This window comes from Prionailurus viverrinus, chromosome E3 (assembly GCF_022837055.1).
Source record: "Prionailurus viverrinus isolate Anna chromosome E3, UM_Priviv_1.0, whole genome shotgun sequence".
Lineage (NCBI taxonomy): Eukaryota > Metazoa > Chordata > Mammalia > Carnivora > Felidae > Prionailurus > Prionailurus viverrinus.
The window spans coordinates 9,571,480-9,855,004 of record NC_062576.1 but is presented as its reverse complement, the minus strand read 5'-3'; the positions used below and the strand labels follow the sequence as shown (position 1 = coordinate 9,855,004).

General features: G+C 49.6%; 6 protein-coding genes across 16 annotated transcripts; 3 read left to right on the top strand and 3 right to left on the bottom strand.

The window, feature by feature from the left end:
- Nucleotides 1–2,322: 2,322 nt before the first annotated feature.
- On the bottom strand, nt 2,323–5,439 carry CCL24 (C-C motif chemokine ligand 24). Its single transcript, XM_047838992.1, has 4 exons — nt 5,366–5,439; nt 4,589–4,690; nt 4,271–4,388; nt 2,323–3,277 (listed from the first exon to the last, which is right to left on the bottom strand). Exons 2-4 carry the CDS (start codon nt 4,659–4,661, stop codon nt 3,109–3,111), a joined length of 360 nt encoding a protein of 119 aa, XP_047694948.1. The 5' UTR covers nt 4,662–4,690; nt 5,366–5,439; the 3' UTR covers nt 2,323–3,108.
- Nucleotides 5,440–59,013: 53,574 nt separating this feature from the next.
- RHBDD2 (rhomboid domain containing 2) lies at nt 59,014–73,112 on the top strand. Of its 4 annotated transcripts, none has more exons than XM_047839258.1 (6): nt 59,130–59,264; nt 60,834–60,959; nt 61,075–61,227; nt 61,304–61,711; nt 69,235–69,385; nt 72,131–73,112. In XM_047839258.1, the coding sequence occupies exons 4-6, from the start codon at nt 61,549–61,551 to the stop codon at nt 72,486–72,488; spliced, it is 672 nt and encodes a 223-aa protein (XP_047695214.1). In that variant the 5' UTR covers nt 59,130–59,264; nt 60,834–60,959; nt 61,075–61,227; nt 61,304–61,548; the 3' UTR covers nt 72,489–73,112. The 4 variants fall into 4 exon arrangements, with proteins under 4 accessions (XP_047695211.1, XP_047695214.1, XP_047695215.1 ...); XM_047839259.1 differs by having other exon boundaries at nt 61,071–61,227; XM_047839257.1 differs by lacking the exon at nt 61,075–61,227.
- Nucleotides 73,113–98,378: 25,266 nt separating this feature from the next.
- On the top strand, nt 98,379–161,891 carry LOC125154020 (NADPH--cytochrome P450 reductase). Of its 6 annotated transcripts, XM_047837653.1 has the most exons (19): nt 109,142–109,152; nt 119,922–119,924; nt 127,479–127,487; nt 128,201–128,204; nt 131,996–132,186; nt 150,731–150,779; nt 155,352–155,480; nt 156,839–156,988; nt 157,514–157,638; nt 157,962–158,051; nt 158,321–158,419; nt 159,355–159,471; nt 159,575–159,693; nt 159,913–160,094; nt 160,207–160,356; nt 160,635–160,905; nt 160,985–161,130; nt 161,230–161,315; nt 161,407–161,891. In XM_047837653.1, the coding sequence occupies exons 5-19, from the start codon at nt 132,008–132,010 to the stop codon at nt 161,549–161,551; spliced, it is 2,037 nt and encodes a 678-aa protein (XP_047693609.1). In that variant the 5' UTR covers nt 109,142–109,152; nt 119,922–119,924; nt 127,479–127,487; nt 128,201–128,204; nt 131,996–132,007; the 3' UTR covers nt 161,552–161,891. The 6 variants fall into 6 exon arrangements, with proteins under 6 accessions (XP_047693607.1, XP_047693612.1, XP_047693609.1 ...); XM_047837654.1 differs by lacking the exons at nt 109,142–109,152; nt 119,922–119,924; nt 127,479–127,487; nt 128,201–128,204 and adding exons at nt 123,720–123,723; nt 129,829–129,830; XM_047837651.1 differs by lacking the exons at nt 109,142–109,152; nt 119,922–119,924; nt 127,479–127,487; nt 128,201–128,204 and adding an exon at nt 98,379–98,490.
- A 148-nt stretch (nt 161,892–162,039) lies between these two features.
- On the bottom strand, nt 162,040–167,973 carry TMEM120A (transmembrane protein 120A). The gene is made up of 12 exons (XM_047837658.1): nt 167,767–167,973; nt 165,988–166,106; nt 165,618–165,734; nt 163,953–164,012; nt 163,617–163,712; nt 163,454–163,543; nt 163,203–163,268; nt 163,031–163,092; nt 162,837–162,929; nt 162,651–162,715; nt 162,476–162,544; nt 162,040–162,396 (listed from the first exon to the last, which is right to left on the bottom strand). Exons 1-12 carry the CDS (start codon nt 167,845–167,847, stop codon nt 162,283–162,285), a joined length of 1,032 nt encoding a protein of 343 aa, XP_047693614.1. The 5' UTR covers nt 167,848–167,973; the 3' UTR covers nt 162,040–162,282.
- A 1,388-nt stretch (nt 167,974–169,361) lies between these two features.
- Nucleotides 169,362–241,872, bottom strand: STYXL1 (serine/threonine/tyrosine interacting like 1). 3 transcript variants are annotated; one of them, XM_047837662.1, is made up of 9 exons: nt 241,746–241,872; nt 229,292–229,395; nt 213,438–213,499; nt 209,812–209,947; nt 204,542–204,687; nt 196,014–196,159; nt 186,947–187,044; nt 185,156–185,268; nt 169,362–169,614 (listed from the first exon to the last, which is right to left on the bottom strand). In XM_047837662.1, the coding sequence occupies exons 2-9, from the start codon at nt 229,392–229,394 to the stop codon at nt 169,483–169,485; spliced, it is 936 nt and encodes a 311-aa protein (XP_047693618.1). In that variant the 5' UTR covers nt 229,395; nt 241,746–241,872; the 3' UTR covers nt 169,362–169,482. The 3 variants fall into 3 exon arrangements, with proteins under 3 accessions (XP_047693618.1, XP_047693617.1, XP_047693616.1); XM_047837661.1 differs by lacking the exon at nt 241,746–241,872 and adding an exon at nt 240,979–241,179 and having other exon boundaries at nt 229,292–229,398; XM_047837660.1 differs by lacking the exon at nt 241,746–241,872 and adding an exon at nt 240,979–241,179.
- Nucleotides 241,233–257,046, top strand: MDH2 (malate dehydrogenase 2). The gene is made up of 9 exons (XM_047837659.1): nt 241,233–241,415; nt 246,297–246,465; nt 248,272–248,355; nt 248,862–248,971; nt 250,481–250,606; nt 253,251–253,328; nt 254,444–254,543; nt 254,901–255,052; nt 256,731–257,046. Exons 1-9 carry the CDS (start codon nt 241,350–241,352, stop codon nt 256,860–256,862), a joined length of 1,017 nt encoding a protein of 338 aa, XP_047693615.1. The 5' UTR covers nt 241,233–241,349; the 3' UTR covers nt 256,863–257,046.
- Nucleotides 257,047–283,525: the final 26,479 nt, after the last annotated feature.

The following is a 283,525-nucleotide window of genomic DNA, read 5'->3' as shown; positions in this document are numbered from 1 at the left end:
AGAGCAGGGCATCTGGTGGACAGTTCCCATGCTCCCCACCGGTGCCTTCTTTCTCCAGACACATTTAAAGGCCACCAGAGAAATGAGACAGGAGGGAGCAGGGGCACAGAACCTGCCGGAATGGACACAGAAGTGTCAGCCGGGGGTGAAGAGGGTTAAGAGGTACAAACTTGCGGTTACAAAGTAAATAAGTCCTGAGGATGTAACACACAGCCCAGGGAATATAATCAATAATACATTTTTTGAATGTTTATTTATTTTGAGGGGGGGAGGGGCAGAGACAGAGGGGAACAGAGAATCTGAAGCAGGCTCCTCACTGTCAGTGCAGAGCCCTACGCAGAGTTCAAACCTGTGAAGTACGAGATCGTGACGGGAGTCAAAGTCGGGTGCTTAAACGCTGAGCCACCTGGGCACCCCTACAGTCAGTAATACTGTCATACCTTGTATGGTGACAGATAGTAACTCCACTTACTGTGGGGACCATATCGAAGTGTAGAAACATATCATATCACTCTGATGTACACCTGAAACTAACAGTATATTATTGAATGTCATTTACGTTTCAATTAAAGAAAAGAAACTGTCAGCCAGATGCCCTGGCCCCTGCAAGACCAGCTTCAGCTTCTCCGCCTCCCAGCTGGGCTGGGTCATGCCCTCAGCTAACATTTATTGAGCCTCTACTATGTGCCAGGCACTGAGCTAAGTGCTTCCCGTGCATTAATGCCTTATTTAGTCCTCACGGTCAACTCATCAAATAGATAGTTCTGTTATGCCCATTTTATAGATGTGGGAAGTGAGGCCAGACTACATGCCTACCTTGTGGAAATTAACAAAGACCACCCAGATGAAGACAAACACGTTATTCATTCAGAGCTTGCTACAGCGAGAGAGTCAGCTGCTCTCACTGGTGTCTGCAGAGACTGAAAGGCAGGCCAGGGAACGGGGGTGGGGGGTGGGGTGGGGGGCTCAGAGTGGACAAACGGGGAGGCACAGGGGTGCTTCGGTGGGAGGTGGTTGGCCTGGAGAAGCAAACAGCTTCTGTGATTGACTTGGGAATATATAGCTGGCTCCTTCTGGCTGGTCCTGAGTTGGAAAAGGGCTGGGGGGTGGGGTGGGACTAGGAAGCTGGCAGTCTCTGACCGAGTTGTGATGGTTCCGGGCCAGTTGCTGCAGAGCCCGTGGGTCAGACTTCTGTTGTCATCTATGGTCTGGCCCCTGTCCCTCGCCTTCCTGTCTCCCTTCCCTGAATGCTCCAGCTTTCATCCATCCCCAGAAATAACACTCTTCTTGCCGAGGGAAACCTCAGTCACATTCAGATGCCAACCTCATGCTGAGGATGTCTGCAGGATCCCCTCAACGCACACCCATAACGTCCCTCATTTGTACTGTTAGCGTTACTCTTTATTCTGCTTTGTGGTCGAGTTGCAAGAACGTCAACAGCAGCTGCACCCAGAATGCCTCCCGCCTTCTCACACCTTCTGTGACTCTCCACGCCCGAAGGCTTGTTTGCAACCAAGGGAGGTTGCTCTGCTCCCACCTGCAGAAAGAGCACCCCTGCGCACAGCTGGCAATGACTGACGCAGCAGGGCTGTGATGACGGGTGGGTCTCACCCACTTCCCAGCTCTGACTGAGCTCTGCCTGGTGACCCTCCGTTCCTGGCCACCTTCCTTGCCTTGTGTTGTCTTGTGTTGCCTCCCCATTCTCTCGAGGTTACTCCCTGTACCTCCCATACATAATCATTGCACTTGGACCTTTGTTTCAGGGTCTGATTCTGGGGAAAACCCAAGGTTTAAAAGGGCTCATTATTCCCATTTTACAGCTGAGGAAAACTGAGGCACAGAGACCATGACATGTTTCAAGGTCATGCAGCTTACAAAGTAGGATTGGTACTAAACCCACACTGCTCTTGATTTGTGAGTGTGTGTGAGTGTGAGTGTGTGTGTGTGTGAGTGTGTGTTATTTTTCTCCCTAATTCTCTGAAGCCAGAGCCCCTCTTTGTCATTTTGCAGCCTTGTCGTGCCTGCAACAGTTCCTTGTGCAATGATGTGTTCTGTTGAAATTTTTAAAAAAATCTAATAGAATCCTGCTGTGCGTGAATGTTTTTACAAAGTTCATGACAGGACTCCCAGGAACAGGCTAAGACCACTCCTGGGATGCCCGGGGCTCAGGCTGCCTTTATCCCCTCCGATGGGCAACTCCGGATCATCTCTGGGGCACACACTCCCATTGTTCAGACCCCAACCCTGTCCCCACAGGAAGAGAGCAGGCAAGACACAATTACCTGAGAAGGGGAAATCACATTTTATTTGAATTGTTATTTGAGAAGAGCAATTGTGTCTACACTTTTGACATACAAATCACACAATATCTCATACATGGGTGGGGGGGAGACCCTGGAATCCTTCTCCTACCAGAGCCCCGACTCCATCCTCACATTCCAAACATGTAGGGAAAGAACCGGCCTTAAAGGCAGAGCAGGTCTTTGTCCCCAGAGAAGCACAGGGCAAGCCATTCCATAAAGCGGAACGCCTCCCCCAAACCCTTTCTTCCCAAAGGAATTTAACAACTCAGGCTGGCCCGTCATCCTCACCCTCCAGGTCCATTTCATCACAAAAACCAAAGAGTCCCTGAAAACGTCATTAATTACATCCCATGAGCTGTGTGCGAGGAAGGCCGGGGATCTGGCAACGCGCGCAGCAAAGGAGCCCTAGATTTTCTTGGGTTTTTATTCACCCGGGATTCTGGAAGTGGGGCAGGCTCAGGGCTTCTGTAGAGTGATGAAGAGCCACAGCTGTTGACAGGTCACCCGTACCCAGACAGACAGACAGATCCCACTGCAAGACCCAAGGACCCAAGAAGCCAGCTCTAGGCTAAGCTTTGAGACACAAGCAGTGCCTGTCTGTAGGTGGGGCCCGATGCACCTGGGCTCTGGGTACCTGGAAGGCAGAGAAGGGCCAGCATAAGCTCCAGAGGAGGGCGGACGGCTGCCACCATCTTCCTTCCAGAACCTTCTCCACCAGCTCAGGGAAGGCAAGGGGCCCAGGGTGCATGAGCTCTCCCCCTCTCATCACTGGCGCACAGGCCCCAAGCTGAGGGCCGGGCGGTGGTTAGATGGCAGTGCTACTGGCAGGGGACCTCTGCGGGAGGGCCTTGACACCCGTCACCCTGAGCCCCGGGGCTGCCTTCTTCCGCTTGGCGTCCAGGTTCTTCATGTACGTCTGGACCCAGTGCTGCTCAGGGTCGCCACAGAACTTCTGGCCCTTCCGGGTGGTGAAGCTGCAGGAAGGGTGACAGGGCACACTTGAGACCTGGCCATGACCTTGGACCTCTTGACTTGATGAGGACGTGGGTGTGGAGGCCCACAGAGGGCAAGCTGCTGCCCGGGGCCGCCCTAGCAGTTCCTGACACGGCGTCTTCTCTCTGGGTGTCAGCATCTCTTTGCATCACCTGTTCTCAAGCTCCCTGTCAGATGGGGGGAGGCCCAGCCCTGCCTTTAGTTAATGTTGGATCTGAAGAGAGAGACACAATGTCTACCCACAGGGAGGAGAGGAAAGGAGAAAATGCACTGAAAACCTCCAGGGAGTGGCGCCTGGGTGGCTCAGTCGGTTGAGCATCCGACTTTGGCTCAGGTCATGATCTCTCGGTTCGTGAGTTTGAGCCCCACAGAGGGATGATCCTCTGTCCCCGTCTCTCTGCTCCTCCCCCACTTGTACTCTCTCTTTGTCTCTCTCAAAGTAAATAAATAAACTTAGAAAGAAAGAAAGAAAGAAAGAAAGAAAGAAAGAAAGAAAGACAAGAAAGGAAGAAAGAAAGACAAGAAAGGAAGAAAACCTCCAGGGGAAAAAGGCAGATGCCTCCAGTAAGTTCACACTCGCTACCTTGGGTGGGGGGTAGCTAGGAAGTGATTTGGAGTCCTAGTGACCTTGGGCAGGTCACCTTCCTGGGCCTCAGCTGTTCTCTGTAAAACGGAAATAATTATATCTGCTTCACAGAGTGGTCGAGAGGGTTAGTTAAGGTAATGGGATATGCCCCCAAATAGTGCCTAGTATATGTATATATTTATATATATCTGGTACTCAAGAAATGACTGTTGTCTCAGAGTCCTCTTCCTAATCTCTTGGGGGAGAAGGCTGAGGCTCAGGGAGGTGAGGTGGCTTCCCCAGGATCAGAGAGCCAGGCCCTCCCAACTTTACTCCCCAGTGACCCTGAATGGACGGTCATCTCCCCTGCCCCTCTCACGCTGGGGGTCCGGGAGAGGAGGTTACTTACATCACTCCTGCCTTGGGGCAGAGGCTCCCACTGGACAGCTGGTAACTAACCACTCGGCTCTCTGGAACTTTCTTGGAAATGAAGGACATACAGCAGGAAGAGGGGATGGTCACAGAGCCTAGAGGACGGGAGAGAGAAGAGCCCGGGCTGCCTGAAACTCTGGGCTGCCGAGCCCGAGCCCAACACCTCCCAGCTCTGGGGCCACCGCTCCTCAACATTCCACTCCAGACCCAGCCCAGTCAGTCCTCCACCCTCCACTGTGCTGTCCCAGCCACACTGTCCTGCCTGACAGCCCCAGGCTGAGGCTGGAGCTCTTACCTGCAGGGGCAATGCGGTGGGCACACAGGGCCAGCAGCAGGAGGCTGGCCACCATGGTTGCAAGGCCTGCCATGTGTGGGAGAGGGAGTTCAGGACCTAAAGCTGGGGTGCAGGAGGAGAGGGCCACGTTCCTTTCAGATCACCTTGACCTCCCTCTGCCTTTTATAAGGGCAGCTGGGAGGAAACACCCACTGATAGAGCCTCCCCTCACCCCTTCCAGGCTTCCCTGAAAGTCCTCAAGGCCCACGAATCCTGCCAAGGGGAAGTTCTTGTGTAGCTGAGTCAGGCGTTATTTGGTGTATTCTAAGAAAAGGCTAGGGGAGGAGAGGATCATCCAATCTAAGTGGAGTGCAGAAGTTTTGGGGGCATAGTTAGAAGGCTGATGAGGATCCTTGGGGTGCTAGCTGTTCATTCCTGTGGGATCCTGGAGAAGTCCTTCACCTTTCTGAGCCTAGTTTCTTCCGTGGAAAATGGGTAAAGCCATCCTATTTCCTCCCACTCATTCACTCATTTGTTCGTTTGCCAACTTGTATTCGGCATGTGCTATGAGCCAGGCGTCCGGTGGGGAGACATTTGCAAGCATGTGCAATACGCAGTTACAGGTGCTGACCAAGTAGGCCTGGGCAGAGCAGATACTCTCATTGTCCACGTGCCCTTGGAGTCCTTTACCTCGTTCACACACACTGGCTTTGGGTGGCCTTGCATTTCCAGTGCCCAAGCTGCCAAAGCCACCTCACTGGCAGGCTCTAAGAAGGGGGGAAGGACCCAGAAACTTACATCCTCTGGGAAGACCTTGACCAACATCTGTTGGAGGGTTACACACTCCAGATGCGGCATGACCTGTCCCACTTCCTGAGGTCCTGGCGGAGTCAGGCCAGCTTCCCTCTGTGTTGTAGGGCTCTGCTGACCCCCTTCCCTTCCGGATCTGCTTCCCCCTGCATTCCAGAAGTGGGATGTGGTCAGAGTTGGTTTCCCCTGGAGGCCTTGCCTAATGAATTACTTGCCCATGAATCCTCCTTTTAGGGTCTGTTATGAGGACCCCAATCTGAGACAAGGGGTAGGGAACATAGAAGGAACTGGCCATGGCCAGTTCTGCTGGAAGGAAAGTGGGGGATGCACTTGGAATTGACAGCTGGGCTGAGGTATGAAGAATGGAAGAAAATGGTAACCATGGGTGGGGGGCTTTGTAGATCATGATGAACAGTTCTGTTCTTAGAGATGGAAGTGACCTTGTCAGACAGAGGGAAGTGTGGCACTCGCTTCAGTCTGCCCCCCATTCCAGGACCCCAGGGTGGGATCCCATATTTAGACTCTTGTCACTGCTGTTTCCATGGCCAACCCCCTTCCCCAATTCTTTCCTTTCCACTTCTCACAGAAACATTCGGCTTTCTCTGGCCATCCAGGGCACCCAGCCACACACTGGTCACTCAGATGATGGCCAGTTGTGAGTCTGTGTCTCCCATGTGCCCATGAACACCAAGATCAATGTCCAATTTCCACACCCACCAATTCCCAAGCAGATCACCTATCCCATGGCCAGTGTTTGCAGAATGAATATACAATGGACCAATTCTGAGTCGCTCTCCACTGGACCAGGGACTCCCACGTGGTCTCTGCCCCGCATGACCGGGGGTCACCATGCACGTGGACAAGTCAGTAGGCAAGTCCTCTGACGGGACCAAGACCAGCAGCACCTGATCTCGCCACTGCCCTTCTTTTCTTTTTTTTTTAATTTTTTAACATTTATTTATTTTTGAGACAGAGAGAGACAGAGCATGAACGGGGGAGGGGCAGAGAGAGAGGGAGACACAGAATCGGAAGCAGGCTCCAGGCTCTGAGCCATCAGCCCAGAGCCCGACGCGGGGCTCGAACTCACAGACCATGAGATCGTGACCTCAGCTGAAGTCGGACGCTTAACCGACTGAGCCACCCAGGCACCCCGCACTGCCCTTCTTTACGGAGTGAAAAATGCTGAGTGCCCCACTCAGCTCCTCACTAGCCTCACACTTCCCATCACCAGCCAGCAGTGACAATCCTCACCTGACAGAGTATGGGGAGCATTAAATGAGATGCCTTTTACACATGCAGGGGCTTTTGATTCCATCTTATGACATGCATTATAATATTTGCTTCTCCACAGTGTAGGGGGGACTTTATGACCAAGGGGGAGAGGGCTGGAGAAGGAAGAGACCAGGCAGAAACAGCAAGCAGAAGAATGAGGACAGGGCTGAACAGGGCAGGAAGCCCTTGCTGTCTGTGTGTTGCAACCCAAGTGAGTCCGTATGGCAGGGTCATTGGGTGGGAGGGTTTGGGGTAGGGTGCTTCGCCCTGATTGGGAACATCCTTCAGAGGCTTTTCCAAGGCCCTCAAAAAAAAAAAATGCCAAATCTGGATGCTCTGACTGGGGAAGTAGGCAAGGCAGGGATCACCAACCCCATTTTACAAGGGCAAAATGGAAATCTACAAAGGGTAACTAACTAGACAACATCACAGAGCCACCTATCCCGGCTCCCAAAATGGTAACGCACACCCTTCCAGCTTGAAGGGGTGGAGTCCAACAGACAGAGTGATCGTTAAATTTAAAGTTAGAGCAAAAGAAGGAGCTTCTATTCTGCAATAGAAAGGGAGGACACAAATAGAAAGGGGGAGGAAGGGGGATAAGAGGAAGGAAGGAGGGAAGAGGGAAAGGGGGAGGGGAGGGAAAGAGGAGGGCAAGACAGCATATACAGACCCAGTAGACTTGAGGAAAGGAGGTGGACAGGAAAGGGAAGGAAGAGGGGCCCTGTGAAATGTCCTGACCCCAGCTGAGCTCCAGCTCAGACCCTGCCCCTCCCTCACCTCCTGTGGCTTCTCCATCTGAGAGGTGGCATGTGGTCAGAGCTGTGTTTCCCCAAGTGTGGCAGCCACATTACCACGTGATACAAAGCAAAAGATATATATATATATATATATATATATATATATATATATATATATATATGAGAAATAAATAAATAAATAAACAATGTAGGTAACAGGACAAATAGTGTGCACATATGACAAAAAATTGTGACAATGACCCAGGAATAGCCGAAGCCGAGAGATGGGGCCAAGATGCCCCCTGAGGGCCTCTCCCATCCCATGTGCACCTAGGCAACAGGTGCCGGAGAGGAGGGAGGAAGAGGTTGGAGGCCGGGTGGGCACCTGGGAGGGGAGGAGCAGGTGAGGAAAATGGAGTCGTGCCTGGCAGGGAGCAGGGAGTAGTGGTCCCACCTTTGCAGAATGGCAGTGAGGGTGGCTGTCCTGGTTGCCTCTCCTGTGTGAGCCACCCCAAGGGGAATGATGTCGCACCAAACCCAAAGCTGCGTGATGGGGGCCAATGGACATGAGCCAAGGGGGTGAGGGGACACTCTAAGACACATCCCAGTGAGAAAGAACTGGAAGAAGTGGGCTGCTAGCTTGGACAAGAAATGACTTCCAGGAGCCGTGAGATCATGACTTGAGCAGAAGTTGGTCACTTAACCCACTGAGTCACTCAGGTGCCTCCAGTCAATTGATTTTTGACAGGGGTACCAAGGCCATTCAATGGGAAAGGATAGTCTTTTCAACAAATGGTGCTGGGACAACTGGATATCCACATGCAAAAGAATGAAGTTGGACCCCCTACCTCACACCATATATGAAAATTAACTCAACATAAATGTAAGAGTTAAAACTATTGAATTCTTAGAAGGAAACATAGGTGTAAATCTTCAGTGATTTGAATTAAGTAATAGTTTCTTTGATGCAACACCAAGGGCACAAGCAAGCACAGAAAAAAAAATCATTGGACTTCACTAAAATTAAAAACTGCAAATCAACCAGCATTCTTCTCGAAACTAGAACAAGCAATCCTAAAATTCATATGGAACCACAAAAGGCCCTGAATAGCCAAAGGAATTTTGAAGAAGAAGACCAAAGCAGGAGGCATCACAATCCCAGACTTTAGCCTCTACTACAAAGCTGTCATCATCAAGACAGCATGGTATTGGCACAAAAACAGACACATAGACCAATGGAATAGAATAGAAACCCCAGAACTAGACCCACAAACGTATGGCCAACTCATCTTTGACAAAGCAGGAAAGAACATCCAATGGAAAAAAGACAGCCTCTTTAACAAATGGTGCTGGGAGAACTGGACAGCAACATGCAGAAGGTTGAAACTAGACCACTTTCTCACACCATCCACAAAAATAAACTCAAAATGGATAAAGGACCTAAATGTGAGACAGGAAACCATCAAAACCTTAGAGGAGAAAGCAGGAAAAGACCTCTCTGACCTCAGCCGTAGCAATCTCTTACTCGACACATCCCCAAAGGCAAGGGAATTAAAAGCAAAAGTGAATTACTGGGACCTTATGAAGATAAAAAGCTTCTGCACAGCAAAGGAAACAACCAACAAAACTAAAAGGCAACCAACGGAATGGGAAAAGATATTCGTAAATGACATATCAGACAAAGGGCTAGTATCCAAAATCTATAAAGAGCTCACCAAACTCCACACCTGAAAAACAAATAACCCAGTGAAGAAATGGGCAGAAAACATGAATAGACACTTCTCTAAAGAAGACATCCGGATGGCCAACAGGCACATGAAAAGATGTTCAGCGTCGCTCCTTATCAGGGAAATACAAATCAAAACCACACTCAGATATCACCTCACGCCAGTCAGAGTGGCCAAGATGAACAAATCAGGAGACTATAGATGCTGGAGAGGATGTGGAGAAACGGGAACCCTCTTGCACTGTTGGTGGGAATGCAAATTGGTGCAGCCGCTCTGGAAAGCAGTGTGGAGGTTCCTCAGAAAATTAAAAATAGACCTACCCTATGACCCAGCAATAGCACTGCTAGGAATTTATCCAAGGGATACAGGAGTACTGATGCATAGGGCCACTTGTACCCCAATGTTCATAGCAGCACTCTCAACAATAGCCAAATTATGGAAAGAGCCTAAATGTCCATCAACTGATGAATGGATAAAGAAATTGTGGTTTATATACACAATGGAATATTACGTGGCAATGAGAAAAAATGAAATCTGGCCTTTTGTAGCAACGTGGATGGAACTGGAGAGTGTGATGCTAAGTGAAATAAGCCATACAGAGAAAGACAGATACCATATGGTTTCACTCTTATGTGGATCCTGAGAAACTTAACAGGAACCCATGGGGGAGGGGAAGGAAAAAAAAAAAAAAGAGGTTAGAATGGGAGAGAGCCAAAGCATAAGAGACTGTTAAAAACTGAGAACAAACTGAGAGTTGATGGGGGGTGGGAGGGAGGAGAGGGTGGGTGATGGGTATTGAGGAGGGCACCTTTTGGGATGAGCACTGGGTGTTGTATGGAAACCAATTTGTCAATAAATTTCATAAAAAAAAAAACTGCAAATCAGGGGTGCTTGGATGGCTCAGTCAGTTGAGTGTCCGACTTCAGCTCAGGTCATGATCTTGCGATTTGTGAGTTCGAGCCCCATGTCGGGCTCTGCGCTGACAGTTCAGGGCCTAGAGCCTGTTTCAGATTCTGTGTCTCCCTCTCTCTCTGCCCCTCTCCTACTCGCACTCTGTCTCTCTCTCAAAAATAAAGAAAAATTTTTTTAAAATTAAAAAAAACTTTGCAAATCAAAGGATACCATCTAAAAGATGAAAAGTCAACTCACATAATGGGGCAAATATTTGGAAATCATTGGGTAATTCCAGTATCGAGACAGATTCTTCAGAAAGCTCTTACAGCTCCATAATAAAGACAAAAAATTTTTTTTTAATAAATGAAGAATCTGACAAGACATTTTTCCAAAGAAGACATACGCATGGGCAATAAACACACAAAGAGATACTCAAATCATTAGTCATTGGGGACATACAAATCAAAACCACAATGAGATACCACTTTGCATCGATGGCTATGGGGAAAAAAAAAGAAAATAAGCATTGGCAGGGGAAGAAATGGAAACTCTCGTACCTTGTTCCTGGGAATGTAAGATTGTGTAACCACTATGAAAAAGTTTGGCAGTTCCTCAAAAAGTCAAACATGGGGTTACAGCATGGTGCAATAGTTCAACTCCAAGGTACATACTCTAGACTCTAGAGAAAAGAAAACATGTTCATGTTCTGCCAGTGAATGTCCACAGCAATATTATTCACAGTAGTCAAAAAATGGAAACCAGCTAATGCTCATCAGATGATGAATTTATAAACAATGATGATATATCTATATGGTGGAATTTTATTTAGCTGTAAAAAGGAAGCACCGATACATTTATTGTGACAGAAGTCAGACCCCAAACGTCATATAATGTATGATCCCATTTAGAAGAAGATCCCATTTGTTTAGAATAGACAAATCCACAGAGACTTAAAGTAGATTAGTGAGTGTCAGGGGCTGGGAGAAAGAGGGAGTCGAGAGGGATGGGATTTCTTCTTTTGGGTGACAGAAATGTTCTGGAATTGGGGCACCTAGGAGGCTCAGTCGGTTAAGCAACTGACTCTTGATTTCGGCTCAGGTCATGATCTCACAGGTTTGTGAGTTTGGGCTCTGCTCTTGGTAGGGCAGACCCTGCTTGGGATTCACTCTCTCCTCTCTCTACCTCTCCCCTGCCTGTTCTCTCTCTCTTTCTCTCTCTCTCTCTCTCTCAAAAATAAATAAACATTAAAAAAAAAGTTCTAGAATTAAATAGTGGTGAAGGTTGTACCAACTGTGGATATGCTACTCAACTGCACACTTTAAAGGCATTAACATGATGAATTTTGTGTTATGTGGATTTTATCTCAATGAAAAGCTAAAGAAAAAAAAAAGAGCAGAAAAAAAAAAAGTTTCAAAATATTTGCCCAAATGGTGTGGCCTGCATGAGTTTATTGAGGACGCACCCATTCTCAAAGCCTCTCTCCCGTGGCTGAATTTGATCCAAAAGTCTGACTTATCAAACTGAACATAGGAGGGTAGGGGTGGGTGGGAGCAGTGGGTTTTTCCCTGGTCCTTCCTCGACCCTGCACACACTTCCTGGCAAGAAGGCAGAAAAGGAGTCTTCTTTTGATGGGTTTCATGGCCATCTTCATAGAGTGGAGGCTTCAGATCCCCGTGACTCTCTTCTTTTCTTCCCTGATAACCCTCCTCAGGGCCCAGCACCTCCTTACTGCCTTTTTCCCTTGTTATAGAAACCTACTATTTTATAGAAAGGCAATAAAAAGGTATTTGCTCCAGGGGTGCCTGGGTGGCTCCGTTGGTTAAGCATCCAACTTCAGCTGAGGTCATGATCCTGCAGTTAGTGAGTTCGAGCCCCGCATCGGGCTCTGTGCTGACAGCGCAGAGCCTGGAGCCTGCTTCGGATTCTGTGTCTCCCTCTCTCTCTCTGCCCCTCCCCCACACACACTCAGTCTCTGTCTCTGTCTTTCTCAAAAATAAATAAATATTTAAAAATTTTAAAAAAAGCATTCACTCCACAGATAAGTGACTGACAACAGTTTAACAATAAAAGGCTTCTTGGATTCGAGGCCTCTGCAAATGAAGACAATGGGAGCCAGGCTTCCCCCTACTGGAGAAGCCCATTGAACATGGAGCGGGGGAAGGAAGGCTGTTGGAATGAAAACAGAGGGATCAGTGAGTATACGTAAGTAAACATTTAGAAACGATGACATACCAGTGGTGACGAACATACCTAATAAAAACATTACTTCTTGGAAAAACAGCTGAATCTAGTCCTGGAGCAGAGAAGGTAGGGCCTGGAACATCTTTTTGGGCCAGAAAGTAGTAAAGTGCTCAAAGAACCATGGGAATACGTCAAAAGGACACGGAAGGCAGATTGTAGGAGCTCACACAGGCCAAATCTGGGACAATTTGACCAGTAATAGTGATAATGATGGACTGAGAAACATGAAAAAGAATCCATAAATATATTTTGGGTTGAATTGAGTCCCCATCCCCACCAAAAAGCATGTATATTGGAGTCATAACCACATTCCAGAATGTGATCTTATTTGTTTGTTTTATGTTTTATTTTTGAGAGAGACAGAGACAAAGCATGAGCAGGGGAGGGGCAGAGAAAGAGGGAGACACAGAATCCGAAGCAGGCTCCAGGCTCTGAGCTGTCAGCACAGCGCCCCATGCAGGGCATGAACCCACAAAACGTGAGATCATGACCTGAGCTGAAGTCAGATGCTTAACTAACTGAGCCACCCAGGCACCCCAAATGTGATCTTATTTGGAGACAGGGTCTTTGTAGAGATAACTAAGTTAAAATGGGGTCATCAGGATGGGCCCTAACCCACGATGATGGGTATCTTACTAAAAAAGGGAAATTTGGACCCAGTTATAGACATGCATAGAGGGAAGACCTTATGAAGACACACGGGGAGAAGGTGACCATTCACAAACCAAGGAGAGAGGCCTGGAGCAGAGCCTTCCCTTACAGCCCTGAATGGGAACCATCCCTATGGACACCTTGACCTTGGACTTCCAGGCTCCAGACTTTGAGACCATGCATTCCTGTTGTTTAAGGTCCCTGCCCTGCCCCAAGTTGGTGGTACTTCATCACAGCAGCCCTCGAAGGTTAACACAGGGGGAGGAGACGAAGCTCTACCTTGCAGTGGGATGCCAACTAATAAGCAGAGAAAATGCTAGAACTAGAAAATCACTCATGGACACTAAAGCTCTAAGGTGACAGTGTGATGGGAAATGGGGTATTTCCATTGTCTCACTGTGTCTCCCCACACATTCTAGCTAATTACGAACAGAAAATCAGTAACTCGCCGGGAGGACATTAAAACAAGCAAATAAAAAACAAATTCGAGTCTTCCTAATAAGGTTTGAAACTGGACTGAGGGTCAAGGAGAGGAACAGCCATGGTATGTTGGAACATTCTAGTCCCGGACCTGCTAAAAAACAGCAACATGAACTTGGGCAAATCACTCACTTCTCCCAAGCTTGGATTTCCTCACCTCTGAAATGGGGTGGGGTGGGGTGTAGACTCATGTGGTCCTGAAAATCCAAAGAAATTATGGATGTGAGAGCTTTGGGTAAACTTCGAAGCACGGCACACCTACAAATCTTCACCATCCCGTGGGAAATAGATAAGCTGACAAATTGAGCCCCTTCATTGGACAGCACAGGAGCGAATAAATATTTGGGGTCAGCGGGCCTTTCTGGGCCCCTAAAATTGGATTTCAAGGCATTCTGGCTCTGCTGTCTCTTGAATGGACTTTAATGATGAAGAAAAATGACTAGGAATGTATGTCCCACACTATTGGGGTTGTCTTTTTCTTAAGACCTGGGCCTGGGTGACAGCTATTTCAGGATGTGCTTTGAGGGGTGGAGAAAATTTCTCCCTCTTCATGATATGGACCATGGAGTTACCCTCTGAATAACGTCTCCTTTGTTAAAATGCAAATATGTCTCTTGGCAGGGATAACAAATCCCTCACACACATCCACTAATAAAACTGAAACCAGTCATCCAACCATCCATCCACTCATTGAACACTGATGTGTGCCAGCTTCTTGTTCACCAGAGGCACCTGAGGGTGAATTGCCCTCGGGGTCCTCACCTGGGGCTGTGAGAGACAAAAGCAATCACAATTAGAGGGGGAGGAAGTACACCTGGCCACACTGAAGAGCGGATGAGGACAGAGAACACGTTCTGGAAGACGTACCTCCTGCGTTGAGTAAGGCTGATTGAGGTGGGAAGGCCTGGGAGGGCAGCTGTGGAGACCTGAGAGGTGTGTTCCAGACCCGGGAGGCCACAGGTACAAGGTCAAAGAAGAGAGGTGACTTGGTCAAGTCTGTAGAGTTTTACAGAGACCACTCTGGCTGCAGGTAGGCTATGGGAGGGATGCAGGGGGCGGGGACAGTAGGAGGCAGTGAGGGGTGGAAAGAAGGGGATGTTTTTGAGAACTACTCAGAAAGCGGATTTGACAAGATTTGGTGCTTTGGTGGTTGAGGAAGGAGCAGGAGCGGCCAGGATACCATTCAGGCTTCAAACTCGGGTGCATGGTGGGGATGGGGCCATTCAAGGAAGAGTAGAATCCATCAGGGAAAGCAGGTCTGGGTGGAAGCTATTTGGGGCTGTGGGGTTCAGAGTTGTGGGGGTCCTAGTAGAGCCTTTGAGGATGTAGCAGGCCCAGAGAGATTGCATGGTCAGATGCCCCCACCCGGCCCAATCCCCAGGCATGGACAGTAGAGTGCCATGAAAATGGTGCACCCCCTACAAGCAGACTTTCCTGGGTTTGTTCCCTGCTCCTACTTACTCTCTTGGTGGCCCCAGGCAAGGCGTTGAACTTCTTGGAAGCCTGGCCCATTTGCAGTAAAATGGGAATATGAGGGCGCACCTGCCAGGATGGTGAGGGGTCCTGAGCCTCAGGGAGAGACTCTATCCCAGGCCTGTGTTCTAGGACTTGGCAAGTCGCCGCCAGACTAGACCCTCATCCCTTAGGCTATTTCCTTAAAGACCCACTTGGCTCCTTCAAACTCTCACCTGACTCTATTATGGTCTTCATTCTGCAGAGAAGAAGCGGAGCCTCAGAGAGGCTGCGTGACTTTGCTCAAGAGCCCGAAGCCATAATGCAGCCCAGCTGGTCCTACGCCTTCCTAATAAAGAATCTGTACCCTTGCCACGGCGCCAGGCGGACCCAGGCTGCTGCACAATGCCAATTCCAACAGGCAGAGTCCTCTTCTTCAGGTGACCCTCACTGCCACCCCGTTTCCTCAGGCTCCGTCAGCTCCCTCCTGAATTTCTGTCCCAACCTCCTAACTGAAGGTGGCTGAAGATGGACAGAGTGTTGGGGGTTTGAAGCAGTGGGAAGTGACAGGAGGGTGCCAGGTGGTCAGATGGGCACAGGGGTGGGGAGCACAGGGGATTCAGGAAAGCAGGCTGGGGTGTCGTTGCTACCTGTGTTCCCCTCCCCCCTCCCCACCAAACGCACACACACACACACACACACACACACACACACACACACACAAACAGTCCCACTGGAAACAGTGTGTTCCTGGGAACCACTTACCTGGAGATAACAAAGCGACAGCCTCAGCACCAAGTGCAGAAGCATTTCCCCTCGTTTAGTAGATCTGGGGTGGCAGGGAGAGTGGGTGGGAGAAGGGGAGAGTGCCCCCCCGATCCCCGGGCAAGGAGAGGAGCCGCCTGCACATCTTACCTTTTTTTTTTTAATTTGAAAGAGAGGGAGAGTGTGTGAGAGGGGGAGGGAGGTAGAGGAAGAGAGGGGAGAGAATCTTGAGCAGGCTCCGTGCCTAGCTCAGATCCTGACACGCGGCTCGATCTCATGAACCTTGAGATCATGGCCTGAGCTGAAATCAAGAGTCGAACGCTTAACAAACTAAGCCATGCAGGTGCCTTTACCATGTTACCTTCAATTGTCTTGGAAATTCAGGAGCCCAAGTTTCCACAAGGACTTTTGAGAAGTTGGCTTCGTGGCAATACACAGACATCGACAGGTGCAGATGCAGGGGTGGGGGGGATGTCCCCACCAGGAGAGCAAGCAGTGAGTCCACTGTCAAAACCGACTTCTCCCCCACCCTGAGCCTGGTCCTGGAAGGAGTGTGTCCCCGAGGGGAGATGCGTGGCAGCTATGGAGCAACTTGCCCTTTCGTCTCCTCATGGTAAGGCTTGAAAGAGCTCAACTTAATAGGAACCAGAGGGGACAGATAGCAGCTAAACCCGAGAGCACTGCTAACCAGCTGGCCCAGTCTGCATAGTGCACTGGAACAGCAAGGGGCCTCAGGGATCCCCTTGTATGTCTCAGTGTCATTGCTGCCTCCTATACTTTGGAGATTAAGGGGAACAGGAGCAGAGTTAAGCGGTAAAGCTCAAAGGAGGAAGACATCTTGTGGTGGGCAAAGCCATCCAGAAACAGATCTGACTGCCTTGGATGATAGTGAGGTTCCCACCAAGGGGGAGGGCGGGGGGCGTGCAAGCATCTTTTGGCAGAGCTCCGAGTAGGAAATTCAGGCTTCAGATAAAGAAGCTCCATCCAGCTCTGGGGTTCTGGGATGGAGGGAAAGACTCATTTTAGACTCAATGCCATTAGAACTCAGAGTCCACTGAAAGAGAAATACATAAACACATAATCACAGTATAGTGTGAGAAGGCATAGGGAGCAGAGAGGTTAAGAGTGTGGGCTGTAGAGGCAATTAGGCCTGGGCTCAGATCCTGGCTTTTCTAGTCTCTGTTTTGTCATCTGTGAAGTGGAGATAAAACCTTCTGCTTCCCAGGGTACTGTGGGGAGACAGAGTGAACCACTGCACATGATGTTCCTGGCATGGTACCTCACCTGCAATAAATGTTAACAAGGGGAAGTCATTGCCAGTGAGAGGCACCTGACTGCAAAGGGCTCTGGGAAGATGCAGCTCTGTGCTGGGGATCAGGGAAGCTTCGGAGGAGGACAAACAGGAGCTCCAGAGGGACAAGGGGTCAAGGGCATTCCAGGCTTAAGGGGAAGAGCATGGGCAGAGAGAAACCGGATGAGCAGTGGAATATGCTGAGTTCTGGAAGATGCTAGGAAGACGTGAGATTGGGAGGTAGGGGGCAGGGGCTGGGGTAGCACATGGCATCTCATCTGTCCTGCCCCAGATGCAACTGGTGTATCATTCCTCACCGTCCAAAGAAGGCACTGGTGTCCTCCCTCCCTATATCTGATAATGTCTCTGCTGTTCTTGATTCTACCCATTTAACAACTCCTGGACTTCTCCATTCCTCCTCAGACCCATTCTGCTACCTACCAGCTTGCCTTCCTCCAAGCTATTCTGTGCATGGATGCAAGAAAGCCCCACCCTAAGATGCAAACCAACCCTGGTCACTCCCCTGCCTAAGACGCTTCGCTAGGTTCTCATCACCAACAACCAACTTCATCCATTCTCTCATCTCCATAATTTTTACCATCTCTGTCCACCACTTAATCTGTCATATACTTAATGGCTTTAAAAAATTGACTTCATTCAAAAATATCCATGAAATTATAGGTTTAGTATACTGGCTCTATTTCCCCCAATACACATTAAATAAACCCACAAGTATTAAAGTAAACCAGGTGTGGGTATGTGGGTGGCTCAGTCGGTTAAGTGTTGAACTCTTGATTTCGGCTCAGGTCATGACCTCAAGGTTTGTAGGATCAAGCACCACATTGGGCTCTGTGCTGGCAGCATGGAGCATGCTTAAGGATGCCATGCCTGTCCCCCGGACTCTCTCTCTCTCAAATGTGTGTGTGTGTGTGTGTGTGTGTGTGTGTGTGTGTGTGTGTGACTCTGTAGCAGAAACTTATCTATGCTCTGCCCATATTCCCTTGTTCTTGCTAATTCAGGGAATGCTGGCTTGATTTCCACCTGCCACCACCTGGCTGGCCTGCCCCCTGGGCCCAGGCTGACCTATTGGAGAGGAAGGCTCAAGAACTCCACAGGGAAGTGGCTGACACCAACACCAGTGATTCTCAGCAAACACCGTGGCAGATCTTGGTTGACGGACAGGTAAGATGGGGCCAGTGATGTGCTGGTAAATGTTTAACAACTGACCCTGTGGGGGGGAACTCTGATTTGTAGCATTTGCTGATTCCTATGGTGCAAACACCCCTAACACGGCTGATTTCAAGCTTTCAACCTGACGTCACTGAAACCAGAGTTGGGAAGAGATGCTCTCCCAAGTAGACATGAGCCTGCTTTGTGTACCAGTGGATGGGGCCCAGGAGAAGCCCTCTAAGAGGGTTCTTAAGTTCTGGGATATGCAAGGAGGGAGAAAGTGGTGTGGAAAGGGAGGTTGGAAGATATTTACTAACCTGAAGCTCACTGAAATCCAAGTGGGTGCAGGAGGAGGAAAGTCCTCTGAGTATGTGCCCAAGGATATTTCGGGTGGGCCACAGCTGAGGCCAAGAAGGCAACGAGTCCCAGAGCAGAAGGAGACAGAAAGCCCTAACCACCCAGTTTTCCTGTCTTGCCTGAGGTTAGGCCCCATCCTTCTCCTTATAGAAATAGCTCTTATACAGAAGCCAGGGAAGGATCAGATTCTGCTGATCCACAGTATCTGGTAGATGAAAAGCTCACTAAATGAAGAACTGAAAGACCATTCTTCCTGAGGACTGACCCAGCTGGATTTCTTCCCTAAGACAGAAAAACCTGAGGCTAAAGTCACAGAACCCTAGGTCCTTCTCTGGGCTGCCCAAGGCTATTGAAGTTCTGGGTCTGGAGTCAGACATATGCTTCTCATGTACTTGACTCCCAAGACTCATGGGGTCCGTTGGAATAGTTGGGAATCTTGCTCTCTGGGTTCCAAGAGACAGTGTGGCAGGGAAGCTCTGTACCCTGGAGAGCTGGAGCCAGCGCCCTGATTCTGCCCCGTAGGGGGGATGTGGAATTGGACTACAGGCTCGTCCTCCATGCACTCATGAGAGAGTCACAAAAGCACTTTGCAAACTGCAAAGCCTTGAGCAGAAGTGAGCAATGGGATGAGAGTGATGCCCCGTCCACCCAAGATCCCTGGGGAAAGGCTCCTGCACATTAGCTCAACACCAACCCTCACGCTGTGTCTGTGAACCATCTCTGTCCTCAGGTGCCTTGCAGGGAGACAAGGCACATGAGAAAGCCAATTTTGCTCATCCTCTCCCTGGTGTCTGCCACTATGGACAATACTCCTAAAGAATGTCTCCTTACAAGGAATGATCTCTTTATGTACACAGTCTGCCAGAATATAATGACTCCAAGAGGAGTAGCCACCGATACGATGGTAGTTCGGATGACTTCGCAATCTTTGAGAAACAAGGGAAGACACTGGATCGAGGGCTGATAGACCTAGATTTGAATTCCAGCTCTAACTTACTAGCTCAGTGGGCAAGGTACAGACTCTCTAAGCCTCAGTTTTCCTACCTGTAAGATGGGTAGAGTGATCCCCACCCTGTGTGCCAACCTGAAAGCGATGTCAAGAACTTAGCTGAGTTAGTGGGTGTGAGTTGGGAGCTCCCCATTCAGGTATGAAGACTGGTAAGTGCTAATTTGGCTGGACCATAGACCTGGATCCTTAGAAAGGAATGAAGAATACCAGAAATGATAAATATGTGGGCAAAACCAAAAAGCAATCTTTTTTCTTTTAATTCATATAAAATACATAGACTGTTTATAGCAAAAGTAAAAACATTTTATTGTGGGGTTTATTACATACGTGGGTGTAAGACATATGATAACTCCATGAAGGATGAGAAGAAATGGAAATACGTGGTTGCAAAGTTCTTAGAATTTCTGTCAAATGGTACAATATTAGCTCCAGACTGTGAAAAGTAGACTGTGAAAAGTTAATGATGCATATTGTATTCTTTAACCATCAAGGTCATGCAAAGAGATATCGCAAAAAAAGCCAACAGATAAATGAAAAAGAAATTCTAAAATAAATATGCAACGAACCCCAAAGAAGATAGGAAAGTAGGAATAGAGGAACATAAAACAAAAACAAAAACAAAGGGTAGAATGAGCACGAGCCAAATAAAATGGTAGACTTCAACCCTAAATCATTACATTAAATGTAAATGGACCTGTGTTGGGCCTCCAACACCAGCTTTACATTCCAAGATTTACTAGAAGAACTCAAGACTCAGCGTGCAGTTGTATGGTTGCACTGATGTATTAAGGATGCACAGCTGGGATTATAAGGAAAAAAGACTCAGGTGGAGTCTGGAGGAATCCGTATGCAGGCATCCTTCTTCTGGCTCCCTCCCATGAGAGATCACATAGAGCACACTTTTCCATAAGCCACGAAAATGCAGCAACACATGTGTGTTCCTGCACACAGAAACCCATTAGAGACTCAGTACTCAAGATTTTTATTAGGGGCTGGCCAGGCTGGCCTCTGTCTGACCTCTGTCAAAATTTCAGACTCCCTAGGGGCGCCTGGATGGCTCGGTCGGTTGAGCTTCCGACTTCGCCTCCGGTCATGATCTCACGGTCTGTGAGTTAGAGGCTCTGTGCTGCGTCAGGCTCTGTGCTGACAGCCTGGAGCCTGCTTCGGATTCTGTGTCTCCCTCTCTCTCTGCCCCTCCCCCTGCTCATGTTCTGTCTCTCTCTCTCTGTCAAAAATAAATAAACATTAAAAAAATTTTTTTTTTAAATTTCAGACTCCCTAAAGGAAAACAGATGCTGAGGGTACAGTGAATCATTTTTATTAGTTAACTATTGACTAGGAATATCCCAAGAGCCAAATTCCCAGAAGCCAACCAAAAGCCAAATTTGCAGGATGCCTCGGTGGCTCAGTCGACTAAACGTCTGACTCTTGGTTTTGGTGCAGGTCATGATCCCACAATTCATGGGTTTGAGCCCTGCGTCAGACTGTGTTGACAACATGGGGACTGCTTGTGATTCTCTCTCTCTCTCTCTCGCTCTCTCGCTCTCTGTCCCTCCCCTGCTCATTCTCTCTCTCTCTCTCTCTCTCTCTCTCAAAATAAATAAATAAATACACTTAAAAAAAAAAAAAAGGCCAAACTTGCAAGCAAGACTTTCTAAGGCTAAGTTTCAGCTATGCTACGTTAACTCTTTTCTGCACAGGACTAAACACTCCAGTTAAAAGAGATTGTCCAGGGGCGCCTGGGTGGCGCAGTCGGTTAAGCGTCCGACTTCAGCCAGGTCACGATCTCGTGGTCCGCGGGTTCGAGCCCCGTGTCGGGCTCTGGGCTGATGGCTCAGAGCCTGGAGCCTGTTTCCGATTCTGTGTCTCCCTCTCTCTCTGCCCCTCCCTCGTTCATGCTCTGTCTCTCTCTGTCCCAAAAATAAATAAACGTTGAAAAAAAAAATTAAAAAAAAAAAAGAGATTGTCCAACTGGATAAGAGAGCAAGATCCACTACCTGCTGTCTACAAAAATTGCATTTTATTATTATTTTTAAAATTTTTTTTTAATTTTTTTTTCAACGTTTATTTATTTTTGGGACAGAGAGAGGCAGAGCATGAACGGGGGAGGGGCAGAGAGAGAGGGAGACACAGAATCAGAAACAGGCTCCAGGCTCCGAGCCATGAGCCCAGAGCCTGACGCGGGGCTCGAACCCACGGACCGCGAGATCGTGACCTGGCTGAAGTCGGACGCTTAACCGACTGCGCCACCCAGGCGCCCCTAAATTTTTAATGTTTTTTAAATTTATTTTTGAAGGAGAGAGAGAGACAGAGCATGAGTGGAGGAGGAGCAGAGAGAGAGGGAGACACAGAATCTGAAGCAGGTTCCAGGCTCCGAGCTGGCAGCACAAAGCCAGACGCAGAGCTCGAACTCACAAACTGTTGAGATCATGACCTGAGCCGAAGTCGGACGCTCAACCGACTGAGCCACCCAGGCGCCCCCAAAAATTGCATTTTAAATATAAAGACACAGATAGGATGAAAATAAATTGATGGGAAAAGATGTACTATGTAAATAGAAGGATAGACATTTCACAGTAACTCACCAGGAAGACAGTACAACTGTGTGTGTATACATAATTATGAGTTAAAAATACATAAAGATAATTTTGCCATAATTAAAGAGAGAAATGGGTCCACAATCATAGTTTGAGATTCTAACACAGCCTTCTCAGGAATTGATAGGGCAAGTAGATCAAAATCAGCATGTACATAGAAGACCTGAAGCACCATGACTTAACTGACACAGAACACTACATCCAATAAATGCAGAATACACATTTTCCCCCCAAACACACATAATATGGCCACTGAGATACACTATATGCTTGGCCAGTGGTTCAATACATTGTAAGAATCGAAATGTTAAAGAATGTGTTTTCTAACTACAATGGAATTAAGTTAAAACTCATAACAATAATGTACCTAGGAAAACATATTTAAAAATTAAACCAGGGGCGCCTGAGTGGCTCAGTCGGTTGAGCGTCCGACTTCGGCTCAGGTCATGATCTCGCGGTCTGTGAGTTCGAGCCCCGCATCAGGCTCTGTGCTGACAGCTCAGAGCCTGGAGCCTGCTTCAGATTCTGTGTCTCCCTCTCTCTCTGCCCCTCCCCCACTCATGCTCTGTCTCCCTCTCTCTGTCAAAAATAAATAAACATTTAAAAAAAATTAAACCAAACATTCCTAAATAATCCATGGATCAAAGGAAATTATAAAAGCTTTTTAATTAAATAATAATGAAAACGCAACATATGAAAAATGGGATGCAGTTAAAGCAGTACTAGTTGGAGACTTACAGTGCTTAATGCTTATATTATTAAGAAAGAGAATGAAAAGAGAAAGCTCTAAATCAGTGACCCAAGTCTTCATCTTTATTTATTTCTATTTATTTTTATTTATTTTTTAAGTCTTCATCTTTAGAAACTAGATAAAGGGGGGCGCCTGGGTGGCTCAGTCGTTTGAGCGTCCGACTTCGGCTCAGGTCACAATCTCGCGGTCCGCGAGTTCGAGCCCCGCGTCCGGCTCTGGGCTGATGGCTCAGAGCCTGGAGCCTGCTTCTGATTCTGTGTTTCCCTCTCTCTCTGCCCCTCCCCCGTTCATGCTGTGTCTCTCTCCGTCTCAAAAATAAATAAACGTTAAAAAAAATTAAAAAAAAAAAAGAAAAGAAACTAGATAAAGAACACCAAGATCAGGGGCGCCTGGCTGGCTCACTTGGTAGAACATGTGACTCTTGATCTCAGGGTTGTGAGTTCAACTGGGTGTGGAGCCTACTTAAAATGAAACAAAATAAATTTAAAAAAACCCACCAAGGTCAACCCAAAGTAAGCAAAAAGAGGGAAAGAATAAAAATAAGAGCAAAAAATCAATCAAATAGGTAACAACACAGAGCAAATTAACAAAGCCAAAAGTTGATTGCTTGAAAGATTAACAAAATTGATAAGATCCTAGCTAGATGGATAAAGAAAAAAAAGAGGATTGTCACTACAGATTCTATAGACATTAACAAGATAAGAGAAACAACCAGTAGATCAGAGAAGAAATCACAAGGAACATTAGAAAACATTCTGAGATTAATGAAAATGAAGACCCAATATACGATGGGATGCAGCAGTACTTCCAGGAGCATGTATATCTGTACATGCCTATACGTAACAAAAAAGAGAATAGAAAAAAAATTGATGAAACCCAAAGTTGGTTCTTTGAAAAGATCAACAAAACTAACCAACTTTTAGCAAGACTGGCCCGGAAAAAAAGGATCAGTAAAATTGGGAATGAAAGAGGAGACACTACTACCATCCTTATAGAAATACAAAGGATCATGAGGGAATACTATAAATAACTGTATATACCAACAAAACAGATAACTAGGATGGAATAGATTCCTAGTAGGGCACAAACTATCAAAATTGACTCAAGAGTAACTCAAAACTCTTAACAGACATATAATAAGTAAAGAGATTGAATTCATAATAATAATTTTTAAAAACCCACACCCAAAGACAAGTCCAGGCTCAGATGGCTTCTCTGGTGAATTCTGCCAAACATTCAAAGAAAACTAACATCTAACTCTTCACAGACAAACTCTTCCAAAAAATAGAAGAGGAGGGAATGTTTTCTAAGTCATTCTATGAGATCAGCATTCCTCTGATGCCAAAGCCAGATAAAAACATCACATGAAAACTACATACCAATATCTCTTATAAATATAGCCACAAAAATTCTCAGCCAAATACTAGCAAACTGAATCTAGCAGCATATAACAGTTATTACACACCATGACCAAGTGGGATTTATCCCAAGAATCCAAGGTTGGTTTAATGTACAAAAGCCAATCAATATCAATAGAATAGAAGAGAAGAGAATAAAGGGGAAAAAAACATATAATCACCTCAGTAGGTGCATAAAAAGCATTTGACAAAATTCAACACTAGGCATATAGTCCTCACCCCAATAAAGGGCATCTACAAATAACCCACAAATAACTCGTGGTTGGTGGGTTCCAGCCCCTCATTGGTCTCTGTGCTGACAGAGCAGAGCCTGGAGCCTGCTTTGGATTCTGTGTCTCCCTCTTTCTCTACCCCTCCCCTGCTCACACTCTGTGTCTCCCTCTCTCTCAAAAATAAATGAATGTTAAAAAATTTTTTTTCACTTAATAGTGAAAGACTGAACGCTTTCTCCCTAAGATCAGGAACAAGACAATGATGTCAATTCACATTACTTTTACTCAACATTTTACTGGAGGTTCTAGCCAGGATAGTTAGGCAAGAAAAAGAAATAAAAGGCATCCAGATTGGAAAGGAAGAAATAAAACTATCTCTATTTGCTGAATACATGATATTATTTATAGAAAATCCTAAATAACACACACACACACACACACACACGCACACACACGCACACACACATACACTAGGGCTAATAAATGAGTTCACCAAGGTTGTAGGATAGAGAACAACATAAAAAAACGGTTGTAGGGGGGTGGCTGGTGGCTCAGTAGGTTAAGCGTCTGACTTTCAGTTCAGGTCATGATCTCATAGTTTGTGGGTTTGGCTTCTGCATCAGTCTCCACTCTGATAGTGCAGAGCCTGCTTAGGGTTCTCTCTCTGCCTCTCTCTCTCTCTCTCTCTCTCTGAAAATAAAATAAATAGACTTAAAAAAACACAACAGTTGCAGGGGCACCTGGGTAGCTCAGTCAGTTAAGTGTCCAACTCTGATCTCAGCTCATGTCTTTTTTTTTAATGTTTTTATTATTTTTGAGAGAGGGAGAGAGTGCATGAGCAGGGGAGGGACAGAGAGAGGGACAGAGAACCTGAAGTGGGGTTCCCCCCGATGTGGGGCTCAAATTCATGAACCATGAGATCATGATCTGAGCCACCCACGCACCCCTCAGCTCAGGTCTTGAGGTCTTGATCTCAGTGTTGTGCGTTCAAGCTCCATGTTGGGTTTCATGCTGGGTGTGGAGCCTACTTTAAAAATAAAATAAAAAACAGGAAACAGTTGTAGGGGCGCCTGGGTGGCTCAGTTGGTTAAGCATCTGACTTCAGCTCAGGTCATGATCTCATGGTTTGTGAATTCGAGCCCCCAGTCGGGATCTGCGCTGTCAGTTCAGAGCCTGGAACCTGCTTCAGATTCTGTGTCTCCATCTCTGCTCCTCTCCCACTCACACTCTGTCTCTCAAAACGTGAATAAACGTTAAAAAAAATTAAAAACAAACAGTTGTATTTCTACATACTAGGAATATACAATCAGAAAATAAATTAAGAAAACAATTCCATTTACAGTAGCACCAAAAAAGAATAAAATAGAGAATAAAATAATAATAAATAAAATAGCCAAGAATAAATTTAATCAAGTAGGTGAAAGCATTATATACTGAAAACTATAAAACATTTTTGGAAGAAAGAAGACCTAAAAAAATGGAAAAACTCAATATTGTTGAGTTAAAAAACTCAATACTGTTCGGGTTAAAAAACTCAATATTGTTAAGACAGCAATCTTCCCCAACTTGATCAACAGATTCAATGCAATCCCTAGCAGAATACCAGCTGGCTTTTTTGCAGAAATTGACGAGCTGACTCTAAAATTTATATGGACATTCAAAGGACGCAGAAGAGCCAAAATAATCTTGAAAAAGAAGAACAAAGTTGAAGGACAAACACTTCCCAATTTCACAACTTACTACAAACTAATCAAGGAAGTGTGGTCCTGGCATAGGAGAGACATACGGATCAACAGAATAGAACTGAGAGTCCAGAAGTAAACCCTCACATTTATAGTCAATTGATTTTGACAAGGGTGCCAAGGCCATTCAACAGGAAAGAATAGTCTTTTCAACAGATACTTACATGCAAAAGAAAGAAATCAAACCCCTACCTCGCACCATATGCAAAAATTAACTCAAAATGGATCTGAGACCTAAATGTAAAAGCTAAAACCATAAAATTGGAGAAGGAAACCTAGGAGTAAATCTTCCTAACCTTGGATTTAGCAATGGATTTTTAGATGTGGCACCAAAAGCAAAAACGACCAAAGAGAAAACAGGTAGACTGAACTCATTAACATTTAACATTAACATTTAACAAAGAATGTCATCAAGAAAGGGAAAAGACACAGAAAAGGATAAAATAGTTGCAATTTATATATTTGATAAGGGACTTGTATCTCAAATATGTAAAGAACTTTTACAACTCAATAATAAAAGGACAACCTAATTCTAATAGGCAAAGAATCTGAATTTCTCCAAATCTCCAAAGAAGATGCTCAAATGACCATTAGGCATGTGAAAAGATGCTCAATATCAATGGGAAATGCATTCAAAAATCACAGCGATATTACTTCATACCCACTATAAAGGCTACAATTAAAAGGACACTAAAAAGACTCGTTATAATACGTATTGTGAGGATGTGGAAAAATTGGAACTCCCATGCAGTGCTGGTAAAACGTAAAATGATGTGGCTGTTTTGGAAGACAGTCTGGTAGGTCCTCAAAAGGTTAATCATACGGCCTTACAATTCTGCTCTAGGACATAGAACCAGGAGAAATTAAGACACATGTCCACGCAAAAGTTTGTTATGTAAATGTTCATAGAAACATCGTTCATAATGGCCAAAAGGTAGAAACAACCCAAATATCCATCAACTGATGAATGGATAAATAAAAGGAAATATATCCATACAATGGACTGTTACTGAGCAATAAAAAGAAAGGAAATACTGACATATGCTACGTGATGAATCTTTAGCAAATATGCTAAATAAGCCACAAAAGATCACATATTGTGTGATTTTATTTAAATGAAATGTCATAAATGAACAAATCTATAGAGACAGAGAGTGTATCGGTGGTTACATAGGTTTGGGGGCAGGTGAAGGGGAAGAGAGGGGGAAAAGAGGAGTGACAGCTAATGAATACAGGATTTTTGGAGGAGCGGGAAATGAGAGTGTTCTAAAGTTGTTCATAGTGGGGGCGCCTGGGTGGCTCAGTTGGTTAAGCGTCTGACTTCAGCTCAGGTCATGACTTCATGGTTGGTGGGTTCCAGCCCCTCATTGGTCTCTGTGCTGACAGCGCAGAGCCTGGAGCCTGCTTCGGATTCTGTGTCTCCCTCTTTCTCTACCCCTCCCCCGCTCACACTCTGTGTCTCCCTCTCTCTCAAAAATAAGTGAACGTTAAAAAAATTTTTTTAAATAATAAAATAAAATTGTTCATAGTGTTGGTTACATAACTTTGTGAATATGCTAAAAACCAATGAATCAGGCCTTTCAAGTGGATGAATTCTATGCTATGGAAATAAATCTCAATAAAGCTGCTATAAAAAATAAGGGAATATTATAAGCAATTTTGATGAGAAAATTCAGCAAGTTAGATGAAATGAACAAATTTCTTGAAATATAAAACTTGCCAAAGATGTGTCAGAAAATCTGATTCTCTTTATAACTCTTAAGTAGATTGATTTCATTGTCAAAATCCTTTCCATGTCTCTTCAATAAATGATGTTGGGGGGAACTGGACAGTTACATGCAAAAGAATTAAACCTGACCGCGTAATCACCCCATAGAGACAGAGCGTGTGCGAGCAAGCAGGGGAGGGGCAGAGAGAGAATGGGACAGAGGATCCGAAGCAGGCTCCGTGCTAACAGCAGAGAGCCTGATGTGGAGCTCAAACTCACAAACCATGAGGTTGTGACCTGAGCCAAAGAGGGACACTTAACCGACTGAGCCACCAAGGCACCCCCAAATAACCCAATTTAAAAAATGAGCAGAGGACTAAAAGAATAGACATTTTTCCCAAAGAAGTCATGCAGATGGCCAACAAACACTTGAGAAGATGTTCAACTTCACTACCAGAAAAATGCAAATCCAAACCACGATGAGATATCACCTCACACCAGTCGGAATGGCTAGAATAAAAAATATAAGAAATAACAAATGTTGGAGAGGATGTGGAGAAGGGGAACCCTTGTGCACTGTTGGTGGGAATGTAAATTGATGCAGCCACTAGGAAAAATAGTATGAAGTTTCCCCCCAAAATTAAAAATAGAAATACTTTATGACTCAACAATTCCACTTCTGGGTATTTGCCCAAAGAAAATAAAAACACTAATTCAACAAGATATATGCCCTCTGATGTTCATTTCAGCATTACAATAGCCAAGATATGGAAGCAATCTAAGTGTCTACCAATAGATAAACAGATAAAGAAGATGTGATATATATACAATGGAATATTACCCAGCTATTTAAAAAAAAAAAAAAGAAAGAAATTTTGCCATTTGCAACATGGACAGACCTGGAGGGTATTATGTTAAGTGAAATAAGTCAGACAGAAAAAGACAAATACTGTATGATTTCACTTATATTAGAGTCTGAAAAACAAAATGAAACAAATGAACAAACAAAAAAATAGACTCATAAATACAGAGAATAAACAGGTGTTTGCCAGAGGGGAGGGTGGATGGGGGATGGGTGAAATAGGTGAAGGAGATTAAGAAATACAACCTTCAAGGGGTGCCTGGGTTGTGCAGTCGGTTAAGCGTCCGACTTCAGCCAGGTCACGATCTCGCGGTCCGTGAGTTTGAGCCCCGAGTCAGGTTCTGGGCTGATGGCTCAGAGCCTGGAGCCTGTTTCCGATTCTGTGTCTCCCTCTCTCTCTGCCCCTCCCCCGTTCATGCTCTCTCTCTGTCCCAATAAAAATAAAAAAAAAAAAAAAACGTTGAAAAGAAAAAAAAAAAGAAATACAACCTTCCAGTTATAAAATAAGTCACAGGGATTTAAAGTATGGGGGAGGGGGTGGCGGCTGGGTGCCAGACAAGCCTCTGACTTCGGCTCAGGTCATGATCTCACAGTTGGTGAGTTCAAGCCCTGCATCGGGCTCTGCACTGGTGGTTCAGAGCCTGCTGAGGATTCTCTTTCTCTGTCTCCCCTCCTCTCTTTCTCTCTCTCTCTCAAAATAAATAAATAAACTTTTTAAAAAATTTAATAAGAAAAAATTCAATTCCTTGGGGCACCTGGGTGGCTCAGTTGTTTAAGTGTCCAACTTTTGATTTCAGCTCAGGTCATAATCTCACTGTTCTTGAGACTGAGCCCTGCGTTGGGCTCTCCACTGAGCGTGGAGCCTGCTTGGGTTTCTTGTTCTCCCACTCTCTCTGTCCCTCCGCCCTCTCAAAATAAATTTTTAAAAATAAATAAAACATTAAAAAAATAAAATAAAATAAAAATTCAATTCCTCAAATAGTGTCAAAATAAAATCGTTAGGAATAAATTTGGTCACAGATACATAAGAGCTGAATGTGAAAACTATAAAACGTTGCTAAATGAAATCATAGAAAACTTAAATCAGTGAAAGACTCAATATTTCTAAATAGTTAAATCTTCCCAAATTGATCTAAGGATTCAGTGCAATCCCAGCAATAAATCCAGAAGAATTTTGGAGAAACTAACAAGTTGATTCTAAAATTGATACGGAAATGCAAGAGACTTAGAAGAGCAAAACAATCTTGAAAAAGAACAAAATTAAAAGGATTTATATGGGCCGCCTGGGTGGCTCAGTCAGTTACGTGCCCGAATTCAACTCAGGTCATGATCTCACAGTTCGTGGGTTCGAGGCCCATGTCAGTCTCTGTGCTGACAGCTCAGAACCTGGAGCCTGCTTCAGATTCTGCGTCTCCCTCTCTCTCTGTCCCTCCCCCACTTGCTCTCTGTCCCTTTCTCTCTCAAAAACAAAATAAACATTAAAAATTAAAAAAAAAACATTTATACTCCTTGACTTCAAAGTTTACTACAAAATTACTGTAAACAAGGCAGAGTGATATAAGGATAATCATACTGGGGCACCCGGGTGCTTCAGTTGGTTAAGTGTCTGATTCAATTTTGGCTCAGGTCATGATCTCACAGTTCATGAGATTGAGCCCCGTGTGGGCTGTCAGCACAGAGCCTGCTTAGGATTCTTTCTCACCCTCTCTCTTTGCCCCTCCCCTGCTCATGCTCTGTCTCTCAAAATAAATAAGTAAACATTAAAAAAATAAGGATAATCATATCTATCAAAGGAACAGAATAGAGTCCCCAGAAATGTATATGCGTGTCCGTGGGTTGTGGTTTTGGTTAGCAACCGATATATAACAAGATAACCCAAACCCCAGTGACTTAAAAACGACAAAAATTATTTATTTGCTCACAGTGCTGCAATTTGGGCAGGGCTTAGTGGGAAAGCTCATCTCTGTGCCTCATGGCATCAGCTGGGCTTTTAAATCAGTGATCCCGTTTAACTAGGACCAGGGGGATCTACTTCTAAGATGGCCTCTCTCAGAGCTGTTGGCTGGGAGCTCACTCAGCCGGAGTCCTCTGTTCTCCTCCATGAGGTTCCATGGCACCTGTTACTGCGTTGTGGTCTCAACATAATTCAGTTTTATAGGCTTTGCCCAGCATGAGCATTACAAGAGGACAAAGCCCGATGTGCATGTACTTATCAAGCATCTGCGTGCATCACACCTGCTCATGTCCCATTGGCCAAAGACAGCCACGTGGCCAAAGCCAGCATCAACGTGGAAGTGTAAATGCAAGGGTGTGAATACCAAAAGTCATGGTTTATTCCCAAAGTAGCACTCCACCCTGGTCCACTCACTGGCTGCTTCTCGTCTCTCCCACATGCAAAACACAATTAACGTCAGACTTTATAACCTATGAGAACGTGGTAAAGGTCAAACCATCCCAGCAAAAAGTCTGAATTCTGGACCAATCGACTTTTGTTTTTAAGTAGGCTTTCTCTTTTAGAGCAGTTTTAGGTTCACAGCAAAATTGAGAAGAGACAGAGATTTCCCATGTACCCTCTGTCCTCACACATGCATAACATCCCCTGTTATCAACACCCCCCAACAGAGGGGTACGTTTGTTACAATCGATGAGTATACATGGACACGTCATTGTCACCCCGAGTCCTCAGTTTACATTAGGGTTCCCTTTTTTTTTCTTTTTTTCACATTTCTTTATTTTTGAGAGAGGGAGACACAGAGTATGAGCAGGAGAGGGGCAGAGAGAGAGGGAGACACAGAATCTGCAGCAGGCTCCAGGCTCTGAGCTGTCAGCACAGAGGCCGACATGGGACTTGAACGCACGAATGGTGAGATCATGACCTGAGCCAAAGTCAGACACTTAACTGACTGAGCCACCCAGGCGCCCCTCTTTTCTTTGTTAAATAAGCTCTAGGCCCAACATGATGCTTGAACCTACACCCTGAGATCAAGAGTCACATGCTCTACCAATTAAGCCAGCCAGGCACCCCACCATTTGAGTTCACTTTTGGTGGATCAACCAATTTTAAGAAATAGTGCTGCTTTCAATGCGTATGTCACATTGATGACAGGGATAAAGGGTGTGTGTGTGTGTGTGTGTGTGTGTGTGTGTGTGTGACTACCTGTGCCAGCCAGTTTACCCATTCTCCACTCTTTCAAAGACTCACAAATTTGTAATTGTGGGGTGTTAAGATTCTCCATATTCCCCCTTGCACCAAAATTTAAATAAGAAAAATAACTGTACAATACTTTAAAAATCATTTTAGCCTTAAAAAATCTTTCATGTAGGGGGCGCCTGGGTGGCTCAGTCAGTTGAGTGTCTGACTTTGGCTCAGATCATGATCTCACAGTTCATGGGTTCAAGCCCACATTGGGCTCTGTGCCAAGAGCTCCAGATTCTCTGTCCACCTCTCTCTGCCCCTTCCCTGCTCTCTTTCTCTCTCTCTCTCTCAAAACAAAAAAAGTCTTTCACATTTAAAAATAAAATCTAAAGGGGTGCCTGGGTGGCCCAGTCAATTGAACATCCGACTCTTGATTTCAGCTCAAGTCATGATCTCAGGATTCATGAGATCAGGCCCCACATTCGGCTCTGCACTGAAGCATGGAGCCTGCTTGGGATTCCCAATCTCTCTCTCTCTCTCTCTCTCTCTCTCTGCCCTCCCTCCCTCTCTCTCTCTCTCAAAATAAATAAATAACATTAAAAAAATAAAATCTAGGCAGTTTTGATTAGAGCCAATGGAAGAGTGTCACAGCATTTACTGAGAAGGAGAAGGGAAAAATAAAAAAAACACTTGATACATTGAAAAGAAAATAGGTAACATGTACTTTACAACAATCACAGTGGTTTGTATATATTTTTTGAAGTAAGTATTAGGCCCAAGCAATACCACCGGCCCAAGAAATACCATAATGCTCGTAAATATTTTATTCTTTAATAAAGAAAAAAGAAAAAGAAATACGTATTTTCTAGCCCCATCCACTGAAAAGGCCTGAAAACAATGACATTATGCAAAGTGCTCTATTTAAAACCTGAGACAACTTACGGACACCATGCTCAGGACACTTTCCTGAGTGATCCAAATGTTTCTCTGGGTGTACATGCGTTGGAATAAAGTAGTTTCATGAAATGTGAGAACAGGAATCAGGCTATTATTCCCTATAATACGTGCAACTATGTGAAAATTGGATATTGTAAGGAAGAAAGAGACTTCAACATTAGAGCTGAATGCAGTGTGGCTTAAACCAACCGCAAAAAGACATTTAAAAAAATTTTTTTTAACATTTATTTATTTTTGAGAGAGACAGAGCATGAGCAGGGGAGGAGCAGAGAGAGAGGGAGACACAGAATCAGAAGCAGGTTCAGGCTCCGGACTGTCAGCACAGAGCCCGATGCGGGGCTTGAACCACCAACCTCGAGATCATGACCTGAACCGAAGTCAGATGGTCAACCAACTGAACCACCCAGGCGCCCCCTAAAAAAGACATTTTTGGCACACCTGGGGAAACTAAATACAGACTGGGTATCACGTGATTCCAAGAAATTACTGCCCATTTTGAAGGATGTCATAATGGCATTATGAACATATTACCCCCTCCCAAAAAATCTTTATTTATTTAGAGACAAACTAAACTGGATAAAATGATATGTGGCCTGGGATTTACTTTAAAATAATACCAAAGAGGCACCCTTTCGGTGGCTCAGTCCGTTAAGCATCAGACTCGATCTCAGTGTAAGATCGAGCCTCGAACGGGCCTCTGTGCTGACAGTGCAGAGCCTGCTTGGGATTCTCTCTCTCTCCCTCTCTCTCTGCCCCTCCCCATCTTGGGCGCATGTGTGCGCATGCACTCTCTCTCTCAAAATAAATAAAGTTAAAAAATAAATAAGATAAGGGGCACCTGGGTGGCTCAGTAGGTTGAGTGTCTGACTCTTGATTTCCACTCAGGTCATGATCTCACAGTTTGTGGGTTCGAGCCCCACGTCAGACTCCCCACTAACAGTGTGGAACCTTCTTGGGATTCTCCTCCCTCTCTCTGCCTCTCCCCTGCTTGTTGTCTGTCTCCAAATAAATAAAGGCCAAACCTGAATCTGGCCCACTACCCCTCCACACGTGGAGCAAAAGCATCTTTGCCATGATGTCTAGGGTGCAGCTGGCCTCAGACGTCCTCCTCAGTCTTCCTGGGCCTGGATGCCACAGGGGAGGCAGAGAGTGAAAATGTGATGTTCTGGAAAGTGATGAGCTGATTGAACGGGGGATTCTGGAACATGTTTACATATGTAATTATCTGATGCCTGAAATGTGCTTCAACATATTATGAGAGTCTATTTTTTAAAAAAAGTTGGGGGGGGTATAACAAGTATTGGTGATGATGTGGGGAAATGGGAATCCTGATGGTGGGTTCTTTTTTTTTTGTTTTTTTTTTTTTTTGAGCAAGAGGAGGGGAGCAGTGGGGAGGGGCAGAGAGAGAGAGGGAGACACAGAATCTGAAGCAGGCTCCAGGTTCTGAGCTGTCAGCACTGAGCCCGACGCGGGGCTCGAACTCACGGACCATGAGATCATGACCTGAGCCAAAGTCGGATGCTTAAACAACTGAGCCACCCAGGCGCCCCTGATCACTGGTGCCAAGACGTCGCTGGTGGGAGTGTTAGAACAGTGCAGCCGCTATGAAAATTAGTACAGTGTTTCCTCCAAGTGTTGAAAACAGAATTACCCCTATGAGTCAGTAGGTTAAGCTTATCTTTTTATTTTCTGTATTTGGATGCTTTGACATCCGGGCATTGTTGAGACCACCCCTCCCTCGGTTAGCTAATTCCTAGAGATAAAAAAGTGGCCTGTGAGTGGACCTTTTGCATGCAAACCACCCCTTCCAGGGCCCACACCCTTAACCACCTCATCTATGGGGCTCTCACACTCGGGGCCACTATCCCCCTGCCCTAGTCATCCCACGGCCGGGTACCCCATGACCTAGAGCCTGCAGAAATTGTTCAAACGAATCAATCCTAACCCTGTTTTATGCAGCCTGGCCTGTTCCTTCTCACAGAAACCGCAGTAAAGGCTCTTGGCCACATCTCGCCCCTTCCGTCTGCCTCCCGCATGACTTTGGTGCTTCTTCCAGTGGCCCTGTGTGGTGTGGGGTGCCTCCTGTTCCTAGGGGTCTGTTCCTATAAACTTCCTCCTTCACCACAGTGATCTCCATGCACGCATGTCTTACCATACTGGATGGCTCCGTTGGTTAAGCGCCCGGCTCTTGATTTCAGCTCCGTTCAGGTCATGATCTCACGGTCTTGAGATCGAGCCCCGCATCAGGCTCCGCACTGGGCATGGAACCTGCTTATAATGCTCTCTCTCCCTCCCTCTCCTCCTCCCCTGCTTGAGCACATGCGTGCTCTCTCTCTAAAATAATTAAATAAATAAATAAATAAATAAATAAATAAATAAATAATAAAACAAATTCCAGAGACCCTTAAAATACCCGGAAATTCCACTTCTAGGTATGTACCCCAAAGAATGGAAAGCAGACACTCAAACTAATACTTGTACATCAACGTTCCCGGCAGCATTGTTTACAACAGCCAAAAGGTGGAAACAATCCCAAATGTCCATCAAGGGAGGAATAAAAAAATTGTGGTATGTATATGAAATGGAATATCCTTTAGCCATAAAAAGGGATAAAATACTGATCCATGCTACAACGCAGATGAAGTTTGAAAACATTATGCTAAGCAAAAGAAGCCAGATACAAAACGTCATGTGTCCTACTCATCCAATTGTATGAAGTGACTTAAACAGGTAAATCTGTAGGGACAGAAAGCAGATTAGTGGCTGCAGAGGCTCAAGGGAGGGAGTCTTGAGCCCTAGGGAGCTTAATGGATTTATGGTTTCTTTGGGAGGTGGTGAAATATTTTAGAATGACATAGGGCTGGTAGGTGTGCATCACTGTGAATGTACTAAATGCCAATGAGTGGTACATTTCAAAGTGGTGAATTTTACATTATGTGACTTTTAGCTCAATTTTAAAAGAAGAAAAGAAAAAAGAATATGGGATAGACTAAATGAGTGGGCATAAAGGAAACAAGATTGGCCAGGCATTGGTAATTATTATTATTTTTTTAACATTTATTAGACACAGAGAGACAGGGTGTGAACGGAGGAGGAGCAGAGAGAGAGGGAGGCACAGAATCCGAAGAAGCAGGCTCCAGGGCTCTGAGCTGTCAGCATGGAGCTTGACACAGGGTTCGGGCTCACGGACTGCGAGATCATGACCTGAGTGGAAGTTGGTTGCTTAACCAACTGAGCCACCCAGGCGCCCCATTGATAATTATTGAAGCTGGTGATGGGTACTTGGGTTTCACTATACTATTCTCTTGACTTGTATATATATTTAAAATATGCCATAAGAGGGGCACCTGGGTAGCTCAGTCAGTTGAGCGTCTGGCTCTTGGTTTCAGCTCCGGTCACTGTCTCATGGGTTTGTGAGTTCAAGGCCCTTGTCCGGCTCTGTGTTGTCAGCGGGGGAGCCTGCTTGGGATTTCTCTCTCCCTGCCTCTCCCCCACTCATATTTTTCACAGCAGCTGCACCACTCTAACATTTGTGTGTGTGTGTGTGTGTGTGTGTGTGTGTGTGTGTGTGTGTGTTTAAGAGGAGGGTTCCAGTGATAATAAAGACACTAGTGTCAAAGATTCAGGGGAAGATTTAAATAAAACAATAATAGGGGCACCTGGGTGGCTCAGTCAGTTAAGCATCCGACTTTGGCTCAGGTCATGATGTCACAGCTTGTGAGTTCGAGCCCCGCCTCGGGTTCTGTGCTAATAGCTCAGAGCCTGGAGCCTGCTTCGGATTCTGTGTCTCCCTCTCTCTCTGCCCCTCCCCTGCTCATGCTCTGTCTCTCTCTCTTAAAAATAAATAAACATTAAAAAAAATTTTTTAAGCCATCTTCATTCATGGAGCAGGGCCACGTCCCCACCCCTCAGCAGAGCCCAGCGACTCTCAGCACCTCAAGAGACTAATCACTTTCTGATCCGAGTCCTTGCCCACCCACCACCCCACTTCACCAACTCGGTTTCCATGTTGAATAATTCTCATCTTCTGTCCACAAAAACGGAGAGTCGAGACCTTTCTACATACGGTCACATTATTTTCACTAAACCCTCAAATGAGATTGACTTAGAGCCTGCTTTGCCTATACTGAGACCCAGGTCCCCTCACATTATCCACCTCTGATTTCCGCACATCCCTCAAAGTGCTGCTTCTCATGGACACAAAGAGAATCTCCAGTAGGGTTTTTTCCCCTCTGACCTCTGACCACACCTACCTTTTATGATATGACCATGTCCTCATGCCCAGGGCACACACCTTCTCTCACGGTGGTCTCCACTGCCCCCACCTCTCCGACTCTTGGAGAAGCCATCGACCTTCCTTTGACATCCTACATCCCTTAATTTCCCACAGAGCAGCTGAGACCAGGATTTAACATCTGGTAAGAGTAGACCGAATATTAAGGGATACTGGTCTATTGCCAGGTTGGCGCACTTGTTTCTGTGAAGGGCCAAATCATAAATATTTTAGGTGTTGTGGGCCACACACAGTTTCTGTCGCATAGTCTTATTTGTTTGTTTGTTTGACAACCTTTTAGACATACAAGAACCACTCTCTTTTTTTTTTAAGTTCATTTATTTATTTTTGAAAGAGAAAGATGGAGAGAATGTGGGGGGGGGGGGCGGGCAGAGAGAGAGGGAGAGAGAGAGAATCGCAAGCAGGCTCCGCACCGTCAGCGTGGAGACCGAGGCGGGGCTGGATCCCTCGAACTGCCGGATCACGACCTGAGCCAAAGTCTGACTCTTAACCGACTGAACCACCCAGGCGCCCCCCAAACCACTCTTAACTGTGTGAACTAGACGCAACAGGCTGGGGGCGGCTTTGGCTCGCAGGCCAGACCCTCCTCTGATGGTTCCAGCTGAGTCTTAGAAGGGGCTGCAGAGTCCACGGGTGTTAGCTCATCTCACTTGCAACACTGTTCTTGCCCAATTTCCAGGCTCGGCCCTTGCAGTGGAGGGCAGTTTCTAGAGAAACTGCTGGTGTTTAGTCAGGGTTTTCAGAGAAATACACCCAAGAAAGTATAAAGATACAGCAATACAAATAGAGATAGAGATTTCCTTTAAGGAATTGGCTCACGTGACTGTGGTGGCCAGCAGGCCACTAGGCCAGGGGAGCAGAAATTCAGGCTGATGTCACAGTGTTGAGTCCAAATTCCACAGGGCAGCAGACTAGAAACTCAGGGAGGAGAGCTCCAGTTCCAGAAACCCTCAGGCGCCTGGGTGGCTCAGTCGGTTAAGTGTCATGATCTCACAGCTCATGAGTTCAAGCCTCGCATCGGGCTCTGTGCTGACAGCATGGAGCCTGCTTGGGACTCTCTCTCTCTCTCTCTCTCTCTCTCTCTCTCTCGATCTCTGTCCCTCCCACTTGCTCTTTCTCTCCCTCTAGCAAAATAAATAAACGAACATTAAAAAAAAAAAAGAAGGAAACTCTCCATCTTTGCTCATATGGCCTTCGACCAATGGAATGGAGCTTATCCACATTATAAAGAGTAATCTGCTTTACTTTAACAACACTTACTTTTAAATGTTCACAGCAACATCTACCCTGGTGTTCAGCAAACAACAGGCGCCCGAGCCTGGCCAAGTTGCCACAGAATCAACCATCCCATGGCCTGTGTCTCGGAATTCGGGTTCAGTAGGCCTCGGGCCAGGAAAGAGAGGAAGCACTCTCTCTCTCTCCAGCCGGAGGCCCACCTCCCTACGCTTGATTTATGTCCAAGGACTAGCCTTGTTTCTGGACACAATGAAATGTCAACTCTTTTCTGGGGAAATCACATGCCCACCCCCCAGTGATAAAGGACACCTCCCTAGTACTGATAGGAATTGAATTCTGGGACATCTGGGTGACTCAGTGGGTAAGCGTCCAACTTCAGTTCAGGTCATGATTTCATGGCTCATGAGTTCAAGCCCCATGTCCACTCTGTGCTGACAGCTCAGAGCCTGGAACCTGCTTCGAATTCTGTGTCTCCCTCTCTCTCTGACCCTCCCCCACTCAAGCTCTGTCTCTCTCAAAAATGAACATTAAAAAAAAATTTTTTTTAGAACTAGTCTTTGCATCTTCTCCAGGACTTCAGCCATGCCTCATGTCACCTCTCCCCAAGCCCCTTTCCCACCCACCTTGTCAGCTCCCCCACAAACCCACACAATTCAGTGATTCTCAGTGGTGGCCACTCCCCGGAATCATGCAGGGAGCTTCAATAAATATTGCCACCTGAGAAAGTTATCCTGAGGAGAAACAGGATATTTGCATAGTCCCAAAGTATATCCTTCAAGATTTTGTTAAGAATAAAGGAAGGGGTGCCTGGGTGGCTTGGTGAGTTGAGCGACCGACTCTCGATTTCAGCTCAGGTCGTGATCTCACGAGATGTGAGATCGAGCCCCAAATGGGGCTCTGCACTGACAGTGCAATTCTCTCTCTCCCTCTCTCTCTGCCCTTCCTCCCACTTATTCTGCCTCCCTCTCTCAAAACAAATAAACATTAAGAGAAAGAATAGAGGGAAAAATAGTAACTCTGCAGTGCAGAATCCCAGAAGACACCTTTGTAACCAAAAGATCAAGGTGAATATCGCCAGAAATAAGATTTCACCAGGGAGAAAAAAAAAAAAAAGTAGCTTTTCCTCCTGTGAGTCTCCTCTACTTTCACACAGAACACCACTTTTTTTCTTAAGTAAGTTCTACGCCCAATGGGGAGCTTCAACTCATGACCCCAAGTTCAAGAGTCACCTGCTTTACGGACTGACCCAGCCAGGTGCCCCAGAACGCTCCACTTTTGACCCTTCTGGTCATCAAATGTGTGAGGTTTACCCCCACCAAGAAATTCTGTGTGACACCAGCTGGGTGTCCTACAATTTAACTCAATTCTATCTGGAATTAGCGTTGGGTCCCACGAGACTTGTCCTCACTTCAGACGCCAGTCACCAAGTAGTAGGTCCCCAGGTTACCCACAACTTCTGTCCAACTTGGCTCCAAATTGGAGGTTCCCATGACCGACTCCGGCTCTGGATTCAATTAATTGGCCGGAGCTGCTCACATAACTCAGGGAGACACCTGCTTACATTTACCAGTTTATTAAAGGCCATCACGTAGTCACAATTGTTAACTCCATTTTCAGTCCCTCTTCTTATTCTGGAGAATGAATGGAAGGTGGGGCTGAAAATTCCAAGCTTCTAATCATGGCTTGGTCTCTTTCTGGTAACCAGCCCCCATCCAGGAGCCCATCTACAGTCACCTCATCAGAACAAAAGCCATTCCTTGGGCACCTGGGTGGCTCAGTCAGTTAAGCGTCTGGCCCTTGATTTCGGCTCAGGTCATGATCTCACAGTTCATGGGTTCAAGCCCCAAGTCGGGCTCTGCGCTGACAGCAGGGAGCCTGCTGGGGATTCTCTCTCTCTCCCTCTCTGCCCCTTCCCCGCTCACATTCTCTCCCTCTCTCTAAATAAATAAATCTTTAAAAGAAAAGAAAAGAAAAGGCAAAAGTAGAGGAACAGATTAAATTTAAATAAGGTCTGTCACCCAGTTAATAGTATTATACCTGTGTTAACTTCTTTTTAAAATTTTTAATGTTTATTTTATTTTTGACACAGAGAGAGACAGAGCAGAGTGTGAGCAGGGGAGGGGCAGAGAGCAGGGGAGACACAGAATCCGAAGCAGGCTCCAGGCTCTGAGCTGTCTGCACAGAGCCCAATGCGGGGCTCGAACCTACAAACTATGAGCTCATGACCTGAGCCAAAGTCGGATGCTTAACCAAGGAACCACCTAGGTGCCCCATGTACCAGTGTTAATTTCTTAGTTTTGCTCTTTGGGATGTGATTATGTCAGATGTTACCATAAGGGGAAGCTGGGGGAAGGGTATATGGGAATTTTCTGTATTTTTTTTTTGCAACCCTTCTGTAAGCCAATATCTATCTATCTATCTATCTATCTACCTACCTATAGATATCTATATAGATCTATATATAGATCTATCTATATATCTATAGATCTATAGATAAATATATATAGATCTATAGATCTATAGATCTAGATCTAGATCTATAGATCTATAGATCTAGATCTAGATCTATATATAGATCTATATAGATATCTATAGGTAGATAGATAGATAGATAATGTGTGGGTGTGTGGGAGTGTGTGTGTGTATTTTAAGCTTAAAAATTACCCAAGCCTAAGTCCCTCTCACAAAGATTCTGATCGGTCTAGAGTATGGTCTGGGTCTCCAGAGTCTTGAAACTTCCCAGGTGATTATAACGTACAGCCAGGTTTAAGAACCATTGTTCTAGTTTGTCTCTGTCTCCCACAGTGTAACTTCCAGAACCAAACACTGCAGTCTATGTGTGGTCTGACAGGAACACAACAGGACTCTCACCTCCTTTTGTCTAGACATCAGATCTTTATTAATGCAGCCTGGAGTCCATGAGCTTCCTCCAGAAACACAGATTATTAACCCAACCAGAGCCTTTTCTTTTCTGAAACCCCAAAGTGTTCCTCATATGATGTTCTGCTGTTCCATGCCTCTCTTTCCCTGGGATTGGGCGTGGTTTTTTACCCTGAGGTCCAGATATTTCATCTCCTTAGATTTGGTCCTTTGTTCCAGCCTATCAGGATGCTGAATGCCTCCTGCCACATTGTCTCTACCCTTACTCCCAGATTTGGGCACACGCACTTGAAAATCAGGGCTTCTCCATCTTTTTTTTTCTTAATGTTTATTCATTAAAAAAAATTTTTTTTACATTTATTTATTTTTGAGAAACAGAGTAAGACAAAGCGTGAGCGAGGGAGGGGCAGAGAGAGAAGGAGACACAGAATTTGAAGCAGGCTCCAAGCAAGCGGTCAGCACAGAGCTTGATGCGGGGCTCGAACCCACAAACTGTGAGATCATGACCTGAGCCAAAGTCGGACGCTCAACCGACCGAGCCACCCAGGTGCCCCTTAATGTTTATTCATTTAAAAAAATTTTTTTTAAGTTTATTTATTTTAGAGACAGAGCACGAGTGGGGGCGGGGCAGAGAGAGCCAGAGACAGAATCTGAAGCAGGCTCCAGTCTCTGAGCTGTCAGCACAGAGCCCGACGCGGGGCTTGAACCCACAAACCGTGAGATCATGACCTGAAGCGAAGTCGGACATTCAACCTACTGAGCCACCCAGGCGCCCCAAGGGCCTCTCCATCTTTATTTAAGACACCAGCGACAGCCTTGGACAGGAGAACAGAACTCTACAGCCCATCCCTAGATGTCCCAGTTACCATCCATCTGGTTGTCTCTGTTAGGGGACTGGGCTTGTGGTCCCAAGGGGCAAAGATGGTTTGTCAGGGAGGTTATCCAAAGCGTCCAGGATGAGGATGAGCCACAGAGAAAGTAGGAGCCAGGTCCTTACAGGACACCAAAGGTCAAGCCAGGGAAGCTGCAGTTGGTTACCAAGTTCACGGGGCAGGGCTGGCAAAGAATGGAGAAGACAAGAGGTTGGGAGACATGCAGACCCCGAAATAAAGAGGAGAGCAAGAGTAATGATGGGAATACCGTGAGGGCCACCCTGAACGGCTTCCAGTTCCCCAAATGTGCCAGCTGCCATGACTTTGGCCAAGCATTCCCTCTGCCTGGGTTGCCTTTTCTCCTGAGGCGACCTTGTGAATTCCTTTCCTTCCTTGGAGACGCTGTTTACAGGCCATCTCTTCTGGGAAGCGTTTGCCATCTTCCCCAGGTAGAACTGCAGAGAATGGGAAGGAAGGGGAAAACGTTTCCTGTCTCTCAGGGCAGAGAGCCAGTCCAAATACGGAGAAGCCAGGAATGGTTCGGGAGGTGGAGGGATACACCAGCCCTGGCCTGGAAGAGGCAGACAGACATGAGGCAGGTTGTGGCCCAAGAAGACCACACATTGTCAGAATGCACCACACGGGCTGCTGACTGTGAGCTCCTTGGAGGGGCAGAACCTTGCTCTAGTCACCTTCACAGCCAGGGCCAAGGCCAGCACCAAGGCCAGTGCTGACAGCTGGCCATTTTGGAGTGGACTTTTGAGTGATCCACCGACCAGCCTGAAAAGAACAGTACCCTGCACTCGGTCTCTGTCTCTCTGTCAATAATAAACATTAAAAGGGGCGGGGCGCCTGGGTGGCTCAGTCGGTTAAGCGTCTGCCTTCAGCTCAGGTCATGATCTCGCGGTTCATGAGTTTGAGCCGCGCGTAGGGCTCTGTGCTGACAGCTCAGAGCCTGGAGCCTGCTTTAGATTCTGTGTCTCCCTCTCTCTCTGCCCCTCCTCTGCTCATGCTGTCTCTCTCTCTCTCTCTCTCTCTCAAAAATAAATACATATTAAAAAAAAGAGAGAGAGGACAGCACTCTGCCAGGTGAGCAGCTGTGCGGAACAGTGGAATCTGGATCCACACGGTATCTCAGCAGTTAAAACAGTGGAACAGAAGAGCTAAGGTAACTTTTAACAAGGAGGCTTGCAAACACCCAAACCTAAGCCCATCAACCCAATAGACTATTCAGAAATCATAGCTAAATGGCAGCCCTTGTGAGACAACTCAGGACTCCAGCTGATGCTAGACAAGGGGATGCGATGATACAACGAGGCACCTCCCATAGCTGTGATGGCCGAAGCTTCAAGGCTGGTTGGACTTTAGCCACGGTCCACTCTGGCCACCCCTGCAGTAATGTCTAGCTTAGAGGCCTCCCGATTGAAAGGATGTGTTTCCGAAGTTTAAACCACAAGTAAAAACCGTTTGCAACTTCACTGCTTCTTTTAGACGTGTGTATGTACGTGTGTGTGTTTGTATGTGAACTAATGCTCTATATAAAGTTTCACATCTTGCTAATTTCATCTATCATTGTGACACGAACACTTTCTCACACTGAAAATTATTCAGTGAACATAGTTAACGGCATGAATGAGTTCTTTTAAATTTTTTTTTTCAACGTTTATTTATTTTTGGGACAGAGAGAGAGAGAGCATGAACGGGGGAGGGGCAGAGAGAGAGGGAGACACAGAATCAGAAACAGGCTCCAGGCTCTGAGCCATCAGCCCAGAGCCCGACGCGGGGCTCGAACTCACGGACCGCGAGATCGTGACCTGGCTGAAGTCGGACGCTTAACCGACTGCGCCACCCAGGCGCCCCAGGCATGAATGAGTTCTAACTCAAAGAGAGAGAGAGAGAGATAGCACAAGGCAGAAGCAGAGAAAGGAAGAGAATCCCAAGCAGCCTCCACACTCAGTACAGAGCCCAACACGGGGCTCGATCCTCCGACCACGAGATCACGACCTGAGCCAAAATCAAGAGTCAGATGCCCAACCGACTGAGCCACCCAGGTGCCCCAAACACAAATTTAAACTGCAGCATAATATTGTGTGCAGTTATATCATCCTGGGCTGTAAACACACACCCATTTTACCAACACTGGAGACAATTTTGTGATTCTTTCTGCCATTACAAACAACGCTGTGATGAGTAATTCAGTGTGTGAAGCCTTGCCTATATTTGGGGTTGTCTTCTGTGGGGTTGTCTTAAAATGGATGTGGATGTGTTCAGATCACAGTGTCCAGGATGGAGATTGAATGTGGAATCCACGCAATGCAATAACTTGCGTGTGTGTGTGTGTGTGTGTGTGTGTATGTGCGCGTGTGGCACTTTCCATCTGATGAAACACTTACCTCTTTCTCTCTTTTAAAAAAAAATTTTTTAACGCTTATTTATTTTTGAGACAGAGAGAGGCAGAGCATGAACGGGGGAGGGTCAGAGAGAGAGGGAGACACAGAATCGGAAGCAGGCTCCAGGCTCTGGGCCATCATCAGCCCAGAGCCCGACGCGGGGCTCGAACTTACAGACCGTGAGATCGTGACCTGAGCTGAAGTCGGACGCTTAACCGACTGAGCCACCCAGGCGCCCCTCTTTCTCTCTTTTAAAGATACATCAGGGGCGCCTGGGTGGCTCAGTCAGTTAAGCGTCTGACCCTTCACTTCAGCTCATGTCATGATCTCACGATTTGTGAGATCGAGCCCCACGTTGTCTGTCAGCGCCCAGCCTGCTTGGGATTCTCTCTCTCTCTCCCTCCCTCTCTCAAAATAAATAAATAAACTTAAAAAAAAAAGATACATGAAAACCATGGGGATATTTAACCTGAAGAAGAGGAGACTTAGGGGAGTCGTCATTGTCGTCCGTAAATACCTGGGTGGCCATCCTTTGAAAGGGAAGAGACCAACTTGATAGGGTTCCAAAGAACATTTTGCCCTCTGTTGGCCAAGCTCTGCCCTCTGTCGGGGTTGCGCATTTTCTCCCGGCCCTTCTGTATAGAGAGGACAGCCTTTTCTTATTTTTGAACGTCTACTTGTGAGTCAGAGTGAGACTCCATACTTCCTGTGAAATAAAGACGGGTTCTAGCCAGGAAAAATAATTGTCAAATCTTTAGCAAGAAAGAGATTGATCTAAGCTTATGCTGTCAGCGGAGTTGAGGTTTACCACTGAGCTGACCTCCCGCAAGAAGAGAACATTTTGGTCTGGGGTGCTGTGAAGGGATTGAGGTGAGGGCGTCTGTGTTTATACGGGTGTGTTGAGAAATTTGGCTGCAGCTGGGAAGGGGGCAGAGGAAGTTGGGTCCAAATGTGCAGAAGAAGTTGCGGTTGGGGGCCAGTCAGTACTGAAGGATTTTTGTTTCTCTGGAAGTCATGAAACACATTGACCCAGAGAGCAATTGGCAACATCTCAGAAAGTGACCGTGGAGGTAGATATGTGTTGCTTGAAGACCTGTCAATCACTGAGAAACACGGAACTCTTGCCAGCACTGGGCCATAAGAATGGAAGGATAGTTGCCCTCCAGTTGCTAACGTTGCTGATGTAATGCTAAAGAAGGTGACGTTTAATTTAATGATCACGTATTTTAGTAAGTACTTCTAAACCCCGCCCTCCCCCGGGGATACCTTGCAAAAGGTCTCTACCAGGGAGTAGGGGAAATGCTTCGACTTCCAGACACCCGCCCCCTCCCCGATATTTACCCACACACAATAGGAGAACCGGAAAAGGTTAACCACATCCAACAGTCTCAGGTAAGGGAAAGATGAAAGGCTGCCTACCCGGGATTGGGGGAAATTACTTAGCTCGCCCCAGCGATTCCCGGTGGCGTGTGGGTCCACTCTACAGCATTACACCCAATGGCCATGTGTTGGCCATTGGACTATGTGTTCATGTCCAGACAATGTCAGTCCGTGTCCAGACAATGGACTATGTGTTCCCCATGAAGGCTGAGCTGCTTTCTCATCTAGCTCCCTGCCTGTAAAACGTTGGGAGACCCAAAAGTTACTTCAAGTGTTGAAACAGTCGCTGTTTCTTTTAGTTCAGATTAATGGCTCTTTTGGCGCTATGGCTTGCAAAAATATTTAGTTGGCTTCATGATTTATTTTTCAAGGGCAACCAACCGCCAGCATCCCATGCGACCAAAACTCTGTTTTCCCATTTCTGTATCGAAAGCCCAAACCTTACTAGCCGGATTATCTCCCTACCAAGTTGTCTCAGATGAGAATTTTAACAAAGGTTTTGCCATTGCACAACAGGACTGCCACTTTCCCAATCGTGAATGACAGCGCCCTCACGGTCCTCCATCCGGACCATGCCAATGCCTCTTATGTACTTCAGGCACTGATTTTTGTGTAGGTCAGTATTCACTATTATGTTACCATGGCCGCCCCTCAATCTCAGTAGCCTACAGAAGAAGGTAAAGGTTGATTTCTTGCTCACTTTACATGTATTCTAGCATCAGTCCCAGCTGTGCTCACATGTCCCAGGCTGGCAGAGCAGCTCGTATCTGGGACAACAAGCAAGGCTCAAGACAGAGAAGGAGGACAGAGAACAATGGTGCAAGAACACCGGCTCTTAGGACTTCTTCTGGGAAGTGGCCCATGTGACTCCTACTCACGTGGTTTGTTAGCCATATTAAATAAATGACGAAGGGGCGCCTGGGTGACTCAGTCCTTTAAGCCTCTGACTTCAGCTCAGGTCATGATCTCACGGTTCATGAGTTCCGGCCCTACCTCGGGCTCTGTGCTGACAGCTCGGATTCTGTGTCTCCCTCTCTCTGCCTCTCCTCTGCTTGTGTTCTCTCTCTCTCTCTCTCTCTCTCTCAAAAAATAAACATTAAAAAAAATTAGATAAATAAATAAATAATCAAGGCGGGCTTTGTTGGCAGTGGAGGGAATCATCTTCTCACAGGGAAGAACTGAATATTTGGAACAATAACACCATCTACCACAAGGCCAATAAACAGAACCCTCTTTCTCCCCTGAGTTCTGAACTAGGGCACGGGACAGCTGAGCCAACACATAGACAATCAAAATGATTCCTTTGTTACCAACATGGGCTAGATTGAGGACCGCAGCTTGGCATGAGAGCCGACAAGGGACTGTGGATAGAAAAGGCCACACTTGGAAACCTTACTGCCCAGCCGTTGCTTTGCTGGAAGGGGCAGGCCTGTAGGGGCGACCCTGCTCATGGGGGAGCGGAGAACACGCTCCAAGGGAAGAAACAGGTTCTCAAGCAAAGGCAAAGGGGGCGGGGGAGAAACCTCACAAACCTTCCAGACAAATAAGTTATTCCAACTTCCCTGAACCAGAATTAAGTGAACAGACAGAGGAAAGTCAGGAGGGCCATGCTAAAAAGCTCCCGCCACTTGGAAAGAAACAAGAGCAGTGGGGGGAAAAAACCCTTGGGGAGTAGGTATCTTTCAGATGAGGAAACTGAGCCCAGGGAAGACCAGTCACTCGTCCAAGTCCCAAGTGGGCAGCCGAATGCTCCCCAAGTCCAGGGAAGGGGGGATAGATTTCACTTAAGAAACATTACGGGGTGCTTCGGGAAGAGGAATTTGTGATTTGGGCGAAAAGCTGAAGACCAGAGGAGTATTTTCTATGTGCCTCTATGTACTCACATTTGTAGCTGCTGACTTCATAGAAGTCTTCTCTTTGTTACTGCCATGGACCCTTGCCCCTATTCCCACTCCCCAGGGAGGCCATTTTCAGGAAACCACAGAATCTGTAAAAATGGGTTGACGGGCTTATTGGGCCCATTTTACAGGCGAGGAAGGAGATGGCAGCCCAGGCCCATGAGATTGCAGGATCCCGGGCCAGTGCCAGGGGGTCCACTCAGCCCCTTCCCCGCCCCTCCCCGCTCCCCCCTTCCCCCCTTTGCCTTTCACAGGAATGTGATTCCTTCCTGGTAGCAAAGCCAAAGCCGAAAGACAGAAGAGGCCGGCGTCACCGACGTGCAATTCCAGGATTTTCGGCCAGCTGCGTAGCCTGGAGGCGGGTCTGCAGCACAAACCCTTCCCCCAGTTCTCCCCCCGCACCCCCTCCCCCGCAAATCCGTAGGGAAGCGGGAGAAAAGGGGAAGGCGCCCCAGTGTTGATCCCCTAGGACTCTGGTGGGGCGCGGTGGGGGCGGAGTCTGTTGCCAGGGCAACCCAGGGTGGCGGGCCCTGGGTCCATCTTTTCTTTCTTCCCACCCCACCCCCCCCCCCCCCCCCTTCGCTCTGTGTGCCTGGCTTTCCTCACTCCAGTTGCCAGAAGAATGCACACACCACGTCATCGTTCTGCTTCCTCTTCTCCCCTTAGTTTGCTTGTTTCTCCAAGGTCTGAATCCTGAATCTCTCCCTACGCGATCAGGTTGACCTCTGTCATTTCCTCCGGCTTACTCACATCCCGGGTGCCTCCAGCCAGTCTTGATGCCTTGGCCTGTGTGATAGGCAGTCTCTCGGATTTCTCCTTTAGGTCCACACTCCCCAAACGAGGAGTTTGTACTTCCCTTTCCTGCCCATGAGCGGCCACAGCTGGATTCTGAGCCCAACCTGGTTTTTGGAGAGATTGATCTGGCACCAGTGGGGTGCGTGGGGTGGGGTCAGTAATAATGGCTCTAATTCATTGCTCGCTTGTCTTGCCAGGTGTCTTACATACATTGCTTGTAATGTTTTGAGGGGAGCCTTACTGTGCACATTCTACAGCTGAGAACATTAGAGCTAAAAGGATTAAGCCAAATCCCCAGCTGTGGATTCAAGCCATCACAGACTTGGCTCCAATGTCTGCGTCCTTCCTGTTCCCTTCCAGGAAACAGCCAAAGGCAGGGAGGCCACTTGGGAAGCCCCTAGAGATAACGGTGGCCCAAATGAAGACAACACAGTGGGAATTGCTGGGGCGGGGATGCCAGGAAGAGGCAGAGAGAAGCCTAGGGAATGCAGAGTCTGGGATGGCTCGTGGTCCTGAGGAGGGACACACAGAGGTAGGAAGGAATTATAGTCAATTATTTTTGTATACTACTTTATACAACTTCCACAAATATTAACTTGTTTGTCCCTCTTCACAGATTTGGGAGGGAAATCTCACTATCCCCTTGAATTCAGGTGTTCTGATTCAAAAGCTGATGCACTCCACCCCCCCTCCCCCACTGCTCCATCACAAACTCTAGGAATAAACTCCTATGAAGGACGTCTGACTTAGCCGTGGTGTAATTTAGGGTAAAAACAGTGGTGGCTATAACAGAGTAGGTGGGATCTTTTCCATCCTCCAGACACACCCTCCACCCTTCTCCATCATTCTCTGTGGAGTAGGCTGAGCTTTATGCACTGAATCAGGAGTCTCTCTGGTCAGGGCGCCTGGGTGGCTGAGTAGGTTAGGTGTCCGACTTGGGCTCAGGTCATGATCTCACCCTTCATGGGTTTGACCCCACACTGGGCTCCGTGCTGACAGCTCGGAGCCTGGAGCCTGCTTCGGATTCTGTGTCTCCCTCTTTCTGCCCCTTCCCTGCTCACGCTCTGTCTCTCGCCCTCAAAAAATAAATGAACATTAAGAAAAAAATGAAAAAAAGAAAGGAGTCTGCCTGGTCCTTTCTACCCGGGACTCCTCTACCAGACAGCTGCTGTCATCTGGCCTTTCTTTCTTTCTTTTTTTTTTTTTTTTAATATTTATTCATTTTTTTGAGAGACAGAGCGCGAGTGTGGGAGGGCCAGAGAGAGAGAGGGAGACACAGAATCTGAAGCAGGCTCTAGGTTTTGAGCTGTCAGCAAAGAGCCCGATGTGGGGCTCGAATTCATGAACCATGAGATCATAACCTGAGCCAAAGTCGGACCTGAGGCAACAGAGCCATGCAGGCGCCCCTAGAACATTTTTACCACCCCCCAAAAAGACACCATACCCATCAGCACTCCTTCCCCGTTCCCCTTTCCCCCCACAACTTGGTGGCCACTAATGTATTTTCTATCTCTATGGATTTGCTTACACTGGGCGTTTCATACAAATAGAACCATGTGATCTGTGCTCCTGTTGGACTGGTTTCTTTCAGTGCACATGTTTTCGAGGTTCGTCTGTGTTGTAGCATGTGTCAGTACATCATTCTTTTTTTTTTTTTTTTCTTAATGTCTACCTGTTTTCGAGAGAGAGAGAGACAGAGCGCGAGCAGGGGAGGGGCAGAGAGAGAGGGAGACATAGAATCTGAAGCAGGCTCTGAGCTGTCAGCACAGAGCCCGATGCCGGAAGTCGGTCACTTAACCAACTGAGTCACCCAAGTGGCCCAGCACATCATTCTTTTTTACAGCCAAATATTTCTCTATATGTACATGCCACATTTTATCTGTCCATTCATCAGTTGATGGATATTTGGGTTGCTTCCCCTTGGGGGCTAATTATGAACAATATTGCTATGCACATTCCTGCGTACATTTTTGTCTAAACAGCTGCCTTCTCTTCCCTTGGATATATTCATAGGATTCGAATTGCTGAACCATCTGATAACTCTATGAATAACTTTTTGAAAAACTGCCATTGTTTTATAGTAATGTCACCATTTTACATTCTCCACAGCAGTGTATGAGGGTTCTAGCTTCTTCACACCCTCACTAACTCTGTCATTTTTTCCTTCCTTCCTTCCTCCCTTCTTCCCTTCCTCTCCCCCTCCCTGCCTCCTTTCAATTTAGAAATCCTACTGAGTATGAAGAGGTATCTCAATACAGTTTTGATTTGCATTTCCTAAATGATTAATAATGTTGAGCCTGCGTTTATTCTGGAGAAATGTTCCGTCAAATCCCTTGCCCAGTTTTTCAGTTGGGTTGCCCTTTTGTTGTTGAATGATGACAGTTCTTTATATATTCTGGATCCTAGACCCTTACCAGATTTGTGATTTATAAACATTTCTACCATTGTATCATTTCACTTTCTGGATGATGTCCTCTGACACACAAATGTTCTTAATTTCAGTGATGTTCGCCTTGTCTATATTTTTCTTTGGTTGTTTGTACTTTTGGTGTCAAAACTAAGAAACCCATATCTAATCAAAAGTCACAAAGATTTACACGTGTATTTTCATCAGAGAGTTTTCTCTCGTTCCATCCTCTTCGTAGGGTCCTTTGATGCACAAGTTTTTCATTTTGATGAAGTTCAGTGTATCTCTTTTTTATTTTATTGCCTGTGCTTTTGGTGTCACATCCAAGAAATCATTGCCAAATTCAAAGTCATAAAGATTCCCCCCCCCTGCCATGTTTTCTTCTAAGAGTTTTATAGTTTTAGGGTTTTGATCCATTTTGAGTTCATTTTTGTATATCTTTTTTTTTTTTTTTTTTTTTTTGTACAAGATGAGGATCTGACGTCACTCTTCTGCGTGTGGATATCCAGTTTTCCCAGCACCGTTTGTCAAAAAGATTATCCTTCCATCATGGAAAGTTGCCCATGGGTCTTGGCACCCTTGTTGAAAATCCACTGGCCACGTATGTGAGGGTTTATTTCTGGGCTCTCTGTTCTATTCCATTGTCCACATGCCTGTCCTTAGGCCAGTACCACACCGTTTCGATTACTATAACTTTGTCCAGACTCGTTCTTCATCCATCCTGCCCCCTTGCCCCCAACGCCTTCCCTGCCCTTTCAGGGTCTCCTGATCCTTCCTCTCCTCCAGAATGATTTCTACCACTCCCCTAATGTTGCTCTCCCCTTCCTTGTCCCCAGATCTTCAAGGGGCTCCTTGAAGGATTCTCCCCCTTGATCTCTCCCTTTCTCTCACTCTGCAAACCCACTCTGTCAATCATCTCATGGGCTCTGCCTCCACACTATACTCCAAACCCATCCTCCTCTCTCCGTCTCCACTGTTACCACGTGTGTCTGACCATTGTCATCTTTCTCTAGAACACTGTGCTACCTACTGATGGAACCCCCTATTTTTACTCTTGTCCCTGCCACACAGTAACCAAAGTCATCTCCTTTTTTCCCATTTTTATTGTTTTAAGTTTCTTTACTTTGGGGGAGAGAGAGAATTCCAAGCAGGCTCCACACTGTCAGCGCAGAGACTGATGTGGGGCTCAAACTCACTAACCATGAGATCATGACCTGAGTCAAGATGACAAGTCGGACACTCAACCCACTGAGTCACCCAGGAGTCCCTCCCCCCTCCCCTTTTAAATATTTTATGTGTATTCAAGCATTCCACAGAATGGCCAACAAGCTCTTGAGAAGATGCTCACTGCCCCTAGTCATCGTGGAGAGATAAATTAACACTAAAATGAATGCACACCGACGTTGACAAAGATGGGAAGCAGTTGGAACTCTTAGTTACTGCTGGCAGGAGTATCAAATAAGAGAGCCACGTTGGAAAACTGGTGACCTCCAGTAAAATTCAATTGGTGCTGTTACAGGTTTGGGCTCTCCAGGAAGCACATTCTGAGCTAAAGATTAATATTTATCAGCGGAGTGCTCTTGGGATCAGCACTTAGGGAAAGGAAGGAAGCACGATTGTGGAGGAAAACTAGGGTGTCATTCTGTCTCAGTGGGGGCCTCAGCCAACCCTGGGGGGTTTGAAACCGCCGTGATGATTTAGCATTGAAAAAAATGAATTTTTATCCCCCAGCATCTTTATGATAGCACACTATCTCCAATCATTAACCTTGCTCCTCCCACACTGCAAAATATTTTAGATATCATTCCATATTGATATATAGCTTCCTCGGTTTTTTGTTACATTTTGTTTTTAGGACTGTATGGAGTATTCCTTTGAAGGGCCAGACCGTAATTTATTTATTTTTTTAATGTTTATTTATTTTTGAGACAGAGAGAGACAGAGCATGAACAGGGGAGAGGCAGAGAGAGAGGGAGACACAGAATCCAAAGCGGGCTCCAGGCTCTGAGCTATCAGCACAGGGCTCGACGCAGGGCTCGAACCCACAGAGTGTGAGATCATGACCTGAGCTGAAGTCCGACACTCAACCGACTGAGCCACCCAGGCGCCCCCCACCCCCCAAAATTTTTTTTAATTAAAAAAAAATCACTGATAACTTAAAATTTAAAAAAAATTAAATGTTTTTGTTTTCATTTATTTTTGAGAGAGAGAAACAGAACGCAAGTGGGGGAGGGGCAGAGAGAGAGAGGGAGACACAGAATCTGACATCTAGTCTCCAGGCTCCCAGCTGTCAGCACAGAGCCTGATGCGGGGCTCCAACTCACAGACCATGAGATCATGACCTGAGCCAAAGTCGTTGGAAGCTCAACCGACTGAGCCACCCAGGAGCCCCCAGACCGTAACTTATTAATAATTCCTATGGCAATGTACATCAGGATGTCTCCATTTTGTCATTGCAGCCAACACCACAACGCATAAGACATTTTCCACTTTCCATCTGTCGCTCAAAATACTAGAGGTGGAATTGCTGCTTCAAAGATGTGCCCGTTCGTCATTTTGCAAAATATTGTGAAATTTCCTTCCCCAGAAATTGTACCAATTTTCAATCCTCTCAGCAATGTGAACAGTGCTCATTTCCCCAACCTTTCTAAAGCATGAATGGGTCATGACTGCCCCAGTTTAACCCCGGTAAACTGCAGCGGTCACAAGATAACATCTCACCACCACCCCCACCCCACCCCCGCAGCCTGGGAGGGCTTCCACAATTTGGCTCCTGCCCACCTCACATTCCATGACGCACTGAAGCCCAGTGCTGGGGGAGATCCTGAAGATCACTGTAGAAATCGGGATGCCATCCAGAAGGGGGTGGGAGGGAACTGGGTTTCCGTCCTCAGTGGGGGGGGGGGGGGGGGGGGCGGAGGGGAGATGCGTGTTCAGGCACCAGGCTTGCTGCTGGGCGCCCCCAACCTGTGAATGTGGAACAAGAGAACTGGGGAGAGATGGTGTGGCAAATGAGTGCCACGGAAGGCTGCAGTTACCTTACCTTGGGGTGTTGCCATCCAGGATTTGGGACCTAAACAGGACTACTCAACCGTTACGGGATTAAACTGTCTGGATGAGGGCCGCTTCCCGGGACAGCCAGCAGGTGGCAGCATTCTGCTTTGGGACGGGGCCTTTTCTCCATCATAGAGGAGCCCTGCACGGAGCTGTCCACCAGAGGGCAGTAAGGACGTGGCTAGGAGGCCCCAGGGCGGCGAAACGAAGCTCAAGTCGGGAACTGGCCGCCCATGTCGTTCTGCCCTTCGGCCATCCTCCAGCAACTGACGAGGCAAGAGAGGCAAGTGCGGGGCAACAAGGAGCTGCACTACTCAGTGCGCTCGGGCTGAGAGGCTGGGACCCCTTGGGAGGTCCCCCCAGGGACCTGATGTCCCGCACCCCTGGTGCAGCTCCCCAGCCTCCCGCCCCGCCCCCAGCCCTAGGGAGCTCTGCAAATCATTCTGTGCCTTTTGCAGAGGTGCCCAGAGCTGTCTCAGCTGTGCAAAGTGAGGCATCTGGTCCTTGTTTCTCAGCTCCTCAAACGACCTTTTCTTCCCCACCCAAGGACACCAGCTGTGCAGAGGAGGGACTAACAAATGTGTATGAGCACCCACTATGTCCCAGGATCTACTCTCCAGGTACCAGGCCATAGAGCAGGTCTCTGCCTTCAGGGACCTCACAGTCTAGTGACAGTGCCAGTCAGAGGAGGAAAGATGAGAATAGGCAAGATAGTTTGGGACAGCAGCAAGCACACCAAACAAAGAAGTAACCGGGAGAATCTGGGACCTGGGGAAGGCCCTCCCGAAGGAGCATCCGAGCTGGAGACTTGACGGCTAGCAAGGAAACCACCATACTAGGAGCCAGGAGAAGAACGTTTCAGCAGTGGAAGAGCAGGTGCAAAGGCCCTGAGGTGAGAAAGGCCTTGGCCTCTTTGAAAAACAGAAGGAAAACCAGTGTAGTGAGTGAGGGAATGCATTCATTTCCTGTTGCCGCTATAAGAGGAAATTGCTACATTACTGAATTACTACAAACTCAGGGTCTTAAAAGCAACACAAATGACCACATCACACCCCTTAGGATGGCTACTATCAAAACAAAACAAAACAGACAAAGCAAAACAAAACAAAACACCAAAAAAAAAACACCAAAAACAAAAAACCCAGAAAATAGCAAGCATTGACGAGGATGCAGAGAAAGTAGAACCAGCTCGTTAGTCCTTAGCTGCATTACTCACGATAGCCACAAGGTGGAAGCAAACCCAAGTGTCCGTCCTCTTGGACGCGAGAAAATGTAGTATATACAGAGAATGGAATATCATGTACCCTTTAAAAAGGAAGGACATTCTAACACCTGCTACAACATGGATGGGCCTCGAGGACATGAGGCTCAGTGAAATAAGCAAATCACAAAACACACACACACACTGTATGATTCCACTTCTATGAGGTCCCTAGAGTAGTCAAAATCCTGGAGACAGAAGGTAGAGGGTGGTTATCAGGGGCTGCATGGAGCCGGGGAACGGGGGCTTAGTGCTCCATTGAATACAGACTTTCAGGTCTGGAGATGGAGGGTGGTGAGGGCTGCACAACAGTATGAATGTTTTTAACACCCTCCAAACTATGCACTTAAAAATGGCCGAGATGGTAAGGGTTAAGTGTATTTTACCACAATTTTAAGACTGGAGTGAAACCCCACAGATTTATAGTCTTGACAGTTCTGGGGTTCAGAGTTCGAAATGGACTTTACAGGACTAAAAGCAGGGTGTGGGCGGACCTGTGTTCCTTCTGGAGACTCTTGGGGAGAATCAGTTTCCTTGCTTTTTCCAGCTTCTAGAGATTGACCCATTCCTTGGCCGGCAGCCCCTGCCTCAACCTTCAAAGCCCATAGCTTTGACCCCTGCTTCTGTCTCCTTACCCTCTCTTCCTCTTGCCCTCCTGCCTCCTGAAAAGGACCCTCCCAATTCCATGGGCTCAGGATAACCTCGACTCCTAACTTCATCACATCTGCAAACTAGCTTTTGCTGCATGAGATAGCGTATCGATAGGATATGGATATCCGGAGGTTAGGACACAGACACCCTTGGGAGCCATTATTCTGGCTCCCCCAGGGTATATAAACTGGCAGAAAGATAAGCTGAGAAAGATTCGCAGGGAACAGGACACACACAGATGCACCTAGGCTCTTATGAGTTGTAGCATAGCAGCAACACCTTCTTTTTTTTCTTTTTTTTCAACGCTTATTTATTTTTGGGACAGAGAGAGACAGAGCATGAACGGGGGAGGGGCAGAGAGAGAGGGAGACACAGAATCGGAAACAGGCTCCAGGCTCTGAGCCATCAGCCCAGAGCCCGACGCGGGGCTCGAACTCCCGGACCGCGAGATCGTGACCTGGCTGAAGTCGGACGCTTAACCGACTGCGCCACCCAGGCGCCCCAGCAGCAACACCTTCTGATTTACTTTTGTAAAAAACCACCCAATCGCACTTGCTCATGGATTTGATCTAGAAACTCCGTGTGTGTGTGTGTGTGTGTGTGTGTGTGTGTGTGTGTGTGTGTGTTTTCTGTCTCTCAGCCTCAAAGTCTGGCACCTGGAGAACCAGACACTCTCCAAGCAGGAAGAGAATGCCTGGTAGGACCGCAAACAGAGGCGTCCCTGGGGAGCACGCTTGAGGCCCAGAAGTCTCTCTGTAGACCAAGGGCAAAGGGGGTAGAACAAAAATGACTCATAGTCCCTCGGGGCCCCATCCTCAAGGCTGACGAAAGCCCTTCTTGGCTCATGCCAGTTCTCTACCCCCTGAGCTTAAGAGAAGGTCTTGGGGTCTTCTGGAGGCATAATTGGGAGAAAATGAGGAGGAGGCAGAGTCAGAGAGACAGGAGACTGTTGGAGGCTCCCTTGACCGTAAGATATGTGACATCACTACAGCTCTCGTTCTGCCAGGAGACCAAATGCACTTATCGTGGACCCGCCGCTAAGTGGTAAATGCATCAACCCTCCATATGTGTTTGTGGTTGTGGAGACTCAGAACCGGAGTATCCAAAGGGATTTTAAAAGCCATCGACTTCTACTTCCAAGTGGATGCTTGAATATCTTCAATATTCTCATCAAGTCACCACATGGCCTCTGCTTGCACACTACCAGCGACGGGGAGCTCACTACTGATCAAGGCAGTTCATTTCATGGGTGGACAACCCAAACCGTCAGAAAGGGCTTCCTTGTGTCCCGTGGGCTCGCTGCCATTTCCACCTTTCTCTCTCAATCCTTCCCTCTGGAGTGACACAGGATAAACCTACTCCCTCACCTTCAGGAAAAGCCTCCAGATAGTTAAGCCAGTGGTCAGGACCCCTGACGCTTTTCCAGAGAAAGCTCTCTGGTTCCTTTCATTGTTCCTTGTCAGATATGATTCCGCCCGCCCCTCCTGCTTCCTTCCTAATCCTGGTCCCTTTGGTTAGACAAGCTCTCATTTCCTACATTCTCTTTCAGGGTGGGCGTCTAGAAGTAAACTCAGAACTCCTAGGGCTGCCTGACTGGCACAGAGGAGCTGGGACCACCACCCCCTTCCTCTTCTCAGGGCCTGGACCTGGTTCTAGCAGCCCAAGTTCCCACACTCCTGATTCATATTTCGCTTCCTGTTGAGTAAACCTTAATTAATTTTTATGCCCACTGCTGCACCATGAGAAGCATGAGTTAAATATACCCACTGTTCACTTAAATGTGTCCCATTGATGGGGTGCCTGGGTGAGTCGGTCAGTTAAGCGTCTGACTTCGGCTCAGGTCATGATCTCATGGCTTGTGAGTTCGAGCCCCGCGTCGGGCTCTGTACGAACAGCTCAGAGTCTGGAGCCTGCTTCGGATTCTGTGTCTCCCTCTCTCTCTCCGCCTCTCCCCCGCTCATGTTTTATCTCACTCTCTCTCTCAAAAATAAACATTTAAAAAAATTTAAATGTGTCCCATTGCTATATGTGTGTATGTGTATATATATATATATATATATATATATACACACACACACACACACACAAACGCACGTATATACATATATATGTATATATAGAAAATCTCTGGAAAATTATACGGTTATATTTTAGTACTGAACACAAAGGACAAAAACAATCTCAGGTTCTCTTCCTGAGGCCCATGGGAACACAGACAGGGCCAGAACTACAGAGCGGGCAGAGTAGGGCCAGAGAATGGACACGAATGTTCAGCACAAAGAGCGAAGCATTGTTTCTTTTTCAGTAGCCCAGGTGGCTTAGAGTCAATTTTACATACAGGTAGCAGTAGGCGGGATAGGAGGGGGTAATAATGAAAAGGGCAGAAGATTGGAGCTTGGTAAACCAGAGTCAAATCCTAATCCTACCACTTCCTGCTTGTGACCTCGGGCAGGTTGCCTCACCTTCTTGGGCATCTGGAATCAGGGAAACACATTCTAGTTGTCTACCTAAAATAGCTGTACTCTGGAGAAGCCACTTGTCAGATTTGAAGAGTTGAAATAGACCTGAAGGTTAAGGTGTTTACATTACATTCTAACGCTTCCAACGTCATCTCCTGCCCCTTCCTCTCCAATCCAGCCACTGAAAGCCGCCCCGGCTGTACTCCCAGCCAATTATGGGCCTAGTAGTGGGAGGATCTGAGTTCGAATTCTGTCGGCTACTCAACTGAATTGCTCAGGGCCCTCCTTAGACCTCAGTTTCCTCATCGGTATAATGAGGATAAGCACAGATAAGGCAGGTGCATGTGTGTGCGTGTGTGCGTGTGAGCGAAAGAGCTCTGTAAACCGCAAGACACTGTAATCATTAAGTCTCTGGAGACGAGGCGATGGAATTCAAACCCGCGTCCCCCAATTGGTCCCGGCAGTGCACCTGCGCGGGGCCCCAGGGTTGCACGCCAGAGGGCGCTGCTCCGACTCTCGGCGGCCAGCGCGCGCCGGAGGCTGGCGGCGCGAGCGGATTGGACAGCTCGACGCGGGGCGGGGCCGTGAGGAGGCGGGGCTTCCGGCCACCGCCGCCGCTGTTGCCAGGGGAGACAGCCGCAGGGTGGCGGAAGGAGCCCAGGACCAGCCGGCGCCGAGGCGTGGCGCAGGCACGATGGCGGCCATGGTGGTCTCGGAGCCCGGGTCTCGGAGCTGGTCCTTGTGTCCCGAGGTGCCATCCGCCACCTTCTTCACCGCGCTGCTCTCGCTGCTGGTGTCCGGGCCCCGCCTGTTCCTGCTGCAGCCGCCCCTGGCGCCCTCGGGCCTCTCGCTGCGGTCCGAGGCCCTGCGCAACTGGCAAGGTGAGCAAGCGGGGGCGGGGCCGGGCCGCGGGGCCAGCCCTCTTCCTCCCACCGCTCCCGGCGCTCCCAGTGCCCGAGCCGCGGGCTACACCTCCGGCCACTCCATCCGCAGCGTCATTCTCCCCATCCTGAGAACCAGTCCCGTATCCCGCGTCGTTGTCCCTCCAGAGTCCCATCTTCCCATTAGTCCATCTGTAGTCCTAACCGACCCGAATTTGTTCCCTACCCTGGCGCCACCGGCCTGGTTAAGGCCCCACACCCATTCGCTAGCAAACCGACTTCGTTCACCCATTGCTCGCTCTCCGAGGAGAAGGATTGTTTCCTCTCCCTGTCCCGTCGCATACACACCCCCTAACCTCCCCACTGGCAAAAAATGTCTCTCTCGCCTTCATCAGGACACTTAAGCATCCTCTGTGGCCACCCTCTATAAGCGTCCTGGCCTCTTTGGGGTTTAGAATGTCTTCTACGTACTTGCGTGTATCTTAATCCTGACTCCCTACTCCCAGCTCATGGGAGGGGGGAGGCATCTTGTGCCTTGGGAAAGGTGTTTGTTTTCTCTAGGTGGTTGAATATAAACATCCGCTCATGAGAGACATTCGTAGTCTTTGTCTCTTCCCCGTTCTTTTCTGGGGAGGAAAATGGGAAATTTGTATAGCTTTTGTTGTTTTGCAAAGCACACACTCATGAGCTTTAATCTCCATCCTGTGACGTAGGCTTTATTATTCCCCATTATTTAGGTGAAACAGGCGTCAGTAGGGAACCGCAGAGCTATTAAGTCTTGCAATGGAGACAGGAACACGGGTTTTTTATTGTATGATGTTTGGGAACTGGAGCCTTGGGGGTGTATTATGATACCCAAATCATATAGAGTAACTTCTAGAATCTTCACATTTATACTTGGAATTTCAGTTCATACTTGGAATGGTTTCAACAAATCATAAAGTACTCATCAGATCATGAAATTTTACAGAGATGGCCTGAGGTATATGGTTGCCTCCCTGTCCAAATCAAAAACTGTCCCCCACCACCACCCTGGATACACAGAGCGCATCCTCAGAGATATTTAAGATGTCAGTGTAAACCGAGCTCCCCCTTTTTCCCTTTAGCTCACAGCTTCTCTGAGTGTGGGGCTCATGGGCATGTGAGTATCTGACAGATAAGAGACCTTGGAAGTCCTCAGAGGTAATGCTATCATTTTAAATGAAGAAACCGAAGCTCGCAGGGCCCATGACTTGACTGAGCTTCCGCCAGCCTGGACATGACCGAGCCAAGATTCCACTTCAAGCCTTTAGGCCTCCAAGGCTCAGTATTACTACTACCTCACCAGTCCCCTCCTTCACTTTAGTGTGGGGGGACTGGGGGGACATAAAAGTACATAAGAAGTGACTGCTTTTAGAAAAATAGGAGTAGTATTTTCTGCTGTCTTACTGCCATAAAGCATTGCTCTACCTGTAAGGTTGGGTACGCACTTTGAAGAAAGATGTCTGAGTTCTATATTTTATTAGTGATAGTTTTATAATCGTTGCAGGTGCAAAATAATTCATGGTCCCTTTTTTCTTCTCTGAACAGCCACTATGGAAGGAGAGGTCAGGATTACAGCCGAGGAGACTGGCACACAGAGTGTTAAGTGATACCCACTCAATCCACCCTGAAGCTGTTACAATTAATTAACCCTCAAACTGCCCGGTGAGATAGGTCAGTATTAAAACCTAAAATAAAAAATTAAAAAGGATTATGAAGCACGTTAACAAATTCCAAGACCATCCCATGCTAAAAAGTGTCATTTTTTTTCCCCCCACGTGGAAGCCAGTCACAGACTTGCTCCAGGTCTGGGGAAGAGCAAGGGCTGGATGTCACACTTCTGCTTTGAGCCTTGGGTCCTCCAGTGCTGTCTCCCACTGCCTTTCATGGCTCCTGGCTGATTTGCTCTGGTGCTGACAGCCTGCCACTCCCCCTTCCCGAGGTGGGTTGTAGCCTGGCTTTCCCTCCGGTAGAGCCCCTCTCGGTCAAGCCTCTAACCCTGCCTGTCCCCTCTGCAGTTTACAGGCTGGTGACGTACATCTTTGTCTACGAGAATCCAATCTCCCTGCTCTGCGGTGCCATCATCATCTGGCGCTTTGCTGGCAATTTCGAGAGAACCGTGGGCACCGTCCGCCATTGCTTCTTCACCGTGATCTTCGCCATCTTCTCTGCTATCATCTTCCTGTCGTTTGAAGCCGTGTCATCGCTTTCGAAGCTGGGGGAGGTGGAGGATGCCAGAGGCTTCACCCCCGTGGCTTTTGCCATGCTGGGCGTCAACTCTGTCCGCTCTCGGATGAGGAGGGCCCTGGTCTTTGGCATGGTTGTGCCCTCGATGCTGGTGCCGTGGCTCCTGCTCTGTGCCTCCTGGCTCATTCCCCAGACCTCCTTCCTCAGTAATGTCTGCGGACTTGGGATTGGGCTGACATGTATCCTTCGTGGAAGGGAACTGTAGGGTGGTGACATGGCAAGCGGTGAACCACGGTGGAGGGTCTGGGCGGAGGGCGGAGGTAGAGCCATGGGCTCAGGTGTAGGTGATCCAGGTTTGAACTTCAGCTTTGAAACCCATGTGGTCTTGGGCCGGTCACTTCCCTTCTCTGGGCCAGAATTTTGCCGCCTGGAAAGTGTCAACATAGCTAGCTTTCTTTTCATGCCAGCGTAGCATTGCCAGTTAGTGAAATATTCTGACTTGAGGTTTTTTTCTTCCTTGTAAATGGAGGCATAAACCCTACGTTTGGCTAGTTATGACGTGAGTTTTCATGGGAAGAATCTGAGATACCCATGAGCTGGAGATGTTCCATGAAAGGAATAGGAAATAGGTTTGTTTGGGTTGGGTTGGGTTGGGTTTAGTCTTTTTGTCAGAAGAAACAATGTTTAAAATTTATTTTTAATGTTCATTTTTGAGAGGGAGAGAGCTCTTTCTCTCTGCATGCATGTCAGGGAGGGGCAGAGAGAAAGACACACACACACACACACACACACACACACACACACACACACAGAATCCAAAGCAGGCTCCAGGCTCCAAGCTGTCAGCGCAGAGTTTGACACGGGGCTCGAACTCGTGAATCATGAGATCATGACCTGAGCCGAAGTCGGACGCTTAACTGACTGAGCCATCCAGGCACCCCCAGTAGAAAATTTTTTAAAGACAGGCAGGGTCCTATGGGTGGTTAAAAACTTAGGATAAGCCTTACAACCCTTGTATAAATATTCTGGCCGTTGGGGGGGGGGGGTGGGGGGAGGGGCATTCTAAAATACAATGTGGGTTACCTTTCTTTATTGCTTAAAAAAACATTTTTTGGGGTGCCTGGGTGGCTCAGTCGGTTAAGCGGCCGACTTCGGCTCAGGTCATGATCTCACGGTCTATGAGTTCGAGCCTCGCGTCGGGCTCTGGGCTGACAGCTCAGAGCCTGGAGCCTGTATCAGATTCTGTGTCTCCCTCTCTCTGACCCTCCCCTGTTCATGCTCTGTCTCTCTCTGTCTCAAAAATAAACGTTAAAAAAAAAAAAATTAAAAAAAAAAAATGAAACTTTTTTTTTTTTTTTTTTTCAACGTTTATTTATTTTTGGGACAGAGAGAGACAGAGCATGAACGGGGGAGGGGCAGAGAGAGAGGGAGACACAGAATCGGAAACAGGCTCCAGGCTCTGAGCCATCAGCCCAGAGCCTGACGCGGGGCTCGAACTCACGGACCGTGAGATCGTGACCTGGCTGAAGTCGGACGCTTAACCGACTGCGCCACCCAGGCGCCCCAAAACGAAACATTTTTTTAAGTGATCTCTATGCCCAACCTGAGGCTTGAACTCACAGTCCCAAGATCAAGAGTCTCATGCTCTACCAGCTGAGGCGCCAGGTGCCTCCAGGGGGTTACTTTCTTCAACATTAGAAATGGTTAGTGTTGGAGGTTGAATAAGGTACATTCTTAAAATATTTTTCTTTTCTTTCAGTTTATTTTAAGAGCAAGAGAGTGCTTGAGCAGGGGAGGGACAGAGAGAGAGGGAGAGAGAATCCCAAGCAGCACAGAGCCTGACACGGGGCTCGAACTCATGAACCGTGAGATCATGACCTGAGCCAAAATCAAGGGTGGTTTGCTTAACCCCCTAAGCTACCCAGGCACCCTCTAAAATCTCTTTCTTTTTTTTTTTTTTTTTTTTTTTAATTTTTTTTTTTTTAACGTTTATTTATTTTTGAGACAGAGAGAGACAGAGCATGAACGGGGGAGGGTCAGAGAGAGGGAGACACAGAATCGGAAACAGGCTCCAGGCTCTGAGCCATCAGCCCAGAGCCCGACGCGGGGCTCGAACTCATGGACCGCGAGATCGTGACCTGGCTGAAGTCGGACGCTCAACCGACTGCGCCACCCAGGCGCCCCTAAAATCTCTTTCAATGCGTGATTCTATAAGCTATTAGGGTAGGTAAATATACATTGATCACATAGTTCTTATTTATCTTATTTTAAAAATTTAATTCATTTATTTTGAACCTTTTTTAAATTAAAAAAATGTTTTTAATGTTTATTTATTTTTGAGAGAGAGAGAGAGAACGCAAGCGGGGGGGGGGGGGGGGGCAGAGAGAGAGGGAGACACAGGATCCAAAGCAGGCTCCAGGCTCTAAGCTGTCAGCACAGAGCCTGACATAGGGCTCGAACCCATGAACCATGAGATATGACCCGAGCTGAAGACAGAGGTTTAACCAACTGAGCTACCAGGCGCCCCAAACCTTTTTTTCTAATATGAAAATTTAAAGCTATAAACTCTTCTGTAAGCACTACTTTAGCTGCATCCCACAAATTTTGATGTTGTCTTTTCATTTTTAATGGGTTAAAAGTATTTTCTAATTTTCCTTGGGATTTTTTCGTAGACCCAAGGGTTATTTACAAGTGAGTTGCTTAATTTCTACATTTTTGGTGCTTTTTCACATTTCTTTTTGTTGATGATTTCTAATTTCCTTTCAAAAGGTCAGAGCGCATTCTTTTGCAGATTGTAGTCCTTTTAAATTATTTTCTGGCTCAGCATTTGATATATCTTGGTGAACGTTCTGTGTGTAAGAAGAATGTGCATTCTGCGGTTGGTGTAGTGTTCCATTTATGTCCATTAGGTCAAGGTTTTGATCTTATTCTAGCCTTCTATACACTTGCACTTGTTCTGTCAGTTACTGAAAGGGGACTGTTGAAATCTCCAACTAAAGTTGTGGATTTATCTATGTTTTCCTTGCAGTTCTTGTCAGTTTTTGCTTCAAGTGTATCGAAGGTCTTATTGGATGCATACATATCTAGGATTGTTATGTCATCTTGATGAATTCACCCTTTATCATTGTGAAATGGACGATTTTAGTCTCTGGTAATATTCTTTGTTCCAGAGTCTTTGTTAGCTGATATTACTATGTAATTCTACCTTTCTTTCTTAAAATTAGGATTTATAGGGTATATATATTTCCATCTTTACAGATCTTTTTTAATGTTTATGTATTTTCAAGAAAGAGTGAGAGCACGAGTGGGGGAGGGGCAAAGAGCGAGGGAGACAGGATCTGAAGTGAGCTCCACACTCTCAGTGCAGAGCCAATGTGGGACTCGAACTCACGACCTGAACCAAAACCAAAAGTTGGACATTTCACTGACTGAGCCACCCAGGCACCCCTCCATCTTTATAGTTTTAATATGTTTGTGTCTTTAATTTTTTTTTAATGTTTATCTACCTATTTTAGGAAATAGAGATAATGAGCGGGAGGGGGGAGTAGAGAGGGAGGGAGGAGAGAGAGGGAGACAGAGAATCTCAAGCAGGCTCCACGCTGTCAGCACAGAGCCCAATGCGGGGCTCAAACCCACACACCGTGAGATCATGACCTGAGCCAAAACCAAGAGTTGGGCGCTTAACCAACTGAGCCATCCAGGTGCCCCTGTGTCTTTAAATTTAACACATATTTCTTGGGGTGCCTGGGTGGCTCAGTTGGTTAAGCACCCAACTGTTTAAAACAAACTCTTTTTTTTAAGTTTATTTATTTTGAGAGAGACCGTGCAAGCAGGAGAGGAGCAAAGAAAGAGGAAGACAGAATCCCAAGCAGGCTCTGTATTGTCAGCACAGAGCCCATGCAGTGCTCAAACTCAGCCAACTGTGAGATCATGACCTGAGCTGAAATCAAGAGTTGGACGCTTGACTGACTGAGCCATCCAGGTGCCCCATATACCCAACTCTTTGATTTTGATTCAGGTTATAATCTCATGTTGCTCATGGTTCATGGGATCCAGCCCCATGTTGGGCTCTGTGCTGATAGCACAGAGACTGCTTGGGATTCTCTCTCTCTCTCTCTCTCTCTCTCTCTCTCTCTCTCTCCCTCTCCCTCTCCCTCCCCCCCCGCATGCTCTCTTTCAAAATAAATAAACATTAAAAAAAATAAAAATAAAACATGTTTCTTGTAGATAGCATATAGTTGGTTCTCCAGTCTATCTCTGCCTTTTAAATGGTACATTTAGCTCATGTGCATTTAGTATAATTATTGATATGTTGGGGTTAAGTCTGCCTGCTTGCTTTTTGTTTTTTCTTTGTCCCAAATGTTCTTCGTGCCTTTTTTTCCCTCTTTTCCTAACTTCAACAGAATATTTTTTTTGGTATCTCATATTTAAAGATTGACTCTCATGGGTTTGCTGTGTTTGCTCTTTGTCTTATTTTTTAGTGGTTGCTGTAGAGTTTACAATATACATTTTTAATTTATCACAGACTACTTACAGATTATATACCACGTTGTAACTGAAGAATCTCACGGAATTGTGTTTCTGTTTTCCTTCTTTTCATTCTTTGTGTTGTTATTGTCCTACATTTTATTTCTACTGTTGTCTTATGTGTTATAAACTTCACAATACATTGCTATTACTTTAAAAAAATTTTTTTAAGATGTGCATTTTTTAATGTTTGTTTATTTTTGAGAGAGATAGAGTGCAAACGGGAGGGGCAGAGAGAGAGGGAGACACAAAATCTGAAGCAGCCTCCAGCTCTGAGCTGTCAACACAGAGCCCAACGCAGGTCTTGAACTCATGAACCATGAGATCATGACCTGAGCTAAAGTTGGACGCTTAACCAACTGAGCCACCCAGATACCCCTACATTGCTATTACTTTTGTTTCCAACAGTCAGTTATATATTTTTTAATTTAAAAAAGCAGCGTTTACCCACATACTTGCCATTTCTAATTCTCTTCATTCTTTTGTGTGGATCCAAGTTTCCATCTGGTATCATTTTTCTTTTGCCTGAAGAACCTCCCTTCATACCCGTACCCCCCAGTAGGTACACTGGTGACAAATTCTCTCCGCTTTCAGTGCTCTGAAAATGCCTTTATTTCACCACATACAGAATTCTGGCCTTCTCTGATCTTCTTTCACTTTTAAAGATGTCATTGCATTACTCCTGGCTTATATTCTTTTATCATGAGGAGGCAGTAATCATTTGTATTGTTTTCCCTATATAATTCGTTGTTTTCCTCGGGCTTCTTTCACAATTTTTTATCATTGGTTTTCAGCTGTTTAATTGTCATGTACCTTTGGAGTGATTTTCTTTGTTTTCCTCGCTTGTAGTTGGCCATTGGATCTTGGATCTGTGAGTTTACAGTTTTCATACAAGCCTAAAAAAATTATCCTCATTATGTCTCCAAGTATTTTTTTCTCTTCTACTTTCCCCACTTCTTCCAGGGTGCCAATTAAACATATGTTAGACTACTTAGTATTGTTCAGTGGGTCCCTGAGGCTCTGTTTATTTTGTATTTTTTTTTAGCTTTCTTCCCCCTCTCCCTTTCAGTTTGGATAATTTCTATTCCATTGCCTTCCAGCTGGGTGATCTCTTTTTCTTCAGTGTGTGCCCAGCTGTTAAACCCATCTGCTTGGGTTTTTTTCCCCCTCATGTTGTATATTTCAGCTCAGGAGGTTCTTTTTTTTATATATATATAGTTTTCATTTCCATATTGGGATTCTTCATCTGTTCCTTCATTGTGTTTTCCTTTAAACCCTTCATATACTTCCATATAGTAGCTGTTTGTAAAATAGCTATTTATAGTAGCTATTTTAAAACATTTTGTCTGTTAACACCATCATGTCTGTCATTTCTGGATCTGTTTTTGACAGATTTTCCTGCTGTTAATGGACCCACTTTCTTGCTTCTTCACGCGTCTCGTAATCTTTTAGTTTACACTAGACACTGCGAATGCTGTGGTATCCGGGGCTGAGTTGTGGTTTTTTTTCTTTTTTTTAACAAGTGTTGATTTTTTTCCTGATAGGCAGTTCATTTATTTGGCAAGGCATTACCTTTTTGGAAGTCTCGTCTGAATGCCCTGGTGTCAGCGAGGTCTCTTTCCCCTGTGTGGTTAGAACTCGAGCATGTCCCTGCCCCCTGTGAGCTCCCCGTTGTTAAGCGAACAGCTCCCGGGTAGTTGTTCCCTCAGTAGCTCAGTAGCTGTTCTTTGCCTGGCTTGAGGCGTCTTGGCCTGTGGGTGTGCACATGGGCATTCAGCTAAAGACTCGGGGAACCCCATGCATGTTTCTGGAGCTCCTTCCCAGAGCACCTCCCTTCTCTCCATTACTCTGATCTGGAAATCCCAGGCCCTTTTTCCTCTCTGAATTCTTTATCTATCTCTTCAATGCAGGAGAAAAAAAAAAGCTCTTCTCTGCTTGGATTCCCCTTCGGATGCTGTAGTTTGGAAAGTGCCTCCAGGCTGAAAGCCAGTTCCATCTTGAGGCTCACTTAATTGTTTCCCTTTTCGTAGGTATCACAGTCTGGCAGTGTTTGCCGCTCAAAGTCTGAAGGCAAGTGTGTAAAATGTTGTATCCTGGCTCACAGTTATCTATGGTGGGAGGACCAGTCTGGCATTGGGACTTCAGCAGAGTCAGAGGCAGAACAGACCTTTGAGGTCATTCTGAAGTCATCAGCCGCGACAACTTTGAACTCCTTCACAGCATCGGTTAATGCTGGAACTCAGCATTTGGAGATGTACTCCTCCCTGAAAGAATTTAGTAACACGCAGGGGGCATTTTCGGTTGTCACAAAGACTAAGTGCTACTGCCCCTTAGTCGCCGGTGGCCGGAGCTGCCGAGGGAAACAGTCGAGCCCCACAAAGAACTGTCTTGCTCACATTCCAGCGAGGAGCGCTGGCTTGAGGAACATTCTCGGTGCTTCCTTACAGCCTTCCCTCCATCCCCACCCTCTCCCAGCTACTGCTGCTCCCCACTTAGGGTTCAGCGTGCATGTCCCTTCCTAGAGAAAGTCGTCTTGATCTCCCTAGACTAGCTTAGGGTCCCCGGCCTGGTCTTCCAGATAATCCCTTTCTTATCCCTACTGACCCTACCCTAGTGACTTACCCCTTGCCTGGCCCTCCTCATTTCTTAGTTCCTGGAAGTAACAGATGTTCAGTAAACATTTGCCAAAAAGATGGATGGGTGGACAGACGGACAAAAGCTGAATCTTTATGACTGCCTAGGCAGTGGTGGGTTGACACGGGCCAGACGGCCAGAGTGCCGTCACACCACTTGTTTGAGGCGGTGACAGTGTGGGGGAAATTGCTGCCGAAGAGGCCCACGTGAAGCTCACTTGGTCACGTTGAGGCAAGGTGCCTTCTGTTTGGGGACAAAGTACAAGATGTCAGTCCTCCCAGAGGGTGCTGGGACAGCCTCCTGCCTCATCCCACTGCAGGCACAGAGGCGTGTGCCAGCTTGACGGGTTGCAGGAATGACAGGGCTCAAGGGATGGGCTGGGTGAGGTGTCGGCACCGATCGGCCCCCCCACCCCCACCCCCTGCCTCCCCCGACGGTTGGTTCATGTTCCCTCTGAGGTGCAGGGAATAGAAACTCAACTCTTGGTTTCCCTGGAGCTCAGGCTGGTGGCAGAATAAACGTGGGAACCTGTACTCTGTGAGGAGTGTCCGGCCCGCCTCCCTCGAGCTGCCTCCAATTTCACTTAATATGTCGACCTCAGATGGCCTCACCTACTGCTACTCCATCGACCTCTCAGAGCGAGTAGCCCTGAAGCTCGACCAGAAGTTCCCCTTCAGCCTGATGAGGAGGATTTCGGTGTTCAAGTACATCTCGGGCTCTTCAGCCGAAAGAAGGGCAGCCCACAGCCGGAAGTAAGTTACAGAATTCTTGGAGCTTATTCTTGAAGCAATTCCAGGGCTTGTAGAGAGAGTGTGGCTGGCTGAGTATCATGGGAGAAAGGACCAGGGTGTGGGCAGGTCCGGGCCCAGAATGCGCATGCACAAATGTCGTCCGAGCACTCGGGACTCTGGCCAGCCGGAATGGGAAAAGCCTTCATACGTCATTCTGACTGACTTGTGACAGACTGTGGGAGGGAGTGGCCCCATCTAGCGTTGTCACCAGCCCTCTGCGCCGACGAGCACCCTGCACAGGTCCAGCCGGGCCCTGGCAGGGAGCCCTGGTAAGAAGCAGACAGTCCACACACAGCTGATGCGGTGGCTTAGACGTGAAACAGCACAGGGCCTGAGAGGCAGAGTTTTCTTGGCCACCCGGCAGGAGGTGAGGTTTCCAGTCTTCTGGTCCAGGCTCACTCCACGGAAGGTGTCAGGCAAGCCGCCCAGGCCCATGTAGTCTCACTCCTTCCTACCAGAGAAGAGGACCAAGGAGTTCGAGAGTCTTTCTCTAGGTGTCAGGGGGATAGGAGAGCCCAGTCTCGAACTAAGGTCTCTTCTTCCAGGCCCAGCTCACCCCCTTTCCACTGTTCCCCACTTCTGGTCTGTGGCTGCCTCCATGCTTAGACTTTACCACGTAGGAAGTTTTCTTTCCTTCAGTGGTCTCCCCAAAGGAAACGACTCACTGTGAAGTTCAGATGCTTTGCCAACGGCCCTTTTCTACCTTCAACCAGCTGTGGAATAGATTCTGCGCTCTGGGCCGACCTAGATGCAGGGTTTCGGTTGACTTGGAAGCTGCTCTTTGTAGCTGATTTCAGGAGGTGGATGCCCCTGGCCTTCACCAGCTCAGGGCCCTTTGACCATTTCCTAAAAAGGGGGACATTGGCAGGGGAGGGCACTGCTGGGGAGTACTGGGAAAACTAGAAATGCGCATGCACCCAGTTTGCTTCAGGCAGGTGATCCCTGGGGTCTAAATGTGGGAGAGTTGAAAGTTAGGTGTATTGTGGCTTGTAGGCTTTTCATTGTTCTCATAAACTTGAGAGGGGACTTAAGGGGCGTTTGGGTGCAGACTTGCACCCTGTGAAGGAACCCTCCTTTCAGACAGCTGAGGGCGGTCACCTGGCATGAACTTACACCCCTCTCCCGGCTGGGAGCTCATCATGAATGAGAAAGTTCTCCCATGCTGAAGCGCAGCTGCCTCTCTGTAACTGGGACACTTGGGTGGTACATCTGATTCTGTTTCATCATGGCAGACAGATCCGGGTCAGGGAGGTGATGATCCCCCAGTTCTTTCCGCATTCCTCACATGGCATGGCATACGGTTTCTCGTTATCCTGGCCTGGTACAGGCACCCGGGACAGAAAGTGATGTTTCAGATGGCCTGACGGGGACACTGGCATGACAACATGTGTGTTTGTCTGGCAGTTACGCGGTCTGAACAACTTTGCGTCCTTGGAGGCTCTTGCAGAACTTCTGGTGGCCCAAATCCTCTGTTCTTTTTTTTTTTTTTTAATGTTTTATTTATTTTTGAGACAGTGAGAGACAGAGCATGAACAGGGGAGGGTCAGAGAGAGGGAGACACAGAATCTGAAACAGGCTCCAGGCTCTGAGCTGTCAGCGCAGGGCCCGACGCGCGGCTCAAACTCACGGACCGAGAGATCATGACCTGAGCTGAAGTCGGCCGCTTAACCGACTGAGCCACCCAGGCGCCCCCCAAATCCTCTGTATTCTTAAGAATCCCAGAAGTGCCATTAAGTGCTTTGTTCCTGTACTTAAACAGCTGATTTGTAAAATCAGGTTCTTTTTTAAAAATTTTTTTGATGTTTATTTTTGAGAGAGAGAGAGTGTGTGCAAGCAGTGTAGGAGCAGAGAGGGAGACAGACAGAATCGGAAGCAGGCTCTAGGCCCCGAGCCGTCAGCACAGAGTCTGATGCAGGGCTCGAACTTACAAACCATGAGATCATGACCTGAGCCAAAGTCACATACTTAACTGACTGAGCCATCCAGGCACCCCATAAAATCTAGTTCTAACTGAAATATCTACAGATTCAGTGCAATCATCCACCACAAACATCAGTGGTATTGGCAATCATTGTCCATATTTGGAACTGCGCCGAAGTTCAGGCTGTGTCTCCATTCGTGGTCCCAGCCACATGGTCTGTGGTGGGGTCTTTAATCTCTGCATGGGCAGCTCCAGACATCTGGCTCGATGGTTCCTGCCGGCCGGGACTTTGAGCTCTGAGTCTTCATTCCTGAAGCCACAGGTAGAAAACCTCACAGCAGACAGGGCCTGGGCCCAAGCCCCGTGTTACCCATTAGAGCCCTCCTGCCCTTCCTCCCTTAGAGGTTGGTCTATTCTCTTTGGGTGCAATTGCTGAGCCGGCCACAGGCACACTGACGGCCGTGATCCGGTCCCACCTTCGTCTCATCTGGGTGGCAAAGTCTGTGAGCGGTTCCACCTCAGGTGGCCTTAGGAGCTCAGCGTCCCTTCATCCTACAGGCTCACTGCAGGCCTGTGAATGGGCGCTTCCCTCTCAGGGCATTTCCTGACCGGCTGAGATTAACCTTCCTCCCCACTTGGTGCTCAGAGCTAGTTATAGAAAATGGCCAAAGCATGTTGTCCTATAAAGCGGTACGGTGATCCCAAGCTTTTCTCATGTACGATGACAGCTGGGGGGCCTTGGCATCACCATGGGAATGACCGTTTTCTCTCTTGTTCCTTTCCAGGCTGAACCCTGTGCCCGGCTCCTACCCCACGCAGAGTGGCCACCCTCACCTGTCCCCGAGCCACCCTGTCGCCCAGATGCAGCATGCCAGTGGCCAGAAACTAGCCCCCTGGCCAGCCTGCGCTCCCGGGCACATGCCCAGCCTGCCTCCATACCAGCCGGCCTCCGGCCTGTGTTACGTACAGAACCATTTTGGCACAACCCCTAACTCCTCCGGTGTCTACCCGGCTACCGCGGGTGCCTCCCTGGGGGTCCAGCCTCCCACCCCTCTCAACTGCCCTGGCACTGTGTATTCTGGGGCCCTGGCCGCTCCAGCGGCTGCGGGCTCCAAGGAGTGCTCAAGGGTCCTGATCCCCTGATAGGGAATCTCTAGGGAAGTTCTCTCCCATCTTGGCTTTCTGAAGAAGGTCCTCTCCGAGCTGAGCTAAGATTTTCTTGACAAAAAATTATTTATCAAACACCTCTATGTGCCAGGCTCTGTGTCGAGTATTTTGATATATATCCTATTTCAACCCTGTTCATCCTCACCACAACTTTGTGAAGTGCGATTTAGCGTCACCAGTTTACAGACCTGGAGGGCGAGACGCTCTGCAGTCACATGAAGTCACGTAGTTTTCGTAGTGGCACATCCGGGCTTCTGGGCTCCGGGGCCCCTCCCACCTGCCGCCCTGCCTCCCAGAGAAGGCCTGGAAGGTGAGGGTCAGCAGCGACTGCCAGCAGCCAATCCTAACTCTGCGTTTCCTCCCCGTGTGTGTGGTGCTCTTGGTTCCAGTGCCCGCTTGTCTGTGTCTACTCTTCGGGAGCTCCCAGCTGCCCTGCCGGGCAGTCCCCGGGCCCGTGTAGTATTTCTCCCCTACAGTGGCCCAGCCCCCGCCCCGGCCTTGTGCCCCAGGGGCGGTGAGGTGGGCCGCGTGAGCCACAGCAGCATGCTGATGGATCCATAGTGTTGATTACCTTTGTATAAAGAAACAGCCTCCAACCTGCCCGTGGTGTGTGGTCTCTTCGTGGTCTGGCCGGGGCCGGAGAGAGCAGAGCTGGGCAGTGGAGGAGGGGGGTGTGACGGCGAAGAGGAGAGATGGATCTGGGTTGAGCGGGGCAGACGACCTACATGCGGTGGGGACCCGACGTGGCCGGGGTGTGGGGAGCGGCGGAGGGGCAGCAAAGGTGGTGGGGTAGCCGGAGGCGGAATCGGGCAGCTCGGACAACCCCGAGCTTGGCAATGGCAGGAAGCCACCGTGCCCCTAGGGAGCAGCTGCAGGCTGGGACCAACAAGGAGGGCTGCCTGGCAGGACCTCCTCCGAGGGGTGAGGCGGGCACTGGCTGCACTGGCATCCGAAGCCAGAGGCCTGAGAAGAGGCCAGCTCCCCTGCCCATTGTCTCATGTACCGTCAGGGCTTCCCACGGGCTAGATTAGCCAGAACCCACCGGCGAGCAAGCCCAGGAAATGGAGTTTGCAGGGGTCAGTCCCTCTCATGGAAGGCAGGACAAGGACAGGGCTGTGCCTGAGCCCGGAGGCGCCTGCCCAACCTGAGGGCCGTGGCTTCTGATCCATCGGCTGGAGCTCCTCCCGGTGGTCAAGAAAGCACGCCAACTGGCAGGTGTGTTCATAGATTTTACAACGCGTGACCTTCATTTATTCCAGGAGCTGAGTGCCCTGCTCTGTGCTGGCTTTTTAAAAAGTCCTGGGTATGAGAAGTGGATAAGGCACACCCACAAGTCCACCCAGCCCTGGGGGCCGGGCAGTGACAGGCACACGCTGGGTGGCCTGCCCTGGGTGAGGGGGTGGGGGACAGACTGTGAAGTAGGCTTCACTGGCTGAGCAGTTGGGTGTCTAGACCACAGCTGAGAGTTGTCTGCAAGCATAGAGCGAGTCTGGCAGGGCCCGGCCTGGGGCCTCTGTTCAAGCACCCAGGGCACCGGTCCCACGGTGTCACTCGGTGAGTGCAGTCTTCTTTGTGTCTCTGCAAACGTTTCCCCGACACTCCAGTTCCAGGCCTGTGTCCAGAAGCAGGTACGAGGACCACGTGTTCCCGGTGTGACAGGGCCACATCCCTTGTGTCTGGCTTACTACGTGGACTGGCTGGTCGTCGCTGTGGGGGCTGTGGGGATGATCAGGCTGATGGGCCCTGTCACAGGTCCCTGAGTAGCACGGCCGGAGGGGACTCAGAGGTCGTTCAGTCCCATCACCTCTTCCACTGCTACTTTTGCCAGGAGGCAGCGTGGGTCCAGCAGAACAGCCAGCAGCAGCCCCCAACCCGGCCCCTGTAACAACCACTGCTCTGGGACGGATTCTGCCAAGTCTGTGTGATCCCTGGGCTTCAGTTGGTCTGGCTGCAGCTCATTTTCTAGGGCCTGGCGGGGATCCCAAGCCCCTCCCCATTTACCCGTTGAATCTGCCACTAGTGTGTCTCCTGTCCATGAACACTGAGTGTGTGCTAAGTCTCTGGCTGGGACGAGAGACTGAGATAAAGGCGAGTCCACAGGACGCATGGGGCTGGCGCTCAATAAATATTTGCTGAATATCTGGATAGATGAGCAGGTGATCCCTGCCCTTTGGAAGCTCAGGGGTGGGAGGGATGGCCAAATACGGAATTGAAATTCAGCAATGCTTTTCACGCACTCGTTGGGAGGCCCCCTGACCAGCCTGGAGAGCTGGAAACCGGTTGGATGCCAGGCACACACCCTTCCGTAGAGAGAGAGAGGGAAGGAGAGAGGCGTTAACCACGGCTGTCGCGTTCAGCTTCAGAGAAAGCCATTATTCCGTGCTCGATAGAGACTGCTCTTGTCTCCCTAGGCAAGGCAGGACTCACTGCTGCCAGAGAAGCTTCTAGATGTTGTCTAGTTGCCCTGCTTTGTCAGCAGGGGGAGGAGGCCTCTACAAACATCCCCTGGGCTGGGCTCCCCAGGCTGGGGGTCCAGGAGGGAAAGACTGGCTCCTATCCTCTGAGGGACTCAGATTCACAGATACGCCCCACCTTGCGAGGCTTCCTTCTGTCACACACCTGTTCTTTCCTTAGTTCTTCCATGTAGTGAACGCTGAGAGCAACCGCTGAGTTCCAGGCCTGTGCTAGGCTGGCTCTGGGGACACGAAGATGGAAGAGGACCAGTCCTGCCTTCGATGCACTCACAGTTGGTTAAAGGAGACCTGCCCAAGGGTAGGGGCCAGGTGGATAGAGGGCGGACAGCTGAACAAAGACCGGAAGGGGAGAGTCCAGGAGCCAGGAGAGAGGAGGCATGTGAGTATGGGGGCCGGGAGGGTGCATGGGAAAGAAGATGGTTGCAGCAGCCCAAGCTGGAAGTGGTGAGAGCGGCCCGAGGGAGAAACACAGCCTAGCACACACAGCGTCTTTCTGGGGTTACACAGCTTTCCCACTTGAAGCCTGGGGCTCCTGCCCTGCCCGAAGGTACCTGTTCACTCCCAGTGAGCAGGGTGGGGAGCAGCCCATAGTGGGGTTGGAAGCAGGACAATCCTAGAGGATGAGGTTCCCCCAAGCATGGAATGTGGGGGGAGAGCGGGGGAGGGAGAGCTGGCCTCAGAGTTGGGTGCTGGACTTCGGACTCTTGAGACCCACAGGGGCACCACCCCAGAAGTCCATCCCAGGATGCTTCCCGAGTCTGACCTGCTGGTCCACGCCTGGACAACTGCCAGCTCTGAGAGCGATACCCCAGCCCCGACCTGAAGCCTAGAACCTCAGGGATGTCCGTGCCATCTCCAGAGCTTGGGCCACCTGAGACCTTGCTCCAGGGTCCTGTTTTGAGCCTAGAGCCCCTCCTCCAAGAAATATCTCCAAAGGCTTGCCTGTGCAACCCTGCCCTTGAACCACGGTCAGGTCACATCCTGAGGCTGCCTCCTTAATGGAACCACTTCTCCTGGGGGCCTAGCTACAGCCCCGCCGGGAGCCAATGGCCAGGCGGGCTGCCCACAGAGGTGGCACTGGGACAGTTCAGGCCTCCGTGGTGCACAGGGCAGTTGGCCCATGTGCGTGCGCACACACACGGCTCCTACACAGGAACACATAAACACAAATGTGACATTTTGAACTCACATATCTGGGCTCTCACCACACATCAAGTTCAAACCGGTAGGTACCCACCTGCAAAAACCCGTATGTGGTTAAGGCACACACGACATGTATTCATACATGCACAGATTCATGTACAAGCTGACCTGTGCACGGGTACGTGCCGTATATACACGCACACATACGTGTTCCTTCGCAGGTGGGGGCTGCCTAATCCTCTCCCCCTCTCCCCTGCACCTTGCCCAATCTGACCCCAGCCTACCACTCCAGTCTTCTCTCCCACCACCTCCCTGCCTTTCCCCCACACACCGTGCTGCTGGCACTGTGTGAACTGATCAGACAGCTGACAGGAAGCATCTTAAAATTGAGCAAAATCTTCAGAAACAGGCATGGCCATTTGTGGCTTGTGATGAGCAGGGTAACAGGAAAGCCCTCTGGGCCCAAACCTCCCCTGCCATGTGCCTGTCACACACTGCCTACAATTCTACCATCAGAGGCCCATTCCTGTGAATTAGGGTCATCAAGGTTCGTCACTGAGGGAACACTGGAGAAGACCGTGAGTCTAGCCCTCACGCTGCACGCAGGAATGTGAGGCCCAGAGAGGGGAATTTATCTGGCTAAGGACACACAGGGACTCCGGTGATGGGGCCAGCACAGAACCCGGGGCTTCTGACTCTTGTCTTTGCTCCACTGTTCTGGTCGCTGGGTAGAGTGGGCTAGGGGACAGCCGGGAGAACAGGTGAGGACTCTCATGTGGCCCAGCTGAGCCCCCACGAATGCGCCGACTCCAGGAGCCCAGGCACAGAGTCTGGGGCACTGGTGCTCACAGGGCGCCCCGAGATTCTCTTCCATCAGACTCTCCTGTGGAGGGTGGTGGCATTGGTGTGTGGGAGCACTCCACACCCTTCCAGGATGGCTGGGGGCTCTGGGGAGAGACCCCTTCTTTCATCAGGCAGAGCCAGGCCCTGGAGCCAGGACATGCCTAGATGTACCCATTCCAAAGTGCAGTCGGGGATCTCCCTGGGGAGCAGCGAGCAGTGAAGGGCCCCTCCTGAGACTGGATGGGACTGACCTCCGCCCCACCCGTAATCCCATCGCCCTCCCCTTGCGGGGACCAACCCCACCCCCACTCCTGGAGAGAGATTTCAGCAGAGGCTATAAGGGCACAAGAGAAGTGTTCTCTCCCCCAAACCCTGGCCTTGCCCCTTGCCCCGTGCAAGGCCACACCCCCTGTACCCTTGGCAGAGTCCAGGCGTCACCCAGCAAGAAGCAGACCAGGGTGATGAGAGACACCAGTGGCAGCCACAGGGTGGCCTCACGCAGCACCTGCACAAGGGCCCTCAGCAGCCCACCCACTGCCAGGGCAACTGTCCCCCTCTCCCCAGGGACCCAAGTTTCAGCCCCCACCCGTCAGTGCAACAGCCTCCGGGCCCAGCTTCAATCATGCCCAATACCCGGCACCCTTTGGTCAGTGCTGTGGGTTGTTGAACTGTGTTCCCCAAAAAGATATGTCAAAATCCTAACCCCAGTCCCTGTGAACGTGACCTTATTTGGAAATAATGTCCTTGCAGATGTCATCCAGTTAAGATGAGGTCCTACTGGAATAAGGTGGGTCCTAAATCCAACACCTGGTGTCCTTTTAAGAGAAGCCCCGTGAATGGGAATGCAAGCTGGTGTAGCCACTCTGGAAAACAGTAGGGAGCTTCCTCAGAAAACTAAAAATAGAACTACCCTACGACCCAGCAATTGCACTACTGGGCATTTATCCACGGGATTCAGGTGTGCTGTTTCGAAGAGACACAGGCACCCCCATGTTTATAGCAGCACTATCAACAATAGCCAAAGTATGGAAAGAGCCCAAATGCCCATCGATGGATGAATGGTTAAAGAAGATGTGGTCTATATATACAATGGAGTATTACTCGGGGATCAAAAAGAATGAAATCTTGCCATTTGCAACTACGTGGATGAAACTGGAGGGTATTATGCTAAGTGAAATTAGTCAGAAAGACAAAAATCATATGACTTCACTCATATGAGGACTTTAAGAGGCAAAACAGATGAACATAAGGGAAGGGAAACAAAAATAATATAAAAACAGGGAGGGGGACAAAACAGAAGAGACTCATAAATATGGAGAACAAACTGAGGGTTACTGGAGGGGTTGTGGGAGGGGGGATGGGCTAAATGGGTAAGGAGCACTAAGGAATCTACTCCTGAAATTATTGTTGCACTATATGCTAACTAATTTGGATGTAAACTAAAAAAAAAAAAAAATAAATAAAACAAGTTAAAAAAATTTAAAAAAAGAGAAGCCCCGTGAAAACACAGGGCCAGGGAGAGGGCAGCCGTATGAAGACAAGGCAGACACTGGAGGATGAGTCTATAAGCCAAGGAACACCAACAATCTCTAGAATCTACCAGAAGCTAGGAAGAAGCAAGGGAAAGATTCCTTCGTAGAGCTTTCTGAGGAAGCACAGCCCTGTCGATGCCTCGATTTTGGACTTCTGGACTTCAGGACTGAGAAAAAATGTGTTGTCTGAAGCCACCCAGTTGTGGTGATTTGTTCCACCAGCTCCAGGAGGCAGATACAGGCAGGTTCCTCTCCCCAAAAGCCTCCATTTGGCACATCACCGTCCTGCTCGGAGCCCGCAGGGCCCCCCCACCAGCTGCAGGTAGAGCAGGGCACGCGTCTGCCCAAGGCCTCCCCCCCCCCCCGCCCCTCGCCAGCTCCCCATTTGCAACCTGTTGACTCCAGAGCATTCTGCTCTCATGCGATGGGAGGGAGAGGAGGGTGGGAAGGGAAAAGGAGTGAAATTTTGAACATGGGTGACTGGTGTCCTGCTGCAAATAGGAGGGCCAGAAGAGGAAAGTGGTCTGCAGGCAGGGGCATGGGGCGGGGCGGGGGGGGGGGTTGCTATTTGGGGCAGTTTGACTATGAGGTCACCAGGGTGTGCAGGCAGAGATGGCCAGAGGCACTGGGAAGGAACTGGAGCTAGGACCCAGCCCCAGGTGAATATAAACAAGGACCTTCAGCTCCCTACCCTGCCCCCAGGTCTCTGCGCAGGACTAAGGTTGGGGCGGTGCAGGGGGGGTGTTGCGCAGCACAGAATTGGTTGAGGGCCCAAGAAGGCTCTCTGGTCAGAAGGCAGAGGGGAGCTTCTGAGTCTCCAGCTCCTCTCCCTGGCCATGAGGGCAAGTCACCTGGCTTCCCGGAGCCTCAGGTCCTGGTCTGGGAAGAGAGACAATTGCACCTGCCCCATAGAGGGAGATTATAGACACAACAGAGAGGGAGAGGGTAAAAAATGCTTCTTTCTAGAGTTTGACTTGTGTGCAAGGTGCCGCTCCTTGCAGACCTTCCACCCCTCCCTTGCAGAATACGAAGAGGAACCCTGGCCTTTAGGGAGGCTGCCAGCAAGAGGTGCCTGCACAGAGGGGCCTGAGTGCTGTGCATCCAACAAGTGTGCCTCCCTCGGGGGCTGGAAAGGCTCTATTAGCTTATCAGTGACAAACTGTGCAAGGTGGCCTTCTTCGTCAGGTGTCTGTCCACTGGAGGACAGGAACCACCTGGCAAAGCTTGTGTTCATTCACTGTACATCTATGAAGTACCTACTGTGTGCCAGGCACTTATTCTAGGTTCAGGGGGCACAGCTGTGAGCAAGGTGGCCAATGCCTGCCTTCCAAGAGCTTAGTGATCTGTGCGTGCATGTGTGTGTGTGTGTGTGTGTGTGTCTGGGGGGGGGGGGAGGAGGGAGGGAAAGACAATTAGCCAACAGACAAAGCCATGAATTAACGAGAGCACAACGCAGGGCAGGAAAGCCGCTTGATGAGACACAGAGAGCGGCAACTTTAGATCAGGGAAGGCCACCTGGAGGAGGCAACATTGCCACTGAGACCTGAAGGAATCCAAGGAGCAGCCATGAGAGGATCAGGGTGAAGACCTTTCCAGGTAGACAGAGGAACAAGAGCAGAGGGCCAGGCATGTTCTCAGAACAGAACAGAGTGGTTGGGGGGTGACTCACACAGTAAGTGCTTAATAAGCCCTGGGAATCTGCACATGGCTTGGGAGGCCACACTTGTGCTCTGAGCCCACCTGGTCCAGGATGATGGATCCTGGGAGCCTGAGCCCTGGCAACGGCCGCCCTCACCCTTTTGCTCATTCACTCATTCACTCTTCACTCATTCATTCTCTCATCAAATAGTTACTGAGTACCTGCTACCTCCTGGGCCTCATCATGGGCTGGGCACGCAAAGGCTGCAAGGCTTGGTCCCCAGTGTGTTCTAGTGAGGGAGACAGAACCCACACTAGCCCTGGGAGGCTCCAGGAGAGGCATCTGCTCACTTCCTGCAGAGCACAGAGAAGCGATCAGCCAGCACTTCGGGACCCAGGGGAGGCGTCCCAGAGGAGGTGATCCCCGAACCCGGCCCGGAGGGCCGAGCAGGCCTCTCCAGGATGGAATGAGAAGGGTGCTCTGGGGGGAGAGTATGTGCCAAGATGGATGTGTTTAGCCTGCTAGACCAGAAAGTGGGGTGAGGAAGCATCGACGGGGAAACATGGATGTGGAGAGGCCATAGGGGCCAGGTGGGAGGGGCTCTGAGGCTCAGCCTAAGGGGTTTGGACTTAATCCTGCCCGTAGTGGAGACCACTGGGAGCCTTCTCTGCTTGTTTGTGCCCAAGTCTGAGGGGAGCCGCACAAATCACCCAACGATGAAGCAGGCTGAAACAGGCCTGCTTCTGGGGCCACTGTGCGCCCAGGGCTCAGGAGGCTTGAGGAGGGAGGGCGTTTAGGGACCGGCAGACCAGATCCTTCTACAGGCCTGATATCTCTGCCAAAGGGCGAGCCAGCTCTCTCTGGATCTCCCGTATGTTGGGCCGCCCAGGGGCGTTCCTGTGGTTGGCAGAGAAGTAATCTAAAACCCTTGAGCCTCATGTTTGTTCTTTGTTGGTCTCCACTCCCAGGTGTGGTCCCTCTTTGACTCTCGGGGCTCCAGGTGCGCAGAAAGATCACCTGGCCTTAGAGGTGAGGTTGGGCATACCCAGATGCCCCGGATGGAAAGGTGGCATGCTAGTGTCCCACTCCCCAGCTCCCACCTGCCCTGAACTCTTCCCCTCCCTGCCATCCCAGAGAGATCCCCAGGGCCCTGCCATCTGGAGGAAAGCTGTCGCCTTGGCCGTGAATGCTGGAGAGCAGGGAGCCCGAATCCCTCCCTGTCCTGTAAAGGAAGACAGCTGGCCTGAACCACAGGTGTCAAATTCCACTAATCTGGTTTCTCTTCTTCTTACCTGGGATGCAAGGAGGGAGCCTCTCCTGGGGTCTGGGGTGGGTGGTGGCTCCCAATACCAGCATCCCATCAGTCTTTCTTCCCTCGGGGAACCCCATAATGGACTGGGGAGGAGTGAGCATGTGAGTGAGGCACCAGGGTGGTTGCATCTGTGTGTGTGTGTGTGTGTGTGCGTTCAACATGGGAGCTAGTGGAAACGTTTGAAGGTGGAGGGGACACGGTGTAGTGATTCACCCATTCTCCAGTAGGAAATGTCCTTGTGCCGGCTGGTTCGTCTCAGGGACAGTGCTGACTGTGTGGGAAAGGCCCTTTGATTGCCTCTGGCCCTGAGAGGAAAGAATCCTGTCCTGAAGCTGCATGGAGTGTGGAGGCCAATCCCACACACCAGCCTCCCATCGCTTCTAGAGACTGCCTTCTCTGGATGAGGACAGCCCCGTCCCATGCTGGCCCTGTGTCAGCTTCTGCCCAGGCCTCTTGAGCCAGTGTGGCTCAGTACCCCTTAGTGTTAGCAAGCTCTCTGGAGTGTTTGGGGTGGACGTGTCAGCCCCAACCCCTCACGCTGCAATCCCAGTCCTAATGCAAGAAGCCTGGGCCTCCTTGCAGGCCCTGGGCCCCTCCCGCCCCCGAGCTTCTGGTGGTTTCTGCACCTGGGAGAGGTTAAGCTTTCCTGAGAACCAGCTCCGGCTGGGAGTCCTGTTACATTGGGCCACAGGGAGAAGGGAGCTGGAGCTTAGGTTGCTGCTGGCCCTGGGAGGCTCTGGGTGGTGTTAGGTAACAGTTCCAGCCCTCTCCAGCTTTAGGGAGCCTGGCCCCAACCCCCATCACCGGTCCTGAAAGGCAAAATCCTGAGCTAAGTCCTGAGATCTGGCTTCATTCTCTCCAGTGGGCTTTCGGGGGTCCTGAGCCTGTCACCCAACCCTGGGAGGCACGACTCTTACTACCATTTTATGGATGAGCATATTGAGGCTCAGGCAAGGAAGTGACGTGTTCGGTAAAGGCAGAGTCTTGATGGACACTTAGGTCTTCAGCTCGCTGGTCCTGCCCTGCTCTTCCTACTGTTCAGGCTGCCCCGCAACCAGGGAGGGGGGCTTGCTGGGCCGAGAGCCAAAACGTCTCTGCTGAACGTGGCTTAATCAACACGGGTCTTCTCCGAGCTCTGTGCATGTGTGTGTGAATATGTGTGCATGCACGTTTCCTGTGTGCACGCATGTGCGCCTATGTGGATACGTGCAATGTGTGTGCACGCACGTGTTTCTATGTGTATGTACGTGCATACCTGTTCACATATCTATGTGCCTGTGTGTGCATGTGTGGGGGCGGGGGGACTGAGTGCCTTCGTCTTTGTCACTCCTTGCCCCCATGGCACCCTGTCTCCCCTCCCTTCAAAGGGAGCTCCCCTTCCTTCTGACCCCTCAGGACCCCCTCCTCTCACCCAGCCCCCTCCCCACCATAAGCAAAGCTGCCATTTAACTTTTTTTTTTTTACATTTATTTATTTTTGAGAGACAGAGCACAAGTGGGGTGGGGGGTGCAGAGAGAGAGAGACACAAAGACTTGGAAGCAGGCTCCAGGCTCCAAGCTGTCAGCACAGAGCCCTATGTGGGGCTCAAACTCACAAACCATGAGATCAGGACCTGAGCCGAAGTTGGACGCCCAATCAACTGAGCCACCCAGGCACCCCTCTGTCATTTAACTCTTGAGGGTTACTTGGAAATCCCTGCCCTTGGCCTTCACTTCTCACTCCTACCCTGGTGGTCCAGGAGGCTGGGAGCAGGATAGGGGGACTAGTGGTTCTGTCTCTAGAGAACAGCTCTTCAGTGCTCTTGGCCTCTGGCCTGGGAGAAAGACACCACGTAGCTGCCCTGATGGGGTTTGGGGGGCACCCAAATCTTGTAGCTGCTAATGGGACCTAGTCCCTCCCCAGCACCCCTCCGGTTTCTTTGTTTTCCAGCTCGGTCTTCCGAGAAAACTCGGTACTGACTGTCTACTGAGTGCCAGAAGCCAGACATCTGGGGACATCTGGCCAATCTCTACAGTCACTGGGCCCCTGCACCTGACCTAGGGGCGCAGATGGAAGAAGAGCCCTGTCCAAGGTCGTACAGCTGGGACACACGGCCAGGTGAAGTCTGGGTCTTTCCTCTGTGCTTCAGCTGACGCTCCCTCCAGCCCAGGCTCATTGGTTAGGGGAGACAGTGGGCCCCTGGCTTTCAAAGCAGCCCGTTTTGTGCTGAGCACTTGAGTCCAGGGCTGAGTGTGGAGCATGCTCTCCCCGCCTCCCGGGGCCTTTGCACCTGCTGCTCTGGTTGCCTGGAGGCTTCTCCCCCAGATGTATGCATGGCTCACTCCCTGACTTCTTTTAGGTCTCACCCTACTTGTGCACTCATCAGAGATGCCCCATGTCTAAAACAGTACTCCGAGCTTTCTCACCCCCCGTCCCTGCTTTATTCCTTATAGCACCTGCCTACCCTCAGCTGACTTCTTACATAGGAAGCCTTCCCACAGAGCCAGCCCCAGCACCCCCTGTCCTGCTCAGCAGGCTGCCGTCTGCTGGTATCCAGTTAGCATAGGTTCCTGCCTGTGGCTGTGCTCGCCAGCCTTCGCAACGAGCCCGTCAGGCCCCAGGCTGTGCCAAGGGCCCACCGTGTGCTCATCCTGGTTTTGGACCAGGCCCTGCCACTGACAAGTATGATCTTGAGCAAGTCAAGCCCAGCTCTCTGAGCCTCAGTTTCCCCCTCAGAGACAGGGATTATAATCACCTCCTGCAGCTCGTTGCAACAATGAAAAGTTGGCTTATGTGAAAATGCTCTGCAAGCTGTAAAGGGAGGTGGGTAAAGCCATGGGCCACGTGGCTGGGGGACACCCAGCCCCAACCCCACACAATGGTAATAATAATCTTCCCTTCCTCTAGGAAGGACGGCAGGAGAGTAAGATCATGGTGCTCTAGGTCCCTGTATTAGTTGGCTATTGCTGCATAACAAATGATTCCCAGATCCAGCAGCTTGGAATAGCAAACATTTATTATCTCACAGTTGTTGTGGGTCAGAAAATTCGGAGCAGCTTAGCTGGATGGTTTGGCTCAAGGCCTGCCTTGAGGTTACAGGTGGGGCTGCCAGCATCTGAAGCCGACTGGGGCCAGAGGGTCTGTTTCCCGCTCACTCGCACAGCCATTGGTGGGAGAGCCCAGCATCTTGCTGGGTTTTGGCAGAAGGCCCCAGTCCTATGCCGTGAGGGCCTCTTCTTGAGGCTATGTATTCCCACAGTGTAGCAGCTGGCTTTACCCCAGAGCTGATCAGAGAAAAGGAAGTAAGGCAGAAAAGTTGCAATGTCTTTGATGGCCTAGCTTTGGGTCATATATCATCCTCCTTCCTGTGTGGCTCATGGTCACATAGGCCAGTCCTGATATAGTGTGGGATATCAGGAGGTGAGATCACTGAGGGCCACTCTGGAGAATGGTGGCCAATGTCCCCTGCTCCAGGACTTACACAGTCACTTCATATGCCAGAACCTTCCCTTCCTCCTTCACCCTCACTCTCTCTTCTGTCACTAAAGGCCCATCGTAGGGCCTCTACAATGCCTCTTTGGCCAGGTCCTCAGTTCCTCCCTACTGGCCCTGCCCAGTGAAGATCCTCGTGGCTTCTCTCTTGAGCACCCAGGCTCTTCTGATCCAAAGTGCACATGCCACATGCAACCTTTGTTGGTTCCCCAGCATATACAGACTCCCAGGTGAGCCCCTCAGCCCCTGTGACTGGCCTCCTCCTCCTCTCCAGCCTGAGCTGGTAGGTAATGGGAGAGGCCTTAGGCATCTGTCCCAGGCAGGGTGACCTATTGAGAAAATAGGGTTGTTAAGATATATTTGGACTTGTTTCCAGATCCCTCACTGTCCTAATCATCTTTCTGGTCATTCATTCATTCATTCATTCAAATAGTGACTGAGTGCCTACCTGCTAGGTCCTGTGTCAATCCTATGAAGTGAGTGTTACAATTATTTCCATCTTAGAGATGAAGAAACTGAGGCTTGGAGGTCGCATAACCTGTTCAAGTTCCCAGAGTAGGTGGGAATAGTCATATCTGGCTCCTGATGCCAGGGTCTGAAGCTTCCAAGCATGGACTATGGGGTGCTGAGGATGTCATATGTCCCAAAAAGGCCTCCCTCCTCTGGGCCCTACTCATAAACGCACAAGAAGCCTGGGCTTGGCTGAATGGGGCATCTTGGCTGTTTTGTGAGGGGTGAAGGCCTTGGCCAGGGCAGAGGCTGTTCTGGAACCAGCTCCAGCCTCACCTCACTGTTTTCGGTGCCTGGCAGGGCCACTCAGGGTGGAGGCGTTTCTCAGATACAGATACCCTAAACTAAGCCATCACACCATGCCCCTCTGCCCCATAAAAGGCCACTATGGGGCTCGAGTCCTGGGAAGGCAGGACGGTGCCCAGCACAGGAACTGCCCCTGCTGATTGGCCCTGCCTAGGTGGGTGCTGCCCCGGCTGCCCAGGTGGGTGCATCCTCAACATGGGGACAGGGCAGGTGCAGGGGTTAGGAGGCTGGAGACTGAGCACTAGGAGGTGGCAGGACTGCCCCCACCTTGTCCCTCTGAGGGAAGCCTGGTCCAAGGCAAGGAGGGCAGAGAGCAGGCTGTCCGTACCTGGCAGGATGGTGGGATTGAGACCTGAGAGGAGCTGGGGATGGGCAGAACGGCTTGGAGAAGCCTCGGTGAGGAGGCAGGTAGCTGGTGGGGCTCTGGCATGCCCTCTGTCCACCCCAGCCTGCGGGGGGTTGAGGGGAGGAAGGAGCTGGTGTGGTCCTGTCCTGCACCAGGCCTGGTGGTGTCATGGGACAAGTCCTGGATAGGGATGCTGAACCGAGGGCTCTAGTCCCAGTCCTGCCAACCCATTTACTGTGTGACCTTGGGCAGGAGCTTCAGCCTCTCTGGGCTGAGTTTTCACATCTCTAGATGAGGAGGTTGCATGTGATGATCTGGAAGTTTTGTCTGTGCTGACTATTTTTAAGTTTGGAAGGACCAAGTGACATGCTACTCTCTTCCATTCTCTTCCACCTCACCGGCTCCCACCCTGTCCCAATCCTTTGGCCATTTCCAATTTCCGGCCCTGAGCCCCCAAGCCGAAGACCAGTGACTTCGGGGGAATTTTCCAGAGCCTTGCAGTGCACAGATCTTCACGGTCAACGTCTCTCTTTCCTGGAGGCTGGCTGGGCAGGCATTTTTGGCTTAGAGAAGCAGAGCGGAGTGCCCAAGGCCACACGGCCTGGGAGGCCCAGGGCTGGCCTGTCAAGGGCAGTGCTTACTACACGCGTCTAGTGGGCCTGGGTGGGCAGTGGGGGACGCAGGGGAGTGCTGGCCCAGCTGCGGGGTGTCAGGCTGAGTCCCTAGAGAAAGACCCCTTATTTCTCTAGCTCTGCGCTTTCTGGACCATCCACGGGATGAAAATGTATACAGATTCCTGGCCCCTGGCCTCCTGAATGGGGTCCCTGGAATGGTGCATGGGGATTCTTCCGCCTCCTGAGGTTTGCAGCCGCTGGTCTGGATGACCTGGGAAGGGTGGGATGGGGTGAGGCCTCTCTGCAAGCAGGCCTCAGCCCTGCATGGGGGTGCCGCCTGCAGCCTGCCTGGGAGGCTGGACCCGTAGTGGCTGCTGTCTCGAATTGGACACCCGAAGACACCTGGCTTGGGCCAGGAGCTAGGAGGGAGTTTATAAGGCATTCTTGCAAAACACATTCAGGGCAACAAGGCCATAGCTGTTTTCTCTTTCCTGAACAACAGCGTCATCTTTTCTTCTTGGCCAGCTTCGCAGAGCCAATGTTGCCAAAAGGATTAAACTAATCCTGTTATCGTCCCTGCGGATCTCCGTGAGGGGCCTGATCGGGTTTCCTTCCTTGGGGGGCATGACCCACCCGCCCTCCGCCCCAAAGCCAAAGGGTTTCTCCAAGGCCCTGGGAAGCTGCCTCTGGGGTGAACAGGGTCTCTGAGACCACATGCGTGCAAAGCCGTTCCTCAGAAATGCACTGAGGGCCGCTTGGGAAAGAATTTTGTGAAAAGTAATCCTGAAAACCAAAAGTGATTGGTAATGAGGGGTTGATCAGTGTCTTTTACTAGAGGGCTAGTCCTCTGAGGTCACTGGTTTTCCCAGGGAGATTTCGCCTGGGTTTCCCGCATGCGAAGCACTGAACCCAGGCGCCCTTCTGTCCCTCTCCTTGCCTTAGGAGCCATTTACTGGTTTCCCCAGCCATGCGGGCTCCCAGCAGTCATCTTTAGAAATCGGAGAACATCCCAGCAGATATTTTCCCCTTCATTCAGCTTGTTACTCAAACCAGCTTTGGAAAGTGGGTAGGCTAGGGGTGCCTGGGTGGCTCAGTCGGTTGGGCATCTGACTTCGGCTCAGGTCATGATCTCACAGTTGTGAGTTTGAGCCCCGTGTCAGGCTCTGTGCTGACAGCTCAGAACCTGGAGCCTACTTCGGATTCTGTGTCTCCCTCTCTCTCTGCCCCTCCCCTGCTCATACTCTCTCTCTCAAAAATAAATAAACATTCGAAAAATTTTTAAAAATTTAAAAAAAGGAAAGTGGGTAGGATCTCCCCTGTTTCGCAGACAAGAAACTGAGGCCGGGAAATGGGGACAACACACCCAGGGTCAGAGGCACATTTCCCTGAAGCTGCAAGACCGCCGTTTGCTGTAAAAAAAAAAAAAAAAAAAAAAAGAAAGAAACCTGAAAATTATGGCTAAAAACACCGTGAGTGAGCTTTAACTTCTCTGTCATTATAAAACATCCATCTGTGACTTTATTTCTCAAAATGGAACAAAATCTGGGTCATGGTATTTGTAATATTCTACCCTTTTTTCTTATTTAAAAAAATTTTTTTTAATGTTTATTTATTTTTGAGAGAGAGGGAAAGAGCATGAGCAAAGGAGGCGCAGAGAGACTGAGACAGAATCCGAAGCAGGCTCCAGGCTCTGAGCTGTCGGCACAGTGCCCAACGTGGGGCTTGAACGAGCCATGAGATCATGAACCTGAGCCGAAGTCAGATGCTTAATCGACTCAGCCACCCAGGCGCCCCTTACGTCCTTTTTTCTTAAAGGGGGCCCCAGTGTGCATCGGCCCTTGAGAAACCTGCTCCAGTCCTGCCAGGGTCCCTCAGGGCCAGGTGGCAGGATGGTGGCTCCGAGGCAGCTTGGAGCTTTCCTTCTACCTCCTCCTGTCCTTCCTCCTGCCCCTCCCTACCCCCACCCTGATCTCGTTCCCACTGTCCTCAAGATGATGGGTTGGTATGTTTCGCCTGCTCTGTTTCTCTGCAGAGGTGGGTGGCGGGTTCATGAGAACTGATTGGCATAGATATTCTTACTTCATATGGTACTTGGAAAATAAGTCTATAATCTCTGTGAAAAGGGATTGGATTAACTCATATTGTAAAGGTGGAAACGGCACGGGGATGTATGTCAGCTCATTCAAAGGGAACTTGAGCCAGCCAGAGATTTCACAGATGGATGGGTTGCCTGAAAAGGGAGCGAGTGCCTCGTCAGGGGGTGTATGCAAAAAGTGGCTGGAAGCCATGAGTTACTGAAAAAGTAGATTCCAAATTTGGGGAGGGGTGGCGTGTAAGGTTTTCAACACCTCCGGGACCCTGCGAGTCTGTGAGGGCGGGTGCATGGAAAGAGACCAATGCAGGGTAGAGGTGAGTGAGCACACAACAAAAGGTCTCAGGGCTGGGTTTGGGCAGGAAGAGGCTTGGAAGTGAGGGTGGCCTTGGCTGGATGAACACTCTGTCAGCTCAGCGTTGCCACATTTGGGGCAAGCGGTTGTCACCAGGGTGGCTCTCCTGACATTCCTCCCAGCTGTTCTCTGCCCTGTTGTGAGGCTCTTGTTTTTTTAAGTTATTTCTTTAAGTTTATTTATTTATTTTGAGAGAGACACAGAGAGACAGAGAGAAAGAGAGAGGTGGGGAAGGGCAGAGAGAAGGAGAGAGAGAGAATCCCAAACAGGTTCTGCATTGTCGGCACGGAACCCGATGCGGGGCTCGATCTCATGAACCACAAGATCACGCCCTGAGCTGAAAACCAAGAGTCAGACACTTAACCGACTGAGCCACCCAGGCGCCCCGAGGTTCTTGCTTTCTGAGAGCTTGTGTCTGCGCCAGGATGCTCGGGCCAGCTCAGCCCCTGCCCCTGCTGGATGCAGTGTAAGATACCTCCACGGGGGTAGGCTTCTCCAGGTGGGACCCCGGAAGAAAATCTGCTCGTTACCTTCACACAGGTGCTCCAGAGGTAGAGCCTGACAACCCAGAGGGACCCGAGAGCCTTACCTACAGCACGTCACACACCAGACCAGGTCAGAGCCTCAGTGTCCTCATCTGTATTATGGGAACATTAGTACACACCTTTTGAGATCGTGTGAGGTTTTAGTGAGATCTGTGGTTCTCAAACCTCAGCCTCCAACAGCATCCCTTGAGAGGGGGGCTTTCATTGACACACAGATTTGGGGATCCCCTCTCCCCCAGAGTTGCTGATTCAGTGGACTCGGGAAGAGGTCTGAAAGGTGGCATTTCTAGCCAAGTCCCAGGTGTGATGCTGGTTTGGGGACCACACTTCGAGAATCACTGAACTACACCGGTGTCCAGGAGACCACCAGCCCCTCCGGGTCGGGGATCAGCTCTACTCTACTTCTGTTTCTGCGAGGTGGCCGCTCAGGGCGGGCGTACGGCGGGTGCTGTCAGTACCTGTGGGCGAGCCATTTGAACTGCGCGTGAATGGAAGCCAAGCAGTCTCCTCCTCAGAGGCCCTTCGAGATGGTTGTCAGCGGGTTCTGGTCGCCATAGCAACAGCTGGCCGCAGCTCGGCGATTTGGGAAAGTAACCACTTACGGGGCTCTTTGCGATATTGGGGAAAGAGTGCAGAGGTCCTGTCCTAGAGCACGTGGACAAGAACGTGGGCAATGTGGCTTTCGAAACCTCCCTTTGCCAGGCCACTGTTTTGCTGTTTGCTGGCAGTGAACCTACGAAGGATTTAAACTTTGGTTGCATAACAGAGAAAGGAACAAAGGGAAGGGTGGGTATGTGGCTGGGTAGGGAGTGGGAAAGAGGAAGGAATCCTTATTCCTGAGAACCACAATGCGCTTGGCCTTGACACACATAGACCTGTGTTATCCTCACCCAGGCCCTAAAGGACCACATCACAAGGGCCCTCCCGGGACCCTTCCAAGGCCACACAGCTCACAGGGCCTTGGCAGTCCAGATTGGAAACCCAACCTGCTGTTGCCAAAGGCCATGTTTGTTCCTTCACTTCAGGGCTGCCTCTTTGAAACTGTTGAACTTTGGACATGGTTTGAGGGACCCGGGGGTGTGGGAGTAGCAGGGAGGCGGTGAGGAAGCCTTGGGGGGAAGTGTTTTCAACACCTCCGGGAGCCAGGCCAGTAGGTTGGTCGTATTCTGGACTTCGCCCTTTGTAGCAACCGCCCCCTCCTCTTTATTCGCTTTCGTGTTTGGATCCACCTGAGCCAGACTTCGGATGACGCACCCCCACCCCCAGTTCTGGCCAAGTTAACCCAGTAAGGCAGTGGTTCTTGTATTCCCATGTGCTGATTGATTTAAAGTTTCAATTTCTGTCTTGCCTGCAGAGATCCTGACCCAGTGGCTGGGGGTAGGGGTGCCCTAGGAGTTGGCATTTAACAGGCCCCGTGATGACTCTGTTGGAGGCAGCCCACTACCTGCCCTTTGAGACATCCAGAGCCTCTGCCTTCCCCCGTATGTTCCAGGTGCCTTCTGGAAGCCCCCAGGTTTCAGGGCCTTCTTATTCTAGTGCCCCAGCCGCTTCTGCCCTCTCCTCTCTGCTGTTCACTGGGAACAATTTATCCAGCCCCCACAGCACTGTGGACACACAGGAGAGCCACAGCTGTCCCCAGCTGGCCAGCACACCCTGCAGCCAGCTCGGCCACATACACCTGGCTCATTAAGCCCAGCAGTCCGCCCCTCTGCTCTGTTTCATAAGGACCTGGCTCACGACCAGAGGCCTGAACTGGGAGGCTCTGCGCAGGCCAAGCCAGCTGTCCCTGACATCAGAAAGGAACTGTGATGTCTTGAGCCCTTTGGAAAAGGGATTTGGGCAGAGAAGCATCCCATCTGTGGAGAAAAAGCTGACTTTGGGGTGCCCCAGCCAGAAGGGGCTGCTGCTCTAGTTCCCTGCCTCAGTTTCCTCCCCTGTTAAGAGTGGGGACAAGACCAAGGGCTCATCGAAGAGCTTCAGGAAGTCCAGGGTCCTAGGCATGAGGTTTGGCCGTGGGCTTAGAGGTCAGGGAGGTGCGTCTTCGGGCTCTACCCTCCTCTCCTCTTTGACAGTGAGGCTCACCTGTGTACTGGCCTTCTACCCGCTGTCACACATCCATCCTTTTGCTCATGATCACAAGCCTCAGGATGCCTGTGAGAAGTGGCAAAGGCAGGCACAGGATACCTGCCCCCGCCCCCACCCCCCATTTTGCGGATAAGGAAACTGATTTCTTATCCAGGAATGGAAATAAAGAGACTAACCACGCATCTGGTGAGCAGTCAAAGCAGAATTTGGCCCTTGACCTCCTGATGGAGGTTCTGTGCGTCTGTGCTTAGGTGACCGCCTCATCCCTGGCCCTGCAGGTATCAGGAAATCTGCCTGTGGCATCGGGAAATCTGCAAAATCATTCCCCCTGCATGCTTACGGAAACCTCCTGAGGGAAGAGGGCCAGGGCGATGCTTAATTTGACAGACTTGGAGGGCCCTGGTGGCATTTCAGACACCACGTCAGAGAGCTGGTGTGACACTTAGCATTTTTGAGCAGTGAGGAGGCTGCCTTCAGTTTACCAGCCGCACCCCTCTGCATCTGTGGGCGGTGTCAACCCAACTTCTCTGAGCGCCCAGCTGACCTACGACCCACTTTGCTGTCAGCACAGAGCCCGACGGTGGGGACCCGAACCCATAAACCGTGAGATCATGACCTGAGCTGAAGTTCCACGCTCAACCGACTTAACCACCCAGGCGCCCTGGGCATGAAGACTCTTAAAGAAACTCCAAGGTCATGGGGCACCTGGGTGGCTCAGTGGGTTAAGTTCAAACTTCAGCTCAAGTCATGATCTCACAGCTCGTGCGTTCAAGCCCGGTGTCAGGCTCTGTGCTGACAGCTCAGAGCCTGGAGCCTGCTTCAGATTCAGTGTCTCCCTCTCTCTCTGCCCCTCCCCATTTCTGCTCTCTCTGTTTCTCTCTCTCTCAAAAATAAATAAACATTAAAAAAAAAAAAAAAAGAATCTGCGTGCCCATGAAAGAGGAAGCCTGAGTCAGAAGGAGTAGAGAAGAGTCAGGCCCCTGGAACAGGGGCCCCGAGAGGCTAAGGCCAGAGCCCTCAGCAGAGGGAGCTGCCTGGGCACAAGTGTGGGGAGTCCATACCAACCTGGGGAATGGTACCACTCCAAAGTAAGAGCTGAACAGAGACCTCAGGAGCTGAGTGGGTGTCCCAGGGTAGGGGCTGGGGGGAAGGGGGGTTGGGGAAGATCCAGCCTGACACTCCCAGGGATGGGGTGAGGTGGGAAGGGTTTGAACAAACTTGACAAGCTCACATGGGCACCAGGTTTGTCATTGTTCACACTTACTAGTTGTAGGATCTTGGGGAACTTGGGACAAATCCCTTCACTCTCTGAGCCTTTGTTTACTCATCTGTCAAGTGGGGATAAAAGTGTATACTTTTTTTTTTAATGTTTATTTCTTTTTAAGAGAGAGCGAGAGAGAGCACGCAAGCAGGGGAGGGACAGAGAGAGAGGGAGACACAGAATCCGAAGCAGGCTCCAGGCTCTGAGCTGTTAGCACGGAGCCCAATGCAGTGAGATCAGGATCTCCCCTGAAGTCGGACTCCTAACTGCCTAACTGACTGAGCCACCCAGGCGTCCCACGTATACTTCTGAGAGAAGATTTGCAGTAACATGTAGAGAGTGATGAGCCCAGAGCTTGGGATCTATTTGGTACTCAATAAATGGTAGTTAGTCCCCTCTATCCCATAGCAAGTGGGAGCCCATTACAAGTGCTCAATAAGCATTTGGTTCTATAGAACAAGAGAAGGCTCCAAGGGATCATGGTGATCAAAAGGTAGTGATACAAGGTAAGATTAGCTTTGGAGGATGCTACAGTTTAAAGGCTGCTCCCAGGGAAAGACACTTTGTCTGTTGCAGGTGCAATGAGTTTTCACATTGTTCATGTTCTGGAGAACCTTATGGGGGAAATGTGTGGGACTGGACTGCCTGCAGCAGATAATAGCCCTGGTGCCCCCCCCCCCCCCATCACTCCCTTAAAAAATCACACATTCACAATGAACTGTTAATGCGGTCACACCTGCACTTGTTCAGTGGCGATAGCTCCCCCGCTCCAAAACCCAATAAACCAGGGCCCTGGGCAGGCCACCAAGTCCTTGTCCTGCAATGACCACAGTCCAGTCCCTAGCTCCCACCGACCCCAGTCTAGTCTCTGTAACTCCAGCCCACCTTTCCCGAATCCTCTGTGGCTCACCTAACACATGCCTCCTGTTGCCTGTATTTGGCAAGACTTGGGGGGCAGAGAGACAGACAGAGGAGACCCCAGACACAGACATGACCTGGACAGACTCCAGATCGAAAGGAGACCAATATTCTGGAGATGTGACTTAAAGTAGGAAATAGTTGGGGCCTTGGAGGGCTGGACAGTAGTAAGAAGCCATCACTCCAGGAGGGCTAAGGGCAGCTTTTCGGAGGTGGGCACATTGGTGGGACACAGACATATAAACATGAAACAAGAATGACATTCCTGATGGCTCAGAGGAGTAAAAATGCACAGCGCATACCAGGATTTGTTCAATTTTGCTGGAGTATAGAGTTTGTGGAGGAAAGTCATAAAGACCAAACTGGAAAGATAAGGCTGGCTTTTGAACACCCTTGCATTCCAGACTAAGGAGATCTATCCTTTCCACACACTTTGATTGTGCACCTGCTATGAGGACTGAAACAGATAGGAACTCACACTCCGTCCTTGACAGTGACTTGTCTGGACGGGGGCAGGGAGTTGTTCAAGAACCCTGGAGGGGGTCTCTGCAAAAAGCTTGATAAACCAGATCCAGGGAGAGACAGAAGACCTGTTTCTTTTACATCATGCCTGGGGGGGGCGGGGAGGGGGGTGGAAATGAACCTTTGGAAAGAGGGCAGCTGCACAGGAAGAGCCCTGAAGTCACAGGGCTGATTGGCTCATCTGTGCACACTCTGCCCAATGTTACAGCAGTGTCAATGCCGCTTGTTGCCTGGACTTCCCACGTGAGACAAAGCCAAAAACACGTATAGAATGTAAACATTATCAAGCTCACTCGTGAAAATGTCGAGGGGCAGACGGCTGAACGTGGGAAGCAGAGGTGGGGGCACAGAGCAACAAGGACAAGGATACATCATGATAACATCATGGAGTATGAAGAGATATGCCTGCAGTGGATGGACGGAGAAAGGTCCAAGGCTGCTGCTTCAATTATAAAGATGACTAGTAGAGGAAGTAAGTTATAAGTAATTATGTTGAAATGCGCGGGCAAGGGAGACAGGTTGTGGTTTTAATGACCATTAGCAGGACTGAAGAGGTAACACCTCAAATATGGGACAACAGTCAGCCACAAAGACATTTATTTACCAGCATGGAAATAAGGACCAGAATAAAGTGCTAAACAAGTTAAGAGGTGATTCTTTCTGGGCAGTGAAGACAAAGGGGAAAAGGAGGAGAATTGGCAGGAAACTCTTGTCCGAAACCCACATGTGTCTGATTTTGATTTCAGAAAAATCAAGTGTGTACTTACTAATCTTTAGGGACTGGGAGCCAGTAAAAGAATTGGTTCTTTGGCCAGAGACAAGGTTGTTTGGGTATTTTTAAAATGTGTGTATGCATTCAACTTAGGGTAAGTAAATAGTGTTTTCTTTTTCTTCTTTTTTAATTCTTTTTTAAATGTTTTAAATGTTTATTTTTGAGAGACAGCGAGACACAGAGTAGGAGTGGGGGAGGGGCAGAGAGAGCGGGAGACACAGAATCGGAAGCAGGCTCCTGGCTCTGAGCTGTCAGCACAGACGGGGACAATGTGGGGCTCCAACTCACGAACCCGCGAGATGGTGACCTGAGCTGAAGTCGGACGCTCAACCGACTGAGCCACCCAGGCACCGCAGCAACTTTCTCTAAAAACACAAACAGTAGGTCTCTACAACTGCTATCACTTTCATTTTTTAAAATCAATTTATTCGAGATTGTTCTATGTCAGCAGTGAACTTCCTCATTTGTCCTTTTTATAGCTGGGTGATATTCATGTACTGATGTAGCAACAATAAATGACAGTGTCTATTTCCCCATGGCTCCGCCCACAGTGTCTCAACAAGTTTTTGGGGTTTGTCATCATCATAGATTAAAAAGGTTATCCAGGGGAGCCTGGGTGGCGCAGTCGGTTAGGCGTCCGACTTCAGCCAGGTCATGATCTCGCGGTCCGTGAGTTTGAGCCCCGCGTCAGGCTCTGGGCTGATGGCTCGGAGCCTGGAGCCTGTTTCCGATTCTGTGTCTCCCTCTCTCTCTGCCCCTCCCCTGTTCATGCTCTGTCTCTCTCTGTCCCAAAAATAAATAAACGTTGAAAAAAAAATTAAAAAAAAAAAAAGGTTATCCCACACTGGGTGTTGTATGGAAACCATTTTGACAATAAATTTCATATATTGAAAAAAAAAAAAAAAACTCCTAAGGAAAAAAAAAAGGTTATCCCAACTGAGTTTTGATTTGCATTTCTTTTACGTGTGGGGTTGAAAAACTCTTCCTATGGTGAAAGGCCATTTGTATTTCTTTTTTTCTGTGAACTGATGATTCATATCTTTTGTCCACTTATGTTAATTTGTATTTCCTCATTAATTAGTGCAGCTCTTTATGAGGGAAACTAGTCCTTTGATTCTTAATAATAGCAAATATTTTCCATTTGTCTTTTGACTTTGCCTGTAGGTCTTTTTCTTTTTATGTTTATTTTTGAGAGACAGAGAGAGAGTACAAAAGCAGGCGAGTGGCAGAGGGAGAGGGGGGTGGGGACAAAGTATCAGGAGCAGAGAGCCCGATAGGGGGCTTGAACTCATGAATTCAGAGATCATAACCTGAAGCAAAATTGGATGCTTAACCAACAGAGCCACCCAGGTGCCTCCCGTCTGCAGGTCTTTGGCACACAAGTTTTTATTTTTATGTAGGCAGATTTCCCAACCTTTCATTTATGTCTTTTGGAGTTTGTCATAATTCAGAACTCCCTTTTGGAGATTAACAGGAAATTCTCCAATGTTTCCTTGTAGGACTTTGCCTTTTTCTTCTTTTTTACATCCTTTAAATTTTTTATCCATCAGGAATGTATATTGGTGAGGAGTGTGAAGTGTGTACCCAACCTACTTTTTTTTTCCGGCGGGCCAGCGAGACTGTGTTCTGGGGAGGACGAGACAGGGACAGGAAGGCAGGGCAGTGAGCAGAGAGATACGTGAAGAAGCTTCCCTGGAAGTGGGTGTAGAAGAAACTGGAGTGACACGCACAGTCTTCAGGAACCGCTGACATCATCCAGGTGAGAGTTGAACCCAGGGAAGCCTGAACTAGGGCAGAGGCAGCAGATAAGGTGAGAAGGGGGAGGGAGGGTCCTGGATATAGAATGCATAGGATTCGGTTACTGGTTCAATGGGGAAAAGCACCAAGGTGTCTGTTCCTGCCTCAGTGATCTATGATTAGCGATCAGTGTCGTAATTTGTGGCTTCACGGAAGCAGGGTACAAAGATTCAGAGTCAAAGGCTGAAGCCTCCCAGGGACACCCAGGGAAGATGTTCAACAAGATGTTGGGAAGGTGGGAGGGAGTAGCAGAGATCTGGAAGAGGAATTTCCCCACCCCTCTCTTGAGGGCCAAGTGAAAGAGTTACACCTTTCCTTGCTTGGTTGGACAGGGTGCACCTCACCCTGAGGGCTATTACATTTATCACATCTGTTGGAGGGACTTGTTCAATGGGATGGATCAGACTGGTTCTTGACAGACTGGCTCCAGAAGCCTAGAACTGGGGCCGCAGGAATAATCTCTCTCAAAGTATTGTTGTCGAGAGGCTGGTCCCGTCTTTAAAGATGGAGAATGGGCTCTGAAAGAAGTGAGTTGCCCACCGTTCCAAAAGGAATTTGCAACAGAGCCTCTACTACTACCGCTATGACGACTACCACTACTGGCAACGACTTCCATTTCTAGACCACTTACTACCGCACTGAGTTAAATCTTTTAGAAACACAAGTTATATCGCCTAGTCCTCCAAAATCAGTAACAGGCTCCCAGAGGTCAGCGCACAGAGCCTGATGCGGGGCTCAAACTCACAAAACCGTGAAATTATGACCTGAGCCAAAGTCAGGAGTAGGACGCTTAACCGACAGAGCCACCCAGGCGCCCCCAGAGGTGGGGTTCTTAACCACGACCAAAGCAGCCGGACCTTTCCAGCCAGAAGCTCCCTCTGCCTCCTCTCCGCCTCCGCGGTCCAGTGCTCGCCCCCAGTCTGTTCACTTCCCGTCCCCTACCCCAAGCGGGCCCGCATTCCCGTCCCGGCCCTCCGCGAACTGGGTTAGGGAACTGGGCCGCGGAGGAGAGGAAGCGCGAACACCCGCAAGCGGCAGCCGGCAGCAGCAGGCCAGACAATCTCGGCGCACAGCCACGGCCCCGCGGTGACCCACGAAGCGGGGCAGCCCACCCGGGTACCGGGTACCGGTAGCGTGACGAGCACTGAGACGCCCGCCGCCAGGAGAGCCCCGCGCCAGGCTCTCTGGCCCGGCGGCGGGGCGGGACCGCTAAGGGGGCGCGGCCGGGCCGGACCGTACCAACAGCTCGGATTTGCGGGGGGGGGGGGAGCGTGGGCGGAGGAGCCCGGCTCTGACAGCGCGCGCGCGCGGCTCGGTGGGGCGGGGCGGAGTCCCGAAGGCCACGCCTCCACCCCCGCGGCCGGCGCGGGCTGTGGTAGCACCTCAGTGGTGCGGGCCTGCGTCCTGCTCAGGTGGCCACAGTGTTGCCGGGCCGCCCGCGGTGAGTGCGTGCTTTCGTGGGTGTGGGGTTGAGAGGTCAGGGCGCCGGGGCTCTGGGTGTCGGCGCTCCTGGGCCCGACCGCTTTCGGCCGCTTCAGCTGCCCGAGCCCTCGGCGCTGGGGCGGGCTCTCGGGCCGGGTCGCTGCGTGTCTCAACTGGCGCTCTCACGGAAAGCGCGGCTCCCACCCTGGGCTCTTCCAGGGGCGGCCTTTCCCCTCGCGCTGACCTCTCGCGGAGGCTTGAGGGTCGTGGTTTTCACGGCCGAGGGCGCCCGACGGGCCCTTCCGCCGAGGGCCGAGCCTCGGTGTCAGAGGGCTTGAGCTGCAATCTCCGCTCCGCCACCCTCGGCCAAGCCGCTTTTCCCCTCTGAGGCTCAGTTTCCCCATCTGTACAATGGGCCTCAGGAGAAGGCCAAGTTATTGCGGTAACTCACGTAGGAGATGCTCTGTGAATGCGACTGGAACCCGAATCCGACCCTACAGCATCAGGTGGACTCAGTTGAGGGCTCAGGGGAGCCTGCCAGCCCTTCCTTTACTGAGAATCGCACGGGGTGCGGGCAAGGGCATCCCTGGGGGGCAATGCCCCCTCCAGGGCAGGTGCCTTGGCGGCCGCTGCGACACATCGTTGCCGGGGTCTGCTAGTTAGTCGTGACCCCCTTAGCTCGTGGGAGGAATTGGGTAAGAGGTCAAGGTCTCCTGGGAGATGAGGGGGCTGCAGGGAACTTGACCTCGACATTTTGCTTACATTTCTCAAGCCCATTGTGTAAGCTGATGACCAGTACGGAAGAGTTTGGGTCCCTTTCAGTGAAGGTGGCCGCCCCTTCTCTCAGACCCACAAAACACAGCCTTTCCTCTGAATTTGGCTGGGCTGGGATTCTAGAGCTCTAGCATCCAGGGAGATGGGGCTGGAGTGGGCAGTTCTGGATTTGAATCTTGGCACCTTGGCAGGACCCTTAACTTCTTGGAGCCTTTGTTGCCTCCTCGGGAGTGCAGCTACTGACACAGCCCCGTCTGCCACCCACACAGGGTTGAGGTTCTGAGCATCAAAAAAGTCTTGGAGGGTGCCACTGAGAACGGTGACCTTCCGTGTGAGCAGATCAGTTAACTAACCCTCTGGGATCCAGTGTCCTGACTGCGCTGTTACTCCTCGGGCCCTCTCGTTTGGGGAGGAGACATTGATTCCAACTCCTCGCAAGTTCTGCCTATGCCGATGGCTCCCCTTTGGGTGGTTGTGAGTCCTAGTTGGTAGAGCAGTGAACCCAGAAGGGAACGCGTTCTTTTCTCGGGGGCCCTCTGCGGAGGTCTTCTTTCCTTTTTTGAGAGAATGGACAGTCCTTGCGTTTCTCCTGGTTTGTGTACCAGCTGAGATGAGAAACTGTTTCATCGGGCAGATAGCTTCATCATTGTCTCGAGTGTCCAAAAAACAGGGCTGCGTTTCAGAGAATGGAATATTAGCCTTCAGTTGTGTTGGGGTGTTGAAAACTGCAGAGGGGTCTTAACTGTCCCAGATTCTTTGTGGCTCGCACTTGGGGGAAAACAGCAAGTAGGTTTGAGACAGAGAGAACCCCAAGGATGTGCCTCAGCACCTGGGAAGAGCATTGACTGAAGCCGACGTGAGTAAGGCAGGTGAATACTTCTGGGTGGTGTGAGTTTGTGAAAGGCCATGGGTTTGGCTGGTTGCCTGACAAACCTAACATTTTGGGACCTGCCAGCGTCTCTGAGTTGGTTCTTCCTTAACCCCTTGAAAGTCAGGAGCTGAGTTACAGAAGTCCACCTGTGCTCAGGAGAGTATTTGGAATCGGGACTGCTTGGCAAATCTAGAACATTTATTTGCTAAACCTATGGAGCGTTTCAGGTTAAGAAGAGTTTAGCTTTTAAACAAAAAATTTTCCCCCTGATGGAAGCTTCTGTAGCTGTATGACCTTCCGTGGTTCCAGAGATCCCAGCTGCCCCTGCAACATCTCTGCTTCCTTGTGCCTTAGGAAGGAGCAAAGCACAGGGCTGGGGGTCATGGAACGTGCCTTCCAGCTATGGCGCTAGCACCGTGTGCCTTTTGGCAAACCACATCGGGCCTGTGGGCCCTCAATTTAATGCTTTGGGATTTAACTTCTATGTCGGATTCATTTGAAAATTAAAATCAGAGGGGTGCCTGGGTGGCTCAGTTGGTTATGCATCTGACTGGATTTTGGCTCAGGTCATGATCTTGCGGTTTGTGGGTTTGAGCCCAAGCGCAGAGACTGCTTAGGATTCTCTCTCTCCCACCCCCTCCCCCTCTGCCCCTTCCCTGCTCATGCTTGCACTCTCTTTCTCTCAAAATAAATAAATAAACTTAACAAAAAAAATTAAAATCAGAAAAAAATGAGATGGAGAAATGACTGTTTTTATAAAAATGTATTTTTTTCTGTTTACAAAACTATTAAGTGCTCATTATTAAAATTATAGAAATACACAGTGTATCCAGTGAACATCCCTCATAGCCTTACACTGAGACAAAAAAATCACCACTGGTGGTATAATACGTGTTCTCCAGATATTTTCCTTCACATATAAAGACACTTATTATCTAACTTTGTTTTACTTAAAACGACAGAAATCTTTTACTATTTATTTTTACTATTTAATTTTTTTTTTAAATGATTGTTTATTTTTGAGAGAGAGAGAGAAAGAGAGAACACAAGTGGGGGAGGGGCAGAGAGAGGGAGGGACACAGAATCCGAAGCAGGCCCCAGGCTCTGAGCTGTCCGCACAGAGCCTGACACGGGGCTCGAACTCACAAGCTGTGAGATCATGACCTGAGCCCAAATCACACACTTAACCGACTGAGCCACTCAGGAACCCCTTATTATTTTAAATTTTAAATACAGAGTCATACTGTTAAACAGTCATACTGTTTTGAGGCTTGCTTTTTATTCCTTACCATGACGTCTCTATCACTTTGTAAAGATCTACCTCAGTCTTTTTTAAAATGACAGAATATTCCAGTAACCAGAATTATTGGGAAAAAATGTATTTTTTGCAGCTTTTTGCTATTGTGAATTCTGCGGCAGCCTTTGTTCTTTATCTTTGTGCCATCGGGCAAATATTTTTGTAGTATGAATTCTTAGAATTAGAAGAGCTGGAACAATGTTTATGAGCTTTTAAATGTATTATTTAACAGATACTGAATACCATATACCAGGCACTACTTAGGTATCGAAGGTTTGGCTATGACAAAACAGACAAACCCCCCATGAGTCTGACCTCTTATGGGGGGCAAACAACATAATGGTTTATCAAATGATACCTAATTTGGGATTTAACTTTTTATTACATAGCAGATTCACTTAAAAATGAAAATCAGAAAAAAAGTGAAATGGAGAAATGACTTTTTATAAAAAATGTATTTTTTCTGCTTACCAAAAAAGGAAGTGCTTTTTTATTTAAAAAAGACTATTACAGAAATATGCAATATAGACTGTGAATGTCCTTCATAGCCTTCCACTGCGACATTTTCTTTATCGAGAAAAATAATACAAAGGAGTGTGTGTGTGTGTGTGTTTATAGAAATGGTGTGACTTTAAATGTCAATTGGTATTAAACTCCCCTCCAAAAACAGTACCTTATTATGCTCCAGAGACTCAGCATTTTTAAATTCAGAATTCTCAGGTCAGTCATGACAATGCAATGCTAATGGCAAAGAGTGTTTTTATTTCAGGAGAATTTGTGCCAGACTCTGTGTTAAGTTTGTATTATGTATGCACACGTGTGTGCATGCACACACCCAATATTGTGTGCGTGTGTGTGTATTTTTAAGTTCTTCCGATGACCCCAAAAGGCTAGTGTGTTCATGACCACCTCACAGCGGGGGAGGCCATCTCAGAGATGCAGTCATTTGCTCAAGGCTGAGGGTGAAGCTGAGGCCTCACCAGGACCCCTCTGCCTCCAGAACCTTCGCTCTCCTTTTGTGCTGTGTTATCTCATTTTCTGACTGTACAGGATTTTTTTTTTTTTTTGGGTGGAAGGGAAATCACATAATCCATGTAGTTGTTCAAGAATATGATTGTTCCTCCCCACTTCCAATACCAAGACACCAGTAAGTATGTCTGTCTTTTCTTTTTTAATTAAAAAAAAAAAATATATATATATATATATATATATATTTTTTTTTTAAGTAAATTCTACCCCTGACATGGCTGAAACTCACACCCGTTGAGATCAAGAGTTACATATCCTTTCTACTGAGCCAGCCAGGTGCCCCTCAGTATGTTTTAATACGTCTCACTGTATGTTATAGTGTAAGAAACATAAATGAAATTAGTATCTTATATATAGAGAGACAATGCCTGTCCATTATCATCATCATCATCATCATCATCATCATATAGGCTACAGAACAAAGCTTCTTTTTCTGTGTAGTTCTGTTGTCTGGCATTCGATAGAGATTTAGACTCCCCTGGCAGGTGGGAGAAGCTCCTGGGTCAGAGGTAGCATACCAGCTTATACAGGTGTTGGCTTGCTCCAAGCCTTATTTGGTTCAGCCATGAAGTGGGAGAAAGAATCCACACTCCCCCTGCCTCCTGGAACAGTTCAAAAGGTGTTTATTTTCCAGCGGTTAATTCTCCCCATTCTTGGCAGTGTTTCCATCCCTGTGGAATGATGCTTAAAAAACACGTATTTGGCCCTCAGGTTCTAAGAGTCTGTTTAGAGCCTGGTGCAGGCGCTTGAGAATTCTGTCAGGGAGGAGAGCAAACATAAAGCAAGCAATTACGGCAGAATGTGTTGAGTTCGTTCTGGAGATAGAGCGTGTGAGATGCTTATTCTCGGTGCTGAGCCCAGCATGTGCTGGGGAACACTCAGGGTGAGCTGCTTTTATATAGGGGTCATGCAAGGCTCCACAGAAGAGGTGACATTTAATTTGGGTCTTGGAGGGTAGGTGGGATTTCACTGAACCCATGAAGGCACACTTCCCCCAGGGGGTGTAGGGTAGAGGTTGCCTGAGGCTTGAAAGCAATCTGGGGCTTATCTGAAGGGGTCTTGTGGTCCATGCTAAGTGATGGGAAGGCTTTGAACTAGGTGGATGATGTGACTAGGACAGAGCAGCGTATTGTAGTGGGTTTTCAGACCCTCTCACTGCCAATATCCTCCCTTCTGGGTGAATTGCTCATTTGGGAATCTTACTCCGCTTAAATCTGTACCCTACTGTTTTAGTCTTTTACATCCTGAAAGCGTTATTCCTTTCCCAACCCCCTCCCCGGGTGAGGTGTTCACATTAGTCGTGTACCTGTCAGGGGGTGTGTGTGTGTGTGTGTGAAGGTGGTGGAGGAGTCCCATGAGGCAGACTGTGGCTCTTAGAAGGCTGGTGGCTCCTGTGGGTCGGGTCCACTGGCACCAAATTCATCAGCCTGTTATGCCTGATGCTGGTTGGTGTGGCCACTCGGTTGACACTGGAGTATATTGTGAACAAAGCATCTCGGGGACCTGGTCCTTGTGGGTGTCTTGTGGAGAAAACTGCTGATGCGGGGGCTTTCTTTCACTTGTAAAAAGGTGACTGTGGAGGGGGGAAATCTCCTTTGATTGGGGTGCTGGAGGGGGAGGGATTCTGATCTTTGCACAGCACCTGCACATGGCTCAGAGGACTGGACACGCACCTCCCAGAAACTAATCAGTTTCTTTTTTTTTTTTTTTTAATTTTTTTTTTTAACGTTTATTTATTTTTGAGACAGAGAGAGACAGAGCATGAACGGGGGAGGGTCAGAGACAGAGGGAGACACAGAATCTGAAACAGGCTCCAGGCTCTGAGCTGTCAGCACAGAGCCCGACGCGGGGCTCGAACTCACGGGCCGCGAGATCATGACCTGGGCCGAAGTCGGCCGCTTAACCGACTGAGCCACCCAGGCACCCCGAAACTAATCCGTTTCAAGGCTAAACTAGAATATAATGATGGGCCAAATGGTGGTATCATCAGCCATGGACTGTTTCTCAGGGAATTGGATTCTTTCATCTTTATGTGTTTTTGAGAGAGAGAGAGAGAGAGAGAGAGAGAAAGAATGATCAGGGGAGGGTCAGAGAGAGAGGGAGACACAGAATCCAAAGCAGGCTTCAGGCTCTGAGGTGCCCTCTGATGTGGGATTTACATAATTTGCTTCTAGGTGAAATTTATGAACTATGTTTAGTCATTTTTTTTTTTTAATCTCCCCTCATTTAATCTTCAGTGCCTTTTCCGGTGCCCTCCCACCCCCTGCCTCCCTTCTGTATGATCTGTTCCTTTGGTGCTCACGTAACAGCACTGTGACCTTGTGATACTTTGATCCTCGCTGGCATACCACCTCACTGCATTGGGTAGGCTGGGTCTGTACAAAGGTTTGAGGGCAGTGTTGGAACACATGAACTTATGCTCACCTCTGAATCCAGAGGCGTTGACTGTATCTGTAGGTCACTTGGGGTCGGTTTTCAACACTGCAAACAGGGATGGAATGTGTTAGCCAATTGGGCTCAGCTGCTTCTGTGGGTGGGGTTTGGGTTGGGACTCATTCCAAACATCAGCAGGTTTCCTGGCTGGGATTTGTAGTCTTGTGAAGAGCATCGTTGGTTTCAGTTAAGGGTTTCAGAACCTTTGTGATTGTTTAAGAAACCACACAGTGTCATGTGGATAGGTTGAGCGCCGTCCTTTATGTAATGTGATTTGCAAACTCTAAAAGGTCGTGTATGTAGCATGGCAACAGAGATGGAAAAGCTCCCTCCACCTGCCTGAAACCCCACCAGCAAGGTCTCTCTCCCTGTTAGTGACCTCACCCAGTTCCTGCCTTCCTCTTCATTCTCGGTTTCCACCACCATGCAGTCCTGTCTGTTTTTAGTCTTTGACTCTCTCTCCCCTGCTGTGGTCTTATCGCAACTCCTTCATTTCCTGCTGCAGTCGCCCCTAATTGGCCCCCCTGAATCCATAATTCCTTCCCACTCCTCCCTAGCACTTCTCAAGATCTATCCATGCTGGTTGATCTCCAAGCCCTGCTTTTTTTTTTTTTTTGAAATTGTTTGTTTGTTTGTTTGTTTGTTTGTTTGTTTATTTTGAGAGAGAGAAAGTGCATGTGTGCAAGCTGGGCAGAGAGAAAGGGAGAGCCCCCAAGCAGGCTCCGCACTGTCACTACAGAGCCCGACACAGGGCTCGATCTCGAGAACCGTGAGATCACGACGGGAGCCGAAATCAAGAGTCGGATGCTTAACTGACTGAGCCACCCAAGCACTCCCTCCAGGCCCCCCTTTTATCACCCCCCCTTTGCTCAAAAACTCATAGTCGCTCTCACTGATATAATTGTTTGGTGTTTTTTCCTTTTTCCTCTTTTTTTTTCCTTTTACCCCTGTAAAGGATATGGAAGTGGCTTGTAATAAAAGGAGAGCCTACTTCTCTCTCTCTCCCTAATGGCAGTGGCTTCTCTCTCTCTCCCTAATGGCAGTTGGACTAGAACGTGAATTCAGTAAGAACAGGGAACCTCCCCATCATTGGCATGAGACTCAGCCAGTGTGTGGTACAGTGCCATGTAAGGCAGGCACTCTTGCTGAATACCAACTGAAGAGGAATGAATGGGTGAATGAATGATTATGGCCCCTTTCTCCCTATTTTCCTGCTAAGCTTCCTCCTACATTTTGATTGAGCCCAGATGCCAATGTTGGGTCTGATCTGTATTTTTTGAGATTATTCTAAGATGCAATATGAACCTTTTGGAGGATTTTAGTTTCCCATCTAGGTATGAAGATTTAAATGTTTCAAGTTCCTCCTGCAATTAGTCGTTCATTCAGTAATTCAATGATTAATCATTTTAGGGGCGCCTGGGTGGCTCAGTCGGTTGAGTGACCGACTTCAGCTCAGGTCGTGATCTTGCGGTTTGGGAGTTCGGGCCCTGCGTTGGGCTTTGTGCTGACAGTTCAGAGCCTGGAGCCTGCTTCGGATTCTGTGTCTCCCTCTCTTCTCTGCCCCTACCTCACTCATGCTCTGTCTCTCTCTGTCTCAGAAATAAACATTAAAAAAAAATTTTTTTTAATAATTAATCATTTTATAATTGAAAAAGAGAAGGAACTTGGGTACCTTCCCTGTAATATTCTAGGTCTTCCTAGATATTTCTGGATTTGGTCTGCATGTCAAAAACATGAATAAATGTGTTTATTTAAAAAATTCTGAAGTGAAAAGAGGGTTCTAGTGTAACCTTTGATTGCTTCTCGGCCTTTTGGCTAAGATCCAGTATGGTGTAACCTTTGAGTGTCTGTTGCATGTCAGGTCCTGTGCTGGGTATTTTATATCTCATGTAATCATCCTAACACCGTGAGGATGGTCAGTGAGGGGACTGAGGCTGAGTGACAAGAGTGCCTAGGGTCCCACCGTGTGTAGGTGGCGTATCTGAACCACGGTCTGTCTGCCTGCAAGGCCCATGTTCTTTCATGTCTCAGCTGGGTTTTAAGTTAGTTGAGTTCCAAGGCCAATCCTCCCCTCAGCCAAACCCCAAACCAAGGAGACAACTAAAAGCCGAGAGTCTAGTCATTGAGAGAAGTACACTGGGAGGCAGGTAATTGCACCAGAAGGCGGTCAAGGGAAGCTATTGGGTTAAGCACAAAAACACTCAGCTCAGCACTTCCTAGAAGGCAAGCCAGAGAAGGATGGGAACGAACAGCAAGCATTACTGAAAAAAGGAAGTGGGCCAGTTTAATACAAGAAGCCCTTTCCCTGGGCCTTCATCTGAGGCTCACTGAATAAGGCAGCGGAGCGGGTTCTGTATCCAGCAGGTGTTGGTAGAGCACTTGTGAGTACCAGGCCCCGTTAGAGGTGCTGGGACTGCACCCATGTGTGGACACGACCGACGGGATGAAGGCGGCTCAGGCCTGGGCAGAGGGAGCGTTCCATGGAACAGAGGAGCATGGCCCACAGGGAGCCCTTCCTGGGACCCGCTTGGGTAAAGGCAGAGAACTTCAGTCTCTGTTATACTCCTGCAAGGGCAGATCTTTGGGGGGTGGGAGCAAGAGAAGGCTCGGTGTCATGGGGAAAGCAGTAGAATCCAGGACAGTGAGTGTGGAGAGTCCCTTTGCCAGAAGCAGGAGGCAGGCAGGCCAAAGTGGAGGCCCTGAGGGGCTTGGCACCTCCCACGTGCAGTGTCCTGCCATGCTGCTGTGGAAGTTGAAAGGCCTGGCTTGGCTTCATGCCCCCTGAGTGACCATGGGCAGAGCTGAGATTTGTCAGAAAGCAGTTCTGATTCCGTTCCAGTGCTCCTGGCTGAAGGGCCAACAGGCTGGGCCATCGGGTGTGGAGTGGCGAGCCTGGCCCAGGAGATTTTGTCGCTTCAGTCGTGTAGCAGCGTATTCTGAGCCTCACGTTATGCCAGGCCTCCTGAGCACTGGGGGCACAGAGATGCGAGGTAGCTCCAGCCAGACACCAGCCTCTGTGTGTCTCCAGGGATGGTTTAGTTTTGAGCAATGCTTTCACCTGTCAGTACAGCCAGGATGGTAACTGCACAATGAACTCTCATTCAGTGAAGCATTGATGGAAGCATCAATAACTCTGCCCTGCTCTGAGAAGGTTTTGAAAGGCAAATAAATGGAGAGGGTGGCTGTGATGCCAGCTGGTCTGGGTTTGAATCCTGGTCCTACCACTTATCCTTTCCCTGCCTTTGGACGAGGTACTTTAGCCTGTGTGGTAACTACTGCTCCTGTGCCTCAGAGGGTTATTGTAAGGATGAAATGAAATAATAGAATGTCATCTTACAGGTGCTTAATACATGTTAATTTTTGCAATCAGTATTTGTTTAGGAAAAAAAATAAATAGATGAGGAAAACAAAATGATGGCAGTGGGGGGACCCAGGATTAAGGATGGTGTGTGTGACTGCTAGAGGCTCTTTAAGTTTGTCCAGAGTTCCCTGATGTCTAGAGAAAGGGGGGGGGAAGACAAATCGGGAATGGGGAGTGACTACTGATGGGTAGAATACTTCTTTTGGGGGTGATGGAAATGCTTGTGAATTAAGCAACAGTGGTGACTGCACAGTGGGTGAATATTCTGAAAACCACTGAGTTGCATACTTTGAAACGATGCATTTTATGATATGTGAATTAGATCTCCATTTTTTTTTTTTTTTTTTTTTTTTTGGGACAGAGAGAGACAGAGCATGAACGGGGGAGGGGCAGAGAGAGAGGGAGACACAGAATCGGAAACAGGCTCCAGGCTCCGAGCCATCAGCCCAGAGCCCGACGCGGGGCTCGAACTCCCGGACCGCGAGATCGTGACCTGGCTGAAGTCGGACGCTTAACTGACTGCGCCACCCAGGCGCCCCAGATCTCCATTTTTTAAAGTATATTTATTTATTTTGAGAGAGAGAGAGAGAGAGGGAGAGATAGAAGCCCAGGCAGGCTCTGTGATGTAAGTGCAGAGCCCAGCGCAGGGCTCGAACCCACGAACTGCAAGATCATGACCTGAGCTGAAATCAAGAGTCGGATGCTTAACCAGCCGAGCCACCTAGGCGCCCCGAGAGCTCCATTTTAAAATTAAGAGGCCATGAGTCCTTGAGTAGCTGGACTCCCTCTGGCTCTGCCACTGGCAGCCCGTGCCCTCTAGCAGGTTCCGTACACCTGCGGCACACACATTCACTGCTCGCTGTGTATTTCTGTGCTTCCCCACGTTTCTTAGCCCCCTTGAGAGCCGGTGATGTGTGTCACTTCCAGCCGGCAGCATTTAAGAGCTGGGGCTGACCCCTCGCACAGTCTTCTCCCCACCATAGCAACATGGAATTTATATGGCGAGGTCGTGGAGTCACAGGGAAAAAGCTGCTTGAACTACTGAGTCCCCTTATGGAGACCAAGAACCTAGTGGTCACCTAGCTTGCTTCCACTAGACATTGCATAATGTTAGGCGTTAAGCCGCCTGGGGGTATGTCAGTGTCAGGGGAGGACACCTTTTCCTCGTAGGGTGGCCTGGAGAAATGTCCTCATTTCCCTCGTCCAGGTGCGCTGTGTGATGTGGTGCACATCTTCTCTAGCAGGAAGCCGCTGCAGATGCAGTGAAGCAGTGGCATTCATAACCCAGGTGTGTCCCCGCAGCTTGCTGTGGCCAAGTACGCGGCAGCTCTCCTGGAAGCATCTGTCAGAGGAGCATGAAACCGTCAGCCTCAGGAGCCTCTCATGCAACCTGGTACCCCAAGTGACAGCACGGCCCCAAAGGACTTTGTTTTCCTAGTCTCTAGGAGAACGTGGTTCTTGTCTGTGGGTAGCATAGCAAGGGTTGTAACAAGCAGTGACAGAGAAGGTCTCAGGCCCTTCACTGTCCCTCTGGATTGCTGGCTGTGGGACCGCCAGTAATTTGCTCGGCCCTTGGGTCTTTGAATCTGTGTCTGTAAAATGGGTGAAACAGGTTTATCATAAGAATTTAAAGGAAGAGCTCTTATGAAGTGCCTGACCTTGTGTTTGGCACATAGTAGCTGTTGAGTCAGTGTGAGTTCCCATTGCCTGCCTCCTGCTTAGTGCGCGGGCCCTGCACTTGGCACTCAGTAGGACTCCACGGGCCTTTCTCTCTCCTGCAATTCTGACGATTTGTTTTTTGAGACCCAAGGGCGCCAACCCTTGTCTCTTGGGGTTCATGAGGAATCCAGGTCATCAGACATTGATTCAGCACTTGGCTGGAGGACTACAGAGATGAATAAGCCATAATTCTTGACCCTAAGTTGTTCATGACCAGGTAGGAGACGTAGATGTGGAAGTAAGGAACTCTCTTACAAGGTGCGGCTTCATGGCGTCACTGAGCATGGGTAGGAAGGAGGGCAGATTTTATGGAGGAAGTGGCGCTTGAGTTCATCCTTGAAGACACAGCTTTGATAGCCGCAGACAGAAAGGGAAGAACATTCTTAGTAGGGAGAACAGTGAAGCAAAAAGAGGCAGCAAACAGTGTGTAAGATGTTGGGAAGCTGATGGGAAGACCTTGGAATAAGGATGCCACTGGATTATTTCTTTTACACTTTTTATTTCCCACCAATTTTGGACTTATCAAAAAGTTACAAAAACAGTACAAAACAAGATTCCTTTTATTTCTCACCCACCTTCCCCTGACGCTAACATCTTATGAAATTATAATACAGTTACCGAGAATAAGAAATTAACATTGGTACAATATCATTAACTATTAACGGAAGGCTGGCAAACTTTTCCTGAAAGTTCGGGGCCAGAAAGGAAATACTTTAGGCTTTGTGGGTTGTAAGGTCTCCATCACAACTCCCCGACTCTGGTGTTTTAGCAAGCTGTAGTAGGTCATCTGGGTATGAATGAGCATGACTGTGTTCGAATGACTTCTTTTTTTTTTTAATTAATTTATTTTTATGTCTTTTATTTTTTTTTTAATTTACATCCAAATTAGCATACAGTGCAACAGTGATTTCAGGAGTAGATTCCTTAGTGTCCCTTCCCCATTTAGCCCATCCCCCCTCCCACAACCCCTCCAGTAACCCTCAGTTTGTTCTCCATATTTATGAGTCTCTTCTGTTTTGTCCCCCTCCCTGTTTTTATATTATTTTTGTTTCCCTTCCCTTATGTTCATCTGTTTTGCCTCTTAAAGTCCTCATATGAGTGAAGTCATATGATTTTTGTCTTTCTGACTAATTTCACTTAGCATAATACCCTCCAGTTTCATCCACGTAGTTGCAAATGGCAAGATTTCATTCTTTTTGATCCCCGAGTAATACTCCATTGTATATATAGACCACATCTTCTTTATCCATTCATCCATCGATGGGCATTTGGGCTCTTTCCATACTTTGGCTATTGTTGATAGTGCTGCTATAAACATGGGGGTGCCTGTGTCCCGAAACAGCACACCTGTATCCTGTGGATAAATGCCTAGTAGTGCAATTGTTAGGTCATAGGGTAGTTCTATTTTTAGTTTTTTGAGGAACCTCCATGCTGTTTTCCAGCGTGGCTGCACCAGCTTGCATTCCCACCAACAATGCAAAAGAGACCCTCTTTCTCCACATCCTCGCCAACATCTGTTGTTGCCTGAGTTGTTCATGTTAGCCATTCTGACAAGTGTGAGGTGGTATCTCGTTGTGGTTTTGATTTGTATTTCCCTGATGATGAGTGATGTGGAGCATTTTTTCATGTGTCGGTTGGGCATCTGGATGTCTTCTTTGCAGAAGTGTCTACTCATGTCTTTTGCCCATTTCTTCACTGAATTATGTGTTTTTTGGGTGTTGAGTTTGAGAAGTTCTTTATAGATTTTGGATACTAACCCTTTATCTGATATGTTATTTGCAAATATCTTCTCCCATTCTGTCGGTTGCCTTTTAGTTTTGCTGATTGTTTCCTTTGCTGTGCAGAAGCTTTTTATTTTGATAAGGTCTCAGTAGTTCATTTTGCTTTTGTTTCCCTTGCCTCCAGAGACGTGTTGAGTAAGAAGTTGCTGTGGCCAAGATCAAAGAGGGTTTTGCCTGCTTTCTCCTTAAGGATTTTGATGGCTTCCTGTCTTACATTGAGGTCTTTCATCCATTTTGAGTTTATTTTTGTGTCTGGTGTAAGAAAGTGGTCCAGGTTCATTCTTCTGCATGTCGCTGTCTAGTTTTCCCAGCACCACTTGCTGAAGAAACTGTCTTTCTTCCATTGGATGTTCTTTCCTGCTTTGTCAAAGATGAGTTGGCCATCTGTTTGTGGGTCCATTTCTGGGTTCTCTATTCTGTTCCATTGATCTGAGTGTCTGTTCTTGTGCCATGAAACCTGATTTTCAAAAGGAGTCAGCCAGTGGGGCCAGTGCTTGACCATGATTTGCCAGCCCCGGACTACACAACATCCCTTATTTGAAATCGATCAGTTTTTCCACCAAAGTCCTCCCTCTGTTCTAGGATCCTGTCTGACATCCTGCCTGGCACTTAGTTGTCATGTCTCCTTCACCCCTTCCCATCTGGGACAGTCCCTTCACCTGTCCTAACCTCACTATTTTGAGAGAGTACCAGTCCATTATCTTCTAGAACACACCCCACTTTAGGTTTGACCAGTGGTTTCTCACGCTTGGAGGGAGGGAGGCAAGAATACCACAAAGGTGGTGTGTGCCCTTCTGAGTACACTGTTGAAAGGGGTTCGTTACCAGTGATCTGTGCCTTGATCTCCTGGTTGGGTTTGTGTCTGCAGGGCTTCTCCTCCGTAAAGTTGCTGCTTTACCCTTTGTAGTTAATGAGTATCTGGGGAGTGGTAACTTTGAGACTGTGCAAATCCTGCTTCTCCAGGGACTTTTGCCCACTAATTTTAGCACATGCAGTGGTAGGTCTTATCTGCAGTAGTACTTACTGTGGATCTGATGCTGATTTTCTGTTTCCCTCTTCCCTCCTACATTTATTAGTTGGAATTCTGTGAGGAGGAGCTTTGTCCGTTTATTTATTTGTTTGACTATTCGATTATTTATATCAGGATAGACTCATGGATATTTATTTATTCTACTGTTAAAAACCCAGTACTCCTCTAGCTGTTAACAATCCAAAGAAGAAATTGAGAAAACAACTCCATTTACAACAGCATCAAAAAGAATAAACTACTTAGAGATGCATTTAAACAAGGAGGTGGAAGGGTTTTCCCCTGGAAACTACAGAATGTTGCTGGAAGAAAATGAAGACAGTGGGAAGACATTTTGTGTTCACAGACTGGAAGTCTTCATATTGTTAACGTAGCATCACCCCCAAAACAGCACACGGGTTCAGTGCGGTCCATCAAAATCCCAGTGGCTTTTTACGCAGAAATGGAAAAGCTGATCCTAAAATTCCTGTGGCATTGCAGAGAACTTCAAATAGCCAAACCGTCTTGAAAATGAAGAACAAAGTGGGAGGATTCCTACCTCCTGATTTTAAAACTCCCCACAAAGCTATAGTCATTAAGGCAGTGTGGTGCCATTATAAGGACAGACCTATAGGTCAATGGAATAGAATTGAAATCTAGAACTTAATTCATGTGTATGTGGTCAGTGGATTTTTGACAAGGGTACCAAGGCCATTCCATAGGGGGAAAGTCTTTCCAACAAATGGTGCCGGGACAACTGGATATCCATGTGCAGAAGGAATAAAGCTGGACCCCTTACCTTACTTTACACCATATACAAAAACCAACTCATGGTGGATCAAAGACCTACACACATGTCCAAGATAAAACTGTAAAACGCCCAGGAAAAAACATAGAGGTAAATCTTTTTTTTTTTTTTTAAATTTTTAATGTTTGTTTATTTTTGAGAGAGAGAGAGAGAGAGAGAGACGGAACATGAGTGGGGGAGGGGCAGAGAGAGAGAGGGAGACACAGAACTCGAAGCAGGCCCCAGGCTCTGAGCTGCCAGCGCAGAGCCTGATACGGGGCTCGAACCCATGAACCGTGAGATCATGACCTGAGCCGAAGTCCGATGCTTAACCGACTGAGCCACCCAGGCACCCCATAGAGGTAAATCTTAGCAACCTTGGACTTGGCAGTAGTTTCTTAGGATGTCAGGATCATAAGCAACAAAAGAAAAAGCACATAAATTGGGCTGTTATGAACTGAGTGTTTCTGTGCCCCTAATCGGCATATGTTGAAATCGTCATCCCTAATGTGATGGCATTAGGTGGGGCTTTGGGGAGGGAATGAGTTCATGAGGGTGGAACCGTAGTGAATGGGATTAGTGCCCTTCTAAGAAGTGACAGGAGGGCTTGTTTCCTCTTCGCCTTATGAGGCTGCAAGAAAGCAGCTGTCAACCAACCGGACAGCAGGCTCTCACCAGACACTGGATCTGCTGATGCCTTGATCTGGACTTCCCAGTCTCCAGAACTGTGAAAAATAAAGGTTTCTTGTTTAACTGCCTCCTCTAGGATATTTGTTACAGCGGCTTGAGCTAAGACATGGACTTCATAAAAAGTAAAAACTTTGGCGCGTCAATGCTATCAAGAAAGTGAAAAGACAACTCACATAATGGGGAGAAGTATTTGCAGATTCTGTATCTGATAAAGGTCAAGTATCTAGCATATGTAAAGAACACTCATAACTCAACAACAACGTGAAAACAACCCAATTGAAAAATGAGCAAAGGACCTGAATATTCTTCCCAAGAAGATACACAGATGACCACAAGCACATGAAAAGATTCTCAACATCATTCGTCGTTAGGGAAATGCAGATCTAAAGCGCCAGGAGCTACCACCTCACGCTCCACCAGCATGGCTGTTAACAACGAAAACAGAACCAGCAAATCACTGATGTTGGTGGGAACATAGAGAAATCGAACCCCTCGTATGCTGCTGATGGGAACGTAAAGTGGTGCGTTCGTTGTGGAAAACAGTCTGGCCGTTCCTCAGGGCGTGAAGCATAGCATTACCACATGACCCAGCAATTCCACTTGTACTTATATACCCTGAGAATTGAGAACAGGCACTCAAACTGTACTTGGACATGAATATAGCAGCATTATTTACGATAGCCAAAAAGCGAAAACAGCTCAGATTCTATCACCTAGTGAATGTATAAGTAAAGTGTAGTAGATCCATATGATGGAATATTATGCGGCCATAAACAGGAATGAGTGGCTGACACCTGCTACAACATGAATGAACCTTGAACACATTCAGCCAAGTGAAAGAAGCCAGTCACAAAGGACTGCTGAATGTGTGGTTCCCTTTATGCGAGATGTTCGAGATGTTCATAATAAGCAAATTGACAGAGACGGAATGTAGAGGAGAGGTTGCCAGGGGCTGGGCAATGGGGATTGATTGCTTCCTGGACACAGTGTTTCCTTTGGGGTGATGAAAACCTTCCATAACTAGATTAAGGTGATGGTTGCACAATATTTTGCATGTACTTAATTCCACTGTACTGCAAATTTAAGATGGCAAATTTTACATGTATTTTGCCACAATAAAAAAAAATAACCTTAGAGATGAATTTACACCTCCCTGATCCAATAATATTATTTATTTGGGTGCTTAAATTGTTCTAGCTTTAGCCGTTTGGGACCTCCTTTGGGAGGTCTTCTGGTTCTTTCGATAGCCTCATGTTTTCTTGAGCTTTTCCTTAATTTCTGGCACTATGTTGATGTTCCATGCTTGTTTTTTTGTTTTCCATGCTCCAGCCCTGGAACCAGCTTTTTCTTTAAAAAAAAAAAAAAAAAAAAAAAAAAATTTTTTTTTTTAACATTTATTCATTTTTTTGAGAGGCAGAAAGAGACAGTATGAGTGGGGAAAGGACAGAGAGAGAGGGAGACACAGAATCCGAAGCAGGCTCCAGGCTCTGAGCTGCCAGCACAGAGCCTGACGCGGGGCTCAAACTCATGAACAGTGATATCATGACCTGAGCCGAAGTTGGACGCTTAACCGACTGAGCCACCCAGGCGCCCCAGAACCAGCTCTTTCTTTAAGGAGCCCTGGTTCTTTTTATTGGAGAATGGTCTTTAGAAACCAAGATGTGGGTGCTTGGTGACACTGCTGATTTTCACTCTGTTTTGCCCCAAAGAATAGGAATGGGAGGGCCAGTAACCCAACGTTCTTTGAGCGTCTGCCATGTGCCCTGTGCAGTTTCCCCCCTGTGACTCGTCCATAGCCCTGGTAGAGTTCTCCATGGTGATGACTCTCCATTTTAGAAAAAGTGGCCGAGGGAGTTGAGATTTGTCCAGCGTCCTGGAACTATTTGGTGGCAGAAGCAATTTTGAACTGGCTTTTATTTTTTTCTAAAGCTGCGACACCCCCGCTCCCCCCACTTGCCCTTCAGACCCTTCTGGACACTCTTCCCCCGATCTTTCTCATTTTGTGCCTCCTTCGTCAGGAAGCCCTCCCTAGCCACTTCGGCTCACACCAGCCTCACCCAACTGTGAACTGGCACTGGCCTCCTGTACCATTCATTTTGGCAAGGAAGTCACTGCCACTTGTCTCTTTTCAGCAGAAGGGCAGAGAACATTCCCTGACTTAGTTTGTCTTCCCTTGTCCAGCTGGCATGGTGTTGAGCACTTGACGGATGTGAAAGAGCCACTGTCTAGTATGAGTGTAGTGTTTCACCTCAAGGCAGTCTTACCTTTGACCGTCGCCCTCAGTGTTTCTGTGACACTTCACAGAATGCTTTCACATGCATCATTTGTACCAAAGCCAGACAAGGATTGATAGTCCATCTCATTGGCTAAACCTCGACGAGGAGAAGTGATTTGCTAAGATTATGGTAAAGCCAATACCCAAATGTGATTTTTTGAACTCGACCCTTTTCACTATGACCCTCTGTCTGCTTTGCTACTAATACTATTTTATAATCCAGTGGACTAGAGAGAAATCAAGGAAAAAAACTGGGGCTGTTTGCCCCAGTCATATTTTAGTTGAAGCTCAAATACTACTTTTGAAAAATATTTTTTAGTGTTTTCATTTATTTTTGAAGGAGAGAGAGAGAGAGCATGAGCAGGGGAGGAGCAGAGAGAGGGAGACACAGAATCTGAAGCAGGCTCCAGACTCTAAGCTGTCAGCACAGAGCCGGATGTGGGGCTCAAACTCACGAACTGTGAGATCGTGACCTGAGCCGAAGTCGGACGCTTAACCGACTGAGCCACCCAGGTGCTCCTCAAATACTACTTTGGAAAGTATTTGATTTCCTTTGCTGTGCCTAAAATCTAGGGGAATTCCAGGGTCAATAGATGACATAGAAGTAAGTAGTTACTCCCTTTCCTTAGCGGCTACTGGAATGGGGGCATTTGAAAATTTAATATAGTACTATCGCTGTGGAGGAATATGTAAAAGGTAGGTATGTTTTTGTTTTCTTCTGTGTTCCTGCTGAAATGGTCTGAACAAGTAGAGGCTACCTTTCATGCCAGAAAACACGTGAAGTGGGCTAAAGGTGCCATCACTTTTCCATTCTGGCTAGTGGGAATTCACAGAGACTGAGGTTTGCAAAAGACTAGCCTCGTCTACTGATGGTAGACACAGGCTTGGCAGGATTTCAGAATCCTAACCTATGAGGCCAGATCCTGTTTCTCTAAACTCTTAAGGAAATACAGGAGCTTCTAGAAGTCACCCAGACTGGCTTCCAGGGGGTAGAGCTGACGTATTCCACCATTTATCTGCAAGTATTCTCATAGTTTGAGGCACAGAAGCAAACAGCAGAGGTTCTTTTCTTCACTATTTGCCTTGCACACACCTTGGTCTTGTATGATTCCACCAACAGCCCCTGTGAGGTAGGTAGTAACAGCCCCATTTTATAAAGGAAGAAACTGAGGCTCAGAGAGGTTTTGAGATTCGTGTGTGTGTGATGTTGTCATGACGTAAGGAGTTTAAACATACCTGTTTCCAGGCATAAGTAGTGTAAATGATTATTGAAATGTGCTTCCCCAGGACCCGGCTTCTTCCTTTCCATGTCACCCACTGCCCTGCCTTGACAGTCTCCCACCGGGAAGGGCTCAGGGGACAGAGGAGCAGCAGGTAATGAGTGCCTCACAGCAAGTGGAGGGCTAAGCGGTGGAACTTGTGTGTCCCCGAGCTGTGACCCTTGGGTTGGTGTGTGGTCATGACCCTGGGCCAGCACCTCCCCACACACACCTTTCCCACTTTATACCAGAGGGGTCTTATTTCCTGGGAATGATTTCCATCATTGAGAAGGCCCGTCTGGTCTGCACATCCATGTTCCCGGTCTCCTCTCTCTTTTTGCCCTTCTGGGGCACACGTGCCATGGCCTCCCTTCTGGGGCACACGTGTCATGGCCTCCCTGGAGTGCTTACTGATTCTTGGATTTCGGGTTTGGTTTTCACTTGCTTTCCTCCCGGGCTTCTGTGAGCATGGTGCTTTGTAAAGTCGTTCCCTTCGCTCCAGGTCAGCAGGCGTCCTGCAGAGGGAAAGCTGCAGAGAAATGTTGTAAATTACTCTTTGGAAAATAATTTGTCGGTAAGTCTCCTGACTTACCTTAAAAATATTTATTCCTTTTGGGGCGCCTGGCTGGCTCAATCAGTAGAGTATGTGACTCTTGATCTCGGGGTTGTGAATTTGAGCCGCACGTTGGGTGTAGAGATTACTTAAAAGAAATAAAAATATTTATTCCTTTTGACTCAGAAATATTTCTAAGACATACTCAGAAATTCCATTCACAGGAAGTAATCAGAGGCACATGCAGATTCATCCTGAAAAGCTATCACTCATCATGATTATCACGGCATTGTTTGTAATAGTGAAAATATCCAGCAAGTGACTCTTACGTTCATAGGCTAGAATAACATTTGAGAATTTATAATGTTCACAATTTAATACATTAAAAAAAAGTGGGACCAAATTATATATGGTATAAAACCAATAATGATAAAAACGAATTTATAATATACACATAAACAAATTGGTGAACCGGGGGCGCCCGGCTGTCTCAGTCAGTGGAGCATGGGACTCTGGATCTCGGGGGTTGAATGTTCGAGCCCTCTGTGGGGTGTAGAGATTACTTAAGAATAAAATCTTAAAAAAAAAAAAAGAATAAAATCTTAAAAAAAAAAAAAGCCTGTTTGAACAAGAACAACTAGTACATGTGTGGGTTGCATTCTTTAACTTCATGTGTTTAAATTTAGCATATTTTTTTCAATGGTCATATATATTAAAAATTTTTTTTTAATGTTTACTTTTGAGAGAGAGAGAGAGAGAGAGAGAGAGAGAGAGATAGAGCACAAGCGTGGGGGAGGGCCAGACAGAGGGGGAGACACAGAATCCGAAGCAGGCTCCAGGCTCTGAACTGTCCGCACAGAGCCCAAAGCGGGTCTCGAACTCACAAGCTGTGAGATCATGACCTGAGCTGAAGTCAGATGCTTAACCGACTGAGTCACCCAGGTGCCCCAATCATATATACTTTTAACTTGTTTTATTTTGAAATAGTTTTATTTATAGGAAAGTTGCAAAAATAGTGAATTCTTGATTACTTTTTACTCAGTTTCCCCCAAATATTAACCATGTTTGCTTTATCATTCTCTCTTTCTCCCCACATATATATGTATATTTTTTAAACATTTTTTCCCCTGATGTACTTGAGAATAAGTTACAGATAGGGTGCTCATTTATCCATAAGTAATTCAGTGTTTATTTTCTAAAATTCAAGGATTTTTTTTTTTACATAACCATAGTTTTTCTGAATGTGGAGTTTATTCATATTTTGCCATTCACCTCTCTTATAGCAAAGGAAACTAGTTTCTTTTTCTTTTCCTGGCCCAAGATTGCATTTGACTGTAACCACTCTTCTATGCCCTAAAGCAGTTCATTATTTCCTTATAATATTTGCCCTTGACATTTTCCAAAAAGGCCATACTTTGTAGTATGTCCCTCAGGGTGGATCTGACAATGATAAGATTCAGATTATATATTTTCGGCAGAGTATCACAGAAATGGCATTGTGTCCTTTAGAGCACCGTGAAAGGTGGTGGGCAGTGTCACTTTGTCCCAGTATTGGAGCCATTACTTTTTTTTATTTTTATTTTTTAATGTTTATTTATTTTTGAGAGAGAGACAGATAGTGTGTGAGGGAGGGGCAGAGAGAGAGGGAAACACAGAATCTGAAGCAGGCTCCAGGCTCTGAGCTGTCAGCACAGAGCCCAGTGCAGGGCTTGAACTCACAAGTCGTGAGATCATGACCTGAGCCAAAGGCAGACACTTAACCAACTGAGCCATCCAGGCACCCCTGGAGCCATTACCTTGGATCACTTGGTTACGGTGGTATCAGCCAGGCTGTCCTCCTTCTCATCAAACTTTGACTTGCAAGTTATTTATATCAGTATTGACTTGTGTCCTGTTCTTTTGTCCAATGGGTTCTAATCTGTCGCTCTGGTATTTATTTAGGTGTTCAAATTGTCCCAGATTTGGCCAGCGGGAACCCTTTCCGGGACCCTACGTCCTTTTGACGCATCCCCCTCATTCTTTAAGCCCTTCATTACTTTTCTGCACTGCAAGGTGACCCAGGCCCAGTCATTATTTTCCTGTCCCAGTTCTGGAGTCGGCCATTTCTGCAGGGAGCCCTGGTTCCTTCTGATGGGGAACACTGTTTAGAAACCAGGATCTGGGGGGGCTAGATGGGTCCTTGGTCCTGGGGTATCCTCACTCGGCCCTCTCCGCAGACAAAACTAAGAAATACACCCCGCACACACACATTTCCATGCACACACACACCCTCCAATTCCAGTGCAACAATGCAGCTGGCATCCCGTTTCTGTCTGCATTCGTAGCTCCCTTCTACAGCAGTAAGAAACCCAGCTGCCGTGTATTTATTTTTAATTTCCGATGTAACGTGTGAATGTCACGAATGCCAGCCATCTCATTAAAGCGGACAGACAGGGATACCTGGACACCTGTCTTAGTCTCTTGAGCATCCGCCTCTTGGTTTCAGCTCAGGTCGTGATCCCAGGGTCATGGGATCGAGCCCCACATCTGGCTCTATGTGGAGCACAGAGCCTGCTTAGGATTCTCTCTCCTGTCCCTCCCCCACCATTTGCACAGGTGTGCACACTCTCTCTCTCTCTCAAAAAAAAAAAAAAAAGACAAAGCAAAGAGCTCTTTAGACACTTACCTCTCTGGTCATAGTGTAGACATTCCCTAGAGGAAATCCCTCTGGATCATTTTTCTGGAGAAATACATAATTTTTCTATTTCATTAGTGGTTTCACGAGAGGAATATAACTTCATGTTCAGTAGGTTTTGGCCGTCTTCCAGTGAGAGGCCTATAGCTCTCCCTGCTTAGAGCCCCCGTTGTGTGGCTTGGACACCTGAGCGTCCAGCTTGGGGTTCTTCGAAGCAGTGCTGCAGTGAGCATGCTGTCAGTCCTAGCGAGAGGCGTAGCTCGCGAAAGGGCTCCCTAGACCCAGAAGCCTGGGCGTTTTTGTTTTTTTTTTTTCCCATGAGAAAACAGTTTTCAAATATTCTTCTGGCCCAGTAAGTAACGCACACTCATTATTTAAAATGCAAACAAATAATACGTTAAAAAGGAAGTGAGAAAAAAATTAAAACCTCATCCCTGAGGCACTGTTTTTGGGGCGATCCTCTGACGTGTCACTTTATGTGTACATGTACATGCTTTTCCATCACTGAGACCAAGCACACGTGCCTTTGTATTGTGGACATACACTCGCGCTGCGGTGTGACTCACACGCGGTCAAGGGCACAGACCGTGAGTGCGCCACTCGCGGGAGTTTTACACGGACAGACTCCCTGCTGCTGCCACCCCAGAGCAAGGTAGTGCGCATAGCCCAGTGTGCCAGGAGCGTCCCTGGTGTCTCCCGCTCGTGACTCGGGCCCCAGAGGTAACCACGAGTCTGATGCCTGTCCCTGTAGATTACTTCTGTCTATTTCTTGAAGTTCATCCATAAGCGGTTGGTGCTCTTCCATATTTGACTTCTCTTGTTCAGCATCGTGTCTGTGAGATTCAGCCCTGTTCCCGTGGGTGGGGGTAGTGCGCTACTTTTTCATAGCTGCAGGGATCGATACTTTCTGTTGTTGCTCTCTTCTTCAGGACTGCTAACAGTAACATCTTGAGTCTGTGCAGACCGAGGTGGGTGGGTAAAGACGCAGTGTAGACATGAGGATGGCGTCCCTGGGAAGGCAGAAGCCCCACAGGGGCTCCTCATTAAAGCGGAAAGCCCCACTCTGTGTGAAGCCCCAGTGTTCTTGGGACTGGTGTCTTAATCCAGAGAATCAGTACGTCCACCTTCCTTTTTCAGAGCTCTCTTCTCAGCCTCCCTGTTTTTCTTCTTCTTTTCTGAGTCCTTGGGCTGTGCTGTGGGATCTCCCATCACTGTGTCATCATCTGCCTTTGCTTTCCATGGCTCTTGTTGACTATGAACTAGAACTGTGTGTGTCTGTGTGTCTCAAAGGGTTCCGTGAAAGAGATCCAGGAACCCATATTTCAGTATTAACTCAGGTCAGAGACTTGGGCTTTGCCCCTCTGGCCTTAATCACCAACCTCAACCAGTCCAGGTTAATGAGCATACACTTGGCTGGTCTATTCCCAGGCTCCGGGGATGGCAGGCACTCTCTCTGTCATTGAGTTACCCAGCCTTCTGTTGACACATCTCTTATGATGGGGGCCCTGCTTCACAGCTGCTCATTCTCCCTTCGGACTCCTTTATTAGAAAGTTCTCCTTGAACAGCGTGTAAATCTCTGTCCCCCATTACCAGGGCTCACTTCTGCCCTCAGGAGACCTCTCCCTCCTCTGTTCTCTGATTACCCAAAGAGCAGATGGTCCTGCTGCCTCTGAATCCTCTTTACGGTAAACCTTCCTGTACTGTTTCTCATGTGGCATGTTTTGAGGACCGCTCCATCCTGGGACTCTTTTTTTTTTTTAATTATTTTTAACATTTATTTGTTTTTTTTTTGGTTTTTTTTTGTTTTTTTTTTTTTAATTTTTTTTTCAATGTTTATTTATTTTGGGACAGAGAGAGACAGAGCATGAACGGGGGAGGGGCAGAGAGAGAGGGAGACACAGAATCGGAAGCAGGCTCCAGGCTCTGAGCCATCAGCCCAGAGCCCGACGCGGGGCTCGAACTCACGGACCGCGAGATCGTGACCTGGCTGAAGTCGGATGCTTAACCGACTGCGCCACCCAGGCGCCCCAACATTTATTTGTTTTGAGAGAGATAGAGAACAAGCAAGGAAGGGGCAGAGAGAATCCCAAGCAGGCTGTCAGCACAAAGCCTGATGCGGGGCTTGAACTCACAAACACTGAAATCATGACCTGAGCCTAAATCAAGGGTTGGACCCCTACCTGACTGAGCCACCCGGGTGCCCCAGGGGACTTCCCAGCCCAGGGACTCTTTCTGATTGTGTTTCAATTTGTCTTTGATGCTAAATGTGGAGCCCTTCTGTAACTCTCCCTCTCTTTTTTTTTTTTTTAAAGAAATTTTTTTTAACGTTTATTCATTTTAGAGAGAGACAGAGCCTGAGCAGGGGAGGGGCAGAGAGCGAGGGAGACACAGAATCTGACGCAGGCTCCAGGCTCTGAGCTGCAAGCACAGAGCCTGACACGGGGCTCAAACCCCCAAACCATGAGATCATGACCTGAGCTGAAACCAAGAGTCAGATGCTTAACCAGCTGAGCCACCCAGGTACCCCTTATTATTTTTTTTATTATAGAGAAAGAGCTCAAGAGCAAGGATGAGCAGTGGAGGGGCAGAGGGAGGGAGGGGAGAGAAAGAGAAAATATCTTAAGCAGGCTCCACACTCATTGCAGAGCTGATGCGGGGCTTGATCTCACGACCCTGGGATCATGACCTGAGCAAAAATCAAGAGGCGGACGCTAAACCGACTGAGCCACCCAGGGCCCCCCGGTCCCACTTCCGTCAAGCATAGGAGAGTACCATGGTCCGTGCTGAGGCCTCCTGCGTGGATGTGCCATGTGAACCATAACCTGCCCTGCAGGGAGGGTTCTGTTGTTGGGGCTTCTCAAAAGCCGGTCGCTCCTATTCCTGCTGATGCTCTAGAGGCAGAGCAGACTTCAGAACTGGTCTGCCCAGTGAGTAAACTAAGGCATGTCCTCCAGCTTCCTGTGTTTCTCGTTTCCTCATTTGTATTAAGAATTAATTGAGGGAAAGGTCTAGGGAGCAGGATGAACTGGTATGACCTTATATGAGAAAAGCCCGCACTCACAGCACTTCTGACCCCAGATGTGGGGGTGGGGGTCCCCCACAACAAGCAATTCTGTGACAGGAACTGGGTACCCTTACAGTTGAACTCAACTCTGACTCCATCTACCTGGGGCTGATGTCAGATCCCGCACGTGAAGGGCTCAGTCCCACAGGGCTGCTCCCCCCGACTTCAGATGCCAATTGCAAATCCAGGTTGTCACCTGTGCGTATGACTAATCAGCAGTAAAAGGGGGGGGGGGTCCTACAACCTCTCCTCAAGTTCAGTTTACTTGCTAGAGCAGTTCACGCCACGCAGGGAAACACTTACATTTATTAAAGGACATGATAAAGGATACCGGTGAACAACAAGGTGAAGAGATACGCAGGGTGGGGTCTGGGAGGGGCCCCAAGTACAGGAGTTGGGGGGCATCACCCGTGCTGGTATGTGGACACCCTCTGAACCCTGTACTATTGGGATCTTGGTTGCTCCCGCTTCCTCGGGTGGCATGCTCAGTCATTAACTCCCTCTCTGGAGAAGGGGACAGGCAGGGCTGAAAGTTCCAAGCTGCCAGTTATGCCTTGTCTCTCTGGTGACCATCTCCCCTCCAGGAGCCCACCCAGAGTCTCATTAGAACAAGAGATGCTCTTTGTGCTTTTTATTGCTTAGGAAATTACAAGGGTTTTAGGACCTCTGTCCCAGGAACTGGAGGCAGAGACTGATATATATATTTTCTAGTATCTCACAGAGCTCCTGTGAAGTATGTTGTGCCCATCAGTTGCCCTGTGCTAACTTTTAAAACATTTTCTTTCTTTCTTTCTTTTTTAATGTTTATTTTTGAGAGGGCATGAGTGGAGGAGGGGCAGAGAGAGAGGGAAACACAGAATCCGAAGCAGGCTCCAGACTCTGAGCTGTCAGCACAGAGCCCGATGCGGGGCTCGAACTCACAGACCGAGAGATCACAGATCCCTGAGTCAAAGTCGGATGCTCAACGGACTGAGCCACTCAGGCGCCCCACCCTGCGCTAACTTTTAATGGTGTTACTAGGTATCCCCACCAAATGCCCTGGAGTATTTGCCAAGAGTGTAGGAGAGTGTGGGTTCACCCCACTTGGAGTTCAGGCCAGGTGGCCGTGGCCCCAGAGGGAGTGGTAGGAGCAAGCCCGTGTGGTCCTCTATGGCAGCTACCGTCCCAGTGGTCTGCTCCTCTAGGCTTTGTCAGCTCAATTTGTGCTGAGTGATGCTGGCTGTCTTGTTTCCTTCTTGCCAAGTCATGCTCTGACACATCCAGTTCTCCTGGCTTCCTTCCTCTTTTACATCATTGCATCAGATACAGGCCCAGTCATGTGTCTCCAGATCACACCCACAAGTCCCATTTTGTGGTGGTGGTGGGGGGGGGGGGAGGTCATCAGCGTGCTGTGGAATGTTGGCCTGAGCACGTTCCAGATCAGGATGCCTTGGTCAAGGCCTCGTGATTGTACTGACATGGTGGGTGGAGGCACCATTGTCCAGGTTCCCACCAATGGCATAGGTGTTAATCATGCCACACCCCTGCCCGGTTGTCCCTGGCTGCCCAGGGCCCAAAGACCCCAGACACATATAGAGGGCTCCTGGCCCCTTTGCACACTGGTCTCGGCCTATTTCCAAAAGCTTGTCTCTTTCTGACCACCTGTGCACCCACACATACAAACACGTCCCATCGTAGCACACTTGAGTCGCTCCAGATTCTGTAGCTACTGCTCTTTTACGGTTCGAGCCTTGGTATGCACTTCCCTTGTCTAAACCCTCTCATCTTCCTTATCCGGCTGCTGGGCCTGGGTCATTTTTTCATGATGTTAGTCCCTGGGTGTCCCTTCTTTGATTGTCTCAGATGATCTTACCTTCACCTTCCTCAGAGCTCAATTTATTCCCCCATGGCGTTGTACCGGCCGGGACATGCTTATGAATGACAGCAATGAGTTGGCGCCTTCCATCCCCCAACCCTCATGGTGGCAGAGAAGACCCGATGAAAGAGAGCGTATAAATAAGACTCAGAGTGTAACAACGCTATTCCCAGAATGCCCAGGACACAATTACAAATCACTCCCCGTACTGAACACTAGGAAAATTTCAACTTGAATGAGAAAAAAACAGTCAACAGTGATCAAAGTGACATCGATGTTGGAATCCTACAAGATACAAAGGAGAGCCAGACAATCATCTTAGAACTGGAAAATACCATGGCGAAAGCTCCATGGATGGCGCCATAGTAGAATGGTGAAGACAGGGGAACTTGAAGGTAGAGTGCTTGATGGAATTATCTAGTCAGCGGGGAGCAACGGAGAGACATGAGGCGGAAAAAAGTGAACGGAGCCTCAGGGACTTGGAGGACCCGCCACAAAACACGTTTACGTCATTGTCATCTTGGCAGTAGAGAAAGGGGGGTGGGGAGCTGGAAAGATAGTCAAAGAAATAATGGCTGCAAGTCCTCAAACCTACAGATTCAAGAAACCAAGTGAACCCTAAAAACGGTGACTCCAGAGAAATCCACAGCGGCCGTGTCTCGGTTTGCAGGGTCAACTTGGTGGGCAAGTTGCTAGAGAGGAATCTGCTGCTTTCTTGAGCCCTGCTTTTTAGAGGCCGCCTTGGGGAGGGCCCTTCCCCTGAGCACCCCCCCCCCCCCCCATCTCTGGAGGATAAGCTGTTAGACGGGAGCAGGCTTGGCTCCCTTGAGGGTTTTTCCTCACCTTTTTTTTTTTTTAAGACTTTTTTTTTTTAAGTTTATTTATTTGAGAGAGAGAGAGAACACAAGTGGAGGAGAGGCAGAGAGAGGAGAGAGAATCCCAAGCAGGCTCCACAGTGTTGGTGCAGAACCCGATACAGGGCTAGAACTCTTGAGATCGTGAGATCATGACCTGAGCCAAAGTCGGACGTGTAACCACCTGAGCCACCCAGGAGCCCCGGTCTCCCCTCATCTTGAAACCACTACTCATTGGCAGAGATTTGTGAACTTGAGCAGATGCTATTCCCACCGCAGCTGAGGGTGGACGCCATAAGGTGCTGGTGACTGCCGCTGGGTGATGTGCACGCCTGAGGGACAAGCTAAATCGCTTGCTCAGGCTTCTTCCCTCCTCGTTGCTGCTTTAGGAGACCGGCTCACCCCGGTATCGGTGCCGGGTTGCTCAATCAGTCTTGTTTACTGACCAGAAATTGCATACAGTAAACGCAAAGCCATAAGTACTTCCTTGAGGATGATTTTACACTGCGGTGTTGTGAAGAGTCAGATGGAGAAAGGGCCCTTCTGCCTTGTTTGCCTTTTCAGACGTGCCAGGGCGAGTCACCCTTGGCCTGCGGCATCACCTGTTGAAATTCAGGAGGAATGGTTTCTCTCGTATCTGTCTGCCTACCTACGTGTGTCCTTTTCTGTATGTAATTGTCTTCTTTTTTTTTAACGTTTATTTATTTTTGAGAGAGAGAGAGAGACAGACAGTGTAACTGGAGTTGAAGCAGAGAGAGAGGGAGACACAGAATCCGTAGCAGGCTCCAGGCTCCGAGCTGCCAGCACAGAGCCTGACGGCGGGCCTCGAACTCCAGAGCCGCAAGACCATGACCTGAGCCGAAGTCGGACGCCCAACCGACCGAGCCACCCAGGCGCCCCATGTAATGTTCTTTTCTAATAAAAACAAAAGCTCTATGTACAGACCTAATTTGTAGTAAAAGATCAGATCTGATGTGCCCTTTTTTCCGTGCCTAATTTTCCACAGGAGAACATTCAAGCCGCAGCCCTGTGGCCGAGAGCCTGCTCCGGTTAAGAAGTTGCTCTGTTTTCTCATGTACATTTTCCTTTTTGGTTTTGTTTTTTTTTGTTTCTGCTGCGGACAAGTGTTGCCTTTGACCCCAAGAGCTCTGCACTTCCCAGCATTCCTCCTCTTCACTAAATGTGGGAAGAAGAAACGGCCTACGGATTAGAGACTGTTCCAGGGCAGACAGAGTGCACAGGGCTCCCAGAGTCTCCTTGGAGGGTCTCTGACGGACTGTCCTGCAGTCAGTCACCCTGCCATACTTGAAGTGGGGAACATTCTTGTAAAACAGGACATCCAAGATTTTCTCATCACAATCTTTCAGCCATCAGAGGAGAGTGGTTTTATACCAGACCGTGCGGAGGTGGCTCAGGGCACACTCCCAGAGGCACCTAATCTACCAGCGCGGTGCAAGTGACATCTGTCAAACTCTGCGTGAAGTATACCAGCTTGGGTTGCTAGTTTTGAACATTAGCTCACGCTGCCTTTCTTTGGCCGACTTGTGTCTTTGCCAGGCTGGGTTTTCAGGGGCTGTTTGGACCTGACTGCTTCATAAACAAAGTAGCCACGGGCCTGGGGAGACCATGGAAATTTTACTAAGCTACCAGGGGCTCCGTGAGCAGAGAAAGTTTGGGAACCTCTGTCCTAGCAGATCACCACTTGGGCACACCGCCAGCACCAGATGCCTTTTAAATCTGCTTGTTCTGTATTATCGGTTCATGCAAATTTTATATTTCACGTGTCATAATATATTCACTGACACCTTCCACCCATTCCACGGGTAGTTATTCTGCATTAGATTGTGTGCCAGGCACTGTGCCAGGAAAGTATGACCCTGGCACGGTGCTTGGGAGTGACAGTCGAGCTGAGACTGTCAGGAAGCAACTGGAGGAAAAGCGTCTCAGGCACGTGTAAAGGCACTGGGGCAGGGGTGCAGAGACTTAGGCTGGGGATATAGGTGGGTGTCTTGTGTGTGTGCTTCAGTGTGAAAACAGTGACTCGGTGTGAAAATAATGGTTTAGCAGCTGTTCATGGCTTCAGCCCCAGTCACACTGCTGCCGTCCTCGTATGGGAAGCGTAGGGGTAAAGGGCTTTCCTCTCAGCGTGGCTTCCTTCTTGCCAGTCTGCCAGTCCTTCCTTTCCACTCTGTGCCAGATACAGAGGTACTTCCAATACTGTTCCTCGTCCGGGAGCTCACAGCAGAGCAGGGGAAAGGCTCGTGTCTCTCAGATCATCCTGCCTACGTGGGTCCTGAACACAGCCCTCCCCTGGGAAGCTGGGGCCCCTTTCTTGGTTTCAGCAGTCCTTGGGAGCCTTCACTTCCCCAGAGTAGAAGGAGGCCTCGGATAAAATGATCATGATCTCCGGGTCTTTTCTACTGCTCCTCCGCCGCTCTTGTCTGAAGTTTTACACCTTGCAGTCAAAGCTGCTCTCAGTGCTTCTGAGACCCCAGAGTGCTGGCCTTGTCCCCCGTCCCGGTCAGGCCTCAGGGCCTGAGCCCCACCCTGGCTTGCTGCAGGGAGTCAGCATCCCGGTGGGCAGTGCCTGGTCATCCCCCTGGGGTACAAGGATGTATGGGGTTCCTCCTCTGAAATGAGGGGAGTGGCCCGGATGCCAAAGGAGGCAGTATGGTCAGGTATCAGAGCCAGAGGGAAGGAAAGTGAACGTAGCCTCACAAACTGCGGTAATGATGTGTTATCTGTGTGATGCTTTGCAGATTATAAAGCCACCCGGTAATCTGTATGTCAGGCTGTGAACAAAATGAAGTCCTGCTCTTGTGGGCTGACGCTGCAGTCAGTGGAAGGAACGTATAATATAATGCCAGGTAGTGATCGGTGCTGAGGGGGAGTATGGGGAGGGAGAACGACCAGAAACTATACTGAGGCAGAGTCTCTCTGAGATGGTGACATCTGAGCAGAGATCTGAACGAAGTGAGGGAGAGAACCCTACAGATAACTAGAGGAATGGAGTCCAGGCAGAAGCATTAATGTGTGCAAAGGCCCTGAGGCAGGAGCAGACCTGGAGGCTTGAGCGGTAGCAGGGAGGCCAGTGTGACTGGTGAGGAGAGGTGAGAGCGGTAAGAAAGGTGGAGGGGGCAGAGCTTTTAGATTTTGTGCTCAGTAGGACATGAAGCCATTTGAGGATTTGGGTTAGGGAGGTGACATGATCTGGCTTACTTTTTAAAAGGCTCTCTCTGGCTTCTGCATGGAGCAGGCCCCTTAGAGGTCTGTGGCAGTGGCCTGGGCAGCTGGAACCAAATGTGGGACTGTGAATCCACTGCCCTCCGGCACACCATCCCTGCGGGAGCCCCCTGCAGAATGAGCTTTCTAGATGGCGTGGGCAGCTCACATAGGTGTCAGGAAACGATCATTGGTCATTTTCCTTCATGGCCAGGAGTCTCCCCGCAGTAAGGGGGGCTGGGTGACCCGAGTCAGGGGGAGAAAGGGCCATGGGACAGGGAGCTGACGTTTGCTGTTCCGTGAGCCGGTGGGGGACAGAGGGGGGCTTTCCTGTGTCAGCCGGGCTCCGAGGGTCTGCACGGCATGACCCTGTGGGATGGATCCTCTCCCTCCATGGTTCTGTGAGACCTTGGCAGACAGAAGACTTGTGGGTGTGCCAGACCACGCTGGCAGTGTTGGCCAGGAGGACGTGCAGAACGAACATTGTAAATCTTCAACGTGCGTTGAGTTCATCCTTGAATATGAAATATATCAAATATGATTATCGCAGGAACTGAGTCATTAGAAAAGCACCTCAGATGAACGAGAAAGCAGACAGCTGAGCCCAAGAGTCTGCTCTGAGTGGCCCGTGCCCAACAGGCCCCAGAAGGGCAGAGCTGGTGCCGGGGCCCTCGGATGCCAGAGCGGCTGCGGGGGGCCAACCCTGGAGTTGTTTCCCAGCGGCCGGGACAGCGAGCGGAAGGCAGATGTGAGGCAATCTCGCGTGCCTGAGCTGCCGAGATGTGACGAAGGCTTTCCCCGCTGACGCTGGGAAGCCTGGTAGTGGTGAGAGCTGCCCACTTGGTTAACAGCGGCAATTGCAAAATCGAGTGACGAGGTTGCAGAGGTGAGCTCAGCCTCGATAAGTGGCAGAAGCGTCCTGCCGGGCTTTCAGGTTCCCCACGTTGCCCTTTGTGGACTCGGACCTGCCTCTCTGCCGGGTTTCAGTGGTGGCAGGACCAGGGGGGCATCTTTCCAGGGAACGAATGAGGTTGGTGTGCTGAGGGTCCCCGGGACCACTGTCAGGCTCCATGATTCGCCAGGACTCGCAGAGCTCAGAAAAGCTCTCTCACCCCCTGTTGCAGTTTATTATGGCAGAAGCATATTATGGCACAGACAGAAACCAGCAAAGGAGAAGGCTCCATAGGCCGAGTCCGGCAGAAACCAGGCACGAGCTTCCAGTTGGCCTTGCCCGCTGGAGTCAGCAGCCAGGGCTTAACACTCCCAGCAACGACGCGTGGCGACACGTATAAAGCGTTACCAACCAGGGGGGCTCACCGGCCGCCTTCATGTGTGGGGTTTGTATGGGAGTCAGCCTAGCAGGCGTGGAGCGCCGCATCGCTAACCTCATCTACCCTGTCTCCCGCATCCCGGACGTCAAACCCAGACAATGCGGTCCAGAACCCCAGCCCTTCATCCTGAATGACATGGTTAACGTGAACCATCTGAGCCTGGCCCAGCGTCTCAGTAAACCATCTGTAAGGCCCACGCTCATCAGGCGGCATCTTCCCAGGGCTCAGAAGTGATTTCCCAGCAGCCGTCCAAGGGCCAGCCCTGGAGGCCTTTGGAATGTGCAGGGTTTAGGGCCACCCACCCAGGCCTGTCACACAGCTGGGGAAAAGATTTGCCTCGAAATGGTCCCCGTTCTCATGTGGAACCAAGCCCATGTGGGGCTGGAGGAGGCTCGGTGTCCCTGGGAGCCTGTGGCTTCTGTTCTCTGTTTGCAGGGACCCCAGTCCCAGCTCCATCTGTAGGATGTCCTTGGGCTCCACAGGGCCATTTAATATTTTAGTTTCCACCCAAAGCTGCAGCTGTGTCTTGGAGGGGCCAGCAGCTCCTGCCCCGGTGCCTTGCCTGCTGCTGTAGCCCTTGGGGCCCTGAGACCCAGGCTGAAGCTTTGAGGGGTGGGGGTGCGCCCCCGTGGGCCTCAGGCAGACCCCACTTCTCCCTGCTCATACGTGTCCCTTTCTCTCCCTGCAGATTCCTCTCGCCATGGGGGATTCCAACGTGGATGCCAGCGCCACAGTGTCTGAGACGGTGGCTGAAGAAGTGTCTCTTTTCAGCATGACGGACATGATTCTGTTTTCACTCATCGTGGGCCTCCTGACCTACTGGTTCCTCTTCAGAAAGAAAAAAGACGAAGTCCCCGAGTTCACCAGAATTCAGCCAGTGTAAGTGACTGTGCTCCAGATCCCTCTCTGCGTTCCAGAGCCCGTCCATCAGTCCCAGCGGTGCCCTGTCCTCAGACCTCGGTCAGGAGAGAGCCAGGCGACAGAGGTGCAGGTGGCCTTGCCGCATTTGGGGCTCAGTCGGGGCCATCGCCTTATCGGTGGCCTGTGCCTCAGAGCTACCTTAGCCTAACCCCTCGTGTTTCCACAGCACATTAGGGTTTACGAGGTTCTTTTACGTCTGTCCGCTTGTTCGAATCTCTCGTTGGCACCTCACAGGGACCAGAGTACAAGGTGCCATTTCACAGGTAGATAAGCTGAGGTTCAGGGGCACTACAAGTACTGCCCGAGGTCCTTAGCACAGGGCAGAGCTGCAGCCGGCACCCGGTTCATGTTTGACCCCAGGCCCGTGATCTTTCTGTCTGTGACAGTTTTGTGAACAGATGGGTCGTAGCGGAGCTATTGGCAAAGGACCACGTCGGGAGGCGCAGCTCTCTGTCTTTCCGTCCAGTTGCATCACTGACACGGACAGGGTTGCAGTTTGGTGCTGATGCATCTTTACCACCTAACGTTTGCCAATTTCCCTTTTCAAATGAAGAGAGCAGCCTCAAGCTTAGAGCTTTGGGGGCGACAGCAGAGGAGGAGAACTGGTTTTCTCTTCTCCTCGAGACCGCACTGAATAGTTCTGTGACCAGATGTATGGGGAGTTCTTGCACACCTTGGGATGCCTCCAGGTGTGAAACCGTCTGCCTGGAGTTAGCCTCGGGTCCTCCGGGTGGGGGGCCCGGTCCCACAAGACTGCCCCCAGCTTCAGACACGAGTCTCAAGTCCCAGCATCACCTGTACTTATCAGCTAGAAACCAGAGCTAGAAACCAGCCTCCTCAGGTTTGATTCATTGGCTGCTGTGGCTTACAGAGCTCAGGAAAGCAGTTTCCTTATTACAAGGTTACCAGTTTATTTTAAAGGATAGAAGACAGTAATAGCCAGGGGCGCCTAGGTGGCTCAGTTGGTTAAGCGTCCAACTCCGGCTCAGGCCGTGGTCTCACGGTTCATGGGTTCAAGCTGCACGTCGGGCTTTATGGTGACATCTGCCCCTCCTCCAACTCCTCCTCTGTCTCTCTCTCTCAAAAATAAACATTAAAAAAAGAAAGAAAGAAGTCCTTAACAGCCAGATGGAAGAGATGCAGAGGGCAAGGTATGGGGAAAGCTGCGGAGTTTTATACCCTCGGTGGGGGTGCCACCCTCCCAGCACCTCCAAGGAAGTGTTCAGCAGCCTGACACTTGAAGTTCTCCAAACCCTGTGCTCTTGGGTTTTAATGTAGGTGTAGGTGCGACTGATTAAATCATCTGCCGCTGGGGGTTCATTCACCCACCAGTTCCCCCCTCCCCGGAGGTCAGCAGCAGGCCTGGAAATTCACACCCTCTGACCACATGGTTGGTTCCCCCTGGCAACCAGCCCCATCCTTCAGGGCTTTCCAGAAATTGCTTTATTCACATAAACTCCAGAGTGGCTGAAAGGGGCTGGTTATGAGGAAAGGAAGACACCTTTATTGTTTTTATCACTTCGGAAATGCCAAGGGTTTTAGGAGCTTTGCCAGAAACAGTACAAAACCCAAATTCGTATTTATTATAAGTCACGATATCACACACAGTCTCCGGCTTGAGTTTACTAATGGCACTGTTTGTTTTTTAATTTTTTTTTTTTCCTAAGTTTATTTTGAGAGAAAGAGTGTAAGCAGGGGAGGGACAGAGAGAAAAGGAGAGAATCCCAAGCAGCCTCCTCACTGTCAGCACAGAGCCTGACATGGGGTTCGATCTCATAAACCTGAGCCAAAACCAAGAGTCGGACCCTTAACCAACTAAGCTGCCCAGGTGCCCCCATATTCTTTTTACTTTACTGATGTTTTTCAACCTTCCAGAAAGCTTCCTTGTAAGAAGTTTAAGTACAAAGGTAAATTAGCGTAATGAAAATATTAAGAGTACAGATGGTTGTTAGCTATAAAAACATGACAGTGAAGGAGTGATATGGTGACGAAACCACTGTCCCCCCAAGACTGAGTTCCAAATCCTTCCTGCAATCAGGTCACTTCTTCACATTCGCTGTTGGCTATGTTCTACCCAAACTCCAACCCTGGACACCTGCAGGCAGCTTTGAGTGAGGCCCTGTGCTGAGGGAGCCCTGGGGCCCAGCCCTGCCCTTGGGGGCTCCCTGAGTCCTGCCGGGAGTGGGTCTCAGGTGCAGGCCGTGGTTTCACACACTCGGGGCCAGGATTCCCCAGGCTGGGCAGGCTGGGCAGGCTGGGCACTCAGGGTCACATCCCCTCCTAATTCCCTCTCCCAGTTTTGGTAACCATTGTCTCCCCTGGAAAAGTTACGGTCTTCAAGCATCACAAGAGATATTCAAAGGACTCAGGTCTTGTACCACTGACAGGACATTAGTTTCCTGTTTGCCGAAAGCTCAGCAGATATCCACTGAGGCCCCGCTCTGTCCCAGGTAGCCACAGATAAAATAGAGGAAGTCCCTGTGCTCAAGCTCACATCCTGGGTGAGGTCCTCCCTTCACCTTGCCTCAGTTTTCCCCTCAGGAGGGGAACGACCCCACCTCCTGGGGCTCGTGTGAGCATTAAGTGAGGTGCTGGAGGTGACGGCACCTAGTATGTTCCTGGTGCTGGTGGCTGCTGAGTCTGTCAGAGTGTATTTTGTGTCAAGAAGACAAAGGTCGTGTTTACATTAACAGAACTGAGCCGTCAGGACGTTGAGAGATACTTGTAGAAATGCTTTATGAAATGCTTTTGTGTGCATCGCCTAAGCATGGCCCCTGCGACAGCCCGGCACGCTGGGCAGGGCGTGGCTGGGAAGTCTCAGGGCCAGGCCAGGAGACACAGGCTCCAGGAACTCTGAGAAAGAGGGGGCAGGAGGGTGTGCCGAGGGAGGTGGTGTTGAGCAGGTCCTAGAAGGTGCTGCCACATCCCGAGGCTCAGAGGGCTTTGCCCGCAGAGGGCCAGCGGGAGGGACCGGCAGGCGAGCAGGAATCCGGCCTCTTGCATCCGGGGCTGGTCCAGCCAGGTGCCTTCCTGGGGTGGAAAGTATTTTGGGGGGGGAATGTGGTACTCAAGATAAGGGATCAGTGTCCGGGTCCCAGTTTCCAGTGGCCCTGAGTTTCCTTGTCTGTAAAGCGGAGATGTCCCACCGCACTCCAAGAGAGGACGTGGGCGTGCCATAGGAGCACATGGAGCCACCGTCCTCCCCGTCACCTCTCCAGCCTCATGAGGTGGAGCTGAAATAAAACCAAAAGCCTAAAGTTTGTAGATTCTGTCTCTTTGCAGGGATGCTAAAACTGCCCTTCCCTCTTCGTAATCCTAAAGTTTCAGCCTTCCTGTTTCAGTGTCCGCTTGCTCCACAGGGCCTCTCGTCCCTCGATATACCATGTGGAAGCCTGCTGGGGCCAGGTCATGTGTACCCTCCACAGGGGACCCCTTCACAGTGCAGGGGGTATGTTCTAGGGCCCAGAGTTGGGTGACAAAGGTTCTAGTCCTGCCTCCATCACCTAGAAGGCACGTGAAGACGTTGGCCGTGACTTAATCTTTTTTATGTCTGTGCTCTGGAAACGATAAGCGTCCTTATCTCATGGGGCTGACACTGAAATGACATCATCAGTGAGCGCTTTGCCCAGGTCCTGGTGCTCTTGGTCATGGCCTTGCCCTTGAATGGCACGTATTATTGTTTTTATCCTTACTATTAATATCACATCCTGTCTCACAAGAGCCCTACAAGGAAGGGTTTATTACCCCACTTTGCCGATGAGGAAGCTGAGACGCAAGTAGCCTCAGAGTTTGCCCAAGTCACGTCACTTACAAGTCGCAGGGCCAGCTTATCAAGCCACACCTGCAGACTCCACAAGCCACACTTCCCCCTTCGCCACGCTGCCTGATTTCAGCAGGGCCCCTCGTGGACTGCGTGGGGGGCGGATGGAGGGTCGTCGGGAGGCAGGTGGTGGGGGGCGCTACGGGACGTGGGCCCGAGAGAGATGGGGAGGCCAGAAAAGGGAGTCCCGGGGCTCGCACAGTGAGGGCACAGTTGATGGGACACGCGGGCCTGGCTGGGCGTGAAGAGTCTGCACCAGGCAGCTGCTCAGAGCAGGTTTGGGAAACGGGAAGACAGGATGCCTCTGGGTGTAGGCGGAGCAAGGGAGCAGAGCAAAACCCAAAGTGTAGAGATTTGGACCCTTTGCAAGCAGCAGGGGATGGGGTGACTAGAGAAGAGAGGCCAGGCTGCTAGAAGGAACACACTGGCTTTTTCTCTTAGGCTTTTGTTTCTCGTGTTAAGGCTGAGCATGAGCTGTGGGTAGCAGGGTGCGGCCACTCGCCACTCCTCTGTCTCTCTGGTCCCCGTGGCCGACGGGGGGAGGCGAGGAGCAAGAGACCAGGGAGAGTCAGAGGGAAGGTCAGTTCTGGAAGGACTGTTTTGTTTTGTTCGTCACCTTTTTGCTGAAGTGTGTATAACATGAAACAGAAGGACACGGGCCGTAGTGCACGGTTTGAAGGACGTGTGTTTCACGTCCCGTGTTGTCTGTGTCACGGAGCATGCACTCTGAGGTTTACGTGGAGTTCTTTGGTCGCATTTGGTATTCCATTCTGTGAATAGTCTGTGATTTATTCTTTCTGATGATGACGGACATTTCGACGGTTCCCGATCGGGAGAACAGTTGCAAACAGTGCTACCGTGAACATTCTGGTAGGTGTGTTTTAGTCCCCATAAGGCCGTGTTTCCGTTCCATGTGTGCTGTGACGTGGCACTGGCAGGTCATGGGCACGTCCCCTCCTCACGCTTACTTTTATCACCTTTTTTATCGTAACCACTCAAAGGCGTGCAGTAGCATCCTGTCGTGATTTGCGTTTCCCTGAAGACCTACGACCTTGTCTGTCATAATGTTTATTGGCCATTTAGATACCTTTGTGAACGTCTGTTTGCTCAAGACTTTGCCCGTTTCTTCCACTGGGTTGGTGGCCCTGTTCATTTGCCAGGGTTCTTTATAGTCTAGATATGAGGCCTTTGTTAGATAAATGCACTGCAGATACGATCTCGCTTCTGTGACTTGCTCGTTACTCTCTTGCTGGTGCCTTTTGATGAGCGGAAGTGCTTGACTTACACTTAGCCCAATTCCTCAACCTTTTGGTTGACCTTAAACCTTGACGGTTGATGTTTCTGTGTCCAGTTTAAGAAATCGTCACTTGGGGCGCCTGGGTGGCGCAGTCGGTTAAGCGTCCGACTTCAGCCAGGTCACGATCTCGCGGTCCGTGAGTTCGAGCCCCGCGTCAGGCTCTGGGCTGATGGCTCAGAGCCTCGAGTCTGGTTCCGATTCTGTGTCTCCCTCTCTCTCTGCCCCTCCCCCATTCATGCTCTGTCTCTCTCTGTCCCAAAAATAAATAAACGTTGAAAAAAAAATTAAAAAAAAAAAAGAAATCGTCACTTATCCCATGGTCCTAAAAAACGTTCTCTCTATGTTTCCTTCTGAAAGCTTCCTTGGTGTAGCCTTTAAACTTAGACCTCCATGCAGCTGACGTTGAGTTGGCTTTGACAAGTTGTGTGTGGTGCTTCGAGGTTCATTTTTCCCCCGTCGGATATCCATCCACTGGACACAGCACGAGGTGTTATAAAGGCCATTCTCTTCCCACTGCCCTTCAGTGTCACTGGTGATATAAATCAGGTAACTGTCTGTATGCGGGTCAGATTCTAGACTGTTCTGTCCTATGGGTCTGTTTTCTGTTGCTTCAACGGGACCACACTATTCCATTTTCTGTGATCCCATAGTCACTCTGGACTTGATATCTGTAGGCCAAGTCCCCCAGCTTTGTTCTCTTCTAAGATTCTTTTGTCTTCTTCAGGCCCTTGACATTCCATGTAACTTTTAGACCAGAATGTCAATGTCCACCAAAACCAAAGCGGGGAGAAAACAAACCCTGCTGGGGTTTTAGTTGGGATTGGATCAAATCTATAAATTAATTGGCACTTTACAGTATTGAGCCTTTTATTTTTTTATTTCTTTAATATTTATTATTTTTGAGAGAGAGAGAGAGAGAGCGCGCACGCACGTGTGCAAGTGGGGTAGGGGCAGGGCGAGGGGGACAGAGGATCCGAAGCGGGCTCTGCGCTGACAGCAGCGAACCTGATGTGGGACTCAAACTCACGAACCGTGAGATCATGACCTGAGCCAAAGTCGGACGCTCAAACAACTGAACCACCCAAGTGCCCTTCAGGATTGAGCCTTTTAATCCACAAACATAGTTGTTTACCCCAGGGAGATCTTCTGAGTTATATTAATAGCAATTAAAGGCTCGTTCAGGAGAGCAGCACGTTCTCTTAGTGACGGTGGTAATAATTCCGAAAGTGGCTCCTTGCCATCCACTCACACTTAGTCCTCAGCCTTCACTCAGCTTGTGCCTCTGGACAGAGCATTCCACGCTAGGGCAGCTCTTAGTCGCAGGGCACCCGGCGTGTGATGGTTCCCACGGGAGTCTGAAGCTCCAGGACCCCCCCCCGGAGCCCCCACTTTGCTCGCACACGTAACACAGCGCTCTGCGTGGAGCACCCCTCTTGTCGCATGGCCATTTGTATTTCTGCCTCCCATGATGCAGAGACAGCGTCCCATTCCTGTCCGGGTCCACTGTTGGACTAGCACTAACATGTACCTGTGGCTGCCTCTTGGGCAGAGTGGCCCACAGGCTGACCTTGGCTTACACGGGAGTTTTACATTTTTTATTTTTTTATTTATTTTATTTCATTTATTTATTTTTTAATTAAAAAAAAATTTTTTTTTTAATGTTTATTTTTGAGAGAGAAAGAGAACTGTGAGCGGGGTAGGGACAGAGAGAGAGGGAGACACAGAATCGGAAGCAGGCTCCAGAGGCCTGAGCCGCCCAGGCGCCCCAAGGGAGTTTTACATTTTTAAATTACGACATTATTTGAAATTAGAACGTTGAAAAGGGTGGCGCATCAAACCCAGACTTTCAGCTGCTCTTGAAAAAGAATCCGAGGCTCTGGCCCCACGGTGACGCCCGCCAGTGGTGGTAAAGCTGAGCAGGTGGCCAGCCCGGGCCGCTGGGCTCCTCCTCTGCTCTGCTGGAGGCAAGAAGCGCCCAAGTGGCCTCCACACATACCTCTGGCCTCACGTCTGGCGCCTGAGAGTGCTTTAAAGAAAAACAAAGCTTTTTATTGCGGAACGTTTCAAACAAACGCGGAAGGACAGGGCCCAGAAGATGTGAACACAGCCCCCCACCCACCGTGGGGGCTCGTTTCCTCCCGTCCCCGCTGCTCCCGGCTTATCTTAAAGCAGTCCGATTTCATAATTAGTCATATGTGGATCTGAATAAAGGAATCAGGATTTCTTAGCAAATTGGAAACACTTCATGTGAAATGTGAAAATAGTTCGGTCTTCTCCTCTCCTTTTTGAACACAACTCTCTGCCATTGTCCTCACACCCCTGAGAGCCAGCGGCAAGCTTCGGGACTCTCAGGCACCCAGGAGCGTTTGTTTGTCGTTCCCTGACTGACCGATAGGTATCTGTTTTTTTCACACTTCTTCAAAAATTCAGGATCTAAACAAGATTGCAGTTGCACTGCCGTTGATAAATAAATCTTAAAAGTCTCCCTCCCTCGGAGGGCCAGGTATGTGGAGGTATAATTTATGTGCAGATGAGTCCTAACGGAGGTATGCGGTCGTGCAGCCGGTGTTACGATCAAGATCTAGAACATCGCACGTGTTAGGGTGGCCGGTGATGGTGGGCGGCAAAGAATTGACAAAGAGCGGGGCACCAAGCAGGACAGAGCTTATTCACTCGCCAAGGGAGGAGAGGGGCCAGACATCAAGAGAGGTGTCACCCCCAGGTCGGGCTGGACCTTGTAAGCGTTTTTGTTTTAAGGATGTGATAAGGGTCGCAGCTGTGCCCCCGGGGGGGGGGGGGGGGCGGGGAGGTTATGGGGAGGGGCTTGATTCTTGGCCAGGCAGAACAGAAAGTGGCAGGTTTTTGCGGGGGGGGGGGGGGGGGGCTCATCTGGGATGCAGATTGTAGTCAGGCTAGAGGAGAATACATTTTGTAGTTGGGGTCTGTTTTCTGAGAATGTAGGGCACCTTGACCTAGAAAAACAAAAGAGTTAGGGCCAAGTGCAGACACCTGTGAGTTTTGTCTTTAAGTGTTGATTGGGGGGGAGGGGGAGGGACTTTGAATAAATTCCTTTTACCCAAAGTCCCCGTGACCCCCTCCCCCACTGTGTCCCTTTGCAGTTAATACCCACCCACCCCCACCTCTAGTGACCATGATCTTATTTGTGTCCCTGTACTTTTGCCTTTTCCCAAATGTCATGTGAATGGAATTATGTGGCTGCGGCCTTCGGGGCCTGGCTTCTCCTCAACATGACAGGAAGTCTCTCACCGAACAGGCTTCCCCTCCATCCCTGGTTTTTCCCTGCAGCGTTTTTGTTCCAGAACCAGATCGCTTGTTTCAGTTTCCCACAGTCTGGATTTTGCCCATTCCATCCCACTGGGGCTTGCTTCTGAAAAGCCACAGAGGAGCTCCTTTTCCTATGTGATCTTTATCTGGGGGCTTGCTCTCGACAGAAGGGCCAGGAAATCCAGGAGCCGAGGCCGCCAACTTCGTTTCCATCCGCCTGCGTCTGGCGGGTGCCGACAGATGGAGAATGAGCCGGACTTCGTCCGCATCCAGTTCAGGGTCACTCTTGCTAGAGAGACGTCCTTGGCTCTGCCGAAGGTGCAAATAGAAACACACAGGAGTTGTGCAAAGAGGAGAGTGTGTAGGATAGGCTTCTGTGGACGCGGAGGGTGGACAGGGCCCGAAGCCTCCCGCCGTCGGGAAGTGGCGAGAAGAGGGGCTCTGGGGTATTCATGCCGCCCCCGCAAGCGCAGACCTGGGTTTTCCACTGCCCCCCCGACCGTGAGCGGCTTCACTGCCTTTCCTTCCTCCCTGTCCCCTGATGAGACCGGCGTGGCTTTGCCATTCTGCCTTGTGCCTACAACTCCAAAGGTGGCCTGTCCGGGAAGGCGTGGACCTCTCGGCCTCGCTGAGTAGCACCCGGTGCTCACTGCCCGTGGTTCCCTCTCTGTGCCAGGCACCAGGGCGCAGGGGTAAGCAGTGTCCTTGGGGGCTCCGGTGCATGTGGGAGAGAGGAGTGTTGCTAGAGGCGGTGGGAATGCAGAAGAGGGTCAGCCCTCCATGGGTGGGCACGTCAGGATTGAGGTGCCCCCAAACTGAGTCTGGGAGGCTAAGTAGAAAGCTGGCGTTGGCATAGACAGGCGGACATCGGCGAGGGTCCGTGGCACAGACAGAGCAGGGCACACAGAGCAGAGACGTGTGCAGAAGCCAGGGCTCCGCTGGCAATGGTGTGTCTGCCAGAGCCCAGGTAGAGGTCCCTGAGGGAGTTAGGTGTCATGAAGGGAGTCGAGGGTCGCTGACGGAATTGGGAATCATGAAGGAGTCGGGGGTCACGGAGGCATTGGGGCTCGTGGAGGGGACTGAGGTTGATGGAGGGGGTCGGGTCATGGAGAGCATCAGGGTTACTAGTGGGTTGGGAGTCACAGTGGGGGTCAGGGGTCACCGAGCTGAGACAGGAGAGAAAAGGCTGGGGGTAAATGTTACAGGGCCTCGGGCCTTCCCCGGGGTGGGTTTTATCTGACACTAAAGGGGACCCAAGGGAAGGACTGAACCGGGGCAGAGTCCTGAGAGCAGCTGGAGTGGCTTGGAGGAAGGTCACCCAGTGGCACTGGCATTGACCGGCGGGCACTGGCAAGGGGCCTGAGGTTCCGAGGAGAACAACGCACGCAGAGCAGAAGGTGTCAGCACTGCAGAGAAAGGGTTCTGGGCTGGGGCTTTTGTAAAACAGGGCTCTCATCTCCATTTGCAAATGGCAAAGCCGATGGAGACAAGAGACAAGGCATCTGAGCAGAGGATGACTTCTCTCTGTCACTGTCACTGGCGAATAACCCCGAGCAGGGCCGTGGACCTCAGTGTCTCTCTCGCTCTCCTGCACAAGAGCGCTGACCCTGCCCGCACCCAGTCTTCCAGAGTCACCGCCCCGGGGGTCTGTAGGGCTGGAAGGGAGAGGCCAGCGTGCTGCCCCGCGGTGTTGGGAAGGCAGGCCACCTGGGCCACGCACGGCAGGTGTGGAGGCCTGATGTGCGTGTTGGTGGATACGCGTTGAAGGCTGTATGGTAGGATGTCCCTGAAGGAAACGGCAGCCCCCTCGAGCCTCCGAACATGCCAAATGACAAAGGCCGAGGATCCCCGGGAGGGGCCGGGAAGTGTGCTCTCTGAGCGTGCCTGGTGACTCCTGTCAGCGGTGGTTGGCCCCATGGGGTGGGATGGGGGCACACAGTCTGCTCTGCTCATGGGGGCGGCCGTGCGCTGCTGTGGCTCTGGGCTTCCACAGGCCCGGAGTTGGCTTCCCACTGTCCCCGGAGCCTCGCTGCCCTTGGCTGTGAAATCCAAGAGCCCATCTGGCAGGGTGAGGAAGATTAAATGAAATACAGTGTAGAGTTCCTTGAATACTAACTGTCATACAGTAGGCACTCAATAAGTTATACTTCCCATTCCCTGCTTTGGCTTTGACTCATGACCTCCCACCTGCCAGAGGGCAGCCACTGCTGGTGGCAGTGTCCTCCCGGGGTGCCCCCTGCTGATCTGCCCTTGTTCACCTGCTGGTTCTTATTTAAGCTCCGGGGAATCACTTTGTATTCACAAAAGGCGGCTCTTGCACACCGTTTGCTTTCAGCCACAGCCCTGGCTGGCCTGCCCCGGCTCACCCCTCTCTGGTGGCAGGCTCCTTGCCCCTGAGGGTGGAGAACCGGCCACCACACCGGCCCCAGAAGGCAGCTGTTCCACAGCGGCTGCCTGGCTGCCTCGTGTGTCGCCAAGGGCAGGGGAGAGTCTCAGGAGAAATCCGTGCTGTAGAAAAGGACACTCGAGTCGGAGTTTTCCAAACTCCTCTGCGTGTTGCCGGGACTGGAAAGGAAATGAATCACCCCGGGGACATCTTGGTTCATCTTCATGCAAGTGACTCAGTGCTTTCATCCGCCCTCCCTTTCGTGCATCCCGCAGTTGACTTCTGAAGCTTGGATGGAGAGACTCCTGCTCCCAATTTGGGAGTAGAAAATTCTAATTGGACCCGCGTGGTCTCTGGGCTCCAAGCCCGACCCAGCTGCCATCTCCTCTGCTGGCTTTTTGTCCTGGGGGGCCTCTGATGGGCTGCCCCCCGCCACCCCCACCCCCCGCCGCCGGGAGGAAATGTCTCCGCAGCGAATGTGGGGTCCACCTTGTGGGGGGCAGGCCTGCCCTCTGCATACATGCTGCTCCCAGGTGACCTGGGCCCCGCATCTTGGGCTCTGCTGCCCATAGTTCTTTTGTGGGGAGGAAGACAGGAACCAGAACTAATTTAATATGATCCTGAGGCGCCCTGGCAGCGGGATCAATGCCGCTTCCTTTGTGGAGAGACAGCCCAGCCATAGCAACCTGCACAGCTGCCTTCTAGTGTCTAGAAGAGCTCTATTCAGCCTCAAGACTTCCCTTTTTTTTTTTTTTTAATTGGGAAAGGGGGAGGAAGTAGGGAGAAAGGACTCCGATATAAACAGTTACCAAGGAGACCCGAGTCGGGGTTGGAAAGGTTTTCTCCTTCCCTCGGTCCATACAGAAGGAGGAGGGGTGTACGCCCAAACGCAGGGGATCACGGGAGGTCTCAGGCTGGAGTCCCAAGTCCTGCCTGCGCCCGTGGGGACAGACGTAGGCAGGGGCTCAGCAGACACTTCGAGAGGGCTGGGGAGAACTTTTAGAGACCCGGGCCAGTCTGCCGGCCCCACCAGCACTGCGGAGAGATGGACAGAGCCCGACTTCCTAGCCGCAGGCTCCCTGCCTGTTTCCCGGAGACAGCCGGAAGCTGCCTCTTCCCTTAAGTCCCGGGGTCGGGAGAGAAACCATGGGGTGCACGTACTCCTCTCCGCGGGACGAGCCAACCTCGAGGTCAGTTCCAGACGTGTCTCTGCTGCAGACCACGCTGATGCCCCTCGGGAGGGGGCCCCTTCCTGGACAGGGACGCCCCAGATGCATGAGGAGGGTGCCCTGTGGAGTTGACCAGCAGAGTTGGAGCAGTCCCCTGGGGGGCTCAGCAGGGCATAGGACCATCAGCCCCTTTGGTCCTGGCTTGCAGGCTGCATTTCCCCACTTCCAAAGGAAGGGATTTGGACTGGAAACCAGGAAGACCCCAGTCACCGAGTCTTCCACCTGGGGAAGATCAGGTTCCAGGGGCACATCCCAGGATGAAGCTGTCAGGTTGGGTTAGACTTTGAGGGCGCTCAGGTGTGGACCTGCACAGGCCAAGCAGGTGAACTCTGCCACCTTGAGCCTGGCATCAGGGCTTTGCGGGGGGGGGGGGAGGGGAGGGTGGATTCTACTGTTCCTCGAGGCCACATGTGACCAGTAGGAAACTGTACCGTGTCATGTCAGGCCAATGACTGGAGGCAAGGGGTCTTCCTTAGGGTCCTCGGCTTTCCCTTCCCCCCATGGGGTGTGATCTGCCCCCAATCTCTGGAAGCCAGCCCTGAAGCCAAGGGGAAAAGATGGGAGCATGCCTCCTTTCCCAGGGGCTGAAACACAGAGGTGCTCAGGCTTCTTGGGAGAACTTCCTCTAGGGGCAGGAGGGCTAGCCCATCTCTCCCCGCCTCGAACATTCTCAGCCAGACCTGGAGGGCCCCTCGGCTCCCAGAGCCGCCAGCCTGGCATTCCGGCCCCATGCGTCTGGGTCAGAGGCCACGCACCCCTGGGCCGCCAGGGCTGAGCTCCCTGCTGGCTGCACGGGCCTCATCCAAGAGCCTGTCAGCTGCCCGGTTTCCGTGGCTTTCCCTTGGGATCTGTTTTCTGTCTGAGAATAGAGCCCAGCCCTTCTGGGAAGCCTTTCCCGGTTTCTGCAGATGCCCTGTGGGTGGACTGTCTGGTCCCCCCTTTTGGTCTTAGCACTTGCCACTTTGTGCCACTGGGCGTTTTTGAAATTACAGAGTGACCCAGGTGGCTCTCTTCTAGGGAACACCCTCTTTATCCCTGAGAGTTAACCACACTCCCAATGCTGTACGAGGAACAGGGAGGGGACGTTGCAGAAGCCAAGATTCAATGTTTTCAGTAAGAGAAGTCCAAGGCCTGGCGATGCCACCACAGGCCCAGTTGGTGGCGGATCCAGGATTCAAACCGGAGCCTCCTCCCCTTCGGAGGGCTGGGCCCTTCCCTCCTCCATGATGGCCCTCGGAGCCTGTCTCTCCCCTAGCTGGTGGGAGGCCGTCGGAAGGCGGAGGCTGGCGCAGGCACTCAGGGCGGCAGGGCACCCCTCGTGTCTTCAAGCCCCCCTTCTTCAGATGCGGCTTCTATGGAAACCTCAGTCCTTGAGAAGAGACAAGAGTTGGCTTTTCTGCTGATGGCAGACCCTGACCCCTCCAACAGCCTCTCAGGCCTGACGCCCCAGAGGCCGTGCCCAGTGCCAGGCACGGTGCCCAGTGCCGAGGCCCCGACAGCTCCCCCCAGGCCTCAGATGGAGCCATGAGTCGCGAACGTGGAGTCGAGGGCCTGAACCGAGGCCTGTGCCCTATTGAAGGTGGTGACAAACAGGGTGCTCTGAAGAGGAAAGTGTATGTTGTGTCTTCAGAGATGGGGTACATAGGAGCTCGTGGGACAAAGTTAGAGAAAGGGCATTGTGGGCAGAGACGGAGGGTGACCCAGGGCAACGGTGAGCAGGAGGTCGGTGAGGCCCAGGGGATCTGCAGGGTGGAGACGCGCTCTGCATCAGAGGCCTCTGTGTTCCTCAGCCCTGCATCTCTGACACCATCTCTACTCGGGACTTAGCCATTCCAATTGTCCTTATCGGATGGAACCTCCTAAATCTGTCCATATCCACGCACGTTTCTAAACCTAGAATGTAATTCTTATTTTCTTATTGCAGAAGCATTACGTGTTCACTGTAGGAAGAACAGGGGTGAGGGGGTTAGGAGTAGAAATCAGCCGTAGAAGGAAACAAAAGAGACTCCCAGGCGCTCAACACGGGGCGAGAACAATCCTTAACGTGCTCACGCGTGCCCTTTTTTTTTTATTAAAACTGTTTATGCATTTAATTTCATTTCAGAGACCATGTGAGAGGGGCAGAGGGAGAGAGAAAATCTAAAGCAGACTCCACACTTAGCACGTAGCCTGACCCAGGGCTCGATCCCACCACCCTGGGATCATGACCTGAGCTGAAATCAAGAGTTGGATGCTCAGCTGACTGAGCCACCCAGGCGTCCATCACATGTGCGCTTCTGTACCCTCCCTTCTAAACAAAACGGGATCGTGTCGCCTGCATTGTCCTATAACCTGCTTTTTTCCACTTAGTGAATCAAGAACATCCTTCCACGCCCATAGAGGCGATCCACGCTTCCGTGTTCAGTAGTGAACAGTGTCATATTGTGCTGCGTAACCTGTCCAGCCTGTCCCTGATTTTTAGACATTGGAGTTGCCCCCAGTTTTATAACTATAAAATGTATTAAAAAATTTTTTTTAATGTTTATATTTGAGACAGAGAGAGAGAGAGAGAGAGAGAGCGAGCACAGTGGGGGAGGGACAGAGAGGGAGATACAGAATCCGAAGCAGGCTCCAGCCTCTGAGTTGTCAGCAGAGAGCCCGACACGGGGCTTGAACCCATGAACTGTGAGATCGTGACCTGAGCCAAAGTTGGACGTTCAACTGACTGAGTCACCTCGCGCTTTTTAGGTGTCAACTAAATGCATTTAGTTTGTTCCACTTTTCAGTTGGGGAGAAATTCACACTTCTTAAACTTCATCTTTCTGACCATTTTTTAAAACGTACGATCAGTGGGTCTTGAACAGCCACAGCACCGTATAAGTGGAAACTGCATGTGCTTCTGTGCCTGCTCTTTTCTTAGAGTATCTAATCAAAAACGCTCACCTAGCTGGCTGATATGTAAGCATCAGTTTGGATTTGAGTTTGATTTATGTTGAAATGCAGGCAGTCTGTTCTCCTAGCTCAGAACTCAGAAGGTGAGCCGCGGTGGGAGTCCCAACCCTGTGCGCCTTGCTGTATTCACCTCACGGGGTCCTGGGGGAGCATGCGTGTGAGCGCACGGGTGGGCACAGGTGGCAAGCGCTCTGGCTTAGGCGGAGCATAAACCGGAAGGGCAGGGAAGACGTGGCTGCTCGTGGCAGGGCAGGGACAGAAGTCGGACATGCGATCCGAGACGTCCAGACAGACACCAGATTCTTCTGGAGTACGGGTCGGAGTGGGGGATGGGGAGGCCCGGCCTGAGGGCCTCCATTCTTGCTCTTGCCCTGGCCCTGCCGCCCTTAGGGGTGGGCCTTCCCCAGGGGGTGCTGGGTGGGGTAACGGGGAGTCAGGGAGGGCCTGCTCGGGGTTCCTGGGCAGCTGGGCCATCTCCGGGTGGGAGGTCTGGGCAGCCGGCCCCCAGCTGCCTGTCGGGGCACCTCTGGGGTGGAGGGAAGAAGCTGGAGTGGCCAAGACGGGCGCCAGGCCTTGCCGCCCCTGGGGCCCCACAGGTGATGTTATTTCCCTCTGGGGTCCTAAAAGTGGCTCTGGTCCTGGAGCTGCCGATGTAGTGAGAAACCCAGGGGAGCGTAAACAAGTCTGTTATCTTTATGTCTGCAAAATCACGTGTCTAAGCAGCTTTGCAGAGGCGTCCTTAGAAGCAGCCTTCGGGGCGCCTGGGTGGCGCAGTTGGTTAAGCGTCCGACTTCAGCCAGGTCATGATCTCGCGGTCCGAGAGTTCGAGCCCCGCGTCAGGCTCTGGGCTGACGGCTCAGAGCCTGGAGCCTGTTTCCGATTCTGTGTCTCCCTCTCTCTCTGCCCCTCCCCCGTTCATGCTCTGTCTCTCTCTGTCCCAAAAATAAATAAAAACGTTGAAAAAAAATTTAAAAAAAAAAAAGAAGCAGCCTTCACCGAGGTCTTTCCACAGACTCCAGGCCTCTGGCCCCAGCAGATACCACGTTTATGCGGTTGTAGGTTGTGTACACGTGTGTGAGCACGCACGTGCGGGTGCGTGCTGACTCCGCTTTTGCTTTATTGCACTTTCCCGCGCGCAGGAAGCCACAGGATGTAGTGGAAAGAGCAAAGACCTTGGAGTCAGACCGCGAGTCAGGCCTCCGGCAGCCTTCCTGTAAAGTGGGCGGTGGGTGCCGCTGAGAGCCTGCGCTTGCTGGACTGCGTGCTGCGTGCCTGTTGTGCTTTTTCTTCGTTTGACATTTGGAGAAGCCTCCGGAGCGGTATTTGTTGGTCCCGTGTTCTGGCTGAGGTTCAAGTTCACGCAGCTGCAAAGGGGCAGGCTGGGAATCGCACGGCTCCAGAGCCGCTGCTCGGCCCTCCACCTCGTTGCCACCCCTGCCTCCCCGAGGGTCTTGGTTGCCGGAAAAAGTGGATTTGGGGAGCAAATTGTGTAAGCGCGAGTGTGCTTGAGATACAGTATCTGCAGAAAGGTACACACAGGGTGACCTCGCCTCGTGAGCGGGGGTGGGTAACCACCACCCGGATCAAGGCACAGATTGTTCGAGCACCCCAGGCGCCCCTGCCGTCCCTCCCCGGGTCCTGCCTCCTGTTCCTGCGTGGGGACCTTGCATAACAAAGTCGTACGGGTGCCTTCCCTTGCATCCGGCGCCTCGAACTCAGCATTACGCCCTGAGGCTCCCTCCTCCCCGTGTGTGTACCGATCGTTTGTGGGTTTCCACTGCTGCGGTGGAGAATATTCCATCGTGTAAATGTGCCACTGTTTGTTTGTCCTCCTGCGGATGGACATCATCAGGGTTGTTTCCTGTTTGGCACCCGCGTGTCTAACGCTGCTGGAACCTTCTATGCACAGCTTTTGGTGCACAGGCACCAAAGTGCTCTGCCCGCTGTCTACCAGGGACTGAATTGCCGGGTTGTAGGTTTAAGGAGATACTGCCGAACGGTGTTCCAGGGCAGCTGGGCCGTGCTGTGCTCCCCACCAGAGCTCTGCCTGCGTGTGATGCGTTCCGTCTCTCCCGTGGTAGCCATTCTGGTGCGTGTGCAGATCTCACTGGGGTTTTGTTTTCCGTTTCTCTGGTTACTGCTAACCTCCAGCACCTTCCCATATGTCCTTTGGCCATTTAGAGACTGTCTTTAAGAAAGCGCTTGTTCAAGGGGCGCTTGGCTGGCTCAGTTGGAAGAACACATGACTTTCAATCTCGGGGTTGTGGGTTCGAGCCCCACACTGGGTGTAGAGATTACTTAAAATCTTAAAAAAATAAAAAGGAAAGTGCTTGTTCAAGTCTTTTGACAGTTTTTCTGTTGGATTCTTCATCTTTCCCTAATTGACGTGTAGGGATTCCTGAGATTCTCAGCTCAAGTCCTTTGTCAGATAGACATAAGTTGCAAACATCTTGTCCCATGCTGTGGCTTGCCTTTCATTTCCTTAATCGTGTCGTGGTTTTTTTTCATTTTTATTTTTTTAGTGTTTGTTCATATTTGAGAGAGAGAGAGCGGAGGAGGGGCAGAGAAAGAGAGGAAGACACAGAATCCAAAGCAGGCTCCGGGCTCTGAGCTGTCAGCACAGAGCCCGACGTGGGGCTCAAACTCACGGATTGTGAGATCATGACCTGAGCCAAAGTCGGACACTTAACTGACTGAGCCACCCAGGTGCCCCATTACTCATTTTGTTTTGAATGGAGACAGCCATATCTTAGACGGGCTGTATTTCACACAATCTAAAGATTTGCCGTTCAGAGAAAGGTATGTTTTTTGCACCTTGCTGGCATAGGCCTGAGAGTCCCTGGCGCGGCTCACTGGGCATCTTTTCCTGGCCCTGCAGGCCTGGGACAGGGAGAGAGAGAAGGGAAAGGATAGGAAATGGGAGGGAGTGGGCACGAGGCCAGCAGCAGGGAATGGAGAGTAGACGGGCTCCTCTCTGGAGAGGACGAGGTCTGGGGCTTTAGAAGGTGCCATGGTCACAGAGGAGGGAACAGGTAATGTGGCCCAGTGTGGGGGACGGAAAGGGGGTTCAGGGGTGGAGCAGGGGTCTGTCAGCAGAGGAAGTGGCTGGAGGCCGCGGTGGGACAGAATGCTGAGGCCATCACGAGGGAGCGGCATATAAATCGGTGCATCCGAGTGTGGAGCAGAATGTCAGGCGAGGCTGGGACAGCTTCTGAAGGGACTTGCCTGCCCCGGTCTGTGGCCCTGGGAGCCTGTGGGGATCAGAGGGGTGACCGGGCCATCGGAACTGTTGGCTGGATGGCACGGGATGGGAGTCAAGCCCTCCACCCTCGTTCTCCTCTGTCTGGGGCCGCAGGTCCTGGCTCTGAAGGTGGTGGTGTCTCCAGAGGCTTCGGGCCTGCCGTAGAGGACACGGGGAGGCCCCGCCCAGGGTCCTGTCCCCCAGCCGGAGGCGCGGCTGGCGTGGTCACCACAGAGCGGCTCAGGCCGGAGCTGGGGCTCCCCTGCATGGTGCCACATGTGCCCCCTGCCCATCAGCTACTTCTGTTTTTCAGGACCTCCTCTGTCAAAGACAGCAGCTTTGTGGAAAAGATGAAGAAGACGGTGAGTTTTCTGTGTGTCTGTGCTCTTTGCGGGGGGTCGCGGCCCTGGCAGCCGGGGGGAGGGAGGTCCAGCAGAAAGCCAGCTTCACTGGAGCGGAGGGAAGAGCGGGCTAGAACATTCTCATCTAACCAAAGCGTCAAAGGTGCTCTGCTTTCCTGGGACAGTTTACCCTCCGATGTTTACTTGGTGAACAAACCAGACTGTAAGGGTCTCCCCTCGCTCTGACTCTGGGGACCGTCCCTCATCCTCCCTCCCGGTCCAGGCTCTGCCCACGAGCAGACGGAAACCTCACATAGCTGTGGCCGGAGCGCAGCTACAGCCTGATCCGGTTTTGTTTGTTACATGTTACGAGAAAGTACCTCATGCGCATGATCAGAATCCCAAACTATTCAGGGGAAAGCCTCTCTCCTGCCACTCATCATCGTTGTTAGTATTTTATGGATCCTTCTAGAGCTTCTTGATGCACCCGCGGGGGGAAAAAATCCCAGATTCTCATTTTACATCTTTTTAAAACACAAAAGCTGGCCTGTTACGTACTCGGTTATAAACCGTGCTTTTTTTTTTTTTTTTTTGGCTGATCTATGTTGGCGTTTCTTCCCTAGCGATTCAGAGACCCCGCCCTCGTTCCTTACTGTAGCTGTGTAGTGATTTTATCCTGTGACCGTGAATCCTAGAATTTGTTTGGCCACTGCCCTGCCAGTGGGCACTTGGACTGTTCCTAACTTCCACCTCTTACAAACGATGCTGCTCTGACTCTAGGCCAATTTCCACATCTGCTAATACGATAAAATCCCAGAAGTAGAATCGTTGGACCCAGAGGTGTGTGCATTTGTAGTGTGATAGAAGCTGCCAGATTGTCCCGACCCCGACCCCGGCTCACACCAGGGCACTCTCGTTAGCCGTGTGTGAGAAAACCTGTTGCCCCAAAGCCTTGCCAGTAGAGCGTATCGCCCGAGTCGATGAGTCGGGGGGGGGGGGGGGGGGGGGGGATGTGCCAGTTTTCTAGGTTAAAGGCAGATATCCCTGTGCACTTCTAATTTGCATTTTCCTTATGAATGCATTTCAGCAGATTTTTGTAGCTGATGGCATTTCTTTATGGATTCTCTGGGGCGCCTGGGTGGCGCAGTCGGTTAAGCGTCCGACTTCAGCCAGGTCACGATCTCGCGGTCCGGGAGTTCGAGCCCCGCGTCGGGCTCTGGGCTGATGGCTCAGAGCCTGGAGCCTGTTTCCGATTCTGTGTCTCCCTCTCTCTGCCCCTCCCCCGTTCATGCTCTGTCTCTCTCTGTTCCAAAAATAAATAAACGTTGAAAAAAAAAAAAAAATTTATGGATTCTCTGTTCAAATCTTTTTTTTTTTTTAAGTTTATTTATTTTAGAGAGCAAGAGCAGGGGAGGGGCCGAGAGAATCCCAAGCAGGCTCCACAATGTCAACGCAGAGCCCAACTTGGGGTTTGATCTCACAAACCGTGAGATCATGACCATAACCAAGCGTCAGATGCTTCACTGACTGAGCCACCCAGGCGCCCCCTGTCTGGTCAACTCTTTTGCCCACTTTTCTGTTGGGATTGAGCCTTCTCGAGGAATTCCTTAACATTTTAGGGAGATTAACCCCTTGTTTGTGACACGAGTTAAAGATATTTTCCCCAGTTAGTAGTTTGTGTTTTCACCTGGCGTTGTGTGTGTGTGTGTGTGTGTGTGTGTGTGTGTGTGTGTGTACAAGTTACACAGTGCACTTTATTGTTCTTCCTGCGACTCCTGGACTTGGAGTCATTGACTCTAAGGAGATGAAAGAATTCTTGCACGTTTTCTTCTGGTCTTCCTAGTACTTTTTCCTTGTTCATAATTAACGTTCAGTCTGCTGGGAGTTTATCCCAGCGCCAGCCGCGCAGCATGGATCCGGCTCCTTTTTGTGCACCGCTCAGTCCCGTGTAGTAGCACTCGCCTTTTCTCCACTGCTTTTATCAAATACATAATTCCCATATGTATTTGGACCTTTTTCTAGATTTTCCTGTCCCAGTGCTTCGATCTGGCTTTCTGTGTTCAGTATCCTACAGTTTCAGTTACTGAGGTTTTGATCATCCTTACTGCTAGGCTCTGCCCCGCCCCCCCCCCACAACTCTTCCCCTTTTCCTGGCCATTATTTCATATGTATGCATTTGGGGTAACAGCTTTAATGAGACAGTGTGCATTCCACACAGGTCACCCTTTTAAAGTAAGTATACACTTCAGGGCGCCTGGGGGGCTCAGTCAGTCAAGCGTCTGATTCTTGATTTCGGCTCAGGTCATGGTCTCATGGTTCATGAGATCGAGCCCCACGTTGGGCTCTGTGCTGAGCGAGAAGCCTCGTGGGATTCTCTGTCTCCCTCTGCCCCTCTCCACTGCACTCGCTCTCTCAGATTAAAAAAAAAAAAAAAAAAAAAGCATATCCTTCAGTGTTTTTTAACGTTTTCCCAGATTTATGCAAACCATCACCACTGCTTTAGAACCTCTTCAGCACCCCAAATGGCCACCCCATAGCCATTAGCAGCCACTTCCCACTAATTCCTAACCCCCACCCACAGCCCAAAGCAACCACTCGTCCACTTTATTAAGTGCCTGCATCCCTTACAGAGTTGCCGGTTTGGGACATTTCGTGTAAGTGGAATCATTCACTTAGTATCACGTCTTCAGGGTTTGTCCGGTCTGTGTTGCACATCAGCACTTCGTTCCTTTTCGCTGCTCAATCCTGTTCCAGCGGATGAATTTATATTTATTTTTTGATATCACTTTGAGGAAGTAAAAAGAGCTGTTCAGATTTTTTGCCAGCTCGTGTTGCATTTCTGGATTGGTAACGGAGAACTGGACCTCTTCTGTGTTGAGACTTCCCCTGCAAACCCAGGGCCTTTCCCTGTGGTTGAACCCTTTATCCGTAACTTCTTGCAGGTTCCTCCTAAGGCTTAATTTTTTTTTAAGTTTATGTCGAGAGAGAAAGAGTAGGGGAGGGGCAGAGAGAGAGTGCGAGAGAAAAATCACAAGCAGCGCCCGCATTGCTGGTGTGGAGCCCGCATGGGACTTGAACCCACAAACCTTGAGATCGTGACCGGAGGCAAAACCAAGAGTCAGACGTTTAACCGGCTGAACTATCCGGCGCTCCTTTTAAGGCTTATTTTGAAGTTCTTCATATGTTTTGATGCCGCTGTAAACATTTAGCTGCTATTTTATATCCCGTTTTGTCCCCTTAGCCTGATATTCTATAAGCCTTTCTTTTTTATAAAGTAGTTTTTGTAAGTGATTATTTTTTTTTTCAACGTTTATTTATTTTTTTGGGGGGACAGAGAGAGACAGAGCATGAACGGGGGAGGGGCAGAGAGAGAGGGAGACACAGAATCGGAAACAGGCTCCAGGCTCTGAGCCATCAGCCCAGAGCCCGACGCGGGGCTCGAACTCACGGAGTGCGAGATCGTGACCTGGCTGAAGTCGGACGCTTAACTGACTGCGCCACCCAGGCGCCCCTGTAAGTGATTATTTTAAAATAACTTTTTAGGGGTGCCTGAGTGGCTGAGTCCGTTAAGTGTCCGACTTCGGCTCAGGTCATGATCTTGTGGTTCGGGCATCGGGCTCCGTGCTGACAGCTCAGAGCCTGGAGCCTGCTTTGGATTCTGTGTCTCCCTCTCTCTCTGCCCCTCCCCAGCTCATGCTCTGCCTCAAAAATAAACATTAGAAAAAAAATTTTTTAATAAAGTAAAATACCTTTTTAAATGATTGGTAGAAAATTCAGGAAATGTAAAAGGTATGCAGACATTTTAAAGCAATTATAATCCATACATTTTTTTTTTTCCTTTGTACCTATATGTAGGGCTCCATGCAAAAATCAGAGACCCCTCTAGGGGTCAGGGCACTGAAATCCTACTGCTGAGAAACCTCATGGCTACATAAAGGGACCAGAAGGTGGCCTGTACCTCACTTCCACCTTCCAGACCTCGTAAAGCACATTGATTTGCTGGGCCAAATTTGCTGCCCCACCTTGAGAGTCTGGGGAGTAAAGTTCCAGCTGTAGAGGCCACAGGAGGAGGAGGGTGGAATGAAGAATGTGGGAGCCAGCCCATTGGGCACCTTTCCTTTTGTCTAGATTTTTATAAAGAACAGGTATTCAGAAAAACTTACCCATAATTCTCCATTTGGAGACTCATGGTATACTTCTTGCTAGATTTTTTTTCCCTTGTGCGTGTGTGTGTATAAATGTATATATGGACACCATTGTGCGTAGAGAACAAAATTGGATTACGCTAGAATACTGTTTGGTCTTTTTTTTACTGAACATTACATCGTGCTTTTTAACGTGTTCTTTAAAAATCTGTCCAAAGTGTGACCTTGAGCAGCTGCATGTCTGGGTGGCCTTTGTCACTGTCCTCCACAGTAGCCGGGGCAGTGGTACAATAGCCCCGGAGTGACTTAGGAAGACTTGGGGCAGGAAGGAAGAGGATGCCTTGGAAAGACCTCACCTGCCTAGCCCACCCTATGGCCACCTAGAGTCTCTGCAGAAGCCTCTGGGCTCTTGGTCCCTCACTGACCCCACGTGTCTGGCCTTCCCTAGGGCAGGAACATCATCGTGTTCTACGGCTCCCAGACGGGGACGGCGGAAGAGTTTGCCAACCGCTTGTCCAAGGACGCGCACCGCTACGGGATGCGGGGCATGGCTGCAGACCCCGAGGAGTATGACTTGGTGAGTAGTCCCCACTCCCGACCCTTCTCCTGGCTCCCCCAGTAGCACTGGCCAGGGCATCCGGATCGTGGACGTGTGTAAAGGGCGAGTCAGCCACAGGGACGGACGCGGACGGGCCTCTCCTGTAGTTTGTCCAGGCAGCCAGCTGGCCCCAGGCATGCGCATGGGCGCCTGGGCGCCTGGCACCGCCCACGCTCAGCCTTCCCAGCTCGGCTCTGGGCGGGGCAGGGCGGGGCAGGGCGGGGCGAGGGGATGCAAGCACGGGAGGGGGGCGTGGCCTGTTAATGAAGGCGTCTCAGCAGTCTGGGGAGGAGGGGTCTCCGCTTCTCCCTCCACCCCCCTGCAGCCATCTCAGGGAGCCCTTCACTGGGCTTTGAAATGAGGCTGCATTAACTGGTGTGTCTGGCCACTTGGGGAGGGGCCCGGGGAGCCTGAGGTTTGGGGGTAGAGGCCCCCATTTGCCGTGGACCTGTCGCTCCCTCCAGCTACCACTGGACTCAGTCTGAAGGACTCAGTGTCCCTTCCAGGTGCTCTGCCCCCAGCGTGGCGCCGAGGGACAGGCTCACCTTGCTCACTGTCCTCAAGGGATCGGTTCTCTGTCCTTCCCCTAACATGGAAGCAGCGCTCAAAAGCCCAAGAAACTTCTAGCCGTCTGCTTGCCTCTTTCTGGGTCAGGGAGCTAATGACAGCCAGGCCACCAGCCCCACATAGACGCGGTGGACAGTAAGGGAAGAGGCTGACGGGCAGGAGGTCCTAGTTGCCATCTTTCTCCTCCCCTGATGGGGCTGCTGCCAGATGTACTTTCCCCCAAAACCAGTCTCTCCTGAGTTCACCACACGAGCTCTTCTGTCTCCCAAACCCAACCGTCCCCCACCCGCTCCACCCCCACCCTTGGGTCTTGGGGACCGGCACCGCCGCCCGTCTGTCCGCAGACCTGGGTTTTAAGTTAGCCAGCAGCTGGTTAGGAATTTGCGAGAGCTCAGGCCCTGCTGTGGTCCCAGGACGTTGTGGGACCATGAGGTTCTCCCCCAGGGCCCGGTGCACAGAACCACGTTCTGCGCGCTGGCTGGTGGCCCAGAACCCAGCCTGCTTCTGCCTGTCAACACCCAGGCCCTTACACGTGTTCTTTTGTGCCTGCTGTTCCCTTTCCTTTGGAAAGGCACTGGTTCAAATGTCAGCCCCCTCCATGCAGCCTTCTCCGACTGCTCGTGCCCCTTCCCAACGGAATCATTCCCTCCCATCCCACAGCAGCCGCCCTGGGCAGGGCCTGGGCTCTCCTGTCTGCATCCCATCAGGCACACCCCTGACATAGGCTCAGTCACGGTCGCTGGGCCCGGGCCCTGCTCTCGTCTCTCCAGGCCGACCTGGGCAGCCTGCCGGAGATCGAGAACTCCCTGGCGGTGTTCTGCATGGCCACCTATGGTGAGGGGGACCCCACGGACAACGCACAGGACTTCTACGACTGGCTCCAGGAGACAGATATGGACCTCTCCGGAGTCAAGTATGCGGTGAGCCTCCCCATCTTCTCTCCCATGGCTTCTGCACCTTACGGTGCCTCTGGACCCTCAGTTCCCACCTCGTCCTGATGAGCCAGGGCAGGCCAAGGTGTCAGAACAGAGGCTTAGAGCGGGGGACCCGGCGGGGAGGGCTGCTCACAGGTCAGGCCTCTCTTCTGCCCTGGGCCCCAGTGCTGACAGTCCCTGCTCCCGGGTCCCCAGCCCCGCTTTGCTCCGGGGGCACTATTTGCGGTAGACCAAAGACAAGAAGGGTGCAGCAGGCTGACCGCTGTAGGCCGGGCCAGGAACACCGGGCAGGGAGGGTGAATTGACCCTGCTGGCCGCCCAGGGTTGAGGCCTAGGGGCCGCATGCCACTGAAACAAAGCCACTTCCGGGGGCCAGAGGTGGCCCGCCTCACAGTGCAAGTTGTCTGGAGGATGTAGAGGCCCAAGGGTGCGGTGTACCCTTGGGGGGCACGGGGGAAACCCACCCCTGACCGCTGACCAGGCCTCAGACCCGTCCCTGGGTCCACACAGGTGTTTGGTCTCGGGAACAAGACCTACGAGCACTTCAATGCCATGGGCAAGTATGTGGACAAGCGGCTGGAGCAGCTCGGCGCCCAGCGGATCTTCGAGCTGGGGATGGGCGATGACGATGGGAAGTGAGTGTCCGGGCCCCCCTCCCCGGAGCCCCGACCCCGGCCAGCATGTCTGGGGAACCCACAGGGTCAGGGCCGACTCTGGCACGTGAGGGGAGTGCAAAGCCACCTGTACAGGCATCACCGAGGGCAAGGGAAGGCCGGCGCCATCCCCCCCTCACTTTTCTACATCCTCTGGGCTCCCGGCGCCCCTGCTTAGCAAATGCCCCTGGTGGCAAAAGCGCCCCAAATGCCACCTGGTGGCTCGGGCCCCATCCCAGGAGGCTCCTCGGGCTGGGCGGGGAGAGGGGCTCCCTGGGGCCGGCCTCATTCCCTCCTCCCACCAGCCTGGAGGAGGACTTCATCACGTGGCGAGAGCAGTTCTGGCCGGCTGTGTGCGAACACTTTGGGGTGGAAGCCACCGGAGAGGAGTCCAGGTGAGTGTGTGTCCGCACACGGGGTGGGAGACCTGGCCCGCTGGGTTCCGGCGGGGACGCCAGGAGAAGCTGGCAGATGCTCAGTCACAGGACCAGGGGGTCCTGGGTCCCGCGTTAAGGCACTTGGGCTTTGCCTGGAAGGGACGGGCACTGGGGGGGCTTTCCTCACCTTCTCCCAGAATCGCCTCGAAGCCTGCAGCACCCCAGGCTCCCCAGCCCTCCCACCATCCTCCGGACCCTCCCCACCTCACCCTATCTCCCCTTGCCAGCATTCGCCAGTACGAGCTCGTGGTCCACACAGACATAGACGTGGCCAAGGTGTACACGGGAGAGATGGGCCGACTGAAGAGCTACGAGAACCAGAAACCGTGAGTAGAGAGCACGGTTGGGGGCCTGTGGCCGTGGGTGCCCCCAATGGCTGGCAGTCCTGTGAGTCCCTGCAGGCCCTTGCCCGTGAGTGGGTGTGGGTGGGAGCACCCATGACTTCACCTCCACCACACGGGAGGGCGTAAGGCCCAGAGCAGAGGAACAGAGGCAGGCCCACACCTAGGCCCTGCCCCCTGGCTCTCTCCCAGGGGTCCCTCAGGCCAGGGCGCGGCCACCAGGAGACACTTGCTCAGTTTGTACTTAATGTGACATTTTGCTCTAAGTATCCGGGGGTGGGGAGGCCCCTACCAGTGCCTGGAGCAGGACATCCGGAGTATGGCTGTGAGTCCAGGTTGAACCCTGGCAGGAAGGACTTGCTTTCTTAAAGCCTGCCTCAGTATTTGGACTTTTTATCCAAAAACAGCATTCCTCTCTTGGGCCCCTGACTTGCCTTACCCCGGGGTGGTGCCCAGATTCCTGGAGCCGTCCAGGAAAAAGTCCCCCTAACACCCTGAGGATTTAAGACCAGTGGCCCTGCTTTAACAGGAAACCCAACGTTTCAGTGACTGTGCAGGCAGGACCCAGGCACCTTCTGTCGTAGGGCGCCATCTACAAGGGGCCTGGTCCTCCTGTGCACTCAGCCCACAAACAGGTAGTGGGTGAAGGGTCTCCCCCACATTTAGGAACCGGCTTCAGTTTCCTTATCTGTAAATGGAGACACTGATAACCTAGCTCTGCCCACTTCTGGGGGTCACTGGGGGCACTGCCTTGAATCTGGTTGGGAGAACCTTTTACATAATTGGAGAGGTTTCCTGGGGCCCTGGGAGGCTGGCTCTAAGGTTCCCTGTGTTCTGTGAAACCAGAAGGGTCCCTTGGGGGCAGGGAGATTCAGATTGAGGGCCTGGCCAATCACTGAGCTGCTCTCTTTCCCACCCAGCCCCTTTGATGCCAAGAATCCGTTCTTGGCTGAGGTCACCACCAACCGGAAGCTGAACCAGGGAACTGAGCGACACCTCATGCACCTGGAATTAGACATCTCAGACTCCAAACTCAGGTGCTGGCAGCCACCCCCTCCCCCAACCCACCCCTCTCAGAGCTTCCGGGCCCTGCCTTCCACCCCCTCCTGAGCCTCGAATCCACCCCCCCACCAACCCTAGGTATGAATCTGGGGACCATGTGGCCGTTTACCCAGCCAATGACTCTGCCCTGGTCAGCCAGCTCGGCAAGATCTTGGGTGCTGACCTGGACGTCATCATGTCCCTGAACAATCTGGACGGTGAGTCCTGGAATCGAGGCTGCTTGCCCTCCAGCCCGGGACCCGAGGCAGCCGGCAGGAATGGGCCCCTGGCAAAGCCGTAGATAGGTTGAGCTGCTTAAGCCCAAAGCCCTGGTGCCCTCGTGGCCCTCAGACACAAGACCCCACGATTCCAGGTTCTGGAACAGACTAGCTGGGCAGCGGCCACTAACCCCAAATGCTTTTCCCCTCTCCCTGCAGAGGAGTCCAACAAGAAGCACCCCTTCCCCTGCCCCACCTCGTACCGCACGGCCCTCACCTACTACCTGGACATCACCAACCCGCCACGCACCAATGTGCTCTACGAGCTGGCACAGTACGCCTCGGAGCCCTCTGAGCAGGAGCACTTGCGCAAGATGGCGTCCTCCTCGGGCCAGGGCAAGGTAGGCCTGCTGCCGCCGCACCTGGGGAGCCACCACCTCAGCCCTGTCACCTGGGCCACGGCGCCTCCCCTCACTCCCCCCCAGGTCTCACCCCGCATTTGGCCTTCCCCAGGAGCTGTACCTGAGCTGGGTGGTGGAAGCTCGGCGGCACATCCTGGCCATCCTGCAGGACTACCCGTCCCTGCGGCCCCCCATCGACCACCTGTGTGAGCTGCTGCCTCGTCTCCAGGCCCGCTACTACTCCATCGCCTCATCCTCCAAGGTGCGAGGCCCAGCCCACGTAGGGAGGGCACAGCCGATGGGTGCCCTGAGCTGTGGCCCCAGCTCTGCCCCAAGCGCCTCATGTCCAGCGGGCTGGACCACAAGACTGCAAACGGCTCTCTACTGGTGTTGAGAGCCAGCCAGGACAGCTGCTGGAAAGGGGCTTTCGAGGTTTGGGCACCAGGAAGGGTGAGAAGAGGAGGAGGCTGGGGTGACAGGGCCAGGGGGGGCAGGAGAGAAGGGCCTCAGGTGTGATCACCCCTGCCCCACTCCCACCAGGTCCACCCCAACTCTGTGCACATCTGTGCCGTGGCGGTGGAGTACGAGACCAAGTCTGGCCGCATCAACAAGGGGGTGGCCACCAGCTGGCTACGGGCCAAGGAGCCTGCAGGGGAGAACGGCCGCCGGGCCCTGGTGCCCATGTTTGTGCGCAAGTCCCAGTTCCGCCTGCCCTTCAAGGCCACCACCCCTGTCATCATGGTGGGCCCTGGCACAGGGGTGGCACCCTTCATAGGCTTCATCCAGGAGCGGGCCTGGCTGCGGCAGCAGGGTAAGTGTGTGGGCATGGGGTGGGGTTCCGTGGGGTTCCGTGTGCCTGGGTACCTGCTCACCCCTGCTCACCGCCCCAGGCAAGGACGTGGGGGAGACGCTGCTCTACTACGGCTGCCGCCGGTCTGACGAGGACTATCTGTACCGCGAAGAGCTGACTCAGTTCCACAAGGACGGCTCCCTCACCCAGCTCAACGTGGCCTTCTCTCGGGAGCAGCCCCACAAGGTGAGGCCTCGGGCGGCCCCTCTGGGCTGGGCCTCAGGGCCGCGGGACCCGCCTCGTCACCTTGCCACCTCTGCCCACCCCCCCCCCCCCCGACCCCAGGTCTACGTGCAGCACTTACTGAAGAGGGACAAGGAGCACCTGTGGAAGCTGATCCACGAGGGGGGTGCCCACATCTACGTCTGCGGGTGAGTGGGGGCAGAGGAGGGGCGGGGTGGGGTTTGCCTGCCCGGGGTTGGGGGGGGGCCCTTGCCCAGTGCCACCTCCATCCTGCCCCAGGGATGCTCGAAACATGGCAAGGGATGTGCAGAACACCTTCTACGACATCGTGGCCGAGGTGGGGGCCATGGAGCACGCCCAGGCCGTGGACTACATCAAGAAGCTGATGACCAAGGGCCGCTACTCCCTGGACGTGTGGAGCTAGGGGCAGCCCGGCCCTGCCCCTCAAGCCCCACAGACTTGCTTCTCCCTGTAATCACCTTCCTCGCTCCCTTCTGCCAGTCTCCTGGCTGGTTTCTTGCCGCGGGAGGTGGGCCGAGGGACCGGTCCAGGCCCCAGACGCACCCTCTGGAGCACCCCGGCCCCAGGGCATGTGGTCAGGGGAGACCAGGGCCTGTGTTGTGTGAACATCTCCGGCCCTTGGTGGCTGTACAGAAGGGGCTCTTCTCAGCTGAGCTGGGGCCTAGCCCCTCCGCATTATTTTCAATGACTGTAAATAATTTTAAATAATCTCTGGTCCTTGGAATAAAGTTCTGTTTTCTGTATTTTGACTGGTATTGCTTGAGCAGATCCGGGGCCTCCCCCTGGGTCTACTCAGACCCCCAGAGAGCAGCTCAGGAGCCCCGAGAACCCATGCTGTGGTGGCGCGGAGGCCCTGCCTCACCCTTCGGAGAGCACACGCCTCAAGCCACCTCTGTGCCGCTCTTCCTTTATTGAGGCTGCTGGCCCCCAGCTCCCCACAGGCCTGGGCCATAGGCCCAGGCCCCTCCTCTCCAGCACAGCCTTTGGGGCCCACAGAGCCCACAACACCCCAGGGAGAGCAGAAGAGACCCTCCCGGTTGAGGGGAGCCCCCTACCCCCTCAACACAGGGGCCAGAACCCGCTTCCAGGCCAGGGGTGTCGTAGGGAGCCGGGCGGGCGGGGGAAGGCCCAGGCTCATTCTTTCTTGCTCCCACGCCTCTGACTGTGGAATTTCTGGTGCACAACCCGCAGGGTGGTGAAGAAGTTGCCAAGGAAGAGTAGGAGGAAGGGGAAGCCGCACATGAGCACCTGGGGGAGGAAGCGGGGTCAGGACGGCGCCGGCCCTCCCGGCATGCCTCTCGGGCCTCCCCCCCCCTGCCCCGCTCACCTGCCACTCCTTGCACTCAGGATCCCGGGCCAGGTTGAACAACGTCAGCGCGTTAAAAAGCTGCCAGAACTGGGAGGAATGGGAGGTTTCAAGCAGCAGATCCCGGTCCCCTCTCGGGCCCAAAGCCAGAACACGGGGATGCCCAGCCAGACGCGCAGGGGCAGGGACGACTTACGTGTCCAAAGAAAAGAAAGGGCAGCAGGAAGGTGAGGCCCCGCCACATCCAGGACTGGAAGCCCTCTGTGGGGAGGAAAGAGGACGGAGATGGGCACGGTCTCTCAGACCCACGTGGACAGGAGAGGACTTCCCTTTCCGGCCCCCCTGTCAGGGCTCCCAAGCAGGGCGGCCACGCCCGACTCACCCACAGTGAGGTCCATAGTGTGCCTCTCGCCCAGGGCCCGCAGGCGGTACAGGCAGCCGCTCTGGTAGTAATACTGCAGGAACTGCACAAAGCCTGGGGCGGGGGCATCAGAACCAGGCTGGGGCCCCAAGTCCTCAGCCCGCCCCTCCCCGTGGGGGATTCCTGAGCCGAGCGGGGCCCTCTGAGATACTCACTCTGGTACATGGAGAAAGACAGGAATTGGTTCCGGAACTTCTGGTACATGAGGCCGTCAGGCCTGAGGTAGAAAGCGGTGGGAAGGGTAAGGAGCTCGGGGGGCACCACCTTTCTGGCCCGCACTCACCCCCTCGACCCCCCAGGGCCTGGGAGCCAAGCCCTGCCACTCACCACGTCAGCATGACTCCCGACAGGAAGGTGGACACGTAATGATGGAAAACCCACCAGCCTTTGATCCTGCATACATAGGGAAGCCAGTGTCACTCCTGTCCCCTCAGCCCCCAGGACTGGTGCTCAGGGACAGGGAGCAAGGCCGAGGCGGGAAGAAAGCAGCACCCCTGTCCAGTGCCTGCTTCTCGGGGGCCCGGGGCACGCACCCCCTCCCCGGGGAGCTCCAGCGCCCGCCTCGCCCCCTCGCCCACCGGGAGCCGTTGTTGATGAGGATGCTCTCTCGGATGGTCAGCGTGCAGTAATACCAGACCAGCAGGAAGTTGAAGGCGGCGTCTGTCACCCTGAGGAGGGGACAGAGGGTTGGTGCCAGAGCCTGGAGGGGGGCAGGGGCCTAGTCCTGAGCAGCGCACCCACCTGGAGTTGAGGAGGAAGCGGCAGGTGAAGGAGATGACGATGAGGATGATGGTGAGGTAGAGCTTGAACTTCTCGTACTCGTCCTTGTAGGCAAACCTGGGTGGGCACACACTCGTGGGACAGGCCGGGGTGCCGGCAGGGCCCACCCTCGCCTCCACCCGGAAGGGAGGCTCCTGTTCCAGACACACTTCCGCAGGAGGCACGGGCTGGCCCGGGACAGCGACCCCAGCGCTGACCGCTGCGCCCCGAGGCTTAGCCGGGGCAGCTGGGGCGGGATGGAAAGGACCCGGGAGGGTGGCGAGCAGAGTGGGGACCCAGCCCACGACAACAAATTACTTAGCCTGCTTGCTCAGGAGTGTCACGTTGACATTGCCCAGAACCAGGCTCAGGTACAACCTAGGAGAGGGGACACCAGGTGAGGAGAGGCTCCGACGGGGAGGGCAGCCAAAGGCGTAGAGCTGGGGCCACCATCCCTACCCGGACTTCCCGTGGCCTTGGCCTAGGGTTCCGACGTTGGGGGTGCTGCGGACCCACTCAAGGGGAGGGAGACGCCAAGGCCCAGCCTCTCTGCCTGCTCCCCAGTCCCGCTCCAGGGTAAACCAGCAGCGTCCCCTCCCTGGTCTCTCCCCAGGGCCTCCAGGGCGGCCTGGCTCTCCCACCCTCTGGCAGCCCTGCCCACATCTCGGATCGCCCCTGCGAGCCCAGGGCAGGGCTCGGTGCCTGTGAGCGCGCACACCCGCTATCACCTCCTCCATTCCTGCTACCTGACAGCCTTCAGCCCCCAGTCCGCCCCGCCAGGGCCCCCTCCCGGCCCATAAGGGCTCCCTCCGAAATTCAGCCTGTGCTCTGACCCTGAGCCTCCCAGGTGGGTTGCCCCATGTGGACCCTGGCCCTCTCTGAGGCTTCCAGGCCCCCCAACCCCAGGCTCCTTTCCCAAGCTAGCTGAGGTTGCGAGCCCCCCTTGCACGTCAGCCACTTTGTCGACCCCATAACCCCCAGCTCCCTATGCCATCCCTGCAGTGGCTTCGTCAAACCCTCCCTCCAGGCGGCTGACCTCTCCTGGGCCTCCCTCCTCACCAATGAGAAGGGCCCACGCCCAGCCCTTCCCACCTCCCCAGGGATTTCCCTTTACTGGGTCTCCCACTCCGAGGGTCCCACCTCCCCGAAGGTACATGTGCCCAGGTCTTCCCCAGGTACAAAGTAACACACTCACACACACACACACAAACGAGGGTGCAGCAAACGCACTCCCCCACCCCCACCCCTAGGCCAAGTTCCAGCTGCTGGTTTCCCCTTCCACTCACAGCCAAGCTTGGGAAGAGCTGCCTAAATGTGCCCGTCCCCCAGCTCTTGGTCACCCGCTTACCAACTTCCACCTCCACCATCCTGTGGAGTGGTTCTCTCCAAGGCCGCCCTGACTTCCAGGAAACATTTCCCTTCCGTATGGCATCTGACCCCCCTGGGCCATCTGGTCTGAGGCTGCTGTCCCCTCCTTCTGGAACATGCTCTTTCTCAGCTGTCTTGCTGCCTGTGGTCTCTTTTACTCGGCCAAGGGTTGTACACCGTCCCCTGCCACTCTCCTCAGTGACGGTGGCTGATCTAAAGGTCCCTCTGCCCGGCCTACTGGGGCCGAAGCAAACTCCAAGGCCTGGTTTCCCCTCTGGTCGCCCACCACCTCCCTGAGCTCTGGCCAGACCTGCGGTTTCCACCCTCCCATGCCTGCCAAGCTCACTCCTTTGTGCTCCACGCTTTCCCTGACCTTCAGGTTGGGTGAGGCACCCCTCACTGTGCTCCTCTAGTTCTTGTCCTTCCTCCCCAAAGCACCCATCTCCGTGAACTGTCACTGTCACTCGTGCCATCTCCCGGACACAGGGCTGGGCCTGACTGCTCGGCCCAGAGTAGGTTGAGGGAACACTGGCCAGCCAAACAACCAAAGGAAACTGCTCTTCAGGCCGCCGCCCAGGAGCATCTGTGAACGGAGCTTGGGGGAGGGGGTCTCACCCATTCTTCTTGGGCAAATAGGCCTCCATATCGAAGAAGAGGCCTTGGCGCTCCTTGATCTGGTTCTCCAGTTCCCGTGCAGCCTCCTCAGCCTCCGACTGAAGGGACGGTTTGCATCTGCAGGTAGACAGAAGCCAGAGTCAGGGCAGGGGGCCCCCAGGTATCCCCAGCCGACACCCGTGGGGCAGGAGGGTCAACAGGACCCAGCGAGGGGAGACGCCACGCCCGGGACACTCAGGAGTCAGTGCCAGCTCTCCCCCAACCCAGACCCGACGCCCACTCCCCAGCCCTAGGCCAGGGCGGTACGGGAGGCATGGGGGACTATGGAAGCGGGGGGGGGGGGGGGGGGGGGGGGGGGGAGGGTCCTAACTTCTTCAGGACAAGAGCCAGCTCCTGGAGCCGCTTCTTCTGCCGAGTGATAGAGCTGGTACAACTGTTCTGCAGCTTGATCAGCTCCTCCAGCTTCAGGCGGTACAGCCGGTGGGTCTCCTGGGGAGCAGGCAGGGGAAGGCTCAAACTGGTTAGAAGGCCCCTGAGCCAGCGCCTGCTGGACAGGGCGTGGGGCAGAGACGCCCCAGGGGCTCCTCTGGAGGGTCTGAGAAAGAAAGGAGACAGCCGGCCCAAGGACCTCCCTGAGGTTGCCCTCTCCCCAAGGCAGGCAAGGGGATGGGGCTCCTTCTCAAAGCCCAGAGGCCATCACGACCCCCTTGTCCCAGAAACAGACTAGTTTCTGAAAGTTTCTTGGTCTCAGCCCACCTACTAGTTGTTCCCACCTCGAGTTCAGATTCTAGGCCCAAGGTCTACCTTCTGGACCAATCAGGCTGCCTGAAGCCACTCTGGTCCTCTCGGATCCTCCTGCCTACCCGGCCTGCTAGCACAGGGGAGCTGAGGTTGTCCAAGACGCCTGCTGCTCTGGCACTCCCCGCATCTGCTTCCCAGGTTAAAGGTCATCAGGCTCCAGCCCTTAGACCTCCAGCTGTAAGATCAGTCCTTCTACCCCTCCCCCAGCACCTTTGGCCCAAAGCTTCCCAGAGCACTTTGCCCTGGTGGGTGAGTTTCCAGAGGAGAAGCCTGGAGACAACCATAGGAAGTGTGAGGAAGGTCAGGCAGGGGTGGCCAGGCTGGGAGACTAAGTCTGCTCTGCTCAGGACTCCAGGAGAAACCCCAGTGACAGTAGCCTTGGCCAGGCCCAGGCTGGGCTACAAGGCTTCAGTGCAGACAGGAAGGAGCTGGAACCAGTACGGGAGAGATAAAGCCATGACCAAGTACCCAGCCGGCCTAGGTACTCTACCCTTTCTAGGTCTTCTTTTGTTTCTCATGGCCCAAAGGGGCCACCACACCCCCCTCAGAACCCAACATGTGCTACATCTGCCACCCCTACCAACCAGTTTCTCCTGTCCAGAGGAGACCAGCAGCCTTCACCCCTCCCCTCGGGGCTCCCCACAGAACAGCACAGGGTGCATACAAGTCAGATCCAGACACTTCCTCCCATGGCTCCCTACTGGTATCAGAAAGATTCCGATCTCATCCATGAGGTCCCTGCAGGGTCTGGCCCACCCACTTCTCCCCTCACTCTCTTTACAGTAGCCACATAGTCCTGCCTCCGTGGCTGCTGTCCTTCACCCTGGATGGGCCCCGCCCCCATCCAGGCACCTCACCTACACACCACTACCCTGCCTCCCGGGGGAGCCCAGACCTCCCAGCGCTGTCCTAGGGCGGGGACCGCGCTGCTGGCGCTGCTCTGGCTCCAGCCGTGCCGGCGCCCGAGGCATGTTTGCGAGGTGACCGACCCAAGACTGGGCCTGGCCGGCTTTGACTCAGGAGGCCGCTCTCCTGGGAGAGGACGGGGCAGGGACCTCTTTCCGAGGCCCCCGCACAAGGCCCCAGGTCCGCTAGGTGCAGCGGGTCCCCACCAGGGTCGCAGCGGCAGTGCCGGCGATGGGGGCTGCCGCCGGACACTCATTTGAGGCCGAGAGGAGGGTCCAGCTAGGGCCACCAGCACCCAGGGCCTCCTCGCCCTCGGGTGCCACGCCAGCGTCCTCGACCCTTGGCCCTGAGCCCCCACTGCCTGACCCAGGGCTGCCCGACCCTTGACCTCGAGCCAGAGGGACGTGGCTCTGGGCCAATGGACGCCCGCACCGGCACTCACCTGGAGGCTCTGGAAGTCCTGCTGCAGCTCCTCCCAGTCCCGCAGGCAGTCGCCTAACGGGCCCGGGGCCGGGGGGTGCATGGCTGCCGGGCCACACGCCGGACAAGCCGAGTCTTGGGACCTCGCCGCAACCCCGGCCCGCCCGAGGCGCCTCAGCCGCCTCCGCCGCCGCCCCCGTCCGCTTCCGGGCTCGCGCCGCCAAGACCACCAATGGGAAAAGGCCTGAAGCTACCAGAGCGCTAGCCCCGCCCCCTGCCTGAGCCAATCCGAGCCCTGGGCGGGGCGGGGGCGGGGCCACGTGTGCTGGGGCGCTCTCCCCGCCGCTCGCAGCTCACAGTCCATCCTGGGGCTGGCGCGCGCCGGGGTTGGCGGCTCCGGTTCGGGCTCCACGGGATCATGCCAGCCACGTGTTACGCCCCGCAGAGCTCCGCCCGGTCACGCTGACAGTAAACTGAAGCCCACGGGGGTGACCCCTGCCTCAAACACTTTCGTCCTTGGGAAAGCAGCACCTCTGCAGGAAGAGGATTCCAAGCCTCTTTTCTGGCTTGGATTTTTACAGCGGCAGCCTTACGGTCTCCCAGCCTCCAGACTCACCGCTACTGTCCTTGCAGGAGCCACCAGACTGCCCGTCCTAACACACAAGGCTAATCCCCACCAGGTCCCCAAAGAAAACGTGCCAGCCGCTCTGCCCTTCCTACCAGGAGGTCCCTAACCCACAGAGCCATTGTTTGCAGCCTTCCCAAACTCTGTTCCAGTTCCTAGCCCAACGGATTTCAGGCCTGATTGGCTGGAAAGCCCTTATCCGTCGGGCAAAACCCCACTCCTTGAGGGCTTGGGCTTCCGTTGGGGAGCAGGACAATTTCACCCTTCTGCAAAGAGTCCTGGAAGGTGAGATGGCCTTCACCTCTAGGTCCCTCCCCAGCCGCACATGGGTGGCAGAGAATGTTTGCTGACTGAACAGGGGCAGACATCCCAAATTCCCTGTCAGTCCCATCGTCTGTGCCATCTACTGACTTGTGCTGTGGGTGCTTCCAGGGCTTGGAAGCACATTCCGAAGAAAATCCCCCTAAGACCTGAGGAGTTTCTAGAAGCATGGGTGTGGGAGATAGGAGCGGTGGAAATCTCTTCTTAGGGAAGCCAGCCAGGAGGAAACGAGTGGGGGAGAAGGAAAGGAACTCTGAAGAAGCCATCAGACTGGCTGGGGAGTTCTAGGACCAGGGATGAGGCAACGGTGTGCCCCGTGCCAGAAACCTATCAGAACTGTGGAGACTGACACCTGGGCTAAGGCTGGGCCTGGCATCTCTGGAGCTGGGGGGAGGGGGGGATCTCTGCCCATAGGTGGGCACTGTGACACCCCTGTGGACCAACGTAAGGCAGTTCCCCTGGAACTCCTCCCAGATAGCCTCCAAAGGGTCCAAGTCACCGGGGCGTGTGGGATAGCTGTTCAGACAGCCAAATGCTTTTCCAGAGGCAGCCTCAGGAGTGCAGGAAGGGTGTCCAGGATGACCCAGGGATGGGGGGATTCCTGCTGAGTCTTGCCTGCTCTGTGGCATGAAGGAGGAGCCGGAGAAGAACCACTACAAGAGGCTGCTACATGACTTCAGGCAGCAAAGGCCTTCTCTTTCCACACCAACCTGGTTACACATCCTGGCCCAGTACCCACAAGAAGCCCCCAAGAGAGGTTCTTCGGGACCCATAGCTGGGCCACAGAGGAGATCAGTAGAGTGGATCCAAGATGTCTGTGACACGGTCTCCAAGGACGACCTTCTCCCACTCTGACAGCTGAGCCACCAAGCCCTGGTTTGGACGCATGTTGGTTTTACACTTCTTGACGTAGGCCCAGGACTTCTGTCAATGCAAGGAGAGAAAGCAGACCTCAGGGACTGGACCTGAGCCCTTCCACCTCTATCACAGCCAGCTCAAGAGGGACAGGAGGCACCTGCCCGTGGGCCAGCAACACGGCTTAATGGCTGGACACAGAAGCAGCAGCAGCCTGGAGTTAATACATCAGGGCAAGGAGTCATAGGAGCTGGCTCTGCTTTGAGCAGGCACCTCTGCGCATCTGCTGCTGGATATGGAGGCAGAGATCATTCTTAGTTCAGACGGCTCCTGTGAAGGCTGAGACAACATGGGTGAAAGCTTCTGTGGGCAGGAGAGTACCATGCCCATGCCCGGCACACAGTGCAGCCCCAACAAAGGTTGGCATTGTGAACGGCTAAATGAATGGAAAGGGGAAGGGAACTGTGGGGAAATTCTCTGAAGAAGGGAACTTGCAACTGCTTTCCTTCAGGTGTCCACCTTAAAATGAAGGAAGGGTCATTACCCGAAGGAAGAGGACAAACTGGTCTCTATCTGGGTTGAGGACAGAGGAAAAAGGAAAAATGGGCCTCAGCAAACTAGGAACCGAAAAAACATACCTCAACATAATAAAGGCCATATAGGACAAGGCCACGGGTAATATCATACTCAACAGTGAAAGACTGAAAGCTTTTCCTCTAAGATCAGGAACAAGACAAGGATGCCAGCTTGCACCACCTCTATTCCACATTGTACTAGAGGTCCTAACCAGAGAGAGGAAGGGAGGGAGGGAGGAAAGAAGGAAGGAAGGGACACCCAAATTGGAAAGGAAGAAGTAAAATTACCTCTGTTTGCAGGTGACATGATTTTATGTGTAGAAAACCTTAAAGATTACACCAAAAAATCTGTTAGAATAAATGAATTTAGCAAAGTTGCAAAATTACAAAACCAACACTCAAAATTAGTTGTATATCTATGCACTAACAACAAATGATCTCAAAAGTAAACTAAAAACAAAATTCCATTTACAGTGGCATCAAAAGGAATAAATACTTAGGAATAAACTTAACCAAGGGGGCGAAAGACCTGTAACCTAAAAATAATAAAACATGCTGTAAGGTATTTTAAAAGACACAGATGGGGCACCTGGGTGGCTCAGTTGGTTAGGCGTCAGACTTTGGTTCAGGTCATGATCTCGCAGTTTGTGGGTTCAAGCCCTGCATCGGGCTCTGTGCTGACAGCTCGGAGCCTGGAGCCTGCTTCCGATTCTGTCTCCTCTCTCTCTGCCCCTCCCCCACTCATGCTCGGGGTCAGTCAGTCTCTCTCTCTCTCTCTCTCTCTCTCTCTCTCTCTCTCTCTCTCAAAAATAAATAAACATTTAAAAAAATGAAAAGACACAAATAAATGGAAAGACAGCCCGTTCACATGGACAGGAAGCCTTGATACTGTTAAGATGTCAGTACTACCCAAAGTGATGTATAGATTTAATACAATCTCTACCAAATCCCAACAGCATTTCATGCAGAAATTGAAAAGCCCATCCTATAATTCTTATAGAATCTCAAGGGACCCCCACATAGCCAAAACAGTCTTGAAAGAAAGAGAACAGCACTGGAATTCTCATATTCCCTGATTTCAAATCTCTGAAGCTATTACAAAACTATAGTAATCAAAAACAGCGTAGTAGTGGGATAAAGATAAACATTTAAGCCAAAGGAATAGGACAGACAGCCCAGAAATAAGCTCTTGTATATGTGGCCAAATGGTTTCAAGGAGGGTGCCAAAACCATTCAATGGAAAAAGCGCAAGTGGTGCTGGGAAAACTGGATACCCACATGCAAAAGAGTCAAGTTGAACACTTAACCTTACATCATATACAAAAATTAACTCAAAAACAATTGAAGACCTAAGTGTGAGAGCTTACACTACAAAAATCTTAGAAGAAAACATAGGAGAAAAATTTCATAACACTGGATTTGGCAATGATTTCTTGGATAGGATACCAAAAGTACAGGGGATTAAAAATGGACAAATTGGACAAATCAAAAACAAACAAACAAACAAACAAACAAAACAAAACTTCCGTGCATCAAAAGACACAATGAGCAGAGTGAAAAGGCAAGCCACAGTTTGGGAGGGAACATTTTCGAGTGATATATCTGATTGATATCCAGGTGCTAATATGAACAATATAGAAAGAACTCCTAAAACTCAACAAAAAAACCAAACAGCCCAATTGAAACGTAAGCAAAAAACTTGAATAGACATTTTCCAAAGAAGATACGTGAATGGTCAATTAGCACATGAAAATACTTGCTCGACATCACCAATCATTAGAGAAATGCAAATCAAAACTATAGTAAGATAATGCCTCACTCCTATTAAGATGGTTATAATATTAAAAGAAAAACAACAAAAAACAACAACAAGCATTGGTGAGGATGTGGAGAAAAGGGAATCCTTGTGTACTGTTGGTGGGAATGTAAAATGGTACAGCCATGGTGGAAAAACAGTATGGAGATTCCTCAAAAAATTAAAAACAGAGATACCATATGATCCAGCTATACACCCCAAAGAATTGAAAACAGGGTCTTGAAAGAGATATCTGTACACCCATATTCGTAGCATCATTATTCACAATACCTCAAACACGGAGGCAACCCAAGTGTCCATCAACGGATGAATGGGAAAACAAAATGTGGCATATATACACAATGGAATGTTATTCTATCTTTAAAAAGAAGGAAATTCTTGGGGCACCTCGGTGGCTCAGTCGGTTGGGCGTCCGACTTCGGCTCAGGTCATGATCTCTCAGTTTGTAGGTTTGAGCCCTGCGTCAGGCTCTGTGCTGACAGCTCAGAGCCTGGAGCCTGCTTCGGATTCCGTGTCTGTGTCTCCCCTTCTCTCTCTGTCCCTTCCCTGCTCATTCTCTGCCTCTCTCCCTCAAAAACAAATAAACATTAAAAAAAATGTTTTTAAAGAAGGAAATTCTGACACGCTACAACATGGATGAACCTTGAGGACATCGTGAGAAGTAAAATAAGCCAGTCCACAAAAGAAAAAATACTGTGTGATCTACTGATATGAGGTAACTAGCAGAGTTAAAGTCATAGAGACAGGAAATAGAATGATGGTTGCCGGGCTTGAGGGGAGGGGAGAATGGGGAATTACTGTCTAATAGAGCTTAAAAGAGTTTCAGCTTTACAAGATAAAAACAGTTATGGGGATGGATGATGGTAATGGCTGTACAACACTAGAAAGTATTTAAAGATTTAAAAAAATTTTATTTTAGAGAGAGAGAGAGAGAGAGAGAGAGCGAGCCCAGGTGGGGAAGAGGGGCAGAGGGAGAGAGAATCATAAGCAGTCTTCACCCTTAGCACAGAGCCCAACACAGGGCTCAATCCCATGACCTTGGGATCATGACCTGAGCCAAAATCAAGAGTTGGACACTCAACCAACAAACCCACCCAGATGCCCCTAGAAAGTATTTAATACCACTGGACTGTACACGTTTTCAAAATGGTTAAGATGCACATAAGTAAATAAATGGTTAAGATGATAAGTGTTACATTATGTGTATTTTAACACAATAAAAAGAAAAAAACTGCAACGAGATATCACCTTACACCCATTAGGATGGCTACTATTTAAACAACAACAACAACAACAACAGAAAATAAGAAGTGTTAGTGAGGATGTGGAGAATCTGGAAACCTGGCACACCATTGGTGGGAATGTAAAATGGTGCAGCCGCTGTGGAAAACAGTACAGTGATTACTCAAAAAAGTAAAAATAGAATTACCATACGATCCAGCCATTCCACTCTGGGTGTACACCCAAAATAACCAAAAGCAGGTGGCCAGTGGGGCTTGTGTTTATGGGTTCAACAGGACAGTAGCAACCAAAGAGATAGTTCTTACCTGGCTATCATCCCAGTGGCTCAGCGTAAAAGGAGCAGACAGAAATGCCTACGTTCCCATCTTCCCCTGAAACGGGTATATTTGCATACTGTTTAAGCTGCTGCCTGAAGGTCAGGCTTCCAATCAGCCCGAATCTAGATGCAGACTAAGATCCTCCCCTGGACCCCTGACAGGGGGCACACCCTCAACTACGGGGAGCCACTAAGAACAAAGCAAGCTGCTTTGACAATCAAAAAGGTGTGAGAGACAACCAAGAAATAGGGAAGGGTTGAACAATAAGGTTCATTTCCTACACCAGGCCATTCCTTCAAGACTGGGAGAGGTAGCTGTTTTCCCCACTGCATAGAAATCAACAGAGCCAAGGAAAATGAAAAAAACAAACAGAGGAATACATTCCAAATGATTGATATCCAGGTGCTAATATGAAGAATATAGAAAGAGCTCCTAAAACTGAACAAAAAAAACCACCCCAATTGAAACATAAGCAAAAAACTTGAATAGACATTTTCCCAAAGAAGATACATGAATTGTCAATAAGCACATGAAAATATGTGCTCACAAGACAAATCTCACAAAACAAGATAAAACCTCACAAAAACATCCTCATGAAATGGGGATAAGTGATTTACCTGATAAAGAGTTGATGTCATAAAGACGCTCACCGAGGTTCTCCTGAACCCCCTTGGTGGGAATTCCAGCTAAGAGACAGAAAACATAAGAAAGTACCAAACAGAAATCACGGAGCTGCAGGATACCGTAACTAAACTGGAAAAGTACAACTAAAGGATTCAACTGCAGACTACATGAAGTGGAAGAAAGGATCTGTGGACTCAAAGACAGTGCAGTGGAGTGCATCCAATCAAAGCAGCAACAGAAGAAGGAGAAGGAGAAGGAGAAAAAGGATGATGAGTAGAAGGACCAGGAGGAGGAAGAAGTGGGGGAGGAGGAGGATGAGTAGGAGGAGGAGGGGGAGAAGGAAAAGAAGGAGGAGGAGGAGGAGGAAGAGAAGAAAGAGAAGGGGGAGGAAGAGGAGGGGAAGGAGAAGAAGGAGGAGACAGAAAAGAAGAAGGCAGAAGAGAAGGAGGAGGAGGAGGAGGGGAAGGAAGAGGAGGAGAAAGAGGAAGAGGAGAAGGAAGGGGAGGAGGAGAAGAAAAGAAAAACAAGAATACCTTAAGGGACTTATGGGCAATATCAAGAAGATCAATGTTCGCAGTACAGGGGACCCAGAAGGAGAAGAAAGGGAAAGGGACAGAAAACTTATTTGAGGAAATAACACCGAAAACTTCTCTAACCTGGAAAAGGAAACAGATACCCAGAGCCCAGAGAATTCTAAAAAAGAGGAACCCAAAGATCCACACCAAGACATATCACAATTAATTAATCAAAAGTTAAATGGGGCGCCTGGGTGGCGCAGTCGGTTAAGCGTCCGACTTCAGCCAGGTCACGATCTCGCGCTCCGTGGGTTCGAGCCCCGCGTCAGGCTCTGGGCTGATGGCTCAGAGCCTGGAGCCTGTTTCCGATTCTGTGTCTCCCTCTCTCTCTGCCCCTCCCCCGTTCATGCTCTGTCTCTCTGTGTCCCAAAAATAAACGTTGAAAAAAAAAAAAAAGTTAAAGACAACGAGGGAATGTTAAAAGCAGCAAAGGAAAAACAACTTGGTACACACAAGGAAGCCCCATTAGACTCTCAGCAGTTTTCCAGCAGAAACGTAGCAAGCCAGAAAGAAGTGACATGATATATTCAAAGCTGAAAGAAAAAACTGCCAACCAAGACTACTCTACACAGCATAGCTGTCCTTTAGAATTGAAGGAGAAATAAAGAGTTTTCCAGGCAATCAAGAGTTGAAGGAGTTCATCACCTCCAGACTAGTTTTTCAAGAAGTGTTACAGGGACTTAAAGCTGAAATGAAATGGCACTAATTAGTAATAGGAAAAAGGCAAGTATAAGAATCACTGGTAGAGTAAAATTCAAAATAATCTAATGTAAAGGTGGTAGGTTCACTTATAAATCTAGTGTGAAGGTTAAAAGACAAAAATACTACAAATAACTAAGACAAAAATATGTAAATTAGGATATCAAAAACATAAAACATTGGGAGGGGTAGTAAAAATGTAGAGTTTTAGACTGCGTTCAAACTTAAGTTGTTATCAACTGAAAACAGGCTGTTATAAGTTGTTTTATGTAAGTCTGATGGTAACCACAAAGCAAAAATCTGTAATAGATACACAAAAGAGAAAGAGAAAGGAATAAGCAAACCACTACAGAAAATCATAAATCCAAAGGAAGAGAGCAAGAAAAGGAAAAAAGGAATTATAAAACAGCCCCCCCCAAAAAACAGTTAAAATGGCAGTAATTCCAAACCTATCAATAATTACCTTAAATGTAAACAGACTAACTTTTCCCATCGAAAGACACAGAGTGGCAAAATGGATTAAAAAAAAAAGAGAAGACTCATCTATATGCTGCCTAAGACACTCACTTCAGATGTTAAGGAGACACACACACACACACACACACACACACACACACACACACACACACACAAAGTGAAGGGAGGCAAGAGATACTCCAGGCAAATGGAAACCAGAAGAAAGCTGAAGCTGCTATAACAGACAAAATAGACCTTAAGACAAAGACTATGATAAGAAACAAAGGTCACTATATAATGATAAAAGGCTCAATCCAACAAGAGGATGTAAAATTTGTACATATTTATGCACCCAACATAGAAGAACCTAAATATATAAAGCAAATATTAACAGACCTAAAGAGAGATATAGACAGCAATATAACAATAGTAGGGGACTTTAATACCCCCACTTGCATTAACAGGTCATCCAGACATAAAACCAATAATAAAACATTGGACTTGAAGTACACATTAAGCCAGATGGACCTAACAGACATTTACAGAACATTCCCTCTCAAAGTAGAATACACATTCTTCTCAAGTGCACATGAAACATCCTCCAGGACAGATCATATGTTATGCCACAAAACAAATAATAAATTTAAGAAGACTGAGATATTATCAAGCATCTTTTATGACCACAATGTTATGAAACTAGAAATCAATTACAAGAAAACTGGAAAGTACACATATACATGGAGATTAAGCAACATGTTACTAAACAAACAATGGATCAATGAAGAAATCAAAAGAAATATCAAAAATATATTGAGGGCACCTGGCTGGCTCAGTCAGTGGAGCATGTGACAATCTCAGGGTTGTGGGTTCAAGCCCCACATTGGGTGTAGAGACTGCTTAAAAATAAAATCTTTAAAAAATGTCTTGAAACAAATGAAAATGAAAATACAACATATCAACATTTATGGGCTGCAGCGAAAGCAGTTCTAAGAAGGACATTCATAGCAATAAATGCCTACATTAAGAAACAAAAACACCTCATGCAACTAGAAGAACAACAAACTAAGCCCAAAATTACTAGGAAGTGGGAAATAACCAAGATCAAACTGGAAATAGAGACTAAAAAGACAACAGAAAAGATCAATGAAAGTAAGAGATGGGTTTTTTTAAAAGATTAACAAAATAGACAAACTTTTAGCTAGACTCACCAAGAAAATAAAGGGCTCAAATAATATCAGAAATGAAAGTGGAAATGTTACAACTGATACGAAAGAAATGCAAAGGATAAGAGATTACTGTGAACAATTATACACCAACATATTGAACAAAATGGAAAAAATGGATAGATTCCTGGAATTTACAACCTACCAAGACTGAATTATGGAGAAATAGAAAATCTGAACAGACCAATTATTAGTAACGAGATTGAATCCATAATCAAAACCCCCCAAGAAACAAAAGTACAGGATCAGATAACTTCACTGATGAATTGGACCAAACATTATTAAACACTTCCTTATTAAACACTTCCCAAAAACAGAAGAGGAGGAACACTCCCAAATTCATTTTACAAGGCCAGCATTACCCTGATGCCAAACCAGACAAAGACACAACAAGAAAAGAAAATTACAGGCCAATATCCCTGATTAACATAGATGCAAAAATCCTGAACAAGATCTTAGCAAGTCAAATTCAACAATACATTAAAAGAATTATATACCAGGATCAAGCGGGATTGACTTCACGGATGCAAAGATGGTTTAACCTTTGCAAAGCAGTCAATGTAATATACCATCATAACAAAATGAAGGATAAAAATTGTATGATTATCTCAACAGAGGCAGAAAAAGAATTTAACAAAAATCAACATCCAGTTATAAAAATTCTCCAAAACGTGGGTATAGAGGGAATACAATACACTGCAACGTAATGAAAGCAATATATGACAAGCCCATCATCATACTCAATGGTGAAAAGCTGAATAGCTTCTCCTTTAAGATCAGGAACAAGAGAGGGGCGCCTGGGTGGCGCAGTCGGTTAAGCGTCCGACTTCAGCCAGGTCACGATCTCGCGCTCCGTGAGTTTGAGCCCCGCGTCGGGCTCTGGGCTGATGGCTCAGAGTCTGGAGCCTGTTTCCAATTCTGTGTCTCCCTCTCTCTCTGCCCCTCCGCCGTTCATGCTCTGTCTCTCTTTGTCCCCAAAATAAATAAACGTTGGAAAAAAAAATTAAAAAAAAAAAAAGATCAGGAACAAGAGAAAGATGCCCACTCTTGCCATATTTATTCAACATAGTATTGCAAGCAGGAGCAATTAGGCAAGAAATAAAATGCATCCAAATTGGAAAGGAAGTAAAACTCTTTACTAATGGTATTATATTTGGAAAGCCCTAAAGTATCCACCAAAAAAACATCAGGAATAATAAATTTGGTAAAGTTGCAGGATACAAAATCAATACACAAAAATCATGTGCACTAATAATGAACTATCAGAAAGAGAAATTAAGAGAACAATCCCATTTATAATTACACCAAAAAGAATAAAATCCCTAGGGATAAATTTAACCAAGGAGCTAAAAATGTATACACTGAAAACTGTAAGACATGAATAAAAGAAATTGAAGAGGATACAAATAAATAGATATTCCAGGCTCATGGATTGGAAGAATTAACATTGTTAAAACATCCCAAGTACCCAAAGCAATCTACAGATTCAACACAATCCCTGACAAAATTCCAATGGAATTTTTCACGGAAATAGAACAACCAATCTTAAAATTTGTATGGAATCATAACAGACCCTCAGATAGCTAAAGCAATCCGAAGAAAGAAGAACAAAGCAGGAGGCATGACATCCTGATTTCAAACTATATTACAAAGCTATCATATTCAAGGCAGTATGGCATGGACATAAAAATACACACATAAGTCAATGGAACAAAATAGTCCAGAAATAAACCAACATGTATAAATCTTCAATTAATTTATGACAAAGGAGACAAGAATATACAATGGGTAAAGGGCAATCTTCAATAAATGGCATTAGAAAGCTAGACAGCCACATGCAAAATAGTGAAACTGGAACATGTCTTCCTCCATACACAAAAATCAACTCAAAAAAAATTAAAGGCTTGAATGTAAGACCCCAAATCATAATGATCCTAGAAGAAGACATATCTGGTAAGCTCCCTGACATCAGTCCTGGTGATGATATTTTGGATTTGATACCAAAAGCAAAGGCAACAAGAACAAAAACAAACAACTACATCAAACTAAAAAGCTTTTGCACAACAAAGAAAACCATCAACCAAATGAAAAGGCAACCTACTGAATGGGAGAAAAGATCTGTAAATCATATATCTAATAAGAGGTTAATATCCAAAATATATAAATAACTCTTGCAATGTAACAGAAAAAAATCTGATTTTAAAAAGAGCAGAAGATCTGGATGTCTTTTCCCCAAGAAGACATACAGATGGCCAATGGGTACAGGAGAAGATGCTCAACATCACTGATCATCAGGGAAGTGCAAATCAAAATCACAATGAGGTAACAAATCACAGAATGGCTATTACCAAAAAAAAATGTAAGAAATAACAAGTGCAAACAAGGATGTGGAGAAAAGGGAACCTCGATGCACTAATAGAACTGTAAATTGGTACAGTCACTATGGAAATAATATGGAGATTCATAAAAATTAGGAATATGGGGCACCTGGGTGGTTCAGTCTATTGAGCATCCAACTCTTGATTTCAGCTCTGGTCACAATCCTAGGCTCCACACTGAGCATGGAATGGAGCCTGCTTGAGATTCTCTCTCTCCCTCTCCCTCTGCCTGTCTCCCCTACTCACATGCACTCTCTCTCTCTAAAATAAAAAAAACAACAATAAAATAAAAAGAAAAGAATTACCATATGATCCAGAAATTCCACTTCTGGGTATTTATAGAAAGGAAACAAAAACACAGGGCACCTAGGTGGCTCAGTCAGTTAAGCATCTGACTTCAGCTCAGGTCATGATCTCACAGTTTGTGAGTTTGAGCCCCACATAGGGCTCTCTGCTGTCAGCACAAAGCCCGCTTTGAATCCTCTGTCCCCCTCTCTCTCTGCCTCTCCCCTGCTTGCACATGTGCACTCTCTCAAGAATAAAAATAAACATTAAAAAAAAGGAAATACAAACACTAGCCCAAAAAGGTATCTGTACCTCATTTTCACTGCAGCATTATTTACAATAGCCAAGACATGAAACAACCATAGTGGCCACTGATGGCTGAATGGATAAAGACAACATGGAACAGAATGGAACACACAATGGAATATTATTCAACCATTAAAAATGAAGGAATCCAGCTATCTGCAACAACATGGATGGACCTTGAAGGCATTATGCTAAGTGAAGTCAGACAAAGAAAGACAAATACCATATGATCTCACTTATATGGAACCTAAAAAACAAAACAAAACCACACAAAAGCTGAACTCAGACACAGGGAATAGACTGAGGGTTGCCAGAGGTAGGGGCCAGAGGTGAGCAAAATGGGGAAAGTGGTCAAAAGGTACAAACTTCCAGTTACAAAATAAGTCCTAGGGATATACACAGTATGGTAACTGTAGTTAATGCTGTACTGTATAATTTACAGTTACTAAGAGAGTAGATAAAGTTCTCCTTACAAGAAAAAAATTTGTACCTATATGTGGTGATGGATGTTAACAAGACTTATTGTGATCATTTTGTAGTATGTACATAACACTGAACAATTGTTATATACCTGAAACTGATGTTATATTTAATTATATCTTCACAAAGAATAAAACAGGAAAAAAAAGAACTGAAAGCAGGATCTCAAAGATATTCACACACCCACAGTCACAGCAGCATTATTCAAAAAGTAAACAAAAGGTAGAAGTAACCCAAAGGTCCATCAACAGATGAAGGGATAAACAAAATACGTATATACATACATACAATGGCATGTACCTAACAACATCAATATATGTGAGGCAAGGAGAAATAGATGAATCCACTGTTCTAGAGACTTCATCACTTTTCTATCAGTAATGGACAGATATGGCAGGCAGAAAATCAATAAGGTCATAGTTGAACTCAACAGCACCATTAATTAACTAGATATAACTGACACCTATAGAATATTCCATCCAACAACAGCATATACATTCTTCTCAAGATCAAATGGAACATTCACAAGATGAATGTTCATCTAAATCAATCCTCTAAGTTTTCCTTCTTAGGAAACTAAGAAGAGTAAATTAAACCCAAAGTAAGTAGAAAAAAATAAAAATTAAAGCCAAAATCAATGAAATTGAAAACAGAAAATCAACAGAAAAAAATCAATGAAATCAAAAGCTGTTTCTTTGGGGGAAAAATCAGCAAAATTGATCAGCTTCTAGCAAGACTAAGAAAAGGAGGGAAGATACAATTCATTAATATCAGAAATGAAAAAGGGACATCACTACAGAGCCCATGGACATTAAAAGGAGACTAAAGGAATACTATGAACAACATCATGTCCACATAGCATCTAGATAAAACAGACCAATTCCTTGAAAGACACAATCTGCCAAGACTCACACAAAATCACACAATCTGAATAGGCCTTTATCTATTAAAGAAATTGGATTAAAAACTTATCTTCCAAAACAGAAAGCACCAGGCCCTGATGGGCTCACTGGTGAATACTACATACAACAGAATATCATTCAGCCTTAAAAAGCAAGGAAATTCTGGCACATGCTGCAACATAGATGAACCTTAAGGATATTATGTGAAGTGAAATAAGCCACTCACAAAAGGACAAATACTGTATGATTCCACTTATATGAGGTACCTGAAGGAGTCAAATTCATAGACACAGAAAGGAGAATGGTGATTGCCAGAGGCTGGGCGGAGAGGAGAATGTGGAATTGCTACTTAACGGGTATAGAGCTTTAGTTTTGCAAGATGAAAAGAGTTCTGGAGATCAGCTGCACAATAATGTGAATGTACTTAACGCTGCTGAACTGCATGCTTACAAATGACAGAATGGTAAATTTCATGTTATCTGTACTTTGCCATTTAAAACAACAATAACAACAACAGTGGTACCTGGGGCAGAGCTATGCAGTTGTAAGGTTTACTAAGTCCTGATCAGGTCAGATGGGGCCCCTGAGGACAAACTATAATCACAGTCCTCCACACTCACTGCTCACAACCCCTTTCAGCCCACAAAGCATCTGCTTGGACTCACAGAAAACACGAGTGAGATCGAAGGATGAAGGTATGTGGCCAGGTCACTCTTGGTAAGAGGCAGCAGCCAGCCCACAGCCCCATTCTTCAGGGTGCAAGGCCAATGCTCTTCCCACCACCTTGGGCTCTGTGTAAAGCCCAGATTGTCAAACTGTGCCGTGTGGTGGTTTTGGATTCCAGCTTTGCCACTTACAGCTATGGAGCCTTGGGCAAATTACTCAGCCTCTAGAAGCCTCCTGCAAAACAGGGATAATAACAATCTGCGGGGTCCTTGTGGTTTCATTATGCAAGAAGTATTCACAACGACCTGGCACTCTGCCAATAGTAGCCATTATGGTGCCTCAGGAGTTGGGTTTTGTTTTATTTTGTTTTGTTTTTCTCTGAAGATCTTTTAAGAGACAAAGTTACTGTCAGCAGTTTAAAGGAACTTAAATAGATTTCTTAAGGACTTGCTGGCTCTGGGATCCCACACAACCTTGTGCCAAAGCTTTGAAAGCCCAGGACAAGCAGGGTGGCTCAGGGTTCACCCCTTAACTTCCCACTTCTGGTCTTGGTGCCCCAGTGAGCTCAGCTGGGACCATAAGCCCCAGGAAGCAGTATATTGCCCCAGTGTGGCCCACACTTTTTTTTTTTTTTTTTTGCCAAGCCCATGGGCTCTGAGCTGACAACTGAGCTGACAACAGCCAGGGACATGGCTTCCCCAGTGCACGGAGGAGGACCCTAGGACCACACAGACAACAGGAGGAGGGAATGTCTTTCTGGACCCCAGGCAGCAGCAGAGCTGAGCCCAGGTCAACCTCTGTCAGTAATGCAGGGCACTTGGTAATGGTTAGGAAAACTTAACCACCACACACGACTAACTCAGTCTGGAAAAGACCCAGCAAGGTCATAGTGGCAGTCCTTGCTGTCCACAGCTCTGGTTGCATAGCATTTTTTGTCAAGAGTTATCTAGATGGCATCTCAGGGCAGAGCCCCCAGCAACAGGACATCCCTGCACACAACACAGATTACTAATCCCAGGTTCCTCCTGAGAGGAGGACCTGGGTCCTTCAGGGACCCAAGCACCTGTCCTCCCACTGAGCAGGACAGCCACACCCAGATGGTCCTCGAATTCACTGCTGGAGTTATGTGGGGATCCATGGGTGGGCCCATGGGTGCCACCACATCGCCGAGGGGACCTGGCCTTCGCTGCTAGAGAACTCAGAGGAGCCAGGTGGGTGAACCCTCCCTCTTACACACTCCCCAGCCAGCTCTGGAAGCCCGGGAGCAGAGAGAAGACTGTGATGTGCTTGTCAGGGCTGGGAAACATCACTAAATATCAGAACTGCAAGATTCTCGCTCAACCTTTTTGTACCCAAACCTCACCGTGAGCCGTAAGGAAATCAGGGACCCCAGCAGGCCAGGGCTCCCATTGGCCCCATTCGAACTCCTGGGGAGCTCCCATCCTGGAACACCCCCTGCAAGCAGTGAGCTCTCCACACCTTCTGCCAGCTCCAGTCTTCTCCACATTCCAGCTCAACAAGGCAGCGGAGAAGGGGCCCCTTGCAGGCCAGTGCCCATTCTTGGGGAGGTGGCTGGAGAGGCATCTCTACAGGAGCAATGGCACAGGCCTCCCTCCCCAGATTTATCAGCAACATCACGCCCTTCCCTGCAGCACACACCAAAACACTCAAGCAGGCAATGACCTCCGACAATTCACCTTGCACGGGGTGAGAACAGGGGTCTGGTTCTCTCGCTCCAGGCCTGCGATTCTGCATCCAGATGCTTTTCTTTTTCAGTGGCGTCAATTGTAGTAAAATACGCATACAGAAAACTTACCACCGTAACCGGGTTTGGACGTACAGTTCAGTGGCATTAAGTGCATTCCCCGCATCACACAACCAGCACCGCCATCCATCTCCAGAACTTTTCCATCTTCCCAAATCAAAGCTTCATGTCCATTAAACAGCTCCCCGTTCCTGCTGCCCCCTGCCCTTGGCACCCACCATTCTACCTCCAAGAACTGTGATTTTGACGACTCCGGGTACCTCATATAAGCGGAATCATATGGTATTTGTCCTTTTGTGACTGGCTTATTCCACTCCACACAATGTCCTCCAGGTTCATGCATGTTGCAGCAGGTGTCAAAATGTCTTCCCTTTTTAAGGCTGAGTAATATTCCATTGTGTGGATAGACTACCCACTTATTTTCCCATCTGTCGATGGACACTTGGGTCACTCCCTCCTCCCGGCTACCGTCAGTGCTGCTGCCAAGAACATGGTTCTACAAACTTCGGAATCTTTGCTTTCACTTCTGCCAGGTATGTACCCACAGGTAGAATTCTTGGCCGTCTAAGACTCCTTCTAGCTTGCAATTTCACCCCCACAGAGCATGTGGGGTCAATATCCAAAACCAACAACAGTAGGCCCTGACCATGGTCATTCTTCGATGCTCCCCTTCCTCCAAGCACAGCCCCGGGCATATATGGGAGCTGTGTGGGTCCTACCCAAGTCCTCAGAAATCACGCACAAGCTGTTCCTCCCCTCAGGGCAGATTTGCCATTTCCCAGCACACTCAGAACGTACTGCCTTTGGCACCAGGAGCCCTGGTTCCACAGGGTTTGTGGAGATAGATCTCTGCCCCCTTCTCCAATCTGGGTAAAGACTGTCAGAGTAGGTGCCCTTGGAGCCTGGGGGCGCTGCAAGTCTCTGGCTCCCAGCAATAGCGAAAACTTACCTTCCTGGGAGAAGCTTGAACAAATGCCAGTAGTCAGATTGAGGAGGGACATGACGAGGGTGTGGCTGGCCGTGGCCTTGCCCAACCTGAGTCTCTGGGCTTGCCCCACACGCCAAGCCTCAGATCTCTAATGTCACAGCCTCAGCCTCTGGCCCAGACCTCTGGGACCTTGCCCCTGGGTGTGTATGCTGGATAGAGCCCTAGACTTGGAGCTCCCTTCCCTGACCCCTCTCCCTCCCACCCCCCAGTTAGGGCCCCAAGGTAGTGCCTGGGCCCCCTTCCTCCCAGGTCCAGTTCTGACGCTGCCTGCTGGAGGTAGCTGCAGTCTGATCCTCGCCTGGGGAGTGCGTACCTTCAAGGTCTGCTCATTCCAATGCATGAGGAAGGCCAAGATGGCCGCACAGCTGCGACTGATGCCCAGGGTGGAAAAGACCAGGATGACAGAGCCAAGCTGGAGGTGAAGTTCTGCAAGAGCAAGGAAAGGCAGGGGACCTGCATGGCCTCGTTCCCTGTGGACCTTAGTTGCTATAAGCTGACTGGCTTCAGGGGCCCATGGTCCAAGAGTGAGTTCAGACCCAGCACACCATGGCATAGGCTAGTCACGCAACATCTCTGAGACACTGTTTCATCACCTGGCACATGGAGGTCCTCAGACCTCACTGGCAGTTCAAGAAAATCACACTGGGTGTTCAGCATTATCATGCAAAGGTCTTTTTTTTATTAGGAGGGGGGGCTCTCCAGGTTTCTAGCCCAAGAAGCTCAGTTACCAGCTGGCCTCCTGAGTGGGATGAGAAGATGGTTCCCCCAGGACATGGGGGTGCTGACAGAGGCAGTACGGCCTGGGTATGAATCCTGGCTCGGCCACTCACTGGCTGTATGACCCGAGCATGTTACTCTAAGGCACAGTTTTATCCTCCAGAAAATGGGGTTACAGTATACCAACTACCTCAAAAGGTTTTGTCCTGTGCTTAGCCCCATGCCTGACACGGAGAGGTCAGCTATGATCACACTTAATAACGCCCCTGAGGCTGAGGCTTGCCCAGTGGGGGGTGGGGAGGAAATCTAAGCTGGCATCCTGGGCTAATCGGGTAACCTCTGAGAACTGGAGATAAACATACCACATGCGAAATTGCAGACCGTCAGCACTGGAGGAGATGGTTAAGGCCAAGTGCCTCATCATATAGACAAGGAATCAGAGACACAGAGCAGTTAAGGACTGGCCCAGCAAGTCCCACCCAGCAAGGTAGGGCTGGAGAGGGGGCCTCTATGGCACAGGACTCTGCCATCCCAAGGTGGGACACAGGGCAAGTCATAGCCTAGTTACTGGTCAAGTGAATGTTGCAACCTCCCGGGCAAATAAGGATGTTTGGGCCAAAAAGCCATTCTCTGGCCCCTGGTGTGGCCATGTGGGCTGGGGGCTAAAGTGGTACCCAGCAGGCAGCCCTGGGGTAGGGTCCCTGACTGGACTCAACCTCAATCTCTCCAGCCATCTTGCTCTCCTTGGGCAATCGTGAGCCCTGGGGTGACTGAAAACTGCACCCTCAATGAGGTAAGTGATTGGTGGGCACTGCCATGTGTGATGGGAGAACCAAAGGGACACTGGGCACACACACTGGGGATCCTGGAAGTCAGAGCTGGGAGGGTTCTGGAATTTTCCATCCATTCCACCCATTGACAGGACAGGAGGGCAGGGATGGAGTATGATTCACCTCTGGGTTCCCAGAGCCCAGAGCAGGCTGCTCTGACCATATGCACCCACAGCAGGTGGTGGGGGGAGGGAGGCGGGCAACACTCTCATTTCCCAACAGGTGCAGTGAGGCTGGGACCAAGGCTTAAGTGGACCCAAAAGGGCCTACTGGTCCAGCCAGGGTCAGAATGCAGGGCGCTCAATCTGCAATCCGGTGGTCTTATCTGGCCCCACTACCCCCAAGGTAAACATGTGGCTGCCCTCATTGTCAAGGGCTCCTGAGGGACAGCTTGTCCTGGGGCTTGGCCACACCTAGCCGGGCTTGTGCTGGGCCCCACCCTTTCTTTCCTCAGTGCTGACAGTCACAATCAGAAGCAGAAGCGTGGACAAGGTACCACAGCCCTTCTGGCCCCTGGGCACAGACCAGTGGCTTCCTGGTTGGAGATTGCCCCTTACCGAGAAAGTGACAGAGGTGCCTTAAAAAGGGGGAAAGGTTGGCTTCCGGGGAATCTTCTATCTTGATGTGCAGGAGGCTGTCAGCGTCATCTACAAAACTAAACAGAAGGAAAGCAGGCAATCGGGCAGCCTCACACACAGGCTCGCTGGAGCGGTCCTCATCCACAGCAGCAGGCAAATAACTGGACCTCTCGCAGAAAAAAAAAAAAGCCCCTACCCCATAGGTGTGTCATGTGGGTGAAGTCCGTTCATCTATGTAAAGCATCTGGCAGTCTGCTTGGCACACTTTTGAATAAACGCTCAAGAAACAGGACGTCATTATTATTATTAACCAAACGTGGTACTTTCCTAGAATCTGGTGCAGAAAGTGAAATGAGGATGGGAAGGAATAGGTAATGAGCTGGGAGAATGCACCTGTCATGTTAAATGGAGAAAGCCCCAGATAGGAAATGGAGAGTGGTAGGTGGCTGTTTTAGCGGTCAGGGAAAGCTTCACTGAGGAGGTAACATTTGAGCACAGGCTTAACAGAGGTGACGGAACAAGCCAAGCAGTCATCTGAGGAAAGAGGGCCCTGAGCAGAGGAGAACAGGGCAAAGGTGCAGAGATGGAGTACGTTTGATGGATTTGAGAACCAACAGAGAAATCAGAGTGGCTAGAACTTTATGAACACAGGAGAGAGAGGAGGAGAGGAGGTGTGTGACATATTTAATGAGAAGATGCCTGCAGGGAGCTTGCAGAATGTCCAGCATGCCGTAAGTATTTGGTCAATGTTATTTATGAAGACTGCGGTCTACTGGTGACATTCAGCAGTATGCAGACCACTGTGGCACGCAGGAAGTTGCAGCAAATTCAGAAACAAAAATAGCCTGGTTTAGCAAATACAATTCCCATCCATCTGTCCATCCATCCATCCTTTCCTCCTCCATCTATCCCTCCCTCCCCCCTCCCTCCTCCATCTATCCATCCACACCCATCTATTCATTCTTTCCTCAGACACTCACTCAATGACTATTTATTGTGTGCCAGACCGTGGGCTGGACCCTAGTGGGCACAAGATGAACCAAATAGGAGCTGGCCTCTCCCAACGTCAAGGAGCTCCCGGTCTGATGGGGGAGGCAGACACAGAAACAAATGGTCCCAATCTAACTGGCTAGGTTTGGGGATAAAGACCTGCATGTGATACTGGAGAAGAAGAGCAGAGAGAAGTTGAGGGAGCTGGGGAAAGCTTCACAGTGTAGGAGGCATCTAGATGGAGAAGGTAGAAGGGTACAAGCTTACTATAAAAATCAACTGCATTTCTATACACTAGCAATGAACAATCAGAAATTGACATTTTAAAAATACCATTTATAACACGTCAAAAATATCAAATACTTAGGAAGAAATCTGACACGAAGTGTGTAAAACATGTACACTGGGAAATTATAAAACATTTTTTAGAGAAATGAAAGAGCTAAGTAAATGGAGAGATAGACTATGCTCATGGATCAGGAGACTCAATGTTGGTAAGATTCTCCCCAAACTGACCTATGGATACAATTCAAACCCAATCAAAATTCCAGCAGGCTTTTTGTAGAAACTGGCAAGCTGCTTCTAAAATATATACAGAGGAGCACCTGGGTGGCTCAGTTGGTTGGGCGTCCAACTTGGACTCAGGTCATGATCTTGCAGTTCATGAGTTCAAGCCCTGCGTCAGGCTCTGTGCTGACAGCTCAGAGCCTGGAGCGTGCTTCGGATTCTGTGTATCCCTCTCTCTCTGCCCCTCCCTCGCTCGAGCTCTGTCTCTGTCTATCTGTCTGTCTGTCTCTCAAAAATGAGTGAACATTAAAAAAAAAATTAAAATGTATGTGGAAATGCAAAGGAGACAACTTTGAAAAAGCTACAATAGTCAAGAGTGCAGAACTGGTATAAAAATACAGGCCAGTGAAAAAGAATAAAGAATCCAGAAAAAAAAAAAAAAGAATCCAGATATAATCCCACACACACATGGTCAATGGATTTTCAACAAAGGTATCTAATCAGTCCAACAGGAGAAGGATCATTTTTTTTCAACAAATAATGGGGGCCCCTGGCTGGCTCAGTTGGTAGAACATGTGACTCTTGATCTCGGGGTCATGAGTTCAAGCCCCATATTGGGCACAGACCCTACTGAAAAGCAAAACAAAACAAAACAAAAGAACCAAAAACTATGAACTTAGTTCTACATTTGGCACCATATGCAAGAATTATTTCAAAGTGGATCATGGACTTCTGGGTGGTTCAGTTGGTTGAGCATCTGACCCTTGATTTTGGCTCAGGTCATGATCTCAGGGTCGTAGGATCAAGCCCCTCACCGGAAGAGATAAACCATGAGATCAATGACCTCAGCCGAAATGAAGAATCAGATGCTTAACCAACTGAGCCACCCAGGCACCCAGAGATGATCTATTTGTTATTAGGTGATTAGATAGCTTGAGTCTTTCAAGGAACTGGTTCATTTAATTGAAATTTCAAATGTGTTGGCATAAAATTACTCGTAATATTTCCTAATTATTTTTAAAATTTTAATTAAAACTTTTACTGAGGTCACTCTAGATTCACCCACAGTTATAAGAAATAACACAGAGAGATTCACTGTATGCTTTGCCTAGTTTCCCCAATGATAACATTTTGCAAAACTGTATTATAATAGCCCAGGATATTGATGCTGATGCAATCTACCAACTGTATTCAGACTTCCCCAGTTTTGCTTGTATTGTGTGTGTGCGCATGCATGTGCACATGCATGTAATAAGTTCTATAGAGATTTATCACCCGTGCGGATTTATGTATCCAGGAGATACTAGCCAAAATACTGAACAGTTCTCGGGCACCTCAGTGGCTCAGTTGGTTAAGCGTCTGACTTGATTTCAGCTCAGGTCATGATCTCACAGGCTTATGGGATTGATCCCTGTGCTATCAGCACGGAGCCTGCTTTGGATTTTCTGTCTCCCTCTCTCTCTGCCCCTCCCCTGCTTGCACATGTACTCTCTCCCTCAAAATAAAGAAACTTAAAAAACAAAAATACTGAACAGCTCTAACACTAAGGATTCCTCACGTGTGCCCTTTTGTAACCATACCTGCCCCACCCCGTGCCCCAAACTCAAACTTCCCTAATTTCTGATAACCACTAATCTGTCCTTTATTTCTAAAATTTTGTGATACCAAAAATGCTATACAAATGGAACAGGTAACCTTTTGGGATGGCCTTATTATTATCATTATTATTATCATCATTATCATCATCAGCTTGGTGTTAATTCCCTGGATATTTACCCAAGTTGTTGCACGTATCAGGAGTTCATTCCGTTTATTACTGAGCAGGATTCCATGGTATATGTACACCACAGTCTGTCCAACCATTCATCCGCTAAATAGCCACTGTGGACATTCACACACAAGTTTGTGTAATTATAAGTTTCCACCTCTGTGGGATAAATGCCCACAGAATGCTTTTTAACATTTGTAGCATCTAGAATGAAAATTGTCCTTCCTCTGTACCTAAGATTGATGATTTTTGTCTTCTCTCTCTTCTTTTTTGATCAGTGTGGAATGGGTTTGGCGATATTATCGTTTCAGAGAGCCAGCTTTTGGTTTCATTGAGTTTCTGGAATTGTTTTGTTTTCTATTTCACTTATTTCTGCTCTTAATCATTTCCTTCCTCCTGCTTACTTTTTCTAATTTTTTTTTTTTAATTTTTTTTTTCAACGTTTATTTATTTTTGGGACAGAGAGAGACAGAGCATGAACGGGGGAGGGGCAGACAGAGAGGGAGACACAGAATCGGAAACAGGCTCCAGGCTCTGAGCCATCAGCCCAGAGCCCGACGCGGGGCTCGAACTCACGGACCGCGAGATCGTGACCTGGCTGAAGTCGGACGCCTAACCGACTGCGCCACCCAGGCGCCCCTCTAATTTTTTTTTTAAGTGGAAGTTTAGGTCCTTGATTTGAAACTCTTCAAATATAGGCATTTAGGCTATAAATTTCCCTCTATGCACTGCTGTAGCTGCATCCACAAATTTTGACATGTGGTGTTTTTATTTTCATTCTGTTCAAAATACTTTCTAACTTCCCTTTTGGTTTCTTTTTGACCCATAGGCTACTTAGAAGTGTGTAACTTAGTTTCCAAACATTTGGAATTTTTCCGAGATATCTTGTTATTGGTTTCTGACTTAATCCCACTGTAGTCAGAACATAAAAACATAATTTTTATAACAAATTATTTGTCTTTTGACACTTGTTTTAATGCCCAGAATATTCTATCTTGGCAAAAATGTTCCATGTTCCCTTGAAAAGAATGTGTACTATAGAACACATTCAAAGACCAGAAGAACACTACTTTTATTGGGTAGAGTGCCTTATAATTGTCAACTAGGTAAATGTGGATGGTAGTGCTCTTCTAATCTTTAAAATTATAACTTATTGTCTGTCTGTCAAGAGAGATGTTGAAATCTCTGATAATAATTGTGGATTCTTGGGGCACCTGGGTGACTCAAGTCGGTTGAGCATCCAACTTCATCTCAGGTCATGATCTCGCAGTTTGTGAGTTTGAGCCCCGTGTCAGACTCTGTGCTGACAGCTCAGAGCCTGGAGCCTGCTTCGGATTCTGTGTCTCCCTCTCTCTATCCCTCCCCTGCTCACGCTCTGTCTCTCTCACTCTCTCAAAAATAAATAAACATTAAAAATTAAAAAAAATAATTGTGGATTCTCTAGAATCTAGCACCTAGATTAACTGACCACCTTCCCTTAATGAAATGAGGGGAATTTTTATGTGGTAGTATTCTTTGTTGTGAAGGTCAATTTATCTAATAATGGAGTCGCTCCAAAAGTTGTGTTTGTTTTTTTTTTTAATTAATCTTAGCCTGAAATGTCTTTTCCCATCCTTTTATTTTTAACCTCTCTTTGCTTTGTATTTAAAGTATGTTTCTGGGGCACCTGGCTGGCTCTGTCAGAAGAGCGTGCAACTCTTGATCTTGGGGTCATGGGTTTGAGCCCCATGTTGGGTGTAGAGGTTACTTAAATAAACTTTACAAAAAGAGTACGTTTCTTATAAGCAGCCTACAACCTCTGCCTTATAATTGGGGTATTTAGACCATTTGCATTTAGTGTCATTATTGATATGATCATCTTGCTATTTGTTTTCTATTGGTCTCATCTCTTCTCTATTCCCCTCATCCTGCCTTCTTTGGATTGATTTTTTTTTTTATTTTTTTAAATCTTTATTTCGGGGCGCCTGGGTGGCGCAGTCGGTTAAGCGTCCGACTTCAGCCAGGTCACGATCTCGCAGTCCGTGAGTTCGAGCCCCGCATCGGGCTCTGGGCTGATGGCTCAGAGCCTGGAGCCTGTTTCCGATTCTGTGTCTCCCTCTCTCTCTGCCCCTCCCCCATTCATGCTCTCTCTCTGTCCCAAAAATAAATAAACGTTGAAAAAAAAATATTTATTTTTGAGAGAGCGACAGTATGTGAGCAGGGAAGGAGCAGAGAGAGAGGGAGACACAGAATCCAAAGCAGGCTCCAGGCTCCGAGCTGTCAGCACAGAGCCTGACATGGGGCTCGAACTCACAAACTGTAAAATCATGACCTGAGCGGAAGTTGGACGCTTAACCAACTGAGCCACCCAGGTGCCCCTGGATTGATTTTTTTATGATTCCCTTGTATCTTTGTCTTATTCATTATAATTCTTTGTTTTATTTTTTGTTCTATCTTTGGTCACTGCTTTAGAGTTTCTAGAACACATCTTCAACTTTTTATTACATTGTACCACTTCATGTAAATAGGGTAAGAATCTTCCAGGTGTATACTTCTATTTTTCCTCTTCCTGCTTTAGTAAACTGTGGGCCGTATTACCTCTACTTATGTTATAATCCCAAAATACATTGTTACTATTTTTTCTGTGGTCAATTATGTTTTGAAGAGATTTAAAAGTGATGGGTAAAGTATTTTATATGTATCCACATAATTATTATTTCTAGTGGTAAATTTTATTTATAGTTTATCAAATTTGAAAAAATTTTGGCCATTATTTCTTTTTTTTTTTTAATTTTTTTTTTCAACGTTTATTTATTTTTGGGACAGAGAGAGACAGAGCATGAACGGGCGAGGGGCAGAGAGAGAGGGAGACACAGAATCGGAAACAGACTCCAGGCTCTGAGCCATCAGCCCAGAGCCTGACGCGGGGCTCGAACTCACAGACCGCGAGATCGTGACCTGGCTGAAGTCAGACGCTTAACCGACTGCGCCACCCAGGCGCCCCAGGCCATTATTTCTTTAAATATGTGTTCTGTCTCCTCATTTTCCTCTCCTTTGTAGATTCCAATTTACACATATGTTTGGCCTCTTGAATTTTCTTAATCTCACTGAAGTTCTGTTCTAGTTTTTCTTTTTTTCTTTTTCTTCTCTAGGTTTTATTTTGGACACTTTCTACTAGTATGTCTTCCAATTCACCAACATTTTCTTCTGCAGTGTCTTATCTGCCATTAATTCCAGTCAGTGTATTTTTCATCTCAGACATTTTCTTTTTCATCCCTAATCTAGGCCTCACAACTGAGGCAATACTTTTTTCTTTTTAACAACCATTTATTTTTAAGTAATTTCCACACCCAACGTGGGGCTTGAACTCAGAACCCTGAGATCAAGAGTTGCATGCTCTACCAACTGAGCTAGCCAGGCGCCCTGAGGCAATACTTCTCTGAGTGCTCTATTTGATGCCCAATATATAGTCAGTTTTGTCTCCTCTGATTGGAAACGCATACTACTCTGGCCTGGAGATCAGTACTGGAGATTGTACTGTTAGCTCATTTCTATTGGTTTTTCTCCCAGCCTTGAGTAGTTTTCTCACATTCATGTGTTTAGCAGTATCCAGCTAAAAACTCGGGGCGATTCAAGAGCTTTTTCTTTTCAGTTTATCTTATTTATTTTGAGAGAGACAGGGAGTGCATGCACAGGAGGGGCAGAAAGAGAGAATCCCAAGCAGGCTCCACACTGTCAGCGCAGAGCCCGATGTGGGGCTTGAACTCAGGAACCATGAGATCATGACCTAAGCTGAAATCAAGACTCAGACACTTAACTGAGCGAGCCACCCAACTGCCCCAAGACCTTTTCTTTATATTCAGCTCTCTATTCTCCATGCAGTTCTCTCCCGCAAATTCTAGCCAACTTGACCTCTCTGAATTCTCAACTTCGTACCCTCAACTCAGAAAGAATGACGCAATCTGTCTTGGCCCCCTTACTGTACTGTGACTTGCGAACAGTCTCCTACCAATACACTGGATCAACTGAGGGGCTCATCTGGGTTTGTTTTTTTTTCCCTTGTCTGAGGAATCAATCTCCTGTACTGTCTGCCGGCCATTGTCTGAAAGCCCTTGCTTTCACGTTTTGTCTGGGATTTGGGGGTTGTTAAAGTGAGACTGTAAATGGGAATGCAAACTGGTGTAGCCACTCTGGAAAACAGTATGGAGGTTCCTCAAAAAACTAAAAATAGAACTACCTTACGACCCAGCAATTGCACTACTAGGCATTTATCCAAGGGATACATGTGTGCTGTTTCAAAGGGACACATGCACCCCAATGTTTATAGCAGCACTATCAACAATAGCCAAAGTATGGAAAGAGCCCAAATGCCCATCGATGGATGAATGGATAAAGAAGATGTGGTCTATATATACAATGGAGTATTATTCGGCAATCAAAAAAAATGAAATCTTGCCATTTGCAACTATGTGGATGGGACTAGAAGGTATTAATGCTAAGTGAAATTAGTCAGAGAAAGACAACTATCATATGACTTCACTCCTATGAGGACTTTAAGAGATAAAATAGATGAACATAAGGGAAGGGAAACAAAATAATATAAAAACAGGAAAGGAGACAAAGCATAAGAGACTCATAAATATGGATGACAAACAGAGGCTTACTGGAGGGGGTATGGGAGGGGGCATGAGCTAAATGGGTAAGGGTCATTAAGGAATCTACTCCTGAAATCATTGTTACACTATACGCTAATTTGTATGTTAATTAAAAAAATAAAATTTAAGGGGCGCCTGGGTGGCGCAGTAGGTTAAGCGTCCGACTTCAGCCAGGTCACGATCTCGCGGTCCGGGAGTTCGAGCCCCGCGTCGGGCTCTGCTTCCGATTCTGTGTCTCCCTCTCTCTCTGCCCCTCCCCCGTTCATGCTCTGTCTCTCTCTGTCCCAAAAATAAATAAACGTTGAAAAAAAATTTAATAAAAAAAATAAAATAAAATTTAAAACAAAAGTGAGACTATAAATCAGTCATAAGGGTGGAGCCCTCATGGATGGGATTAACACCCTTGTACAAAAGGCCCCAGATCACCCCCTTGCCCCTTCCACCATGTGAGGACACAGTAAAAATAGGGGTATCTATGAGTCAGGAAGCAGGCTGTCTCCAGGAATGAAATCGACTTGATCTTGAATTTCCCCAGCCTCCACACAGTGAGAAAGTAAATATATTTAATGAATCACCAGAACCATCAGTCTATGGTATTCTGCCATAGCAGTCCCAAAGAACTAAGACGGGGGCATTTCTCAGAGAGCCTGAGATAAGCAAAGCAGGGCAAAACAGGATACTTTGCTCCATAATGCTAAATGCCAGGAAACCATTAACTGTGGTGAGGTTTTTTTTTTTTTATGAGTACATTCATTTTAATTTTTTTTTATGGTCTATTTTTGAGAGACAGAGTACATGTGAGGGAGGGGCAGAGAGAGAAGGAGACAGAGTCCAAAGCAGGCTCCAGGCTCTGAGCTGTCAGCACAGAGCCCGATGCAGGGCTTGAACCCATGAACTGTAAGATCACGACCTGAGCCAAAGTCAAACGCTTAACTGACCGAGCCACCCAGGTGCCCCTGACTGTGGTGAGATTTAAAGGGCAAGTACTGAGTCTCAGAGGCAGAGGATGCCATGGCCAAGCCAGGAAATAGACTATAAACCAGGAACAGATGATGACAAGTACAGAGCCTTCAGCTCTATAAATGCACAGCACCAGGTATCTTATATACATACTTAATTTTTAAAAATCAATAGTATTTCTACTTACAATGGCCCCGCCTCCATGGAGACGTTGACATGTGCTTTGATTTTCAAATCTTTCTGAATTTTCGGGTCGCAGGCTTGCCTGAAATTGCCCAGGTAGATTCTACCTGGAATTATTTCAACAGGGTAGGGCTGAAATGCATCCAGTTCCTGAAAGGAAGGAAAAAGTACTATATAGAATATGTATGGTATATAATAATATAATAGTATTTTCTTTCCCTAGGGAAGAAATTTTTTTGTTTGTTTGTTTTTTTGCCTCTCAAAATGTGGCTTAGCAAACAAACTTAAAAATATAATCCAGAGGGGCGTCTGGGTGGCTCAGTCAGTTAAGTGTCCAACTCTAGATTTCAGCTTGGGTCATGATCTCATGGTTTGTGGGTTTGAGCCCCACACTGGACTCTGTGCTGGCAGCGTGGAGCCTGCTTGGGATTCTCTCTCTCTCTCTCTCTCTCTCTCTCTCTCTCCCCCTCCCTCCCTCCCCCCCTCTCTCTCCCTCTCTCTCTCTCTGCCCCTCCCCACCTTGCTCACTATCTCTCTCTAAGTAAATAAACTTAAAAAAGGGGCACCTGAGTGGCTCAGTCGGTTAAGTGGCCGACTTGGCTCAGGTCACGATCTTGCTGTCCGTGAGTTCGAGCCCCGTGTTGGGCTCTGTGCTGACAGCTCAGAGCCTGGAGCCTGTTTCGGATTCTGTGTCTCCCTCTCTCTGACCCTCCCCCATTCATGCTCTGTCTCTCTCTGTCTCAAAAATAAATAAACGTTAAAAAAAAATTAAAAAAAATAAACTTAAAAAAAAAAAAGATAATCCAGAACAGTGAATGAGACGGACATGTGGGCATTCAGAGACTGACAAGTAAGAACTTGAATAAGAAGTTAGAAGGCTGGTAGTAAGAGACGGGCAGATCCACTGAATCATTGTACAGCACACTGCCTCTGAACACCAACATCCCACTTACCCCCACGGCACCTGTGTGCACTTTTCTGGGTGCTCGAAAATTGGTGTCTAATCCCCCTTGACGCAGAACTGTGTAAATCCAGGGTGTGCCCAGTAGGATAGGGAGAGGGGACAGCCTTATATTATGATATACCATAATTATATAATTACTGAAAGGATAGCCTTTTAATTATATAACTGTATATTATAATTATATCCTATTATTTTTGGAGGCCACCAAACTTTTAATACCTTCTTTAAAAAAAGAATGAAACTACCCACATAGAGCCTATTTGTCATCAGGAAATAAATTGTGAGGAGTTCTGATGTAGACAGGTAGGGAGAACAGGACACCACTTAAATGGAGACTCACTGCATTCCAGATCCAAAGTTATGATATGAAAAATTGGGGTTTCTTTGAAAAACAAAGATCCTACATTTCCCAAAGCATGTTCTAGGAAACAGTGGTCCCTTCACAATGCACTATGAAAAAAGCTTCAGAGAATCAAGTACATATGGGAAGCTGTACCTGACATCCCCATCTCAGAAATTGACAATGTACAGGGGTGCCTAGGTGGCTTAGTCGGTTAAGCATCCAACTTTGGCCAGGTCATGATCTCATGGTTTACGAGTTCGAGACTCTTGTCGGGCTCTGTGCTGACAGCTCGAAGCCTGGAGCCTGCTTCAAATTCTGTCTCCCTCTCTCTCTGCCCCTCCCCCTACCTCTCTCTTTCTCTCTCTCTCTCTCCCCCTCTCCCTCTCTCTCTCAAAAAATGAATAAATGCTAAAAAAAAAAAAAAAGAAAGAAAAAAAAAGAAAAAAAGAGAGAGAGAGGGGTGCCTGGGTGGCTCAGTCGGTTAAGTGTCCGACTTCGACTCAGGTCATGACCTCGCGGTTTGTGAGTGCGAGCCCCGTGTCAGGTCTGTGCTGACAGCTCAGAGCCTGGAGCCTGCTTCATAGTCTGTGTCTCCTCCTCTCTCTGCCCCTCCCATGCTCATGCTCATGCTCTGTCTCTCAATAATAAATAAATGTTAAAGATAAAAATTTAAAAAAAAGAAATCGACAGTGTACATTACCAAGTAAAGGTTCAAGAAAGTCCTGTGATTAAAAAAAAAAAAAAAAATCCGCTCATTACAGTCACTATAGAAAACAGTATGGAGTTTTTTTAAAAACTTAAAAATAGAACTACCATATGATCCAGCCATCCCACTTCTTGGTATATACCCAAAAGAAATGAAATCACTATTTTGAGAAAGGAATATCTCCCATGTTCCTTGCAACATTACCCATAGTAGCCAAGACACAGAAACAACCTACGTGTCCATCGACAGATGAATGGGTAAAGAAACGTGGTATGTATACAGAACGGAGTATTACTCAGTTACGAGAAAGAAGGACATCTTGCCATTTGTGACAACATGGGTGGACCCTGAGGGCATTATGCTAAGTGAAACACAGGAATACCTCCTTTTATTATGCTTCACTTTATTTTACTTCAAAGATACTGCCTTTTTCTTTTTCTTTTTCTTTTTTTTTTTACAAACAACATTTGTGGCAACGCTGCATCGGGCAAGTCTATCAGTGGCATTTTTCCAACAGCATCTGATCACTTCTCTCTATCACATTTTGGTAACTCTCACAAAATTTCTAACCTTTTCATTATTATTCTATGTATTATGGTGATCTCTGATCAGTGATTATGACTCACTGAAAGCTCAGATGATGGCTAGCATTGCTAAGTAATAAAGTACTTCAAAAAATTTTTTTTGATGTTTATTTTTGAGAGAAAGAAAGAGCACACAAGTGGGGGAGGGGCAGAGAGCTAGGGGTACAGAGGATCCAAGGCAGACTCTGTGCTGAGAGCAGACAGCCTGATTCAGGGCTTGAACCCATGAACCATGAATGACCTAAGCCAAAGTCAGATGGTCAACCAGCTGAGCCACCCAGGCTCCCCAGTAATAAAGTATTTTTAATTAAGGTACGTTCATTGGTTTTTGTTTTTTTTTTTTTAGATGTAATGCTATAGTGCACTTAATAGACTACAGTATTGTCTAAACAGAACTTTTATATACACCAAAAAAAAGTCATCTGATTGGCTTTATTGCACTATTTGCTTTATTGTAGTGGTCTGGAACCAAACCCACAGTATTTCCAAGATATGCATGTAAGTCAGATAGAGAAAGACCAATACTGCCTGATCTCACTTATACGAGGAATCTAAAATGGCCAAATTCATAGAAACAGAGAGTGGAATGGTGGTTGCAGGGGGCTGGGGGGTAGGGAAATGGGAGATGTTGGTCAAAAGGGTACAAACTTCCAGATATAAGAGGCACAAATTCTGCAGATCTAATGTACAACATGGGAACTTTAGTTAACAATACTGTAATACAGGGGCACCTGGGTGGCTCAGTCGGTTAAGTGTCCCACTTTGGCTCAGATCATGATCTCATGGTTTGTGGGTTCAAGTCCCGCACCGGGCTCCGTGCTAACTTCTTAGAGCCTGGAGCCTGCTTAGGATTCTGTGTCTCCCTCCCTCTCTCTCTCTCTCTCTCTCTGTCTCTCCCCTACTTGTGCTCTGTCTCTCTCTCAAAAATAAATAAACATTAAAAAATAATTTAAAAAAAACAATACTATATCGTACTTGAAAGTTGCTGGGAGAGTAGATCTTAAGTGTTCTCACCACCACACCAAAAAATGGTAATTACTTTTGAGGTAATGATTAACCCCACTTGGTGACCACTTCACAATATACACGTGTGTCGAATTAACACCCTGTACCCTTTAAACTTGACACAGGCTCTGTGTCCATTATATCGCAATAAAACTGACTAAAAAAAAATTACAAAATCTGTTTCAAGGAAAGAAGACGAGAGTGTTAGAAAGTGGTTAGAAAAAAAATTGTCATCAAATGCTAATTTATGAACTAGTTGGAAAACAGCCAATAAAGCATGCCAATCTAAGACTACTCTCAAAATGTGCCTCCAGGGAACTGTTGAAAATCTTCCCAGTGGTTCCCTGGGCTGAGTTTTTGTAGCTCAGATGCTTATAATAATACAGTAGCTACATATTTATTGTTGGTATGGGTTGAAAATCTACTTGTGATATTTAGTAAAATAAAATCCAGGCATAATGTCAAGAAAACAAACAAACAAAACCCATTAACATTGTATACACTATTGTTTCCAATATGATCTGTTTAGAGGTCCCTTTTTTCCATGAGTGTTTCATGGGAAATGCTGATCTATGTAATTTCAAAGGTCAAACCTAGCTCTAAAATGCCTCTGGCCCCAAGATGGACTCAGAAATAACATCTGGGCGCCTGGGTGGCTCAGTCAGTTAAGGGTCTTGATTTCGGCTCAGGTCTTAATCTCATGGTTCATTGAGATCGAGCCCTGTGTCGGGCTCTGACCTGATAGCATGGAGCCTGCTTGAGATTCTCTCTCCCTCTCTCTCTGGCCCTCCCCCATTTGCGGGCATGCTCACTCTCTCTCTCAAAATAAATAAACAAACGTTTTTTAAAAAGAGAAAGAAATAACATTAAGTGATGAGGGACCATAAGGCAAGCCACCGATCAAGCACCAAGCACGAGCTAGCACAACCTCCCCACCCTCCAGGTGGGATATGTGTGACATTCCTAAGGCACCCCGGCTGCCCAAGGACAAAGGAAAGGACAGGAAACAAACGGTTAAACTGATAGCATCTCCATCAGTTTACAAATATCTCATGAATCGCCTAATCCCCAAGAACTCCCTACTATCTTAATGATAATGCTTTCCTAGAGGGAAAAACAACCTTAGCTGGACAATAGCTAGGGCTCCAGTAATCTGTAAATCCTCTTTGGCATATGGAAATCCCTTTAAGAAACTTCCTCTGGACTTCACCTCCCCCACCTCCACAGGATACGGGCAGCCACTCTGCACAGCCCCAGTGCAGCTCTTCCTGCCCACGGGTTCTGTCCCTGTGCTTTCATAAAATCACCTTTTTGCACCAAAGACGCCTTCAAGAATTCTTTCTTGGCCGTCAGCTCCAAACCCCCCCATCACCCAAAAAGTTCATCATTAAGTCCCGCAGGCTACTTGGCTGTTCACTTCAGAGGCTTCAGAGCCTTCTGGCCTCAGCACATGGGCCCTCCCAGTAAGCCCACTGCAAACCCACATTCTTCCCAAGCTGTCAGCCTCAAAAAACCCTTCTCCAAGAGCAGACACCAAGCCGAGCCAATTCTCAAGCATGTGAAAGGGACGAGTGACCCTTCCACCTGCAGGCAGGCCTGCTACTGACCCAAGGCTTCCCCAGAGCCCAGGCTGACACCACCCAGGATGCTCAGCTTGCTGGAGCCAAAGGAAACCCTCCTAATTTCATCCGGAAAATCTCACTGAACACCTGACACAGATCTGTCTGCTATTCCCGCTGCTTTCAAACCAGCTTCCTTTCCTGTGGCCGTGTGGCAGGGAGAAAACACGCTGTGCTGTAAAGGGCAAGGGCATGTTAATTCTAGATGACATGGTTTTGATACCTATGTCGACAAGGATGTCCCAATGAAGCCCACTGCCCTTGCCCCACACTGTTGCCTCCTCCTGTGTCCCCCCACCTGTCACCCACACCGGGAACCAGGGCACTATTCCAGGCTCCTCCCTCCCCCACCATGTCCTGCCCCCGCCCCCTCCCTCCCCAAGTCTAATCAGTGCCACTGCCTAAGTGCTTCTTAAAGCTGCCCTCTCCTCGACATTCCCAGACCCACCTGCCCCCCACGGGTCTGCTTTCTGCACAGCAATCACCATCTTTCTCAAGTGTGATCTGATGGCACCAGCCACCCCGGGCTCACCACCATCTCTCTCTAGTGTGCTCTTCACATTTTAGTCCCAGAAGCTTTTGCTCTGAGCGAAACTTTATTTAAGGGAGGCCACATGTAAAATAGAGGAAGTTGCCAGTGGCTGCGTCTGAAGCAGGGTTCAGTGCCCCCATCACCCCTCCTGGGAGTTCCTTGGGGAGCAGCAGGGACACCCCTGCTTTATAGCACATCAAAGCACATAGCAGGAGGCGAGTGGGGCTTTCATCCTTGCCCAGGAATTACTAATGAAGGTCCCAAACAGAGACAAATACTAGGTGCCTACATTCTATAGAGGGCCACAGATCCCGGGGCAGAACTCACCCCTGCAGGCACTGCTAGCTACCACCACCAGCCACCCCTTTTCCCAATCTATGCTAAGACTGGGGCCAAGGGCAAGTCACAGGTGTATACACATGTCAACGCTGACCCAAATGTACATTTAAATATGTGCAGTTCATCCTATGTCCGTTATACTTTACTAAAGCTTTTTTTTTAAAAAAAGGGCAGGGGGTGAGTTATCAGCAGTGTGATGTTTGCAGAGAAATGCTTATTTCACACGCTAAAAGGCCAATAACGGGGGGCTCCTCTCGGAGCAAGGAGTGTCTGGCAGGATGGGGAGACTGGCTATACACCTGGTGAGCTGGAAATCAAACCATGGTTACGTCAGACGAAGGAGGACAGGTAGACATGAATAGCCTGGATATGGGAACACGTACAACCTCAGACAGGAGTCTCTGCCTTTGTGCCCAGGCTGGCTGGGGCAGCTGAGTCAAGATAAGGAGCAGCTGCAGCAAGGTCGGCCTGGGTCTCTTTCCTTACCATCACTCCCTTGTGGCTCCTTCAGGGATTCAGGTGAAGGAGTGTGGACATGGTCAGGGGTCACGGACTGCCAGAGGAAAACATTAATTGGGGGTGCTTCTGGCAGGAGGTCTCAGCGGGGTTTCTCTGAAAGATCCTTAGTAATAAATGGGCCCCCTGAACCAGGTCCCAGGAAAACCAGCAGCTAAGGCCACCGGCAACAGACAGAACAAGGCTGGGCCAGAGTGAGGAGGCATTTCCCCACCACTGAGGGCAGCCAGTCCGACAAGACGGGTCCCACTCTGGACCCCCAGCACCACAGTCACAGGCCCAGGAGCCGGGAAGAGAACAGAGGTCCCTATAGCTAACTCACCCCCCTTGCGACTCCCACCCCCACAAACCGAAGACTGTCTTCCAGCTCTGTGGGATGGAAGAACTGAGATTTGATCCAGATCTGAGAATGGAATGGTACACGAGCCTAGCTTGCACTGGACTGAATCTTTTTACTCTCCTTCAAAAAAAGTATTTCACGAGCGCCTGGGTGGCTCAGTCAGTTGAGCAGCTGACTTCAGCTCAGGTCATGATCACACAGCTCGAAGGCTTGTGAGTTCGAGACCCACGTCGGCTCTGTGCTGACAGTTCAGAGCCTGGAGCCTGCTTCCGATTCTGTGTGTCCCTCTCTGTCTCTGCCCTCCTCAACAGCTGCTCATGTTCTGTCTCTCTCTGTCTCAAAAAATAAAATAAAACATTAAAAAAAAATTTTTTTTTTAATTATTTCAGGGGTCCTTAGGTGGCTCAGTCGGTTGAGTGTCCGACTCTTGATTTCGGCTCAAGTCATGATCTCATGGTTCGTGGGTTCCAGCCCTGCGTCAGGCTCTGTGCTAACAGCTCAGAGCCTGGAGCCTGCTTCGGATTCTGTGTCTCCCTGTCTCTCTGCCCCTCCCCCACGGTCTCTCTTTCTCTCAAAAATAAACATTAAACTTTTAAAAATTATTTCAAAAATATACAAGAGCAGAGACGCACATCATAAACCCCTATGAAGATGACTCATTTGCAAACGTGACCAACTAGGGGCCAATTTTGTTTTCTCTATTCCCTCACCAACTTCCCAACCCACCCTGGATTATTCTGAAGGAAGTTCCAGACGTTATATTGTTTTACCCATAAAGATTTCACCATGTATCTCTAAAAAAATCCAGTTTATATGCACACTTCCCCAATCATTTTAGGATTAGATTGGAAGTGGCCAGAATTTATGAATCAGCCTAAGACACTAAGGGCAAAAAGCTAAAGGCAATTATCGGAAAGAAGGAAACCCCCCCGGGAATGTTTACATTCCACTGTCTTCAGACCCTCCAATAAGCTTGACACTGCCTTCCAGGGACCAGCCCTACCCCCCCCCCCCCCCCCCCCCCCCCCCGCAGCCTGCAGGTCAAGGCCACCCCTGCATCCACTTCTCCTGCTCACCAGCTCCTCCTCCTTCCGGTTTGGCTCTAGGAGGTGCCTCTGGAGATTCCAGATACCTAGGGTGCCCCTGGTCTCCCCTGCTAGCCAAGAACTCCTCATAGGTAGGGATGCTAGCTCACCCTTTCTTGGGTCCTCTGGACCAGTCAGGGCTTGTGGGTCCAGACAGCTGCCAATGGAGAGGCAGCCTCAAATCATGGTGCCCCTGCTGGTCTTTGGTGATGGCCCACCACCTGGAGCCCCCTCCCCTCAGGGATCCCTCCACTCTGGACGGGCCCCACCTCTTAAACACCACGCTAACTCTGGCTTGAATCTGGCGATGATAAATTCGTCACAGTGGCCTGGACCTCCAGCTGCCCCAAGTTCATTTCCCAAGCACAGGCTCCTACATCCCTTCTACCTTTCCCTGTCACTGGCCTCCTCTTTCCTCTACCCCAGCTCCCTACCCCTCCGTCCCCTGGGAAAACCAGGCTCCCACCTGAGCCTGCCTGTGCTGGATACCCTGCCTTACCTGTGGCATCCAGATGATCTTCTGCGTCCGGAAGAAGTGGTATATGGCCGAGAAGCCCTGATAGCCTCCTCTCAGGATGCAGACGGGGTGGCGGGTGAGGTTGGCCAGGGCTCTGCCACACTCGACGGCAGCTCCAGGCACCAGTCCTAAGAGCGGAGACCAAAGAGGTGAATGTCCCCTGTGTGTTCACCATTCACCCTGAGCTCCAGTAGATGGTCACCTGTCTGGAAAAGCAGCGGTCTAGGAAACTGAGCAAATATAAATGGAGAGGAGTGTTAATAACTAAAATTTAAGGGGCCCGCCTGGGTGGCTCAGTCGGTTGGGTGTCCAACTTCGGCTCAGGTCATGATCTTGTGGTTAGTGCATTTGAGCCCTGCGTCGGGCTCTGTGCTGACAGCCTGGAGCCTGCTTCGGATTCTGTCTCTCTCTTTCTCTCTGTCCCTGCTCACTCGCTCTCTCACAAAAAAAAACATTAAAAAATAAAATTTAAACAGCCACTTGCTACTACTTAAGCTGATGCTTCTTTTCTGTAAACTCTTAAATTGTATAGATCCCCACGTTATTGCAAGAAAAGATGATTTAACAGAGAAATCTAATATATACACACAACACATATCGTATACCAGACGATCCACCTAGTTAAAGTGTATAAGGTAATGGTTTTTAGGGTATTCACAGAGTTGTGCAACCATCACCCCCCAAAAGGCACCCCTGCACCAGTTAGGTTTCGCTCCTTATTTCCCTTCAAACACCCAGCACGAGGCAACCACTGATCTAATTTCTGTCTACAGATTTGCCCATTCTGGACGTTTTGTGTAAAGGGAATCATGCAAATGGTGCTTTGGGTCTGGCTTCTTTCGCCCAGCATAAGATCTTCAAATTTCATCCATGTTGTAGTGTGGGCCAGTACTCTGTTCTTTTCTAGGGCTGAATACTATTTCATCATGTGACTCTACCGCCTTTTGGTTTATCCATTCATCTGCCAATGCACATAGGGCCATGTCCACATCTTGGCTATTGCAGATGGTGCTGCTGTGAACACTTGCACGCAAGATTCTGTGGGCACGTTTTCACGTACGTACCGAGGAGCAGAACTGAACCATACAGTAACTCTACATTGAACTTTAAAAAAAATTTTTTTAATGTTTATTTTTGAGAGAGAGAGGCAGAGCATGAACTGGAGAGGGCAGAGAGAGAGGGAGACACAGAATCCAAAGCAGGCTCCAGGCTCTGTCTGCACAGAGCCCGATGCGGGGCTCAATGAATCATGAATCATGAATCTCAAGCTCATGAATCATGAGATCATGACCTGAGCCAAAGTCAGACGCTTAACCGACTGAGCCACCCAGACGCCCCTACAATGAACTTTTGGAAGGAAATACCAAACTGTTTCACAGCACCTGCACCACCTTACACTCAGACCAGCGAAGCAGGAGTGCTCCAATTTTTCCACACCCTCACTGATGCTCGTTAGCATCCGTCTTTTGGATCGTGGCCATTCTAGTGGGTGTGAAGTGATAGCTCATTGTGGTTTTGACAATGTGTTCATCTTAAATGCCCTCGCTGATCCACAGAATCACCAGGAGACCATATGCATGCATATAGAGATAGAGATAGAGATAGAGATAGAGAGAGAGAGAGAGAGAGAGAGAGAGATAGGTATGGCAGGAAGTTTACATAATTAAGGCTAAGCCAAGATATCCCAAGGCCAGGATCTGAGCCTTAAAGAGAAATACCATGCAGCAGACTCTGGAGAGCCAGCTAAAGGAGAAAGGGAAGGGCACAGACTTGGGCTTCTATATTGAACCTTTGTCCAAAGAGAGAAAGCCAATTCCAGCAGGGGCTGCTGAGCCCAACAATGGCTTCCAGACCTGTCGGGATGACTGTATCTGGACAAAGAACCTGTAGCTGGCAAGACAGGGGCCAAACCCTATCCTAGAAGGCTGGGCTTGGAAACCAGAATGCTGGGTGTCTCAACACCATCTCCCTCTTGAGCGAGAGGCTGAATAATGGCTAAAGGGTCAGAGGGCCTAGGAGAGGGGAGTCCCCAGACACACTGCTATTGCCTTTAACCCAGACAGCTGCTCCCCCGCCAATGTCACATGACTGGCTGGAGGCCTATCCATTGGGGTGCCATGGGGTCAATGGAAGAAGGCCAGTTTCCAGGAGAATAATTAGAGATTCCAGGGGAGAGCCATGAGAATAGCCAGGGGCCCAGGCTACCCAGCCATGGATACCATGGGGTTAATATTTTTAAAACCTTAAATTCATTTTTAATCCCATTAACCTTCAGTTCTCCACTGACATGAGGCTTCATACATGTTGAACTGGGCACCCACTGCTTCAAAAGGCCGGGACAACTTCCAGGCCAAGGGGCTTTCCATTCAGCAGGGAGCTTTAAGTTCAATTATTTTTGGTCCTCAGCACGAGGACAATTGGCTTGAAAGTCAGGCTGTGTTGAGAGAGGAAGAAAAAAAAAAAAATTCCCTAAGCTTCCCCCCATGGTTGTTGTGAATGCCCCAGCCCAGGGAACTCTACCCACACATATCAAGAGCCCAATTTGGGCAAGGGTGGGGAGTGTCTGTAATCCACATGTTACAAGGAAGGAAGGATGGTTTAACATAAGGGAAATGTCTCTCCTACAAGAAGGGGACTGCCCTTGGCCTTGTAAAAGGAGTTTAGAGAAAGAGCCCCAGGGCAACATGGGTGGCTCCGTTGGTTAAACACCCAACTCTTGATTTCGACTCAGGTCATGATCTCATGGTTCGTGAGATCGAGCTCCATGTAGGGTTTCATGCTGAGTGTGGAGCCTGCTTGGGATTCTTTCTGTCCCTCTCTCTCTCTGCCTCTCTCCCCACTCACTTTCTCTCAAAATAATAAAACAAATATGAAAGAAAGGAAGGAAGGAAGGAAGGAAGGAAGGAAGGACCCACCCACCGTAGAGGCCAAGACAAAGAAAGGTACTCTCCAGGTTCCTAAGAAGAGATCCAGCTGAGAAAGTGAAAACACCTCATCTGCAGGAGCTGGGGGGTCCTAAAAACCACCTGTGCCCCATTTCTGCCACAGCAGGACAGGAGGGTGGTTAACCTAACACTGGATAGGAGAAAAGTAGCAACAGCACAGGGACCAGCAGCACCCATGGAAAGCCTGAGAAGGAGGGCACAGAGCTGGGGGTAGGGAACTGCTCATGACTCACACTAGATGGGGACATGTCAGCCACAGACACAGCAAGGACAAAGGCCCGTGGCCACAGGCCACACAGGTGAGCTACACCTCACCAGGAGGGCAGGAGAGATGGACCCCTGCTTCTAGGATGTGTGATGGAGGCTCCACCCACAAACAGATTTCCTTGGAGGGGGTGGGGAGGTGCGTGCTTAACAGTAGGAAGGGGAAAGGGATCGTGAGAGAAACCTTGAAATGGTCTTTTACCCCAAAGACTGCGTTCACCTGAAAGCTGCCATTTTAAAGGAGAAAAGAGCCTTGACTGGGCAAGGTGTAGATATACGTGTGCGTGCAGTTTGAGGTCTTGCTGTGTTGTTTTGTGGTTGTGGTTTCCTAAGGAGTGAGAATGGGGGTCCCGTGGCAAGGTGAGGTCAGCTATAGAACGTAGAGGGGGTTATCTTTATTGACAACCATTTCCTATGGCTTTAGGGTCCAGCCCGCAATCTTAGGATTGCAGACTGGAACCCAACAAGATAAGCTTGGGGGAACAGGGCACAATTTCCTGACTAAGGACCTCCAGGAAGACTGGTTTTATTAAAGGTGGAAGCCTGGCGCCACCTAGTGACCACTGTGGTGTGAATGCCCCGGGGCCATGGAAACACCCACACCTATTCGCAGCTGAGCCAAAAGAAACAGAGCCTCTGTGCCCCTATCCTTCACCCTCTGCCCTTTCCTGCTCACGCGTGCTCGCTCGCTCTCTCTCTCTCTCTCTCTCTCTCTCAAAATAAATAAACATTAAAAAAAAATAAAGGTTGAGGGGCGCCTGGGTGGCTCAGTCTGTTGAGCATCTGACTCTTGATTTCGGTCAGGCCATGATCTCACGGTTTGTGAGTTCAAGCCCCGCATAGGGCTCTGCACTGGCAGCACAGAGCCTGCTTGGGATTCTCTCTCCCTCTGCCCCTCCCCTGCTTGCTCTCTATCTCTCTCTCAAAATAAATAAAAAATGAACTTTAAAATAAATTTAAAAAAAATAAAGGTTGAGTCTGATTCTCCATCCCTTCAGAGTAAGCTGCACTTAGTGACTTCCTTCTAATGAACAGAACGTGGCAGAAGTGACCTTGGAAGTCTCAGGAGTCAGTCATAAAAGGCATGTGCCTTTCCTTTGCTCTCTCTCCTTCTTGGATGGCCCACTCTGGGGGAAACCAGCTGCCATGTCGCAAGGCCACGCAAGCGGTCCTATGGAGAGGTCTAGGTGGCGCAGCACGAAGGCCTCCTGGCCCTACCTGTGTGAGACACCTCAGATGCACATCGTCCTGGCCCAGCGACACCTTCAGATGACAGCGACCCTGGCCAGCATCTCGACTGCGATCTCGGGAGAGACCCGTGCCGGAACCTGGTACTGGTTAATTAATTAACGTTTGCTGCATTAAGCTACCAAATTGGGGGGCAACTCGTTATGTGGGAATAAATAACTCAACATGTGTGGGACCCTGAGTGAGTTACTGCACGTACCTTTCTGGGCCTCAATTTCCCCTTCTATAAAATGGGGGATGTTACCTATTAGGAGACAATTCTCCGTAGCTTCTCACTTTTGTATGTGTCCTTTGAGCAAAGGTACTGGCTTTTCAAGAACATCTGTATATCAAACGGCTTTGGAAGACAGATGGCTTCTCCCTCCAGAGTCAGGGGTGGGCAGGCTTTCTGCCCATTATCAAAGATTCAGGCCCCTGAGCTCAGAGTTCTGCTGGAACACAAACCACCGTGTAGGTGGCTATTACCCGGCCCTCCTTCCTGGCACCCTGTGAGAGTCGGGGCTTGGGCACCAGCGTAGAGAATGGGGACATTCCGATCACTTTCACTGCTCTGAGTCATGAAGTCCGTCGACTCGGACTCAGGAGCCTCAGGTCTTCTGCCAGCACCCGTGACACTGTGGCAGCCTGCCTGTCGTCTTGTGAGGAAGGGAAAACCTGAGCCAGACCCACCCCCCGTTCTTGACGTGCCCATTTCTCACAGGGATGTTCTGCGGACTGCAGGTGTCGACCCGGGGAGAGCCTTTGGTATGGTTCCCAGTACGCAGCAGAAGTTATTCCCTAACTGTCAAGACCTACCCGGCCCGTCGTCACAGTTGTCCCCTTCCTCCTCTTTCAAGACGATCTCCAGGGTGCTGGTGTTGTGGTCATACACCACGCAGTACCTCACGCACTCCAGATCCACAGACTCCGGGAGAAGATACTCGCTCGCCTTCTACAGAAACCACAAGACGGGTGTGTGGGCAGGTGGGTTCGGTTGAACAAACGCCTCCTGCACACCAGCACCGGAGGTCAGACCGTGCCCGTTCCCCTGACTATACCCACAGGCATGGAAGCACCGAGAAGGGACTGGAGAGTTTGCAGAGCTCCAAGCGCCTCCCGCACCCACGTGCCCTGCTGTGAATAGCTGACCACAGCTGAGCGGACCAGAGACAGCGCCCGACCGAAGAAGAAGTGCTGGTCCACTGACCAGCCCGCAGCCCACTAGGCGGCCTGGCACGCTTGCCATCGAAGCGACTCTGGCCAGGCTGATGACACCCTCTCTGGGGGACGGTCATTGGCAGTGGCGGCCAAATCCAAAATCTGCCATAGAAAGGGCAGTAAGCAGAGAGCTTGGATAAGCAGGTCACGAGCAAGTGGCTATAACGGGGCCAACTGTACACTCGAGTGTAAGCTCTCTGAGAGTGGGAACTTATGCCTTTTTGTGGTTGCAGATGTACCCTGATTCTAGAACAGTGCCTGGCCTGTGGCTATAAATCCAGTCAGAGAGAGGAAAGGGCAAACAGGAACCAGGATGTCATGAGTAGTCGGGGCTGCTGAGTCGCCAGGGTGGTGGACAACGGACCCAGGAACAATGCCCAGGATGCCAAAGGGTGTCCCAGAGCTCGAGGAGGCCTGGCTGGGCACGGGCTGAGAAGTTAGTCTTCACTCATTCGTAGTGCTCCCCCAAGGCCCCCACTGCTTAAGGGATCCCGAGCCTGCCTCTGTCCCTTGGGACCTGGTCTGACTGACAAAGATGGCCAGACAGAGGACCTGCCGGTGGAACAGGGCGAGTGTATGTCGACTCTACCTGAAGGCAGTCAGGCAAGGCCCGTGGAGGGACAGACCAGGAAGTTGTCTGGGACAGAGAGGGGAGGAATCACATTTGTCTGGAGGCACCAGGAGAGCGAGCGAGTGCTCAGGGGACCAGCAGGGTTTGGACAGCTAATGAGGGGAGGGGGTTTCCGGAGATGGAGAAGACACGAGCAAAGGGGAAGGAGAGGAGAGCCCACGGAGGCCGGAGCAGGCGGGAGAGCAGGAGAGATGTGGCTGGACATTCGTGTGCCCTTTCACTTAAGTATTCACTGAGGATGCACTCTGCACGTACCCCGTGTGAGGTTCTGGAATACAGAGGTTCAAAAAGGCAAAGGGAAAGAGCCGTGTCAGCCTGGGAGACTCAGAAAGGCTGTGGAGGGCAGGGAGGTTTGGCGATGGGACCGCAAGGGCGAGGGGAAATTTGCCAGATGGACAAGGGTGGGGGGGATGTTCCAGGCAGAAGGAACAGCTTCCGGGTGTTTCATTTTAGTCAACAAACAAGTGTTGAGTTCATCCCAGATGCCAGGGACCAGACTGAGCATCTGGGACACAGTGATTAGCAAAGCTGGCACATACATCCCTGTGCCCCCAGCAAAAGTTCTGGAAGCAGTGTGCTCAGGGGGCCATGAGAACTGGATTTCCTAGATTAAGAGACTGTTGGTTATGGGCGCCTGGTGGCTCAGTCGGTTAAGTGTCCCTCTTCGGCTCAGGTCATGATCTCACGGCTTGTCAGTTCGAACCCCGCGTCAGACTCTGTGGTGACCACTCAGAGCCTGGAGCCTGCTTCAGATTCTGTGTTTCCCTCTCTCTCTGCTCCTCCCTCACTCACACTCTGTCTCTGTCTCTCTCTCAAAAATAAATAAGCATTAAAAAAAAAAAGTTTCTGGGGTGCCTGGGTGGCTCAGTTGGTTAAGCATCTGACTTCAGCTCAGGTCACAATCTCGCGGTTTGTGAGTCCGAGCCCCACGTCGGACTCTGTGCTGACAGCTCGGAGCCTGGAGCCTGCTTCCGATTCTGTGTGTGTATCTCTCTGCCCCTCCCCAACTCATGCTCTGTCTCTCTCCAGCTCTTAAAAATGAATAAATGTTAAAAAAATTTTTTTAATGAAAAAAACTTTCTAAAAAATTTTTAAATAATAAAAATTTTAAAAAAGACACTGTTGGTTGTCAACACCACTAATTTGATCACCATTGCCGTCAGGAGTGAACATCCAAGGAAGGATTTACTGGCATCTAACACATCCGGCAGGGGTGGGGAGCGACTGATCCCCAGGAAAACCTGAACCAGGGCTCTGAAGCCCAGACCTCCCCCTCAGGTGCTCCTCTCCACTCCCCTGCACACAGACCTCACCTTCTCAGACAACGTGCTCCTGAGGCCTGTGACACAGCCACCAGTGATGCCCAGACGCCCACCCCCCAAAACTCAACTGCTCAATAGAGGAGGAGACTGCTTCTCCGATCACAACTCCGTTTTGCTCTTTTCATCCTAGGCCCATGGCCAATCACTGAGGCCTGGATCTGAATACTAGTTTAGGGCCTATCACCAGACACCCGTGATTTGGGCAGGAAGAGTTCCCCTCAAAAAAGGTGGGGGGTGCTGCAACAGAAAAGGAACAGATATCCACCACATCCACTTTTCGGGGGAAAAGATACTGCCACATTAAAGTGGAAATCCACTGTAGGACACATTCCAATTTCAGCAGTGTTAAAATATGGGGGACTTATGTGCGTCTGAGAACCAAGGAAACGCGGGAGGGCAAGGTCATTGGGGGACCGGGTGAGAGCAGAAGCCTGTGTGCCCAGCGAGGGGGCCGGAGGGGGAGGCCATGAGCACCGAGTTGGGGGCCGTGTGTCCTGCTGGGGCTGCTGGTTAGCAAGTTGGGGAGGGGAGCCGAGAGGCGTCAGCCTGGCTGAGGCCCAGAGGAGGTCTCTTTCAGACCCAGGGAGCTGCCAGAATCAAAAGAATACGCAAATCTGAGAGTGGAGCCATACATCATCCCGAAGGAGCTCTGGACAGGCTGCAGAAGGCAGAGAATATTCTGAAATGGGGACTAAGAGCTAGAGTATGGAGCCAGAGAAGTGACAACCCCAGGAGGAAAAAAAAAAGCAGATACTGATGGGTAGGGGTGGGGAGAGGAGGGTGTTAGGTCGCAAGCTTACCCTGCAGTCAAATGCTCTACTGCTGAGCTACACTCCCAAGCAGTGAGCTTAACCCGGAAAAAGGCCCGAGGCAGGGCCCACTCTGGCGAGGTACAGGGCACAGGGCCAGAGACGGAGTATACACCCGCAGGGCGGCAGTGGGAAGGGGAGGGGATAGTTTCTCCAGACAAAATTTTACAGGTAAAACTGACAGCCCAGGTAATCGCGGATGGGTAGTCGAAACTGGAAGCCTGGGTGAGATCTCTGAACGAGAAGGTACACGGACAGATCTGAGGGAGACCCAGGACAAACCAGTGGTTGTCTTCACACAGCAGCTGGCGAAAATGAAGCTGAAGCAGGCAGACAGAGGAGACACCAGGGAAAGAAGGAACGAACTTGGAAGTCAAGGGTGGAGGATGTGGTTGGGATGACGGAGGACAGAGACGGATCCTGAGTGAACGCCCGCCCCACATTCTGACTCTGCCGGTATACCTTCTCCACTCGATGGGCTGTAATCACGTGGCTCTCGTCATACTCCCATTTGGAACGCACATCTGGAAAGGAAAAGTATTTTTTTTTTAATGTTTGTTTTTGAGAGAGAGCACACACGTGCAGGGGAAGGAGAGTGGCAGAGGGAGAGGGGGACAGAAGATCTGAAGCAGCCTCTACACTGTCGGCAGGGAGCCCGATGCCGGGCTCACACCCACAGAACGTGAGATCATGACCTGAGCTGAAGTCGGACACTTAACCAAGTGAGCCACCCAGGTGCCCGGAAAGGAAAAAGTCTTTGTTTTTTTTTAACATTTATTTATTTTTGAGAGAGACAGTGTGCATGCACAAGCAGGGGAGGAGCAGAGAGAGAGAGAGAGAGAGAGAGAGAGAGAGAGAGAGAATCTTAAGCAGTCTCTACACTGTCAGTGCACAGCATGATGCCAGACACGAACTCACAAACCATGAGATCAGGACCTGAGCCAAAATCAAGGGTCAGATGTTCAACCGACTAAGCCACCCAGGCACCCCATGAAAAGTATTCTCTTTAAATGTTTATTTATATTTGAGAGAGACAGACAGACAGAGCTTGAGCCGGGAAGGGGCAGAGAGACAAAGACAGAATCCAAAGCAGGCTCTACTGCTGTGGAGCTGTATGTCAGCACAGAGCCCAACGCGGGGCTCGAACATGAGCAGTGAGATCATGATCTGAGCCGAAGTCGGACGCTTAACCGACCGAGCCACCAAGGGGCCCCAGGAAAAGTGTTTTTTAATAACTGTATTTGCATATGACCAAACTACTTAGAGTACTTGCACCATCTGCAACATGTGTTTGGTTGGACAGTGAGGTGACAGGAATTGTAGTTCCTCTATTCCAGGCTGCCTGCATGCCTCTCCTGCCCCATCAGACTCACACTCACACAGCCCCTTAAGCAAGGAGACTTGGTATCTTTGATTTAGGGGAAGTTTTCTCTGAGGTCCAAAAACGTGGGAAGGGGGAAAATCAAAGCCAGAGTGAGCTCATCCCAAATGCTCCATGGAATTTGAGACCCAAATTCAGACTCTAAAACCTACGAACTGAGGTTCTAAATGTCCCTGCAGAAGGTATGACACTGATGCCCTCAAAGTTGGGAGGAATGTGGAACAGGAACGGAGTCTTATGTATAAATTCTAAGAAGGACTGTTATCCAAAACATCATTTTTTAAGATATTATTTTTTTTTAATTTTTTTTCAACGTTTATTTATTTTTGGGACAGAGAGAGACAGAGCATGAACGGGGGAGGGGCAGAGAGAGAGGGAGACACAGAATCGGAAACAGGCTCCAGGCTCTGAGCCATCAGCCCAGAGCCTGACGCGGGGCTCGAACCCACGGACCGCGAGATCGTGACCTGGCTGAAGTTGGACGCTGAACCGACTGCGCCACCCAGGTGCCCCAAGATATTATTTTTTTAGGGGCGCCTGGGTGGCTCAGTCGGTTAAGGGGCCGACTTCGGCTCAGGTCATGATCTCGTGGTCCGTGAGTTCGAGCCCCGCGTCAGGCTCTGTGCTGACAGCTCAGAGCCTGGAGCCTGTTTCAGATTCTGTGTCTCCCTCTCTCTGACCCTTCCCCGTTCATGCTCTGTCTCTCTCTGTCTCAAAAATAAATAAACATCAAAAAATTAAAAAAAAAAAAGATATTATTTTTTTAAGTTTATGTATTTTGAGAGAGAGAACACACATGAACAGGAGAGGGGGAGAGAGACAGAGACAGAAAGAGAATCTAAGCAGGCTCCGCACTGTCAGTGTAGAGCCTGACACAGGGCTCAAACTCATGACGTAAGATCGTGACCTGAGCCAAAATCAAGAGTCAGCTGCCTAACAGACTGAGCCACCCAGGTGCCCCTAAAATATCCTTTAAGTAATCTCTACATCCAACGTGGGGCTCAAACTCACAAACCCAAGATCATGAGTCGTTTGCTCTACTGACTGAGACAGCCAGGAACCCCCAAAACATGATTCTTAAATTCAACAACAAACAACCCAATTTAAAAATGGGCAAAAGATATGAACAGACACAGCACACCAAAGAAGATGTGCAGGTGGCAAATAAACATAGAAAAAGATGCTCCACATCATGTCAAAGGAATGCAAATTGAAACAGTGAGATACCCCTACACGCCTATTTGTCTATTTGAGTGTCAAAAACCTGGGGTGCCTGGGTGGTTCAGCCGATTAAGCGTCCGACTTTGGTTCAGGTCATGATCTCACGGCTTGCGAGTTCAAGCCCCGTGTTGGGCTCTGTGCTGCCAACTCGGAGCCTGGAGCCTGCTTCAGATTCTGTGTCTCCCTCTCTCTCTGCCCCTCCCCAACTTGTGCTCTGTTTCTCTCTCTGTCTCTGTCTCTCTGTCTCTGTCTCTCTCTCTGTCTCTGTCTCTCTCTCTGTCTCTGTCTCTCTCTCTCTCTCTCTCAAAAATAAACATTAAAAAAAAAAATCCAAAACACAGACAGCACCAAATGCTGGTGGGAACCAGAACGGTCCTTCACTTTGGAAGACAGTTTGCAGTTTCTTTTTTTTTTTTTTTTTTTTTTTTTTTTTTTTTTTTACATTTATTTATTTTTGAGACAGAGACAGACAGAGCATGAATGAGGGAGGGGCAGAGAGAGAGGGAGACACAGAATCGGAAGCAGGCTCCAGGCTCTGAGCCATCAGCCCAGAGCCTGACGCGGGGCTCGAACTCACGGACTGCGAGATCGTGACCTGAGCTGAAGTCGGTCGGTCAACCGACTGAGCCACCCAGGCGCCCCGACAGTTTGCAGTTTCTAACAAAACTAAACATACTCTCACCAGCTAATGGTGCTCCTTGGTATTTACCCAAATTAGTTAAAAGTTTATAACCACAAATGTTTATAGCAGCTTTTTCATAACTGCCAGAAGTTGAAAGCAAAGATTTCCTTAAATAGGTGAATGGATATAGGGGTATATCCAGACAATGGAACACTATTGGGCATGCGTGCCTGCACGTACACACACACACACACACACACACACACACACACACACACACACAGCTATCAAATCTGGAAGAGACATGGAGGAAAGTTAAATGCATGTAGAGGTGAAAGAAGCCAGTCCAAAAAGGCTATATATCGTATGGTTCCAAGTATAGGACATCCCTGAAAACACACAACTGTGTAGACCATAAAAAGATTAGTGGTTGCTAGGGGTCAGTGGGGAGGGAGGGATGAATACACAGAGCACTCAGGATTTCTAGGGCAGTGAAACGCAGGATCCTGTAATGATGCACATATGTCATACATTTGCCAAAACCCAGAGAATGTACGACACTAAATGTAAACTCTGGGCTTTAGGTGATAACAGAATATCAATGTAGGTTCATCAGTAATAACACACACACCACTCTCAGGGGTGGGGGATGAGGACAGTTGGAGAGGCTGTGTTTAGGTGGGGGATGGGGAATTTAGGAAATCTCTACTTTTTAAAATGTTTACTTGAGGCATGCCTGGGTGGCTCAGTCGATTGGGAGTCTGACTTCGGCTCAGGTCTTGATCTAATGGCTCATGAGTTCAAGCCCCGCATTGGGCTCTGTGCTGACAGATCAGAACGTGGAGCCTGCTTCAGATTCTGTGTCTGCCTCTCTCTCTGCCCCTCCCCTGCTCATGCTCTCTCTCTCTCAAAAATAAAGATTATATATATATATATATATATATATATATATATATATATATATATATTTAAAAAATATTTAAAATATTTAAAAAAATATTTAAAAAAATATTTTAAAAAAGATTTGCAAGACCTTAAAAATAAAATAAAATGTTCGAGAGAGCACATGCACATGAGAGGCAAAGAGAGAGGGAGAGAAAGAATCTGAAGCAGGCTCCGCCCTGCCAGCGCACAGCCCTACTGGGTGCGATCCCACAAACTGTGAGATCAGCACCTGAGTGCGGTCAGGAGTTGGACGCTTAACTGACTGAGCCCCCCAGGCGTCCCAAGAAATCTCTACTTTCTGCCCAATTTTGCTATGAACTTAAAACTACTCTAAAAGTATTTCTTTAAAAAGACATAAGAGGGGGAGGTTTCTGGGTGAGTCAGTCGGTTGAGCGTCTGACTCTTGATTTTGTCTCCAGTCACAATCCCAGGGTTGTGGGTTTGAGCCCTGTGTTGGGCTCCGAGCTGAGCCGAGCCTGGACCTGCTTGGGATTCTCTGGCTCTCCCTCTGCCCCTCTCCCCACCTTGTGTGCGCCCGCTCTAAAATTAAAAAAAAAAAAAAAAAAAGGACATAAAAAAGCACAAACCAAAAAATACAGGTAAACCTAATTATATTAAAATTAAGAACTTCTATCTTTTTTCATCAAAATACAACATTAAGAAGGTGAAAGGGCAAGCCACAGAGTGAGAAAAAAGATCTGTGATACAAATAACAAAAGACTTGTAGCCAGAGTTTATAAAGAGCTTGTGAGTCCATGAGTGAAGACATAAAACAAAACATCTCAGACATGTGACCATATCTTTATTTTAAATCAAGGCCACATCCCTAGGCTGACCCCAGCCTCCCTTAAAGCACCTTCCTGAGGAAACTCAAAGTTACCAAAAGAACTTTCTGTTTGCCCAGCCAACACCTGAAGGTAGGGTCCCTGTCTCCCAGCCTCTGGGGAAGGGTAGGAATCTAACTTTGATAAGCTCCAGTCAGCAAACCCAGATGGATTTCACAGGGGTCACACCCCCTCCGCTTCTTGTAATTTTTCACTTTCCCCAGTCCCCTGAGCCCCACATTCCCTCTCCCTCTCCACCCGCCTCCCTCACTCCCTTAAATCACCCAGTGACCTCTGTGCAATCCAAAGCAGAGTTCAGTTCACACTGGACTCCTTCCTATTGCAACAGTATATTATTGATTAAAATCTGTCCTTGCCTCTTTAACTAGGGTCTGGCTTTGTTTACCTGTGGTGCTGTGCAAGCAACAAAAATGAATCAAGTACATGTAGCTAATGTAACATTACTAGGGAATTTTGTGTTTTGTTTTTTTTTTTTTAGAGAGAATGCACGGGAGCGGGAAAGAGGAGCAGAGGGAAAGAGAAAATCTTAAGCAGGCTCCTCATCCAGTGCGGAACCCACCGCGGGGCTTGATCCCAAGACTGTGAGATCACGACCTGAGCCCAAATCAAGAGTTGGACGCTCAAAAGACTGAGCCACACAGGCGTCCCAGGAGTGAATCTTAACAATATAAACTTGAGCAAAAGAAGTCAGATACACGGTCTGTATGGTTTAAAAACAAGCAAAACTAAGCAGAGTAAACTATAAGCTCATTTCACTCATTAATATAGATGTGAAAATCAGAAATCACAATAAGCCAAATCTAACAGCGTGCACATGCTATGTGATGATGGAGTAGGAACTATGTAATACTAGAAAATCACATTAAGGTATTAAAGGGGCCCCTGGGTGGTTCAGTCAGTTAAGCATCTGACTTTAGCTCGGGTCATGATCTCGCGGTTCACGGGTCCCAGCCCCGCGTTGGGCTCTGTGCTGACAGCTCAGAGCCTAGAGCCTGCTTCAGATTGTGTGTCTCCCTCTCTCTCTCTGCCCCTTGGCTGCTCACACTCTGTCTCTCTCACTCAAAAATAAATAAATATTTTTTTAATATTTTAATTGAAAAAATATTGTAATATTGTGACCAATCACTGTGGAAAAATAAATGCTATTTTCCCACTATGCAGCTTTATAACAAACATACCCCTGAGCCTTATCCCACAGTCTGGTTTCAATGTTTCCAGTTTGCAAACTGTCTTTTCTGTGTGTATACAATAAATGTTTACTCATTATTACTTCAGTGATTCACTGGTTTTGCTTTGGCTGTTTGGAACCTTTGGCAACAAAAGTTTCAATTCATGTCATGAAAAAAGTCTGTAGTAAGAACTTCTTTAAGAAAATTACTAAATAGCTACAGCAAATATCATAGCAAATTGGTAAAGGCAGAAAAAAGACAAAACTCTCAGTCACGGTCCCTTGTAACACCAAATGTGAGAGCCAAGGGCACAGCAATGCAGTGAGATAAGGGGGGAAAAAAAAGTAAAACGTATAAGAATTTAAAAGGAAGAAATCAAACTGCCATTATACATAGATAAATATGGTGGTCTACATAGAAAATCCAACACAGGGGTGCCTGGGTGGCTCAGTCGGCTAAGCCTCTGACTCTTGGTTTCGGCTCAGGTCACGGTCTTGGGATTTAAGTTCAAGCCCCATGTCAGGCTCTGCACTGACAGCATGGAGCCTGCTTAGGACTCTCTCACTCTCTCTCTCTCTCTCTCTCTCTCTCTCTCTCTCTCTCCTTCTCTCTCTGCCCCTCCTCTTTCTCTCTTTCTCAAAATAAACTTAAAAAGAAAGAAAATCTAACAGAACCGCAAATAATTAGGATTAACAGGATAGCACATCAAGATTGCTAGATACAACATAGATGCACACATGCATATATATAAAACAATGGGCTGTAAAAGCCAGGGTGGGGGGGGGGGGTGGTGGATAACATTTCAAAAGAGAAAAGACTTGTGGAAATACCTAATGATCCAAGGGTCTACCAGAACTCACAAATCAGTAACAGAGACTAAAGAAATGGATGTGCAGGGGTGCCTGGGGGGCTCAGTCGGTTAAGCGTCTGCCTTCGGCTCAGGTCATGATCTCCCGCAACGGGCTCTGTGCTGACAGCTCAGAGCCTAGAGCCTGAGCCTTCATATTCTATGTCTCCCTCTCTCTCTGCCCCTCCCCCACTCACACTGTCTGTCTGTCTGTCTGTCTGTCTCTCTCATAAAACAGCCAATGTAGGAAGTGTGCCCTTGGGAAGAATGCAGCAGTGCACTTGAAGCAAAGCGTCGGTGCCCAGGAGGCAATTAAGATCCCCGCACTTGGAGATCCAAGAGGCTTTCTGCCTGTGTTTGCATCTATAATCGTGGTCACCAGGAGCAGTGAGGAAGGGAGACGGTCTGCTCTCTGCAGAGGCCAAACATCAGGCTCTCATCCTGCAAACCCAAACAACGGATGCGTGTTGGGAACACAAGTGGCTATTGGGAAACAGGTCTTCTCTTCTTTCCAGGTTTTTCTTCCCCTTAAACATATGACATTTCTAGAGGGCATGGAGAAGTCCAAATGCCATCACTGTGAAAAGTTAAATTTTTCTCTACTAGAAACATGATTTGATTATTCCTTTGGAGGGATCTTTTCAGGAAACAAAAAAAATCATGCCCGTGGTTAAAAAAGATCAAAAAGGGCAAAAGGAAGGGCGCCTTGTGGCTCAGAGGGTTAAGTGTCAGACTCTTGATTTTGGCTCAGGTCATGATCTCCGGGTCATGGGATCAAACCCCACGTCAGGCTCCTCACTGAGCGTGGAGCCTGCTTGCAATTCTCTTTCTCTCCCTCTCTCTGCCCTTCCCCCATTCATGCACAGGCACTCACTCTCTCACTCTCAAAAATAAACACTTTTCTAAAAAAGACAAGGGGAGGGGCACCTGGGTGGCTCAGTCAGTTAAGCATCCGACTTTGGCTCAGATCATGATCTCATGGTTCATGGGTTCGAGCCCCACGTCAGGCTCTGTGCTGATAGCTCGGAGCCTGGAGCCTGCTTCGGATTCTGTGTCTCCCTCTCTCTGTGTTCCTCCCCCACTTGCTCTCTCTCTCTCTCTCTCTCTCTCTCTCAAAAATAAAGATTTAAAAAAAAATTTTTTTTTTAAAAGGACAAGGGGCGCCTAGGTGGCTCAGTCGGTTGAGCATCTGACTTCAGCTCAGGTCATGATCTCATGGTGCATGAATTCAAGTCCTACATTGGGCTCACTGCTGTCAGCACGGAGCCAGAATCGGATCCTCTGTCTCCCTCGCTCTCTGCCCCTCCCCCACTTGCGCTCGCTCTCAAAAATAAACATTTAAAAAAATTATGTCAATGAAAGTATCTTAATAATATGAACATCTGGTTCAGTTGGGAGTTCTTCCATTTGACAAATGTAATATTTATGTGGAACTGCTGGAATCTTTTATTTTCTCAGTTTTTCCCTGACTGGATAGGACCGAAGCTAGAATTTTCCCTTTCGATAAAAGGAACACAAAAAATGAACATGTTATGATGTACAACATGAGGACTGTAGCTAACACTACTGTAGGATATGTGGGAAACTTTTTTTTTCTTCTAAGAATTTTTTTAAAGTAATCTCTACACCCAACATGGGGCTCAAATTCACGACCCCAGAATCAAGAGTCATGTGATCTCCCATCTGAACTGGCCAGGCACCCCTGTGGGAAAGTTCTTAAGAGTGAATCCTAAGAGTTTCCATCGTAAGGAGAAATGCTTTATTCTTTTTATTGTATTTATAAGAGATGATGGATGTTAACTAAACCTATCACGATTTCACAATATATGCAAATCAAACCATCATGCTGTATGCCTTAAACTCCTACAGTGATATATGTTGATTATTTCTCAAGAAAAGTGGGGGGAAAAAGATTTGAAAAACTGAACATGTTATTTGTAAACTGATGTTTAGTAACTAGTCATAAACTTGAAATACTAGAATATATTATAAGCCTAATTCTAGGTAGTCTTATGAATGGATCTCTTTTAACTAATGTAAATATAAATTCAAAAGACAGTTTCAAGATTATTTTTTAGGGGCGCCTGGGTGGCGCAGTCGGTTAAGCCTCCGACTTCAGCCAGGTCACGATCTCGCGGTCCGGGAGTTCGAGCCCCGCGTCAGGCTCTGGGCTGATGGCTCAGAGCCTGGAGCCTGTTTCCGATTCTGTGCCTCCCTCTCTCTCTGCCCCTCCTCCGTTCATGCTCTGTCTCTCTCTGTCCCAAAAATAAATAAAAAACGTTGAAAAAAAATTAAAAAAAAAAAGATTATTTTTTAATTTTTTAAAATGTTTATTCATTTTTTAGAGAGAGAGACAGAGCACGAGCCGGGGAGGGGCAGAGATAGAGGGAGACACAGAATCTGAAGCAGGCTCCAGGCTCTGAGCTGTCAGCACAGTGCCCGATGCGGGGCTGGAACCCATGAACCACGAGATCATAACCTGAGCCGAAGTTGGAAGCCTAACCGACTGAGCCACCCAAGCACCGCTCAAGATGTTTTAACATGTAATTTTTTTCAATTTTAGAGAGAGAAAGAGAAACAGAGAGCAAGTGCACTAGTGGGGGAGAGGGGCAGAGGAAGAGAGAATGTTAAGCAGGATCCACACTTAGTGCCATGGGGGCTCAATCCCACGACCCTGGGATCATGACCCAAGCTGAAATCAAGAATCGGATGCTCGACTGAGCCATCCAAGCACCCAAATAAAAAAACTTAAAAAAAAAAAATGTAGCTTCTTGTGAATCACACCTAAAAGAAAAAAAAAAAAAAAAAAAAAAGAGGTGCTCCTGGGTAGCTCAGTCAGTTAGGTGTCCAACTCTTCATTTTGGCTCCGGTCATGATCTCACAGTTCATGGGTTTGAGCCCTGTGTCGGACTCTGCGCTGATAATGCAAAGCCTGCTTGGGTTTCTCTCTCAACCTTGCTCTCTGACCCTCCCCCACTCACATGCTGATTCTCTCAAAAAGTAAATAATCTTGGGGCACCTGGGTGGCTCAGTCAGTTGAGTGTCCAACTTCGGCTCAGGTCATGATCTCTCGGTCCATGAGTTTGAGCCCCGCGTTGGGCTCTGTGCTGACAGCTCAGACCCTGGAGCCTGTTTCGGATTCTGTGTCTCCCTCTCTCTGACCCTCCCCTGTTTATGCTCTGTCTCTCCCTGTCTCAAAAATAAATAAAACATTAAAAAAACTTAATAAAATAAAATAAAATAAAATAAAATAAAATAAAATAAAATAAAATAAAATAAAATAAAATAAAATAAAATAAAATAAAATAAAATAAAATAAAATAAAATAAAATAAAATAAAATAAAATAAAATAAAATAAAATAAAATAAAATAAAATAAAATAAAATAAAATAAAATAAAATAAAATAAAATAAAATAAAATAAAATAAAATAAAATAAAATAAAATAAAATAAAATAAAATAAAATAAAATAAAATAAAATAAAATAAAATAAAATAAAATAAAATAAAATAAAATAAAATAAAATAAAATAAAATAAAATAAAATAAAATAAAATAAAATAAAATAAAATAAAATAAAATAAAATAAAATAAAATAAAATAAAATAAAATAAAATAAAATAAAATAAAATAAAATAAAATAAAATAAAATAAAATAAAATAAAATAAAATAAAATAAAATAAAATAAAATAAAATAAAATAAAATAAAATAAAATAAAATAAAATAAAATAAAATAAAATAAAATAAAATAAAATAAAATAAAATAAAATAAAATAAAATAAAATAAAATAAAATAAAATAAAATAAAATAAAATAAAATAAAATAAAATAAAATAAAATAAAATAAAATAAAATAAAATAAAATAAAATAAAATAAAATAAAATAAAATAAAATAAAATAAAATAAAATAAAATAAAATAAAATAAAATAAAATAAAATAAAATAAAATAAAATAAAATAAAATAAAATAAAATAAAATAAAATAAAATAAAATAAAATAAAATAAAATAAAATAAAATAAAATAAAATATAAAGTAAATAATCTTAAACAAAGGAAAAAGTAGCTCTGAAAAAAAAATATTTGTGGGGCACCTGGGTGGCTCAGTCAGTTGAGCATCTGGCTCTTGATATCAACTCAAATTATGATCTCAGGTTCTTGGGATTGAACCCTGCAGTGGGCTCTGCACTGAGCATGGAGCCTGTTTAAGATTCTCTCTCTCCCCCTCTGTCCCTCTCCTCTGCTCACACATTCTCTCGGGGAAAAAGAAGAAAGACATTTAAAGTATTTATTCATTTATTCATTTATGTGTTCTCTACACCCTATGTGGGGCTTGAACTCATGACCCCGAGATCAAGAGTTGCATGCTGTTCCAAATGAACCAGTTAGGCACCCCAAAGCTACAGTTTTTTGATAAGGCTTTGAAACCATGCTCCATAGGGTTAATGAGGTTGAAACTAACAGGAAATTTAAAAAAAAATTTTTTTTAATGTTTATCAATTTTTGAGAGAGAGAGGCAGACTGCAAGCAGAGGAAAGGGCAGAGAGAAAGGAAGTAGGCTTCAGGCTCCAAGCTGTCAGTGCAGAGCCCGATGCGGGGCTTGGACCCACAAACTGTGAAATCCTGACCTGAGCCAAAGTTGGTCGCTTGACCAATTGAGCCACCCAGGCACCCCGAAACTAACAGGAAATTTAAAGCTTGTTTTTCAGAGACCCGTTTCTCCCTAATCAGCTATGGCTTTTTTTTCCAGACGTCACTAACAAATCCACTCCTGTCTCTGCAGAAGCCTAGACTCAAGGTCACTGATAGGGTTCCAGCCGATGAACATACAAAGCCCTGCATTCCTGACTGGAAATAAGAGCCCAAAACCCATCCCGCTCTCAGAGCATGCACAGAGCCCCTTCTCTCTGCCCTAAGACGACCTCCTGAATTTTGTTTGTCTCATGTTAATGCTGTGTCCACTGTAAAGTGAACATGAGATATATGTTAACATACATTTGTGTGATATGAATGCTCCATCTTTCCTCATAAACAGTCTTAAGTCTCCCCATCCTTTTCATCAATACGTATGAAATCCCAACCCCTAGGATTACCAAACACTTGTTCTCTTCCCCTTCAGGAAGGCAGATTTGAGGCTCGCCCTCCTGTCATTTGGCTGTTCTCAAACCCTTTCCTCGCTGTAGGATTGGCTTTGCTGTGCCATGGCAGGCAGACAAACTGGGTTCGGTTATAGCTTCTTAACAAGAGGACTGGGAAACGCCTGGGGGGCTCAGTTGGTTAAGCAGATCTTGATCTCGGCTCAGGTCATGATCTCATGGTTTCGTGAGTTCGAGCCCCACATCGGGCTCTGTGCTGACAGCATGGAACCTGCCTGGGATTCTCTCTCTCCTCTCTCTCTGCCCCTCCCCTACTCGTGCTGTGCACCCACCCCCAAATAAACAAACATTTAAAAAATTAAAAATGAACAAACCAAGAGGATTGGATGTGTTGCTCTAATCTTCCAAGAAGGGCCATTTTATTTTTTTTTAATTTCTACAATCATGTGGTCTTTAGCTTTGGGGACTATTGTGCATATATGTGCAGATACAAATTTAAATCAGCACAGACCTCATCACATGTGTCCCAGATGAGATTGACTTAAAAAAAAATAATCCATGAAGCCAAGAGTTGGCTCTTTGAAAAATAAAAATCAACAAACCCTTAGCTAGATGGACTAAGAAGAAGAAAAAGAGAGAGAAGATCTAAATTACTAAAGTCAGAAATCAAGGTAGGGACATTACTACCAAGTCTACAGAAATAAAGAAGACTGTAAAAGAGTACTATCAACAATTATATGCCAAAAAATTAAATAACCTAAATGAAATTGACAGATGCCTAGAAACACAAACCTACCAAGACCAAATCACAAAGAAGGAAAAAATCTGAGTAGACCTATAACCAGTAAGGAGATTGAATCAATGATCAAAAATCTCCTGGGTGGCTCAGTTGGTTGAGCATCTCTCTCTTTTTTTTTTTTTTAAGTTTATTTATTTTGATGGGGATAGGGGGGAGGGTCTTTCTGAGAGAGACAAAAAATCAGAGGGGGAGGAATCGGGGGGAGAGAGACAGAAAACCAGAGGGGGAGGGATGGGAGTGAGGGGGACAGAGGATCAAAGCGGTCTCTGTGCTGACAACAGAGAGCCCAATGTGGGGCTCAAACTCACAAACCATGAGATCATGACCTGAGCCAAAGTTGGACGCTTGACCAACCCAGGAACTCAAGCATCTGACTCTTGATTTCCGCTCAGGTCATGATGCCAGGGTCATGGGATCAAGTATGGCATCAGGTTCCATGCTCAGTTTAGGTTCCATTTCCCCCTCTCCTTATTCCCTGCTTGTGCTCTCTAAAAAAATTTAAAACTCTCCTGACCAAAAAAAAAAAAAAAAAAGAAGAAGAAGAAGAAGAAGAAGCGTTGCATAGACCACTCAACCACTCTAATTATCAGGCTGGATCTATACAGGATATATATTCATAGAAAAGAGTTTAAACTACATTCAATATTATTATAATTCACATGTATCTTCTTGTACTGGTAGAGTTGACCCAAAGCAGAATTATAAACCAGGTATAGTGCATGCACTGAGGTTTTTCCCTGGTCTGTACTCCCCCCAAGTCCACTACTCTGAAGGGTCTTTCCCATATCTGACCAAAAGCAGATCCCAGAAAAGATCTCATCCATTGCTTCTTACCAATCTAACACTTCAGAATTCAGTGTATTGTCTTGAAAGATGATGATAAACCTTTTGAAATCCCTGACCTAGAGATCTATTCATCCCCATAGAGAAGAATTTCATGTGTTTATTAAAATATTGATTTAGAGTTCCTGGGTGGTGTAGACAGTTGAGCATCCAACTCTTGGTTTCAGCTCAGGTCATGGTCTCATGGTTTGTGAGTTCGAGCCTCACATTGGGCTCTGTGCTGATGGCATGGAGCCTGCTTGAGATTCTGTCTCTCCTTCTCTCTGTCTCTCTTCCACTTGTGCTTGCATGCTCTCTCTGTCTCAAAAATAAATAAACTAAAAAAAAAGATTTAAAATATAATTTATTTAATAAAGAAAAATCAGCCCTGGACCTGATGCATTCACTGGTGAATATGTAAAGAAGAACTAATCCCAATACTTCTCACTTTTCAAAAAAAATTGAAGAGGAAAGAACACTTCCTAAATCATTCTATGAAGCCAACGTTACCCTGATACCAAAGCAAAAGAAACTACAAGAAAAACAGAGAAACAAAAAACCTATGGGCCAGTATGAACACTGATGCAAAAATTCTCCAAAAAAAAATTAGCCGCATATTAAAAGGATTACATACCATAAACAAGTGGGATTTATTTGTGAAATGTAAGGACGGTTCAACACACCAAAATGTCAATGTAATATACCACATCAACAGAATGAAAGAAAGAAACCACATGATCATTCCAACCGATGAGAAAAAGCATTTGACAAAATGTGGTACACTCTCATAAGAAAGACGTGCAACAAACCAGGAATAAAAAGAAACTACCTCAACATACTAAAACCACATGTTAAAAAAAAAATGTAACAAATGTCATATTCAATGGTGAAAGACTAAAGACATTTCTTCTAGGTCAGGAAAAACACAAGGATGTGGACTTTCACCACTTTTATTCAACAAAGTACTAGAAGCCCTAGCCAGAGCAATTAGGCAAGAAAAGGAAATAGAGGGCATCTAAATTGTAAAGGAAGAAGCAAAATCAGCTCAGTTTGCAGATGATATCATCTCATATGTGTAAAAACAAAACAAAACAAAACAAAAAAAAGCAAAACAAAACAAAAAACCCTACAGGGCACCTGGCTGGCTCAGTTGGAGGAGCAAGTGACTCTTGATCTGGGGTTCATCAATTTGAGACCCATGGTGACTGCAGAAATTACTAAAAAAAAAATAAACTTCTAAAAACTCCATACATTAAAATATATTCTTTGTACTGTAAAGTTCAATGAGATTTGAAAAACCCTGAAGATCTGACCAAAAAAACAAAACAAACAAAAAAAACCTGTTAGAACTAACAAATGAATTCATCACAGCTACAGGATATAAAGTTAACACACAAAAATCAGTTGTGTTTCTATACACTCACAATAAACGACCTGAGAAAGAAATTAATAATTCCATTTTCAATTATGTCAAAAGGAATAAAATCCTTAAGAATTAATTTAACCAAAGAAGCAAAAGACTTGTACATAGAAAACTACAAAATGTTGCTGAAAGAAATTAAAGGCAAATTAGTGGAAAAACACTCCATGTTCATGAACTGGGAAACAATGTTGTTAAGATGTCAGTACTATACAAAACAAAATTTCAAAACAATCTATAGATTCAATGCACTATCTATCTAACTCCCAATGATTTTTTTTTTATAGAAAGAGAAAAACCCAGGGTGCCTGGGTGGCTCAGTTAGTTAAGTGGCCGACTGATTTTGGCTCAGGTCATGGTCTCAGGATTCATGAGATCAAGCCCCATATCGGGCTCTGCACTATATCTTCCCCATCCCCTCCCACCCCCCCAAAATAAATAAAGATGGATGGATGGATGGATGGATGGATGGAAGGAAGGAAGGAAGGAAGGAAGGAAGGAAGGAAGACACATCCTAAAATTCGTACAGAATCTCAAGAGACTAAGAATGGGACAGTCTTTTCAAACAATGGTGCTGGGAAAATTGGATATCCTCATGCAAAAGAATGAAGTTGGACCTGTATCTAACACTACATACACAAATTAACTCAAAATGGATCAAAGACCTAAATGTAAGACCAGAAGTATAAACTTGAAGAAGAAAACATAGGGCAAACCTTCATGACATTGGATTCGGCAATAATTTCCTGGATAGGACACCAAAGTCATGGGCAACAAATGAAAAAGAATTAGGCAAACTGAACTTCATGACCGTTAAATTTGATAAGGTATTAATATCCAGAATATGTAGATAACTGATAAAACTCAAAGGTAAAAAAAAAAAAACTGATTCAAAAACGGGCAAAGGACTCGATCCCGTATTTCTCCTGTTTATAATGTATTTGCTGGATGTTTGAAATGTTTCACTTCACAAGAACACAGGTCTTCCAAGAACTAGACCTAACCTGGAATGATTTCCAAGTCATGTGACAATTAGTAGCATCATTGTAAGCTATGTCGAAGGAATCTAAAGGTTTTCTAAAGTCATTTATTCCCTCATCCCCATAGATTTGTTGATTCACCAAAAATATTATTTTTAAAGCACTTACCCAATAGGCAGAGATAGTTGGGTTCAGTCAGTCGCGACAGTTTTGTGACCTGATTCAAAATGTTGTAAAGCTCTGTTGGTTCACACAAAACCAAACCAGCCATCCTATTGGGAAGAATCAACAATGTATAAGCTTAGTACCTCTTTATTTTATTTATTTACTTTAGAGTGAGAAAAAGTGTAAGAGCGAGCAGGGGAGAGAGGGAGAGGGAGGGAGAAAAAGGGGGGGAGGGAGGGGAAGACAGAACCTTAAGCAGGATCAATGCTCGGCATGGAGCCTAGTGGACTAGTGCCTCTTTCCATTTTATTTTTTATATATATTTTTTAATTTTTTTTAACGTTTATTTATTTTTGAGACAGAGAGAGACAGAGCATGAACGGGGAAGGGTCAGAGAGAGGGAGACACAGAATCCGAAACAGGCTCCAGGCTCTGAGCTGTCAGCACAGAGCCCGACGCGGGATTCGAACTCACGGACCGCGAGATCATGACCTGAGCCGAAGTCGGCCGCCTAACCGACTGAGCCACCCAGGCGCCCCTATATATTTTAATTTTTAATGTTTATTTTTAAGAGAGAGAGTGCAAGCTGGGGAGGGGCAGAGAGAGGGAGACACAGAAACGAAAGCAGGCTCCAGGCTCTGAGCTGTCAGCACAGAGCCCGAGGTGGGGCTCGAACTCACAAACTGCGAGATCATGACCTGAGCCAAAGCCTGACGCTTAACCGACTGCGCCACCCAGGCGCCCCCTTCTTTCTATTTTAAATGAATGGCCAAAGATACTGGATTAAACTCTTTAACACACCTTCAAACAAAGATGAAAATAATCATGAAGGTGATCCGGAAAGCTTCAAAAATTTGTAGTAACATGTGCATCACAGAGAATCAAGTATTGTACACAGCATATCTGAGCCAGAGAAATACACAGTAGGCTGTAATACAGTCACCGATTCCTTTCTTCTTCCATTTCATTACTGAGCACCTACTGTATACCAGGCACTGGAAATAACTGGTGAAACAGACTACCCTCATGAAGGTTACAGCCTAGCATGGAATACAGACATTGAGCCAAAAACCACATTATAAACAGGAAAAGCACTACAAGAGTCAGCATCCAGTGTTGGAGGACAAGCTAACAGGAGGGCCTCATCTGGCTGGAGCAGACAGAAAGGGCTGAGATGCGACTGCTAGGCTGAACCAGGTGGCTATGCAAGACTTAGCCAGGCAGAGAAGGGAGAGAGGGTGAGGAAGGGAAGAACATTCAATACTTGACAGAGTCCAAAGGAGGCTGGTGTGACAGCAGGTAGAGAGTGATAAGCCATGACCCTGCGGAGGGGCCTTGTAGGCTGAGGACAAAGATCACGGAGGCCAAAGTTGGGTGGAGAATCGCTGATGTGTACTGACAGAACTGCCCGCCCGGGCTGGGCTGGGCTCTTGTGCCCCAAGAACATGGAGGGGGAAAGGTTGGGCCTGTGCAGCCACTTCTACAGGGAGGCTACCTTTTAGCAGGGGTGGGGGCTACAAAGAGTTAGCCAGCAGGCCTCTGACGGCCAGCAGGGGGCATGTGGGAGAGAAGTTGAGTCTAGGGATAATCTTGCTCAGGACAGTTAGGACCCACTTCAGAGTAAGCAGTAGAATGCTCTTGGGAAAGGCCACCCCCCTCACCATGGGCCCTGGATCCTTCCCACTAAGTCAGACTTTGGTTCTCAGCCTCCCCTCCAACATCACCAATTTCAGCCTCCACATGGATCATTCCTATCAGCAGGCAAACATCCTCGGTACCCATCTCTGTTCTCTACAGAGAGACGTCTCACTCCCTCCACTTCCTCGCTTCCAGACTCTCTAGGTCCAAATCCTGGCTGTGCCGCTTACTGTCGGCTGCCTGATCAGGGGGGAGTAATTAGTCTCTCTGCGCCTCAGTTTCTACCTCTAGAAAACGGGGCTATTAGTAATATTGCCACTTCTGTAAAAACCAAGATAATAGCACCTCCCTATTGTGTGTGGATTAATGAAATTACACATGTGAGACATTCTGAACAGGGAAGAAATACAATCTTTGCCCCTGGAGCCCATCGAACTGTAGGAATTGTTCTTATCCAGGTCATCAACAATGTCCACCTCCCCTCAGCCATTAATCACTTCTCCCTGGGCTCAAAGGATGGAGCCTCTTAGCACTTAACCCAGTTCAGCACCCCTCCCTCCCAATACTCTCTACTCTCAGAACACTCCACTCCCCAGGCTTCTCTTCTCCCACTGTTTGTTGCTACTTGGTCTTCTGGGTGGGAGGCTCTACCTCCTCATGTTAAGAAAGTCCATGGGGCTCCTGGGTGGCTCAGTCAGTTAAGTATTCAACTCCTGGTTTCTGCTCAGGTCACCATGATCTCACAGTTCAGGAGCTGGAACCCCTCATTGGGCTCTGCACTTGACACTGAGCAGCCTGCTTGGGATTCTCTCTCTCTCTCTCTCTCTCTCTCTCCCTCTCTCTCTGTTTATTTTAAGAGAGAGAGCACAAGTAGGGGAGAAACAAAATGAAAATAAAAAGATATTTAGATACATCCGGTCATGATCTCACAGTTCACAAGTTGGAGCCCCGCATCAGGCTCTGTGCTGACAGCTTATATCCTGGAGCCTGCTTTGGATTCTGTGTCTCCCTCCTTCTCTGACCTCCCTGGCTCACGCTCTGTCTCTCTTTCTCAAAACATTAAAAAAAAATTTTTTTAAGACATATTTTAAAAAAAAAGTCTTTAGGCAGTCATCTCTTTCCTTCTCTGTCTACACTCTCTCTGTAGGACAGGGCTCTCAACCTCAGCACCATTGACATTGACATTCGAGGCCAGATAAATCTGTGCTGTGGGGGGCTGACCTGTGCATTGCAGGATGTTTAGCAGCATCCCTGGCCTCCACCCCGTAGATGCTAGTAGCAAAGCCCTCCCCACCCAGTCGTAAACAACCCAAACCGTTTCTGGATGTTGCCAAATGTCCCCTGAAAGAAGAGGGCAAGTCACTGCTACTTGAGAACCACTACTAGAAGATCTAGAGCCTAGGGGCACCTGGGGGTTCAGGCGGTTAAGTGTCTGACTTTGGCTCAGGTCATGATCTCACGGTCCATGGGTTTGAGTCCCATGTCGGGCTCTGTGTTGACAGCTCAGAGCCTGGAGCCCGCTTTGGATTATGTGTCTCCCTCTCTCTGCCCCTCCCCCACTCATGCTGTCTCTGTCTCTTTAAAATAAATGTTAAAAAAGCAACTAAAGAAAAAAAAAAAGATCTAGAGTCTAAGTGATTTGAATACCATTTATAAACCAATGAGTCCCAAATCGTAGTCCTGCTTGACCTCTCCATTGAGCTCGACCCACCTGGATGCCTCATTGGGCCTCTCAAACATAACATGGCCAAAACAACTTTTAATTCACACGTGCCCATACCTCCAATGCCTCTCTTTTAGTTTCCTCAGCCTCAAAAGACAGCACCATTATCCACCTAGCTATTCAAGTCCATACCCCGAATCCCTCTTTCCCCCGGCCCCTCACATCCAATCCATCAGCTAGTACTTAAACATATTTCAAACCCATCCACTTTGCTCCAGCTCCAGAGCTAACCTTCTACCCCAGGGTACTATCATCTCTCTCCTGGTGATGCCATACTTCCCAACTGAGCTTCTGGCTTCTTGCCTTCTCCCTATGATCTCATCTTTACATGGCACGCAGGGCGATCTTTTCAAACTATGGGTGTCTTCGTCTTCACCTCACTGCCACCATTCGACACAATGCACTCATCGGTTTGCTTGCTTTACCACCAATCTTATCCTCTGGGAATGTGCGGGGCATACATACAACAAAGGGCAGGGACCTTGCCCTTTTGTTCACTGTATCCTCACCCAGTGCCCACGATTTTTGGTGAAGGTGCTCAATAAGCACACGTTGGATGAATAGTCACCATTCCTGCCTTCGCCAATGGGGCCATCTTGACTTGAGGCCACACAGACGCGCCTAAGGACCTCCCCACTCCCACCCCCAGTCACATCCCAGATCCTCTGCCTCTGAAAGTCCGGGTTCACTAGTGGCTTCCAGGTGAAAACCCAGCCCCAGGGATCAACTCCTCCAGAGTTCTCTGCTTCCCCAAGGGAGAACTCTCCCTGGTCAAGCAAGAACTGCCCTCATCCGCTGATAAAGTATGAGAGGGATAAGAACAGCTCCTGAACCTCACAGCACAGTTTTGTGGGGTTTTTTAATGTTTATTTTTGAGAGAGGAGAGCATGAGCAGGGGAGGGGCAGAGAGAGACAGGGGAACAGAGGGTCCAAAGCGGGCTCTGTGCTGACAGCAGAGAGCCAGATGTAGAACTCAAACTCACGAACCAGGAGATTGTGACCTGAGCTGAAGTCAAACGCTTAACCAACTGGCACTATCACCCCTGCCCCTAAACGGCACAGTTCTGAAAGAGGACGCAGCCCTGTGAGCTAAGATCACGGGCACTGCTAGCCCGGGCAGGTGGAAGGCTTTCCACTTCTTTTAGTGCTGCTCCCACCTCTACAAGGTTGACAATGCTCTTGGCTCGGCTGTTGGGCCCTGAGAATATTTTGACATTTTGAGCTTTTACACAGACCATTAAACTAATATTGGCAAGTTTTCGCCAAAAGTATTTTCCTTTGTGAGTTCCACTAAAGCAGACTGAATTCCCTGATTTCATTTCATAGTTAACTAATTCTGATTTTTTTCAATTTTGTTTAGCCAAAATTAGTTTCCCCAAGATCAAGCCTTTTTTTTCTGTGTGATTTTTACAATAAAGGTTTGATCCCTCAGTCAGATGTTTATCCTAGCAGCATTGACTATGATTATTTCTATCAAGCATCCTTTTCCTAATGGCCTGTTCAAAACACTAGTGCCAAAATGGCAAGTTTAGGACATCCCCCTGTGGACTCTTTCAGCAGAGATAGAGATAGGCTCTTTTTGAGACTTTGGGGGTGAGGGTCAGTGTGATGGGTTTTGCAGGGGAACGGGGCAGGCAGATGGGAAGAGTGGCCAGAGGAAGCTGGCTTCAGGGGGTCAGAGAGACCAATCTTCCTGTGAATTGACCAGTTTGGGAAACCCACATGGCTTTGTGGGTGGCAAGCAGAGCCACCCCAAAACACTTGCACATTACACACCCACCAGTAGGGAAGTTCTTCACCCTTCACTGTAAAGGCCTGGCCTCTCTCCGAACCAGGTGTGTGTGCAGCTCTGTCGGCCCAGAGCTGTCTGGACGCAATTGGGCTGGTAAACTCCACTCCAGTGAGGACACAAGGTCTATATTCGGGGAAAACTGCCAGTTAGGAAGGGATGTTTCATTAGGGGTTGACACAGCCTGAGATGAAGCTGGAAACTAGCCAGACCCAGCCCTTCTTGCCTCCCTGTGCTTGAGGAAAGCCTGTACCAGATCCTTTGGGTACACAAGGACTTCCATTCTGGCTGATGGCATCGCCGACAGAGGCTGGGCCTCACGTCAGGCTTCTCAAAGGACCTTCAGGACAGAGTTTGGTCGACTCTTGGCCTCACACAGTCTGGGTGGACACAACTGATGGGCTTCCAGTGGAGAAGAGGCAATGCTCCATGCTCCTGGAGAAGCCAGCCCATAAGCTTTACTGTGGGTTCCTGGCTCGGGCTAAGCAGGAACCAGAGGACTGCACAGATAGGACTCAGGGTCCACAGCTAACCCCACTGTGCCCTGGTTCTCTGTGTGAAGCAGAGGCTGTGCCAGGATGACCAAGGCTTAAATACAGGAACAGGCTTTAACACTATAACTATCACCTATAAACTGAAGCAGTTTACACAGGATTACACTGGAAAGGCTATAGGAATGTGACGTTGAAACGACAGACATAAATCGCCCAGCACTGGCCCTGGTGTGGAGCAGGAGCTTAGGAAACCGAAGTTCCTTCACTCCTACCCTCTCTCTCCTTTCAATTTCACCTAGGAGCCTCTGACAGCTCCAAATCCAGTAGACACAGAGCACCATTCAGAGAATCTCAGGCCAAGGAGCAAAGCAGGAGCTAGCCAAGTTTGTAAGTAGAGGGAGCCTTTGGTGTTGCTGTAGAGTCAAGATCCCCAAGGATCTGGTATAGCCTTTCCTCAATCGCAGCCTGCCCCTTGACAAAACTAGAGCACATAGAGCCAGGCTATCGCACCACAGGGTTGTGGAGGCTACCCGAGTGGTCTCGAAATCAGAGGCGCACCAGGTCCTACTGTTAGCGATGGCCAGAATCTCTGGATTTTGGAAGCAACAGGTATGGGCCAGGGGCCCAGACCCAGCCGCACACATCCCCATCCCTTCCCTTCACTCCCATGTCCCCACACCTGGGTACACTACACACCTGAGAGGTACCCTAGTAGTCCTGAGAGTGACAGGTCTTGCAGGCAATTCACCCGTCAGAGGTAGGGGCTGGTGAACTGCAACATAGTCTCCCAAAGGCCGTGACCATGACATCTGGTCTCTTCTCCCACTCGGCCACCAGCATTTGCCTCTCCTCTGCTCCTTGATCAGGCTTAGGCCTCCCTTTCTGCTCCTCTGGCACGGGTCCTCGGCCCTGACCAGGCTCTGGACTGGGCACTGCTCCTACTTCCCTGACCTCTGGCTGACCTGGGAGACGGAAGGCTCTGCTCCTGACTCAGATCGGCCACCGTTGGCGACTCTCAGCTCTTGGGAGCTCTTGGGAACTCCTTGCCGGTGCTTCTTGCTGCCGTGCTGCTGCTGGCCCACCACCTCCTACGTGTTCGGCCAGAACGGGTCTTGGAAGCCAAGTCCTTTGACTTCTGGCAGACATGAGCCACAGCTAAGTTAAAGCTATTTATCCCGATACAGTTCTGTTTTAAAACATCCAAGAGCACCTAGAGAAAAATAAACTCCCATGCAAGGTGGAATGATTACCACCTTTCTAACTTTTTCTTTTAGCTCCAAGGATCTGAAAGGAGAGATTGAAAATACTTCACTTGAGGGGAGCCTGGGTGGCTCAGTGGGTTAAATGTCCGACTCTTGGTTTCTGCTCAGGTCATGATCTCACGGTTCAGGAGTTCTAGCCCTGCATCTGGCTCTGTGCTGGTGGTGCAGAGTCTGCTTGAGATTCTCTCTCTCCCTCTCTCTCTGCCCCTCCCCTGCTCACACTCTCTCTCAAAATAAATAAATGAACTTAAAAATTTTTGAAAAAAAAAAAGACTTCACTTGAGGTATGATTTTAGTGTTGAAGAGAAGATAGCTTAGCACATATACTGCACATATATATATTCATATGGGACATGTATCCAACATATATATAGGTTAGCATATATAGCAGCTAATAGCAGAGACAGGATAGCCCATGACCATGGTCTAAGCCTATTGTAAGGCACAAAACGGTCAGTATATGTGGATGTGGATGACTTGTGTACGTGAGGGGTAGGGCAAGGGGGGGGGGTCAATATATTCACATATCATATATAAAAATATACAATGAAGAACAAACAAAATGAAACTATGGTGACAGAAGCAACAGTCTTGGGGGGACTGATGTAAAGGAACATGAAGGAACTTTCTGGAATAGTGAAAATGTTTTATAGATTGTGTTGGGGGGTGGCGATTAAGGGTGTAAATAGTAAAAAACAGTCAACTGAACACTTAAGATCTGTATCATATACAAACCATACAACAATAAAAATAAATCCCCCTTGTAGATACACGTTTGTGTGTTCAAAGATATGAATACGCAGGTGTATATGTGTGGATAGGAGTGTATGCAGCCCCACTTGTACATTGGTGACCTTGGTCTAGGGTCTGGGCTATGGAAACCATGTGGACTTGGACACACAGAAGTACACACTGCAGAATTCAGCTTGGCCTCCACAGCTGTCAACTAATCCCTTTCTCACTATTCATTTGCCCAGAATTTTCCCAGTTGCTATAACTGTTATCCAAACCTCCTCAACCCTCCTGGGGTCCCCATGGAGCATATTCTCTCATTTCCTATTTCTTGCCTGGGAAAGTTAAGGCCACTAGGTGTGAACAGCCCTTCTCAGCCAGCTGCACCACCCCCCCCCCCCGCCAATCTCCGTTGGGGGCGGGGGGGGGGGGAGGCTACATGCTTTCTCCTGGAATCCTCTGACTTTATCCTCTCCCACTTAATCTTTCTCTCCTTTCAGGATCTCAGAGTTCTCCCCCCTCCTCCATTAGCATCTTTCTGAATTCCAGAATTCACAAGCCTGAGCTTTCTTGAAACAATTCATAAAGCCAGAAAGAAAATCCCTAGAATAGCTTGGCCTATGCCCTTTGAAGCTAGTGCAGGCAGAGAGGCAGGTGCCGGGCCCCAGCCCGGAAAAGTCTGAGGTTGGCTAGCTGTTAGCAAAGCAAGGAGAGTCAGATGCATTTGAAATGCCTTGCGCTCACCCAACTTCCACCCCAGGATTTTTTGGGGCAAAGGATGTGTGTTTCCTATAGATAAAATGTGGGCAAGAGAGAAGGTCAGCTAGAAGCCATCATAAAGGGACTTTGCCCAAGATGACCACTTGGAGGCACAATGGGCCAACTGCAGGTAGTAGGGAATTCCAGAAACCAGGGGCTGAAGAACACCTGAAAGCAAGACTGAGGCATAACCACTTAGGTCAAAGGAACTGCAGCTAGAGACCCACACAAGCACCACATGGAAGATAATCAGCTACAAACTCCTGTCAAGCTCAGAGAATACTAATACCAGATGACACAGGGACCTTTCCTGCCCCTACCTCTACTCCTACAACTGCAGTCTGAAGCCACAGTCTTTCAGGGGAGGTGGGGGTGTGAGGAAGCAAGATGGGAGAAATGGAGAAGTCAAGCACTCTCCCCTCCAAGGGTGGGAGCCTAAAGCAAGCTTAAGAGAGGAAGAGGAGAGGCTTGGACACTGAATTCGCTTGATTTGACTACTAATGTAAATGGGACATTACGGCTATTGCACAAAGTCTGTTTCGATGACTGGGGTGATCCGAGAGCAAGCAAAGAAATAAAGCAAGCATGGGGACGACAACAAAGCTGTTTCAGGACTGCAGTAGGCTTTCTGGACGAGGCCCTGCATGTTCAGTGTAACAGTCACACATGCAAAGGACAGCAGAGACACGCCGTTTAATACAGCAGCTGTTAATGCTGTTATGAGCAATCTTGGGATTTGAAGGGAAGCAGCTATGAACTGAATGCGAGGCTGGCTTTTCTAACAGTCAAGTTGCTTGGGATGGCCCGAGTAGACAACTTGGCAAGGAGAGGGAGGGTGTAGCCCAGTTGTAGGAGTGTGAGACTCCATGATTCACATTTTTCTCAGGGCCTCACCTCTCTCCCCCCTCTACAGGGATGCCTTTGGCCCTGGCCTCTCTCATGGGTTTCAATCCCACATTTCATGTTGGAGTAACTCCCAACCTGTCCACCGATATTTCTATGTGGACAAATCACCATCACTTCTAATTCAACCCAACTAAAATGGAGCTATTTTTTGCCTCTCTAGCCAGCTCTCCTTCCACATAACCCCCAAATCCCATTTCTGTACTTATATACTTCTCAGTCTGATCATCATTTCTTTCATTCTTTTTTTAAAAAATTAGGGGCGCCTGGGTGGCGCAGTCGGTTAAGCGTCCGACTTCAGCCAGGTCACGATCTCGCGGTCCGTGAGTTCGAGCCCCGCGTCGGGCTCTGGGCTGATGGCTCAGAGCCTGGAGCCTGTTTCCGATTCTGTGTCTCCCTCTGTCTCTGCCCCTCCCCCGCTCATGCTCTGTCTCTCTCTGTCCCAAAAATAAATAAACGTTGAAAAAAAAATATTAAAAAAAAAAAATTATATATATATATTATGTATATATAATGTATATGTATATATAATATATATATGTGTGTGTGTATATATATGTGTGTATATATATGTGTATATCTATCTATCAATCTATCTATCTATCTATCTATCTATCTATATATATATATATATATATAGAAAGGGAGAGAGGGAGAGAGAAGGTCGCACTGGGAGGGGCAGAGAGAATCCCAAGGGGGCTCCATGCTATCAGTGCAGAGCCCCATGTGGGGCTCGATCCCACAAACCATGAGATCATGGCCTGAGCCAAAATCAAGAGTTGGATGCTTAACTGACTGAACCACCCAGGCGCCCCCATCTTTCATTTCTTAAACCTGCAAACTAATCAATTTTTCCCTGGAGACTTCTCCCTCATTGGCCCCACTCCCTCCATGTCTATGGCCACCGTAACTCAGATCTTTAACATCTCCTAGGATAGCCTCCCAAACAATTTCCCTGCCCTCCAGATCTTGCCATCCGAATCATTGGCAGGTTAAGGTCAGTCCAATCTTCCCCCATAGTGCCAGCGGCATCATCGTAAACACTTGCTGCCTAAGGAATAAAATATAAACTTCTCAGCTAACATTCGTTGCTCCTGCACAATGTTTGTTCATTCGTTTTGCAACCTGCTTTTCTCAGCCTTATCTAAAGCTATTCAACTCTTCCAAAATTCAGAGATCTATGCTCAGTCTGCTGGACAGTAAAGGCTCAGGGATGAGAGCTGTACCTGACCACAAGGTAGTCTCGGTTCTAGTGGTAAAATAGAGGGGTAAATAATTAACCAGAGAACAGTTGGTGGTTAAGATACACTGCTCATCTGCAGGTCCCCACTCCAACAGAGAGGATCTATTCACCATCTGTAGACTTGGGCTTTCCTAGCCCCAGGTTTTACTTTGGACTCTTCTTCCTCAACTCAAACACTTGCATCCCCACAGCCAGGCAAGGCTCTCTCTCTTCTCTGGAGTCGAATGGTCCCACTGAGTAACTCCCTCCTGAATGTCTCAGCTTGTTGCTGGGTTGGATGCACCTCCTGCTCTCATCACACCTGGTAACTCTCCTAGTGTTGCCCATATCATGTTGCCTGCAATTTGCCCCTCTCTCCCACTAGACTCAGCTCCGTAAACGCAAGAAAATGGGCGGATCTTGTTAAACCAACAACCTGCTGCACCTCTATCTGCCCCCCACCCCCACCCCTTGACTGAGGGCAAGGAACTCTCTGTGTACCCAGGAAACAGTTGGGGGGACATGAAGCTTCTATAATTCAGCTTATAAACGTAAGTGATAAGTTCCTTGTGAGCAAGAACCACAGCTTTACTTCCTGTCTGGATAAACTCCAAACAAATCCCCTTATAACTGGGTGTCAAGCGAGTTTCTCCGTACCTAAAGCAGAAACAATGTGGCCGTGTTCACAGCATGGCTGGGTAGACCTGAGGAGTAGGGATCGGGTGACCATGCAAGTTACCACCTAGATACCAGTTTCCTCCTCTGCAACACGGGGCTGCTTTCCTAAAACCATAACGATGCCTCGCCCAGCAGTGCTGTGTCCGCCATTCTCAGTGGTGGTGTTTGTAAAGCTCTCTGAACCCTAACAGAGGGTCCTGTGCACCTCCAAGGACTAGGGTACTGGTGGGTGGGCGGTACGTGTACGTGACCCGGGGGAAGGAGGGGTGCGTCGAAGAGACTGATGAGAGGGGACCCCATTCTCCCACCCCACCCCCAGGGCTCAACCTCCTCTCCTCTTTTCTTTTCCAGAGCTCGGAGGCCCTGCGGCCTCCCGGAGCAGACTGGGTGGTTTGGGCTGAGGTCTAGGGCCCGCACCGCACCCCCTCCGCCGGGCCTGCAGCGCGACCTCGACCTGTCTCCCTGTCAGGGCCTTTGTCTGGAGCCCCACCTGTAAAATGGCTCCTCTAAGGCTCTTCCAGTCTAAATCTCGACCTCTTCCACCGCTCTGGTGAGAACTCTCCCTCCCACTCGCGACCGCGGCTCCACCACCGGCCGCACGCAACGCTTCGCGCGCTACGACCCTGCCCTGACGGCGCTTCCTGTGCGCAGAAATCGATCCCCCGCAGTCCTCCTCCACCACAACCCAGAGATGGACGTGATACCGCGAGACTTGGGGGGAGGGCGGGGCCGGAAGCCGGGCCATTCTCGCGAGGCCGAGCGGAGCGGAGCCGGCAGGGCCTGTACACCGTGGAGGTCGTTGGTGTCACTTGCCTCCGCCAGCTCCTTTGCCTGCCGGTCCGCGCCCCTCCCGCTACAGCCATGCTGTCCGCCCTCGCCCGCCCTGCCGGCGCCGCTCTCCGCCGCAGCTTCAGCACCTCAGCCCAGGTAGGCCCGATGAGGGGCTGCCTGCAGGCGGGGGTCCCCTGCCTGGGCCACGTGGGTTCTGGGCTCGCGAGCAGCCCTGATCCCCGGGGCCGCCCTAGATCGCAGGGCGGCCCGGTACCGACCCGCGGCTGTGGCGCCCTGGGCCGGCCCGGTTTCTGTGCGGGAAGTGCCAAAAGAAAGCCCGGGAGAAAGTGGTGGGGGGAGTCCCCCAGCTCGTCCTCCGGACCCCAAGAGGACCTGTTCTTGCCCTGCATTCCTTCAGGGTTGAGAAGCCCGGGCTGCAGGGCCGAAAGTAATTTATGCTTGTATGCAACTTTCTATAGTACTAACCTTGTTCTTTCTGTAGCATCCGTACAAATAACGTGTAATTATTAACTCCATAGTGCAGAATGAGATACCGAGGGTAGGGAACTGGTCCAAGGTTGTTACACAGTCATTTAGCCAGAGGATTAAAAGCCAGCTCTTCCGCTCACCGTCAGTGGTTTTTGAATTACCAAGCTTCCTTTTAAGAACCTAAAGACGCTGTTTCCTCTTAAGGACTCTTTTGAAGGATCCTTCCTGCTGTGGGCGGACTGGGCCTGACCCCAGGTGTGGTGACTGTGCAACACTTGGCCTGGGAGTACTTAACCTAAGCTATTTTTAGGCATCTTCTAGGATGGTGGTTCTCAAACTGGTGTGTGTCAGAATCACCTGAAAGCTAATGCAGACCAGACCCAGGTTCATTGAAGGGAGGGTAGTACCTGCACCTTTGTATGTTTATCAGGTGTCCCAGGTGATTCCAATATAACCAAAGTTTGAGAACCCAGGAGATGCCCACGTTGCCTCTTAAGCACTGCATCCAAAAGGGAGGTGATTAGTAAAGGAGATTCCAAATTTCTGCTTTAGCTTCTGTCCTTCAGGTCAGTTTCTTGTGTATTCAGTTCATTTGAAAAATAAGTACACAATAATAGCATTGAGTATCCATGCTTACCAAGATCTGTGCTGGGTGCTGCAGGAGATAAGATGTCTAAGAAGTGGCACTTGAGATAGGCTCAAAAGGAGTAAACTTAGGACAGATGCTGAAGATTGATGCTGAGGAGTGGGGGGAAGGGAACTGATCACAGGTAACACCGTAGGATTTGCCGACAGATGGTCTGATAAAGGGTTCCAGACGGAGGACACCAAGGCTTCAGGCTTTGACATTGCTGATTGCTGAGATGGGAAAGACTGCTGGCAGAGAGTGGACTTGGACAGGGGGAGGCTATCAGGAGCTCAGTTTGAAATGCTGAGTTTAAAATGCATATTGGAGGGGCACCTGGGTAGCTCAGCTGGTTGAGCATCAACTCTTGATTTTGGCCCAGGTCATGGTCCCAGAGTCATGGGATTGAGCCCCGCATCAGGCTCCGTGCTGAACATGGAGCCTGCTTAAGACTGTCTCTCCCTCTGCCTCCTCCCCCACTTGCACTCTTTCTCTCTAAAAAATTAAAATAAAATGCACATGGACATAGAAGTGGCAATATTGATGAAGGCATTAGAGTAAGTCAGAAAGATGAGCTTGAGCAAAGTAGATAACATTGGTCTAGAGACTTTGGATCCCCTATCCTTAACAGTAAAAGTGAATCAAGTGCACAGCCTCAATATATTTATTTCTCCCTGTGTGTATTAATATATGTGTTACAACACAAGAAAACAGAACTTTAAAAAGAAACTATAGTAAACTTACATCATAAAGCACACTGAGCAGTGTGCTGTTGACCACCACTCCTCAGCGCAGAAAAGGTCAGCAAGTTTGGAGACTGGTCTTTTAGGAAGAGATCACCAGTTAATCTCTGCAGTACCACAGATTCTCATCACATTGTAAAGATTCCGCCACTGAAGGACTGTGTTTTTATACATGTTAACTAAATTAACGAAACCTTGTAATAGACAAACAATGACATCACCTCAACATTGAAAGTAAGAGCGAGGAGGTCATCATAAGGGAGGAGATTATCTTATGTATCATAAGGGACCAATTCACTTAAGGACCCTGGTGAGGGCATCAGGTCAGTCTGTTTCTTTTTTATTTTATTTTTGAGTAATCTCCATGGGGCTCCATGGTGGATCTACTGCCCTGGTCAGCCTTGGAAGCCGGGCTGAGCAATCTGGGCATGAGGAACTTCAAGGAGATTTTTGAGCAAGGAAGTGAAATGCCCAAAAGTTTAATTTTCTTTTTTTTAATAAAATTTTTTATTATGTTTATTTTGAGAGAGAGACAGACAGAGTGTGAGCGGGGGAGGGGCAGAGAGAGAGAGGGAGACAATCCGAAGCAGGCTCCAGGCTCCCAGCTGTCAGCACAGAGCCCCATGCAGGGCTTGAACCCACAAGCCGTGAGATCATGACCTGAGCCGAAGTCGGATGCTTTACGGACTAAGCCACCCAGGGGCCCCTCAAAAGTTTAATTTTCTGAAGAATGGTTGAAGGTGGTGGTGAGGGGCCTAAGATAGACAATGGAACAGGAACAGAAGTCAGGGACAGGTTGGGAAGATGTTTGAGATGCCAAGTCCTTCCTGTCTTAACTGGGGGAAGGGAAGGCAGGATAAGGGAAGAGGCAGGAAATGCTTCTAAGGGTTTGGATTTGGGAGAACACAGGTACTATTTGGGAACAGGGTAGGAGAGATAGCATAAACTTACTTAGACAGTTGGAATGTCTAACAGAGCTGGGAATGTGGGAGTTGGAATTTGAGAGTTCCAAGGATTAGAGACAAGACATGAGAGTGATAACTGAAGGTCTGGAAGTGGATGGCATTGCCAGGCCTTGGGTTCTGGTTGATGTGGCTAGTGAAGTCTTCTGGGAAGTCAGGGGTCCCCCTTTACAGTACCAATTTAAAAAACAAAACAAAACTGAGTTTGAATTTTAGTTGTGTATGCTTTTAGGGTTTACCTTTCTTAAGCAGATGGCACATGATGGGCAGTTGGTTGGGCTTGGTTTGGGGTTTCGTTTCAGGTTTTTTTTTTTTTAGTTTTTTTTTTTTTTCAACGTTTATTTATTTTTGGGACAGAGAGAGACAGAGCATGAATGGGGGAGGGGCAGAGAGAGAGGGAGACACAGAATCGGAAACAGGCTCCAGGTTCTGAGCCATCAGCCCAGAGCCCGACGCGGGGCTCGAACTCACGGACCGCGAGATCGTGACCTGGCTGAAGTCGGACGCTTAACCGACTGCGCCACCCAGGCGCCCCTCGTTTCAGGTTTTGATAACCAAAGTCCATAATTACCAGCATCCGTTGCCGTAGAGATCTATGTCGATAGTGTAAGGACCCTAGATGGCCACATGCAGTGCTTTGGATTTTTGTCTCTGTTTTCTCAGTTTGTCTCCTTCCCTGGCAGCTGCCTGCCTGCCTGCCTGCCTGCCAGGAATAATCCCCCTTCTCATTTGTTGGGTTACAGCAGAAACCAGCTCACCGAGGAATTTTGGTTAGGCCTTGAGTGAGCCTTATGGGGAAGGGTGCCTTGTGTATAATAAGAGTGAGCTTCAGAGCACTGCTTAGAATAGATCTGTTCTTCTAAGACTTAGTTTTTCTTCTATTCTTTTCTTTTTCTTTCTTTCTTTCCATCCTTTCTTTCCTTCCTTTCTTCCTTCCCAAAGTGAAGAATCAAATTGCCTGTGTTTGGCTTGTATCCCACTTCATCAATTCCTTTCATAGGAAAGGTTACCAGGAGGCAGTCATTCAGTTAGTCATTCAGGATGGCTGGGGTGAGGGTGGCCTTAATTTAAGTCTCACCTGGTCATCATCCTTCACAGACTCCTCTTCCTCCTTTATGCTGGTATTCATAGGGCTCTGTCTCTAGTGCTCCTGTCACTCTGTGTTCTCTTTTGTGCCTTGTCCGTGGCTACCATTAATCCCAGTGCAGATGGATAGGACCTCCAGACCAAGCTTAAAGGCAACGTGGTCTACTTAAGCCAGGAAGCTGTCATCCCAGATTTGTCCCTCTGCTCACCATCTGGATAGAGGGAGAGGGGAGGGAGTAACTGAATCACTTGTAGCTCACCCATCCTTCATGCTTGCCTTTATCCCACCCTTGAATCATGCTTGGACTATTGCAGTAGTCTCCCTGCCTCCATTCTTGAAGATCTACAGTCTGTCTTCCATCCTGCCTCATAACTTTGTAAAACACAGTTCTGGACATGCTTTTCCCAGCTTTTAAGGCCTTTCAGTGGTCCTCCTTTGCCCAAAAGAACTAGATGCACTCTGCTAGGCCCTTAGCTTTGGCCCTACCTTCTTCCTTCCTCCACGTGTGTCCAGCAATGCTTGAGCCATAGAGGACTGTTTCCCTTCAGTAGGCCGTATTCCATACTTCTCCCCCTGACATCCATCTGGTAAACTCCTACTCATCCTTCAAAATCCCCCCCAAACAGCTCGTTCTCTTTGTACCGCTGCCTTTCCCGGCATCTACCTGTGTGGTGCTTGTCACACTAGATGCCCCTTACCCCGTTTGCACGTCTTTGAGCTCGCAGGCCTTGTTGTAGTTTGCAAGTCATTCTAGCGTGTGGCAGGTAGGAAGTCCGCATCCCCAAGTACTGTGACAGCCTGCTGGTAGGTGCTTGCATGTGTGTGTGTATAGTTTTTAAAACTACAGGCTGCAGAGAAGGCAGCCTGAGTGAGGCTTGTTCCCCTTGCGGAGGGTGTGTGCAGTACGACCCGGACCGTGACAACATCTGTAGACCTAAGTTCCTCATTTTCCTGAGATAAGCTTCTGTGTTTCAAAAGAAAACTGGACCTTTGGACTGGTCGAAATACAATTGTGTCTTCTTTGGCACCATGGCCATAAAGGAGGCCCAGTGTGGTATTTTACAGGCTGTCACGTGAATACTTTTAATGCCGATTCTATATTAAGAGTCCTTTCTCTGTGCCCCTTTACAGAACAATGCTAAAGTAGCCGTGTTAGGGGCTTCTGGAGGAATTGGGCAGCCGCTTTCGCTTCTCCTCAAGAACAGCCCCTTGGTGAGCCGCCTGACCCTCTACGACATTGCTCACACACCCGGAGTGGCTGCAGATCTGAGCCACATCGAGACCAGAGCAGCTGTGAAAGGTACTGGGCACGCTGACCCTGGACTCTGCTTCTCTTCTCCCCGGTAGACCGGGATCCAAGCCGTAGAATAGAATTCTTCGACGAAACTACATCAGAGCCAGGGTTTCCAAGTTCACTGTAAAACTGAATTTCACAAGTAATTAATGTCTTTCTGGACTTGAGCCTGTAAAAATTATATAGCAGTATCTTTCAGAAGAAAACAAAGGTGGTCTAATCTTCCCATTTTTAATTTTTTCTAATTTGAAAAGACAATAGGATCAGGAAGGGGAATTTGGGGGGACTTATATATCCTGGTTATTTTAACTTTTTTGTTTGTTTGTTTACTTACGAGAGAGAGAGAGCATGCGAGCGGGGCAGGGGCAGAGAGAGTGGGACAGAGGATCTAAAGCAGGCTTTGTGCTGACAGCAGAGAGCCCGATATGGGGCTTGAACTCAGAAAACCATGAGATCATGGCCTGAGCCGAAGTCAGAAGTTCAACTGACTGAGCCACCCAGGCGCCCCTTACTTTTACTTTGTAGCAGTATTTATCCATGTTACCAAATTGGTTAAACCATTTTTTTTTTTAAGTTTATTCTTGAGAGAGAGAGAGAGCGAGAATATGTACACACACACACACACACACACACACACACACACACACTCATACACATGCACGAGTGGGGGACAGGCAGAGAGGGACTCCCAAGCAGCCTCCACACTCAGCCCAGAACCCAACATGGGGCTCAATCCCACAACCCTGAGGTCATGACCTGAGCCGAAATCAAGAGTCAGATCCTCAATCGACTGAGCCACCCAGGCGCCCCTTGGTTAAATCATTTTTAAGGCAATTCTATAGTTGGTCACTGATTTATTTTGGCCGTCCTGTTGGCCTTTGGGCTATTTCCTGTGTTTCTCCACTGGAGACACAAACACAAGCTGTGACGAACATCTTCATCTTCACATCTTGTTTCTTAGGATTAAAAGTCAATCAGGAGGTATGACTATGTCAAAGATTATACCGTATTATACACCAAATGGCGGTGCATCGCGGTGGCAGTGATCCGTCTCTGCTGACGGTGTATGGAAGTGCCCTGTGTGGTGGTGTTTACACGCATCCTCCGCTGGTGCAAACAGCTCAGGAGGTCAGCTGTCAGAACTTAACGTTTTTGTGCCTTCCATAGCCTCAGTTGGTTTGCTCGTCCTCTTTCAGGTCTTCTGGAAGGTCCTGCAATAAGGAAAAAGTTCAAATCAAAGCAGATATTGGTCATTGGAGCAAATTTCCCTTGAAATCTTTGAAAATGGACCTTTTCCCCTAAGAACAAGCAAACTGGATCCAAATGCTTAGAGGTCCTGCGTTGTCAGCTCTGTGACTTTCTTTCATGGCGCTCAGTGTGCCTTCTGATCTGACCCCGAGATGGAGCTTTCGTCAGGATGATTGGGGAGGGAGATGAGCAGCTCTTTGACCTGGGGGCTGAGAAGGCCTTTCAGGAGCTAGCAGGTCAGGTGAAGGCAAACAGCGGACTTGGTTTGGTTTGGGTAAAACCTCTAGGGTTGGTCCATTCTGAATGGGTCGGGGGCTGGGCAGTTGGCAGCTGGAGGAAAGTAGCGTGAAAGAGTGCCGGGATTGTCAAACTCATCGGCATTAGTGGCCAGGAAGCACTTCACAGGTGGGCCTTACACCTGGGGCCTTACACCTGAGGCCTTCAGTCGGCGTCGGACCCGGGTGGGGCTGGCCATCTTCCCCAGCTCTGTCCCCAAAGATGTGCTCGCCTGCCCAGGTCAGAAACGGTGAACTTGCTCTTTCCTGGGGGGATGGTATTTTCTAGGCTACCTCGGACCTGAGCAGCTGCCAGACTGCCTGAAAGGTTGTGATGTGGTGGTTATTCCCGCAGGAGTCCCGAGAAAACCAGGTGTGTGTTTGAAAGCCCTGCCTAGTGTCTCCCTGCGGGTCTGGTGAGGAAGTGGTTTTCCTTTAAACTGGATCAAGTAATTGTTTCCATGGCAGAGAAAAATTCCAAAGGCTCCCCAGTACCTGCGGGATAGAGGGATATCTCCTCCTTGGCCTGGCTAAAGCCTTACGCGCGTCTGCTGTGTCTGTCCCCTGCTCAGTCTGGTGCTTCTGTGCCCGCTGTCCGAGTGGAGTGCCCTTTCCTTCACCTGCCCCTCGGGAATTCTCACTGATCCTGGATGATCCTCCTCAGATCCCTCCCTCCCTGGCTCCTCCCCACACTCCACCCCCTCCACCAGCCTCTGTTTGGACATGCGTCACACTGGGTTGTTTCTCCTACAAGATAGATTTCCTTGGAAGGGGGACCCTGTCTCACCCAGGGTATCTAACAACCGTAACAGAGCACTTGCTACACCTTTGGCAATTCCTTCCGTGCTCTGTGAGCATGTTGAATTGGATCGTTCTCAGGCATGACACGGGATGATCTGTTCAACACCAATGCCTCCATCGTGGCCACCCTGACCGCTGCCTGCGCCCAGCATTGCCCCGAGGCCATGATCTGCATCATTTCAAACCCGGTAAGTGCCTGTGGCAGGTAGGCTGTGAATACTGTGCCGAAAGCTCGTAATTAGCAAAAGTGTGCAGATATGCTTACAGGGACAAATATCCGGTTAAGGTGCTGCAGGGGACAGATTGGATGAAGTAACTGGGAATTTCAGCCTGGGTTTTCCACCATTTGTGTGCCTTTGGGCAAATCACTTCCCCTCTCTGTGTCTTAGTTTCTCCACCTGAAAAGTCTGTCATTGTTGTTTTAATGTTTATTTATTTATTTTGAGAGAGCACGTGCACGTGTGCAAGAGGGAGAGGGACACAGAGAGAGAATCCCAGACAGGCTCCGCTGTCCACACAGACGCGGGGCTCGATCCCACGACCCTGAGATCGTGACCTGAGCTGAAATCAAGAGTTGGATGCTCAACCGACCGAGCCACCCAGGCGCCCTGGAAAAGTCCATTCATTAGGCTCCATTCAACCCTGATGGTTGTGGCCTGTTGACTTCTTTTACTGTATTCTGCTCGGGGTTTGCCCTTCCTGGTTCCCTGTCACGCTTGCACAGCCACCCCAGGCCCTGCTCGCGGGTTTTTGTAGGGAGCTTATCCTCCAAACCTGAAAGCACGTGTGCTGTCTCCTCCCTGAGAAGACGGCGTGGCCCCCAAGCCTCCCCAGCAGCCCAGGTTGCATTTAACCACAGCCCTCTCCGTGCCTCCCTCCTGGGCGAATCTGGTCTCTGAGGATCGGGTTCTGGGTAGAAGTGCAGCCACAGTGGTGTTGACTGGGGATGTGCCTGCCAATCCACGAGATTGTGCCCCACGAGAGGCTGTGCCCGGTGCCTCTGAGAAGCGGATCTCCACCTGGCTCGCCCTCCTCGGGGCATCCAGTCAGCCATGGAAAGCAGCTGCTGCCGGGAAGCTAACCTGGTGCCTGATAGAAGTCCTGCCGTTTTCTTTCGTTTTTATTACATTTTTTCTATGCACCCGGCAATGTGTCCGCACTTGCTATATATTAAGTCCTATAATCCTCACAGCCTCGTGGGGTAGTTGTCTCCTCTGTGTTACGGTGAGGAACCAAGTCCTAGGAGTTGAGGAAGCTTGCCCAGGGTTGCCTCGCAGAGCAGCAGAGCTGGGACTTGACCCCAAGCCCTCGGTCTCTGGCCGTGTGCGATGCCGTCCTGTTTTAGGAATGGCCGTTCAGGTGTCAGCCCAAGCTGGGGAGGACAGTGTCCCGTGGAGCCGTCCTCACGATTTAGGTCGGTAGCTGGCAAGGCACGTGCCCATTGGAGCTGTGGGCCCAGAAGCCACTAGGGGTAAACAGCACCTGCCAGGACGAAGGGCTCTTTGTTCACGTCAGGGGGAAAAGAGGAAGTTGGCCCACGGTGACCTGTTCTGTCTTGAGGGTGGCTTGCCTATAAACAGCGGAGCGGTTTGGCACCTTAGGACTTATTAATGGTCTGGGGAACAGACTTGTCCTTCGGTCACATGCCTCTTCTCTCAGAATGCAGAGCAAGTTATGCCACTCTCTCGATCTACTAGGTTAACTCCACCATCCCGATTACGGCGGAAGTTTTCAAGAAGCATGGAGTATACAACCCCAATAAAATCTTCGGGGTGACAACCCTGGACATTGTCAGAGCCAACACTTTTATTGCAGAACTGAAGGTAAGAGCTGCGCCGGATATTTTTCAAGTTATGTTCCTGGCTGTCCTTGGCTGACCTATGGGCATAGGAGACCAGGCACTTACACGTCACTTGTGACTCCAGAATCATCAGTGTTCTTGGGGCTTGCCCCTGTTGGGGAGAGTTGCCCTCACGCTTTCTTGGGCAATCCACACAGGCCCATGGAGGTTTGAACCGTGGTCAGCTTCAGTCTTGACTCGACTCTGTCTGTCCTCCCTGGTGCCTTATGGGTCCAGGCTTTTCCTGGGTTTCTCGCTGGCTCAGCTGGGTTGTACTCTCCAAGTTCATTGCCTCTCAAAATTAGAACTAACAGGATTTACCTGCTGATTGTTAGACAAATGGTAAAGTTGGCAAACACGAAGAACTAAGGAAGGTTCCGGAAGGCCTGAGGTGTCAGGACTTTCATTCCTGATCGATAGTTCTGGCTCCCGTCTTGGGTTGCCTCATCGAGTTCACATCTGGCCAGTTGCCTGCGGCTCCTTGGGCTGCCGACTGAGCTGCCAGGCCCGTCCTGGGGTGGGTTTGACATGGGCGCCAGCTCTGGCGTCCTCGGTGCCTCTCATTGCTCGCTTCCGAGTCTTGGGGTGTGGATCCAGCAGAACCACTTCCTCTGACCTAAAGAAGTGCCCCTCCTGAGCTTCAGGCTGTTTTTTTCTGACTTTGCAGATGAGGGGGACTCTGAAGTAGGAACAGGGGTCATGCGCACGGCCAAGCAAGGAGGGCACACACGACACCGTTGACCTTCGTTGTACCCCCTGCTCCCTGTGCGCCTGGCAGGTTCGCCTCTGAAGGGTGACACCCTGCTTTAGCTCGTGCTGCGGCGTGTCCCCAGCTTCTGTGCTAGGCGCGGGTGTCCCAGAGATCCAGAAGATAGGGGAGCCCTTGGGATTCAAGAGACAATGTTATCAAGTAACCGGTTCGGCATGGGCATGTAGGGCGGTTGTCTGAGTCAGGACCAGCTTTCTGGGCGAGCTTGTGCTCAGCTGAGTCTGACCGAGAACGGGCCGAGAGGGTGGGGTTCGGGCTTCCTGAGGCTCCCAGCCCGGTTTCACGGAAGCCACAGTGCTCATTCCCTTTGGGCACTCGTGGTGCTACCAGCTCTTGGCCGAAGCACACCATCTCCCCCAGGCCCCAGTCCTGCGGCAACACACCAGCTACATGGGGCTGGTTTGGTTACTTAGAATCACATAAAACTAGAAATCCGTGTCCTCGTTGCACTGGCCACATTTCAGATGTGGCTTCTGTGTTCTCGCAGAAAGTTCTGGACGGTGCTATCGTAGCCAGAGAAGTTCTGTTTGAGGTGAAGGAAGGTGGGGGTCTTGGCCCCTGGCAGAGACTCTAATGCTTGTCAGGCTTCAGTTCAGTGAATTGCCCTTTACCTCAAGTCTCTGGCGTTCTGAGAAAATCCTGAATTGTATCAGGAATGAAAGTTGGCCCTTAAACCTCCAGCGTCTGGACCCTCCTCAGTCCCTCGGCCATCTCTTGCCCCCTTTGCCACCTTCTCTTTGCATTTCTGCTGATGTTGTAGGTATTTCTTGTACCCTAGGCCTCTGCTCATTTAGCCTAGAAAACGCTTCCTTTGGCAAAGTCCTGCTGCTGCTTCCCAGATGAAGTTAAGTCTCTCCCAAGAAGGCTCTCCCAGGCTAAGGAAGTGCTACCCTTCCGAGGCCGCCCCATGCGGCTGTCTTAGCACATGACAGTGGGACGTCATTTGTGTCTGTCTTGTAATCGACAGTGAGTGTCTCAAAAACAGGGGCTCTGTCTGTCCACGCCTGTGTCCCTGGTGACCGGCACACTGCCTTGGCACAGAGGGACTTCCACGTGAGCCCCCTGCTCCGTGAACTTGATCCGGCTGTGTCCCCCTTCCCGGGCAAGGCTGGTTCCTAACTGAGGGCTGCTCTCTTTAGCAGCCACGGCATTTGAGAAAAGTGGCATCATTTGGGGACTGCTCACTTCTCTCCCATAACTCCCACCAGATTCCTTTTTTTGACCATCTTAAGAAATACCTGGTCCACAGATTTGTGGGGGCGTCGTGCCTCCGGTTTAACAAACGAATCGGCCTCTTCTGGCAGGCCCCCACAAAGAACCATGGGGTTTTGACCCCTTACAACTCAGTTTTATTCTGTCCTGATCACAGATTGAGCTGACAGAGTTCTCACCCCCGGGTTTCCTAGAATTGTTTTTGAATTTTGCTCTAGAATGAAGGCAAGGGAATTTGACTTGTTGTCTCTGACACAGTGTAGGGACATGAGTCTGGGCTTGTGCTAGGAGAATGACATTAGCTCTGGGGAAGACGACGGTCATCCTCAGGTTCTGAGAAGATACCAGACCGACGGGGACCACCGGGGGGGACCCTACATGGAGGCCGTTTTCTGCTCACTGTCAAGGAAGACCCTCGTAGTAACCTCCCTAGATGACGCGTCATTCCGCGCTGCCCCGTTCACACTGCTGCTCCACCATGTGGTGGGGCCGGGGGAGGGACTCTAAATACAGCTGGACTCAGTCTTTTGTAGTTTCTTTGTTCTGAGTTCTGTGGGATTTTCCAGGATCGGTGCTTTAGGTGGATATGACATTTTATACTCAAAGAGCTTTAAAAATTAACAAAGCTTCATACTCTGGTGGCCAGGGTTTGGATCCAGCTCGAGTCAATGTTCCTGTCATTGGCGGCCATGCTGGGAAGACCATCATCCCCCTGATCTCTCAGGTAAGTGCGTCACCTTTGCCAGGAAGCCTTAGGATCACGAACGCCTTTCAGAGGTTCCGCTTTGAGGCACTAAAGACAGACTGACAAAGAACTCAGCATCTTTGTATTTCGAGAGGATTCCTGCTGTGGTTACGGCCCGCCCATTGTCTGGAGGACTCTCGAGTGGCCTGTGGGGCTGCGGTTGGGCTCCGGCAACTCGGGGTCCACACCTGCGGGAGCGAGCGCGGTCAGAAGGTGCTCGCGGCGGCCTGCTCCCAACACGGCGAGACTGCCGCGGGGACCGCTGAATTCCCGGGTAGGTCAGAGCAGGCAAAGCTGTTGTGTTTAAAAATGAGTAGAGACCAGGTGAACGCCACCGCAGATGAGGAAAACGAAACCAGTGTCCTGATCCCCGAGTTTAACGCACACGGAAGGAGTCAAAATATTTGTGGTGTCCTCACCAAAAGTGCATAACGTTGTAAGAAAAGCATGAGGGAAACCTCCCGTAAATCTAAATTGAGAGACATTCTACAAAACGAGCAGTCGGTACTCTTGACAAGTGTCCCGGAAGACGGGACCACTAAGGAGTAGACTGAGCTGGGATAACCGTCCGCTGGGGTCCTGGATCAGAAAAGGGACAGGAAAGGGACAGCAGTGGGGAAGTGGGTGACCTCTGGGTGGGGCCCGTAGTCAACATATCGATGATGATTTTCTGTTCCTTAGAATTGCCCCGTGGTTACGTGGGATGCTAACGTTAGGGTAGGCTGGGTGAGGGAAATCTTTGTGCTGTCTTTACGACTCTTCGCTAAATCTAAAATTAGTCCAAAATACTAAAAGTTGTTTAAAAATGAGTAGGAACCGGGAGCGCCTGGCTGGCTCAGTCGCTGGAGCCTATGACTCTTAATCTCGGGGTCGTGAGTTCAAGCCCCAGGTTGGGTGTGGAACCCACTTAAAAAAAAAAAAATGAGTAGGGACCGCACTACACCTCCCAAAAAGGTGACGTACTTTAAAGCAAAGGTGGTCTTGGTATCCCGTGCAGTGGCGGCAGGGGGGTCCTGCCATGACGGGGAGGGGACGTGGGGTCTGGGAGTGGCAGCAGCCCCTGCTCACGTGCTCCCTGTGACTTTGGCCTGCAGTGTACTCCCAAGGTGGACCTACCCCAGGACCAGCTGACAGCCGTCACTGGGCGGATCCAGGAGGCCGGCACGGAGGTGGTGAAGGCCAAAGCTGGAGCAGGTAGATTCTTGGGGGACGACCCCCGTGTGGGGTGCTGATGCCAGAGGCCCTCCAGCTCACCGCTGAAGACCGGAAGGGCCCGGGCAGGCAGTGAACCCTTCTCTTAGCTTCAGGTGTGTTCACTGGGTGAGCCCGTCCCGCAGCAGAGGGCAGCTCGGCTGTGTGGCATGGAAGGGCGTCTGAGCTTGGCCAAGCCAGTTGTGTGCCATTCACGAGTTTGTAAAGTGAAGAGACGCTGACTGAATTCTTCACCGCTAAAGGGGAAGATGTGGAAGATGTTACTTAGCTGACAGGGCGGGCTCTCCTGGGCTTTACGGTCCCAGTGCTGGCTTGGCTAACCTGCCCGTGCCCTCCTAGGCTCTGCCACCCTGTCCATGGCATACGCCGGAGCCCGGTTTGTCTTCTCCCTCGTGGATGCCATCAACGGAAAGGAAGGAGTTGTCGAATGTTCCTTCGTTAAATCCCAAGAAACAGACTGTCCCTATTTCTCCACACCTTTACTGCTGGGGGTACGTATCCTGGAGGCTGTGTCTTGGGCTCGTGGAAGGAGGCTCATTGTCTATGCTTAAGGTCGGGAGCCCTGGCTGTTTGCTCCATAATTCGGTTTCCCGTTGTGCGGTAACTGCATCCCGGTGCCTGGCCTGTGCTGGGGTTTGGAGGGTGGATGCACATCATAGAATTAAGAGCAGGGAGAAACCTCAGGCTGAGGGGGGCTGGGTAGGAACCCGCTGGCATGTGAATCCCTTCCCTGTGGCTCTGCCGGCTGGTCAGCGCAGCTGTCTCACTATGTCTCTTTCTTTTTTGTTTTAATTTTTTTTTTAATGTTTCTTTTTGAGAAGGAGAGAGAGCACGAGCTGGGGAGGGGCGGGGCGAGAATGAGACACAGAATCCGAAGCAGGCTCCAGGCTCTGAGCTGTCAGCACAGAGCCCAATGCGGGGCTCGAACCCGCAAGCTGTGAGATCATGACCTGAGCTGAAGTCGGACGCTCAACCGACTGAGCCACCCAGGCGCCCCTCGCTGTGTTTCTCGATGAGACACGTGTTCTGTCTCCAGGCGGCCGTGGGCACTTCTGGAGGAAAAGGCTTCCCTTCCCCATCCTGTGTGACGTCGCCCCGTGGCTCATGCTTGTTCGTTCTTGCTCTGACCTCGGGGCGCGCCGAGCCCCGTCCCTCTTCCGGGGAGGCCTGAAGAGCTGGCAGAGCTGTGATATTTTCCAGCTCAGGTGTCCCTGCTCCCTTGCTCTCGCCCCTACCGGTTTTCTTCCTGGAACGTGTTGCAGACCCCCTTGGAACCGTGGTGTCTGGGATAGAGCCCCTCTGGCCCCAGTGCTTGGCTTCAGTCAGGCTGTTTTGGAGGCAGCTGTCTGGTCTGATGACCCTCCCCAAGTCTTCAGGGAGCAGAAACCCCTAAGTCTCACTCTGTTTCTGATGTGTGGGTGGCTGCTGATGGTGTGGTTGCCTTCATCTTCTCCCCAGAAAGGAACTGTGTGGTGACATGCCAAGCCACCCAGGGGCCCTTCCCACAGATGCCCTGGTGTCCAAAGATCCCGGAGACATTGGCCCCGGGCCTCGGGGACTCCGTGTGGTGGAGAGACCCACTAAACAGACTAATGCCGTGACCAGTGTGGTGGGGCAGGCCCTGCAGGCCCTGGAGTCAGGGAGGGCTCTCCAGGGAGATGGCCTGGAAGCCTCCCCTGCTCACACAGACACCAGCTCAACCGTGGAGGTGACACGGTGACAGACACCTGTTGTTTTCCTGATGTTACATGTGTGCCTACTTGATTACATCAGACCCGGGTGGCTATTACCAACTCAGGGAAAAGACTAGAACCCAAAAGTATGCTGTGTGTTGGGAAGAAGAACATGCGGCGCTGCTAACGACCGAGCACCCTGGGTGCCAAGTCGCCCGCGTGTGTTCTCACCGCCTCCTTTGAGGTGGAAAGTATGCCTGTTTTCTAGATGAGGAAACCGCCTTGGCCAAAGTGCACATGGTGTGAGTGACCGAGTCCAGATCCTAGCCGAGGATCGTCTGCCTGAAGCCCGGGCTCAGGGCAGAGCCGTGAAGTTACATGGCGGGTTTTGTTCAACAGCCTCGTCCACAGAAACCGGCTGTAAAATTTACAGTATTTTTAGCGGTTGTTGTTAATTTCAGAATTGTCCATTTTTATCACCTCCTCTCTCCTCCAGAAAAAGGGCATCGAGAAGAACCTAGGCATCGGCAAGATCTCTCCTTTCGAAGAGAAGATGATCGCCGAAGCCCTCCCTGAGCTGAAGGCCTCCATCAAGAAAGGAGAAGAGTTCGTGAAGAACATGAAATGAGAGGGCAGCTGGTGAGCGGTCCGCGTCCCTAACTTATGAAGGCATCATGTCCCTGTAAAGCCGTCTCACACCCCTTCGTGTTTCAGTCGCGTTACCCACGAGTGTTGTGTTAACGTTGCTGCCCCTTCCAAATCGTGGGTCCGTCTGTGGGTGCCTCAATAAAAGCAGGCTCTGAATTTCTTTATCAAGGTCTCCGTAAATGTGCTTTCTTCCCCCTGCTTCAGAGGGTCTGGCATCACGAATCGGAAGATGTTATTTACATATTAGACTGACGCATGATGGTCTCATCAGTAGCTTCGAGAACATCTAGAATCTTTATCAGTGGCTGTTCTTCCCCCAAACCTGCCCTGCAACAATGTGTCCCTCAGCTGTGCAAACTGAGGAGGGCTCGGCTCCGGCCCGATTCCTCAGAGTCCTTGGAACGCACCTGTGGCGGGGTGACAGCTCGTGGCACTTGCCCAGCTGCCCTTTTCCATCCCCAGTTCTTCCCACGTGGTGGTTTCTGCCTAAGCAGACCGCTCCATCGTTTACGCTGGAGCTGCCTTGGCTGACTTCCGTCTCACTCTGAACCCCATCCTCCCCTCACCAGGCCCGGGTGTTCAGACACGGGGACTGCCCCAGGCAGAGTTGTGAGGAAAGCCGGGGCAGGAGCAGAAAAAACCAAAACGCCAGCTGCCGTGGCTGCGCAGGGGACACAGGAAGGCTGGCTCCGTGTCTTCATCAGAGGCCTAAAAAGGAACTTGGTTGTATTCTCTGGCCTTAGCGTACATGGGGGGGACCTGTTCCCATTGTCCGTGCCTGAGAAGGAACGTGGCGGCGGCAACTGGATGAACTTAAGTGAAGGGCAAAAGGGCAGGTGGGGGCGGAGCTGAGCCCAGCGCCCAACACCCACGTGTCTACAGCAGCTTCTCTTTAATGACGGACGTTATCGTTAACATCGTTGTTTTGTTACGAGTCCTCAATATGTGCTGCTTAAAACCTAAAACAGCAGCCAAAAAATAAAGCAGGAAAGTAATCGGTAATGGAATCTGTCCTCTTACTTTTGCTTATTTCGTAAGTTAACACTTCGTGTGCCCGTTTGCATGCAGCCCATGCTTCCGGTTCTGTTACTGTAAAACAAACCCCCCCCAAGTCTAGTTGCTCAAGAGCCACTTTATGTACCTCCCCCCCTTTCTGCATGTGGACAAGGTTCCACTGGGTGGTCCCCACCCCACCAGGTGCAGGAACTGGCCAGTCTGGCCCACCGGAGACTGTAGCTCGCCACAGCTGGTGTTGGGGGGACCCTGGGGCAGCCAGGCTTGTCACTCTCCATGGGGCCTCTGTGCAGAGTGGGCAGACTTCTTCCTTGACAGCTCAGGGTTCCCAAAAGTGCAAAAGCAGAAACTGCCAGGCATTAGGACAGGCTCAGAACCGGCCCGGCATCACTTCTGCCACATCCTCGTGCTTAAAGCAGGTCCCCCGGCAGGCCCCGGCGTGTGGTGGGAGCGGACTGGGCAGGGCAGGCAGGCCTGGCTCTTCAGGGGCCCACTTAGATGAGCGACCACACCTGACTCCTGTAAGCACAGATACATCTTCCCTTCCCACTTGTAATAACGGAGTAACCCTTAAGGTGAGCCCACAGTAATCTATTCCACTGCCATTAGATAATTCAGTTGCTGAGTTTCACTACTGTAGTTTATAGTTTCACTACTATAAAGGGCACGGCTCCGGACACCACCTTTGGAGTAAATCCACATGTGCAGCACCACGCTAGCTCTCTGGGGTCATTTGCTATGTCATGGGATCCTTGGGACAACCCTGGCAGGCAGGACCTAGTGCTGGTGACTCAAAGCAGGTTGTCTTGTTTAGGATGGTCGGAGCCCTTCTCCACGTACCAGCGGTCACCACACAAAGGCCTCCCAAGCCCGTTTGCCAAAGATGCAGCTTCCTGGGGCGCCTGGGTGGCTCAGTCAATTGCGCCTCCGACTCTTGGTTTCTGCTCAGGTCATGATCTCAGTTCATGGGTTTGAGCCCCAAGTCGGGCTCTGCACTGACAGGGTGGATCCTGCTTGGGATTTTCTCCCTCTCTCTCTCTGCCCCTCCCCTGCTCACACACACTCTCTCAAAATAAATAAATAAACTTAAAAAAAAAAAAAGATGCAGCTTCCTGACTCCCACCTCTCAAAAGTTCTGATCTAGCAGTCTGAGAAGGGGGAGTGGGGGACAAGAATGGAGAATGCTCCAGATTCTTCCAGACTGTGCTGGGGAAGCGGCGTTGGCCCACCCATCCCTTTGGACACTGGCTACCTCAGAGCTCTTTCTACATAGGTAGGCCTCCTGCCCTTTGGGGCTCAAGTCAGGTACGTTGAGAACCAGAGAGAAAAGTACAGATAAAGTAGGGCAGGACTCAGGACAAGGTTATTTCTGGATATTTTGGCAGAGGCAAGGATCCAGGGAGAGGCCCCACCGAGGTATTCGGGAGGGGGAGGAGGCTGTGAGCTGGGTAGGATTCCCACGGTCAGGGGAGCAGGACGGGCTTGTCTGGCAACAGCAGGGGTGGCTGGACTTGAGAGAATGGGCTCAAGATGTGCTTGAGGAAGGGCCAAGTGTATGGCTGGCAGCCTAGGGCACAGGCGGAGGGAGCTGGCACTATTCTGGGGATGGTCTTAAATGCCAGGTTGAAGAGCCTGGGCTCCACTCTGTGGAAATGAGGACCGGGAGGAGGATGCCAGAGGCGCCCACTCGATCCTAGGATGGGGCTTTTAACACCCCACTGGGGGGGGGGGGGGGCAGGTGACAGCCTTGCTACAGGCCTGGAGGCTGCCCTTTAAGTAGGGAAGATGCAGCAGCAGAAAGGCTGAAGGCCCAAAATAGGGTGGCAGTGAGTGGGAGGGAAGGGATGACAGGGACATGGAGACGCACCAGCATCTCCCAGCCCTGTCCCCACCACGCAGAAGTCCATCAGCCAGTTATCGGCGAGGGTGAGGCGAGCCGCACCCCCACTTTCAAGCTCCAATTATGTGCCTCCAGGTCCACACAGACCCGCTGCCTCCTGACACACGATTCCGGTCCCCCTCGGTGAGGAACAAAAACCCAGGGATTGAGGATTTGAGGGTTTGGTGTTAATGACCATAATGAGCTGGCTGAGCCCTTTGCAGGAGGAAGCCAAGAAGCAGCCTTTAGAAAGCAGAGGGGAGCCTGGCGTGGAAGCCGCAGGGCATCCGCGCCGAGGGTAATTGCATGGCCCAAGAGCTGGTCCCGCGGAGGAGCTGCGTGGATGCGTGGAAGTCCCGGGTACACACGGCCAAGTTGGCTAATGATAAGGAGAGCAGAGGGGTTCGTCCGCGCCGCTAGGGCATGGGGGGGGGGGGGGGGGGGGGGCGAACATCTTAACCCCCGCAAGGACCCTGACCTCGCTTGGGAGGGACCTGGCGCGCAGCCCAACCTCCCCTGCAGTTCTCCCCGGTTACCTGGAGAGGGCGCCGGAGGCTGGTGCTGCAGAGCGGCTCCCGGGGACCAGCAGGTCAGGTGGTGGAGCGAGGATTAGCATTCCAGAGCCAAATCCGGCTCTCTGCCCTGTCCGGTCTCTGCTCACCCAGACCGGGAGGGGCAGCCACCTCTTCCAGGGTGGAGGAGTTGGGAGCCAGCCCAGAGAAGTCGGTGGAAACCGGCCTGGAGACACAATATGCAGGTGGCCGGAGGGGAGGGGTCTGGGAAGAAACACCCCTTCCCCGAGAGCCTCCCTGGAGACTCAAGGCCTTGCCCCCTGAGCTGGTGGAGGGGAGGGAGGGTAACTTCCCACTTCAGTTAACCGGGTGACCTTGGGCTCCTCCTGTCTGCAAGGGCCCCGTGTGGACGGCAAGGGCAGACCACTGCTTCTGGCACCCCGAGGAAGTGGGGATTAGTTAACCCAGACCCAGGGTGGACAGAAGCTGCTGGATGGCCAGGAGAGAAAGCCCCGGGGCCTGAGGCCTACAGCCCCTACAGGTACGCCGGGGCCACTTCCCCAGTTTCTAATCCCGCAGGGCCTCAGAGGGGGCTCCCCAGTTAACCCACTTTCAGAGGCCAGCCACACCCTCCCCCAACCTGCCTTCCTGGCCTGTGCGCTCACTGCGTGGGGGGAGGGGGGAGGGGGAGGCACGCAAACTCCTAAAAGCAGCTGGAGCTAGCCAACTAGAAATGTTCTTGCATCCCCTTCCTTTTCTTCTGGATGCTTAACGAAAGTCCTTCATAAGGGTGCCTGGGTGCCTCCATCAGCTGATTTTGGCTGAGGTCATGATCTCACAGTTCGTGAGTTTGAGCCCCCGCATCATCAGGGCTGGCTATTGTCAGTGCAGAGCCTGCTTCAGACCCTCTGTCCCCGCCCCCCATCCCTCCTGCACTGTGCTTTCTCTCTCAAAAATAAATAAAAATAAAACACATTATTTAAGGTCCCTCATAAAATCCAACAGGGTCACCCAGAACCGGATGCCCCAAGCAGGGCCAGGTGGGTTGATGATCTTTGGTTGGTTTGCACCAGTACAGCTACTCTGGCTGTGAAACAGATCCTGGAACCCACTGATGAGCAGCTCCTGCCCCAGTCTGCTAGCCCCTCCCCCTGGGACCCCCTGGACCTCCCCACAGTGAAGGGGTAACTTCTGGTGGCATGGCATCATCCAATGGATTAGCCATTGCCAAAGTGCTTTTGGTCATTAAATTTTTTTTTTAATGTTTATTTCTTTTGAGGTGGGGGAAGGGGCAGAGAGAGAGAGAGAGAGAGAGAGGGAGGGAGATTCCCAAGCAGGCTCTGAGCTGCCAGCACAGATCCCAGTTAGGGCCTCAATCCCACAAACTGTGAGATCATAACCTGAGATGAAATCAAGAGTTGGAGGCTCAGCCCACTGAGGCACCCAGGTGCCCCGCCCCGGTGGTTAAATATTTTAATACTACCCTGGAGGGGGTCCCTTCTGAAGAGGAACCAGAGAATAAGGCTGGAAAGTAAGCTCCCCACCCCAGCACAGGACACCCCCCCACCACCACCACCCCAGGCCTTGCTTCAGCTGGGGGTGGGGTGGGCGTGGGCATCCAGGCACTGGGCTTTCCAGCAGTTCACCTCCCCAACCGCCCTCCCTGGGCCCAAAGCTAGTAAATGAAGCACTGATCTAACACAAAAGCCTCCCTACAACCTATTAAATGGAAACAAAAGTGCATTACATGATTCCATGTAAAGTAGAAAAACCACGAAAAGTCTTAAAGCCTTGCAAACCCCCCCCCCCCAAAACCCATTTGTGTTTGAATATTAAGTGCATAGAAAAAGGTCTTGAAGTCTTGAGGAATGAGGAAGTTGCTTCTGGAGTGCATGCTGTACATAGCATGCCCTCAGTTTTTCCTTCTATATACTTTGTCTTATATAAGGGTTGAATTGTGTCCCTAAAAATTTAGATGTTGAAGTCTTAACCCCTGGTACCTCAGAATGGGACCTCTGGAAATAGGATGGTTGCAGATGTAATTAGTTAAGGTCGCACGGGAGTAGGGTGGGTCTCTAATCCAAAAACGGCTGGTGTCCTTATAAAAAGGGGAAATTGGGGCCACGTGGGGTGGCTCAGTTGGTTAAGTGTCCAACTCTTGATTTCGGCTCAGGTCATGAGTTTGAGCCCCGAGTCAGGTGCATGGAGCCTGCCTGAGGTTCTCTCCCTCCTCTGCCCCTCCCCTGCTCATTCTCCTATCTCTCTCTCTCTCTCTCTCTCTCTCTCTCTCTCTCTCTCTGAAAATAAATAAACTTTAATAAAAGGGTAAATTTCACACAGACATGCGCACAGGGAGAACGTGTGAACACAAAGGCAGAGATGGGCGATGTGTCTGTCTGCAAGGCAAGAAATGCCAAATATTGCCTAAAAAACATCCGAAGCCAGGGGAGAGACATGGGACAGAGCCACCCTCATGGCCCCAGAACAAATCAATACCACAGACGCCTTGATCTGGCCTCCAGGACTGTGAGACCATAAATTTCTGTTGTGGAAGCCACTCCTGTGCAGTAGTTTGTTATAGCAGACCCAGCACAACCAACATACTTTGGTATAGTTAAATATTGCACAGTGAGAACGAAATCCTTCCCAACAGAGGTCAAAATGCACAATGAGTATCACTTATGAAATTAAAAATCAAACCAAACTGAGCCTGGGTGGCCACGTCGGTTACGCATCTGACTCTTGGTTTCAGCTCAGGTCATGATCTCACGGTTTGTGGGATCGAGCCCCGCAACAGGCTCTGTGCTGACAGCGTGGAGCCTGCTTGGGATTCTCTCTCTCCCTCTCTCTCTCTCTCTCTCTCTCTGTGCCTACCTTGCTCACTCTCTACCCCTCTGTCTCTCTCAAAATGAATACACATTTAAAAAAAAAAATCAAATCTGTCTTTCCAGAGAACATTACTGAGCTAACCCCAGACTCTAGCACCACATGGGTCTTGTCATGTAATGCGGCAGCCACCCAGTGCTGCCCCTTTCAGGGACAAGGGTGACCTGCCCAAGCTCACACAGCTTAAGTGACAGTGCAGGATGGGGGCCCAGGCTGCTCCCCAAACCCAGTGGCCTTTGCTCTTCTCGGGGCACCGTGCCCACTCCCGGCGTCCTGACCACACTTCTCAGCTGTGGGGGGCACGGAGGCACCTGGTGTGCGGTGGGAAGATCCCCCAGACTTCGAGTCCAACAGCCCTGGATGCAGCCCTGGTTCTGCCATTTATACCCGAGTGACCTTGGGGGAAGGTCATGCTGAGCCTCAGCAAGCATGATCTCTTCTCTTCTATGAGATCGTGAAAAGCCCTTTACAAACTGTAAAGGGCTGTGCACCAGGGAGTTGTAATGTCCCTGGTACCTGATTCTGATGTCACGTTCTGCCTAAAACATGGACGACTTTTCCTGGCAGCCTCTGGAAACCCCTATTGACGCAACCATCTCCCACCGCTGTCCAGGCCGTAAGCACGTTTTGCCCTCTCTCACATCTGCTAAGCCCTCCCGACTCCCCAAGATGCTGCTCTGAGCCTCTACAAAGAAGGAGGAGGGGTCCCCAGCTGAGGAATTCGGGCAGCCTTGAGGAAGGCAGGCCAGGGAGACAGACACTCCCCTAAAGCCTCCAGAAGAACAGCAGCCCCGCTGACCCTGGTTCTAGAACGTCTGACCTCCAGAATTGTTAGATAATTGGCAGATAACAAGCCACTGAGTTTGTAGTAGTTGCTGCAGCAGCCACAGGAAGCTGGTGCGCCTCCTAGAGGTTTGCAGGCATATTCCTCTTAACCCTCACCACAACCCTCTCAAGTGGGTACAGTTTGCATCTCCATTCCACAGCCAAGAGAACTGGTGCTCAGAGAGGTTGAGTACCTTGTCCAAGGTCACACAGCAGGCAAAAGGAGCTGGGATTTGAACCTCTTCAGCGAGGAGCCTGCGGCTTGTACAGGGCCGTGCCTCAGACATTTTGGAGCTGGGCAGACCCTCCGTGCACATGGGTTGGTTGACCCTTGGATTTCTTGGGTTCCTGGCTCACCAGTGCTCTGATGTCTTACATGCTTGTTGGGGGTGGGGTTCCACTGTGACCCCCCCAGGAGGCAGAATCTTGGGGGCACTCCACAGGGGACAGATCCCTGCTCAGGGCAAGAAGTCACATCACAGTCCCTGCCTGCCACTGCCCAGCTACTCTCAAAGGCCTGACAGAGAGGCCCCGCCCTGCTCCCACCCTGTCTCTCTGTGAGTGTGGGGGAGGGGCTGTCAGATCACACAGAGCCTTCTCCCCAGCCCCTCCCCCACCCAGGGGACCGCTCTGCTAGCTAGTGTTGGCAAGTTCCTCTTGCCTTCACTCAGCCCCTCCCACGTCCCTGGGAGCCCCAGGTTGGCCTGGTCCCTCTTCGGGAGGCCAGAGCCAGGCTGCCTCCTCCTCCTCCTGACCCGAGCCCTCCCTCCCTCTGAGACCCCTCCTCCCTAGGCCAGGGCCCCCCTCCACTGCAAACCCCACCTCTTGCCTAAAATAACTCTCTCCGCCCTGCTCTCCCTCCCAGGCTCCTGCTGGTGTTAATATTCTCCCAGCCAGGCTACAGGCAGACCAGGCCAGTAATTAGGTTAGCCTCCTGCCAGGGAGGTCTGCTGGTTGGGTTCCTGGGGTGGGGATGATTGGAAATGCTCCTTTTGTGGGCTGGAGTGATTGTGTGTGTGTGTGTGTGTGTGTGTGTGTGTGTGTGTGTGTGGTGTATGGTATGCATGTGTGTAGTGTGTGGATGTGGTGTGTGTGTGCACGTGTGTGGTGTGCATGTGTGTGTGCGTGTGCGTGTGTGTATGCAAGAACCGCTCCCTCCTTTGTCCCTTTCTGCCTGCCAATTGCCCGGTGCGAGATGGCGGTGGCAGGGGCGTGGTGTGTGTGTGTGTGTGTGTGTGTGTGTGTGTGTGTGTGGTGTGATACGTATGCATATGTGTATGTAGTGTGCATGTGCATGGTGTGTGTGGTACATGAGTGTACTGTGTGTGTGTATATGTGTGGTGTGCACATGTGGTGAGTGCATGTGTGGAGGGGGGTGCGTGTCTGTGTGTGTTGGGGAGCCGACATTGTAAGCTTCAAAGGCAAGTGCGAGATGCACCTGCGCTGGGCTGGGCTCGATGGTGCACTGGGACCTTGAGCCGCCGCTGCTGCCCGTTTGGAGCAAACCAGGAAGTGCCTGTTTGCATCACAGAGCATCTTATTCTCCGGAACTTTCCACATCTGCCATCTCACAGTGTGCCTGAGCGGAGGCCTCTGTTAACAAACAGGGAAGCACAGAGGGCCTGCCCAGCCGCCCCCTTCCCCATGCGAGCCTGGAGCAACTTTAGCGCCTTTATAGGACAGCTCCTCTGTGCCACGCTCCCACTAGATGTGGGTATGGTGTGAGGACAGTTAGCAAACTGAGGCTCAAGTCAAGTGACCTTGCCGGTGGTGATTCGTGGCCGGGACCTGAGACTCCATCCCAGGGAGCTTTCTATGGGGAGAAGCAGGGTCATAGTCTGGCTGTCGGAGAGGAGGGACTGTCTCAGCAGCTATGGGAGGGGCCGCAGGACAGAATGCACTGACCACACGCCGTGGAGTCCCGGCCAGTGCTGGGCACCCGGCCAGGCCTCTCCACGGGGCCCTGCCGTGGTTTAGGCACATCTACTGTGATGTGTGTCTAAATGTTGGGAACCAGCACGTCAAACCTGCCATGTCCGGGCAGCATTGCTCAAACACGGCTGAGGACGGACAGCAGCCAGTTTAAAGAAAGCGCTCAACAGCGGCCCAGAAGGTGCTTGGAGGAACAAGAGTGTGGAGACAGAACTCCAATTGCCTAAGTTCCACTGGCAACATGCTACATTATAAATGACTCTATACTTCCCAGTGCCACAGAACCTTCCAGAAGGGAGAGTCCAGCAGGGCGGGAGTCCTCCGGAAGGACAGCCTGGAAGATGAGGTTGCTGAGGGTCAAGAGATCACTTCACTCCAGACCCCAGACCTCTTCCCCAACCTCAACCCCCCAAGGCTGTGGAGCCTTGAGCAAATGACTTAATTTACCGGGGCCCCAGCTTCCTCACTAGTATCACTGAGAGGACTAAGTATACTAAGTCCACAACATACTGTAGGCACTCAAGAAATGGTGGCCGTCCTTATGATTTTCCTCACTTGGAGGCCAGGGCACTCTTGGGGCTCACACGGAGGCTCCTGGCCTGAGAATGGGGGCTGCTGGGAGGAGGGGACCCAGTGGGAGCCAGAGATAAAGAACCGGGGGTCCACAGGGCAGCCAGAGGCAGAGCAAATGTGCAGGGCTTACCTGCCCCCCCCACCCCGGTCCCCCCACAGGGCTGGGCTAGAGCAACCTTTGTCTGAGCTGGCCTCTGGCTGCGGAGGCAAATGCAGCCTGCTAGGGTCCCTGGAGGAGTAATTAAAGCAGGGCCGGGGGGAGAAGGAGGGCCTGCTGCCGTCAGGGCATCAGGAGACTTCTGGGTAGCGTGAGATTAAATGCACCATATTTATACCAACTGTTGTGTCTGTGCGCACATACACACACGTGCGGCTCTTTTCTGGGTAGCCGGGCTCCCTCCCTGTCCATACCGACAGCCTGCCCCAAGCCACCGGCCGCCCTAGTGGGCATGCTGAGGTTGTCCCAGTCCAAGGACCCTGGAGCTCCCCAGGGGCTCCCACCTGGCCCTGCCCCCAGCTCACTCTGACTGCTGCCCAGGCCGCGGTAAGGGTGGGGGGAGGGGGGCTCTGGCAGATCCCAACAAGGACGTGAGTCATCTGTCCTTTCCCGTAAGGCAGGATTTCTGCAGCTGGACAGTCAGCAAAGGCCTCGTGGAAGAGGTGGCGCCTGGCTTAAGACCCCACGAGAGGACCCTCAGTCCATCCGCTGCTGCCTCTGGGTTCCTGGGAGTCCGTGTCACTGTGGGTGTGCTCCTCCCCAGTCAGGCCATCTCTAGCCATCTCTGTCCCAGGGACACTTCGTGTCACCTGACGTGCTGGTGTGTTTCCGCACACATGTACCCGCGTGGGCCCCGTGTTGAGGCCACAGCGCGTATGTGTGCGCTGTGTATCCGGGTTGTACCGGCGTAGAGGAGGAGCTGGTATTTCACCAGTGTGGCGTGCTGGCTGAGTGGATATGGCATGGGAGGGCGTTTGTATGAGGCACCTATGTGATATGTGTGTGGGCATACGTGTAAGGTGTGTACCCGAGACATGGGTATGGGACCTGCGGGGGGGCGTGTCTCTGGGGCATGGGTATAGGTATGAAGGAGTGTGGGGGCACGTATGTGGCACACGTATGGGACGGGGCGTGTGGCATGTATCGAGATACATGGGAGTTGTGTACGAGTCTGGCGTGTGGGTGCCATGTAGACGTGTACAGGGTGTTCAGGTGACCGGGCTCTTTTCTGCTAGTGGACGGACGCTGGACGTGAAACTGGGTCACCTCCTCCAAGACAGCCTCAGCCACCTCTGCAGCCACCCTGCCCCCTGGCCTCCCCCGGACCCTAAACTCACCCCATGTGCCCTGTCCTAATCAGAACACGTGGTGTTCAGGCCTCCAAGGAACGCCTGCTGCACACTCCTTGGGGGTGGGGGTTCCCAGGCCATAGCACCTGCCCAAGGGGGGCGGCCTGGATGCTTTCTAGACCTGGCCATAGGTGCCTGTGTGGGATGGACGGACAGTGGGTGGTGTGTGATGGCCTATGGTGGCCTGCCAAGGAGAGAGAGGAGGTATCCACCCCAGGTCACAGTGACGGGTGCACCCCTCCCTCATCCCTCTGCCAACACCCTCCCCTCGTTTCCACCCCATCTTCTTCCCCCTCTTTCTCTCCACACCCTACCTTCCCTCTGCTGGGCACTTAAAATGGTTTTTTTTCTTTTTCTTGAAATACAACACATACAGAGACAGTGTGGAAATTGTATGCATACAGCTCACTGAATTTTCACAAACTGAACACACCCAAGTACCCGGCATCTAGATCAAGGAACAGAACATTCCCAGCCTTCCTTGCCCCCCTTCTAGCCCCACCCCCACCCCCCACTCTTGGAAGAATAGTATCCTGACTTCTGACACTGTAGATTAGTTTGGGCTAATTCGACATTTTTAACCCCAACATCTGAGTCCTTCATCCAACCCAGAAGCAACGTTAACTCTTCCCCGAATGTGGGAGGTGAGCAGAAAGCTGCGAGGCCATGCCATGCTCAGGCAAAAGGGGGGAGGGCCTCACTGGCCCTCCTCACAGGCGCCTGTCATCTTAGCCCCTACTAAGTTCCATAGTTTGACCTTGAGTAATTAGCTTCTATTGAGTGTGTCAGTTAAAGCAATGCTAGCTGCTGTGACAATAAACTCTGAAGTGTCAGTAGCTTATCACTACTTATTATTTCTCATTCTCTAATGGTCCTAGGCTGATATTCCTGGTAGACAGGTAAGCTTTCTTTCATGTGATAGCACAGGGACCCAGGCTCCTTCCATCCTGTGGCTCCCTCTCCCCTCTCCAGGGCCTTGGAGTCTTGTATGGTCTTCCAGCGGGGGCGGGGCAGGAGAGGGGGTAGGAAGGGAGGGGAGAGAGGGCACACCCACTTCTTAGGCTCCTCTTCCAGGAAAATGTCACTTCTGCCCACATCCCATTGGTGAGCATTAGTCACATGGTCTGTCTACATGCAAAGTATGCTGGGAGATGTAGTCCCTGGATGGGCATTCACATCCCATTGACAACTATAGAGTCTGGAAGGGGAGCATGAACATGTGGCGGGCGTCTCTGTCACAGCAGGCCTCACGGGAAGGGAGAGCCCCAAGAGGGCACAGTCTCTGCTCCTGGTTCTACCTTGCCTGGCACACAACACCTTATTCGCTTGTCCATTTGAGTGACTTATTCATTCATTCATTTGCAAATTCACACTCATTTTTCACCCCCATGCTTTAAACATGCTATATGCACTCATCTGTGCACACACTTCCATACACATGTCTAGACCTCCCACACACCTGTAAGATCTATTCGAGCCCTAAGGGCACGGAGGCTGAGCCAGCCAGACTCACATACCCACCATGTGCACAGCTCAGGGGGATTCCCAAAAGGCCCAGGGGGAAAGAGGGACATACTGAGGAACCAGGGAATTGGTACCCTGGTTCTGGGAGGTCTATCCCTCCCACAAGGACTATGTTCAAGGGCCTAAGCGAGTTCCAGCCTTGGTACAGAAGAGAAGCTGGCTGCCCCGGTCAGGGCAGTGGTAAGACTGTGCACAGCTCTGAGGCCAGTGGTCCCAGGAGAGAGCTGGGTTTTGGATTCAAGGCATTGCCCTAGCCACCTACCGACTGGGTGGCCGCAGGCAGCTCTGAAAACCTCTGGTCCTTGGTGTCCTCACCTGTGAGTTGGGACAATGATCTCCAGCTCACAGGCTCAACATGAGGATTCGAGGCCATGAGAATGAACACAATGCTGGGATCAGGCCAAGTTGAGAGTGTGAGCCACTCTCCCTCCTGAGCCCACTTGCTGCTGCTGTTGCTGCTGGCCCCCCAACTCCAGTCCATGAGAGCCTCGCACCAGGGTAGGGGCTGGACCACTGGGACAGTTGTGAAGCCTTGGTGGAGTTGATTCCAATGGAAAGCTATAAGGCAGAAGCAGGCAGGGCCCACGGCCTCAGAGTATAACCCACTCTCCCCATACCCTTCCCCAATGCAACCAAAAGCTTCCTCCCTTCATGCTCCCGCATCCCAGGGATCTGTGCCCTCCAAAGTTCCCTAATGAAGGCACTGCTTAACTCAGAGCAAGGGCTCCTTATGGGGGATTCACAGGCAAAGAGAAGAGAGCAGGAGGTGGGAGGGAGGAGGGGAGTGCAGGGGAGGCGAGTGAGGGAGGCTGCCGCCTCTGCTCATTTTTTATTAAAGATCCACTTCAAGGTCAGCCCAGCCTGTCTGCCACAAGGGACTCTTCAATTTCCCAGGCTCTGCAGAGAGAGAGAGAGACAGAGACAGAGACAGACACAGAGATGTGCCAGTGGAGGGGAAGGAAATGGAGAGAAAGAGGCCTGGGGTGGGCTGGGCAGAGGCACAGTGAGAGGGAGGCAGTGGTCCCTGAATGAAGTGTGGAACCAGCATACTGCTGGCCAAGGAGGGGGCACCAGGGCGGCAGGGATAGGACCCAGGAGAAAGGGTTGGGCCAGGGGCAAAAAGTGAACAGTTAAGGTACCAGGACAAGGGGAGTGAGCTGGATGCCCAGGTCTTGTCATTTGCCAGAACATCATTGGCCCTTCACCCATATCACCACTTTGCTGCAAGCTATGACCCTGAGAAGATCTATAATAATTCAAAACGGAGCACAACATTCGGACGGGTATTATCAGCCCCGTTTTGCAGATGAGGAGACAGGCCCAACGAGGCTTACATCACTTCTCCAAATCTACCGCTAGTCAGCAGCAAATCTGGCTCCGGACCCCACTCTTCCCACTGAGTCTGTCACACCCTCCCCACACTTTGGGCCCAGCTCAAGACTCTCCTCCAAAAATACCTCCCAGATTGCTTCAGGAGCCTCCTGAGGGCCCAAGTCCAGCCAGTCTCAGAAGAAGTTTTAGGCCCCTTGACCCCTCCCCACACCTGCCTGCATGGGAGGACAGTGGCAATGCCTTCAGAGTCCCTAGGCCCACGGCCAGCCAGGAGCACCCCAGGCACATGCTCATCGCTCACTGGAGGACCGACAATTCCAGGTGGCCTCAGACCATCACCTCTGGTCTTATGTGCCCTGGGTGGCTTTGCACAAATCCCCTGGAGTTGAGGTTCAAGGGACTATTTTTATCTTCCAGTTCCAGGCCTTTCTCTCCAGTGAGAACAGGATTATGCAATCACTCGGCTTCCACCGCATGTCTGGTGCAGTCTCTTGCAAATGCCTGCTGGCCGCTCATGCTTGAATCCTGCCATCCTTCTGGGGCCTACCCACATGTCTCACACAAGTGTCACTGTGGGCTCTGGGAGGTAGGCCAAGGAAGGAGACTGTTGAATGACAGGGTAAGCCCAGGGTGACGGGGCTGTGAGGCATGCCAGGCAAAGGAATAGCCTAGGGGTTGAGGGGTATGAGCTCTTGGACAGATGAGGGCCATTGCACTGGGTCTTCAAGTTCAGGCGCACGATCATGGGTCTACCAAGGTGTGTGACTCAGTAGATATGGTGGTTTAAAGATGGCCACCAAGGGGCGCCTGGGTGGCTCAGTCGGTGGAGCATGCAACCCTTGATCTCAGGGTACTGAGTTCAAGCCCCACGCTGGGTGTAGAGATTACATAAATCTTACAAAAAAAAAAAAAAAAAAAAGATGGCCACCAACTCCTTGCCCCTCCTCCCATCTAGAGGTGTCCCACCTTTGAATATGAATGATGAAGCAATTCTCTAAATGGAGTGGGGTGGGGGGTGGGGGAGGGCGCCTGGGTGGCTCAGTCAGTTAAGCGTCCATCAGCTTAGATCATGATCTCCCGGCTTCATGGGCTTGAGCCCTGCATCGGGCTCTATGCTGGCAGCACGGAACCTGCTTGCGATTCTCTCTCTCCCTCTCCCTCCCTTTGCCCCTCCCTCACTCATCCTCTCTCTCTCTCTCTCTCAAAATAAACTTAAATAAATGAATGAATGAATGAATGAATGAATGAAGTGGAGTGGGGTAACTGCTTTGACCAATAGAAAATGGGGACGGTTATGTCGTGCCTTCTGAGGGAGGGCCTTATAAGAAATTGGCAGCTTCTATATCCCCTTCTTTGAAGCTGGCGTTTTCAGAGCCCTGAGCTGCCATGTGAGAAGTCTGATGACCCTGCTTGGAGATACCACATGGAGAGACCAGAGATTATTTGCAGAAGGAGAGAAAGCAAGCTGAGCCTAACCCTCCAGCCATCCCCACCGGGGGCCCCAGACATGTGAATGAAGGTATCCCTGACCTTCTGGTCCACAACCCATCCCTCAGCTGAAAGCCACCCCATGAGGGGCGCCAGGGGGGCTCAGTCGGTTAAGTGTCAGGCTATTGATTTCGGCTCAGGTCAAGATCTCGTGGTCCGTGAGTTCAAGCTCCAAAATGGGGCTCCTCGATGACAGGGCAGAGCTTGCTTGGGATCCTCTGTCTCCCACTCTCTCTGCTCCTCCCATGTGCGCTCTCCCTCAAAATAAATAAGCTTAAAAAAAACCCACCCTATGAAAAGTGGGAACCCATTCAAAGCCTTGTGGTGCAAAAGAATCACCTACCCAAGCCCTGCCCAAATTTCCAACCCCCAAACTTGTGACATGTAATAAAATCGTCATTATTTTGAGTCATTACGTTTTGGAGTATTTGTTACCCTTGTAGGGTAAGTCTGGAGAGAGGCTCAGACACGGAAACATTTAATAAGCATTTAAGGTGGTTCTGATGCAGAGGATTGAGGGGACACTTGAAGAAGCACCAGAAGAGGGGAGCCTCGGTAGCTCAGTCGGTGTCTGACTCTTGATTTTGGCTCAGGTCATGGTCTCAAGGTTCATGGGTTTGAGGCCTCTGTGCTGACATTGTGGAACCTACTTGGGATTCTACCCCTCCCTCCCTCACTTGCACACGCACTCTCTTTCTCTCTCTTAAAAAATAAGTAAATAAACAAACAAATAAATAAACTTTAAAAATTAAAAAAAAAAAGAAAAAAGAGGAAGAGGCACCAGAAGAGAGGGACTAACTCTAAGGTCAAGTGCCCCAAGGTACAAGTCTACATCATATCATACAGAAAGATAAATGGACAAGGCAGAGCCAGAGAAAAGAGGAGCAGAGTAGACTGAGGGGCAGAGAGGCAAAAAATTAAAATTAAAATTAAAAAAAGGGGGGGGGGGAGACAGAGAGCAGCTTGAAGGCAGACAGAAAACTAAACAACTCGATTCAACAAGCAATGACTCTCGCCTTCCGTGGCTGGTGTGGGAGATGCAGAGACAGGCATGACCGAGTCCTGCCTTCACGGAGTTCGTGCTCTAGACACAAGATGGCACAGAAAGAGGGTGGCAGAGGCACAGCAGAGTAAGAGAGAAAGGGCAGCTGTGCTGACAGCTCAGAGCCCGGAGCCTGCTTTAGATTCTGGGTCTCCCTCCCTCTCTGCCCTTCCCCTGCTCGCTCTCTCTCTCTCTCTCTCTCTCTCTCAAAAATGAATGAACATTAAAAAAAATCAAACATGGAATTACCATGTAATCCAGTCATTCCACTTCTGGCGATGTGCCCAAAAGAACTGAAAGCAGGGACTCAACCAGATATTTATACACTGATGTTCACAGCAGCATCACTCACAATAGCCAAAAAGTGGAAACAACCCAAATGTCCATTGATGGATGGATGGAGAAACAAAATACACTCTATCTACCATAAAATAGTATTCGGCCTTAAAAAGGAAGGACATCCTGGGGCGCCTGGGTGGCTCAGTTGATTAAGCGTCCGATTTCAGCTCAGGTCATGATCTCACGGTTCGTGAGTTTGAGCCCCACATTGGGCTCTCTGCTCTCAGCACAGATCTGTTTCGGATCCTCTGCCTGCCTCTCTCTCTGCCCCTCCCCTCCTCTCTCGGAAAAATAAATGAGCATTTTAAAAAGTATTTAAAAAAAAAATAAAAGGAAGGACATTCCTACACCTGCTACAACATGGATGAAACTTGATGACATGATGTTAAGTGAAATAAGCCAGACACAAAAGGGCACACGCTATATGATTCCTCTTATATGAGGTTCCCAAAGGAGACACATTCACAGAGAACAACAGTAGAGTGGCAGGTGCCAGGGCACTGAGGGGAGAGGAGACGGGGAGTTAATGTTTCTTGTGTACAGGGTCCCAGTTTGGATTTGGGTGATGCCTGTACAGCATGTGGACGTACCTGATGCCACTGAACCGTGCACTTGAAATGGTTAAATGGTAAATTTTGTGTCATATATTTTACCACAACATTTTTTTTTAAGTTTCTTTATTTTGAGAGAGAGAGGGAGCATGCAGGCTAGCAGGAGAGGGGCAGAGAAAGAGGGAGACAGAGAATCGCAGGCAGGCTCCATGCTGTCAGCGCGGAGCTCAATGTAGGGCTCGATCTCCCGAACCGGAGATCATGACCTGAGCCAAAATCAAGAGTCAGACACAACCGACTGAGCCACCCAGGCGCCCAATAATTTTTTTTAAAGGAGGGTCAGAGGGGAAAAGGGTGCTGGGCAGGGAGATGCTATTCTATACGGGGAGGTCTTTGAAGGGTTCATTGGTCAGGTGCGATTCAAGTAGAGATGTATGTTCCAGGGGAGAGAGAATGGGGAAGGGTGGGCACGAGACGGGGGTCCGGGACCTGGGCCAGGCAGACACCATGGAGGTGAAGAAGGCAGTTCCAGGAGGTGGAAGGTCTGCAGGGAGAAGGGGAACCAGAGGGAGGGCTGGAGGCCTCACAGGGCTCTGACTCGGAGGCTGGGCTTGGGGGTGGGGGTGTAGAAGTGAGTGGAGCAGGGACCCAGAATGGAGTAGGCAGCACCTCCAAAGTCTTAACTGAAGAGAGTGTAATAAAGGGACAGTGCACAGAGCTGCAGGTGGGGATATCAGAACAAGCCAACAAGGACAGAAGAGCACCCAGATTCACAGCGGTAGGAGCCACCCCCAGTAGGCCTGATGTGCCACAGGGAGGTAACAATGCCAGAGCCTGGCCAGGAGCCCTGGAGCTGTGGACAAAGAACCACTGGACCAGAGCTAGAGAAGAACTCAGTAGGGGAATAAATACCTAGCTTCTCCCTCCTCCTGTTCTTCATTCTCCTGGTGACACTTCCCCTTGAATGAACCCAATCAGTAGTCAAGGGCAAGGGAACCTGGGTAATCGGTCTGCAGAGATCAACCTCCCAAGGCCTGGAGGAGGGCAGAGAAGGGAGCAAAATGGACCCAGAGGGGCAAATGGAGAAAAACCAGCACAGATGGTGATGCCGTTTGTTGAAATGAATACAAGGGAAGGAGCCCTTTTTGGAAAATTAGCTGGCTGGTAGAGAGCCCAAGGTAAAGGTTTAGTCCTCGGAGGCAGGGCAAAGGAGTACAAGGCATGACGGGGCTCCTGGGACTGAGGGGCTACCCAGGTGTCCAGGGTTTGCGAATCCCAGGTCTGGTAGAATAGAGGGCCTAAGGGAGCTGGGGAGGCTAACTTGAGCCAGCTGCAGGCCCCCCTCCTCTTTTGTCCTGAAGTACCTCCCACTGTAAAGCCAGGGGGGCGGCGTCTGCAGAGGCAGCTGAGGGGAGGGCAGGAGGAAGGGTGCCCAGCTAGGGCAAGGTGTTCCCAGACACTAGTCCCAAACAGTTGAGGTTTAGGCCAGGGCTGGTCAGGAACCAAATCAGTGTGGTGAGGTTTCATAAAGCCAACTTGATTTCATCAAAGGAACAAGCTTCCCTCTGAGGATGCCCCAGCCCTGCACCGCCTCTGGCCTCACCTACTCCCTCTCTGTACACTCAGCCATGGCTCCCCAGGCGAGGCCAGGCCTGTGGGCCCTTCAGGGGCCCTCTCCCAGCCCTTGATCTGTCTACTGCCTACTCTGCTTTGGGAGGCCCAGCCAGGCAAAGGGGGCAAGAAGAGGGAGCACACTGGTGCTAGGCCAGCCCAAGGCCCCAGCAGATGAAATATTCATGCAGCCAGAAGGCAGGAGACCAGCAGAGGACTTGCCCCTGGGGCCATGGGTCTGTGGTAATGACAAAAGCAGCTGTAGCTTCTCTCCCCGACCCCAAGCTTTGTTCTGCAGACTGGAATGGGCCTGCAGTGCCAGGATGCCAATCATTCAAACACACTCCAAAGACGCATGTGGATGAAGAAACTTGGGAGAGTGGGGAAGGGAGGAGGGCACACACAGACACACACATAGACAGATTGGGCACACATGCACATAGACCTGCACAGACTTACAACAAACATACACTCCATCCAGGGATGATTCTCAGGGTCGTATATATATATGCCTTCTTAAAACCTACACCCCAAGAGCCTCACCTGCCTCACCCTAGTCTGGGTGCCGCTCAAGTCTGCGCTGGCACTTCCAGCCCTGTTGCCTGGGACAGGAAGCTTCCACCAGGACACCACTAGTGGGTTCCAAGCAAAGGCCTTCTCCACTTCCTGACTTCCATTAAAGAAAGGTCTCCAGGATTCCAAAGCCTCTTCAGGAGCCTGCCCTACCCCTGAATTTCCTGCACTCAGCTGGCTCACTGTTCAGTCAAAGAAAGAAAGGTGGAAGCTGCAGGACGGACAAACCACCCCAAGGTCTTGAAGAGAGTAACCAAAGGGTGACTTTGACTCACAACTCCAGACGCCCAACCAAGCACCACCAAAGGTCCAGCAATTCCATTCCCAAATTCCTCTACCAGTTACGATGGCCCTCCCCCTCCACCCTTCCCAGCCTCTGTCCAGCTACCAGGATGCGCGATAAAAGGGGCCTCCTGGGACATCTCCCGGCCGGATCCCAGGGCCCTCTTAGACACCAGCTGCTCAGTCAGTGTCCTGGCGAGAATTCAGGATGCCGAGTTCTTTTTCCAGTTCCAAATTAATAACCTCCCTGGCCCCGGGCGACTCTGGGGACTGGAGTGCTCCCACCCGCAAGGACTGGACCTGATGTAACTACGGTGAAGGAGAGTCCAAGCCGGACGCCCCGTCCCTGGCCTCCGCTGTGGGGGGCCCTCCGGGCCTGCGGAGGGCGCTGTGGAGGCCGGACCGCTCTGGCCGGCAGGCGGGCAGGGAGACCGCCTCCATGGTGGTGCGCTGTCCAGCATTTCAGCAATCGGCGGCGGCGGCGCCCGCGGGGAGACGGAGGGCGCGGGGCCGTGGGGGCCGCGGAGCTGCCCTGTCGAGTCGAGCGGAGGAGGAAGCTGGGACTAGCGGGGCCGGAGGGCCTGGCTTCAGCACCCGGCGGAGCGCGGCGACCAGCGGGGAGGTGAGAGCCCCTAGTGGGGCGGGGGCATTTCCCAGAGGGGCTGGGGCTGGGTTGAACCTCGGGCCTCCACAGTCGGACAGGGGCTCGAGGTCCGCAGGCCCGCGAGCAGATGGTAGATCGGGGGACTGCAAGAGTGTTTGATCGAGGGTGCTAGGCACCTGGGAAAGAGAGATGAGGAACATTGTTCATTTCACTGAGAGGAACGGAGAAAGTGGGAACCCTGTGGGGTCATGGGCAGGACTCCCCTGGGCATAAATGGCCATGGCCTGGCCCATGAGGATGTTAGGGAGACGCTCAGCTGCAGCCCAGTTGCCCTCCCCCAGCTGAGGAGAAGGACCCGCTCCCTAGGGAAGGGAGAGATTAACGCAGGGACCCTGTGGAGAGGCTGGTCACTGGGAGGGGTGGAAGGCGCAAGCCCCCACCTGAATGCTGGGCTTGTGTCCAGAAGGGGGTGGCAGCATAGGGGACAGCCTGGCCCCTTTCCCAGCTGCCCAAATGCCCCTAGGGAGGCAGGATCTGGCAACGAGAACTGGGTCTCACACAGGATGGCATTTACTCTCACACTGGGAAGAGGATGGAGGGCACAGAAGAGAAAATAGCCACCAGGAGTTTAGGGGGGGTTCTCTGTAGCCTCTCTGAATGCCCAGGGAGAGTTTCTGAAGCTCCGAGTGGGCCCAAGCTCAGAGCAAATTCCTGGTAAAAAGGAGAGATAAGAGAAGAGACGCAGCCTCTGCCTTGCATCCTCTCCCCCCCACCCCCCCTCCCAGGGCTCCTGCCTGGGCAGTGTTGAAGCTTCCTGCAGTTCCTGCTCCTGGCAGCAGGTCCATTGTGGGGATGGGTTTGGCGGGTAGAGAAAGAAGGGCACCCAGGTCTGGCCTGGTACTCCAATGCCTATGCTCTGTCCCAGCCATGACTTCTCACTCCCCTAAGACCACACTCACTTGCCCACTTCTGGCATCAGAGGGCCTGGGCTGGCCTTTTGTCCTGTGTCAAGGGAAAAGGCAGGAACTTAGGCGGAGAGCAGGGCAGGAGCTGGAGAGTTTCTCTGTGCATCTTAAGGTCATGGCCCCGGCATGTACCAAATTCTCCCCCAGCCAGAAATAGGACCAAGCTGGCTAGGAAATCGCTCCCACACATTACCAGCTTTTTGGTTCCTTAACTTTATGCCCCATCCCACTCTCCTGTGAGGGGTGGAGGAGGAATTCTTGAAGGGTGAATAAAGACTTGATTGGATTTTAAGAGGTGGGGGTAGGTGGGTAGGGTGTCATGGACTCTGAAGTCTGAGAGACATGGGTTCAAATCTAAGCTACATGACTTCAGGTAAGCCACTTAACCTTTCGGAGCCCGTTTCCTAATCTGTAAAACAGGTGTCATGTTAACAGTGTCTACTTGGCTATTCCAAGAAATAATCCAGATAAGGACTGAGAAACTACTTTGGGGCTGTAAAATTCTGGGGGAGTGTTTGTCAGTTGAATGCAAGTAAGAATTTCTTAAGGAGGAGCTGGATAAAGGTGGGAAAGTTCTTAGCATTGTTTGAAGCACATCTTTCTCTTCCCAGAGGAGGGGGACACTGGCTGAGGGCCTTGGAGCAGGCTCCATGCTTGGCACAGTGCTACTGTTGATTCAGTCAATCCTCACAAAAACTTCCCAGGGAAGCCATCACTGTCCCTATTTCACAGCTGAGAAATGAGACTCGAGTAGCTTTCCCAAGGTCATGAAGCACCCAAGCTGTCTTCCCTGGGTGCAGCTGATGACCTGTCCCAGCCCCTTGATATCAAGGCCCACTTAAATGCCAGTTTCTTGATTCATGATGCCCGCTTTCCAGGTGGGGAGCCTGAGGCATATGAGTGAGGGTGTGCAGTGCAGTGAGGAGCTGACTCCCCCAAGGTCACTGGGATATTTGGAGGTAGAATGTGCTTTGAACTGGCCAGCTGCGTGCCCCCACCGCAACCCACCCCTGCCACTGTCACGCCTGCCAGAGGGGGAGTCTGGGTCTGGCAGGCCCAACTGCTCACTGCCGTATCCACTTCTCACCTCCTCTGCCTGCCAGCCTCTTGCTGACCTCAGCAAGCCAGTGACTGCCTGTTCCTTTCTGAGCGGGTTAGCCCCCCCCCCCCGCCCCCCCACCGAGATGGGGCCATGGTCACAAGCCACTGCTAGCACTGCTGGGGTCAGCCTCGCCTACTGACTTTTCTCTTCCTCCGCCCACTGCTTGCTGCCCCAGGGGCAGAATCAAGGCTCCTCCTGTCCCAGCAGCCATCAGGGGTTCTGCTAAAGAGATGAGGGGAACTCACCCTCTCCCTTGACTCCTTCCCATATTCTGAGCCCCTGCCATGGACCTGTCACTTCATGTACGTTGCTTCACTTCATCCTCACGTAACCTGGTATCAAAGGTGGCCTTGATCCCTTTCACAGAGGAGCAAAACCGGGCCTGGAAGTGATGTGACTTTCCCAAGGTCACAGAGCAAGGTCTTGGTGCAGCCCACACCCACTGCCGCAGGGGCCCAGCGAGGCTTCCACAACATCACTCTGTCCTCAATTCCCCAGGCTCTCCTGAGTGAGGGTCAACCAGGGCACTGTGGGCCGGCGGGAGGTGGGAGGAGGTGTGTGGCACAGGCATCTGAAGGGCTCTGGGACAGGATCCCAAGGACCTTCCTTCTGGGCCCATCTCTGACCCTGGCTGCTTGTGTGACCTTGAGCAGGTCCCTTCCTGTCTCTGGGCCTTGGTGTCCTCAGCCATAAAATGATGGGGTTTGACCGAATGACCCCCTGAAAGCCCTGCCATCATGACGATTTTAAGATCTCTCTGCCCTATAAATCTGTGTGTCGGGAAGCCCGTGGTTCTATTGGCAGAGACAGAAGTCACCGCCAAGTGTTTCAAGGTTTGAGTTATTAGTTGGAGCTAAGATTTAAAATTCACCTGTCCCTCCCAGCTACGAACTTGGGGTCTTAACTAAAGGGGGGGAACAAAGCTTGGAGAGGCCCACTGGCTTACCTGGAGACCCCAGATTCTTTGGCTGAGCCAGGATTTAGCCTTCCTGGCCCAGGACTTGAGGTGACCTGCAGGGACACTGAAGGTGCCCTCCACACGTCCCCCAGAGTTGTTCGCCAGACTCTAGGAGGCTCCCAGGACACACATACACAGGCCCCAAATCCACGGAAGCAGCAGGAGTGCAGTGCTTGAGGCTTATTCATGGTGTCGTGGGGAGAGGGAGGGATTTTGCAGCTGATGCTCTAAAGAGAGGATGCAGGGCCCTGTAGAGGGAGTGAGTCTGCCTGGTGACTAGTCCAGTCCGAGTGGGGAGGGAAAGCCAGGCAAGAAAGGGAAAAGTTCCTTCTCAATTCTAACACCCACCTGGGCCCAGCAGAAAGGTCAGGGGCTCAGAGAGGTGGGAGGATCAGAGAGGGCACTCAGAGTGGGTACAGAGAGGAAGGGGGGTGGGCTGCTCTATGGTGGGGGTGGGGGGGAAGAGGTCAGTGAGAAGGTAGGAGGCCCAAAGGAGCTGAGGGGGCTTATGACAGGCTCATCACCAACAGTTATAGACCCCAGCCTGGCCCAGGCTAGGTTTTTCACTGTGGCTTTGGTGCCTGCTGACACCTCTGGGTTCTGCCCCTTCTTCTTCTTCTGGGTCACGAGCACAGGAGGGTGACAGCTCCACCCCTAGAGGCCAAGCCCTGTTGACTCCATGTCATCCAGAATGGGGGGCTCAGGGGGCCTGGGCAAGTGACCAGGTCCAGGCTACCCAAGCTGGCCCTTGGCCTGGGAGAAAGGCCACAGTGGCCATGTGTGCTTTGGCTCCAGAGCAGCCCCCGACCCCCAGGGACACCCCTGTCCCCAGGCAAAAGCCGCCAGCCCATCCACCTGCGGCACTGCTTCCTGGGCACTCAGCCTGGCCTCAGCCTCCTGCCGCCCCCAGCCTGGCCTCTTGCCCACTGCAGAGGCTTCTGTGCCAGCTGGAGCTGGCAGGCAGAGCATACTTCCCTTAGCATCTTCCCGGGGTCTTTGAGGCCTATGAGGTGGTCTGGGCCCAGTGAATCAAACCCCGGGGTGCAGGCAGCTCACTGAGCTGGGGAGCTCTTGGCCTATCTATTTTATTCCTAGCTTTGAGTATGGCCTGTGGCTCCGAGACCCCTCCCATACTGAGCTCCATCCCCACCACCATCCCCCCAAACTCCCCGGGATGGAGACAGGTAGATAAAAGCAAGTTTCATTGGATTCTTGTGATTCTAAACATAGTACACCTTCCTTGTGCGAGACCTGAGAAGTAGAGAAGCCAAGGAGAAAATGGAAATCATCTGTAGTCCCACCACCCAGAGATAGCCACTGTGAACATCAGAAGGTGGGGGGCGGGGGGAGGGTATTTTTTCCAGGATTTTGTCCATGTGTTCACAGATACATAGAGTTTAAAAACCGGGAGCACACTGCTGAGGGAAGCCAGCATCCCATTTTTCACTCTATCATGAGAATTCTCTGATGTCTTTAAAGATTCTTTAAAAAGCTGGCTTTTAGTGGCCATTTGAAGGCTGGACATGGGAAGAGCCACTTCCCAAGGGAGCCCGGGAGACCTGTGGGGAGAACCTTCCACCACCACCCCCCCTTCCCTCTTAGGCGGAGCACACCTTTGGAGTCTGCTGGCTGTGGGTTTCCCTTGGTGAGGATGGCTTTGGGCCCTGTGACAGTCAGCCCGGGACCAAGGTGGGGAAGGCCAGAGCTGCTAAGGGAGCATGTGAGGGTCATACATCCCCCAGGAAAGGTGAGAACCTGAATCCAACAAGACCTAAGAAGAAAGCTTAGGCGATTGCCAGTCTTCTGGACTCTGATCTCATTTGGGCCCCAACCTCCACGACCACATCTGTTTCCTCCCTTGTAAAATGGACGTAATGCTACCTGCCCCCAAGTGTGCTATAAGAAGTGACTCAGGAAAGGATTAAACCCAGTGCGCTCAGTGGCCATCATCTGAGTGTGAGACCACACGGTCAAGATCTACTGAGTGCCTCCTATTTTCTGGGTCCGGTCTGAGCACTGAGGACACAGGTGAACCAGACACCAACCCTGAACTTGAGGAACTCCCTGACTAGTGGGAAAGGCAGGCATGAGGGAACTGACATTGACGACCTGTTGAGGTTCTGCCAAGGCTAAGATGACCACGGTGATGTGGGCAGCCAGAGGAGGCTTCTGGGAGGGGGGCATTTACGTTGGGCTTTCAAGAATGACAGGGAAGGTGCCAGACAGAGAAGGCTGGGGCATGACACCCAGAGAACAGCATAGGCACAAAGGTATGAAAAGTCCTGGTGAATAATCTAATGCAGCCGTAGCACACAGGGAATGCCTGAGAATAAACGGCGGAGGGCAGCCCAGCGGGGAGTGAAGAAGTCCCAGCCAGGTGGAGAAATACCTTAGGAACCACTGTAAGAGCAGAGGATTTATTTGGAAAGCAACAGAAGTCATGGGAGGCTTTGCAGCATTGTCATGAACTGGTCAGATCTGCCCTTTAGGAAGCCCACTCTGGCTGCACTGGGGTGGAGGGAAGGATGGAAAGAGGACAAAGAGGCTGGGCGTTGGGGGGAGGTGACTGCAAAGCGGACAGGTACCGGAGACACGCCTCTGGCAGATTTGACATGTATGTGTACATGCACGTGCACCAGGCTAGACTCATTCAGGGAGGAAGAAAGACCCATGGGCCAGGGGCAGGGCTAGAATGGGGTGGGCAGCCTGTCCCCGCACCCAGCCCCAGCTGCTGGCACAGCCCTCGGGATCAAACAGAGAACCCCAGGCTGGGGGAGCGGGCTTCAGGGCTGGGAGAGGAGCTGAGCCACCCCTTCTCCCAACAGGGTGCCACTTCTGGGGACTTCTGGGACGGGAAGGAAGCTAGGACACCCAGCAGGTCCTGCCTCCAGGCAGCCCTGTCCCCCCTCCCTGTCTGGGCCTGACACATGCTTATTGGTCTTTGTGAGCCATCCTTTAGTGTCCCCAGAACATCTCTCTTCTCTGCCTCCAAATTCTCTCTCCCTCTGTCCCCCTGCTCTTCATGTATCAGAAAGCAGAGAGGATCATTCGCTCATTCATTCAATCACTCATTCGTTCATCAAACTTTTGCCCAGCAGCTCCTTTCACCTTAAAAGCTCAATTATCATTGTCATCCCCAAATTCTGTGCTAGGCACTGGAGAAAGGGAGGAGCATTCCCCAGCCTGGTGGGGAACAAGGCCCATAAACTGGTGAATGTTTTGAGACAGAATATGGGTTAAGGGGGGAGCATTCCAAGGACAGCTAGGGCCCTGGCGGTGGGGGAGGTTGCCTGCCCAGTGGACT

Coding starts and splice junctions, on each gene's coding strand:
- CCL24 (XM_047838992.1), bottom strand. CDS start 4,661: ATGGCAGGCCTTGCAACCATGGTGGCCAGCCTCCTGCTGCTGGCCCTG. Junction 4,389..4,588: donor CCACCGCATTGCCCCTGCAG/GTAAGAGCTCCA, acceptor CCCGTCCTCTAG/GCTCTGTGACCATCCCCTCT. Junction 3,278..4,270: donor TGCCCCAAGGCAGGAGTGAT/GTAAGTAACCTC, acceptor CCCTTCCTGCAG/CTTCACCACCCGGAAGGGCC.
- RHBDD2 (XM_047839255.1), top strand. CDS start 59,078: ATGGCGGCCATGGTGGTCTCGGAGCCCGGGTCTCGGAGCTGGTCCTTG. Junction 59,265..61,303: donor GGCCCTGCGCAACTGGCAAG/GTGAGCAAGCGG, acceptor TCCCCTCTGCAG/TTTACAGGCTGGTGACGTAC. Junction 61,712..69,234: donor ACTTGGGATTGGGCTGACAT/GTATCCTTCGTG, acceptor TGTCGACCTCAG/ATGGCCTCACCTACTGCTAC.
- LOC125154020 (XM_047837651.1), top strand. CDS start 132,008: ATGGGGGATTCCAACGTGGATGCCAGCGCCACAGTGTCTGAGACGGTG. Junction 160,357..160,634: donor CCATCGCCTCATCCTCCAAG/GTGCGAGGCCCA, acceptor CACTCCCACCAG/GTCCACCCCAACTCTGTGCA. Junction 161,131..161,229: donor CTCGGGAGCAGCCCCACAAG/GTGAGGCCTCGG, acceptor CCCCGACCCCAG/GTCTACGTGCAGCACTTACT.
- TMEM120A (XM_047837658.1), bottom strand. CDS start 167,847: ATGCACCCCCCGGCCCCGGGCCCGTTAGGCGACTGCCTGCGGGACTGG. Junction 163,544..163,616: donor CGCTTCCTCCTCAACTCCAG/GTGGGTGCGCTG, acceptor TCCCCTCCTCAG/GGTGACAGACGCCGCCTTCA. Junction 162,716..162,836: donor CACTATGGACCTCACTGTGG/GTGAGTCGGGCG, acceptor TCCTCCCCACAG/AGGGCTTCCAGTCCTGGATG.
- STYXL1 (XM_047837662.1), bottom strand. CDS start 229,394: ATGGCTGGTTTGGTTTTGTGTGAACCAACAGAGCTTTACAACATTTTG. Junction 209,948..213,437: donor CAGCCCATCGAGTGGAGAAG/GTATACCGGCAG, acceptor TGGTTTCTGTAG/AAGGCGAGCGAGTATCTTCT. Junction 187,045..196,013: donor TCCATGGAGGCGGGGCCATT/GTAAGTAGAAAT, acceptor CCTTCTGTTTAG/TTTTGTAGATGACGCTGACA.
- MDH2 (XM_047837659.1), top strand. CDS start 241,350: ATGCTGTCCGCCCTCGCCCGCCCTGCCGGCGCCGCTCTCCGCCGCAGC. Junction 241,416..246,296: donor GCTTCAGCACCTCAGCCCAG/GTAGGCCCGATG, acceptor GCCCCTTTACAG/AACAATGCTAAAGTAGCCGT. Junction 254,544..254,900: donor GAAGGCCAAAGCTGGAGCAG/GTAGATTCTTGG, acceptor GTGCCCTCCTAG/GCTCTGCCACCCTGTCCATG.